Source organism: Ciconia boyciana, chromosome 4 (assembly GCF_034638445.1).
Source record: "Ciconia boyciana chromosome 4, ASM3463844v1, whole genome shotgun sequence".
NCBI classification, from domain to species: domain Eukaryota; kingdom Metazoa; phylum Chordata; class Aves; order Ciconiiformes; family Ciconiidae; genus Ciconia; species Ciconia boyciana.
The window spans coordinates 29434763-29723120 of NC_132937.1; the positions used below are offsets into that span (position 1 = coordinate 29434763).

The 288358-nt window shown below is 40.8% G+C and overlaps 3 protein-coding genes across 3 annotated transcripts; 1 reads left to right on the top strand and 2 right to left on the bottom strand.

The window, feature by feature from the left end:
* Positions 1-53084: 53084 nt before the first annotated feature.
* LOC140651427 (oncostatin-M-specific receptor subunit beta-like) lies at positions 53085-78254 on the top strand. Its single transcript, XM_072860902.1, is given in 14 exon segments — positions 53085-53287; positions 56667-56763; positions 61314-61477; positions 67190-67384; positions 68671-68830; positions 69361-69437; positions 69867-70083; positions 70710-70910; positions 72111-72212; positions 72662-72841; positions 74602-74766; positions 76330-76408; positions 76690-76762; positions 77788-78254. Coding segments are annotated over 13 exon segments (2124 nt in total). The 5' UTR covers positions 53085-53287; positions 56667-56690; the 3' UTR covers positions 78226-78254.
* A 3366-nt stretch (positions 78255-81620) lies between these two features.
* On the bottom strand, positions 81621-194034 carry RICTOR (RPTOR independent companion of MTOR complex 2). Its single transcript, XM_072858907.1, has 38 exons — positions 193910-194034; positions 193695-193742; positions 168281-168378; positions 157887-157951; positions 150898-151029; positions 147697-147760; positions 143939-144065; positions 142778-142947; positions 142469-142536; positions 141489-141556; positions 135087-135169; positions 134304-134391; positions 133184-133274; positions 132986-133052; positions 132803-132883; positions 127029-127129; positions 124387-124549; positions 123886-123987; positions 118940-118986; positions 115815-115950; positions 114981-115180; positions 113774-113900; positions 106779-106943; positions 106254-106330; positions 106064-106142; positions 103381-103490; positions 103160-103247; positions 102277-102369; positions 101177-101283; positions 100284-100513; positions 98426-99455; positions 94636-94813; positions 93273-93357; positions 91655-91888; positions 89277-89429; positions 88372-88495; positions 86736-86874; positions 81621-86571 (listed from the first exon to the last, which is right to left on the bottom strand). Exons 1-38 carry the CDS (start codon positions 193956-193958, stop codon positions 86497-86499), a joined length of 5142 nt encoding a protein of 1713 aa, XP_072715008.1. The 5' UTR covers positions 193959-194034; the 3' UTR covers positions 81621-86496.
* Positions 194035-209202: 15168 nt separating this feature from the next.
* FYB1 (FYN binding protein 1) lies at positions 209203-282253 on the bottom strand. The gene is given in 24 exon segments (XM_072860903.1): positions 209203-209276; positions 210685-210787; positions 212426-212465; positions 212581-212612; positions 213751-213784; positions 218045-218175; positions 218177-218202; positions 218529-218634; positions 220001-220109; positions 221178-221209; positions 221886-222026; positions 222553-222622; positions 223763-223791; positions 234435-234579; positions 237987-238143; positions 239788-239905; positions 241342-241388; positions 242180-242199; positions 243348-243397; positions 245207-245387; positions 278669-279507; positions 280058-280336; positions 281015-281156; positions 281611-282253. Coding segments are annotated over 22 exon segments (3354 nt in total). The 3' UTR covers positions 209203-209276; positions 210685-210787; positions 212426-212442.
* Positions 282254-288358: the final 6105 nt, after the last annotated feature.

A 288358-nucleotide genomic window follows, 5' to 3' on the forward strand; every position in this document is an offset into this window, starting at 1 on the left:
AGCTTAGCTCCTTTTCACTGAGGCTGACCCAAGGTCTAAATCCATAGTCGTATCAGCCTAAAAGTGAGTAAAGCTACTGAATTCCAGGAACTGCTAAAGGCAGTAACAGCAAAACAACTTTTTTGCCAGTGTACATGTCTTTTCCCCAAGGAAGGAAGTGCACCACTATAACTACTATAAATAAGGCCTGAAGAGCCTGGGTTATACCTCTTCAACTATAACAGGAAAGTTAAAATGGTCCAGAAGTTGGGGTAGTCTGAGATCACTTTACTCTCTGAGTAAAGTTGACTGCAGTAAGAGATGCAGTAAGAGATGTTTTAGGACAATGTATCAAAACAGTTGTTAAGCAGATCACGTAGATATATTAAGCCATGGGGATTTATTAGGTGGTAGCAATGACACTGTTGTAGGAGAGAGTAAAATCGCAGGCTCAGGCAGTGTCAAGGAAGCTGTACTCGAAGAAGGAAGGGGGTTCCGAGGAATAGCAAATTTGGACATCCCATTTGTGACTCAGAAGCTGGGGAGGCTGCAAAAGCCTCCCTACTGCCTCATGTACAATACTCCGTCATTTTTCCTCCCATTGTTTTACAGGGCTAAAATTAGTGCAGAGAGTGACTGTGGAAAATGTGTATGGAAATAAGGAAACTTGGCTGAACATGGCTTTGTTTTTCATAACTTGTGTGTTCTGCTCTCAATGAAACAAAATCAGAAACTGTTGCCTTTACTTCAGACCTTGATCATCCTACTAGACACTCTGTCTTTCTGCAGCATCTCCTGGCACAGATGAGGGATAACCATTTTCAACCAAAGTCAGGCAAATAAGATGTCCAGTGTGAAATAGCCATAAATTGTATGGAAGTGTTTAATTTAGTATTTCACTGATGCTTTTTTATAACAAGAAGATGAGCTACTGAAGATTGCAAGCTCTCAACATGAGGCTGTCTTCCCTCCAGATCTCCCCTTGTCCTCCTACTGCCTGCCTTCCACATCCCTTTCCAAACACATCACTTTCCTTCTTTCCAACTCATTCTTTGCCTTCACTGCTGCAACAGTCTCACGTGGCTCCTTTCTCCTCAGTAGCAATCACCACTACTACTGTAATATTCCTAGAGGGCTGTCAGGGCCATGAGTGCACCAATAGGCCTTCATTACCCCGACCAGGGCTTTTTCCACTTTATCCACTTCCTAACAAATATGTTCTCCCCTTCCACCTATATGTACTCTACCTTTTCAGTTCCTATAAAAGTGTCTTCATCATCAGATCCGTTCTTTTTCCATCTACCCCAGTATCCTCAAACTCAATATTTCCTTCTTCTTCCCAATCTCAGAGCAGCCAAAAGTTGAAAAGCCATGTTTTCCCCACAAATGCATGCAGCTTAGATTGCCTGGTCAGACTTGGGCTAAAGTTAAGACTCTTTTGTGGGCCTCAGCAGCACTGCTTGGCAGACACTTGCTCTTGCCTACCCCCACAATGTAACAGCTGTACTATCACTTGCTTCTCTTTTTCTCCTTAGCTGGTTACAACATCAGTTTTCCCGCAGATGTCATAAAGCCTGCAGACAGGAGCAGCTTAGATCTTCCTACTTACTTTTTCTCACATACTTCAGAATGACAATAGAGTAGGCCTGCTTCCTTTCAGCTGCCTCTGGCTTTAAACACAGCAGCAATCTATGACAGAGTGTTTGTCACTGAAGACACCTGTACAGCTAGAAACAGATGAGAAACAGGTATGAGGGGACAGCAATCAGAGTGCATTTATTCAGAGGACAGGAATCTTGCCTTCCTATGGAAATGCCTAGACTATATATAGTGTGCTCTACCCTGCCTTCCAGTAGAACAGAGCAGAACATAATTTTCTGATCAAAAACAAACAAACAAAAACTGAGAAGTATCTTTTCAAAAAACATTTTCATTTTTGAAAGTTGCCAGGTTTAAAGCTTCCAAACTGATTATTATCCAAAAAGCTGGAGGGTTAGAGGAGGAGGTATTATTACCAAAATGCTCTCTGGTGCTAGCAAAAGAGAGGAAAATCCTTACATTGTTGGTTTCACTATCCTTCTCCTCAGTCAGTTCCTTCTTGCTCTCCACAGTGAAAAACAGTGGAATTTATCTGATGCTTAATCAGGACTGGCATAAAAACTACAAATGAAGAGAGTAAAAGTAGTATATTGCAAGCCATTCTTGCACAACCTAGGTATGGCAGTCCAAGAATGGCTTACAATATACTAGTTCTTGGGAACTCCTCTACAGTTCACAAGAAAGCGTCTGGATGATGCTCTTAGTGATATGATTTAGTTTTAGGTGCGAGGAGCAGGGAGTTGGACTTGATGATCCTTATGCGTCCCTTCCAACTTGAGATCTTCTATGTCTCTGAAATATAGGAGCGTAGGAGTTAAACGCTACGTAACAGAAACCACATAGGCTAAAAGGCTTTGTGCAGTCTCTTATCAGTGCTGGTACGTGTGGACTGGGAAAAGAAAAGGAGGAAATCAATGATTGCACAATCAATCAAAAGGTGCCAGACAAGTTTTCAGGGCAAATACAAGTCTGTGTTACAACTCTGCACACAAACCAGTGGAGACAGAATGATTTGTGCAGCGTTTCACTCCCCACAGCCCACAGCTCCCAAAGGCAAACTTCACTGGGGAAGAGCTGTTTGACAAAGGACACAGGGGTTGACCCTGTTTCAGTACAGATTTCTGTGAAACTATCTGCAGCAGACAGAGGAAAAACATGCAAGACAAAAGCCCAGGAGGAGAATGCAAAGTCAACAGGTGGGTTAATTGACTGGGGGAGTGGGGTGGGTGGTTTATGAAGTCCCAGTATACTAAAGTCTGCACTTAACTGCTCAACAGACACAGCAGTGCAGTGCTTTTGCATGCTCATTTGCCCATAAATATGACAACCAGGATGCCACATCTCAGAAGGGAGGCTTGAATATATATTCTTTTCTTTATATCTAGCTGATGGCTCTCCTGCAAATTACAAGAAATGCAGTACTTTCCTTTAAAAGCAAAAATGAAAATGGGCTTCTTGTCAGCAGAGAGACACTAGAACTCCCATGAATCTCACTTTCTTGCAACTAAAAAGCGGAGTTCAAACATCCTGCAACCTCTACTGATAGCTAATAACTTGGCTGTCAGAGAGCTAAGAATAAAAAAAATTAGAATTCTTACCGGAAAAATCAATGTGGCCCTTCCTCTTAATTGTAGCTTCTGTGCAGCGTGTATATTGAATGTAAAGATTTGCACCATATTTTGACAGAGCATAAAGTAAAAAGCCCAATACAGGCATCTGCAGTATCTACTGCTGGGTAAGTAGAAGAGATTCTATTTTTTTGTGTACTGCATGTTCCCTAGAGAAGAGTGTCTCCACTGCTATTTCGTGTGCCTGTCCAGTTGTTGAACATTAGTCATTCACCTAAGCATTTGTGAAACTGATTGTCATGGTTTAACCCCAGTCAGCAACTAAGCACCACACAGCTGCTCACTCACCCTCCCTCCTCCTGGTGGGATGGGGGAGAGAATCGGAAGAGTAAAAGTAAGAAAACTCATGGGCTGAGATAAGAACAGTTTAATAATTGGAACAAAATAATAGTAATATTAATAATAATAAATTGTAATGAAAAGGAAAATAACGAGAGAGAGAGAGGAACAAAACCCAAGGGAAACAAAAACAAAAAACCCCAAGTGATGCAACCGCTCACCACCCACCGACTGATGCCCAGCCAGTCCCCGAGCAGCGACCGCTGCCCCCCGGCCAACTCCCCCCAGTTTCTATACTGAGCATGACGCCATATGGTATGGAATAGCCCTTTGGCCAGTGTGGGTCAGCTGTCCTGGCTGTGCCCCCTCCCAGCTTCTTGTGCACCTGGCAGAGCAGGGGAAGCTGAAAAGTCCTTGACTGGTGTAAGCACTGCTCAGCAACAACTAAAACATCAGTGTGTTATCAATCAACATTATTCTCATACTAAATCCAAAACACAGCCCTATACCAGCTACTAGGAAGAAAATTAACTCTATCCCAGCTGAAACCAGGACACTGATCCAGTGACAGATGAAAATCCTTCAGTCCCACTGTTAAAACTGTTCCTGATTACTTTTGTATGTACTTTCTCTAACAGAAAATTATGTTGGTTAACCTGAAAAATGCACATCTGCTCTAAGTATGTAGGAAAACAAACTATACCAGTTATTATTTATAATTCATATGGTATGTTTAGCTTTAACAGAGCACTGTAAATACACACATAATTGTTTAAAAAATAGTCAGATGAAAGGATGATGATAGTGATTTGTGAGAACAATAAATGTAAATACTGACAACTACATCCATAAAAAACAAGTGATCAAATGTTCATAGGAAACAAGCATCAAAGTCATGGCCTGACCAAAGCAAAATCATTACAACCTGGAAAATCTTGACTTTTTGATAATTGTTCTTTAAGCCTTACTGCCAGTTCAGAAAAGGCAGATTTTTTGATAGGATGATTTGATACTGATTGGTAATGTGTGCCATGACCCACAGGGTAAACATGGATTTGTAACTCTGGCTTCAATTTTGCTAACCCTTCACACAGGAAGAGGTCTGACTGCCACCAGTGGGACAATGACCTTGAATTAGGAATTGTCCTAAAAAGGTCTGTACACAGAGCATCAAATCCACTGATCTGTGTCTGTGGTAGCTCTTCATTCCTGCCAGATGGGAATAAAGTGCATTTGCTGAACAGGACCAATAATCTTTCAAACACACACTCACACCTGTATGCACTTACACACATTTACCATGCTCTCTCCTAGATATCAAATCTAAGCCTTGAACTGAAGGCAGCCACAAGGAACCAAAATAAATAATCAGAAATAAAATTTGTGGCATTTATATAAAAGCATTAACACCTCTGGCCCAGACTGCACTCAGCCCCTCCATGCTACACAATCCACCCTTTCCACGTGATGTCCCACTGCCCCCCTGCAGCCTGGTCCATTAGCTAGGCACGCTATTTCCCGTCACACAGCCACTGGTTACAGGGTCTTTCTGGAGGAGCAACATTTGCATCTGCTCTACACTTGACCTGGATTTAAGAAGTGCTAATGGGACAGTGCTAAATCCTTTCAACCTCCTGGCTGTCATCTATGTAGCTTGAGAGGATGGCTTATTTAGAGGCACACCCTGGAAATCTCACCCTGGCACAAGCTGCCAAAGCAGGTCCCAGCTCCTCAGTGGGAACCATGGGACTGGACTGGGCCAGCTGGTTCAGGTCTCCAGGGGGTACATTTGTGCCCTTTAGAGGGTCACAGAATAATTCCACATCTGGAACACATTCCATAAATACTAGGAAAACAAAATTGTTTTCCTTTATTTTTAGGCTGCTGTGGTACGTTGTGCATCCTCTCACCAATGTATACTGAACAGCCCTACCTGACTGCTCTGTTGCTCGGATTACGTAAGAAGGTTTATGCAAATTCTTAGACTGTACCATTACCTCATCCTCCCTCTAAAACTGAGTTTTAAAGGTTCCTCCTTTTCACCAGACTTGCCTAAAAATCAAACTCATGCTGGTGCAAGTTTGATTTCAAAAACCTGCCTTATTATCAGACATCTGTTTCATGCAGACAGCTGTAAACTTTAATGTAAATGTCAACAGAAAGTTCATTCCAGTGCATAGTTTACTTGTTTCATTTATTTTTCATTTTATTTATCTACAAAAAGTTAATATTTTCCTTTATATGTTTAAGAAATGGGCGTTTCTTTGTTTCTTTCCCTTCACATGAAGTTATACATACACTTGTATAAATGATTTTTTTTTGTAATAGCAATTATTTTCCCATCAAATTCAGTTATTTCCACTTTAAAAATGAGAAAAAAAATTGAAAACAAGCTTTAAAATATTTGGAAATAAATGGTTCTTTTATTATGTAAAAGCATTAGGGTGTCTCCAAGGTACTACAAATAAAATAATTTATAGTAAATGAGATTATTATTGCTGGGAAAAGGACCACTTAATGCCAGTTTTCTGTGGGAAAAAACAAATCAGAGTAACCCAATAGGGGTGCTCAGAAACATACAGCAAATACTTAAAAGCTTCAAGGATCTAAAGCAATAAGTGAAAAATACATGCTGAGGCAGCAAGTTGGAACAGGATATGTCTGTTCATCCTTATCTTAGGGAGGTAGTCTTAGTGTCCTGAAAATGATGATAGGAAGCCTATTTTATCATTGTGTTCTTCTAGTTTTATACCAACTTGTCCAAAGGAGTTCTACCAGCGTAAATGTGGAGTAATGCAGTGTTGAGCCAAGCCTGGATACATGGAGCTGAAATAGAAAGTGTTCAGCATTGGGAGGATGTGAATTACTGTCTGGAAATCCCATAAACAGACCTGTGTGGCTGCCCTGAGCAAAGCAGTTATGTCAGGGTAAATTTGGCTCAACATACTGCTATAGCAATCAGCTAGTAGTGGCTCACCTTCCAAAGATAGCACTACTACAAAATTAGTAACTTAGCTATACAGCCACATAGCTGAACTGTTAAAAATCCAAAATGAGCCTTGAAAATGACCAATAGGTGCATAATATTTACTAGATATAGACATCAAGGAATGCATTAGAGGTTGATCTGTATTCCCTACTCTTTTTACTTTCAAAGTATGACAGTCTCCTTCTCTTCTCCCACAGATGCCCTCAATGCCAAATGCCTCAGCTGCAGTTCTCACATCAAAGGGGGTGACAGCATTTGGAACCTGCAAGATCAATAGGGCAATAGGTTCTGCCCCCTGCATGTGGAGGACCAGTCCCTATCTGTTACAAGGTGCATTCAATCTGAACTCAGTCTCATTTCATACTTGTGCTCTCATGTGCTCTGTTCTGGCTCTCTTGGATGGTTCATGAGGCACCGTGGGGGTTCAGGCTATTTATTACAAAAAACTACAGATCTGTGAAGCTTCACACATCTGAGGTTCATGCTTCCTTGCCACTGCTCTTCCATCTCACCTGCTGAAGCACTATAAGGAAACTTTTCTCTGTTTTTGACATTTCACATGCTTGTTAGTGCAGAACAAACTGATCAAAGCACAGACACATGGAGGTGGAGAAGTCTGAATGAGTTCTACTGGATCTTTTCTGTCGTTCAGTTTATATGGTGTGAATACCTATTCTAATGTTAGGATTAGCATAACAGTTTGCAGTTTGTAGAAATTTTTGCTCTTCGCATGCAATACAGATGTGAACTAATTAATCCTCATGAGAACGCCATCTTAAAGACAACAAAGCTAAGAGACAGAGGGATTAAAGCTAAAATGCAATACAAACATTTGCCAACTAAATAAACAGCCTTACTGACCTCAGTGACTTGCTAGAAAGCTTCTTAGATTTCTAACAGCTAAGTATCATCTGCACTTGCAGCCAGGTTTCTAAAGACATTTCAACAGCTCATTTGATTCTAGTTTTGAAGGAGGTAGGAGTTAGATGAAACAGCTGAAAAACCTGGCACTAAGAAATTAATCCAAGACCACACTGTCAGGACTGTGAGTGTACCAATAGGTCTTAATTGCTCTGCCCAGCCTCACCTGGGACCTCCACTCTTTGCCCAAGGCCCAGGAGCTCCATGTAAGCTCAGGCCTGGGCCTTTACTCCTTGCATGAGCTATGTTGTAAGTGTATCTACCTTCAGCCCTACCCCCTAGATGACTCTTGGACCTATGCTGTAGCCTGGTTTACAGTCCTGTCTCTGGTCCCAACTCCTGCTGCTCCTGACTAGACTCCCTGAATGGACCTTGGACATCATTCATCACCTCCCCTTGTGTGGAGCTGTTGATGCAGTTAGCAGCAGCCTTATTCTGCCTAGCCTGTTCAGCTGTGATGGACCTGTGCTCTGGTGAGAGCACAGTCTGTGTTGTGGTTGCTCTTGGTTTGTCCTACCTTGTAGAGTAGCCTGCTCCTGCTGCTCCTTGACACACAAGACAAAGCCAGATTTTAGGGATCCTTCCACTACTAGAACGAGTGCACGTAAGATCAAAACCAAAACCAGTGGTCTTTTTTATAAATACTTGCACATTTCTATTCAATGTGTTGCCTTGCTGTAAAATAACTCCCAAAACACACAGAGTATGTTTAGAGAGGAGACATTGCTTTATTCTGCGCAGGGTGCAAGGTGGAATATTTCCACAAATCAAGCACACCTATTGCAATTCTTTTCAGTATTTATACATGAAAGTTAACACACCACGCCTATCTAATACATAATCATCAGACTAACTAATCATCCTCTTCTTCCATTGGTCCGTATTTTCTCCGCTTCAATTTAAAGCCACAGTGTGATTTTAATTCATTGTGCATGCTCACAAGGGGGGGGGGGGGGGGTAGTCCTTTTGTCCCCTAATTGGGTCGGTGGCCGCGATCTCCCCCTGCCGCCTTTACCTTTCCCCTAGTTACTGTTATTCCTGTTGTTTTCATGGTTGTTGTGGTGTCCCTTTATCTTTACGGCTCTCCCGGTAAGAGGATGTTCCCGTTATTGGTCTTTGAAGGGTTACAGCTTCGCATTCTTTTAGGACAAACATAGGCTTGTTAGTAAAATATGCAGTGCCTGTACCCTCTTATCTAACTTAGGCATTATCTATTACCTTGAAGATTCTGCAATTCTCACAGTCTCGTATGCTAGTTTCTATTTCTAACTGTGATCCCTTCTTAACTACTAATAACTCTTATACTATTTCTATTTTGTTCTAAAATATTCTAAAATACATACTCATATATATACAATTCAAGGTGACAAATGTATTGGGCCAAACTGCAATCTCAGCATCTGCTCTGTAAAAACAGAGAAACTTCCTGAAGTTCTCCTATACATAATGATACCTAAATGAAATCAGAATCTATCCAGAACAGCTGGACAGATATAATGATTAAATGAACAGGGAATATGTCACTGATAAAATAAAAAGTAAAACAGCTCTGTTTTGAAGACCTGTGATATGGCTTCCCCGCATGTTTTTTCAGGTAAAAAGATCTGATAAAAGCTTTGGGAACGTGCAGGCCATTAATATATATAATGAGAAATTATTCTATGATGTTGATTACACAGTTGAGAAGAAAATCAAGATAGTATTATGGGCTCTGACCCTCTAAAATCTTTTTTCTTGGAGCATATATTATACCTGTCAGTCAACTTTGACCTGCATGTTAGCAAATGCCATTTGCAGCAGAGAAAAATAATCTGTATGTTGTTAAACATTCTGAACCAGGAAATGAGTCAGGAAGAAAATACTTCTACTTCTGTCCCTTTCATTTTTTACTCAAGGGATTGTTTTTGCCTTTTTTCATCAGGCTCATTAATTTTATTAATGTTCTCTCTATGAATATTCCCCATATGGAATAAGAGCTCATCTGAACACTTTTTAAATTAGGCCCCAGTTTGTCTAGCTAAGTTCAATGTTAACTTCTCATCTGTAACGACCTAGGGGGCTAGTGATTTACTGGCACCAGAGGATACCAATGGAAAAAAGGAACCCTCCCAAGTTAGCATTCCATTTCATTCTCAACAACAAACTGATGAAGTGTTGGAAAGCACTCTGACAGGGTTGTGTATTCAGAGAAAGAGGCATCTGAAATGATTTATAGGGTGAATATATTTAGCATCATCAAGATTTCTTTTTTTTCTTAGCTTACATATCTGTCTTTGTCCTGGCTGTCTTCTTCTATCCTTAGCAGCAATGAAGTAGCCACTGAGAAGATGAATGAGAAAGTGTGAATATTTGTTATACGTATACCCAATACGCAGTGCTTTCAGCAAATGTTTCTTCTCCTTTTAAATGCTTTTATGTTTCTTGTGTGTTTTCTTTCTGATCTGAATATTTCTTTTTAAAGAGCTGAGAAATCAACTTTTATGAGATCAATTATGAAGCAAAATATGTGAATGCAATGACAGAAGATGAGCCTTTGTGCCTCTCTGTCTTCTGTCTGCTCCACCCCACACTGTGGAAAGTGTTGTGCTTCCCCACCTTTCTCTCCTGCTCCCAGTAAGTACATTCAGGTGCTCTTGGAGAGGGGGCCATCAAAAACAGACATCCTCTCTGCTACCTGACCTGCTTCTTCCAAGAGAATACACAGACAAGACATAGTAAACTGCAACCCTTGCAGGCTCAAGAAAGGATTTAAGAATATTACACTGAATCTGTCAGTGGCTGTTAAGCACTGTCCAGATGCAACCACAGGCTCAGGAAGTCATTAAGCTGCCAAAGACCAACAACTAGGATAGTATACCAGGCAGCAGGTCACATTATTCTAGCTCTTGCTAGGCATCTGTTACCGATCCCTGTCAGAGATAGGATACTGGGCAAGAGGTCTTGTCTGCTTAATAGGCTTGTCAGCATGACAGTTCTTATTAAGTGGTCAGAGTAATGACTTGGCCTTCAAGGGAGGAGGAGGAAGGGGAAAATATATTATTCATCTTTCCTACCACGTAGTTTTTGGTTTTTGGGGAGCAGAATGTGTGGAAGAGGTGCTCTGTCTTGGGAAACCTTGGCTCCCAATTTAACCTAATGGATACCAAATTTAGGTGTAGTCTTATTATCAGGCACATTCTGGGGATTTTCATGTGTTTAGAAACACTGGCTTCTTAGGAAGAAAAAGGATTTTAAATCAAGCAGCCCTAAAGATTAGGAGAGGCCCTTCATAAACAGCTTCTAAAATACACAGCCTTCTGTATTTTATATTAAGTACACAGAGATACCACAAAAATTACTGAAACTACTGCCAGAAGAAAGCATGAGGTCATCTAGGTCATCTCCCTGCCCAAAGGCAGAATCTACAGTATCTGTGTCACTCTCAGTGATACTTGTCTAATTCATTCTTAGTTTCACTGATGGGGATTCAACAATATCCCAAGCAACTTAATCCAGAGACAGACTAACTAAACTTTACCTAATGCTTCTAGCACATATCTCCATTGTTGCAATTCATACCCACTACTTCTTGTCCTCTCTGCAAAGGATATAGAAAAAAAATTTATTCCTTTCCTCTTTTCAGCAACATGCAACATATTTGAAGCTGTACCATGCCTCCCCACAGTCTTTTCTCCGCCAGACCAAACAATCACCTTTCCTTCCATCTTTCCTAACAGGTCATGCTTCAGACCTTTTGACCTGTAACTTTATTGCAGTACTAATCACTCAAGGACAATATTCCCTGAAATGATGCAACTCAGATATACCAAGGTTAGGCAGGTTGCCCAGTGGAAGCAACTAGTCATTAGGTTAAAACCATGCTCATTTGCTCATTTGCTGCTGATTCCTCATCCCCAGACTGTCAGTTTGTTTGTTTTAATCATCTGTTGCATCTCATCATAAACTTCTCAATCCTCTTCTCAATACATCTGAGCAGCACGTAGTACAGTGAGGCCACACACCTCCTACTGGACTTCCCATGCTCCTTTGTGTAGACATCTAATAGCACTCAGAGTTACAGCTGAAGCACTTTGGAGGCTTGACAGGTGCCAAGTATGTCCTGACCTCCAACAGACCTGGATTCATATACCATTTGTGTAAAAGTGTTCAGCAGCTCTCAGGTGGAAAACCTGATCAAAGGATCTGTTGGGTTTTTATAATTTCTCCCTGGTATCTTCCCAGCTCTCAAAGAGAAGAGTTGAACCTCACTATTGTGGTTTGTCAAGTTCAACAGCTTTTCCTGCAACCCTTGTCCTTTTCCATATTAGCACACTGACATTTCTCATTATGGATAGAGATCAGAGTTGATCACTGCTATCAGTGTTAGGTAGTTCTAGTCGTGCATGCAATGAGTTGAAAGGGGTTGAAGAGGGGAAAGAGAAACACACACAGTTATGAGGATGAAGCATAGGTAGTGCTGCATGATAATTAAAGTAATGGATTTGTGGAGGATGGTGGATTTAGCCCTTTGGTTGCTCTAACAGAACAAATAGTAGAAACTATGTGCACAGAGTAGAGCCAGGACCAAGACATGTGGTGGCATTCTGTTGTTTCAAACACCACCTTCTGATTCATGTATTTTAGGCTGTCTGTACATTCAGAAAATGGGAAAGCTTCTCCTGACTTCAGTGGTGGAAAACTTTGAGATCATTGGAAGAGTAGGTGGATGGAAGATATTTTCACCTCTGTTGCACAGGTGAGATCTTACTTGTGCACTTCTGTGGTCCAGTACATAACTGCAATACAAAGCCAAGTAAAACTGCTCTGAGACAGTCAGCTTCTTTTTCTTACTGCTCAGCTGCACTGTAATATTTTCTGAAGGAAAGCCAGACCAAAGGAAAGGAAACTTGTTATTATACATTAAAACAGTGTTTGCTTTCAGTGACTGGAACAAGTCTTTCCCAGGAGACCTTCCCACAAGATTTCTTCTGTCCTACAATGCTCATTTACTCATGACTTTCACTTGCTTTGTCTTGGAATTTCTAAGCAAATTATTACTTTCAGGTTTTCAAAAAAGAAAATTTGTTTCCAAAGGTGATGCTACTTGAACCCTCAGACTCAGTTCTCTGCTAGTCCAGATGCAGAACAAACTTGGATAAAGCTCTAGTTATCCTAAAGGCAAATGAAGATGTTCCCATATGGTGGCTACACCATATTAAACATACTTATATTGTATATATTGTATATAATATATGTACATAATATGTACATAATATATTGTAAGGTTTCTGTACAGCAGGAAATACCCACGGTTTTATGGATAGTTCTGAATTTCTCCTAGAAGAACAATAACCTATGTGTCTGAGCTTTCCAGAGAAAGGAAAGGCTACTGAAAATCTCTAGATATCTTGCAGGCAAAGCGTGTCCTGGCTTTACTGTGTGACTGCTCTGACAATCTTGCTTGAGAACAGTTCTGCATGTTTGGGAAAACACCTGAAACTTCGTGCTTTTGGAGGGAGGAATATGCTTATGGAATTGAAGCAATTTCTAAGAAGTGTTTCATTCTCTGAAACTTTTGAAGCTTTCTGAAGCTGTTTAAGGGCAAGACAGGCTTTTGCTGGGAGTTACTGGTCTTTTAAGCATACTCTGACTCTCTCAGTTATGGTCAGAAGTGCTAAATTTAATGTTCAAGTGGGGACAAGGCAGTGATGCTGAAATTAAAAGTCCCCCTTCTTGCATCAAACATTTAGAGAGAGATTAAGGCACTGCTATATCATTTCACTATGTCAACGGTAGCATTACTCTTAGTCATGGCAGTGAAAAACAGATTCTTAAAAGTCTCCTAAGACTCCTAAAAGTGCTTAACAGTCTCTCAGAAACTGAATATTCTGTGCAATTTTTTCCCTAGATTGTGCTGGTTAGCCATAGCTTAGCAGGCCTGGAAAATAGAGACCCAGAATTGGTGTTTAGCCCAGCAACTAAAAAGTCATGAGCTGAGCTCTTAGGAGTTTTGGAAGGTAAGCTGCATGGCAAGCTATCAGTATTCAATCAACTCTGAACACTCAGACTGCAGTCATGACCTTGAATATGTGGTTTCCTTCCTGGCAGAATATCACAAGTAAGGACTCCATCCTTAGAAACATCATATGGGAAGACAGAAAGCATTTCTAAGCTATCAGCCCAAAAGAAAAGACTCAGTTCAGCTCTAGAGCAGAATGAAATATAGACCTCAAGGTTTGCTTTAGCAAAGTCTCTGGATATGGCTTCTCAATACAGCTTCAGTGGTTGATATACCCAGGCTGGTACAGCACTCTGCAGTTGTGTGCAGGAAAAATCAGCTTTCAGATGTAATTCACATGGATATTTCTTCAGTGTGCTCCACAGAACTGTGGAGCTGCTGAAAGCCCACAGAAATCCCATGTGTGTGTTGAGTAGCAGCCCAATCTGTAAAATGTCCCACTGAAGCCAATGGGACAAAATGACTTCTATGGTACTGTAGCATCCTCACTGATGGCATTAATTCCCCCTATTTATATGGGAGGGCTTTTGTATTTCAGATGGGCATCAATAGATATGGATTGTATAAACTTGGAGGTAACAGAAGTGCAAGTATCTTCAAAGCTCCTCAAAGCTCTAAATGAGGCCCAGGGATTTCAAGAAAACATTCAATCCCATGTTAAAAGCCTGAACTCCACATTCTCTAACCAGCTGGGGAAATAAATGTCATTCCTGCTTAGAGTGCACTGAATCACTCCCTTCAAGGCCAGTCATGATTAGCCCAAAAACAGATGAGGGATTTCAGCAGGTTCCACAGCCATAACCCTCCCTTCACTTCTCTCTGTGTTCTTCTTGGGAAAATCTAGTTAAACTCCCCTACATTTACCAGATTGTTTTTTGGGTTTTTTTTTTTTGCAGACTAGTGCATAATACTTATCCTGAAATGCTCAATCAATCCTGAAATAAAACAATAGTGTAATTTTATACTGAAAGCTTAAATTGAAATATTATCCCCTTGCAAAGGCCCAGTCTAAAGCACGAACCACTGGTTGACTGTGCCCAAAAGGCTATATTACATCTGCTCTCATTCACAACTTTGAGGCTTATGACGCTACCTCAATCCCCAAGTAGGGCAGTCACAGCCTCCAACAAGAGACCAAGAAAAGGATCATTTTCTTCAACGCTAAATAAATTTGACACAATTAAAGAGAATTCTTGTCTCTGTGGACAATAAATTTTTTGCTTCTGGATGCCAAGGCCAAATGATGAGGCATCTTACTGCCTGCACAAAGTAAAACTCCACTCACTGTCACTTGCAGCCTAGCTTTGGTATCTGAACTAAGGTGTTGTATCTTCTAGATCATATTCCCTTGTTCCTCTTTGCATATCATGTCCCATTCAATACTCTTCAATTCAAAATATACCATCTTCAGAGAATATCAGTAGGACTGGCTATTTTAAGTAGCATTGCTTCATTGCACACAGGCTGAGCTTCTGAAGATCTTAAGTGTTGCGTGTTTACTGGCATCCAGCTAAGGCCCTATGAAAGTGATGTATGTCCTATTTACTGACTAGCTAATAACTCAGAGCCAATGTTAGGGATCCCACCAACCTCAGACAGAAAAGGCGCTTAGAGAACCTCCCGTTCTATCCCAGCTGTTTGCTGTATATGTACAGTACAAGCAGACTGCTCCCAGGTCCTGGAGAAGCTACACACCCCACATACAGCCCTTGCTCAGAGGACCCTCTTTGCTCCTTCCCCAGGGAATCCACTGGAGTTTTCACTATCTTTCCCCACGTCATCACTTTCTACCTACCTGTAGAGCGATCTGTCCCCAGTATGAGTCAGTGTTTTTAGCTCTGTTTAGATTCAGACAGGATTCTGACGATCCCATCGCATCCCATCCCATCCCATCCCATCCCATCCCATCCCATCCCATCCCATCCCATCCCATCCCATCCCATCCCATCCCATCCTATCCCATCCCATGCACTTCTTCCACCAGTTCCCTCTTTTCTCTTATGTGACAGTAAGCTGTTTCTCTTAACTTCAGAGGCTGTTCCCTCCTTACTTATCATCCCTTCTTTAGTATCTAAAGGCTGATTCTCACTGACCAGTTTGAAATACCAGTCTCCATACCTCTTGCTCAATTTTCAGACGAGTGTTCAGAGCTTACAGATGCAATCATGCAAGTCTATTCATTTAACCTCCTTGCAAATTATTTTTTCAAGGTCATATGCTGCTGCTGTGCTGTGATTACTGTTCACCAGTATGGGAGAGCTTTTCAAGGGATAAGAAATCACCCATAACTATTGTGTTAGCTTACTTTACTGATGAAAACAATAATTGTCAGCAATGCATAACTAACACGACTATAGAAAACAACACTGAATTCTGTTCTGCCTCGTATATCATTGATAAAGCTGTCATCTAAGGCTTCCCTTTTTGACTTTTGTCCCTGGAGATCGTGACTGGCCTAGAAGGAACTTAGCTTGGCTTTTAGAAATACTGGTATGTTTGAAGTCATGAAGAAGGGCAGATGGAATGAAAATAAAATCCCACAGAGCTCTTTTTAGAAAGATTTTTCTAATGACAGCTGGATTTTAACCAAGCCATTGTCCCTGTTTCTGAATGTTGACAGCAGCAACACTTAGCAAGTACCTATATCTGCTCAGATGATGATCTGAGGAACAAATGCTATTAAATTCAGATTCAGCATCAAAAAAAAGGACTGTTAGGTAGTTATTACTCCTCTATGAGACTAGTGTCTGTGCTTCACTTCAGCAGCAAAAGAAAAAACATATTAGAAAAAATAAAACTGTATTAGAAGGAATGAATGCAGGGAAAAGGGGATATGCTTAGAGAGGATGTAAACACAAGAGTCTATGTTATAAAGATTTTGTTATAAAGGAAGATGAGATTTTGTTTAAAATCTCCTTTTTCAACATTTATTTATAGACACTTGGCTACTCCCACACAGGCACCTTTTCTGCTGCCTTCAGATGCAAGGCACAAGGCTTGAGTTTTGGGTCAGGCAGCTTCTAAATTTATTTTTTTATTTTGGAATCACAAGCATTCTTAATCTCTTCAAACTTAATGGCTCCTTCTTTGGAGCTATTTTCTCTCCTCTTCCCTACCACCGAGTGCCCTCCTGCTTTCAGTCCTTGTAATACATTTTTCAGGCCTCCTCTCCTCTCTATGCTTTCTTATCAGAATGCAAAGCATAAGTCTCACTTGCTGTCAACTGGCATTTCAATTAAGCCACAATTTGGCTTTTCTTCTAACCATTTTCTCATATTTCTTTTCCTTCAATCCAGACTTTCCCCAAAGACTCTCTAACAAAAAAGCAGAAGATAGGATTAGGATTAGGATTAGGATTAGGAAGTATTAGGATCTATGCTGCTGCCCCTGAGTTTCATTGACTCTTTGTCCTTTGCTTGAGCCTTGTGTGTTACTCTTCAAGAGAGTGCTGGTTCCTTGAAATCAATCCAAACTATGAGAGATACAATAGCACTATCAGAGTGACTGTGAAAAGCGATTTTGTCAGGAACTTCATATAAACTTTATTTTCATTAAATTACTTAGATGTTCTGAGTGTTGCAAAAGATCTTTCAAAAACCTAAGAAACTAAAGAACCTCATTTATTTCAATCGGATTTCTCCTGATTGTCTCTGTGGACAACAGGAATGATTTTGCTGTTCCATAGAAAGTTTATAGGCATTTCAAGGTGTTCCCACATTTCTTTTTTGCAGCTACACTGATGAGTAAGGAAGGCCACCTCCTTCACCTAACAATTTGAGAAAAACAGAACTATGACACAGTCTGAACAAATCTACCCAGCTCCAGTTAACAGTAGACTGAATGGTGCTCATTATATCAAGAGTAAATTGGCAAGACTACAGCAAAGTAGTTCCATTAACAAGTTTATCCTTGTGATACAGTTAAGCTGCTGGAATGTGCATTTGTGCTATGTTGCCAAAACAAATTACACTCTGGTATAAAAGTCACTATTGTTTTTTCTGGTGCTGCAAAAGATTTAAACACTTCAGAGCTTAATGATCACAGTCCTTTTCAGATAAACCTGTCTTACTATGAGAGAGAACTTGATTGCTGGTCAGAGAAAAGGCCCAGAAAAAGATAAAGTGTGAGGACTTCACTCCAGATCAATCAATAACTTTCTTTGCAAACTGTACTAAGTCATTTGATCTCTTTTCCAGTGAATTTGACTGGAAAAAGAAATGGCTAAAGTTTGACATTTAGAACATTTCTAAATCCTGGCTGCTCGAGTGTAGCAAAGTTTCTTAGGTATAAATAGAAAATTAATTTGTAAATTCCTAAGAATCAGAAGTTGGAGGCTACTTATCAGGGCAAAATAAACATTTCCCTCGCTGAGAGGAACATGACTGAGTCTTCATGTTCATAATACAGGCAGCCAGTGAAGGAATGCTGAAAAAAACAGAGCTTGTAGAGACATTCATCAGCTGGAAGCTCAATGCCAGGTCTTGCCATAAACCCTACACTCAATGCTTGTCAGATCTGGTATCAATGTTATTTTCCAAGAACCTTCAGGTCCCACAAACCTAAGTACTTTTATAGAGATTTTGTGGGTAAGGACTATGTTACAAAAAATGTCTTATCTACAAAGATTAAAATCAAGAGGGAAAGCAACTTGCTCAGGGTCATGTAAGAAAGACAACCGATATCTCCTAGAGTTGAAGTAAATCCAAAACCAGTCAATCCTTAAATATAACCCTTATTTCTCCCTCTATCCATAAGAAAACACAGGCAGTGGGGAGTAAATCAAAATACCTGCAAAAGGATAACTGAAATTAGACCATATTTGTTTATTCAAATATCAGAAAGGTATTGTGCATACTAGTCAGCACTCAAAAAAGGTTAATAGATACATTAAAGCAATACACAGAATTATTTGGTGAATGAAGCCCACAATTCCACTGCAGATAGATTTGTACTGCATACTCAGGTGTATTATTTTAATGTTGATACAGGCAAGAAAATTAAGACCTAGGAAAACAGAAAGTTTTAGTAATGCTGACTACCAAAGAAAGGTTATATGTGAATGGTCAAAAATAAAATATGAAAGAAGTGCTTTTAGAATGAAAATACAAAAGAAACTCACGATTCTGGGGAAAAAAATGGAAAATAAACATGCCAGCCATATGTGTATTTTCATAATGAGATGAGGAAGTTACATGGCTCTACATAATATGTAGGCCTTACTGCATAGGAATAGTCTGCCTAATACTGTAAAATTAGAAATAAATTTCAAATCCATTTCTTACAGGAAGCATTTTAAAAAACAAATTCTGGCAGTAACATTTAAAAATTAGCCTACCTTTTGCCTTCTGCTATGAATTAAAATATTTCCTATATGCGTTTTCCAGTTTTTCCAGAAAAAAAAGGAAAAAAACCCCCAAATTCTTGTCGACAGTATGTTTCTGCTTTTCTCATTCAAGTCCCATATACTGAGCCTCCTAGCTGAGTGCCCACATGCTGTCCTTCAGGAGTGCCTACTTATGACTGGCTTACAAGTACTAGTGTGAAAACAGGAAATTCACTCATTCTAGAAGAGTCTGAGGCCCAAAAGACTTTCTTTTTTTCTTTAAAAATCTCAGGCCTACTCTTTTAGCAGGTTTTAAGAGGTTCATAGCATCATAAATCTCTTCTACTGCATGGCAAGTGGGGAGAGTGGCTAGCAGAAGGATCTTGTGACTAAAGAAACAAAAGCACATTATGAGCATGTCAGCTAGGTTTATGGTCTTGAGATCTGCTGTCTTAAAGACAGCCCGTGGTTAAAACAAGGGGCACTTCAAAAGGCAGGCTGCATTTCTCAAATAGTGGCATTGATTCATGCTGAAAAAAATCTCCATTCTTAGCTCAGCCTCAAAAGATAGAGCAATGGTGTGATCTAACTGTTTATGGCGAGAAATCCTGAATCTTAGTGCACAGCATGCTTACAAGGAAAAGCAAGCTCAGTAACTGTAATGCTGCCGTCAGAATTCGTGAGAAGATTTCGCCCCACTGCAACCTCAGATCTGACACACAAGTCCCAACCATTACATGCACTTCTCCTCCGTGTGCTCCTAAAAGAAAGTTCCAGGTACTACAGTGAAGAAAAACAGTCTTTACAAAAATCATAATTTTCAAAGCCATTTTCCAAGCATAAAGATTGGACCAATTAAGCACAAGACAAAACTGGGTTATGCCACATGCAACTTTGAGAACTTGGGCAGTTTCTCCCTGTTCCACCTTAACCATCCCCTGAGCTGGCAAGATCTGAGTATGTAAAAAGAGTCTGCAAAACCATTTCTTCTTGTGCTGAAGACAGATGACAGTAGATACACCTCTCACGTCTGTACGTTGCCCTTCTACCTCTGGCTTTCCTGTCTGCCTGTGACTGAACCTTGTAAAGAAAAATTGTGACAGCTTCTGCCTATTGCTAGAGAGGTTTGTGCTGCCCTACATATGACACTGTGTTTTCATGTGCACAAATGCATTTTCTCATAAAGCTGAAATTCTAAATTTGGGTGGATGCTGAGCTAGGTAGCCAAAGAGCTGCTGTGAAGGTGCACAGTATAAGAGTTACTGAGGAAATCTTATTGCAGAGGGCAAGGGATCCATTCCTGCCTGTTCTTGATTCTTGTGTGACTGCACCAAGTTGCATTTTTCTTAGCTAAAAGGATAGAAAGGCTGCACTGTCCCTATTGGACTGAGATAAAGACCTGGACACAATTTTCAGAAGTCTCCAGAAGCTTGGTCAGATGCACAGGAATCCTGCTGAGACTGGACAACTTGTGACGAGGCTGCTGAGTACACAAATGTCATGCAAGATCCGTAACTTCTGGCAGCATGGCTCTTCTCTCTTAATGTTCTCATTTTAGAAACAGCCACAGTCATATCCTGTAGCATCTTTAGGTTCATTTTTATTTCTCCTACTCACACATGCACAGACAGATAAAGAGGAGACTTGACATTTGTGGAGAGGAGTTTTACCACAGATGAAAAATTCAATCATTTCTGGCAGGCCTCACCATTCCTAACTTCTCAGAAGATTTTCAGGTGAACTGTTACACTTCCTTCAACCCTACTCTAGCAAATAAACTGATGCAATACTTCCTGCTTTAGCCTGGGATTATTAAATGCTTGCAGTGCTGATTTGTGGAGCCAGAGTTGTGGTTATTAAAGTTCAAATTAATATCTTATTTGAGAAGCACAATCAAGATGCTCTCTGTATACCTGCTGCATAGGATCAGTTTGGATTTTCAACTCTTGAAGAAAGATGATCAGTGATAATATCACTTTCCTTCACTATTACCTATGTGTCAAAGCACAATATGACCACTAGAAAAGTCTGCTTGCCTTGTCACTGCATCTGTGTACTAAAAGGAAGAAAATGCAGTGTTTCTTTCAATTTAGCATCTCTAATCTCATACAGTACAATCAGACTATTGCTGATGAAGTTTTGACTGTGGGCATTTTTTGTTTGTGCTTGAGTTTATAATTACAGGCAGAACCTGGCTTCCCTGTGGTTTAATGTTCCAAATGCCTTCAGTGAAATCCAAACACAGCTGCCTTGTTCCAGTGTGCTGCTTAAAAATTTTTCTGGTCCAAACTGCTGGTAGTACCCGATACATTTGGTAAGCACTGAAAAGAGCAGAGATATGGAGAATGGGGAAAGGGAATCAAGTGCTGTACAAGCTAAAAATCTGTATTTAACAGAGAAACTGAATCTATGTGGCAAATACAAAGAAAGTCCTTTAATTGCTCACATGCTAAAGCAGGAACCCCAGGTAACTAATAAACAGGACTGGGAATTCTCCTGGATGAGAGGGAACAGTCCAGTCTCCAGGCTTGATTTCCATGACTGAAATATAAAATCAACTTATAACTTTGTTAAGGCCAATGGAAAAGGACTGTGCATAAGAGATCAACCACTCTGGAATTACTGAAACATCACACACCAAGGAATACATGTATGACTCAGTTCACTAATATAACCCCAGAGAAGGTACTAGTGAAGGTCCATAAGGAACGCTCATCCTGGAAAATTATAATGAAACACTTTGTAAACATTCGACTTACTTAGTAAGAAACTGTTTTAGTGGTTAGGAGATGTATGCTGTGTTAGAAGATGTATGCTGGATGCCTTCTGCAGATGCAAAGAAAACATGGTTAGAATTTCCAAAGCTTACACCAAACTGCATTCATCATGAGCTAATTTTTTCTTTAAACAATGGAGAAGATTAATCACTGAATTAGAAGCTGAGACTAGAAGCCTTTATCAGACCTGCTTATGTTCCAGTATTACAAGCATTTGTCTGTCAAGATGAGTTTTATATCTGTAGACGTACACAGAGCCACACATCACAGGTACTAATTTAACAAACTTAAAGAAATTATTATTAGAAGAAAAAAAGACTAAAGAATAAGAATGCAAATTAGAAAGTTTCCAGGATGTATTTATTATGTAGCCAAAAAAATGCTCCCATAATCAAGAAAGATGAACTATGAAGAAAGAAAGATGAACTAAAAGTCTGGTTCAACATAAGAAATAAATGAAGAATGAAAATAAGCATTAAAAAGGGGACTAATTAATATAAATTAGAAGTTACTAAATACATAAAACTGATAAGGAAAGCAGAAGATTATAGAGAAATCTATAGCTATCAGGATGAAGAACATGGAAAGGATTTCATAATTGTATTAGAAACAGAATAAATCCTCTCAGTGTAATAGTTCTACTTCTGGATGGGTTTAATCCTACTAGAAGACTGGTTGAGGAGAAATTCTGCCTGCCGATATTTGGTTTTAATAAAGCTTGGAAGAAAAGGGAAATTTCAGAAACTGTAAGAGAGAGAATGTTGTGCCAATAGCCAAAAAACATTGATAAAGTACATACTTACCAGGGCTAAGAACCAGCCACTTCCTAGATTTCTGAAAGCTGCAGTCAATAGGAATCATAACAGGTTGAAGGCTTTTCAAGGGAAAATTATCAGTCATCATTTTTCCAGGACTAGATGCTATCCCACATTTTCACAAAGAATTTTCACTTGAAAATAAATATAAAATCACCTTTGTGGATGACAAAATTAGGGGTGTGGCAAGTAAAAACAAAGGTAAGCAGAGAACAGCCACAAATCACTTGGCTGAGCTGGATTCCTTCAAACTAGAACTTTAAGTGGGTTTAGATGAACAAAAGGAGGGAAAGTTTCCTAGAAACAGCAAGTTTGAAATGAACATGGGGCCAACTGGACAAGGAACTCCATAGAAATGTCAGAGTGATATAGTGACAGAACAGTAAAGCTGATGTGACAAGGAGGGAGAATTCAAACAGAGGGAAGCAGTAGTATTGCCTCTAGATGTAAACTGCTGGGATCAATGTAAAAATAATACAGTTCTACAGTCCACATTTTCAAAAGATTTTGAGGAACTGACAGGCTATAGAAAGGTATCTCAAAAAGTCTTTGACTGGTGGTGAAAATACCTTATACTGAGGGAGTTATTACACCATCATAGGGCCACTCAAAGCAGTCCAGACCATGGATCCACTCACCTCTTACTCCCAAAAGATTTGAATGCAACCTGCAAGCCATTTACGGATGGCCTGAGTACCCATGGTAATAATAACAACCTAATGGTTTATTCACACTGTGCTAACCTGAAGGGGATTCAAATGACACAGGAAAAGCAACACAGACGAGATCTTTTGATATCCTTGGATTGTGACTGGTGATTGTGACAGATGAAGACATATTTTAGCCAAAATACAAATCATGCATCAGTGAAACCTGGATCACACAAAGTTAAGAAATTTAAGAGTTTTTAACCCATTAGGTCATACAGATTCTGAAGTTTGAATATAATCCTGCAGATCTAAAACTTCCTTGATATAGATAGTTAATCTCCAATTGTTAATTCAAATACCCCAGATGTTGTTCTCACTGTTTGCTGGTCACCTTAAAATGTCTTTATTTTCTCCTAACTGTCTCTCATCCATGGTTTCCTCCTTGCCCAACATTCACATGACTACACTCCGTTTTCACTGCTATATAGTGAGACATCCACCATTAGGTGAGCTATTGGGCAAATTTCATAGTAGCTTTCAAGGCATTTTATTACTGCACATTACCACAAAGAAAACGTGCAGTTATGGGCAACCACAACAGAGTTATTATGATCCTCTGATCCCTTCCTGTGAGTCAAAATGAGCCAAATCCAGTGCAACCACAAACTCTTCAAAGTACATCTAAGCATCCACTAGACGCTCAAAGGATTAACAATGCCAACTACACAAGAAATAACTTGTCTCTCACCATTCCTTTTCTCCTCCCACATAGGGTGTTTGGGATAGCTACAAGATAACATTCACTGAGGCCAAAACAGAAAAACTAATATCATCAAGTTGTCATTCATGTATTCTCATGTAGGATTTATCCATCCTTCAGAAAACTTTTTGGGTGAATAGAATTGGTGAGAAAGCAGATGAGGTAGCATTATGGTCAGAAACAGGAGATAACACAGGTTTGCTGAGCAGTACTTTCCTTTTATGTGGACTGATCAAATGAAGTTCTTATTTCTTTTGGGATAATACCTCACAAGCCTGAGTAAGCAAAAGAAATGTGGTTTTTTATACAAAAGCTATCACTTGCAGTGATGTAAAAAGGAATTTACATGAATTTGAGAGCACTTCTTGATTTCTTCTCTGTGTCTGCTAGGAATAAGAACAAACTTATATTTGTAAAGTTATGAGCTGGTAATTGAAAGGTCATTCAGTGTCTGGGACAGGAGACAGAAGTTGATAGTGAAGCAGTGGATCTGTAACGATACACAAAGGATTGCCCTAGCTGATCAGAAAATCACATGGAGTAGCAAAGAAAAGAGGAGAAAGATGTTGAAGGGAAATGAAAGACGAGCATCTTCCTCACAATTGTGTCATCAGCAAGTAAGACTTGGTGTTTCAATTATGTCAACGGGTTTAACAGGTAATTTTGAATCATAAACCATGGTAGCAAACCTCCAGTAACCATGAGTTCCCTGGCATAATCTTGATGCTACCATGTAATATAGAATATGAAGAGCAATTCCTAGCAGAGATAAAGAACGAGCCAAGGCCCACTACCCAATCAGTAAAAACAAGCTCACTCAGTGACCCAGTTCCATAGAATAAACCCAGATATACTAATAATTTGTCCAGTTCTTTTAATTTATATTTAATTCACCATATTACCCATAGATTTTTCCAACCTTAAACCATTTGCTGGTAAATTTGATGACACTCAGAAATCCACTACACTTCCCACACTCTCCTTTTCTGAGATAACACCTAGTCACTCAAGTCAATAACCTAGGAATTATCATTGAGTGATGTCTCTCCCATGTCTTTACCTGCAGGTTAGGTCTAAATTTTAAGCATCCTTTCCACATAACATTTCTATGTTAGCCTCTTCTAGCTATATAGCTAGGTAAAACTCTTCTGAAGACTGCTGTCTCCCATGTCAGCCACTAAGGAATTCTCTCCAGCCTTGCCCAGCTTGACCTGCTCATATCTATCCAGTACACTATTGCCAGCATTTTGTTTTGTCTTTCATTTTGACTGGTTACCTTTCTGTATCACACCACTGATTTCCCTTCTTTGTGATAAAAAGTATCTTTTCTTTTAAGGCCTTTCATGGACTAACCATGCATAGGTTGCCAAGCATAGGCAACCTTGCTGACCCTTAAACCAGAGGGCTAGGAACCACAAGACACTCACCATATCCCTCAGAGAGCTGAGTGGAGAAAGAGCACAGTTCATACAAAGATGACAGTGGCTCCCCAGGAGGCCCACAGTTCTGTCTGTGGTTTGGGGTTAAGCTGGGTCCTAGCATTATCTCACAGTGCCAGCTTCAGAAACCATTGCTAGCTTACTTTCTCCCACAGAGAGGAGCTGAGAATACTCAGCAGCCTGTTCCAGCCCAGCCCTGGTGACATGACATAAACCTAGAATGGAAGCCATGCTTGAACAGCTTGAGAAATGCGTGTAGTGTGTTTGCTTCCCCAGAGCACCTTGACACTCAATATCATAAGGTTGTTGAAATGTCAACAATAGCTAGACTTTCATATATAATCCTGCTATTGCTACTTATCACATAACAAATATTGTTTCTTTGTGCTTCCCTTTCTGCATATAATCATCAGCTGTCTTTAAGTTTCCACAGCTGTTCAGAGTTTACACTTATTTTGTCCAATATTTGTGCAGGACTTAGCATAGAGGAGATTGAGGGTCCAGAAGAGAGATTCCTCAGTAATTTAAGCACTTACCTATTGCTGGCTTTTTCATCTGGGTGAAAAAGCCAGCACTACCACTTAAGCCTTACCACTCAAACTTCAGAATATTTCCTCATGCAGCTTTCTGCATGTATCTCTTATGATAACACTGCACAAAGTGTGTGGACACTGGCTCAGTAAAACTGGCTCAATAAGAATGCCTAAGTAGGAGGTATTTGCTGTTCTAAAGCAGTATCACCTTGGTTCACACTTCTATGTATGTCCACCCAGTTTCTTTCAGTTGCTGTTGCTCTCCTGCAGAATAGTACTGTTACTTTCCTTCTGGTCTAAACCTGCCAGAAACAGTTCTCTGTAGTGGTTGAAAACACCACAAAAAGCTGGCATAGCTCTGGCAATTTTAAGAGTAGGAACCCTAACAGAACACTACCAAAGTGGATCTAAACCAGCTCCTTCCTTAACCCCATAATGGGACAAGCAGATTATCCTGGAACAAGTTACAAATGTGAGCTGTGAATGCTGATATGAGCTGTGTGTTGTGATTCTTGGGATTTGTGCAGAATTAGCTTGTTAAGCAATTGCACTTCTAGTTCAGAGCAGAGCCTGGCAGCAGAGAGCTAACACCAATGTGTCTGCACACAAAGGAGTAGGCTAGATCACACTGAGATGCCTGAAGCTGCCCTATGCTATAGAAATAGATTGTAGTGAAGGGCTTAAACCTACCACATAAAGGTTTTCATGGCCTCTCACTCTCTTCAATTTCCCTCTGTTGTCTTCAGCTTTTGTGCTTACCCTGTGTCTCAGAGCAGACAGGAGATATTTTGCTTGCAGGCACTCAGCTCTCAGCCTGGTGTTTACAGAGCATTGGTAACTTCTGTGAGACATTTCAGGAGTAGAAATCTAAAAAAAAATAAAAATTAAATAATTGAAAGAAGGAAATGGATTTTTCCTACTATCCATTACTGCCTGGATGCTAATAGCTTTATTGTGCCAGTGGCTGAGAATGTCCTGGAAGGAAGTGAGTTACCTCATTATTTTAATGTAATTTGAGTGCACTCAGTGCCTTGCAAAGGCACTTGACACCTCACAGGAGCAGATGCTAAATACTCAGTACATTAACCATCTGACTGTTACCCTTAACCTTTTTGATAATTGGGGTTATTTAAAATTCCACATACTGCTGCTCAAATATTGATAACTCCTCTCCTGACCTCTTCTAAAGAATATAATTAACTCATTAATCATCACTTAGTTATTTTCTGCAAATAACAATACATGAGACAGACACTTATCTTGAGCTTTTTATGTAAACAATATTCTCTATCTGAGAAACTAGCAGTCTACTACAACCTAATTTGGCAACAAAAAATTATTCCATTTAACACTTACTTAGTAGCTTCACAAAACTGTCCAGGTAGTTCTTCTGAGTTTTTCCAAGCAAAACAGTAATTTTTCACTACAAGACTCAGCTTTCTTTTTTACAGTAGATGGAAGAAGTATTGAGGGCACACTAATAATGTATTTTCAGAATTTTTTCCTTTTCTGTGGAGGAAAATGATTGCATTGAGGCTTTCTTTAATGTTTGGTAAGTATTTGGAGACAGCAGTTTATTGGTATACAAAACATCTATAAACACACTCCTGTGGCATTCAAGAGGGCAGTAAGAATGAAATAAACTCTAATTTTCCCAAATTAGAAGCAGCCAAACTCTGTTTACCCTCAGCTACTCTTCTGCTTGGAAGGCACTGTACAAAATATGAGAAAAGTACTTTTGTTGTTGTGTCCAGAAAGGACCTTGGAAGCTTTTCTATGTGGACTTTTACTTCGATGAGTATGAAAAATCATGAATCAGAAAATCCACAAAAAGCAATGAGGTTTGCTCACATTAATCAATGCATCGATGTGTCAATAAACATATGACGCTGTGGAAAATTACAGGAATTTTCAGACCTTAAAACGTCTTAAAAACTAATGCATTAACCTACTGTGCCACCTAGCCTTGCCTGGAGGACATTTTCCCCTAGAATTTGTTGACATAGTGTATCAACCAAGTGTATTTAAATACTGAGTACACACTGAAATACTTCCCTGGGTGACACACTCTAGTATGAGGATGATATTTTTCTATCTTGTGTTTCTTGTCTTGGAAAGCTTTATAGCTAAATCAGAAAAGCTACCCTTGTAGAATAAGACTTGAGATGCAAGCTGCTATACATATGTCAGCAGAGAAAAAAAACCCATCATATTGCTAAGTAAGTGATACAAGTCCAACCTTGTGTATGGCTTACAGCCCAGTGCAAACACACCCTACACCAGCAGAAAAGCCACTGGTTGGCAGCACTTATTTTTCTCAGGGAAGCAGTGGGAACAGTGAAGACAACAGAACTTTTCTCTAGTATAAGTTGTATCTATCTCCAGCAGAGGCTTGCTGATACAACACAAGGACTGGAATAGCTGGTGTAGGAATGCCTATAATCCCCTGAAGCATGGAATAATACTTGTGAGTATGCCCAGAAACAGCTATACTGACATATTCTTTGGGTTGTTCCTTCCAAAGTCTGCCTCCTCCCTAGTTAATGGTCATTAACTGGCACTATCAGCCACAGAGATCTCAACTCCCAGCAGTCCACAGAGTATCTGATTGCTTGGTGCTCTCTGTTGACTACTCCAGGGTCTGCTTCTAATGCCTCCTCTTCACAAGCTAGACTTCCTCAGCCTTGCCTTGATGCACTGCTCAATGCAACACTGGCTTTGCCACACAGATTCTTTTATTCAGCATGACAGATAGGAAACACTGCACTAAATGTCAGCCATCAAACCACTGCACCTAACCATCCAAAGAATCCAAGCTGCAATTTTCTTTAAATAATATAGACAATCTTTTATACATTGTATCATGCATTCACATTATGTCGTCTTCTATCGTGAATTTATGATGAGCTTCTAATTGATTAATTACCTTATTCATTCACTAAATATACATTTGAGTTTCAACCAGTAATAGCACTATTCATGGTGTATAACTTAACTTAAATATCTGAGAATCTCAGCTTACTGAAGAAATAGTACGTAACACTAATGTACCTAAAATTTCAAGACCTTCTGCACTCCAATTTATTCTTTCTTATAATCTCATGCATCCTAAGCCAGACTTTGAATTTTGGGGGAAGAAGAAAGAGATAACTCATTAATTCTCAGTGGTGGGAATTTGTTTTTCTCCTTCTGCACATACACATAACACCCAGCATTTTTCATTTTTCCATGAAATGCATTAGGTTTGTCATCCAGGATATCTCAACACCTTATAAAGAAAGGATTCTGATTGTTAATGAGGTATTTTGAGTTATACAGCATCTGAGAAAGCTTACCTCCTCTTCTACAGCTTGATTCTGCTTTCCATGAACTTTCTACTGAACAAGACTTGCCAGGAACAAGACTGATGAATACAGCAATCCAAAGCCAAGACATGGGACAAAACAAACTTCATTTTTTCCATGTATATCACCAAAGGGCTCACAAAGCCCATTTCCAAATTAATTTGACTGGCTATCGTGAACTGACATATAAGCAGGTATATAAAGGTAGTGTTACTATTTGAAGATGCTACTTTCAGTTGTTTATTCATTTGAAAAACTCAGTTGGGCTGGAATTTTCTATGCCAGTTGTCTGTAGTAGGCTGCTGTATGTTTTTTTAAACTTCAAATGACTTATCAGTTTCTGAGAATGATATTTAAAGGAAATCTGGAGACTGTTTAGAGCTGTTCCACTACCCCCAATGCTTGATACAGTGGAAATCCCCACAATCATTTTAAATAATTTGCAGAGAGGCCTGAAAGCATCTGGCTGTAGCAAGCCCATTTAGCCTGCTAGTTCAGATTTCTCAATTCAGTCTACGGTAGACATACCCTGAAACTGCATGTAAACCAGATAATTCTCTTATGGGTTAGAATAGCATAGTATTAATTTGGGAAAGTGAAACACTTATGGAAACAACTGTTTTTTTTGTAGCAAGCCAACACTCACCCTGTGGGAGACAGTCATTTGCCTCAGTCTCATTTGTGTAATTATCTGGTAGAGAAGCATGCCTGTACTGCATCATGTCCTTGTTGTGTCCCAGAACTCAGGAATGGCCTTAGGTCCCATGGCACCAGAGGGATTTTTGCAGACAAGTAACCTATGTGTCATCTCTTGCTAGGTGCTAACTCCAACTGGGATGCTGGATTTTGCATCTGGAAGCATTACTGTCCATACACTGATATGGCCCCAGAGCATTCATTCTTACATCCTTGATTTTTGCTCTGCAAATGCTGGGCAAAAAGGGACCTCATCCTACTCCATTACTGCCTTCTTGCCCCAGTGCCTTGTCTGTTTCTCCTCTGGTTACCCCAGTTTCATCTGTGCTGAATAAAAATGGGTATCAACTAGAGCTCCTTTACTGTTATTGGCTTCAGTGGGAAATACCCATGATTTCTGCATCAGATACTGGGCAGAAGACTTCATATCTGTTCTTACATCAGAGTGAAGGTCCATAGCACAGCAAGAATCCACAGGGAACCTTCTCCTCCTTCTGAATATGCCCAACTCCGTTATACAATCACTCAAAATGGGCTGTTGTATCTGGACATGAGAGACAGTGCTGTGTATATGACCTGAGTAAGTGCGGTCTAATGTAGCCATAAAGGTCATCAAGTAGCCCTGCTACCACTATAACTAATGTTCTGATCACACAGAGAGAAATCCCGGGGCCCCTTTTTTATCCTAGCAAACTTTCTCACACACACACACAAAAAAACCAACCACGTATCCAGAATATTTGAGCACATAATCTCAATATATGACAGTGGAACAACTACTTTGTTCCCGCACACTAAGTGCTGTTTACTCTCCTATCCTGGAGTGTTCTATCACACTCTCGATTTTTTATTAGTCCAATGCTCCAAATATGGAACGAATTTTAACCCATGACTCCCACATAAGTAAAAGTTTGCTCTTGATGTCTCTTCCTCTAGTTTACCACAAGATGGTAGCAGAGAGTTTCTCCTAAGAAAAACTAATCTGAAAATAGTACCTAAGTGTCTCACATTTGGGACCCAAAGAGTGGATGTTTTTGAGCTTAATCTCTTTGGGATGATCCAGTAAACCATACAGTCACTTAAAGAGGCTCTTAGGCAAAAGTTAATCCCCCCTCTGAAATCCCATCTAGCTATCCATTAACCTGGAAGACTGAATTCACTTGGCATCTCTTCATTCAAATTCCCCAAGCACCTAGACTTCACACACACAGAATTGTTTCCATGTGAGGAGCATACAGCCTGCACAAATGCTTCTGAGGTCAAAAACTAGGTGGGGCAATTCCCAGGAATTTCATTTCTCAGTGTATGACTATTCCATGTTGCACATATTTGTCCCTCATAGGAAGATGTTGAGGACACCCTCTTTTAAAATGGGAAAGCACACAGTCCTTTTGTAATAGCCTACTGGCCAGAGTGCTCAACCTGAAAGTAAAGAGGTGGATTCAATTCTCATTCCATTGAAAGAAGTTCAAATACATGCTTGGAACAACCCCAAAGAATGACTAGAGGCATAGATTTAAGGATGGTGTGAATGGAGACAGCCACTGCCCTCCAGTTAAGGCTATGTCATTGTTCAGAAAGACAAAGGAGCTCATGGGACTTGGGAAGGCAGCCCACTTGTGCCTCGTGCAATCTGACAGGAAAGAATAGTTCTGGGACATGAGCAGGTCAGAATTTATCTACTCAGAGGAGAAACTGAGACTTTTAAAGGTACTTGGAAGACGCTGGTCTCTAGACCCCAAACAACTTCAGGGGTAAATAAGTGCCTAAATGGTGTAAGTACTCATTAGTGATTAATTTATTACTGTGCTCAGCTGAACCCAGCTGCACTTCTCATACCACTAGAAAATGTTGGTAACTTTGGCATCTTTAGTTTCCAAGTAAGTTAGGTGGGGAAATGATGGGAGATGATTGTGATTAAATTGATGTACATAAATTTGAATTATATGACATCATGGATAAGGACCATAAACAAAAACATTATAGAGAATAAGTTATTTTAGCTTCTGAGCTGGGTTTGAATACTGCAGAATAACTAAGCTGCAGCCTTTCCACTTGACAATTGGAAGAAAAAAAAATATGGAAGATCTGCAAAATAAGTGAACTTCATGTATTCAGTGCTCACTGGGGAAATGGACCTTGTGAATAAAACCAGAACTGAAATAATTAAGCACTATATAACCATGTATATACATTAAAAAGTGACTTGAAGTTACATATTAATTCTAATGTTGGTATTTCCTTACATTTCACTGCTTTTTCACCTTAATAACAATTGTTTAACATAGGGATTTTGTGCAATTATTAGTTAATGGCAAATAACTGATCATTTTTTTTATTCAGCAATCCCATAACTTATTTATGCTACTGTGCTTTTCATTTTTTAGAACAAACCTACACTTGTTACATATTAGCTGAGATCATATCAGATTATACATATATAACAAACACCTGCACCATCTCTTGTTAGGAACCACAATTATTACTGGATCAAAGAGATATGCCTGGAGGAGAGACTGTTGCTGGAACCACACAAGTTTGTGTACAATACATTGCAATTCAATACAAGCTCATGCCTTGCCCTTTACAGCAACCTACCACAGGTACAGTGGAAATGTCTACAGAAAGCTCAAAGCTTATTTGTGTAGGAGACTCAGGATGCACCTGCAAAACAAATGCAGACAATTGCATCATTCCTCCTACATTTCATGAGACAGTTCAGGTTGGCAGCAAGGAATCCTAGCTTGACTCCAAGCTAAGCAGCCTGTTGAGAGACAAAGAATATTAGCTCAGTCCAACACTAATATGGCTATACAGCTTCAATGACCTTCCTCTGCAGCTGTGGGATGACGGAAACTACTCCCAGAGGAACTCCATGGATACTGATGAAAACCTCTTGTCATTCTGGCTCCACTAAAAAGTACACCTGAAATTGTTCAGTCCAGTGCAGTTCAGCTCAAGAACACATCACTGTCCTTTGCTTTGAAACAGTATTGAATCTTCTGCAACTACTGACTCTAAACAGAAGATGTTTCTGGATAGAAATCAGATTTTGCATGAGGAACACTGTTCATGGAATACAATGGTTTGCTTTATTTTGGTTTTGGAAGTTGACACTGTGCAGTCAAAAAGCAGTTATCAGTGGCTCACTGTTAAGAAGGAACAATGTCCTGAGTGAAGTTTGCAAAGAATCTGTCCTGGCTGTTAGCAGTCAACAATCTGTCTGATAAAACAGAAGATGCCTATTGGATTTCCAAATGACATGACCAAGCTGGTGAAGAGGGCTTTAAACTAAAGTTGCCAGGGGAGGGGAACCTCAATCCATCCCACTCCTACCAGTTTGATGCCAGTGCCAGCAATAGATGCCCAGAGCCTGGAGAAGGATTACAGGTCAGCAGGAGAGCACCTGAAGAGCAGCACAAAGGAATTCCAGCCACTCCAGCCAGTAAGTCAGCTTCATCAGGGGCCCAACTTAAATCTATGCAAATGCACGTAGCATGGGGAATAAACAAGAGGAGTTTACCAAGGGCAAGTCCTGCCTGACCAACCTAGTGGCTTTCTACGAGGGAGTTACCACATCAGTGGACAAGGGAAAAGCAATGGATGTCGTCTATCTGGACTTCTGTAAAGCCTTTGACACGGTCCCCCACAACATCCTTCTCTCTAAGTTGGAGAGATACAGATTTGATGGGTGGACTGTTCAGTGGATAAGGAATTGGCTGGATGGTCGCATCCAGAGGGTAGCGGTCAACGGCTCAATGTCTGGATGGAGATCAGTGATGAGTGGTGTCCCTCAGGGGTCCATACTGGGACCAATGCTGTTCAATATTTTCATCAATGACACTGACAGCGAGATCGAGTGCACCCTCAGCAAGTTTGCAGATGACACCAAGCTGAGTGGTGCGGTTGACACGCCAGAAGGACGGGATGTCATCCAGAGGGACCTGGACAAGCTGGAGAAGTGGGCCTGTATGAACTTCATGAGGTTCAACAAGGCCAAGTGCAAGGTCCTATACCTGGGTCAGGGCAATCCCCAGTATCAATACAGGCTGGGGGATGATGTGATCGAGAGCAGTCCTGCGGAAAGGAACTTGGGGGTACTGATGGACGAAAAGCTGGACATGAGCCGACAACGTGCGCTCGCAGCCCAGAAGGCCAACCGTATCCTGGGCCGCATCAAAAGAAGCGTGGCCAGCAGGTCGAGGGAGGTGATTCTGCCACTCTGCTCTGGTGAGACCTCACCTGGAGTACTGCGTCCAGCTCTGGAGCCCTCAGCACAAGAAGGACATGGACCTGTTGGAACGGGTCCAGAGGAGGGCCACGAAAATGATCCGAGGGCTGGAGCACCTCTCCTACGAGGACAGGCTGAGAGAGTTGGGGTTGTTCAGCCTGGAGAAGAGAAGGCTCTGGGGAGACCTTATAGCAGCCTTCCAGTACTTAAAGGGCGCCTATAGGAAAGACGGGGACAGACTTTTTAGCAAGGCCTATTGTGACAGGACAAGGAGCAATGGTTTTAAACTAAGGGAGGGCAGATTTAGACTGGATTTAAGAAAGAAATTTTTTACAATGAGGGAGGTGAGGCACTGGAACAAGTTGCCCAGAGAGGTAGTGGAGGTTCCATCCCTGGAAACATTCGAGGTCAGGTTGGATGGGGCTCTGAGCAACCTGATCTAGTTAAAGATGTCCCTGCTCATTGCAGGGGGGTTGGACTAGATGACCTGTAAAGGTCCCTTCCAATCCAAAGCATTCTATGATTCTATGATTCTATGAGTTAGAGACATGCGCATGCCTGCAGGGCTATGATCTTATTGGCATCTTGGAGATGTGGTGGGATGGCTCCTGTGACTGGAGTGTTGGAATGGAAGGATACAGGCTCTTTAGGAAGGACAGGCAGGGGAGACGAGGAGGGGGTGTCGCCCTCTATGTCAATGACCAGCTGGAGTGCATAGAGCTCTGCCTGGGGATGGATGAGGAGCTGACTGAGAGCTTATGGGTCAGGATTAAAGGGAGGGCAGGGGCAGGTGACATTATAGTGGGGGTCTGCTACAGGCCACCCAACCAGGAAGACTGAGCGGATGAGGCCCTCTATAGACAGATAGGAGCAGCCTCATGTTCACAAGCCCTGGTCCTCATGGGGGACTTCAACCACCCCAATATCTGTTGGAGGGACAACACAGCAGGGCATAAGCAATCGAGGAGGGCACACAGCAAGCTCACTACCCTGGACTTCAGGAGAGCAGACTTTGGCCTCTTCAGGGATCTGCTTGGTAGAGTACCATGGGATAAAGCCCTGGAGGGAAGAGGGGCCCAAGAAAGCTGGTTAATATTAAAGGATCACCTCCTCCAAGCTCAGGAGCGATGCATCCCAACAAAGAGGAAGTCAGGCAAAAATGCCAGGAGGCCTGCGTGGATGAACAAGGAGCTCCTGGACAAACTCAAACACAAAAAGGAAGCCTACAGAGGGTGAAGGCAAGGACAGATAGCCTGGGAGGAATACAGAGAAATTGTCCGAGCAGCCAGGGATCAGGTTAGGAAAGCTAAAGCCCTGATAGAATTAAATCTGGCCAGGGACGTCAAGGGCAACAAGAAAAGCTTCTATAGGTACGTCAGTGATAAAAGGAAGACTAGGGAAAATGTGGGCCCTCTCCGGAAGGAAACGTGAGACCTGGTTACCCGGGATATGGAAAAGGCTGAGGTACTCAACAACTTTTTTGCCTCAGTCTTCACTGTCAGGTGCTCAAGACACACTGCCCAAGTTGCAGAATCCAAAGGCAGGGACTGGGAGAAGGAAGTACTGCCCACCGTAGGAGAAGATCAGGTTTGAGACCATCTAAGGAACCTGAAGGTGCACAAGTCCATGGGACCTGATGAGATGCATCCAAGGGTCCTGAGGGAACTGGCAGATGAAGTTGCTAAGCCACTATCCATCATATTTGAGAAGTCATGGCAGTCAGGTGAAGTTCCCGGTGACTGGAAAAGAGGAAACATAACCCCCATTTTTAAAAAGGGAAAAAAGGAAGACCCGGGGAACTACAGGCCAGTCAGTCTCACCTCTGTGCCCGGCAAGATCATGGAGCAGATCCTCCTGGAAACTATGCTAAGGCACATGGAAAACAGAGAGGCGATTGGTGACAGCCAACATGGCTTCACTAAGGGCAAATCGTGCCTGACAAATTTGGTGGCCTTCTACGATGGGGTTACAGCATTGGTGGATAAGGGAAGAGCGACTGACGTCATCTACCTGGACTTGTGCAAAGCATTTGATACTGTCCTGCACAACATCCTTGTCTCTAAATTGGAGAGACGTGGATTTGATGGATGGACCACTTGGTGGATAAGGAATTGGCTGGATGGTCGCACTCAGAGTTGCGGTCAACGGCTCAATGTCCGGGTGGAGACCAGTGACAAGTGGTGTCCCTCAGGGGTCAGTATTGGGACCGGCACTGTTTAACATCTTTGTCGGGGACATGGACAGTGGAACTGAGTGCACCCTCAGCAAGTTTGTAGATGACACCAAGCTGAGTGGTGTGGTTGATACTCTAGAGGGAAGGGATGCCATCCAGAGGGACCTGGACAGGCTAGAGAGGTGGGCCCGTGCCAACCTCACGAAGTTCAGCAAGGCCAAGTGCAAGGTCCTGCACCTGGGTCGGGGCAATCCCAAGCACAAATACAGGCTGGGCAGAGAATGGATTGAGAGCAGCCCTGCCAAGAAGGACTTGGGAGTGTTAGTTGATGAGAAGCTCAACATGACCCAGCAATGTGTGCTCACAGCCCAGAAGGCCAATCGCATCCTGGGCTGCATCAAAAGAAGCATGGCCAGCAGGTCGAGGGAGGTGATTCTCCCCCTCTACTCTGCTCTGGTGAGACCCCACCTGGAGTACTGCATCCAGCTCTGGGACCCCCAACATAAGAAGGACATGGACCTGTTGGAGCAAGTCCAGAGGAGGGCCACGAAGATGATCAGGGGGCTGGAGCACCTCTCCTACGAGGACAGGCTGAGAGAGTTGGGGTTGTTCAGCCTGGAGAAGAGAAGGCTCTGGGGAGACCTTATAGCAGCCTTCCAGTACCTGAAGGGGCCTACAAGAAAGCTGGAGAGAGACTTTTTACAAGGGCATGTAGTGATAGAACAAGGGGTAATGGTTTTAAACTTAAAGAGGGTAGATTTAGATTAGTTATTAGGAAGAAATGCTTTATTGTGAGGGTGGTGAGACACTGCAACAGGTTGCCCAGAGAAGTTGTGGATGCCCCCTCCCTGGAAGTGTTCAAGGCCAGGTTGGATGAGGCTTTGAGCAACCTGGTCTAGTGGAAGGTGTCCTTGCCCACAGCAGGGGGGTTGGAACTAGATGATCTTTAAGGTCCCTTCCAACCCAAACCATTCTATGATTCTATGAAGCTATGAGGCATCACAAGCACATTAGTAAACAGGATTAAGATTCAAAAGCATCTTGACAAATTAGAGAAATGGTGTCTCAATAGGGAAAGTGCAAGGTTGTAGTCTTAAGCAGAAATAATCAATTGAACAAGCAGGAAAGAGAAGAGTTGGCAAGATAACAGTTTGCATAAAATGATCTGTGGCTTACAGGAGATCACAGGTGGATCTTAAGTCAACAGTGTTCTGCTTCTGAGGAAAGAGCAAATACACAGACAGGTAGGAACAGAAGTGTCATCTGTAAGTAAACACAGTGTTGATAAGGCCCCTGTTGGGAGTGCTGTCCCCTCCATTTCTTCTTTCAGAACTGGACTTCAAGAGAGATGTGAATAGCGGTGATCACGATCAGCATTCTTTAAACCACTGAAAGAATTGAGCTTGTTTAGCCTAGAGAGGGCTGAGGGGGTCCCGTTATTAATTTTCAATACTTCAAAGGCTGCTGCAAAACAGAAAAGAATAATTTGGTCTCTATTAATTTGTAGGCAGAAAGTGGTGGGTATAAAGAGCTAGTAAGTATTTTTGGTTTACATATGAGAGAACTTTCTGCCACTAAGGATAGTTAGGTCCTAACCAGAGACCGCCTTGGAAGGCAGTGGAGTTTTTGGCAGTGGAAGTTTTTAAGAAAAAATTCTGAGAATCAGGATGTGGGTGTGATTCATTCTGCTTTAGGGCTAAGGATGGCCTCTTTCACACTATGTTCAATATAAATTTACAACTGAAAGGATTCAGGCTTTTTCATACAAATTACTGGCTTTTAATAAGAGATTCAACATCTGTAGTAAACTGTCCAGAAACTCATGGGTGTGATTGATTGTTAATTAACTGGAATCAGAAACTCTTGAAATACAGACTAATATTTCTGTTTCTACTTTAAATAACATAGTAAAGGAAAGTCTTTCACTGCCTTGGTTAATGAGGAACTTTTAACTACCCTATTTCTCATTTCAAGTCTTTGATTCAGTGCCTGACAAAAGGAATTCTCTTTTGTACATACTCTTTGAAGATTTTTTTTGTTTTCCTTTAAAATGGTCCTGTTAATGTAGATAGCATTGTTCCAATGGCTTACTTTCTTCTTGAAGGACAGAGAAAAAAGGAAAATTACCTGTTTAGTACTCATAAGGGGCACAGTTACCACACCATATAAGTCAGTATGGAGTAAAAATTATTAGTATACCAACATCAGTGGTAGATTTTGTAAATGCTGAAGGTAGATTATGTAACATTACAAGCACATTGTTGAACACAGTTCTCGATAGAGAAAAATTAGGTTTAGATGCTGAGAGCCTACAAAAACTTGATGTGTGACAGGGGAAATATTCCATTTTAGCTATAGCTGACACTAAAATATTGAAAGTACATAATTTAAATAAAGGACTTCTAAAATGAATATGGAGAAATTGCGAAAATTAAAATGGGAATTCAAGCTTACTACCACCATCAGCAGCCTCTCTCTTCTCTGCTAGTGAATACACTTACTTTTTCATTCATTCATTTATTCATTATTTATTTATTAATGAATTTATTTATGCATTTATTTTAAAGTTGGGACTAAAATATCCTCCTGGGGTTCATGTCCAGTTATGTTATATAGCACAGCAGCAAAAGCTAGAGGCAGTCTTTGCTCTGAAAAATTATAAGATATTTTTTAAAAGAGCAAAAAGGAAATATTATTACTTCCAATTGATGAAGGAAAACTGACTCATGGAGATTGACATGACTATTTTTCTATTCAGAACTCTGAGCTATTCTTCCCTCTTCCCTTTTAGGCCAGGTTATTTTCTCTGTCTAGCCAAATATCAGCAAATAGGATTTGCAAAATATGCAAAAAATCTGAATATTTTCCCCTGATTTGTTTACTTTTTTTACCCCAGAATTCTGCCCAGGTGAATTCTTAGTGAGTACAACCCTACATTGCCTGAATTGTAGGCAGACAATGAGGAGTATTCCTAGCAGAAATATTTATATCAAGAATCCCTGTCTGAAGGAAGATACAAAGATACACACACAGAGAGATCTCTTCATGCTCCCTGCTTATTTATGTGATGTGTTTAACCTTCCAAACAGCATTGCTATGTTTTTGCTAGTGTTATATATTCTGTGGACTTGCTGTTTAAAATCCAAGTTTTGGTGTGTTGCCAGTTAAGGTTTCTTACACAAGTCCAATAGGATGCTGTAGTTTCCTGAATGGTAATCATTTCAACACTTGCCTTCCTAAAGCATAAGCTCAAAACTCTTCACCTGAATGTTCCTACTAATGAAACTTGCAAATGTTTGTATCTGGAGAAAGCAAAGAAAAAAAAAAAAGACATGACTAAATGATGACAGCTAACAGAGGCAGCCAACAGACACAGCAGTCTGCACAGCAGTTTCCAAGCTCTGCCTGTAGATTTTCTAGATCTTATGGGAACTTCTTCTGGGTCATTGGAGGACTCCTGGAAACTCTTTGAGGAACTTCAGGGCACCTACTGCTGCCAGGAAAAGATAGCTTCAGGAGACCTTAACTTCTAACAAGGTCTAGCAACTTCTAATGAGTTCTGTCAGCTATTCCTGATAAAAGGGTGCTTTGAGCTCTTGTCTCCAGCTGACTCTGATGGATGCTAGAGAGAGGCCTAGTTAAGCACAGCTCACCAGAACATCTCCAAGATCCTACAGATACAAAAACCTGAATTCCCAACTGTACTGAAGGAGGGACAGGTAGCATTTGTGTGCATTGGGTCAGGAAATGGAGACTCCCATGACAGTACCAGCTGGAAGCTTGTGACTTCTGGCATCAGGAGGATGGCTCCTTTTCTGCCTGCAGATCTGCAGCTACAATCTGCAATCTGTGTCCTGGAAGCAGATGAGGGAAGTGTGACCACCTGGCTCTGGGGGTTAGACCCAAGGGCAAGGGAGCTCAGGTGGTATCTCCTCACTCCTTCCAGTGAGGGGGAAAGGTGCCCTCAGCGAGTGGAGAATTCTGTGGGTCAATACATGTTTTCACAGCTGGTGTCAACAGTAAGGAATCCACTTTTATGACAAAGGGACCCTTGCTGAGCATTGAGGACTGCTAGGAAGACATGAGAGTGACCTAAGTGGGACAAAAGAATCTTTGCCAACAGGTTGGCCATTCTGAGGAGAGGTTTAAACTAGGAATGATGAGGAGAGAGATGATGACTGACAATGAAGTGAGGGAAGTGGTGGACTGGGTTGGCAATCAAAGGGTGCTCACCCCAAGCTTATGCACACAAATAAGGAACCTGAAAGGACAGCATTACGGGGGAAGCTCTCATACTTTGGGGGGTAATTATCACACCCAGATGCCCACCTGAAGTGATGCTACGCTAATGAACAAACAGGAGGCATTAGAGAGCCCTGTGTGCTGGTGCAGGGCTGTGATATTGCCTTTAATTAGCAACAAGGAGACTGTAATACTGTGTGCAGTTTGGGACATCCCGGTTCAAGAGAGATGTTGAGAAACAGGAGAAGATACAGCAGAGGAGTACCAAGATTGTCAGTGGCCTAGAGCACATGAACTACAAGCCTGGTTAGTTTCGCAAAGAGGAGGCTAAGGGACCACCTAAAGGCAACTTACAACTACCTGAAAGACAGTTACAAAGTGGACAGGCAACTCTTCTTGATAGTGGCAGATGGCACAAGATAACAAGAGGCAACAGTCACAATTTGTGGTTTGGAATAATCAGGTTGGATATTAGGAAAACTTTGCCACTAAGAAGGAAGTGCAGCACTAGAACAGGTCACCTAGGAAGGTTCTGAAATGGCCTTTCTTGGAGGTTTTCAAGACTTACCAGACAGGTGAAGTCCTGCTTTGAATGGGAGGTCTGTTATGTGCCATCTTGGTCAGCTTGTTCAGGTACTTTTAGCCAGGTTGTTGTGGTTTAGCCCCAACGGGCAGCTAAGCACCACGCAGGCGCTAGCTCACTCCCCCCCCGGTGGGATGGGGGAGAGAATCAGAAGAGCAAAAGTAAGAAAACTCATGGGTTGAGATAAGAACAGTTTAATAATTGGAACAAAATAATAGTAATAATAATAATTAATTGTAATGAGAAGGAAAACAACAAGAGAGAGAGAGGAACAAAACCCAAGGGAGGGAAAAAAGAAAACAAAATTTTTTTTAAAAAAAGATACAACCGCTCACCACCCGCTGACCGACGCCCAGCCAGTCCCCGAGCAGCGATCGCTACCCCCTGGCCAACTCCCCCAGTTTATATACTGGGCATGACATCATATGGTATGGATGGGCAGTTTGGGCAGTTTGGATCAACTGTCCCAGCTGTGCCCCCTCCCAGCTTCTTCTGCACCTGGCAGAGCAGGGGAAGCTGAAAAGTCCTTGACCAGTGTAAACACTGCTTAGCAACAGCCAAAACATCAGCGTGTTATCACTATTATTCTCATACTAAAATCCAAAGCACCGCACTATACCAGCTACTAGGAAGAAAATTAACTCTATCCCAGCCAAAACCAGGACAGTATCCACCCCTTATTCTATACCATTTGAGTCATGCCCAGGTTCTACCCTTTCTAATACAATTAATCACCACCACTTTTCCTGTCTCTTTATATATATATATATATATATATGTACACACAGTTATCATTCCCTTGGTCTATGGGCCATCCTTCTAAAGTGTTTGTTAAGTTCATTTAGTCCATGACTTTGGGCTCCATCTGTCATAACAGTCCTTCAGGGCAGGAGAGATGGTGTGTGGTGTTGGATTGTTGCATGCTGAAGCCAGTTCTGGTTCCATCACTGCTGCACTTTGCTTGGTTTCATCAAAGCTCATTCTTCATTAATCTGTGTGATTCTCACTGAAATACCATTGATATGGCATATAGCAGCCATACAAGTGATGACACACAGTATTATATAGCAATTAACATCATACCATTCAGTTCATTGGCTATTCTCACCCAAAATCAAATCCCCTTGAGGTACACAGCGGACTTCCCCATCCTTTCGCATTACCCACCAAGTGCACCCGGGTCCTTGAGCAAAAGCAATCCCACGAATGGGCTTGCCTTTGCCTGAGGCAGGAGTAACCCAGACTGTCTTCCCCAGCATGTTTTTTATGTCCACTACAGGGACCTTATCCCCTTCTACAGTGTGTAAAAGTTTTGATTGGGCAGGGCCAGCTCGATTGGCAGATCCCCTAGTGTTGACTAACCAGGTGGCCTTTGCTAAATGTGTATCCCAGTGTTTGAATGTCCCAGCACCCATTGCTCCCAGTGTAGTCTTTAACAGTCCATTGTATAATTCAGTTTTCCCGGAGGCTGGTGCATGGTAGGGGATGTGATATACCCACTCAATGCCGTGCTCTTTGGCCCAGGTGTCTATGAGGTTGTTTCGGAAATGAGTCCCGTTGTCTGACTCAATTCTCTCTGGGGTGCCATGTCGCCATGGGACTTGCTTTTCAAGGCCCAGGACAGTGTTCCGGGCGGTGGCATGGGGCACAGGATATGTTTCCAGCCATCTGGTGGTTGCTTCCACCATTGTAAGCACATGGCGCTTGCCTTGGTGGGGTTGTGGGAGTGTGATAGAATCGATCTGCCAGGCCTCCCCATATTGATATTTCAGCCATCGCCCTCCATACCACAGAGGCTTTAACTGCTTGGCTTGTTTAAATGCAGCGCATGTTTCACATTCCTGGATAACCTGTGCAATAGTGTCCATGCTCAAGCCCACCCCTCGATCATGAGCCCACCCCTCGATCATGAGCCCATCTATATGTTGCATCTCTTCTTTGATGGCCTGAGGTGTCATGGGCCCACCAAGCTATAAATAATTCACCCTTCTGTTGCCAGTCCAGATCCACCTGAGCCACTTCAATCTGAGCAGCCTGACCCACCTGCTGGTTGTTTTGATGTTCCTCAGTGGCCCAACTCTTGGGTACGTGAGCATCTACGTGATGTACTTTTACAACCAGGTTCTCTACCCGGGCAGCAATATCTTGCCACAATGCGGCAGCCCAGAGGGGTTTGCCTCTGCGCTGCCAATTGCTCTGCTTCCATTGCTGGAACCACCCCCACGGGGCATTTGCCACCATCCATGAGTCAGTATAGAGATAGAGCACTGGCCACTTTTCTTGTTCAGCAATGTCTAAAGCCAACTGGCTGCCTTTACTTCTGCAAATTGTCTCGATTCCCCTTCACCTTCAGCCGTTTCTGTGACTTGTCATATAGGACTCCATACAGCAGCTTTCCATCTCCGATATTTTCCTACAATACGACAGGACCCATCAGTGAACAGGGCCTATTGCTTCTCATTTTCTGGCAATTTATTGTACAGTGGGGCCTCCTCAGCACGCGTCACCTCCTCCTCTGGCGATATTCCGAAATCTTTGCCTTCTGGCCAGTCCATAATGACTTCCAAGATTCCTGGGCCATTGGGGTTTCCTATCCGAGCCCGTTGTGTGATCAGTGTGACCCACTTACTCCACGTAGCACCAGTTGCATGATGTGTAGAGGGGCCCCTCCCTTTGAACATCCAGCCCAGCACCGGCAGCCGGGGTGCCAGCAGGAGCTGTGCTTCAGTACCAACCACTTCCAAAGCAGCTCGAACCCCTTCATATGCTGCCAATATCTCTTTCTCAGGTGGAGTATAGGGGGCCTTGGATCCTCTGTATCCCTGACTCCAAAACCCTAGGGGTCGACCTCGAGTCTCCCCTGGTGCTTTCTGCCAGAGGCTCCAGGTAGGGCCATTCTCCCCGGCTGCCGTGTAGAGCACATTCTTTACATCTTGCCCTGCCCGGACTGGCCCAAGGGCTACTGCATGAACTATCTCCCGTTCAATTTGTTCAAAGGCTTGTTGATGCTCAGGGCCCCATTTGAAATCTTTTTTATTCTGGGTCACTTGGTAGAGAGGGCTTACGATCAGACTGTAATTTGGAATATGCATCCTCCAAAAACCCACAGCACCCAAGAAAGCTTGTGTTTCCTTTTTGCTAGTTGGTGGAGACATGGCTGCTGTTTTGTTGATCACATGCATTGGGATCTGACGACGTCCATCTTGCCATTGTATTCCTAAAAACTGGATCTCCTGTGCAGGTCCCTTGACCTCACTTTGTTTTATGGCAAAACCGGCTTTCAGGAGGATCTGCACTATTTTCTTCCCTTTCTCAAAAACTTCTGCTGCTGTATTGCCCCACATGATAATGTCATCAATGTATTGCAGATGTTCTGGAGCTTCACCCTGTTCCAGTGCAGTCTGGATCAGTCCATGGCAAATGGTAGGGCTGTGTTTCCACCCCTGGGGCAGTCGATTCCAGGTGTACTGAACGCCCCTCCAAGTGAAAGCAAACTGTGGCCTGCACTCTGCTGCCAAAGTGATTGAGAAAAATGCATTAGCGATATCAATTGTAGCATAGCAATTGGCTGCTTTTGACTCCAGTTCGTATTGAAGTTCCAGCATGTCCGGCACGGCAGCACTCAGGGGTGGTGTGACTTCATTCAGGTCACGGTAGTCTACTGTTAGTCTCCACTCTCCATTAGACTTTCTCACTGGCCATATGGGACTGTTAAAGGGTGAGCGAGTCTTGCTGATCACTCCTTGGCTCTCCAGTCGACGAATCAGCTTATGGATGGGAATTAGGAAGTCTCCATTGGTACGATATTGCCTCCAGTGCACCGTTGTGGTAGCAATTGGCACCTGTTGTTCTTCAACCCTCAGCAACCCCACAACAGAAGGGTCCTCTGAGAGACCGGGCAGGGTGGACAGCTGTTTAATTTCCTCCGTCTCCAAGGCAGCTATACCAAAAGCCCACCGGTACCCTTTTGGGTCCTTGAAATACCCTCTCCTGAGGTAGTCTATGCCAAGGATGCACGGAGCCTCTGGGCCAGGCACAATGGGGGGCTTCTGCCACTCATTCCCAGTTAGGCTCACTTTGGCCTCCAATACAGTCAGCTGTTGGGATCCCCCTGTCACTCCAGAAATACAGATGGGTTCTGCCCTGATATAGCTTGATGGCATTAGGGTGCACTGTGCACCGGTGTCTGCTAGAGCCTTCTACTCCTGTGGGTCTGATGTGCCAGGCCATCGAATCCACACAGTCCAGTAAACCCGGTTGTCCCTTTCCTCCACCTGGCTGGAGGCAGGGCCCCCCTAATCCTGGTCTTAGTATTCATTACCCTTTTCTTGTATATACGAGTCAGGAGTTCCTTCATTAAAATCAGGAGTAAGATCAGCCCTTTTACTCTGTCTGGGGAACTGTCCACTGGAAACCGGAGCAGCAATTTTCCTGGAAGAACCCCCTTTGGTGATTGTTTTTCCTTGCAACTCACGTACCCGTGCCTCTAGGGTCGAGGTAGGTTTTCCATCCCACTTCCTCATGTCGTCTCCGTGGTCACGCAGGTAAAACCATAGGGTGCCCCGTGGTGTGCACCCTCTATATCCTCTCTCTTGAGCAGAAGAATGCTGACTCCTAATAGCTGAGACGCTGGTCCGTATAGGTGGGGAGTAGGACATATCTTCTTCCAGTTGCTGGACCTCCCGGGACAGTTTCTCCACAGCTGAGACAAGGGAGGAAGAGAGACTTTCTTCGTATTCCCGGAGGTTACTAGCAGCTTCATTCACTGTTGGACCGTCTCCGTCTTTCCAGGTCAGTATTGCCAATGAGTTGGCACACGACGGTGGTGCGTTTCGTACCAACTTCCGCCACATAGGTCTTGTGCACTGGACTTCATCTGGATCTGTGGGTGACCGCACGTCGTCCAGGTCACCATAAATCACCTCCAGCACAGCTAATTCCCTCAGGTACTGGATACCTTTCTCCATGGTGGTCCATTTCCCGGGGCGATATACAACACCTTCCTTGAAGGGATATCTTTCCTTCATAGCTGACAGGAGTCGCCTCCAGAGGCTGCGGGCTGGTGCCCCTTTTCCAATGGCTTTGTCAATGCCCCCTTCCCTAGAAAGGGATCCCAGCTGTTTGGCTTCCTTACCCTCCAATTCCAGGCTACTGGCCCCACTATCCCAGCACTGGAGCAGCCAGGTGACAATGTGCTCCCCTGGGCGACGGCTGAAATCTTTTCGCATATCTCGCAGCTCACTCAGGGATAGGGATCGGGTGGTTTCCGTCTCCTTTACGAGTTCTTCCTCTTCCTCTCCCTGTGATGGCCCTGCTCTTTCATCTTCCCTTTCTAAACGAGCTGACTTTCACTTCCAGGATTTCTTCTTGTGTATAGGGGCGACTGATACTGACACGGGTTCGTTCCCTGTTTGAACCGCAATGCTTGTAACGGAGTTGTCCGGAGCAGCTGCAGCTGCAGTGCCTGTCGCAGGGGGGGCTGGAGCAGCTGCAGTGCCTGTCGCAGGAGGGGCTGCAGTAGCCGCAGTGCCTGTCATTTTGTCACCAGATCCTTGAGGGTACTGAATAGTGTTGAACAGGGCTCGGTAGGCATGGGCCAGGCCCCAGCACATTGCAGTGATTTGTGTCTCCCTAGAATTGCCAGGGTGACAGCATACTTTTTCCAAATAGTCTACTAATTTTTCAGGATTCTGCCCTTGTTCAGGGATGAAGTTCCAAAACACTGGAGGTGCCCAATAACTTAGGCATTTGCCCATGCTATCCCACACACCCTGCCACTCATAACTATCTGGCCTTGGGGCAGATCTCTGGATGATATTCTTAAATTGCTTACTAACCTTGGACAAAACCAAAACAATATTCCCAAGCAATACCAATAGAAGTATCCTAACTACCCAAGGATGTTCAAGATACTGAAAAGTTATTGTAATGAAGGAGGAAGCATTGTAGAAGAAAGTAGTGAAGGTGCCATTCTGCATTTCCTCCATAAAAAACCTCTCAGAGGAAGAGGTATAATTGCGAATTGTCTCCATGAGGTGGTACCCGACGTACAGTAATGGTGTCAGTACAGCACTTAGATACCAAGATAAACCCAAGGTCACTGTTTTAATAACAAATCTCACAGGCAAAACATCACCAATTAAAGCAGAACACAGCAAACTGCAAAAACCAACACCGATCTTTAACATGTACAGCAAAAAAATGAGCATGGTGCAGATCAGGCAAACCAATGCTAGGAACAGATGGATCAATATTGCATCCCGGAACTACTAACAGATCTAAATTCCTTAATACACTCTGGTTAATCTGTTATTATCTCAAACCCTTCGTGCCCCACGTTGGGCACCAAAAAGGACTGTCATGGTTTAGCCCCAGCTGGCAGCTAAGCACCACGCAGCTGCTCGCTCACTCCCCCCTGGTTGGATGAGGGAGAGAATCAGAAGAGCAAAAGTAAGAACACTCATGGGTTGAGATAAGAACAGTTTAATAATTGGAACAAAATAATAGTAATAATAATAATGAATTGTAATGAGAAGGAAAACAACAAGAGAGAGAGAGGAACAAAACCCAAGGGAGGGAAAAAAGAAAACAAAATTTAAAAAAAAAATTATACAACTGCTCACCACCCACCAACTGATGCCCAGCCAGTCCCCGAGAAGCGATCGCTGCCCCCCGGCCAACTCCCCCCAGTTTCTATACTGAGCATGACACCATATGGTATGGAATAGCCCTTTGGTCAGTTTGGATCAACTGTCCTGGCTGTGCCCCCTCCCATTTCTTGGGCACCTGGCAGAGCATGGGGAGCTGAAAAAAAGTCCTTGACCAATGTAAACACCAGTTAGCAACAGCCAAAACATCAGTGTGTTATCAATATTATTCTCATACTAAAATCCAAAGCACAGCCCTATACCAGGTACTAGGAAGAAAATTAACTCTATCCCAGCCAAAACCAGGACACAGGTGCAGAGACTCTGCAAGAAGAATGTATATAATTCAAAATAAAGCAGTTAGTTATTGGCTAACACACACAAAAGCTAGCTAGGGTTTAATGAGCAATTAGACTATGCATTTAGTATTTTTTTCACTCATGTTAAGGTACCCAATAAGTCTTTACTGGGCAGGCAGGCATGAGTCAGAAGGGGAAGGGTCACTTCCCATGGCTCCCTGGAAAGGATTTCCAGCATCGCTAAGTTGCCATCCTCCACCAGCTCCATCAACACTGATGACATGACATGATGATTCCCAGGTAGTCCCCAACTAGACTGACTAGCTTGACCAGGCTTCCCCAAGTAATTTTTCCCTTTACATTTTCATGCTAGTGCTTTTCCTCTGAAATCCTTGAACTACCAACAATCTCATGTCAACAGCCCTACTTCTGTCTGTACTTTTAACTTTCTTATCTCTCTACAGATGCTCTCACAGCTCTCTCATAGCAGTCTGGATCAAGGTTATGCAGCTGTGCCATACCAGAGCTGGGCCTTGGATACATGTACGCAGGCAACTAAGCACCTAGGAGAGGTGGGGGGAAATTCAGAGCCGTGGTTACAGAGAAAGAGGGTCTCAGGTTGGATTGGATGTCTTGTTCTAGGCCTTTCCAAACTACATTTCTATGATTTGGTATATAAAGAACTTTGGCACCTAACTTGGGACTTTAGATTTTGTAGACACTGTGACACTCGACATTGCAGTGCCCGGTTCTTCTGTGGATTTACCTTTGTTCTTTTCTTTCTATTTCAGTTTCTCTGACTCAAACATGAGAAATCTGATACCTTGTTTTTAAAAAAACTTTCCGACCAAGAATGAAAATTCCTTATAGATATTATTCAATAACTTTTTAGGTTTTTGGGGACTAATTAGTACCTTGAACATTATTTCTGGACAGCAGTGAGAAGCTAGTTCTTAAGTCTGGAGCATTCAAAGGATAAGCTATTACGTTGTTCATTCTGGAACTTCTGGATTATGTGGATCAGTGTGGAAAAGCAAATTATTGCTGCTACCCAAACAGAGAGGCAAGAGAGGGCTGAACATCTATAATCCACAGCAGAGTTGAAATGATTCAGAAACTGTTAAATATATTGCCAGATTTTAGCAGGTATCTCCAGTAGAGGCCTAAAAGAAGAAACATTTTCAAACACAGATGAGGGATGTCAAAGCAGAAAAATGACTTAATATATTATCTTTAAAATAGTATGTGCAAATTTTTGCACCCCTACATTACAAGACCAAAAGGAGTGCAATGACACCCATTCAAAATTTAAAAAGTGCTAGAACTAAGCTGTCTTAATTTATTCCCTTCAGTTTTCATTATATGATGATATGCCATTTTTCCCATCAGATCCCTTAATGTACAACCCCCCCATGTTTTATTTATTGCATAATATTAAAATCCTACTTTCAAGTATAGAATTGATAAATTTCCAGTAAGCTTTTCTAATTATACTGTCTAAACACATTAGAGGAAAGAACTTCTTAACATATTACAGTGAGTTGTTAATAAGCATAAGGGAAAAAAAGAGAAAAAAAACATGCCAAAATTTTGGCATCCAATTTTAGACATCTGTGACTTGTATTTTCAGTAAAACTAAGCAGTTAGATGACCCTTCATGTATGTGCTCCTCTGTGTTCTGATGCAACAGTAAATGTTGCCTAGTTCTAGTTGTTCTAGTGCCTCCAGATGGGCATGTGGGCCATGAAAAATGAGTAACTAGTGACTCTCTGTGAAAAGTTCAGTTTACGTGACTCACACAACATGCACGGGAACTCTGTGGAAGAAATAGATGTAATTCTCCAGAATAAGGTTCTGAAGAATAAAACTGTCCTTTGACTAGAAATCATTTGCTTGACTAGAAAGCAAAAGCATCATGAGAAAATGGAGAACCCGACTAAAGAAGCAGGGTGTTACTCAACAGAGGGAAGCGCGAGATATCACAGTGATACAGAGAGGCAGGGAACAACTGGCTAGACAGCAATTCAGAAGAAAAGGATCAAGGTGCTAAAGTGGATCACAAGCAAAGTGTAAGTCGGCAACATTATGCTGTTAAGAAAAAAGGCAAACTGTATCAGGAGGTATAAAAAGTAATATAGCCTGTAAGGCAGAACACTTCCTAGTCCACATCCTTCTGAGGAAAAGCAACCAAGCTTTGAGAATTTGAGACAATCCAAAGAAGAGCAAGGAAAAGTGTCTTAATAGGTACATTACGTTTAACCTACAAACGTAGCTTAGGAAAAAGAAAATAAGAGACAGAAGACATCTTTTATGTAAAAGTGCTACAAATTGGAGAAACCTTCACCACAAACACCCTGACAAGGATAAGTAACAGGTTTAAACAAAACTTTTTCATGGTTAAATCTTCTGATGGAAGCAGTGACCCAGGAAGCTTGTGGCACACCGTACATCTCTGAACGTCTTACTGAGGCCTGTCAGATGGAGACATGCAGCCGACACCGTCCTGAAGGGCAGGACAACGTACAAGGTGAATTCCTGATCTCCTTTCATGCCTTATGGTCCTATGATTTTGGGAGCAGAGAGTTTGACTTTGTGAGCCTTAGCATTCCTTAACGTGGTTTCTGAGTGGGATTTCATTGGACAGCTGCATGCAAGACAGTGGCGCAGCACCAGGCCGATTACAACCCCGAGCCCTGATGCAAGCGCCAGTCCACCTCCTCACCCCGGCTGCCTCAGTGGCCAGAGCAGCCCCCTCCTTCCCCCGTGGCCAGACCCAGGAGACACAGGAACCCTGGGGCCATGGCACCAAAGATACAGGCCAAGGGAACTGGCTGCACTTTCCAGAGCGGGGGGGTGAAATTCCCGAGGCGCTGCCCACCCGGCCTTGTTAAGCCCTCTTCACCCTTTGCCTTCCCTTTAATCCCTGTTTTTCCAGGCATCCCTTGGCATGGCGGGTGTGGTAGGGCTGTGGGAGGGAGGGGAGCCGGCGCCTCAACACCACCGTCTTCGTATTGCTCCTTAATCTTCCAGAAACAGACTGCCCCGGCAGCACGATCACTTACCATTGAATTTAACGTGTTTTATGCCCCAAAACCTTCTCTGCTTTCAAGATGTCACTGCTTAACTAGAGCATAAAAGTTGCTGGTTTGACCTGAGCAAAAATTACTGAGGTACATCATGGGATGCGGATGCTGCTCCTGCCAGGTGATTAGGTTTGATTTTAACGTCTCCCATTCCTACTACTTCGAGAAGGCGTTGACTTTTTCAGAAATGCAAGCCCAGACCTTTAAATCCAGCATCATACAGAGAAGAAGTGTTGCTCCTGCTTTCTTTTAAACAGCTGAAATCTGCTGTTTAATCTCAATGCCATGAGAAAACATCATAAATTCTAGTGTGGTTCCTGGGTTCTTTGGAATTTTACTATTTTTTTGGCATAACCTTTTTATCTCTTTTTATCTAAATATTGCATGCCTGGACCAGTCCCTACTCCAGTGGAGTAAACCAGATCCTAACAGCATTGCAAGTAGATCATGCCTGAAAAAACATGGTAAAATTATTCTTCCTGTTGGTATGAGTCATGCCACCATGTTATGTGATTCCTTCCCTACAGTTGTTAGCATTTGCTTTTTGATGGGGCAGGAGTAGTCTGTTGAGTGCTTCACATTTTTAGACCCCATTTTTTCCCCTATTTAATTGCTCTTTTGTTTGGATTCTAGCCTTCATGGGACCATGAAATACATGTTTTCCTGTTTTGTCAAAGCTCTTTAGAAAACCAACAGCATGCATCAAAGAGCTTTATATTTATCAAAAAACAGGAGATAAAGCTATCCCTAAGTAATCAAATTATTACATACCTATCAGACTTTAGTTATAGAAATTCCTTTCTTTCATGTGCAGCTTTTTTAACTTGTTGCTCACCCATTAGATCACAAAGGCTTATTAGGAGCTTTTGGTGTCTTACACACAGATGTATTTTCTGTAAATAAGCTAAGTGTAATTGAAACAATCTTTAAAATTGCTTGTGAGAAGAAAGCTTGAGTGCAAGGCCTAAAAGAAGGGTTCATCTGCTTTAGAATTTGGTCTCAGCTATTCATTTTTTTCAGAATTGTTGCAAATTAAATTTTGTATAAACAGTGTGATGTTTATTTTGAAGAGGGATCTGTTTAGTTGTAGGATGCTTTGTCAGATGCTACTTTACCAACACTCAATAGGTTTCTGATGGCTTGACATTGTTCCCTATTTCAAGTAAAGCTGCCTCAGTTGGATGTCAGCTCTGCACTGTTGATTTGCAAGGGATATCATATTGGGAATTGCAGGAGTCAGGAGAGTGGAGGCATGCTTCAGTGCAGAGTCTTTGTACAAATCATTGACTTAGGGCATTCTAGCTCATTTTGGCACTTACCTAGTTATCTGTTTAAGAGGAAAAAACCACCTCTGGAGGACAAGTTAGTCTATCTATGGTCTGGCTTACTTTCCAGGGGTTCCTCTTTCTCTTTGGTGGCTATGGAAGACGTTTATAGTGATTAGGTTTTGGTGCTAAACACATCAGTTATTTTAGCAACCTTGTACTGCATGGTATGAATTTGAATTGTGATTCCTGTCCTCAGTCTGTGAAGTAGAGGGAATGAGAACATAGGATGGAAAATGTGATATAAATCCAAAGTATTATTACTGCATTTGCCTCACTGACAGTCCTCTTCCACATCTGGTTTAGGAAAATTTGTCCTATCAATAGTGTTTATGGATTGGTGTCCCTATCTAATACTCTCATTTAAATGGATAAAGTTTTCTGGATCCTAGCAGCTGAAAACATTTCTTTTCCCAGCCTGTGTACACGCTCTGGTTCGTTTGAGGATGTGGGTTGTGACTGGCAGCTGTTTTCAATAAGCAAAGCAAAGGGTGCTGAGAAAGGAAAGTTGTATGAAGTATGATTTGGAATATGCAGCTTTAGGAAGATTGGTACAAGACAGATTGAATCTGTGGTCAACTAGTACTAGATGTTCATAGCAGGGGCTTCCTTTTCTTACACACGTGGATATTCCAGGTACTGCAGTAGTATGTGCACCGTATAGCTCCAACTCCCAGCCAATGACTCCTGAATACTATGAGCCTGATCTTGAAAGAGGTTTCAGTTGAATTTTGGTGCTTTAATGCATTTGAAGAGAGGTTTGACAAAAATGTTTATCTTAGGCATATTTACCAGATGAATAATGGGAATTTCTTTTTCCTCTCATCCGTGGCGTCACAAAAGCATTGGCCTGGACAGGACTTCAGGGATCATCTAAGCAGCCTTTTGCTCTGAAGGAGAAATAGTTTACCTGGAGATATTTATTTAAACTATTCACAAACTACCTACTGAAGGAGATTTCATCTCTTCCCAAGGTAATTTGCTCCTGCACTGTCTCCACTTCTTGAGTGATTGCTCTTTAATTGTCAGGTCTCTGAACAATTCCTGTTGCTGCTGGATGTTACTGCAATTGCCGCCAGGTCTCCAAAATGGGTTCTGTTCTATTGATGTATCTATCAGTACTGATTAATTTCAAGTTAGGCTGGGGAGTCCTGAATCCAGTTGTATGTGTTTTATTACACCCCAGGTTACATTTTTCCAACAGCAAGAATTACAAGTAAACTATATATTCATGAGTGGAAAAAAAAAATCTATCAGTGATTCATGCTACAGACTGACAAGACATCTGTCTGCTTTATTTCCCCTACAGATGCTGAATTTTTAGAATGGGGAAGAATATAGGGTAAAATGAAAAATTTCTTGCTCAGCTAACTTCTATAGCTCTGACAGATCATTTTGTGCCCAATCACCCTCAACTTACGGCTTAGTATTATCCCCCATTTTATAGATCATTTTACAGTGTGTCCCAATAACCAGATTCATCACAGAAATTAGAACTGGAACTACTATTGTTAATTCTGGTAAAGAATTAGAGCTTAGGGGAGTGATTATTTCCTTCTGTTTGGCACTTATGAGGCCATATCTAAATTACTGTGTCCATTTTGGGGCTCACAGTACAAATAAGACTGACGGACTGGACTGAGTCCAGCAGAGAGACACCAGGAGGCTTTGGAGGCTGGAGCACATGTAGGAGTCACTGAAGGAGCTGAGTTTGCTTAGCCTTGAGAAGAGAAAGGTAAGGGCAGCTCTAACTGCATTCCTCACTTAACTAATGGGAAATTACTGAGAAGACAAAGCTAAGCTTTTTGCAAAGGTGTACAGCAGAAGAGCAAGAGGAAATGGGTGCAAATTGTAGCAAGGAAAATTCAGCTTGAATATAAGGAGAAAAAACCTTCACAGTGAGGGTGGTTAAGCACTGGAACAAGTTGCCCAGAGAAGTTGTGGAATCTCCATCCTTGGAGTTCTTCAAAACTCAGTTGGACAAACTGCTCTGTGATTCTGTGACAGACTAGAAAAATGCCATTGCAAAATTATTTTAATGATAAAAGAATGCATGTCTGTGCTCCATATTCAAAATCACTGGCATGAGAGCTTCTTGTTCTTACCTGCAATTCATGGAAACAAAGTACACAGGCATTCCAGGTTGAAGCATGGTGATAAAACATAACTTCTCTTAGGCTTAAAAAAAAAGTCAGCAGTGATTCATTCTGAGATGAAGAACTGTGGTATACTAGTGTGGTATTTCTCAAAGAAAGAACATCACTTCATATCTTTTCAGATTGGCAAATCTGAACCAAGCTATTCACCAAAAGAATGCTTGTGATTGATTGTCACTTTTTCTTGTGGCATTTGATAGTTGCTCACTAGTTCTCAGAGGTAGTACTTTTGCCTCTTTCAGGGTGATGAATTATTTAGATACCTAAAAACCTTCCCTGGCTTCCTGTCTTCATTCCCTTTGTTGTTCAATTATTTTCACTTTTGGCAAGGATGTAGTTGATCTGTTATCATCATGGGTTTTTTTTTTTAAATGAAATTGATAATGTATTTTGTACAACTGTTTTGATTTTCTTTTAATCTTTTTAACCAAGACACAGATTTTTTAAATGATAGCTTTATAAAAGTACTTAATTATTGACAATACAGAATAAGTGCTTGACATTAGTTGGTAGTAATTACTGTCTGTGATTAATTTGTTAGGCAGAAGTTTCTCCATAAAGATGATTTAGGTCAAAATATTACTCATCTATTAAGGACTGTATTTCTTTTTTCTCAAATAGTGTTTCATTTATTTAAATTTACTTCATATTCTCTTTTGTTAGAGAATTCCAAAACTTTTCCCATAATAACTGGTTTGATAGCTACAATTGCACATATTATCACAATCATTTAGATATCAGAATCAGAAATGATATCAGAATCATTTAGATTCTTTATTCATGTTGATTTTAGTGTTGTCCAAATACTTTTGAGGATATTGGTATAATGGCAAAAAAGACTGCAGAAGCCTATACATTAGGCAAGGCAATGCTCACCTTTTAAATATGGGGGCCTCTGTGTGAAGCATTGTGCTCACAAGGAAGAAGTTGGGGCACACTGCAGCAAGGGTGCTTGTGAGTGTTGAGCACTGGGTTGCAGTGCTGCACCCAGGACTCTTCTACATTTTCCATTTGACCTTTAGAAATTTGCAAAAAAAGGTTGAAATCTTTTCTTTTGAGCCATTGGAGAAATTCAGAGCTTCTCAAAACCAATGAATCTAAGGCAGGGTCATTAAACTTAAGTGTCTGTAGCTCTGAAGTATTAAATCAGAGGGTTTCTGCTAGGAAGAAATTCTGGAGTGAATTCCTGGCCTGTCTGAAATCAGTAAATGATCTGTCCTTGGCTCTAGTGGGGACAGAAGGTCATCCTGGTTATCTGTCCTGCTAAGCAGTTTCAGCTTCTATTATGGAAGCAGAGGTAGAAGACTCCCTTTATCAGTATTGTACATAGCTCCAGAAATGTAAAATGTGGAAATTAAAAGTTAAAGATAGCTGTATCCATAGTCCTGTTCCTGTTGTTTAGACTCCTGTACCCTCTGTGCCTGAGTGCTTTTAACCATACTGCTGCTGTATGTTTACCTCTCCCTTCTGCATGGGGGAATTTGCAGGTGATTCATGTCTTATGAGATCTGACATACAGTCAGTCCCTCAGGACTGAGCTGCGCAAGTCAGAGTTTCATCCTGTCACAATGTGAGCGTAAAAGGCTAGATAGAGCTATGTGGTGCTTGAGATGACAGTCCTTCTAGGAATGGAACTTGCTAAGACTTTGATACGTGTATTTCAACTCCAGTCTAACTAAAGCCCTCCATATAGTGTCCTGGGTGCTGGCAAAGGGCAAGATCATGCTTGCCTAAGTCTGCTGGATTAATCAGTGAGGCTCTAGGTGGAGCAGAAACCACGAGGCCTTTCACACCTTTGATGCTTTTTTTTTCCTCGTTAGGATGGATCTCTTGTTACTTGTGCAGGAGGAAAGCAAAAAGTATATCAGGACAAACTTTTGTTTTAATATTCCTTAGCAACAAGTGGAGGTAAATCTTTAAATGTATTGTGTGTTTTATTTGTTTAGATTAAATTGAAGTTTTCGAGTGTGGTGTGTTTTTCCCTATGCTGTAACTAGGTCCTAAAAACAAGAGGGTTTTTTCACTCCTTATCTTTCTTTGTCCATTCTTCCTGAATTTCTCTTAAACTGCCTGGAGTCCATGTGGTTGGGTTTTTATCTATTCATTCTTAAATACAATAGTCCAGATAATATTACTGTCTGGCATGCATTTCTCCTAAAAGAAACAAATAAATAGAAATGTCTTCTTTCCTGATAAGTCTTGTGCAGGAAAAGGCGGATGAATGATGAATCACTTTGTGGTTCTGGCAGTACTGCTCCCCCTGAGGACTTGTTACACTACATACTCACAGCAAGGTAAGCGTCTGAACATTTCCTATTTTTTTGGGAAGCAATCTACAACAACTGAAGCTTTGGATTTGCTCATTTGTAAGTATCCTGTGATTAAGCAACATGTTACACACTTAATCAAATTATTATCTTTGGTAAGGTGATGAAGCAACTTGTACAATTACCTTTTGTAACCCCATCATGCAAAATTGCCTGTTGAATCAATAACTTGCAATGATGTGAAGCCAAGAGTGTATTTATTTATCTGCTCTCCCTCTGTCTCATATGTTTTTGATCTGTACTCTGTTATCTTCAACTAATTTATTTCCTCTTTTGACAACTTTTATGCTTTTCTACCTCTTCCCTTCACTTTCCCTTTCTTGTTTGTCTCATCTATGAAAACTTTAGGACTTCTGTTGGCTCTTTTCTGATTGTGCCACAAGATTTCAGGACAAGATTTTTATTTCTTACGCTTCACATATGTATCCAATACAAAGAAAAAAGCAAATATGCATATTCAGAAGGAACAAAGTTGAATATAAGGATAACTTTCCAGAAGGCTGTGTATTTTAAGGTAAAAGTACTGATTGCACACTTGCTGCTGGCAATAGCGTTGGGCTATTGGGCAAAGAAAAAAGAAAAAAAAAAAGAATGAATATTTTTAATTGAATTTTCTGTGACCACCATTAAGAAGGTAGAACTTGCCAAAGTATAGTCTGCATTATAGAAGTTGTATTGCCTTAATTAAGTTGGTGAAGGAGGGAGAGGGGTTTTTTTTGTATAAATGTACTTGTTATCATACCAAAGGGGTAATATATCTGTTTCAGACTTTTCAACCTTGAAATTCATGTGTTCATGCTCCATTCAACCAAAGTGCCAGTTCCTCAGTTTTGAGACTCTATTACCAATGCCCCTAGAGTGGCAAAACTTTGTAATGCAGGCAAGTCCAAACAGTTACTGCATTACAGTAACTTGGTCACTTGTTTTCACATGCAGTTGTTCAGGAATAAAATTAGTCTCTGTTGTTAATCATAAAGCTGTTCATATAGTCTGAGTTAGCTTTCAAGTTAACCAAGGCATCTTAAGACTTGTTTTATTTAACTTTACTAGGAGGGGAAGATTATAACTGTGAATACTACAAATATTTCTACGTGTGTAAATTATACTACAAAAGTCTTTAAGTCCCACATTGTAACTCAGTGGTCTTCAAGATCTTGGCTATATCCTTAGCTATATTGTTTCTTCTGTTTGTTGGTACTGTGTATAAGCCCTGACTGGTGATCTAGACTCTTATGCCAGGCTCTGAGGAAAACAAAATTGTGTGAGGTCCCAAGTGATACGTCATCTAAATAAAAGGAGATAGTGGAGGGATGCTCGTACAGATGGAGAAAAAACAGAAACCAATGAGACCTTTGTTTTTTTTGTCAGGTTAATTAAATATGGCAAGTGAAACTATTCTCCATGGTGAGAAACAGGATGAGCTTTTAGCTTGGACAAAAAGAGGCAAATGTAGAGAAGAGAGGCAAGCTCATAATCACTGCAATAGGTGTAGTAGTGCCACTTGCAATTAGAATTGGCTAGAGAAGGAGCAAAAAAGAGGATAGGGAAATTCAGAAGATACACAGGGGTTTCTTTTAATGGTGCACCCTGAAGGAGGAAGGGGTTTCTGCCAACTGGCTGGCTTTTCTTTCAGGTATATTTGTTTCCTTTCCCTGGGAGTCTTATTTTGCACCTATGAGTTTCACTGAGAGACTAGCCAGGTCCCTTCCTTTAGGTTTGTTTATTTGTGCTGGGCCCATCTGTCTTCAGCACTGCAGAAGGAAAACACAAGAATGGCAAACATCTAGAGCTTTAGATCAGCCATCTATTTGCATATGCAAAATAAGATCCCCTCAGAGGCTTGGTACACGGTGCTTCAGGTAACAGGATGATGAAGGTACAGGTAAGGCTGACCAAAAAATGAGCAGCTAAGATTACATACTGCAGAGGAACAACATTACAGTCAATTCCTTAGCATAAGTGGGATTTTAACAGCCTTTATCTTGTTTTGATGGTGAAAGTCTGTAGAATGTGGGGAGATTGAGTGTGTCTTGTCTTACCTTCCCAAACTAAAATAAGATACTCTGCTTCCACAGTTAATTTACAGCTCACTTCATTGCTTTGGTTGTTCTGGCTCCCTGCCTGGTCAGTTCTTGGCAGTGAAGCTAACAATATTTCTGTTTTCCAGTAAAACCTAAAATTGCTGCTCCCTTGTCATTTAGGCAAGTGAAATTTATGCCCAGGCCTTCCACTTTGTTTATTCAGTTCCAGGCATCTCATAGGTGCTGGGTTTCCTCGTGGTAGTGTAAAACTGATGGCCATTATTTTTTTACTCCTTACTGTTCAAAAGCAACTGCCAAGCAGCAGGTGTGTTTTTTTAAGGACCATGTCATAACCATGGCCAAAAAGGAAATTTTACTTCTGCATGTGAAACATTTTTGCATTTACCTTACAGGAGACACTAATGCTGTCAAATTCTGCTTTCATGTAATTACACATGTTCATCTTTTTCCAGTAATTATATATTAAGGCTGCAGTGAGAATTGATAGAAGAGGAAGGTACATGTGCATATATGTGTGTGTATACTTCTTCCTCAAAAACTTTTTAGGATACCACAATCCTGTTTCTGAGACCAAGTGTTTGAACAATGAAAACTTGATTTCTCCCTCCAAGCATATCTGAAGAAGCCTATGCCAGTCGTTTCCTCTAGATCAAAAGCATGTGGTTTTCATTTTGCTTTGACTTCCAGTACCTTTCAAAATGGAATGGATTAAAAATATACCAACAGAGTTTGTAGATGATTTGCTAAAAGAGAAGCAATCCTTTCTTTCAGCAGTTTTTTATAAGTTGTTACTAATTGTACAATACATACTTTCCTCCATTTATTCTTTAATTACAGGTTGGATTTGTATAAACAATGAAGCTGTGTCAGTGTCTGTATTTTCATAAGTAATAAATATGCTTATAAAGTATTTTTTGCTTCCTTTGATTGATCAGGGATTGTTATAACTACTGCTTCTCTCGAGCCTTTCATTTCCTCCAGTTAATGTAAAGATCCATACATAGGGAAACTGCTGCAGAGAAGTTAGTGCACAGCAGGCACTGCAGGATAAATTGCAAAACAGTCTGGATATCTGATTGCTGCCAGAAGCATCTATCAAAATGTAGATTCTCAAACTAAATTTCCTGAATGCTTGCGTTTCTGCCAGTAATATTCTGTAAAAGTCTCAGATAATCATTGAATCAGTGGGTGAAGCACATCTGGGAGAAATGACTGGAGGTGGCAGTTTTGTGAGAAGGAGCTGCTGAGGTCTCTCAATCCAGGCTGTCCCTGAGGACTGTGGCTGTAGTGGGGCAGGAATGCCCAGGATGAGTTCTGTTTTATTAAAACATACAGTTATTTCTGTGATTTATTTTCTGTGTCCTGGTCAGTATAAGCATTCTGACTCTGTCATTTGTAACAAGCAGAAGCACCTTGGAAAGCAACTGTGGCAAAAGAAAAAGCCTAGTTACTTGGCCATTTTGGTTCCCTGGCTTCATTAACAACCAGATCAAGTTTAAGGTTGGGTTTGTTTGTTTGTTTGTTTGTTGTGAGTTTTGTTTGTCTGAGTTTTTTTTGTTGGTTGGTGGCAGTTGTTTTTCAGGGAGGAGAGAAGATGATACACATCAGAGAGTGCATATTTCATCTCTTCCAAGAGTTAGGGTTTTTTGGGAGGGTGACAGAGCAGACATCTAAAAAGGGGGACCATTCATAAGATGATCTGTAGTTTTCATCAGGCTAGTCTTCTTAAGGGTCCTTTCCTTTCCTGACACCAAAAGGGACTTCAGTCTGACTTTTAAATTTTATTTTATTCTGGGAATTAAATCCAGACCCACAAAAGGATGGAGGTGCAATTATAACTAGGTGTCTAATTCCAGTAGAAGAATCCACAGCCCTGACTAAAGTAGCTAAGCTCTGTGTAGAGCAACCAGGAATGTGCCTAATACTAGACTATCATCTGAGCTAGCTAGTGGAGGGAAACTCTTAACCTATCCTGTTCAAATACTTGATTTGCATTAACTAATTTAATCTTAATTATGTCAGAGAGCAAAAATGAGCCTGGATTTTCTGCCCTAATGATTAGAAGGGTTGCTGGGGGTTGGGATTTCTTGAGATTCAGTCTCTGTTAATACATTATGTTGTTCCTCTTCATAGGACTATAAAGGGATGGAACAATATTCCCATAAAGTAGCTAGTAAATTGAGGGCATAAAGAAATTAAATAGCATACCAAATGTCATGGTGGGGGGCTATTGAGTAGATTCAGGAACCTCATTCTAGCCTGCTGATGCCTTAAGATGAAAGATTATCTTTGCTTTTGATATCAACAGCATGGACCTTGATAACTTTCTTTTTTTCTTCTTTCCCTTCAGAACTGTCTGGAACCTATCTTACCTCTAACCACTGTTGTTTCAGATCTGCTTTGCAACTTGGCCATATTTGAAGGACTAAAGCATACATAAACATTAATATTTTTGTGTCCTTTTTGTGCTCCTAGAATCCCTTGTATTTCCAGTAATGTACCTTAACATTTCCAAGGATTTGGCTCTTCAGCATCTGCTGGTGGAATGGGATGTTGGCAAGTCAACACATGATGCTGAGCTATCAATGTCTTTTGAAATACAAGTCCGTCGAACAGATGAAACTACTACTATATGGACAGTAAGTGTATTTTAAAAAAAAAAAGGTATATTAGTTTTTTACAATATAAAGGAAGCTAAAGGAAAATCAAATGTTCAGGTGCATATGCAGATAGCTTTGCTGTATAGGTTTATGATTTACAATGTAGTATTTACAAAACTGTACTAGAAATACCTCCATATTTCACTAGGTGACAGACTTGGTCTAATGTTATGCCCAGTTTTTGTGAAAGCAAAATATTGGCTCAGATGAAGAAGTAATTTCCACCTGTGCAGAATGTAGGTATGCCTTGCATACCCTTAGTGAGGGATTGTGGTGGCAGACTTAGGAGATCTGATTTTAAAGGCCTCTGTTTCCCTTCCAAGGTGCAGGTCCCCTAAGTGGCCTCCGAGAAACATCCCTTCCATTACTCCTAAAGGCAGTCTTTTTTGTAGCATGATTACTACCCTTCACTAGGGACTAACTGAGCATGAGTCATGTTGCTGCAACTCCTCTCACCTTACAAACCAAACAGGGTAGTCTCAGTGTGAGCGAAGCCTTTTAAGCCCTGTGCTTGGCCCTGTTAGCAGTTACCTTATACCCGCCTCTTCCAGTTAAGAAACAAGTAGTGATGTCTCTTTTGCAAAGTCCCTATCCTGCTAGTTTTCCTTAACACCTAAACCAGCCAAATTTTTTGAAGAGGTGGAGATATGATCACCCAAATAATAGGCTTAGGCCTGCTCCTGATTTTTTCCCCAGTCTGTGACTTCAGTGTGAGAACTTTCGTCTCCCAAGAAAATTTCCTCTCCTTTGGATCTGACAAAATCTTTTGGGAACTAAATGCATGTCTTAGGGATATTATAACCTATTATGAGTCATCTGCTGATTGAACTATGGAAGAATATGAAATGCACATGTTAAAACTTAGTAAAACTGGAAAACTGTTCTAACTCATTTAAAGCTGCTATTTGTGAGAAAGGACATAAAGCAGAGAAGGGCTTATTTTTCTGAAACCAGAAGTCAATAAAATAAGATGGGCACTGTTAAGAATCACAACTTACTCTGATCAGCTAAGTTGGTAGTATTTTGTCTCTGAGTTTGAAGAACCACATCTTCACTGCAGATGAACTCCATACAGTTCAGAAGATTTTGACCACTTTGATACACGAATTAGGATTTTTAACACCCCATGAGCAGATCTAACCCTGAAGTCCGAAACTGAGGCCATATAGCTCCAAACAATTAAGTGGATTTTTGGAGTATCCTTCCAACAAACTCTTGTTAACTTGATGGAAGAAAAAGATTTTTTTTTATTATTTTTTTAATTTTTTTTTATCCAAGGATGTAGTCTGTACTGTTACTCATAATAAACAAGACAAGGAAAATAAACAGAGTCTTTTGGATGCCACTACCACACAGGAATGTATTTGCTTCTGTGTTTCTCTGAAGAATGTGTACCAATAAAGAAACTCTGTGAGTCTGCTTATACCAAAGCACAGACAGTCTATATAACTTCCAAAGCAGTGACTACAATCCTCAGTGCTATAACTGAGAAATTAAATTGTAAACTGATTGCAGAGTTTTTCTCAGAGTAGTGGTACTATGAAAGTGCAGGTGTTGCTGATGGAAAGCAGTAATGGAGAGCAGTTCTCTAGTTGTCAGTGTGAGCCAGGGCTCTGGTACAGCTCATTGGAGCAGCACAGATCTACATGCTGAGAATCTGGTACGGTTGTTTTAAGAAGTACTTAAATATATGTTCTGTTATAAAATGTATTCATAATTACAGGTGATTTAATATAATTTTTGAGCCATTTTTTCCTGCTTCTTATGGGCTCTCATGCCAGGAGAGATTCACACTTGGGATACCTTTTAATCTGTCTGTGTGACTACATGGTGCCCTGGTTAGTTTGAGCTGCAGTGCCATGTATTAGTACAGCCCACTGAGTGCCCAGGTGGGCCTTAGTAGGTACACGCTGAGAGAGATTTGTAGGGTATCTATCTATCTTCTCTTAGAGAGCAGCACAACATTTTATATTTTTTGCTGTTTGTCTACATTTATATAATTCAATATAAAAATGTTTGCCAAATTAAAGAGCATTTTGCTCTCATGTTTTTTTAACTCCATTTTATATTTTAGGCCATCCTTCTTCTGTTACCTTCATGGAGCTCTAATACTTTTGGATGTATTTTTTTCATGTTTCTTGCATGTGCATATTACAGCAGTCAAGCATTTTGGGGAAATCGGCAGCTATTTTTCCTACTCTGCCTGTCACTGATGGTAGTGCTGTCCTCAGATGCTGTGCCTCAGAACTAGATTGAGATAATATCTGCATAATTCCTTACTGGCCAGTGCAGATGCCTGCTGTAATCCAAAGACAGAGATATTTAACCCAGAGCATCAGACAAGGTGCACCTGCAGGCAGCAGCATGTGTGCAGACTGATATAATAGCAGGCACAAATAACCCACTGAAAGTCTCTGAGAGTGAATCCATTTCTTGAGAAGCAGGGCCTGACTCACAGTTATGTTGCCAGCATCTCAGTCACTCCACCACTGCTAGTGCAGATTTGTAAGCAGTTACTTAGCTTACTAGTTACTTAGTGTGAGATCACGTGTAGCAGGTAGGATTTCAGAGACTCATTTTTCAAAAGAATTTTCCTTCTTTGAGCCATCTCTCTCTCTCTCTGCTTTTGATTGTACTTCCAAAGTATCTACACAATGCTGTGTTTTCAATACTTTGCCTTAATGGCCTTTGTTTGTAGAGTTTCATAATTATAGGAGTTTCATAATTCATAGTTCCCTTAGTCTGTGCACCATCCCTGTAAAATGTCCACAAAATGTCCACTGAGTTCATTTAGTCCATGACTTTGGGCTTCATCTCTTGTGGTTGTTACTCAGGACAGGAGAGGTGGTGTGTTGCTTGGAGTTATTGGGCACCAAAGCCAGCTCAGGTCGGGTCACTGCTGCACTTGCACTGCTTCTTGTAAGGCTTGTCCTCCATTGGTTCAGGTGGTTCCAGCTGTAGTAATTCCTATAACATGCAACTCAAATCATGGCTTACAACAATTTAAAGGTATATCCGTTACAATCTCCACCCCTGGTCCCTTTGGGGCAAGTTATAGGGTTTAACATTGCAATGAACTCCTCCCCTTGCCCCTGCTCCAGCTTGGACTTATCCCCAGACTGCAGTCCCTGAGGGAAGTACCTGCTCCAAGTGGAGCCTTATCTATGACCCACAGTCTCTCCAGGGGTATACCTGCTGCGGCATAGACTTATCCACAGCCACAGTCACTTTGAGGTGCACCTGTTCCAGCATGGCCTTCTCCATGGGCCACAATGCCTTCAGAGATCAACCTGCTCCAGCATGGCCTTACCCACAGCCACAGTCCCTTCAGAAGTGTACCTGCTCCAACATGGCCTTACCCATGGCTGCAGACCCTCCAGGGCTGTACCTGCTCTGTCATGGGCTTATCCATGGCCACATGCTCTGAGGTGCTCCAGCATGACCTCATGCACAGCCACAGATGCTTCGAGGTGCACCTTCTCCTGCATGGACTTATCCTTGGGCCACAATCCCTTCAGAGGTATACATGCTGCGGCACAGACATAACCATGGCCACAGATGCTTCGAGATGTACCTGCTCTGGTGTGGACTTATTCACGGTAACTCTACCCCAGCCAAAATGTGCTGGTTGTGGCTGGGGTAGATTTAATTTTCTTCACAGTAGCTGGTATGGGGCTATGTTTTGGATTTGTGCTGAAAACAGATTTGATAACACAGGGATGTTTTAGTTCCTGCTGAGCAGTGCTCGCACAGAGCCAAGGCCTTTTCTGCTCCTCACCCCACCCCACCAGCGAGGAGGCTGGGGGGGCACAAGGAGCTGGGAGGGGACACAGCTGGGACAGCTGACCCCAACTGCCCAAAGGGCTATTCCAGACCATATGGGGTCATGCTCAGTATATAAAGCTGGGGAAGAAGAAGGAAGGGGGGACATTCGGAGTGATGGCATTTGTCTTCCCGAGTAACCACTACGCGTGCTGGAGCCCTGCTGTCCTGGAGATGGCTGAACCCCTGCCTGCCCATGGGAAGGAGTGAAGGAATTCCTTGGTTTGCTTTGCTTGTGCGTGGCTTTTGCTTTCCCTATTGAACTGTCTTTATCTCAACTCACGGGTTTTACTTTTTTTTTTTCTATTCTCTCCCCCATCCCACTGGGTGGGGAGTGAGCGAGTGGCTGTGTGGTGCTTAGCTGCCATCTGGGGTTAAACCATGACACACAGTCACAGACACTTTGGGGTGTCCTGCTCCCACACGGACTCATCCACAGGTCACAGTCCCTGTGACTCGAGTTCATACTGGAGTTCCAGCCTGTCCAGTACAGCAGCACAGAAACAGCAGCGATGCCCTGGCCATCTTATCTGTTTGAAGAAGCAGGAGGCAACATGTATTTTGCTTGGTTCTGAAGCTGACAGGCTGATGGATGGGGAGGCTGCTGGTGTAACTGCTGCGTTCTGGCAGTGCTTCCTTCCTTAGAGGCACTGATTACAGTTTTGCTAGACCCAGTTTTTCATATGACTTGTAGGAACATATGTTAAATGCCTGTCTGTTAAATTTGTCTCAGAGAGGCATGAGAGTTCAAAAAGTTGATTATTTGATTGTTTGGTGGTGAAAGAAATAGAGCAGGAAGAAAGTGGAGGAGTAAACTGACAGGTTGTAGTGAGACAACACAATATTATAAACTTAGTTTTCATGGGAAATCAGACTAAAATAGGTTACATTCAATGTGCTAAGTACATTAAAGTTTTAGTACAATCTTCTTTTTCCAGTTCTAGTGATTGTTACAAGTTGAAGAAATTATATATATTTATGATGAGGTAACCTTTCAACTAGTGATTGCCATAAAGTCCTTTATGTTTTCTCTGATCCTGGACATATTTACAGTAGAATTTTCCTTACTTAAAGGATGTCAGCAAATAAAGGAAAACTGAAGTCCATAATTTCCAATTCTGCATGTGGTAGCTGGGACATTCTATATCAAACACAAGCTCCTTTGAGTCTGAAAGTTCTCAGATTGTAATTCGTGGTCCATGAAGTTCTAGGTTAATGGCCAAAGCTGTAAACATACCACTCACTTGCATCGCCATGCTTATTCCTTACAGTTGCACTGATAATATGGGAGAGTTTGAGATCTGCTGCTCTCGCTGAATACTGCTTACATAAGCAGTAAAGGATCTCAGAAATCTTTTGCAAGAAATAGCATTGGCACTGTTTACCAGAGGGTAACTACTGGCACGAGTCAATGTAAGGGTTGTGAATAAAATTTCTGGTGAAGAGGCTGGATTCTGGGGTGTAGAAATGTGACAAACGTTACTCACCATGCTACATCAGGAGCCTCCGCCAGGCCCTGGATTAGAGAATTTTACTGCATTTGCAATAAGTCTCTGACTCTTTCTTTTGTTCATGATGTTCTAAAATATTTCCAAGTCAGCACAAGAGGTTTTTTTAATCTTGTATTACATTTACTTACATTTACATTCTGAAATTAATTTTTACTAATTTATATCTGCTTCAAGGCCAGGTTGGATGGGGCTTTGAGCAACCTGGTCTAGTGGAAGGTGTTCCTGCCCATGGCAAGAGGGTTGGAACTAGATGATCTTTAACGTCCTTTCCAACCCAAATTTATTCTATGATTCTCCTAGACTGGCAGAAAAATCTGTATTTCTTATTTGCTTTTACTGCTCAGCTCAAATACCTTAAAATACTTTTGCATATATTTTATGTTTTACAAGAGCTAACTCAGATTCTCCATTGGCAGTTTATCCTGCTGCACCTTTCCAGCTGTGGGAAGAATGCACAGATACAGAAATCACATTATATTGGAAACATCAAAACAAAGGAATTGAACTCTTTTGTCAGACTGAAGTGCTCCAACCCAATGGGAAAGTAGAACTGGTATGAAACCTGAATTTCATACACAAAAGCATAGTAAATATCTTTTTGACTTGAGATTAAAAAATAATTCCCCAGCAATATGAATACACTCTAAATCTTGTGAGCGTGTTGATGTGTCTGTTTTCTGGATTTGTTTGCTCCCAAGCTCTACACTGATCATGTAGTCCACATGGGCAGCCATTGCTGGCACTAATTCATATTCCCAACACTAGTTATACTGCTGGCTAAAGTATACGGTGTGACTGGTCTGCATATGTGGCTCTGTCCTCCGCTGGATGGGTTCTGAGATTTGTTGAAGTAAATGAAAATACTTATAGGCCTTATAATTGCTGTTAGCTATTGCTAATCTTTATTTGTCATGTTTTTATGACTCATATCATCTTACACACAAATGGTGGAGAAGTGTGTTGAAGGCTTTTTTTATATTAGTCCAGGAGCTTTCTGTGTACTGTTGACTGTACTTGATGGTAGTGTGTCTGGTTTCTAGTGAGGGAACTCCAGAACAGTTTTTCTTCCAGTACTCTTCCATGTCTTTGAAGATAATTTGAGTAGACTCCTTGTCTTATTCCACCTCTTTCACAAACAGTGAGGTTGATTGACTCTTTGCATACGTACTGTGGTTTCTCTGTAGCCTTTGTCTTATGAAGGTAGCTTGCCTCTAGCATATTAAAAGGCATTATGAAGATCAGGAGCAAGCTGTGTTCTGTCTTAAGTATTGCCCAAGAGCTGTTAGATCAAATGGCTGCTGCAGTTGACCATTGCAGGAGACTGTTTAAAGGAGATGCTTAAAAGCATGCTCACTTTTTGACTCTTACCGGAACTCACCCTGTCTCTTAGTAGGCAGTGGGGGAAAAAGTTGGGGAAAAAAAATGGAAAGAAAAGGCAGCTGTAGATGCTGTGCATATGTCTAGAACAGCATCCTACTTACATGACCTGAGTAAGAGATCCAGATTGGGTGAGGATAAGGTCTCAGTAAATTCCCTCCTTGATGTAAAAAGTAGTTATTTGTGAGTTGTGAGTAGGTTGTGAGTCACTCCTACTCAAACAGTTACACAGAGCTGGCTTGCAGACCTCTTTTTGGATCTTCCAGTCTTTGGATCTTGTGCATATCTTATTTTTTTTTCTTTCTTTCTTTTTTTTTTTATTATTGTTCCATGATTATCTTTTCCAAGTCAAGCTTAACTGGCTATAGTAAGATCTAGAGGAAGAACTATTTTTTTCAGACAAAAGCCTCTTGCTCATAAAGCCAAACTGAACTCTGACTGTTCTGTTTTTCTGTCTTGCAGCACAACAGTTCAGACATGCATCTCCATTATGCCAGCATGACCCTGGGTGGACTGCAGCCATACATCAAATACACAGCTAGAGTACACTGTGGGGCAGTTAAGCACCTCTGGAGGTGGAGTGAATGGATCGAAGCCTGAACCATCAGAACAAAGGAAGCAAGTATGTCCAGCCTACTGAGAAGGGAAGCTTGAAGGATGTTTTTAGCTTGCCATCTCTGTTTCCTATTTGCTGCTACTCTTCTACTGTGTAGCTAAAGCAGAGGCCTGCTGCCTGCATGAAAGTAGAAGCACACTAAGCAAACTTTAAGAAGGTGGCTTCTTAAACAACTTTCATCATACCTGCCAGTCTCTGCCACTTCATCTAGTGCAGGCTGTGGGAAATCCAGATGACTGGGAGGATGGACAGGCTGAGTTACAGTGTTCTGTGAAGGCTGGAGGAACTGTGCAGAGGTGAAACAAGCACCTGGGAACTGCAAGCAGAGAAATATTTTTCTAGGGAAATGAACCAGGCATTCATTCAGAAAAAAGAATGAAGGCAGAAAGAAGTTAAAGGGTAATGTTTTGGCAAGACCTGGGAGTGATGAGGAAAAAGAGGGTTTTGGGGTGGAATTTCTTCATATGGGAGGAAGCAATTAAACAGTTTATCCTTTCTGCACCTACAGCATCTTTGTTTTGCTGTATTTATTGCAGCTCCATCAGGGAAACTGAACATCTGGAGAGAAATTATGCTAGTTCTGGGGGGGCGGAATGTGACCTTGTTCTGGAAGGTGAGACATGGGTACAGAAATGGAAGCAAAACCCTTCATAAAGGGGTTGGAAACTACTCCCATGAACTTTAACAAGTTTGTGTGCACTTAATAGTAATTCAGTATGGAAATGTCTTTTAAGAATCTAAGACAAATATTATATATAACATATTTCAGAATGTATGTAGCTGTATGATGGTGTGATGTCCTGGCATTTCATACATGTATACTTCTGTTTTTCTAAGCATTTTAACAAGACAAATCCCATTACTGAGATTTCTGCATTTGCATTTCAACCAGTATATGTATGCATGTATGCAAACAAGTGTTTATATTGTTACAGAAATAATACATCAGAGTAGTTATTTTAAGTTCTAATTGCTCTTCTCATATTTTTTCAGCAATATTTAGTAAGCAATTGGTGTCTACCCACATAATTTTTTTTCCCAGCAAGCACCAAGTTTTTGAGCAAATGGAAGAAGTATTTTATATGAAGTAACCTGGGAAAAAGTAGAAGATGGCTCTAAGCCTGAAAGCATCTCCTTTTCATCAGTCTGCAATAGCACAAGGATTTCCATTGGTAGCCATCCCTACAGAATCAGTATCATGGCAAAGAACAACGTTAATTATTCACTTCCTTCAGTATTGATCATCCCTAGAGCTACAGGTAACAGTAGGAGTATTTTCAGTTAGATTTCCATTATGTGAGTTTTGTTTCTACCTATTTTAAGTGAAGTGATAATTTATCATTTTGGGGGAACAAATTAACCTGGCCTGTTAACTCACATCGCTGCTATCTGGAAATCATTACTGTATTTTTGCCTACAGGGTGGTAACTGTATGTATATTAAGCTTAAGTAAGTGCCTTGATCCATCCCTTACAACAGAAAGTCTGTTTTGCACAGAGAGTGTCTGCAGAGCAAAACACATTTAGTCTTAAGCTAGGGCGTCAGACCTGCGGCAGGTGCCGTGAAGGTGCAGCCAGTGCCTTGCAGGGAACTCTTGCATGTGATTAGCCTCTTGTGACTTTCTGTTTATGACTCCAGGTTTCTGTAGTTGAGTTCTTTTTATGAATATATGGTAATAATTACTGGATGTTTTTTTGAGCTGTCAGCTTTCAGCATACAAAGAGATCAGCTTTCAGCATGTGAAAGAGCCCATATGTCTGATAGTGAAGGAACGCAACTATTTTATTGTTTTAACATCTTAGCACAGAAACTATATTGACCTTCATTTATGAATCTGAGGTCTCATGCAGGAAAATAATAGAGACTCTGTTTTGTTCGTTCCTAGGCACCAAAAAATAGCTCAGTGGTTCAGAGCTTAAAGAAGAACAGGTTAATGGTACAGATGATGGCATTTTTCTTTCCTGGGAGTCCAAACATATATATGAAAATTACATTATTGATTGGTGTAACTATCCGATGTTGCAGCCTTGTGATTTGCAGTGGAAGAGATTTGGGCCCAGCACTTCCAGTGCTCTGATCAACTCAGGTGAAAGTTGAACAATTTTTCTTTCTGATGTCTGTGCAGCAACCTTTCATGCTGTGGGCATTAATTGAATTTAGGAAACAAATCCTGTGGAATATTGAAGTCTGTGCAGTGCAGGTGTAATTCTTCAAAGACATGTGGCATCATGTTTTGCTTAGCAAATGAATTGGACACCACAAATGTGCCAGTACCATTAAGCCTTGGCAGTCAGCATAGTATTTCAGAAAAGTCAGCATAGTATTTTAGAAAAAAACTCTTCTGAGTAGCTTGTAGTAACATCTTGAAGGAGGATGGTGAGATTAATGAAGGAGTTAAAAATCTTTTAGCAGAAGAGATGCAAAATGGAAGCCTGCCTTATCTGTGACATGGGTCAGAAGTTTAGACTCGGGCAATTTAACACCCACTGTGAGAGGTTTAGTGCTGTCAGTGTGCCACAAATTATGTGTCACAGTAGCAGTCCTTGCTTAGGACCAGTTGTGTGGTTTTTATCCTAGTGGTGGCCATTAGACCTAAATACTTTTTGGCTGTGTGAAAGTCACTCTGATATACTTCTGCAGCTGCAGGAATATAGCCTTCCTGGAGTCTCTTGAGCTGAGAGTTCACTTTGGAATGAAATGTGTTTGAACAAAATTTGACTGAATGCATTTCAATATGCAATAAAGAAACTGCACCTCAATTCATATGAACACATGGGAGCCTGCCTCCTCACTGAAGAAGAGTGTGGTAACACATGGAAAAAATGTTGTCCTGTTCTTCAGTGGGTGGCACTTGTTTAATCCAAATGGGAGTGGATGTCAGTGAGAATAACATGGAATCCTGATGCATGGGTATGTGTCTACATTAAACAGTCCAAAATATGACCTTTGTCTGTGCCAGAAATGGAAATGAAATTATCTTGCTCTTTGATGCATTCAGAGTCTATTGTGCACTCATCTTGAATACTCTGGGGCAACAAAAATATATCAGAAAAAAACCCCAAAACACCCTAAATTCTCTCTTTCAGACAGAATACATGTGTTCAATTCACATTATGTACACTAAGAATTGGCTTACTCTGTGTCTCCTTCAGTTGCTTTAATAGCACAATAGCACACAGAATATTTCTAATGGATTATAGACCTCTCTCTAGAAAGCAGTTAAGTAAAAGCAAAACCAAAAGACAAACCATAACCTATTTTTGTAATCAGTTCCACTATTTTCTAGCTGCTTTTGTTCTGGGGGTGAGATACAACTTCCACATCTATGGATCTGTTGCTAATAGAGCCTCCTTATTGGAGAAGAAGACTGGTTATCTCAGGGAGCTATGTAACTTGGCCACATATTTAGGGTTTGTGTATTTGCTAAATTCATCTGTCACAAACAGAGGAATTCCACAGCCTTCCTCCTGTAACTAGCTAAACATGTATTTGCTGTGTTGTTTCTGTATCATCAGTGAAGCATTTAAAAGTTGTACAACAACATACATGGCCTTACATCGAGGATGTTTGACTAGTGCAGTGACCAGGTAGAGTCCATGTTAATTAGAACAGCTAAACAAAGCTGTGATTAGCAGTCACTGCTTTGTGTATAATGTGGACTGTGTGAAGGCTCTGTGAAGTTGACAGTTTTTGTGGAGCACTTTGGCTTTGTTCAGCTTTTAAATACAAGTAAGATATAAACAGAAACACCACATGGGAATTTAGACTTTTTCAAGTGAGAAGATAAACATTCTTGAAAAATAATGGCAAGTTTAACTTGAATTTCCTTTCTTCCAGCTCCTCTGCATGACCCTACTGTGGAAAAAGTTGAACTGAATTTCAATGCAGTAACACTATCTTGGGATTCTTATCCCACAAATGAGTCACAGTCTGGTTTTGTAAGAGGCTACCATGTTTATGTGTCGCCTATACAAGAGGACTGCAGTTTGAAAGGGTCAAAAAAACATGTTCTTCCAGGTAACTGAGCTCTGGGATTTAGGAATTTGTGTCATTGATATAGAGGAAAGACTTTGTGGCTGTTGCTGATATTGCAGCCTCTTAGAATGTTCACATTAGGCAGGCAAATTGGCTCATTAGGCAATATATAGATTTCAACACCTGCTGCTTTTGATTCCTCTCTAATGCTTGAGGTACAAATGGGTGGAAGTGGGTCCTGGCTTTATACAGATTTATAGCCCCGTCCTGTTGTCCATAGCTCCTTTTAACTCCAGTGTGAGTTCCAGAAAAGATTCTTGCAGTACTGTAGGAGGAGTCAAGTTTCTGCCTCTTGTGATCTGAGTTCTGCGTGAATTTTGAAAACATCTGTTTGTGGTCTGCTTGGATGAGAGTCATAGGAAGCATGTTAGTTTTACAAGGATTTGGGGTATTTTAGAAACAGATGGGATACAATTTATTTCCTTCAGAATTGGAGCACTGTGTAAATTCCCCATTTAAATTCTTTTATAGTGAAAGTATTTGTGGCTGTGCTCTACAGTGGAGTTCCTTCAGCAGAACTGAGCTGTGGGGTGGCACAAAGCCACATTTAAACTTTTTATATCTGATCTTCCTGCTCCACACTCAAAACTGCTCTAGATGACTTTGCTCCACTGTAATTTTCAGATGTTTCCAACATATTCAAGGATATATATATATTTTTTTTCCTTGCCTCTTCTTCCAGTTGGGTCATCTCCTGTATCAGATCTTTCTGCTGATTAGACTAGTATCAGGCTAAAAAGCTTAGTTTGAACTGAAGGAGACTTATGTAGGAGTTCCTGTCACAACTAAACTAACCATAGAAGTACCATAGTTCTGCAAGTAATCCCAGTTATACTTTAAAATGTTTAAATTGAAGGCTTCCTGCTTCCCAGTTTGTCTGAGCTAGTTTGTCTGTGTGACCCAGTTTGTCTGTGTGACTGGGAACTGGAGGAATAAGCTAACCCTTTTCTCCCTGAGGCCTGGGAGTTGCACAATAAGAGGCAAAGGAGTTTTTTTCAGGCAGAGATTTCTTGCTTTCAATTATCTTCAAAGAACTTGACCTAAGCTTAAGGGCTACAGGATTCTGGCAAAAAAAGAAATGGCAAAACCCAAATAATTCTGTTTAAAAAGCTCTAGTAAAAGGAAACTAAAATAAACAGTTGCAGCTTTTGACAGCAAGTTTTTAGGTGGTCTGCCAGAGGATGGGCAATGCTGTGGACAGTCCAGTTAGAAGGGATGTGAGTTCAGCCCAGTGGCAATGAGTCAGGATGCATCATCCTTCTCAGAAGAAAGTGTGCAAATTACAGAGAAGGTGGAATGCAAATGTTCTGTTATTTCAGTGGTCTAGCGGTCTCAGTTAAGCTGATTTGTAACATTTTGGGGAAACCTTATTGCAACCTTTCAATACTTAAAGGGGGCTTATAAGAGAGATGGAGAGAGACTTTTTAGCAGGGCCTGTAGTGATAGGACAAAGGGTAATGTTTTTAAACTAAAAGAAGGTAGATTTAGATGAGATATAAGGAAGAAATTTTTTACTTTGAGAGTGGTGAGGCACTGGAACAGGTTGCCCAGAGAAGCTGCAGATGCCCCATCACTGGAAGTGTTCAAGGCCAGGCTGGATGGGGCTTTGAGCAACCTGGTCTAGTGAAAGATGTGGGAGGTTGGACTAGATGATCACAGCAGGAGCGCTGGACCAGATGATCTTTAAGGGTCCCTTCCAACTCAAATGATTCTGTGATTCTATCTTATCTGTTTAATTTTAGATGATTCAGTGCTGTGTAAATACACAATTGAAAACCCAGAAGAAAAGAGGTACACCGTGAAAAACCTATTGCCAAACACAAAATACAAACTAGTGGTTAAAGCATATACAGGTGGAGGAGAGACTCCCATTGTTAACTTTATATACATAGATACACCGTTTAACTGTGAGTATTGGCTGTGGAAAATTTGTCTTCTAGCAGAAGGGTGGGATGATTTAAAAGGTTAGAATAATATTCCTTTCTCAAGGGAAAACATTTAATTCAATGTAACATGCACTTGAGAAAGGAGAACTGAGAAACGAAATGTGCATACCAACATGGTATTTTGATACTTTTAAGTAAGTAGCTATGTTTTTTTTATTTTAGAATGAAAATAATTTTACATGCTTATTTAAGTCTTACATCTTTCTGGGAAATAGCTTAATATATGCACATTTGCATGACTAGTGAGTCCTGTTCACTAGAATGCGTTGAAGAATTGCATTTGGATTTAACTAGTTTTCTAATATGGAAAAAACTACAGACCTGTGTACAAACAGGTAATTTCTGTATGGACTCTTGAACTTCTAATGTTGATTCTTACTCTCATCAGTCTTTAAATCCATTGTCAAGTTAACTCCTTCATAAGTCAGTAAGAAAGGGTTGTTGGCTTGAGCATTGAAGTTTACTAACTGGGCAGATGTGATCATCAAACCAGACAGGGAATCACTTGCCTGTAGTTCTGTTCCCTTGAAAATACCACTCAGCAGTCCTCATTGTGAAACTTATGATCCAAATCTGAGATGTCTGGTTTTGGAAAATTTGTCGGGGGTGGAGGTGAAGGGAGAGGGGTAGGAAAGGGCAAAGCATTGGCTCATGCAAAGATACTTCATGTTTTAGGCTAACTAGCAGACCAGTGTCTACACCCTCATGGTACCCTCACAAAGGCAGTACTGCCTCTTACACCTGTGTTCCAGCTCCCATTAGCCAGCCTTCTCTTGTGCAGGCACAGACGTTTGTACAGCCATGCAGGGAATCAAAATGGGGGCTTAATTAACCCAGAAAAGATGAAAGGAGTATGTAACACGTGTCCATTCCCTGCTGTGGTGTGTGGTAGGGACACATAAACTCGCTGGCACAGGGCAAGAGGGCACTGGCCAGGGCAGAGGGAGAGCGAGCACTAACTAGTGCTCCCCCTTGGCCTGCTTATTATAGCCTCAACTGTTTGTGAAAAATGTAGCCCAAGGCTGTGTCTTCCAACTAGAAGGAAATACTGAGATTCTTGTGTCAGCATAAATCCTAGGAGAGCATGAACACTTGTGTAGTGTCTGTCTTGCTGTAGTCCATCCATAGTGGAGGTACAGATGTTCTGTCAACCTCTCATGGTAAAAATCTGTCTTCTTTGGGGATCTGAGAGAAAACCTAAAACAAATAGTTAAGTGAGGTTATCATTGTCTTAAGTTTTGGAAATTTACCCTTATAGTTAAGATGCCAACATGAGGGCAGATTAAAAGCAATCTAGTAATAATTCAATTTTGGTAAAGGAAATCAAGGTCAAAAGACTTGCAGCTGTATCCCAGAACTTCCAGCCAAACTGTCTTGCAACCACGGACCACACAGTTTTACTGCTGAGTTAGTGGCAGGTATCCCATGTGGGCTGGATGTTATTTTTGTCCCAGAAACTTAGGATATATTGACTTTACAGGTGAGAAGTTGAAAACAAATTTTTAAAGTATTTTTCTTCCACAGCAAACATGCTGTACCTTCTAGTCCTGCTAGTGATAGTTCCAGCACTAGTAGCAGCTATATGCCGCTGGAAGATGAAGTGGTAAGTTATAATGCATTTTCCTGTTGTAGACAGAGAACGTAACTAGTGTAATTCACAAACCACAGCTGCAGCTTGTTGCTTCCAGCCTGTTGTAAGGCCTCATTCATTTTTACCTTTGGCGGTCCCAGCTGTGTGGATGTTGTAAGTATTTGGCTTGTGGCACTTCTGAGACACTCATCACCTGCTACTGTTTCTGTATACAGCTATGTGTGGCTGCTGCTGGTAGAATATGCTTTGATGAGAGAACAAAACCATCATTTGTTTTGCCCTTTTATTTCCAGGCTGAAGGAGTGCTGCTGTCCTGTAATACCTAGTCCTAACAAGAGCAAAGTGCTGTCATTCAAAGAGTTTAAGGTAAGATCACTGAAAATCTAGTATTTTTCATTTTTCCATTCTTTGAGTAGTAGAGTTTCAGAAAAAATATTTTTCTTGTGTTGACTGCATTTAAAAATGAGTGACAGTCATTATAGAGAAATAAACATAATTTAGTATCATCATTTATTGGACAATTCTTTTGATATTCATGTGACTCTGCAGTGATCGGTTTATATTCTGCAGTCTGTTACTGCAAAATAATTGGAGCTCTGCAGCATAATTGGAGAAGAAATGAAATCTTTTGATACAGTAGGCAATTTTTCCAGTATTACTGTTCAAAACCCAGTACTGTCTGAACACAACAGACCAGACAATACTGCACTCTGCTGCAGCCAGTGGGCTGTATCCACCCACTCCTCCTGTCCCACACACCCCTCTGCTGTAGGGCTCTGCAGAGTGATGCACTTGCAGGCCCCTGGGAGGATGCAGGGGGTTCTGCCAGGCACTGCCAGGTCTGGCTGGGAGGAAAGGATTGGCAAAAGGCCTTCAGCTTCTTCCGTAGGCTCTTTGAACCAGGAGGTGCTGCTTCCATGCTGCGTGCGTGCAAGGGGGTTGCAAAACCAGGACTCTGGCACACAGGGGGCTGCTGCCGTTTTTGCTGTGGGTGTTCACTGAACACTAGCACCAGAGGGAGGAGTCTGTACAACCTAACAGCCCATGCTGCTGCCTTCCAGTTGCTAGTGGTTCAGACTAAAAATTGCACACATCAAAAACCCGGCAAAGTCTTTACAGGGACATGGTTCCTTCTTCAAATATAGTCATATTGAATTTACTCAAAAAAAAAAAATCTCTAAATAAATACTCTGATAAATTCCACATAAAATATGTCTTCCATTGAATATTCTGTACATATATTTTCCTTCAAATTCTGTTCATTTATTTGAAAAATCCAAACTAAAAAAAAAAGTAAGAAAATATTAGAAGTGCCTGAAGTAATCACTCCCTTTCCTTTACTCTGGGCTTCTTTCATTGAGTAATTTTTTTGTTTTATGATTCTCTTGTAGATTGGTTCTGGGAAAGTACTGAAAATAAGTGACTGCATTCCTGACATGCTAGCAGTGGACAATAAGGCCGAAGCCCAGAAATTACATCCATGGAGCCAGTTGTCTTCAACGCCAACAGAAGATAAGATTGATGGTCCCAGTTCTTCCTGGATTTACCCTAGTGAAAGCGAGGAGAGAGACTTTACACCCACACCTACACCTCAGACTCATACTTGGTTTGAAAATTTTGCTTATTCTTCTCATCTTGCAGTTGAATCTGAACCCGAGACACTAGAAGCAAGCAAGCCAGAACTGTCAGTAGTGCTGTACCAGCCACACTACTACTTTGATATTTTTAATGAAGATGCTGCCTTGACACCCAGAGAAACAGCTGGCAGAAAGAGCAGTCTGAGATATATTTCACAAACAGATGTGCACTGCCTGGGGAGGGGGCTTTGATGTACTCTCTTCCATTGAGTCCACCCAGTGTTTGGGTTACACAATATAAACAAGAATTTCTGAAACCACAACAACTTCTCTTTTTGATGAAGGCTTTCACAAGCCCAACTGCCCTACTTCTGTTAATGCTGCAAAGCTCTTGCTTCAGGACTAGTTTAGAAATACTGACTTGGTGCACAGGAATGACACATTCTACAGTTTCATCACAAGTTATGGGCATTATATAAGATTTACAGGCTGTTTTGTGGCCTGTATTGTGGAGGGTTAGATCACAGCAGTTTCGCATAGCCTGATGCAAATGTCCTATATTTTGCGGAGATTAAAAATTTATTCAGCAAGCAGAGGGACAAGTTAAACAAGCAGGTAAGTTGTCATGCTCAAGGAGTGTATTTCATTTGCAGTATTCTGTGTGCGCTTACTATGTGCTCTGGCCACCCCTAGCCAATGTGTATTATACAGCTGTGCATGGAGCATTACCTGGCTTCGGAGTATGCCTCAGAACAGTAACATCAGCGGGGGGGGGCAGGGTGGTGGTGGTGGTTGGGTTGTATTTTCTCTCTCTCTCAAATGATGTAAGGAATCAACGTGGAAGGGTTACCTGCATTCAGTGTGGTGCATTACTGAATGATTAGAAGGAACTTTGACTTCTATAGGAGTGCTACCCTGTGCACCAACATCCAGCGATCATCCTGCTTTTACTTCACCTGTCTTCTAACTACACTTGATGGGTGAAAGAGCACAGAAAACAGATTTTTTATAGTACAGGCTCCTGTTAGTGGGCTGCCGCTCCCATTTCTGGTAACTGCGGCTTCTTACACTTCTGCCTTCTCTGCCTGGAAGAATGACCCTTTAAAATCCTAAACAAAATTCTCTTCACTAAACAAAGAAATTTGTTAAACAAATAAATTTGTTGTGGGGAGTTAAGTGGAAAGAAACTGTTTTTCCATCAGGACAGCTGTTTGCAGAGGTGTTACCATGGCACTGCCTTTCCGCTTGTGCACATGAACTTAACTTCTTCTGGCATTAAGGCCTGCGCTTACGTAGCAAGCCCCAAACAAGCAGTTAAGCAGAAACAATAGTCAGATGCATAGGTATATTAATCCTATTTGTGAAGATCATCATATTCAGGCTGCATATCAGCTAGATCTTCCAATGCTACATTTGCATGTATTAAAACAAACAAAACAAACTTCCTTCAGCTAGTGATAAAAGGCATTGCTAACTGTGATTTCAAAACTCAAAGACATTCTTCTTAATACCATACTTTTTTGTCTTGCAGTATTTGCAGAAACACAAATTGAGTACTATAGATTTTTATTATAACTCTCAGAATCCCTACAGTAGGCAGCAGTGAATTTGGTCTTCCATTTTGATCTTTAAAAATTGTATATTTGTAATGAAGCAGAACAGTTGGAATTGTATCTGAAAGTCTCATCAGATTAATGTCCATATATGCAAGGAACCCTTTGGTTTTGCCTAATTATGATGCTGTTCAATACAAGATGAAGAATTATACATGAAAGAACTGACTCTGAAGCCTTATATTTGTGAAGTGTTCCAACTTAAGAGCACAGAATAATCAGTTTTCAAAAGGGAAAAAAAATTGTTTTTTACAATTTGATCTTCAGCTAATTTGTTAAAATGCAGTTAATCTTCTTCCCTATGTTTAACTAGTATCACACTTCCTAAAAACTAAGCAGCTGCAGACAGAAATGTATTTTGATACTGAACCACATCTAGGTTTTATATTGTTGCTTATAGATATTATTGTAATGTTGAGGAGCTGTGTTGCTACAGGAAAAACACAACACAATTTTACATAGACTTTGGCTGAGACAAGCATTGACTGCAAATGGAGGGAGAAGTATTCAGGCAAAGGTGAGGTACAAAGATACAAACACACAGATGGTTAATTGTGGTTAAGAGGTATCCAGTCAACGCACACTGTGCTGTGTCCAAGTGTAGGTTGTACACAGATTTACTTGAGAAGTAGAAAAAAAAAAATGCAGTATGATCTTCTCTTTCAGCCTTCAGACAGTGGAGTAAGGAAACATGGTTGGTCACATTTAGCTGAAGTGCAGTTTGAGAGAGCGCAGGGAAGTAAGAGAAGAGGCTGATGCTATTTGATAGACATCCCAGAGAAACTTTTCCTCCCTTTATGTTACTCTCCTTTGAGTTATAGTGAATTTGAAAGTTTGTTTTCTTTGAGTGCTGAACACCACACTATCTTTACAACTTTGAAAAACATTTTCTTCTCTACAGTGTTTAATCACATCATATGTACTTGTGTAGTTTACAAGCTGTACTGCTGGAAGAAAGGCCAATAAACAGAAGGGAGCTGGTTTGCCACTACCAAAATAAAAGTTCCTAGCTGTGCAATTCTAAAAAGGGACTGTTTACTGAAAAAGGTTTGAAAGGTATCCTAAATCAAGAGTTACACATCTAAGGAATTCTGGTAAGTCAGTCAGACTATTGCACGAAATGTTTTAAGTTTCAACATGCAGTTGAAACAAAAGTGTTTCAACTTTTCATTTAAAAACATTTTCATTTAAAACATTAAAAATTTTTCATTTAAACCATTTGAAAATGAAATGTTTTAAATTCCAACATGCAGTTCCTCATGCCAGGCTGTAACAAAGCGCAAATTCCTCCTTCTGAAAAAGCTGCTGTCACTGGGGTTTGGCTGCAGTGATTCAGCCCCGGGGGGTGTGTGGGTCGGGGTGATGTAGCCAGTTGTGCCTTCCTGATGGTGGGGTGAAACAGCTTGGCCTGTTGAGAGTTCCCACCTCAGCTCTGTCAGAGGCAGCTCCCTTGGTCTTTTCCTGGGGAGATCCTGCACTGATGAAACTTCATCACCTGGAAGCAAGGAATCACCTTACCAGGTACCAGATTGCCTGGTGAGGGGATAAGCAGCCAGCTCCTCTCTATCTATAGGCCTTTCTGCTCGCTGGCCCTGATGGGTCATGGTGTTTCATGAAACCACCTGTGCTTAAAAGCACACAAACAGAGGATTCCAAGGAGGATGCCTTTATGCCAGCCAAAGGGTACAGTCCACAGGGCACTAGAACTAAAGATTAGAAAAGTATTTTTGCATGGGTGGGGAGGCATGTATAATTTTTTTTTTTTAAGACATCTGTCTTACATTAATGGTTGAATAATTTCAAAACTGAAAACTGTTTATTTCTGTCATTGTTTATAATTCAACTTTCACATCTGTTGTCAAAATGCTAATACTTAATGTGCAAACATCACATAATGGAAAATTATTAATTCTCAGTATCAGTACTCTAAATTTTTAAAATTTTAAAATAAAAATGGTGTACAAACTACTACAGAGTCCCCTTCTATTTTTATAAGACATCTTACAAAGCATTAATATAAAATATATTTTTGACAAAAAAATATGTTTATTTGTAAAGCTTCAGGTTGTTCTAGTTAATTAGTAACTTACAAATATGAATAAAATTCCAACCCATTTCTAGTGCTGAAAGGTACATATGAGACCAGAACAACTTTAAGAAATTTAAGTACATTTTATTAACAATGCATCCCTTTGATAAGATTACGCTTCAGGAGGCATTTAATGCCCATAGAGATGAACTGCACACACTATACAAAAAAAAAAAGACACCCCCCACCCCCCCCAAATCAAGGCAGGCAATACCATTTTGGAAGAAGCCTCTGTTTAAATTATACACAGCTCAATGCAGTATTCTTACGGAAAATATATAAATACTTTTTCTTTCTATGTTACAGGTATACAATATAAATCAGATTTCAATGTCTGTTCAGTGACCTACAAACACTAGAACCTCCAAATATGTAGCAGCGTATTACTAAATAAAAAAAAGACCACACGGGACAGGAAGAACAAGTCTTGAGATTTTCCTTGATCTCTTCCCTCCTCAGAATGATTAACTTAGATAATATCCTGTAATGCAGTTTTAGGGATGCTGACAGCCCAGTATTGGAACAATTTTTCAATTAAATCTAGAAGACATCTTGGGAACACCCCAAGATACTGCATCTTGTGCTAAAACACCCTATTCAGTGGCAAAATGGCATGTTACAGTTTTTGGCATAAATTACATTTCTCAAATAAAATAGTGTATTTTACAAAGCAAGTCAAGCAAAATGTGCAATTTCTGCATGCTGTGGCATTGCTATCCATCTATGTTACAAAAATAGTCCAGAGAAAATCCACATTCTTTACTGAACATACAAGTCTGTTGAAAACAAAACGATCCAGAGAACCAGAATCAGGAGTTAAACAAAAACCAAGGAGATGGGGGGCTTCTACCAAAATACAAACATGGTTTCTAGCATGTTCCCAAAGGTCTTTTACAGTTATCAGATTTTACTCTCACCTAGTATACCTTTAATAAGCACATGATAATACAAGTGTAACTGAAAACAAAAGTTACAGGACCTGCTTTCAACTGGCTCCAGTGAAGCTCTGAATAACAGGACTTCTGCACAGCCCTGCTGGGAGGCAAGCAGAAACCTCAGAGATGCTCTGCAGCCTGGCAAGAATTCTTCCACTGCGATTGCTCAGCTTGAGCTCACACTTACAAGGTAACACCAGCTTCCTGAAGTCCAAAAAGCCAAATACCAAAACCAGGACATAGACTAACAAGAAGCAACAACTCTTTCATCTCTCACTAGGCTTTGAGTATTGCTTTTTTCTCAAATAGCTACCTTTCTCTTCAGGCACCTAGTAAAGGTGCTATAGGTATTTTCAATCTCTCACTGCAAATTACAACAGTCTTGTTCAAGACCACTAGATATGTTTTGAAATAAAATGACAAAAAGACAAGCAGTATTCTCAATGCTGCCTTTTTAAATGTTTATAAGGGCAGCTTACCTCAGTGTGCCGAGCCACTGCACCCTCAACTACCAAATATTTTAGCACTTCATTGTGTCTTGGGAAAAAACCAACAAAACCCAATGAGAGCACATTCAGGGTACCTACGTCAGGTCAAATAAGAACTATCAGATGAGGAAAAGCAACTGTTTCAAATACAGCATGCCAGGGGCCCAACATACAAGCTAGGCACCTCAAAGCCTGACCATGTCCAGCTCCAAGCAATGTCCACAACAGCTGGGAGCATTCAGCATCTCTGAATTTCAGACAGCTGAAAAGGTCCCTCTCTCCAAAAGGACACTCGCAGCACCCAGCTTTGTCCTCCTCCCCACTCGGTGGAGAGAAAGAGGCCCTCAGGAAGTAATAGGGAGCCCTTTAGTTAGCTCTCTGCCCTTTGGAAAGGGCTATCCCTTTCCAATGACTGCAAAAGGAGACTAAGAAAATTAGCCAGCTAAGTTAGTAGACTAAATGCGACTGGTTTCAGAGCCAGCCTCTCCTTCCCACAAAAGCTTTCACCTCAGAGCTGAGTATTTTGCGTTAGCACGTTGAATCGTTCAGGAGTTTTCTTTGCCACAGCAACCAAATTGTATATAGTGTAAATGAATGCTATATGCTTTACCATTTGTTCAACAGTATCACAAATAGTTACGATTGCAAAAAACACAAAGTGGGTGATCTGTCAGCTTCCCTTGCTACCCTTTCTAGGGGAAGTGGAAGGATTCTTTGTTAGGGTTAATATAAGCACAATTTTTATTTACTGCTGTTTTCTTTTGAAGTTTTATCATGAAGCAAATAAAACCCCAAAATACAAACTTTGAAAGGGATATTTTTAAAAAAGAAATCTATAGAATTAGAAATTCACAGTTTGTAACTAGGCCAATATTAAATTCCTTCAATAAGAGTATCCCTTCATTTGCCAATTAAAATGAAACATTAATGTGAGCTTAATGTAAATATGTAAATTAATTCTAGAAATGTTGTATGTTATGTACAGTACAGACTTTACATCCTTGATGCATACTTGTTGAAATCGACTGACACTCATACTTCCAGGAAAAAAATTATGTTTTGTAACTGAATTTGCAGCAATAATTCATATGTCAAGTTTCTGTTGTCATAGATCCCCACACAAGCAAGTACTTCAGAACACATAAGCACTTCAGGATGGAGAATATTTCAAAAGTATATTTACATCGCTTTTGCTTACCATTTTATAATCAGAGGCCTTCCTATGGCGCTTTCTATATTAAGTGCTACGGGTTAAACTGGCAACAAATGAACAAAGGTGGTTTTGTTTTTAAGTACATGTGATAAAATTTGTTTATTTTGCTTTAACTGCAGAAAAATAACATGGAGTTGTTTGATGTAACCCCATCTAGTTATTAAAACAAATCTCTTCTACTCTAGCCTAACTGAGGTAGTGTTTGAAACTACTGTATGAGATATGCTAGCCCCATTTTTAGGAAAACTACATTTCCTTTGGAGTTTATACCACTATTTGGTCTACTGTGATTGACATTTTGGTTTTACAGAAGCATTTATTTCTTATGACCAGAGAAGTCCAGTAGTCACTAGTGTGGTATCTTTTCAGAGCATTTCAAACATGCCTTGACACATAGATACATTTTCTGTGTCACTGACCATAACAGAGTTGAATCAGTTTCTTTTTGCTCCTTCTTTCAGTGGGAACTAATGAAAAGATAATCTTACAAACTAAATTTGACTATGAGCAGCAACTTACAGTCTGCTTTACCAGAACCTGATGGTATGCAGTGCACATAAGAACTCAGTGAAGTGATAGCTGCAAAGCAGTGCTTATGTGGCAAGATGAAATTTCCAATAAGAACAAATAAATTCTACTTTTCACTAGGAACTGTGTTTTACTGTTCACAGGACTACTTATTGAAATCTCCACTAGCATAGCTAGTTAGAACAGAGTTATAAGCATCAGGATGAATTTCACTTATCTTCACTTAAGTATTAATCTGACAATTATAAAAAAATCATAAGAGTGAATGGATAAAAATACATTCTACCTTAGTACAGTCCAGCTGAATTATTCACCTATAACAAAATCAAAGGGTAATCCCTTCTATTACAGGCATTCTAACAAAGGTGGCCATGCTACTGTATATACACATTTGCATATATTTATATTACCTTTGTACAAAGGCTTCTGAATAGATCCATGATAAAAGTGATGGGGATTTTTTTTTTTTTAAAGCTTGCAGTCATTAATTTAGAAACCTCACTAGTAATGTGATAGTGGCAACTACTTCAGTCATTAACAGTCACTGTATCATTCACCTTTTGCAACAAGTCTTAAATACCAGTACAAAATTATAAGTACTGCTGCTCCAAAATTTGGTACTTAAGGCTTTTCACTACAATTATTAGTACTATCTGATGCTTGATCGCTAATCCATTGAAAATTCAAATAAACCTTTGTTTTTATAAAAGGCTGTTTCCATGGAACTTGGAGAACACTCATATGATGTCTTCTCACAAAAGCAGCAATGATTAAATGTCTTCAAGTTTAGTTTATACAATATTCATTTATCTGATACAAATCATGCTTTTTAAAGGTTTTTAGTTAAGAGTAAGACCAACATTCGTACTATATGAGCATGAGTATAGAAACTGCACACACATGCATATCATTCAGGGAAAACAATCTGATTTCATCATTTTAAGTTTAAATGATTTGTTATTTTAAAAATCAAACTGTAGTGAAAATCCTTAACTGGTTCAGATAAGATACATGTACATAAGTGTAATGAAATTGGAGAGACTGCTAATAAAATGACTTACAACTATACCAATATTAAAATAAATTAAAGGAAACCTCAGATTTGCAGAGGCTTTTCTTTCTTTGTGAAGCTACAAACCCCCAAGTAGTGTTATAAACAGTACAAAAACCAACAGAAAAGGGCTAACATTAATCCCCTGGTGTCTGCAACTACAGCACGGCTCCCCATTGCTGGCAATGGAATGCACCCTCATCTCTCTGATTCCTGGTGTCCAGGGTTTAAAGAGCAAGGCATCGTTCTGCTTCTCTGGAACAGAATCGGAAGTCAACCATAAAAGATGTCTCTGCATGTTGTCCTGTTTTTTTTTAATTTATGGTAAAAAATGAAATGAAAACTTGTGGAGGTGTTCAGTGCTCGGCTCTTGCATATACTGGTAATTACTATTATTAAAACTATGGTAATGTTTAATTCCCCAAAGGGCTCAGAAGACTGGGGCAGTCATTGGTTGAGGAAGAAAAAGTTTTCAGTTCAATCTTCAGGTACCAGTAGCTGCTGGAACGGTCTAGGAAATGATGCTCCAAGCTTTTTATCCAGTCAGTCGGAGGTTGTCTGAGGATTTCAGAAAGTCTATATGCAATGCACTGCATGAGACAGAGGTCAGGATTCAGCTGATGTATCGATTACTGGCTGTTTTGTTGGTGTTGCTAAAATAGCCTCTGCTTCTTCATGCATCTAAAAGAAAGAGGCAGATGAAGTATTCATGTTGTTAGAGATTTTACTAGAGAGACATTATAAAATAGTTTCCTTTAAGACATATCTGAAAGCATTCAGAACATGAAACCTGCACCCAGCTGGCACATTTTGGTGTACTCAACGCACTTGAACCCTCCACTTACTTGTAAGAACTGTACATCTTGAAATAGCTCCTGAATGAACCTTCGATATGGAAGTCGAAATGTACAATGTGCTAACAAGTAGGACACCTCAGAGTAAAGGCATATGTCATCAAATGCTTGGGGATATTTCTCCTTAATTCTGATCAACAGGAAAAACAAAATTTTAAAAGTCTTGAACAGATTTCCATCATATTTTTAAAAACTGTTCAATTAGATTTTGATTGTCATCATTAACAAAGTAGAACTCTTCAGTAATAGGCATTATACATTCAGAATCTGATGAAGGAAGAAAATCAGGACAGCATTATTTTGTACCAAACTGGAAGAAATCTATATTAATGAGATGAAACAGAATATATAATTTGAAAGTTGTACAGAATCTCTGAGATCACCTAGTCTTAAAATAACAGATGTAGAAAGAGAACAGTATATCAAAGAATAGGCATCCACATGTACAGCAGTAATAAAAAATACAAAAGCTAACTTAATTACCTGTAAGCATTTTTAAAACCAAAATGAGCATTTCTGCATTTTCTTTTAGCAGTTGCATGTCAGTTTCCAACACCACTAGCCCAGAAACCTACAGGTTTTATTATAACATATGGTCCCTGGATTTATATTCCTGTATTTTAACAGGAGTTTTTCTATAAATTAATTCCAGTAGTTGTACTCTTGCTTAAAGCAGATTTGTGTTTCTCAAGAAGTTACTTTCAGATTGTTATTCTGGTGTCCTGGTTTCAGCTGAGATAGAGTTAATTTTCTTTATAGTGGCTGGTGTGGGGCTATGTTTTGGATTTGTGCTGAAAACAGTGTTGATAATACAGAGATGTTTTAGTTGTTGCTGCACTGGTCAAGGACTTTTCAGCTTCCCCTGCTCTGCCAGGTGCAGAAGAAGCTGGGAGGGGGCACAGCTGGGACAGTTGATCCAAACTGCCCAAAGGGCTATTCCATACCATATGGCGTCATGCTCAGTATATAAAGCTGGGGGAAGAAGAAGGAAGGGGGGGACATTTGGAGTGATGGCGTTTGTCTTCCCAAGTAACCATTACGCATGATGGAGCCCTGCTTTCCTGGAGATGACTGAACACCTGCCTGCCCATGGGAAGGAGTGAAGGAATTCCTTGCTTTGCTTTGCTTGCGTGCGCAGCTTTTGCTTTCCCTATTAAACTGTCTTTATCTCAACCCACGAGTTTTCTCACTTTTACTCTTCTGATTCTCTCCCCCATCCCATTGTGGGGGCAGTGAACAAGCAGCTGGGTGGTGCTTAGTTGCCATCTGGGGTTAAACCACGACATCTGGTTATCTATGTTATTTGGCACAAATAACAAAAAAGAATTATAATTTCTTTTTTAAAGATGTATGCTATACTGGGTATGTAATGAAATATCACCACAGCTGAATTACTGATTTTAAAAAGACTGGGGAAGAGTAAGAAATTAAAGACAGAACAAACATATTAAAAGGAAAATTCTTTGCTTAGCTTTTACGTTACGTTCAATCATCCCCAGTAACCCACAATAATACCTGCTTGACAATTTTTTGAGAAGTCAGAAATAAGGTTAATCACTATCCCAGAGATCTTAGAGAATACATACAACTAAATGTTGCTACAACATCTGAAATATATTGAACTTACGTCAGGAGTCCAGTTTCATGGCCCTTAGTTCCTACTGAACTACTCAAATTGATTACTAAACGTAAGACTTCTTTCCGCAGAAGTATTCTGCACACTGGTGTATCGTCTGGAATTGATTTTACTCCTGGAAAAACAAATTCAACAGTATGGAGTTTAAGCAGAAGAGTCTTTGTGCTAAATCTTATGCCACATAAGTCTGTTTTAGCATTACACACACAAGTATGTATTTATGCATGTATTCTGAACTACCAACAAATATTCCCATTAAAATTAAAACAAAAAATTATTATTTTCATGAATTTTAACATGGAAATATTTAAAAAAGGTAAACTAGTGTTTCATAAATGCTGTGTGACATTTAGAAAAATCTGTGAGATTCAATTACAGTGCTGTCTATCACTAAATCATGTTGCAAACTGGGTGATTACCTGCTCTGTTTGTATCAGATACTGGCAAAGTTAGCAACCAGCTACTTCATAAGAAATTATGATAATTCAAAATGTGAAATACAAGCCTAAAAAAGAAATGTCTTTCTCTTTACTGAAATTCAGTAATTTTTTTTAAATATTTTTTTTTTTTTTTAAAACTAACTTCAGTGTGGAAAAAAAGGCAATCAATTTGCTTGTAATGTAGGATACAGAGCTGCATTTACATTACCTGCAAAAATGCCATATAGCTAAAGCAGAACAGTTTGAAAGTATGCCATCTGCCATAGTCATTGATAATGCAACTACCTTCCTGGATAATAATTAGGGCATCCAAAGAGGGTTTTTTTGTTGTTTGTTTTTTAAATTAAGAGCATTACTTTGTTGCAGTATATATAAATAAAATATTATTTTTCCACAATACCTAAAAAATACTTTAAGAGTTATAGTCTCTAATAATCATAAGGCTTCCAAACTTACCTAGTACAAGCTCTGTACTCTTGGTGCTGCTAGCTGAACCATGGGACACTGCATCACTACAGCCTGAAATTCCAGAAAATTTGGAGGAATGCACATCTAAGTGATTGTGTATGGTCTGCCCACACCAGTCAGTATATGGAATGTCTGAAAAATCTGACATAAACAAGGTGTTGCTTCTCTGTTATTCACACTCTTCCTCACTTCAAATGCTCTTCTTATTTTTCAACAATGGTAAGCATGCAAGACACTGATGCACTATGTACAGTAACTATCAGCATATAAACCAGCTGGAAACTAGATGTTTGATTTTGGAGAAATCATACTCAAAACATCCAAAAATATATATATTTTTAAATCTTATAATATTTGAGTGAAAATAATCAACTCTTAAGCACTGACAGAAGCCTAAAAAACTGTAACCACATGTAGAGCTCTTACATAAGACAGAGCATGGATATATCAATAATATAATAAAGATGCTCTTGCATATGTGTAATTTTTTTTGTTCATACAATTACCACAGGTGTTGCAGAAAGGGCTCTGACTTCATCAACAGAAAGATGTGACAAGTAAAATTCTTCTGGGAGGTTTCACTCTCCACAGCCTTCGGCATTTTGGATTTAAAGAGATGAATATAAAATCCAAGCTTTTAATTGTTGCACAGTTAACAGAACCACAGAAAAACACCGGTCTGAAGGGACTCCTGGAGATCTCCTAGTTCAACCCCTTGCTCAAAGAAGGGTTCACCTCAAAATGAGATTAGGTTACACTGCGAAGAGTTTTTCCCCTTATGTTTAACTGGAATTTCCATTCCTACAGCATATGTCCATGGTCTCCCATCCTTCAGCTGTGTACCTCTGACAAGAGCCTGGCTCTGCCTTGCCTGTAATCCCCTCATGCTAATTGAAGACTACAATTGGGATTTTATTTGCCATCTCTTCTCGATACTGAACTTGAGCTCAAATTCAGCTCTCAGCCATTCCTCACATTTTGAGCATCCTCACATTTTGTGCATCATCCCCCTTGCCAACAGTACTCTTTATGTGTTGCTACCTGAATGTGTAACACTGTTGTAAAATGGTAAGGATTCCTACTAAGCAGAAATTGGAATTTCCATTATGGGATTATCTTTTTATTATAGACATTGTAAAAAGGCATGTAACTGCAAGCTCTGCAGTGAAGGTCAGGAAAAAATAATTCTGAATTTGATCTCAAAATATGGAGGTGCGCTCCCCCCCTGCCCCCACGTAAGTAGTAACCACCAGTGGGAGTTGTCCTGATGGCTGCACCCAGCTTATGCTGGACCTTGAGGATGGATGGCAACAAAGTCGCCAAGGGCTGCCTGAAGCAGTGATCCAAACGTCTTGCTGATATGCAAATATGACAATAAGTCAATCATCTTACTCCTTAAACAGTGGACAGCCCAGGGCTTTCTGGGCTCTCCTGCACAGCAGCGGGCTGCATGCCAGGACCTCCCCTTGAGCAGGGACCCCTCTCAAGGTTACTCCTCGAGGCTGAGAGATTCCTTGCTGCAACAGATCCTTGGTAAGGGACTAATAGCATGCTACACTTTGAAATCTTAGCTAAGTGATATAAAGGGCTGATTGCACATATATAACCCTTTAGACACAAACTGTTGACCAAGTCTGGGACTAGGATTGGATCCAGCTGCACCTAGACTCCTCTCTGAGAAGGAGTTTAGAAAGCAGGAGTTCTCTTTCTGAACCTCATGACTCAACAGGAAGGTCTCCCTGACAGTTTTGTCCGACCCTGTCCTCTATAACCAACTGTACCTTGCCATCGAATCTTGTTAAACTACTGTCGCATTGAACTTTGTTAACTCCCTGTTCTATATCAATAAAGTGTATTTTTGCTTCTCTCTTACAAGTGAAGTGCACTCACTCCGTCCACGAGAGAAGGAAGATGACTAAATCCCAGAAATTACAGCTCAACTTCAACAGATTCCTCAATCAGATTTCCTTTGGTTTTTTTTTATGGTACAGACTTGCTTTGAAGTCAGGCTTTTCATTAGTTTGATAGCAAGCGTCAGTTTTCAGGACATGGATTTTAAGTACTAAATAAGGTTTCAAATTTTATATTTTGATAAGCTCTTAGAAACATTTTAAACAAACATGCAGGCACCTAGTCATACTAACACCACTAGAAACAGAAAAGATGGAAATGACCATAGAAATACCATTGGTTACATAGTGAGCTTATTAAGGAGAATTAATTTCAAGGTCAATAGTCAGTAAGAAAAAACAAACCCTAAACCAACACAACACACACAAAACCTTACAGATTCATCAATTTTAAAGATTAACAAAATTCAATATTTTCATTCAGTTTTATCACACTTCCCCACAAGGAACACTAACCTGTACGACTGTATGAAGAGTTCATTTTGTTGTTAGGCTGATAACCCAGTATTTGAATACAGACACAGTAAAGGCAGTTCTCATCTGTGTGCTCCTGTAGCCCCGTATCCTCTGTATTTTCTAAAAACTGAGAGGCATCTGAACGGCTGGTATTCATTATTTCCGTGAGACTGATCTGCTGTCGGAGCATCTGAAAAGGACTTTTGACAACATCACTTGTACCTGATGGAAGACCTGTAGATAAGCAATTAGACATCAGAAAAAAACACACATAACCAACAGTTAATAAAACATTCTTTCAATTACATTTCCCCTTTTAAGCCTTTTAAGGCTGGGAGGGGTGCGTGTGTGTGTGAAGATCTAGAAACTTTTTGAGTGGTTAAGCTCCCAAGATTGTTAGCATTCAGGAAATAGACATCACGTTTTAGTCCCGGCTTATCATACATAACAAAACATAGCAAACGACAGAATTCAACTTCTAAACACACATACTGTAAGAAGATATGTGGTACATCCTGACATGATAGCAACATTAGTAATACCCATGTAAGACTAATACATTACCAGTTTTCATAGTGTCAAACAAGATTAGTACAACAATATACTGGATATTTAAATGACACATGCACCAATGACCACAGAAACACAATTTAAAAACTGTAACTTAATGCCTGTAATAGGAAGAAACGAGACTCAACAATGCAGAAACAAGATGAAGACACTTTAGTGATGTGCTCTTCCCTGGGTGGAAAATACCAACAAATACGATTTTGAACAAGAGTTACTTTACACTGAAACTTAATAAACTACAGAAATACACTTTCAGGAAAGTCATCTTATATATTACATTAACAGCACAAAAGAAAAAAAAAATCAGTAAGATGTGTCTATTTGGATGTTCAAAGTGCTTGCAATAAAGTTCCAGTTAACTAAGCAGCAAGACAACAGCTATCCTGTACTACTGACCAGTATCAATGTTTCTTTTTCAGTTGTCCTACTGAAAAGATACATACTGATGCCCTACAGATTTCTGACTACTCTGGAGTAAAGAAAAAGCGCATTCCAGAACAAGCCAGGCATTACAGAGCACTTGCAATTTTCTTGTATCATGTTCCATCACCTCCGCTGATCAACTGTCACAGAAACATCACAGAAAGACAAAATTTACTTTCTGAAATACACATCTAACACCTTTATTGGTTCCTGTAAATTCACATGTAATCAAAGGGGAGTAAAAATATAACAGCTCAATATATATGTGGCATACATATTTTATCTTAGCTTAAATTTTGTTACTTTCTTTAATGTAGTATCACTACCAGTCTTCAATTAACATTAGATCATATTATAATCAAAGATACTTCGACTTTCCTTCTTAGTTTATTAGAGCTGGATCAAGCTTTGAAGCAACATCACATTATCTTGAATTACATAAAACAGGGAATTAATGGCCTGCTATCCTGAATCCAGAGCACACCTCTCAAAACTTAACAGCTAAAAATAACCTTTTCTGTAAAGAAAAAATAAAAAATAAAAATCAACAAATAAACCAACACCACACCCCACACAATGTACAAATAAACAACAGGAAGGTACAGGAGAGGAACAAAACCAGTACCTCCTGCATCAGGTGCAAAGACCCTAGCTCCACGGTCATCAAATGGAGGTGTGGTTTTCTTCTGGAAATATGGAGTTTCCTTTACCTAGAATATGCAAGTGAAAATCAAAATTAGCACAGGTGATAGTTATATACAAAGGAAAAATAGGAAATAAAATGTCAATTTTTTACTTCAGGAAAAAGATCTAATTAGAGGATGAAATTAAGAATGGGCTCCTGACTACTAAAGAAAAAAAATGAGAAAAACATACATTTGTGAATGAACATTTATTAAGCGAGGCTTATGAATAGTCAGTAAATGTTAAAACAGTGGTGACAGGCTGTAAGGAAACCAGTGACCCAGAAGTGTCTATTAATGATCCATCCATGATCACTCTACACCACTGGAGATCTCAGGAGAGCAGTGCAAAAACACCCAGGACCTCTAAAATGTTGCCTGTAAGATGCTGTAGAGTTGAGCTGTGTCTCAACTCTACAAAAAGAGTTGAGAGAAAAGAAGTGAGGCAACATAAACATGCCATAAAGACTGCGGAGGAGAGAGAAATAAAATAGTAATTTCATAAAGGGGAAATAGAAGCAGGTATGATGGAAAATCTTGCCTTTTCTCTAGCTTTAGTAATTTTTTGAGATTAGTAAGAAAGGAATTTATGTTTGAAAGGCAAAGGCTAAGTAAACTAAAGATAAGCAAGCCACTGATTTACCTTTGACATAGACCATGTCCTGTTTTTGATAATTAGGTAACAGAATATTAAACATTGTGATGCATCAGTTTGTTAGATGGGACTGTGTTTTAACTAAGTAGAGAGAGGAAGGCAATAAGACACTTAAGATAATCTGTTTTAACTTAAAGAAATATATCTGTGAGGTTAAGTACAGACAATATAATTTAATGCTATGATGACAGATATACAAATAAAGTAATATTAAATCAAGATCACAGTAGCAGAAATCATGGTAGCAGGAAGTTTACTGTGGGATCATGCACATCATTTATGGTTGATCAATGAACATATCAATTAGTTGGCTAAAGAGATATTAACAAGCGTCCACAGACTACGCTAATTTTAGTATAAAAGCTAGCCATCAGCTAAAAATCTTATGACAACATATTTATGCTACCACCGTTTAACACACTTCTAACCTAGTCTGTGTCATTATTTGCCTAATAATACAAAACAGACTAGCACTTTTCTGTAAACAGGGTTAGAAAAGTAACTCTTGTTCTCCAAAACACATTCCTTGAAAGTATCACATCCTGTTTTCCTCATTTCCGTAGATCTAATCTATTCTGATGAAAATGCAACAGTTGACTACCTTCCAGTATGAAAATGCAAATGAATCCATTAAGTTATCACATACATACCTGAAATATTTCATTGATATCCACTGGGAGAGCAAGGCCAATGTAATCATCAGAGCTACCATATGTAGCATTAGAAACCATGGAGCGAACAGAGGAGGAACGCTGAAGTGTGTTTTGGTTAATAGGACTTAATAAATCTTCTTTATCTAACGAAGCATAACTTAAAGCTTTCATGAACCTGAAACATTGAAATAATAAATCACAATCTTGGTAAATCTCTCATTCCAGCACATTAAAAGTAAGGACTGCTGATACAAAGACTATCCTCATCTGCCCATTGTATAACCCACAGCTTGTTACTCTGTCAAATTACAGCTATAGGCTCATTGCTTTTGTTCTGTCTCATGTTGTATTGTGTGGTTTGGCAGTTCCTCAGGTAAAAATTTGTGATTTTTTTTTTTTTTTTTTTTTAAAAAGTCCTGGGACAGGGACATCAAAGATAGCAGGATGGAACTTCTGCTTAAGGGGTTGCCAACTCTGCAAAACAACAAGTTTTGTCCAACTTACCAGGCTGCAAAGATTTACAGCTCAGCTATTGTCTGTAAAGATTTAGGCTTTTAAACTACTAACTGCCTCATTTTGAAACGTACCTATACACTGAACATACCTTCCCTGGATATTCACAAAATCCAAGCTAAGCAGGCACATCTCTGCAAATGCAAAGCTTGAGCCTGCTAAGGCACCAGCAATGTGAGCAAGGAACATTTTTTTCCTGTACTCTAAAGGAGCCACCCATTGAGTCACCCAAGCATGGAAGAAGAATTTGCTCAACATGAACAGACAAAGAACAAACTTGAACCTGTGTAGTGAGCAGAGCTGACTGTGACATGCAGCCCAAGGAACAAAGAAACAGGTTGGGGAAAATGAGACAGGAGAGAGAAGGTTGGAGAAAAGTCCTCAGTGCTGATCAGAGTCCTGATGATGGAAATCTCATTTGGCCATCTCTCATTTTACTTCTCATTGAAGATAAAAAAAACCCCTATGAATTCTTTCTGCTAATCAACCTAAGTAGATGGTCTATGCAGTGGATCAAAGCTTCCTAGTAAGAGACACTCCTTAGGAACAGTAAATTTTTATTATATTATTGCAAATTATTATACATTGGAAGGTAAGTACAGTGAACATTTTATTTCTTGAGCTGGACTTTCTGCCTTAGAAATAATTTTCTATAATTTTTTTGTTTTAGATGGGCAATTAAAATGTCTTATCCATAACAGCTTAACAGATTTATACTGAGAAAAATAAATTATTATGGTTTGACCATGTGTTGTTCAAGATATTATTATGCGATGGGAACGTGCGGAACACAGATTATAGGACATCAACAGTTTTCTTGCTACTAATGCTGACCCATGCTAATGACAGCAGCAGTGGACTTACAGTAAAAGTCAAGCCATACTTCAAAAGAATGAGAGGAAATGGCCTCAAGTTGCACCAGGGGAGGTTCATATTGGATATTAGGAAAAACTTATTCACTGAAAGGATTATCAAGCATTGGAACAGGCTGCCTAGGGAAGTGGTAGAGTCACCATCCCTGGAAATATTTAAAAGATGTGTAGCTGTGGTGCTTAGGGACATGGTTTAGTGGTGGACTTGGCAGTGCTAGGTGAGCAGTTGGACTCGATCTTAAAGGTCTTTTCCAACCTAAATGATTCTATGATTCTAAGACCCCAGAAGTTACCAATTGCATTAGTTATTTCATAATAAAGCATTCTACAATTACTCTCAACATAAAATTAAAGATAGAAATATTAATCCTAAACATTTGTCCCTGCTTTTCCTGGAAAAGCTAACAGATATATCATTAGTAGTGATAAGCACTGATAAGTTTTCATGAAAGCATGTCTGCAGGTGATGGGGCGAGAGCCACGATCAGGATTTGAGACATGCACCTTAACATTTTTGGTTGGTCTTTAAAGACAGAGATGGAAAATTTAGCCTCACAAAATAATTTGTGCAAAGAAATAAGCTTTTCAACCTTCTGAACGAATGGAACAACTAGAAACATCACTGAAGTCAATTTACAGCTGCTACTTGCTATAAACACATGAATTTGTCAATGAAGCATGAATCAAATAAATTTTTCTGAACACTGACAGAAAAATAGCCTTGGCAGACAAAAAGGACAGAATATTTATTTCCAATTTATTACTTAAACAGCAGTTAAGGACAATATTTAGCTGGAAGTAGTAACATACTCTGAAATTAAAAGAACAATTATTCAGTGGAGACACTCAGCTGTAACCCAGTAAGAAAAATACATATACTAGTTAAGTCATAGTCTTTCCAATCAATTATATCAGTAACCAAGACAATCTGACAATCTTTTGTAATATGTACATCTGCAATTTTTTAACCTTCTCGGAGATACAAGCACTCCAGTCATTTCAGTTCAATGTTAAACAGGTCAGCTTAAATCCTTGAGCCTAACCACTGATATAAGAGATTGTGAACAGCTAAGCACCAGGAATACTGTTAGTATTACATTGCATGCAGAGACTCAGGATGAAAGTCCACTGCAGCAAGGCTGCTTTGCATATCAAGGGCATGACTGCAAGGAACAGTACAGCATGACTACAGCCACAACAGAACCTGTACTGCCACTGAAATGACACTGACTTGTTCCTGTATTAGCACAGGAAGCCAGTGACAGAGCAAGGAACAGCACTTCTGATTTCCAGGATAGTGCAGCTTAACTACCGAATTATCCTTAATCACCACACTCAGTCTCGTTCTAACTTACCTGAACAAAGGGAACAAAACTACTTTTTACAGCATCTTTGCAGAATCATGTGAAAATATAAAAAAATTAATGTTGCTCTTAATCAGGAAGGAAACTAGTAGTAATAAACAGGCATTGTAGACACTCAACTGGATATGTGGACTGAAATTCAGGGACCGGACATTTGCTCTTCTGTGCAGTAAGGAAGTGACTAATGTGCTGGTAACTTCTCCCCTCTCTCTCATGTGAGACAGAATATTTAGGTAAAAACAGAGATAGAAAGCATCTTTTCCCTTTCAATAGTAATCTGAAAATCCAATCCACTAGCTAAAAGCTGATTTGAAAGGAAAAGTTTGGGAAGTAGAAGAGCTTTTAAGAGAAAGTTGTTAAGCACTGACTGTAGCTGCTGGGAACAGTGTCAATGTCATGAGCTAGATATCTAACTATCTAATTAGTCTTCAGAAGAGCTAATATTACTCAAAAATAAAGAGGTTTCTGCAATCTAAAAATAAACCCTATGAGTAAAATCTTTGCACTGTTGTAGCTAAGAAGCCAAACTTACATTCATATCAGTGGTACCAGTATCTCACCACTGGCCTCAGTGCCACAGCGAACAGTAATATGGCATATTGACAGGAGCGCCTGTCCTAAAACCTCACCAAGTGACATCGAGAAAATTCTCTTCTGAAACACAGCTCTGACTGCACAAGCAATTTTGTGTGATTGTAACTTTAAATGCAATTTCACTGCTAACATTACTAAATATTAAAAAAGTTAAACAGGAAGCAAATGTGATAGAAGGAAACATACTCCTTTGTCACTAACAGCATTAAAGGGACTGAGGACAGCTATGAAAGCTGGACTTCTCTGACAGCACTTACAAAGTTCAGACTTCTCATTAGCCTATTATTCTCCCAATATTAGTACTGCTTTCAGCAAAGTTATGAATCATCCTACAACAACTGTTACTTTTAGGTGAAGTTGGAAAAAGATATTAGAAAGATACTTTTCTTATTTAATTGGTCTTACAGCTTTGAAGTAAGAAACAAGCACATAATAATCTCTTACCGGCTTGGGGTCAGCCGAGAATCCAGACTGCCAGACTTCATGGTAATAGTGTCAGTAAACAGCACGTCCTTTGCTGGAGATGCTAGGGCTTCTGAGTGAGACAGTGAAGGATGCATTCTCTGCTGTTGTAAGCGTTTTAGTGTAGCATAGCCAAAGGCATCTCGAGAACTTGTGTAGCTAAAGTTATAGTCAGCAAGACTTTTTATCGTAGCAAGAGAAGGAGCTTTAAGAGACTGGGCTCTTCGGGGAAGTGTATGGGAAGACCCTGGCAGTACCAGGGATACAGAGTTGGATTTTGAGAGAGGCAGGTGGTTAGACTGTGGTGTTGAACAGTGACTTGGTTTAACTGTTTTTGTGCTTACCACAGTACTCAAACTTCCACAGTCAGTATCTACATTTGTAGTGTCCACACCTACAGTCTCCCTTGAAGGGCTAGAGCTCATTGAGCTTATGCCACTTGTTGTGGTATCTGTATTAAAGCTTAGGCTACGACTCTTGAAATGTGTTTGTGTAGTACCATCTCCAATTAGCCTTTCTCTACTTGTGTTTTCCTGGTGAATTTCATTTCCAAGACCTTTTGGCAGCTTCAGATCATTTTCTCCAATACTTGGAGTACTATCAGTATCTTCCATGTGCTTACTTCCAACAAAAGAAGTTTCTAATCGTAAAGTTTGGATTTTAGGAACTCTGAAAACAGGGTTGAATTCTTCCCCAGCAGGAAAGTCTATGCTGCTGGAAGGTTCTGTTACAGTACGATTTCGCCTCAGGCCTGATTTACTGTCAGATGATGTCGGCTTTCCTCCTTTTGGATCACTGCTACTTCTGTGTTTTTTATTAGGTAGAGTAAGAGAGTTTAGAATGCGATTTTTCACAAGTCTACTAGAAGAAAAAAAAGGAAAGGGACTACGGTCTTTGTCCTTTGAAGGTCCAGGTCTGTCATAAAATATTTGTTCTGCATCTTCAGTAATATCTAGGAAGAACGTACTAGTGGAAGTACTACCAAAACGGTCATCCTCCATGATGAACATACCTGGAATTAAATGAGACTTTGTCACTGAAAATGGACGTTTCTTCAAAGTGTATAAACTATGTTGCGAAAAAGTAAGCAATTCTATAAAAGCTAAAATGGGAGACTATGTGTTTTACCACAATTTTAATTCAACATTTTTTCTGCAGAACTTAGTACTGTAAATTAAGTATCTTCAGGAGTACCTGAGCTGAAGGTCTCATTGCTTCAAAAGAAAAGCCACACTATCTTATTTCAGCGCAAATATCCAGCTACTAGGATTACAACTGATGTGCTCCTTTAATGATATCTAAATACAGTATATTTCTGGATTTAAATTCCAAATATCCATAGCAAAATTAAAATTTATTAGATACTCAAAATATACAAGAATTTAAATACAGCAATACTCTCTGTGTGTGTATATACACACAAACTACATGTGTTTATATTCTAGAATATTCCTTTCAGGACAACCAAGTAAATGTATCTTTATACCTAAGCACGCAGATTTCTGCAGGGTTTTATAGCAAGCTGCCATAGCTTGACATAAAAAACTAGTAACTTACCCCAATGTTAAAATTTCTTACTTCTACACCAAATGCAAACCTAAGACACTGTCCTCTTCCCTCTCATTTGTCTACATCTCTCTGAAAGCATATAACCCTGTCCCTTTGCTTGCACTCTTCTTTCTTGCAACAGCACCTTTACACCATTTGCCTGAATCTCATCCTGCCAAAAGGTTAATAAGAACACCAAAATGCTGTTTTGTGGTGGGGTTTTTTTTGTTGTTGTTGCTTGTTTGTTTGGGGGGATTTTTTTGTTTGTTTGGGGTTTTTTGTTGTTACTTACTTGAAGGTGTAGATTCACTTTCACTGTTATGCCTAGAACTGGTGGACTCAGAGTTCAAGCTAAGAGTACTGGGTATAGAAGAAAGTTCATTGCAGAGCTGCTCCATGTCATCAGGGACCACTGGCCAAGGCTGTCTACGACTGTGTCTCACTGCATCCCAGTTATGATGCTTCAAAATGTCACATCCTTGTTTAGTTTTGGCTATTAGACCAAGCACGTAGACACAGGTTCTGTATTTAATGTATATATAGAAAAAAGAGCAACAATAACAGCATCTAATTTAACTAAACTTATTTCTCTTTTGAAAGGAAACAGTTTCAAAACAATTCAGCAGAAATTTCACAAGATTGCCAAATAGCTTTTTGTTCATTTTTATTTGTAAATCAATGGAAGCTAAAGAAATGCATTAAAATACCCGAAAACAATACACTATTAAAAAATAAAAAATAATTATTACAAGAGCCTGATACAAAGTAGAAAAGTACCTTTTTTTTTTTAAAGGACAAACGTTAATGCAGTAGCAGTATTAGGCAAGAGACCATCTATTTATGCTTTCTTTTTAAGATTCAAAAAAGACACTGAGTAAAAATGATGGAATAATAAATAGATTCCAACAGACATAAGTAGCAAATATTATAATTGTTTTTTTTTTAAAGGAGAAAAGTAGTATGTATCTTTTTTCATAGGTTTCATTTGCTTACTGCATGTTCTTTCAGAGTTCCTATACAATTCTGTGATTGTATAGGACTGAGATTGATACTCAGTCACCAATGATCTTTAATAACTGATTTCCACGTAAGTGCAAAACTATATCACATAAATTAGGTAAGGCTATTTGAAAGCCTACTGGAACTACCATATGTAAATTTTATGTATAAATCAGATACACATACCCTCTAACAGAGAGAACCTCACAATGTTGTGCAAGTGCCATTATATCGGGAATTACATTCTCCTCTTGAAGCAAGTTAAGACCCCAATTTGATGATCCAATATTGCCCTGGAATAAAACAGTTTGTCAAATAAGTTTTGATTTTGATGTGATCTGCAGCACTATCAGTGTAAAGCTTTCAACATTTTTGTTTGTTGATAGTACAGCTTCAAGCCATATCTTCTCAAAGCAATTAGAGATTTGAGCACCCTTTTTGGCATTTCCTAGTCATGCAAATCCAAAAAAGGACTCGGGACACTATGTATAATACCTAAACTTGGTCACAGTTAACTACTACGTATTCCTCATTTTACCAATTCTACTACAGCCAGCAGTACAATCTTGAATTATTCATTTTACATTCTTCCTAAATAGGCATTTTATTACATACTTACAATATCTTCCAGTAATAGTCACCTTGGACAAATGTTCCAAAATAAACTTTAGGGAAAACAAGAAAGAAGCAGACGAACAGCTGAGGTGGCAAAGCAAATTCAGAAGTGTAGCTTTGATAGGCACAGACTCTAGGTTTTCACATATCCCAAGTACCAGGGGTGTCATGACCATGTATCTTCACATGCATCAACAGTAGCGGCCAGCTTTCTTCCAGAAAAACTGAATTTGGAAGACCACAGTAAATATATTAAAAATAGACCACAGCAAGCGGTAACCAGTGGTTCCATCGTAATACTGTTACTACATGTGGCAATCTGTTTTTTTTATTTGGTTTAAAACAAAACAAAAGAAAAAAAACCTCACATAACCCGACCAAAACAACAATAACAAAAAAACCACCAACACCCCCCCCCCCCCCAAAAAAAAAAACAAAACAAAAAAGAAAGACAAAGCAACTATTAAAAGACTCAGAACAAAACAGGTGCAGTGAACAATTCTCATCTGAAAGTCCAGTTAAGGTACTTTCCACTAACTTGGAAAGTCACACACATTTTATGACAAAAACCCTAAATAATGATTTTAAGGGATTTTGCTTAGTTATTTCAGAATCAAGAGACATAACAGAACTCAAAACAACTGCAAAAAAATTGTAAATCTATTACTAACCAAGGCCCAAAGGGCTGCTTTCAGCTGCTTAATTCCTTCCCACTTATCCAGCATTGGGGAATGAACAGTGTAACTTAGATCTGTAACAATATTCTGAAGGAGAAAAACAGAAGAAAAAAAAATACTTAGTTGAAAATGAAAAGGAGGAAACCTCAGTAAAACAGGTTCTCTTGCAGTTTTAATAAAGGTAAAGTGCTAATTTAAAGTATGTACCCCAAAATAAAATAGTGGTAGTTCTAGCATAATAACCATAAATTAACAGCAATGGTAATGCAGATCGAAAATTTTAACATTACCACTGACTGCATCAAGTTAATTCAGATTTTATAAAGATAACAAATTAATCAGACTAACACACTGCAATATATAAGCTTTCTCTTGAACTTTTCAACTATCATATTAAATTCATTACATCATCTTGCAAACCCACATTAAAAGTCAATTTATTTAAGCAACTATGAATTGGCTTAGAGTTTGTTTTCTTAGCTCTTCAGGATATTAGAAAGAAGACTTTATTCCCTCATCTCCACATCTTTGTATGCATAAAAGAATAGGCACAGTTTTACTTGTCAATATACAGTTCATTCACAGACTGAAAAATTATTTCTATTGGTGAGTTGCTTTCCATTCTAAGATTTTGCTAGCCATTTTAAGAAAAATGTTGCAAGGTATTTCTCTGATATTTCAGTGTCAAGAAGGAATTTTACATGAGACTAGATGGCAAAGACTGTCTGCACAACTTTTTGGCCCCATGTAACTTGAGACTTTAATTATCAACTTATTTTGCAATGACTGTTTAAATACCATGTCTTTTAAAACATATTTTAAAAAGGTTACAATACTCTTGAAAATCTTTCAAGTTACAAATAGTTATTATCCTCACCTGAGACTCCAATAAATGGCAGCCTGTTTTATGGTGCACCAGTTGGCCATAAAGGTGAACTGGCAGGTACACGTGTGGTCGCTGTAATCTGGCAGAAAGAGAAATCATATGCTTTCCCAGCAATTCTGACATTTCCTTTTAAAATAAATTACACTGCAATGTAATGCAATGAGCTACTCTTGAGTTTTTTCAGATGAAGAGGATTCTTTTGGAGAGTTTACCTTTGGTTGCTCCGACGAACATAGTTATCACCATCAACAGGTTTGCGATAAGTTGTAAGTGCTTCATTAAGTTGTTCTTCAATCAATTCAACATACTTTAAGTTATATTCCTAAAAGATGACAAAGGTTGACAAAATACATTCAGGTGGTTAATGTTTTTATAGTATGGTACTTTATAAGGAAGGAACAATTGAAGTGCTCTTTAAGGAAGGCTGAATTTCTTTATGATTTGAAGGTGAGGCTCACCAAAATTACTGCACTTCACACATACAATGAGTCTGCAGAGAGCTGACAACTGATTCCATAATTATTTCAGTGAATTGTTAAAAAAGGAAGGAAAGAAGGAAATACTTCATATGACTAACCCGAATAATCTCAACAGACCACCACGCATTTCAGTATTCCTAGAGAAGTGACAGCTTATAAATTAGTAAAAAAATTGCCTAAAAGCCAACAGGAATGAGACCAAGCACTTATGATCAATTATAAAAACAAAATAACGTATGAAGAGTTTTATTCTAGTCTTGACAATGATGCATTTTCCTTAATGGGTCTCGTTGTTCCTATTTACTTCCTAATAGCATAAGCTAATTCTATCTTCATGAGATCTAGATTTAACTTCAATTAGCAAAAACCAAGACCAAATGTTCTCAGGGTACCCAGCCCCCTGAGCTGGAAAACAGAGACAGGGACCAGAATGGAGCCCCCATAATCCAGGGGGAAATGGTTAGTGACCTGCTACACCACTTAGACACTCACAAGTCTATGGGGCCTGATGAGATCCACCCGAGAGTACTGAAGGAACTGGCAGAAGTGCTCACCAAGCTCCTTTCCATCATTTACCAGCAGTCCTGGCTAACCAGGGAGGGCCCAGCTGACTGGAGATTAGCAAATGTGACACCCATCTACAAGAAAGGCTGGAAGGAGGACCCAGGGAACCACAGGCCTGTCACAGTCTGACCTCGGTGCCGGGGAAGGTTATGGAGGAGATCATCCTGGGTGCCATCACACAGCACATACAGGACAACCAAGGGATCAAGCCCAGCCAGCATGGGTTTAGGAAAGGCAGGTCCTGCTTGACCAACCTGATCTCCTTCTATGACAAGGTGACCCGCCTAGTGGATGAGGGAAAGGCTGTGGATGTTGTCTATCTAGACTTCAACAAAGCCTTTGACATGGTTTCCCACAGCATTCTCCTGGAGAAACTGGCTGCTCATGGCTTGGACGGGTGTAGTCTTTGCTGGGTAAAGAACTGGCTGGATGGCCGGGCCCAAAGAGTGGTGGTGAATGGAGTTTACTCCAGTTGGCGGCCGGTCACAAGTGGTGTCCCCCAGAGCTCTGTGTTGGGGCCAGCCCTGTTTAATATCTTTATCAATGATTTGGACAAAGGGATCGAGTGCACCCTCAGTCAGTTTGCAGACGACACCAAGTTGGGTGGGAGTGTTGATCTGCTTGAGGGTAGGAAGGCTCTACAGAGGGACCTGGACAGGCTGGATCGATGGGCTGGGGCCAATTGTATGAGGTTCAACAAGGCTAAGTGCAAGGTCCTGCACTTGGGCCACAGCAACCCCATGCAACGCTACAGGCTTGGGGAAGAGTGGCTGGAAAGCTGCCAGGCAGAGAAGGACCTGGGGGTGTTGGTTGACAGCCGCCTGAATATGAGCCAGCAGTGTGCCCAGGTGGCCAAGAAAGCCAATGGCATCCTGGCTTGTATCAAAAATAGTGTGGCCAGCAGGACTAGGGAAGTGATCGTGCCCCTGTACTCAGCACTGGTGAGGCCGCACCTCGACTACTGTGTTCAGTTTTAGGCCCCTCACTACAAGAAGGACATTGAGGGGCTGGAGCGTGTCCAAAGAAGGGCAACAAAGCTGGGGAAGGGTCTAGAGCACAAGTCTGATGAGGAGCGGCTGAGGGAACTGGGGTTGTTTAGCCTGGAGGAAAGGAGGCTGAGGGGAGACCTTATTGCTCTCTACAACTACCTGAAAGGAGGTTGTAGAGAGGTGGGGGTTGGTCTCTTCTCCCAGGTAACTAGTGATAGGACAAGAGGAAATGGCCTCAAGGTGCGCCAGGGGAGGTTTAGATTGGATGTTAGGGAAAATTTTACTTCACCAAAGGGGTTGTCAAGCACTGGAACAGGCTGCCTGGGGAAGCAGTCGAGTCACCATCCCCTGGAGGTATTTAAAAGACGTGTAGATGTGGTGCTTAGGGACATGGTGTAGTGGTGGTCTTGGCAGTGTTAGGTTAATGGTTGGACTCAATGATCTTAAGGGTCTTTTCCATCCGAAGTGATTCTGTGATTCTATAACCAGAGGTGACAGGCATCTTGAAAAGTAGTATTCCTTTCCACACTTCTCTAGATAAGACCTTACTGACTTTTCAAAATAGGTTGTTGTGTAAGTCACTACACTCCTGAAATATTTGCTAGAATATCAAAATTATATAAAAGGCTTGGGTAAATCAAAAGCACGCATCTACAGAGGAGCTATGGAACTGTACGTCCCTGTCAACCTTTTTCAGCAAAATCATAAGTCACTGACGGGGGAAAAAAAAAGTATTGGCATTAGCAATACAGATATACAAATGTACAATATTTTAAATAATCTTTGACCCTCTAAACCTGCGTATTCACACCCTTCCTCCTCCTAATTTCAAGCAAACGCCCACGTTTTATTCTTAGTATTACCTTTTGCCACTTTTCCATTTGTTTTGTTACATAACCTCTTTCATTTAGATATGAAAACCCCTTTGGGATGGACAGAAATCTGTAAAGTAACATCAGACAGTTAGTACTCCACTTAAATCACATGATTTGAATAAAAACAAACACTTCTTGTTTCCACAGTGTAAAGCCAAACAGCGTATTCAACATTTACCTTAGGAGTAGAAGCAAACCTTTGTCTCCAAGGTGAGAAAGAGCTGGTTTCATTTGGATAAGGGCATGAAGATTGGCCTAAAACAATTAAAAATGCGTAAGGTATCTGAGCACCATGTAATTCTGAAAACTACAACAATTACAACAATCTGCCAGCAAACCAGCAAGTTTTTCACAAAAGGAAGTATCAAACAGCACTAACCTCATCCTAATATTATCCACTTTAAGTACCTTCTGTCATTAATATATATCCCCTTTACAGAAAGTATAATGATCAAAATACCTGAATTAGTCTGAATTAATATTTAAAAGTAGGCATAATCCAGAAGTCTACATTTTCTTGTCATTAATACTGCAGTATTTTCAGCAAGGGGTCTATAAACTATTATTGAGTCCATCAATGAATCAAGAAAGAAAATAATCAGTGACTTTCTGCATACTTTTACTTTGCTACTGGGGGAGGGGGTGGGGAACAGCTTACAGGGTAACATACCAAAAAGAGGTTGAAAAGGGAAAGGATGCTCACCTTGTCTTCACATGCCTCATCTAGAATATCAAGTGCCTCAGAAGAAATAGTTTTATTTTTATCATGTAACTGGGTCACCAGTAACTCAATCCCCCAGTTGCTGAAGAACTCTACGTTTGCTCTCAGTAATACTCGTAAGTGTTTTGTTGCATACAACCTGCAGCTCTGCAAAAGTAAGGAAAATACTTTTTTGAATGGAAGAAAAATAGCTAAAGTAGTTAATGATTTATCACTTTAAAAAATACATTTCAGTTACCATATTTTATAGCAAGTAACTGCAATGCACACCTTAATGCATTAAAACTACAGTCTATTAGAGAGCTATTTCTAGCTTATCAAATGGGAAATTTGAGTCTGAGATCACAAATAATCTGGTCACTGCAAGTCTCCTTGGAAAGCCCTTATCAATTAGTCATTCACTGTGATGGCACCACACAAATTCATCAGGATACACAGGAGAAATACCTTGTAAATGACCAGTGCAATTGCATATACTTTCATGTACGTAATGTTTTGAAAAATACTTTAACAAGCAAATCTTAGAACCTCTGGGGAATTTATTTTAATAAATTTTAAATTGTTTCCCAAAAGTATCTGATCTTCAAAGCTTCTCAGAAAACCTTCTAAATATAAAAATGTTATTTTCTGTAATAAGACAGTTTCCTAACACTTAGTTTACTACTGTGAATTTCTCTAAGTGACAGCAGAATGAAGTACCTTGTCAGTTCCTGTACTGCTGTTCAAAACTTGCTGAATAAACATCATAAACTGATTAACCTAATTTTTATTAGAAAAATTACACACAAAATAGAAACCAACAGGCTTAATCTACAAGAATTTGTTCTGGAGTAAGCACAGCATAACCCTGACAATGTATACTTACTAGGAAAGGTGTTACCTATACTTAGACAAGCATAGCTGGAAAAGACAAAATCAGGTGCCCAAATCTTTCTTCAGGTCTTCAGTCCCTACACCTTTAAGGCTATGATAGCTATAACCAAGTAAATTTTCTATACATTAAAACACAAACAATCTATGTTGGGATGTATGTGAATATCTGTACTCCAAGAGATAGGCGAATTGATGCAGGTTGGACAGCACTACCTAGGTTAACAATATCTTCTGGATTTTTTTTTTTCCCCTCCTCCAGAAATACTTGGCAAGCAGGACTTGAAAGAAAATGGGAGTAGGAAATGTGAATGTGCACAGTTCATTTTGAAAACCTTGTCTCATTATTTCAACTTCAAGTATCATGTGCACATTTCTATTTATTCAATATACAGAGGCTTATTTTTTGGAGGGGAGGCAGGAATGACATAACACAAGTACCAAGAATGACTGTGGCAGTCATTTGCAACTCTGATCTAGGCTGCACAACAGTTTTGAAATGGCTTGCATCCCATTAGTGGTATGCCTTGTATGTGTAATAGATGACTAGCAGCATACTTATTTAAGATGAGAACAAGAGCTATTATGCCAAAATGATCACTTGATCTAGATGTTAAGCCTACAAAGTAACACAATAATGTGAAACCAGAATTCAGTGTCATGTAGTTCAAGTGTTAAAATCTGTCTATAAAGAATCATCGTTACTGCTATAACTATACTGAATGGGATACAGAGAACAAAAGATAATAGTCTTTACTTCCTGAAATACTTCCTAAATATGAATTAATCTACCCAGATAGCTAGTGCAGAAATAGCACAATTTTTATTTTCTGTTTGGAGAAGGAAAAGATGAAGCAAAATCCTGGAATGTTTTTACTTTTGATGGGAACCAAAAGGAAAAACCAGTGTAGAGGATATCTGAGGAAACAGGCATTCCCCTCTTTCCCCCAAGCATGAACTACATGAAAAACATAGATAAAGCCCTGTACTATATGTGTCAGAAGATTCTTACTTTTAATAGTAAAGGTCTTTGTGACCTATAGAAGTGACGACGCAAGGCAGAGGTCACTATCCTCAGCTGATTACATACAGCTCAGAATAGATGCCAGTAGATATAGGCTAAATCTACCTCTTAGCTACCCATGAAGATAAAATTTTAGGTCATGAACTGCAACACTTGAGGACACACTGGCTACTCTGCTGTTTCTACCATGAGCTGGCAGAAAGGCAGCTGAGGCAGTATTAATTTGCTTCAGCATGAATGACCAAAGCACATCTGGAAGTAGGTTAAGATGTGCTTCTGCTTCACTGATCTGCAAAGATATTGCTCTGTAAATGTTTTTGTTGTATATAGTCACCCCCAAAAAAGCTACTCTCCCCTTCTAATGCTAAGCTGACTACAGAAATGACTTTTCCTTGTTCCAAGACACTCATTAGCAAATGGCTAACAAACCTGCTTCACAGCTCTGGATAGCTATAAAAGGTGTATGAGGCTATTTCATTAAAAAACATCTCAGGGAATTAAAGTTTCTGAAGGGAAGAAGCCTTTCTGGAGATGGTCTTTCTCCCTTACGAAACACTGCTTTTCAGAAATTATGTCCGGTTCCATGCATTTTTATTGCTTTTAAACATAATTTAGAAGCCAGAGGCAGCATACAGAATTAAAACAAAACAAAAAAAAAAACACACACCACAATTTGTCTTCTGGATTCTGAATTAATACAAACTGTTCCATAGGCATTTGCTTACTATACAGGCTCCACTCATCCTACGAAGTCCTCATCAGAAGTCCTTGAAAAGGGAAGGTGGAAGGGCTTGTAAGTGCCTTATTTGAATTGAACTGCATATTCATTTTTAATCTTAGGATTCACTTGTCCAAGGTGACAGAATGTCAGTTCTGGTAATATTTAAAAATATATTCTTCTCACAGGACAGAGTAGTGAGTGGTATAAACTGTGCCAAGTTTCAATTTTTTCCTATCATGCTTGCTAAATACGAAGGAATAAGTTTTCTTTTGCTGTTGACAATGCTGCTGTTTCAGAATTCCAGACCGTAAAACCCAGAAAATGGCAGATACCTTCCCCTAACTTCTAAACAGAGGTAATTCCGAATTACTCCTCAGTCAGTGGAACTGCCCATACAAATACCTGTCAGTTCAATATTGCCATATTCTTTCTGCTATCTTACCCTCTCAGAATTGACACCTATTTCCACCTCACATAGATATTTTAACTTCTGGAAGAGACTTGTAGTTTTGCCAATTACAGTAGCTCAAAAATACCACTTATACCACTAAGGATACAGTTAATATCAGAATAATCAAAACGTTTTATCCTTTGGATTAGCTTTTTACGCTTTCATCTTCTACTGGGAACACAAGCATTTTGTCCAAGAGATGATACTGGCAATATTCTGTACACCAAGCATTGCCAACAGGTTCTTCAAAAGGTCAGTGTTTTGCCTTTTTGTCAAATAGTAGTCAATGAAATGTTCTCCTCAATCTTATCAGTTCAGTTTCCACCATAAGAATGTATGCAGCTGGGCACATGTAAAACAGGAAAATAATTTCTTAAGGAAGTAAATAAATTTTATCCAAGTATGAAATCATCAGCGGTTGATGCAAATGTAGATCCATTTCTGCTGGCTGAGACAGTCCATTCTATTTGTATTTTTCCTCTTTTAGATGAAATATACAAAATATTTCCCTATGAATTCCAAGAATTCCAAGCAGTTCAACTAATTCAGGGAACAAAACACCCTGAAGTAGTTTTATCCATCCCTCAGGTTTCAATACGCTTCACAAAGGAAGTCAAGCTCTATTTAAGAGGTTCAAACAGTAAATCTTCCTTCTTTTTTAGTATCCTGATAGCAAAAGATTCATTTACATTTGTGATGAACAAGATTTATTTTTTTTTATATTTCTTAAATGTGTTATCATAAATACTTTTTTTTTTTTTAAGACAATATTGAAGGGATTCTCATGATATTGCAGGGTACAAAAATCAGGGTACAGTCTCATCCTGTGCAACACTGAACTCTAAATAGTAGAATTTAAGTCACGACATCTCAGTTGTGAATTTTCCTAGAGATCACTATGGTTAGAGACCTGCTATACCTGACTGCACACCTAATTCTGATATTAAGGACTACTGACCCATATCAGTGCACATATTTTATAAGTAAAACTGTAACCTTTCTCATAAATCAGTGGTAGGCAGTTGAGAAGACATATTCTAATCATTTCTATTCTTTAACATTTCAAGAGACTTCCAAAAATAGACAGTTACTTTATCTCTGCTGTTTCCCTAGACAACGTTACTAGATCCACGCATCAATGTGAGACTGAGAAATAGAAACATTACAACTCAGTAGCCACAGGCTACTAACGTAGGCCAAGACCTTAAAACATCACAGATGTGAGAAGGTATCAGTACATCTGGCAAGAAAGATCTCTGTCTTTAAAACTAATTATTTATGTTTGAGCTCCAAAATTTGCATTCTTAAGTTTCTGAGCCTGTATAATGTCTCTTAGCTTTCTCCAAGGAGTTCTACCTCAACATCTGTCAAGGTTCGGCATTAAATACTCATGGTAATACCAGTGAGGCCTATTAAAATTCAGATCATGATCTCTAATCCTTTTCACAATCCCAAACAGACCAGAACTGAAATGGATAAACCTGGGGGCTTGTCATGGTTTAACCCCAGCCAGCAACTAAGCACCACAAAGCACTTGCTTGCTTCCCCCCCTGGTGGGATGGGATGGGATGGGGGGGGGAAGAATCAGAAGGGTAAAAGTGAGAAACAAACTCATGGATTGAGATAAAAAACAGTTTAATAATGAAAAATAAATTAAAAAAAAATGTAAAGAAAAGAAAAAACCATCAGAGAGAAGAAAATAAAACCCAAGAAAGACAAGTGATGCAAAAGAAAACAATTGCTCACCACCAACCAACCAATGCCCAGCCAGTCCCCAAGCAGCACCCCCCCCCAGCTTTATATACTGAGCATGATGCCATATGGTATGGAACAGCCCTTTGGGCAGTTGGGGTCAGCTGTCCTGGCTGTGTCCCCTCCCAGCTTCTCATGCACCTGGCAGAGCATGGGAAGCTGAAAAGTCCTTGATTTAGTATAAGCACTACTTAGCAACAACTAAAACATCCCTGTGTTATCAGCACAAATCCAAAACACAGCCCCATACGAGCTACTATGAAGAAATTTAACTCTATCCCAACCAAAACCAGTACAGGGCTCTACAAGCTTTCTTAATTTCTAAGGTGCTAGAGAGTGATGTCTATCCTATTCATGTCCGAAGTACAAGTGTTTACTACCCATTGTTCATTAAGCTGAACTACAAATAGGTGGAAATTGTATTTTAAGTTATCATCACTAAGAGCAGCAGTAGCTCTCAACTGCTTTCTGGCTTTGCATATGCTTGGGACAGTATGTTCAGACATATCTGCACCCCGCTTCAAGCTAGTCTGCTTACAGCTAGTGATACCTGTATCAGAGTTGAATACATTCTGTTTTGTTTCCTCCTCCCCCCCCCCCCCCAAAAAAAAAGTTAAAAGTAGGTCTTTACAGAACATTTGGAAGGAGATCAACCCATTCCTACCTACCCTAAAGCTTGTGGTGTAAGTACTGGATGCTTGAAAACATTTGGAAGTATCTCTCTCAAAACAGAATTTAAGTCTTCATACTTTAGATATCAGAATCAAGAAATCTTTCCCAAAATCTAAACCACAAATGCTAATTCATAATAAAATTCCTCAAACTATTAGTGTAACTGTATACTTCGTTGAGGAGATTGTGACAGCATGCCTGGACTTTTTTCTAATTGTTAACTACCTGCATTTGGAAGAAACTGAAATGCCAGAGTGCTCTTCTCCCACGTATGGCCCCTTTTTATGAGGTAAAAATAGCTGGGAGGTGGTGGAGGGGGCAGTAGCCATTGACATGAAATCTCAATAGAAACAGCTAAATGAAGTTCCATAGTCTAAATTGCTCTTAATTGACAGTCATCTACCAGGAGCTTAGAAGTCTAATAAAAACACAGGCATGTGTCCTCACAACATATTAATTTCTATTTCCTTGCTCAGACTGGGCATAAAACACCTTTGGAGAAAGGATATCAAAGTCATCACTTCTTTGAAAGATTACTTAAAAATCAGTCAATAGGGAGTCTTACCCTCTTCTTTCAATAAGTCATTCCTTCAACCCCAACTATCTTTATTACTTTCAGACTCCTCTCTTTACCCATAAGAATCATCATATCTTTGATAGTCTAAAAGAAATATCCTCAATTTCTTTCTTTCCCTCTCCATTTCCAAAATACATTCAGACGTTTAAAGCTAGCATCTACCTTATTCCCTCTTGTATCCACTCTAGAGTATACCCTGCCTTGTCCAGGCAACAGAGGAATAGCTCTCCCCAAAGTACTGGAAGTTCTTTCCCAATTAAGATTTCAACTTAATAATTGTAATTTCCCTGACATTAATGCTTGCTTGTCTACTATATTACACCTGATTGATTTCTCTTTTCTTAAAAAAGTTCAAGAGCTTCCTTTCCCAACTCTACATAAGTCTGTGTTTTATTTCCACTCACCTTCTTTGATTCAGAAGTACAAATCCCAATGCCTATTTCTGAACCACCCCCTTGTTCCAGGAGCTATAGCTTCTACTCAGTTCCACCACAGTAATCTCAATCATTATCAAAACGATATCTATCACTGGAAGGTTAACCTGCTTATTATTGCTAGAAATACACATTTCTGTTTGTGAAAACAATGCCTTCACCATTGGTTTAGGATGTCCACTGACCTAGACAATGTTATATTTGGTTTACATTTGGTTTACGCATTTAAAGACTTTAACCCCCTTCATACATGACAGAAACACCTGTTTGAATGACAATTTCTTGAGCAAATACAATACAAGGTGTGAATTCCACAGCAAATTCAAAAGCTATACAAGTAGGAGTTTCATTTCTCTAAATAAAAAAATAAAAACTTTTCTGCATATACATTATCTTAAAAATAGTCACGCACCTTGAATAACAAAATAAACGTCTAGTGGCAAACAACAATGGAACATAAGTAGAATCAAACTTACATCAGTAGCTGCTGTCAGGATTTTAGAAAGGATAACTCTTGCTAACCCATCTCTGCTGTAATCCAAACTAGAAACAGTCAACTTTAATAGGTGATCCTGGTTCTTCAAACAGCAAAGATTAAGAAGGCTGGGGGGGGGGGGGGAGGTGAATAAAAAATTAGTATTTGAACCCACTCAAACCCACTTATTTATTCAATCAATAATTTAAAACTTAAGTACTCTGAATTAGACTTTCATTTCTATAAATGCAGAAGAATACAAAGTAAGGTCTCATATGAAATGGAGTGAGTTTTAAACTGTTACAGCTGTTAGAGTCAAAGGGAGACCAAATAATGCACTAAACTTATAACTGCTATGTAACAGTTTTGTCAGTATACTTGGATTGATTAGGAGTACAAAAATAAATGTTCATGAAGCTCTGTGAACAATTCCACACTAAAACATTCTGTGTATACAGCTTGCCATAAGGTTAGTCCTATTAACTGTCTAGATTTTATTCTAAATGTTTTTTTATTGTAAAAGTTCTCTAGCCAGTAAAAAACTTGCATTCTAATAAGCAATGAGAACAATTTAAAAAAAAACACACAAAAAACCACAAAAACCCACCAAAAAACCAAAAACAAACCCCAGAAAACAGAGTACATCAACACACCTGAATTTTCTCTTAAAATTTACTGTATTTGAAATAAACTGGCTATTGGCCAAATTACTCCAAAAAGAAGGTAAGTTTATTTGTACCCAAACAAAATTTTGAACTTCATAGCTTCACTCAAATATATTGGACCGAAGTTTAGGTACAACATGCATCATCATATTTCAAACACAGTATGATACCTACCAGTTTGCTGGGGTTTTTTTTGTTTTGTTGGGGTTTTGGGTTTTTTTGTTTGTTTGGGGTTTTTTTGTTTTGTTTTTTTTTAAACATTTCAGTACAGTATCATCCTTCCTGATACTGATTTCTGTCAGATAGGTGTGGACAGGAAAAAGTAAGCTATTTTGTAACACAATCACTCATGTCTGTTCAGTAAGACAGACTAAAAGACCTCTTAAAAGAACACCCAAAACCTCCACAACTAGGGATCTTTACTTGTAAGTCAAAAGAACTTTACAGTTTTCAGCTTTACAGATCGTGGTCCTCATGCACAGTTTACAATTTTCGTAACTATTATGCCTGTAAGCAGAATTCAAACAGAATAAAAACACTCACCACTGAAAAACATTACATTTTTCAAGCATTTTCACTCCATGAGGGTGACAAGAGAGTGTACCAAAAAACAGAAAGTAGTGCTGGCTAAGGGTGTTTAGTAACCCATTATTTTGAAGACTACGTTCAGGTTTCATTCCTGATGAAGAATTGAGCCAATGTACGATATCTTTAACTAATTCCTCCAGGTAACTTTGTCCATCCTAACAAAACAAAGAGTAATAGCATTTACTAGTAACAGAACTGGGTCTCTCTTCCTTATTGAAATCCATCGTTGAAAATTTCTTAAAATATACAAACACAATACAGATATAAAACAGAAATGCTATTTGGCAAACGCAATTCAGACTAAAGAAAAAGGTTCAAGGCAAACAAAAGGAGTTTAGCTTGGAGACATCTTAGGACCAATTCTATTCTTTCCAAGAAAAGGATTGTTCAATGACATTTTCCTCTAGCCTGAGGCATAAAAGTCTTTAGCACACAGGAAGAAAGGAGGCAGGGAAACAAAGGATAAACATAGGAAAAAAAACCACCCCAAAACAAACAAACAAAAAACACAAACAAACAAAAAAACCCCTAACAGAAACAAAAAAAACCACAACCAAACCCTAAGTTGCATTTAATAAAGCTGTATTTAATAAAACTCCTACTTAAACACAGTCGTCTTCCTCAGTGTCTCATCTGGACAATTCATGATTTTAAGTTATATTTCTTAATTACACTGATCATTTTAAATTTAACACCCAAAGTCTTTACTAAAATTAAGGTTTTTCCTCTAAGTGGTATACAGCAGCACTATGCATTCTATCTCCAGTCTTGTAGCTGAAAATTTCTTACCTCTTCTGATTCAAGAAGAAATTCAGTAAACTGACAACCCACCACAGTAAGCTGCTTAGCCTTGGCATAGTCCAGATCCAGGTTGGCATACAGTTTACTGCTAGGCTTGTAAAAATATAGCAATCTCCTTACAAACCTACGGAAAGTAAAAAAGAATTTGTTATTTTTCAGTAAGACAAGGACAGTCTCACATTACAAAATGATGCTGGTATAAAAGTTGTTTTATCACTAAATTAGCTTATTAGCAATAAATTTTCAAAAGTTATTAAAAGAGTAGCAGGTATCAGTAATGAGTCTATGCAGACACTATTTCAGAGATGCAGCTGTACTGTTTGTTATTGTACTGGTTTCAGCTGGGATAGAGTTAATTTTCTTCCTAGTAGCTGGTATAGTGCTGTGCTTTGGATTTTAGGATGAGAATAATGTTGATAACCCGCTGATGTTTTGGCTGTCACTAAGCGGTGTTTACACTGGTCAAGGACTTTTCAGCTTCCCCTGCTCTGCCGGGCGCACAAGAAGCTGGGAGGGGGCACAGCCAGGACAGCTGACCCACACTGCCCAAAGGGCTATTCCATACCATATGGCGTCATGCTCAGTATAGAAACTGGGGGCAGTTGGCCAGGGGGCAGCGGTCGCTGCTCAGGGACTGGCTGGGCATCAGTCGGTGGGTGGTGAGCGGTTGTATCACTGGTTTGGTTTTGGTTTTTTTTTTTTTCTTTTCTTGGGTTTTGTTCCTCTCTCTGTCTCTCTTGTTGTTTTCCTTCTCATTACAATTTATTATTATTATTATTATTTTGTTCCAATTATTAAACTGTTCTTATCTCAACCCACGAGTTTTCTTACTTTTGCTCTTCCAATTCTCTCCCCCATCCCACCGGGGGTGGGGGGGAGGGTGAGGGAGCGGCTCTGTGGTGCTTAATTGCCAACTGGGGCTAAACCACAACAGTTATAAAGGGTTTTCTATGCCATGACTTAAAATAAGCAAAGGAACTCAAAATCTCTGTGCTCTTAGAAGCCATAGCTTCCTTCTCATTCTCATGCTTATAATTTATTTTGCTGTAATTTACTCTGTGGTGAGTTTCAAAGACTATACTATCTAGACTTACAAAGAGCTAAAGAAGAGTCTGTCTTAATGTTTATCTGACATGACTTTTCTTTAGCTATAATAGTTAACACTACTGCAAAAAACCCAAAATTTTATGTTCTGCCAGAAAAAGGCCATATTTATTCAGCAACAGTATTTTCATTCACCTCACTTGAGCGTTTCTGAAGAATAACACAGTGATTGCAAATGCAGACTCTCACTCAGACTTTTTGAAACCATGGTGAGCAATATAGCTTGAATTTTGCGTTGCAGGAATAAATCTTCAAAGAGCTTCCCCTCACCAATTCTTAGTCAAAAAATAAACACACATTTGCGCTTTAAAATAACACAGAATGTTCTGTCTGAAAGTAGATATGTCAAGCGTTAAGAAACTTAACTAAAGCACTGTGCCTTTAGTTAAAAAAGTGAGAGTAAGCAACTCTCCAAACGCAGGACCAATTATAAAGGAAATCTGAGGGCTTTAAATTTTGTCAAGTGAAATGTATTTTATTCTGGGTTATTAGCAATAAATATATTATATATATTAACACACACATTTATATGTGAGTGTATATATACACATGTATACTTAAGTGTGTATATATGTATGTATATACATATATATGTGTATACACACACTGCATTAACCGTATCTCTATGAAATGAAGGGATCTATATCAAAAATATTTTGAATTTCACTTTAACAGCCATAAGATCATCACAAAAACACTAACAATAAAATAAAAAAATTAATCAACTTATGGAAGGACAACTAAATTCACTTTACACCTCAAAAACAAGGTGGCTGAAATTTATTTTATGATCAGCATTGAAACTAGAGAGATTTGGGGGTTAACTAGTTATAATTAAACAAGAACAGCAGCATTTTAAAGCCATTAAAGCATCTAACCCACAATCCTGTAGAAAAGATCAACCAACTGTATAAGCTTTACAGTAATTGAATCCTAGGTTTTCTCAATTTATTTAGAATTAAATTATGTAGGCACTGAACAATGCTTGAGTGCAGCACAAAACCAGGGAACAGGAACGCTGTCCCAGGTAGGTAGGTAGGTAGAGGAGTGGATGTTGGTGTCACAGCCAGGACTGCAGATTTTCCTTTAGAGAAGCAACGTTATAAACCACCGGGTTTGGTAAATAATCCTTTACCAAAAAGTATAGATTAGCAATTAATGTTTAGGGAAGGAAAAAAAAAATAATCAGAAAAACACACAAATGCAAAATTAAATAATGACTATTATTACAATGGGACTATCACTTATGCTGGGAACACTATATAAAAGTTGCCTGATTACTTTTTAGTAAAAATTTAAAATTATGCAGCGTGAGCCTTTCAGGATATGTTTTAGCTTTAGATTTTTCCTTAAATTCATGTAGAAGTAGCTTTCCATGCCTACAAATACAGAACTACTCTTCAAAGTAGTTTGTTTAATCAAATCAATTTCTGAAATGCATGTTAAAAGTGACATCCAAGAACTAATTAGTAACACTATTACCACACATGCACAAAGTAATAAAAATGCCTTAATGCCAACAGACATGAAAGGAATCGGAGCTGTACTGATTGTCTTTTCAAATCACACATGCTTCCCTTGCCATTAATAGCAACTAGAAATAACTTCCTCTTGGATTTTGATGAAAGCTATAATATATAACTGTACCATTGTAGACCTATTCTGTCAAAATTTGTGAAGTGCTGACATCAAACATTAACGTATGAAATATCAAGGAGGTAATACTTTAAGGTTTAAAATGAAATAAGGTGTTTGCAAAGCTGATATTATTCTTGTTTAGGGAGTAAATATATAAAGTATCTGTGCACAGAAAAGAAATCACTAAAGCTTAAAGACCTGTTTATTTAAAGCAAATATTGCAACCTAATTATCTAAATTTTCATTTTTGCTGCTTATCTATAGATTAAGTTTTAGAAATGTGACACATCAAGGAATAGTTTATTGCAATATTAAAACCCAGTTTTTCCAAATTTCTTTCTTCAAAGGAAGTCTATGTAATTTTTACATACCTGTGCAATTGTTCATCTTTATAGTTCCTTAGATTTACATTTGGCCACTAGAAAAACAGCAAATATAGCATTATATGAAACTTGTACATCAGTCCTTGATTAGTCACTAAAATTTACTCATTTCTATTATAGTTATATTTATCTAATAATTAGAAGTGTAAGTCTTCTTGCATCTAATGTTACCTATAAAAAAACCCTTATCTTATTGAAAAGCCCACACTTCTTGCTCCAAGAACTGTTTGATTTTTTTCTAGAGAAGGACAGGGAATGTCAGGTGCATGCTATGTGTACAAGGCCACAATTCTAATGAAAACAGCAAACTATGAAAAGCTAATGAAAAATAAACAATTTTTCTCAGTTTCTTCTCTGCAAATAGCAAACAAATTTTGATACACATAACAGGGAAATTGGGTTTTGTTGTTGTTTTCACTATTAAAAATAATCATTTTTCTGTTATAGCTCACTTAAATACTGCTTATTAAAATGGTATTTAAACTCCTCTGTTGATACTTTGTAAGATGTTTTAAAGAGGATCACACAAACCATAATACTCTCTTCTGGACCTATCCTTTCTTCATATTATATTTTCCTCTGTTTTTACAACCATGCGTTGTCTCTATGGTTTCAGATTTATTTTTGTTGCTACTAGTATCTTCTTGGAAGGGATGGAAAAAAGTGCGTCAAACATTTTTCTTTCCTACCTAAGCAATACAGTTCTACATTTCCAATTGGTATACTAGTATTAAGATATATAGTGCACTAGTTAATGATTAGTAAAACTGACTATACTAGTAACATTGAACCCACAGTGCCAGATTAAGTGTGAAGCTCTACTGTTAACACAGTCTCAATTCCTCCATCCTGACCACTGCCACTTTTGCTGCTATTAGACAGCAAGCTGCTATTCGACAGCAGCTTAGACAGCAAGCTGAGCAAGTAAAAAAGGCAGTAAGGGACCATATGAGATGCAAGTAGTGAGGTGGTAGGAAAGCTGATGCTCCACAGCCATGAGGTTGCGACAGACTGGAGGGACATGAATAGCCACGAGATGGTGAAGTCCAAACACTGGAATCTGGATCCTGCTGATTCAGGGACTTAAGATGGACCACTCTGATAAACTGCACAACACCAGTGTAAGCTAAGATAATGTTAACAGGAACAGAAGTGGTTAGAATTTAACCGGAAAACACAGTAACTTCTCATTCTGAAAGACAGAAATCCCTGATTTGAGACATTTAGAACTGTTCGACAGGACACTAGGAAAATATACTGCAGGGGAGGTCTGAGATAGCAGGGAAACTGACAGCTTGACCTAAATTTCAGAGGAGAAAAAAAAACAACAAAAAAACAACAAAAAACCAACCCCCCCAAAAAACCTTAGTTGTCAACTACATAAAACTTCCACTGTCAAAGTACTACACAGACTAATTAAAAAGTGAGATTCTGAAGAACAGCTTCTTGATAATATCTTTAATACTGAATCAAAGGTAAAAATATCTATGATTAATAATCATAGATATCTATTAGTCTAGTAGTGTTACAGTAAAGTCTGTTGTCCTGGTTTCAGCTGAGATAGAGTTAATTTTCTTTATAGTGGCTGGTATGGGGCTATGTTTTGGATTTGTGCTGAAAACAGTGTTGATAATACAGAGATGTTTTAGTTGCTGCTGCACTGGTCAAGGACTTTTCAGCTTCCCACGCTCTGCCAGGTGCAGAAGAAGCTGGGAGGGGGCACAGCCAGGACAGCTGATCCAAACTGACCAAAGGGCTATTCCATACCATATGGCGTCATGCTCAGTATATAAAGCTGGGAAAGAAGAAGGAGGAAGGAGGGGACATTTGGAGTGATGGCGTTTGTCTTCCCAAGTAACCATTACGCGTGATGGAGCCCTGCTTTCCTGGAGATGGCTGAACACTTGCCTGCCCATGGGAAGGAGTGAATGAATTCCTTGCTTTGCTTGCGTGCGCGGCTTTTGCTTTCCCTATTAAACTGTATTTATCTCAACCCACAAGTTTTCTTACTTTTGCTCTTCCGATTCTCTCCCCCATCCTATTGTGGGGGGAGTGAGCGAGTGGCTGCGTGGTGCTTAGTTGCCAGCTGGGGCTAAACCGCGACAGTCCTTTTTGGCGCCCAACGTGGGGCTCGAAGGGTTCAAGATAATGACAGATTTGATTGGAATGTGCTAGATAGATAGAATTTATAGCTGTTATTGCTGTTAAGCTATTAATCGGCAGGCTTCTGTGCTTGCCATAGGGCTTGCTTGCCTTACTGTATATTAGAGTCGAGTGCTCGTTAGTGGCTGCTTTTTGCTTTCACTGCTTGCTGTGCTGCTGTACTGCTGATCACCTTACTCTGCTGTGCCTGGGAACATTTTGATAATAGCAATAGCCTTGCGCCTGGGCTGGCAGATGGCCAGGGCATCGCTGCTGTTTCTGTGCTGCTGTACTGGACAGGCTGGAACTCCAGTGTGAACTCAAGTCAAAGGGACTGTGACCTGTGGATGAATCCATGTGGGAGTAGGACACCCCAAAGCGTCTGTGCCCACGGATTAGCCCATGCCAGAGCAGGTACATCTTGAAACGTCTGTGGCCATGGTTATGTCTGTGCCACGGTTATGTCTGTGCCACAGCAGGTATACCTCTGAAGGGATTGTGGCCCAAGGATAAGTCCACGCTAGATAAGGTGCACCTCGAAGCATCTGTGGCTGTGGATGAAGTCCATGCTGCAGCAGGTACACCTTGAAGCATCAGTGGCTGTGCATGAGGCCATGTTGGAGCAAGTTTACTTCTGAAGGTACTACATTCTGTGGATAAGTCCAAGCTGGAGCAGGGGCAAGGGGAGGAGTTCATTGCAATGTTAAATCCTATAACCTGGCCCAAAAGGACCAGGGGTGGACATTGTAATGGATCTACCTTTAAATTGTTGTAACCCATGATTTGAGTTGCATGTTATAGGAATTACTACAGCTGGAACCACCTGAACCAATGGAGGACAAGCCTTACAAGAAGCAGTGCAAGTGCAGCAGCGTCCTGACCTGAGCTGGCTTTGGTGCCCAATAACTCCAAGCAACACACCACCTCTCCTGTCCTGAGTAACAACCACAAGAGATGAAGCCCAAAGTCATGGACTAAATGAACTCAGTGGACATTTTGTGGACATTTATGGAACATTTTACAAATATTTTGTAGGGGTGGTCCATAGACTAAGGGAATGATATGTGTGTATTATATGAAAGGATGGGAAGGGTGACGGTGGGTAATGAGAATGTATTGGATAGTGTGGGACCTGAGCATGACGTAAATGGTATAGAATAAGGGGTGGATACTGTCCTGGTTTCAGCTGAGATTGAGTTAATTTTCTTTATAGTGGCTGGTATGGGGCTATGTTTTGGATTTGTGCTGAAAACAGTGTTGATAATACAGAGATGTTTTAGTTGTTGCTGCACTGGTCAAGGACTTTTCAGCTTCCCATGCTCTGCCAGGTGCAGAAGAAGCTGGGAGGGGACACAGCCAGGACAGCTGATCCAAACTGACCAAAGAGGTATTCCATACCACATGACGTCATGCTCAGTATATAAAGCTGGGGAAGAAGAAGGAAGGGGTTGACATTTGGAGTGATGGCGTTTGTCTTCCCAAGTAACCATTACACGTGATGGAGCCCTGCTTTCCTGGAGATGGCTGAACACCTGCCTGCCCATGGGAAGGAGTGAAGGAATTCCTTGCTTTGCTTCGCTTGTGTGCGCGGCTTTTGCTTTCCCTATTGAACTGTCTTTATCTCAACCCACGAGTTTTCTTACTTTTGCTCTTCCGATTCTCTCCCCCATCCCACCAGGGGGGAGTGAGCGAGCAGCTGCGTGGTGCTTAGTTGCCAGCTGGGGCTAAACCGCGACAGTCCTTGTAAACAGTGGAATTCGGTGGAGCAAAGCTACTGTCATATATCTATTCAGATCTTTATAACAGACAGATTCTTGCTCTCTCAAGTTTATCAGTCCCTGAAAAAATGCGCAGAAATATTTAGGGGAATTTTTTTTGGGGGTGGGGGGGGGTGTATGTGTGTGTGTAGGTGGATGTTGGTTTTTTTAATATAATCTTGATTGTGTCTGTCACCATTAATCCTGTTTTGTACTTTTGCCATCTTTATAACAACATAGTAAAGACGACAGTAAGAAAAGTTACTTGGGGGTAACAATGGAAGGATGGCTTTGATGCACAGAATGACAGGAGCTATTTTGGCTCTAAGACTATACCAAGTACTCAGTCAGAAAGTTTTCTTACTCAAAGAAAGTAAGTCCTCTGCTTAAAAAAAAGGCAGTCCCTTAAAAGCTGTACAGTAAATATATTTAAGATAATGCCCTCCCTGTCAGAGATATTTCCTTTATTTTGTGAAAACAAATTCATTTTGTAATGAACTTGATGCTATGGGACTATTTGTATTAGTTCAAAACATACAATAAGACTGCATGCTACTGAAGTTTTCGTATGTGTCTCAGTCTAAGCATCTGAAGCTTGATCTATAACCCACCTCCAGCCTTAGCCTTCAGCGCACATTACATATCAAAAAAAAAAATCTGCTATGAAACTGAACAAGGCAGTATCCCTATGTAGTTTGGACTGAAGTCTAAAGTATTAGCAACTTAAGTCACTATATCTCATTCTATAAAGTCTATTTCTATACAAATAAAGTTATATAAAATTTAATATATGCTTATTAATAAACTTGTGAATTTAACTGTAGTGTATTTTTGTATATAGTTTAAGAGTTGTATACAAAGAGACTGTATCAGCACTGATTAAACCCATGAGATCCTAATTTTCGGAAAGAAAACAGATTATGGGATATAGTATGGAATTGATATTAGAAAGTCAAAGCTCACATGTAAAATGGAGACTTCCCCACACACACAAATAATTGCATAAAAATAGTACCACACCCTTTTTATGCTCACCTTCAGTATGGTCCCTATGAGATTCCAATTCCAGTCAAGGTTCTCTTTATGATTGAGAACTTGGCTGTCTCGAAGATTCATTACAAGTGCTTCTTCTGTATCCTGGAATACAGACATAAAAAACTACAGTAAGTTTCCTTGCATCATGTTTTGTCACGATATACTTACTGTTCGTGTAATAATCATTAAAAGGGCTACGCTCCACAGTATTTTGGATTTGAAAGTAAATTGCATGGTTATAGTACTGCATTAAAAATCTAATAGTAAGAGATCATAATTGGGACTAAAAAACATTAAAAATTATTGTAATTTCACTCTTCAATTTCTAGAAATACAATGTAGTATGCACAAGTAGCTAGCAGACAAATCAAAAAAATTCTACAAAGAAATCACATAAATGGCTCTGAATTAAATGAGAGTGTGAAGCTTGGGGGGGTGTGGGATCTAAGTCTCCAAGATACAAAGTCAAATTCAGTTTTGAAAAATCAATAATGGTGATACCTTTAAAATAAAGATGTCTTTTTGCACACGGTACTGATCCCTTTTCTGGTGGTTTGAGATCGCTTTCTGAATAATATGATCTAAATGGAGGCTGTAAGGTTTAGGTCCTCTTTTCTTCATCTCGTGAAAACGTTTTAAGCAGTTGAGTGCGGCACTTGCACGTCTAATAGAAAAAAATACTATAATCAGTATTTGACAACTGTTATTCAACTAAAGAGCGCCACTGCTATATCTTGAGTTAAATAAACATAGCTCAAGAAAGAATTCACCAACAATTCCAAAGCCAATAAAAAGAAAATAATTTTCTTTATATAAAGAAGTTTTCATACTTCCATATCCCTCAGTCTTGTACTGAAATTATACAGAAAATTATCTTTCAGAATTTCTAGTACCAAAGAATAAGCCTTATTGATACCTTTTCTTCTACTCTGCAATTAGTGGTACCTTTCAGAGTTCACAAAAGATATTGTAAAGTTTAAAGTTGATAAAGTATCGTGAGATGTTACAGTAGATGAACGTTCTACAGTGAAGTTGAGGTGACTAGCTTCATCTTTGACTAACAAAGTATTTCTTGTAAATTCTTCTCCCCTCCCCACAGGGTGGCAGGAGTATCAATAGTATATTTCCTGCTCTTTATATCTAAACAGATCAGCAACAACATGTAAGAAATTTTCCAGGAAAAGATAGGAAGTAATAGAAATGACATTTGACATGGGCAGAAACAGTTAATTGCAAAATAATGGTAGCAGGAGAGGGAAAAAAAACCAAACACAACAACAACAAAAAATTGCTGAGCAAATAAAATAAGGAAGTCTAAAAAATGAGGACGGAAGTCTACCTTTATTCCCCATAAACAAAAATTGTCATAGGGTAGGAGAGTGGATTTTTTGTATTCTCTTCAAACAAACAAATACCTGTGAATTTGGTCACCTACCTAAATTACATAAATTTAATCTGTAACCGGGCTTACAGTTTTTCAGAGTATGAAACAATACAGAGTGCTGACCAAAACCAAGATCCCCAAATATGACAAATACTACATCTACAAAATCACTTTCTTCCAAACAAAACCAGGACTCCTTACTACTCTGTCAAGTATGTCCACAAATGCCAAAAAGTGAAAAAAAATGCATGTAATCCACAAACATATCCCTTCTGCTCTTCATTCTTCCTCTCCTCCCACAGCACTGACCAAGTGGAATACCCTGTGAAGGAGTTTCAGATATGCTTTTTTTGAAAAATAACTGTGTTTTCACATATCAAAATCTTCTACTGACATATAAGAAACCTTCAGAACTAAAAAGAAGAGCATTAAGTTTCTGGGAAGCACTCTACAAGCAGCATTTATCATTTCACAGTAGCAGTTCGAAAAGATTATGTAATTTATCACTGACAACACAACAAAAGACAAAATACAAATTTATGATAAATATATCAGAATACTGATCTGACAAACCACATCAGGAATCGCTAGAGTAATTAACAAAAACATTTACTATAATTTACTATTTGAAAAAAAACCACAACACACTCAATTGAAGTAGTCTTCTACAAAGAAATGCAAGTAAGACCACTGAGTTACAGAAACACATTTTAAAGACACTGGAATCTATCAAATTATTTGACTTCTTTCCTGAAGAGGTTTAAATTGTGTGAAATACCCAGGAGATGGTATTTTAGACAGAGCACTTCAGAGGTTAAATTGCAAGATTAGTAGATGTACAGAGAAATTCTAAAAAATAAGTAAAATAAAATAAAAAAGCCCATAGGTTTTTAAAGTTTCAAAATTCAGGTATTTCTCATTCAAAAAGGAATAGAAAGCTTCTATAAACATTTGTTTCCAGTCAGATGCCTAAATATACCTCATTTTATTACGAGTGCCAAACAGTTCCTAATGATGCTTAACATGCCACTGCAGAATGCTGCACTAAGTTGTTTAAAATTTCTGTTCATAGTCATATATTAAAGTGGAGATGAAATGAACTGAAAAAATTATCAGTGCAAATTTCAATCAAATGCACCAGAAAGTTTTAACATAATTACTATTGTTACAATGACCATTTTCTTCTGAAGAAAAAAAGGTTTAAAAAACAGCCCCATGCCAATATTACGTTTTTTGCTCTAGTTCACACTAATAATGATTCACTGATTTGGTCTATTACTATTTAATTAGCTATAGATAAACACCAAAAGAAAAAAATTGGTACAGGCTTTTTTAGTTTGGAAAGCTTAATTGTATCAAAATGCCAAAAAAGAAGCATGAAACAATGAAGAGGTCAAACACACAGAACACATCTCAGGTGGTGCTTGGTCAAACAGTGCCTTAGAGTTAATTTAAGAAAAATTATTTAAAAAAAAAATAAATCTTGCAATCTATGCAAAAGTGTTCTGAAATCTACTATCAAAACTTTATTTCCAAATTTCTAAATTGTTACTGTAAATATATCACACTTTTGGAATCATGCACTGGAAACTATTTCCCTAGTAAGTATCACAGAGCATTTTATATTCTATTTTTCTTTTAAATAAAGACAGCAGTTGTTTCAGCCATCAGAAAACTCATAATGTAGGTTTTCATTCAACTGCAGGGGGAAAAGGAGATGCACATATTTTCGCTTTTAAGTGTAACTTAGAATTCTTACAGTCTTTTCTCTTTCATGATGTCAAAAGATGCTGCCATATTCATTAGCGTTGGTAAGCAGTGCAGGTGATGGCTGTGAGAATGAGGAAGGATTGTGTTTGCCTAAACAACAACAGAGAACTAGTTAGAATAACTTATTACAACATTTTCAGCCATCTCTTTAGGATCAGCATTTGAAGAATCTACCACTTCTCACAAGACTTTGACAAATGCATGATAACAAAACGTCAGAGTAATAATTACACATACCATTTTGAATATTTGATCTAATTAATCAATCTGAAATACAACTGAAAATAATTTAAGGCTCTGAGTCTTAAAACTGTCTTCTTTTGGAGCCTTCTCACTTGTATTTTTTGCATTGGCGGTTTTTTTAAGTTGTAAAATGCAAAAACATGCAAAGCATCAGATATCCTTATGTCATGTGTATAAAAGTACTAAAACCCCTAAAATCAGAAACACAATTTAAACTAACGATGTTCATTCAATACTTTTGACTACCAATGATTCTACACAAAAATATTATCTGATAAATAAATATAACTTCATAAGTTATTGGACATTTAATAGCTTTTACTTTGGGAAACATTTGGGTTTTGGGAAACAATTTGGGTAGTTGTGCAAATACTTTTGAAAACTACAGAATAATGAAGATAAAGAAATTACTTCAATATCTTAAAATTAAGTACAAATAGTCATTCAGTATTTTGATAAACAGTTATCTCAGACTAGTGAATCATCTCTTTAGAAAACAAAAAAATACCTATGCTTTGCAGCATACTCAAACATCAGTGCATCTAATCACTCCCATTCAAAAGTATTCCAGAAAACAAGAAAAACAGCATACATTAATGCAGATTCCTCTTTTTAAACCACATGGCTGACTGAACACTCAAGAAATTCCACCAATTATTTCAAGAACAAAAAAGAAAAAAAGGAAAAAAAAAATAACTGAAGAGACTAAAGAACAGATTTGTTATGGTTGTGACCCACGCTGCTGAGCTGAGCTGTTGTTGTAAATCACTGCAGTAATAAGCAATCCTATATCTGAAGATTGTGATCTTGGTTTTTTGAGCATTAAGGACAGGCCAATCCTGCACCACTGAAATGAGTCTAGAGTCTGAAGATGCAGACTATGTCTGATATCTCATATTCAAATTTTTGTAAGAAAAATTTCTATTTCACTATCTTAGTGTCTCTTATAAAGCAGTTAATTTGGGGAAAAAAAACCAACCACCAAACAACAACAAAAAACCAAGCCACAAGAAAACTGATCAAAAAGTGCTCTGCTGCATACGCTTCTTGCCATCAAGAAAGGCCATGGAAAAGAAAGAAGTGTTTTCAAGAAAGGTAAATCATATCACTTCACATATGACTAACAGCTTCTCAGCAGGCTGAAAGGTAGCACTGGAGTGTATATGAAAACAATATCATCTCTATAGCAAAATAATTTAGGTTAACTTCTGCTCTTCAAGCAGGTTTCTTTTGGTTGGTTGATTGTTTTTGGTCTACAGTAGGCTAAAGCAACCTGAGCAAGACAAATACAGTAGTACCATGATGGACGGTTATAGGCTCTTCAGGAGGGATAGGCAGGGCAGGCGAGGCGGGGGGGTGGCGCTGTATATAAGGGAGGGGTTGGATTGTATGGCGCTTACAGTTGGCGACAACACGGTTGAGAGCCTCTGGGTAAGGATGAAGGGGAAAGCAAATAAAGCAGATGTTGTTGTGGGAGTCTACTATCGACCACCCAGCCAGGACGACGACACCAAAGAATGATTCTACAAGGAATTAAGGGATATCTCTAGATCAGCTGCCCTTGTCCTCATGGGTGACTTTAACTTCCCAGACATCACCTGGGAATATCATACAGCAGACACAAACAGGTCCAGGAAATTCCTGAAGCACGTTGAAGATAACTTCTTGGTGCAGGTACTAAGGGAGCTGACTAGGAAAGGTGCCCTCCTAGATTTGTTGTTTGTAAACAGAGAGGGACTCGTGGGCAAAGTGGTGATTGGCGGCTGTCTTGGTCACAGTGACCACGAAGTAGTTGAGTTGGTCATAGCCAGCACGGGTTCACAAGGGGAAAGTCCTGTTTAACCAACTTAATTTCCTTTTATGACAAGGTCACCCATCTAGTTGACCAAGGGAAGCCAGTAGATGTGGATTTTTTCTTTTTATTTTAGCAAAGCTTTTGATACTGTCTCTCACAGTAGCCTTCTGGACAAAATGTCCAGCACACAGCTAGACAAGTCCATAATACGATGGGGTGAGCAACTGGCTGATGGGTCAGGCTCAAAGAGTTATAGTAAATGGGGTTACATCAGGCTGGCGGCCAGTCACCAGTGGGGTTCCGCAGGGCTCAATTTTAGGGCCAGTGCTCTTTCTGTAATGTTTTTATAAATGATCTGGACACAGGAGTCGAATGTACATTAAGTAAGTTTGCCGATGATACTAAATTAGGAGGAGCTGTGGACTCCCTCGAGGGTAGAGAGGCCTTACAGAGAGATCTGGATAGACTAGAGAGCTGGGCAATCACCAACCGTATGAAATTTAACAAGAGCAAGTGCCGGATTCTCCACCTGGGATGGGGTAATCCTGGTTATACATACAAATTGGGGGACGAGAGGCTGGAGAGCAGCCCCACAGAAAGAGATCTGGGGGTTTGGGTTGATGGCAAATTGAATATGAGTCAACAGTGTGCCCTGGCAGCCAAAAGGGCCAACCATGTCCTGGGGTGCATGGAGCACAGCATAGCTAGCCAGTCGAGGGAGGTGATTGTCCCACTCTGCACTGCACTGGTGCGGCCCCACCTGGAGTACTGTGTGCAGTTTTGGGTGCCTCAATATAAGAAGGACCTCAAACTATTAGAGTGTGTCCAGAGGAGGGCGACCAAGATGGTGAAAGGCCTCGAGGGCAAGGCTTGAGAGGAGCGGCTGAGGTCACTTGGTTTGTTCAGCTTGGAGAAGAGAAGGCTGAGGGGTGACTTCATGGCAGTCTACAACTTCCTCAAGGGGGGCAGCGGAGGGGGAGGTGCTGATGTCCTCTCTCTGGTGACCAGCGATAGCACACGTGGAAACGCAATGAAGCTGCATCAGGGGAAGTTCAGATTTGACATTGGGAAAAGGTTCTTCACTGAGGGTGGTTGGTCACTGGAACAGTCTCCCCAGGGAAGTGGTCACGGCACTAAGCCTGTCAGAGTTCAAGGAGCGTCTGGATGACACTCTTAGTCATATGGTTTAGTTTTAGGTAGTCCTGCAAGGAGCAGGGAGTTGGACTCTATGATCCTTATGGGCCCCTTCCAACTCGAGACATTCTATGATTCTATGAATAAATTCACAAATTCCTCTCATCTCTAACTGTTGAAGTAAGTATAAATCCTGTCAGTGTGGAATAGTAAAGACTTTAATCTTGTTGTGATACAGTGTAATGGAAAAAAAGAGAAGCTACTATAAGAGAGATTTTAAGGAGAGGGAAAAGGAATGAAGCAAGGTCCCTTCAGCTTCTCTGTAGCAAGGGGCTACCAACAGCAGTGCTGAAAGAGTACTCCATCAAGTTGAAGTTGCCTGAATGAATAATATGAAGTGCCCAAGCCACATCAAGCTAAACATGAAAAACAGTTTCATCTGCCTAGCCTGCAAGGCAGAAAGCTAAATACACTGCCACAGACCTACGATCATTTTAGGAAAAGCAAAAAGTCCTTTTCCCAAACACAGTAACCAATGAGCGAGTTTGCAGGACTCCAGCTTAAAAATACAACTGGTTACTGAGAATTATTCTTGGAGCAGAAGCCCTAGCACTTTCAGTACATTCCAAACCGCCTTCCTATCGATTCATGCTGGTTTTAACATATGAAGTGCCAAGGAGAGCTAAGAAGAATCTCCAGCCCCTAGTAGATGGGGGAGGGAACATCATAGTGACAAAGGATGAGGAAAAGGCTGAGGTACTTAATGCCTTCTTTGCCTCAGTCTTTCATAGCAGGGCCAATTGTTCTCTGGGTACCCAGCCCCCGGAGTTGGAAGATAGGGACGGGGACCAGAATGGAGCCCCCATAATCCAGGGGGAAATGGTTAGTGACCTGCTGCACCACTTAGACACTCACAAGTCTATGGGGCCGGATGAGATCCACCTGAGAGTACTGAAGGAACTGGCAGAAGTGCTCACCAAGCCCCTTTCCATCATTTACCAGCAGTCCTGGCTAACTGGGGAGGTCCCAGTTGACTGGAGATTAGCAAATGTGACACCCATCTACAAGAAGGGCCAGAAGGAGGACCCGGGGAACTACAGGCCTGTCAGCCTGACCTCGGTACCGGGAAAGATGATGGAGGAGATCATCCTGAGTACCATCACACAGCACATACAGGACAACCAAGGGATCAGGCCCAGCCAGCATGGGTTCAGGAAAGGCAGGTCCTGCTTGACCAACCTGATCTCCTTCTACAACAAGGTGACTCGCCTAGTGGATGAGGGAAAGGCTGTGGATGTTGTCTATCTAGACTTCAGTAAAGCTTTTGACATGGTTTCCCACAGCATTCTCCTGGAGAAACTGGCTGCTCATGGCTTGGACGGGTGTAGTCTTTGCTGGGTAAAGAACTGGCTGGATGGCCGGGCCCAAAGAGTGGTGGTGAATGGAGTTTACTCCAGTTGGCGGCCGGTCACAAGTGGTGTCCCCCAGAGCTCTGTGTTGGGGCCAGCCCTGTTTAATATCTTTATCAATGATCTGGACGAGGGGATCGAGTGCACCCTCAGTCAGTTTGCAGATGACACCAAGTTGTGTGGGAGTGTTGATCTGCTTGAGGGTAGGGAGGCTCTGCAGAGGGACCTGGACAGGCTGGATCGATGGGCTGGGGCCAATTGTATGGGGTTCAACAAGGCTAAGTGCAAGGTCCTGCACTTGGGCCACAGCAACCCCATGCAACGCTACAGGCTTGGGGAAGAGGGGCTGGAAAGCTGCCAGGCAGAGAAGGACCTGGGGGTGTTGGTCAACAGCCGCCTGAATATGAGCCAGCAGTGTGCCCAGGTGGCCAAGAAAGCCAATGGCATCCTGGCTTGTATCAAAAATAGTGTGGCCAGCAGGACTAGGGAAGTGATCATGCCCCTGTACTCGGCACTGGTGAGGCCGCACCTCGACTACTGTGTTCAGTTTTGGGCCCCTCACTACAAGAGAGACATTGAGGGGCTGGAGCGTGTCCAGAGAAGGGCAACGAAGCTGGGGAAGGGTCTAGAGCACAAGGCTGATGAGGAGCGGCTGAGGGAACTGGGGTTGCTTAGCCTGGAGAAAAGGAGGCTGAGGGGAGACCTTATTGCTCTCTACAACTACCTGAAAGGAGGCTGTAGAGAGGTGGGGGTTGGTCTCTTCTCCCAGGTAACAAGTGATAGGACGAGAGGAAATGGCCTCAAGTTGTGCCAGGGGAGGTTTAGACTGGATATTAGGAAATTTTACTTCACTGAAAGGGTGGTCAAGCCTTGGAACAGGCTGCCCAGGGAAGTGGTGGAGTCCCCATCCCTGGAGGTATTTAAAAGCCGTTTGGATGAGGTGCTTAGGGACATGGTGTAGTGGTGGTCTTGGTAGTGTTAGGTTTACAGTTGGACTCGATGATCTTAAAGGTCTTTTCCAACCTATACGATTCTGTGATATGTTGTAATATAAAATAACCCATTATTTTGAACAAAGGTGAATGTTCCAAATTTGTAACATAAATTAAAAGCTATTATAGGAAATATCTATTTACAATGAGCTACTAATATTACTTATTCTCAGCAAAAAGTCCTACTTACCATGTGCAAAAGTTCTCCTAAAAGGATAGTTGCTCTAACAGATACATGGTCATCACTACTTGTGATCACTTCCACCAGACCCTTCAAGAGTTAAAAAATTATTACATTTTATGTATAATTTTTTTTTCCATAAACATTAAAATAAGTAACAAGCATCTATTTAAACTTCAAGTCATTAGTTACCTCTAGAAGTCCATTAGTAATAAAAGCTGAAAGCACTAAAGCCAAGTAATTATCCATGAGATCAGGCCTAAGGAGAAAAAAGCATGGAAATGGTTTAGAAAGTACACTTCTTATTGTGTCTGCAAGAAAACCACAGATATTTTTGTCCACAATAGAAAACTAAAAGAAGCGTTTAGACTGAGTTTGCAAAATCTTCACCTTGACCTGGCTCGGTGTGGTAGTATAGTTTTAGCTTCAGCAGCTACAAAGCCATCAGAAAGTCTCCAGCAGTCCTGAAACCTGCTTGGATCTAGAACAAGAAAATATGGACAATAGTAATTATAACACTGAATTTCCTAGTGTTATTTTAATAATTGTCAGTACGTAAATAACAGTTCTTACTAACTCTTATTTCAGGTTTAAAATTATAGAAAATTTTGTCAGAAGGGATCCCTAACAAGTCATCTAATCCACACTCCTGCACAAAGCAAGGCTAACTTCAAAGCTAGGACAAAGATCTCATTTAAGTATCAACCAAAATAATGACATTTCCAATTCATAAGCACATTGAACTTGTTTAACAGAAAATATCATGAACACCTAAAATTTTAAACCATACATCTGTATGTCACAAAGTAGCAAGTTTGCAACAAAGAATGATTTATTTACTTATAAGCGCAGAACAAGGATTAAGCTTGATTATACAACTGCATGACAATGACATTTATAACCAGAGTTTGATGAGAATTGCTGGAACATTTAAGGCTGAGACTTGCTCCTTTTGGGCTCATACTTTTGCACTGTGAGAGAAAGTAGAGGATACTCTTAGGTTTACAAAGGAGTAATTCTAAAGATAAAAGACTATCTCTGCTAAATATATAGACATGAGAACACATTTACTTTTCCTAGGCAACTGTAAGTCTGCTCAAGTGCAGCAGAGATAGCTAGCAGATACACAATTATATAGAAAAGACCCTTTTTCATAACTTCTATAACATTCACTAACACTTCTATGTTACTAATGCTTCTAACACTTCAAAGTCTAATTTGTAGTAACTTATTTACACAGTCTTTTGTGCAAATGCTCCACTACTGCTCTTGTATGAAACACACAACTGATGTATAGTAAGGGTGTCAGAAGAAAGTTAGACTTCTAGTAGCTTGATCAACACTGAATAGTTGATGGTTTTAAACAGGACTTCAGAACACCCAATGAATTCAGTGATGAAACAGTTAAGACTGACATAATTTACAATATGGAGGAAACAGTGAAGAGTTCAAATTTGTAGAAGAGCTTAATAGACAGAATTTTTATGTGAACCAGTACTAAAACACTTACCTATGCTGAGAAGTGCCTCAATAAATTCTTCTGCAACAACAGGGAGAGGAAGACGAAATATATCATAAAGAACCTCAAGCAGACCTTGCTACCAAAAAAAAGGCAGAAATTTTACAGATTTACAAAAAATGGTCTTTTTGTTCACTATTAATATTGAAGTTGAGATTTCTAGAGAGTGCTAAAATTGGTGTCTTTGTTTCAGGGTTTCTTTTTTATTATAACATGCTTATTTTCATAATCTGGAGAAGAGAAGAAGGGAAGGGGCTTGCTTGCTTTAGAAGTGTCCCTGATTGTCACTACGAATACTACACAAGCTCAGGATACTTGGATTACAGTTTTTTAGAACAGTTAGTACTGCCACCATCAACTTCTTCATTTAGCAGGGAACTGGGAAGAAACGTTTTTATTTATCTCAGATTCAATGCTTTGAACTCCTAACTGCAGCTACTGTGAATTTGCTTTGACTTGTGGCCAGAGTAAAAATTAATTTATGTACTTTTCTCTCCTCCATTCCATCCTCTCAGACATACAGGATATGATTCCATTCTCATTTTATGTGTAAGGAGCCGAGACAGAAAAAACAAGCAACTTGCTTAAGATCACACAAGAATTTTATAATGGAATTACAGACTTAGACTTGGGGGTCAAATAAACTCGAGGCTAGTGGTCTCATAATTGGAGTCTGTGTTTAAACCACTAAACTAATAAAAATGTTCAAATTTTAAATGTTAATTAAAACATCCAATATTATTCCTATATCAGTACTAAATATTTACCACCTACCCGTATTTCCATATTTGGTATACAGAGTACCCCAATAAGAGACTGAATCCCAGAATTTCCAGGTTTGCACAGACTGATAATACCTAGAAAACATTAAATACATAATAATATTCCATCACCAAACAAAAAAAGCATTAGACACATTGTTAAATTTGATTTCCAGTTTGAGTGCAAGCACAGATGATAAAAATTACTAATCATAAACATTTTTCACCTTTAAAATGTCACCTCCTTTCTAATCAATGTTTAATAAAGCTTTCTAATCACAAAACTTTGTTTCTTCATTAAAAACTATAGCTACTTTTACCCTTTCTACTGTGAACAGTATTTTCAAATTATCTGCAAAAACAACATTTACATGGAAGAAATGGCAGAAAGACAAGACAAAGTTCTCAGTAAAGAATAAATCTTAAACCTGAAAGATTTGGATCATCTTTGCAGAACTGTGAGCAGTTTCTCCATCAAAAGCTGTATCTTAAAACTAACAAATTATTTAGAATTCACCTACAATTAAAGGTAACTGAACAGCGAGTTTAAATATACTTGGAATAACATTCTCTGTGCACTGTTTTTAATCATCATTTCCCAACTGACAAGTGCTCATCTCCAGAATTTTCATAGAATCATAGAATAGACTGGGTTGGAAGGGACCTTTACAGGTCATCTAGTCCAACCCTCCTGCAATGAGCAGGGACATCTTCAACTACATCAGGTTGCTCAGAGCCCCGTCCAACCTGACCTTGAATGTTTCCAGGGATGGGGCATCTACCACCTCTCTGGGAAACCTGCTCCAGTGTTTCACCACCTTCACTGTAAAAAATTTCTTCCTTCTTTTCACAGAATCACAGAATCGTATAGGTTGGAAAAGACCTTTAAGATCATCGAGTCCAACTGTAAACCTAACACTGCCAAGACCACCACTATACCCTGTCCCTAAGCACCTCATCCAAACGTCTTTTAAATATTTCCAGGAATGGCAGCTCAACTACTTCCCTGGGCAGCCTGTTCCAAGGCTGGACAACCCTTTCAGTGAAGTAAAATTTCCTAATATCCAGTCTAAACCTCCCCTGGCACAACTTGAGGCCATTTCCTCTCGTCCTATCGCTTGTTACCTGGGAGAAGAGACCAACCCCCACCTCTCTACAACCTCCTTTCAGGTAGTTGTAGAGAGCAATAAGGTCTCCCCTCAGCCTCCTTTCCTCCAGGCTAAACAACCCCAGTTCCCTCAGCTGCTCCTCATCAGCCTTGTGCTCTAGACCCTTCCCCAGCTTCGTTGCCCTTCTCTGGACACGCTCCAGCACCTCAATGTCTCTCTTGTAGTGAGGGGCCCAAAACTGAACACAGTAGTCGAGGTGCGGCCTCACCAGTGCCGAGTACAAAGGGACAATCACTGCCCTAGTCCTGCTGGCCACACTATTTCTGACACAAGCCAGGATGCCATTGGCCTTCTTGGCCACCTGGGCACACTGCTGGCTCATATTCAGGCAGCTGTCAACCAACACCCCCAGGTCCTTCTCTGCCTGGCAGCTTTCCAGCCACTCTTCCCCAAGCCTGTAGCGTTGCATGGGGTTGCTGTGGCCCAAGTGCAGGACCTTGCACTTGACCTTGTTGAACCTCATACAATTGGCCCCAGCCCATCGATCCAGCCTGTCCAGGTCCCTCTGTAGAGCCTTCCTACCCTCAAGCAGATCAACACTCCCACCCAACTTGGTGTCGTCTGCAAACTGACTGAGGGTGCACTCGATCCCTTTGTCCAGATCATTGATAAAGATATTAAACAGAACTGGCCCCAACACAGAGCCCTGGGGGACACCACTTGTGACCGGCCGCCAGCTGGAGTAAACTCCATTCACCACCACTCTTTGGGCCCGGCCATCCAGCCAGTTCTTTACCCAGCAAAGAGTACACCCGTCCCAGCCATGAGCAGCCAGTTTCTCCAGGAGAATGCTGTGGGAAACCATGTCAAAAGCTTTACTGAAGTCTAGATAGACAACATCCCCAGCCTTCCCCTCATCCACTAGGCGGGTCACCTTGTCATAGAAGGAGATCAGGTTGGTCAAGCAGGACCTGCCTTTCCTAAACCCATGCTGGCTGGGCCTGATCCCTTGGTTGTCCTGTATGTGCTGTGTGATGGCACTCAGGATGATCTCCTCCATCATCTTTCCCGGTACCGAGGTCAGGCTGACAGGCCTGTAGTTCCCCAGGTCCTCCTTCTGGCCCTTCTTGTAGATTGACGTCACATTTGCTAATCTCCAGTCAGCTGGGCCCTCCCTGGTTAGCCAGGACTGCTGGTAAATGATGGAAAGGGGCTTGGTGAGCACTTCTGCCAGTTCCTTCAGTACTCTCGGGTGGATCTCATCTGGCCCCATGGACTTGTGAGTGTCTAAGTGGTGCAGCAGGTCACTAACCATTTCCCCCTGGATTATGGGGGCTCCATTCTGGTCCCCGTCCCTGTCTTCTGACTCAGGGGGCTGGGTACCCAGAGAACAATTGGCCCTGCTATTAAAGCCTGAGGCAAAGAAGGCATTAAGTACCTCAGCCTTTTCCTCATCCTTGGTCACTGTGTTCCCTCCCCCGTCTACTAGGGGCTGGAGATTCTCCTCAGCTCTCCTTTTGCTGCTAATGTATTTGAAGAAGTATTTTTTGTTGTCTTTTACGGCAGCAGCCAGACTGAGCTCTAGCTCAGCTTTGGCCCTTCTAATTTTCTCCCTGCACAGCCTTTCTACACCTTTGTAGTCCTCCTGACTTTTCAACACGGTTGATTTTACTTTGCATAAAATCTCTTATAATTTGGTCCTTTTACACTATATTTTTACTCAATTAGTTTAATATTTCAATACTAATATGACAAACACTCAAATTGTTTAAGTGTTACAGAATACCTCCTGAAGCTAATGATTACACTGAATTTCAGCCTCAAATTACATACAATCTCTTCAATCAAAATGTGGCTGCAAAAACCTTGCTCGTTTCCTTGAGCATTTTAATTTATTCTGTGATGTATGAAGAGAAACTTACAGTAACATGCTATGCAGAAAGCAAATTTCTCCAAAATGCAACTTTAAATGAACAAAGTGTGCAAACTCTGCTTCTCCTTTTTGTCTTATATATTATAAATAAACCCAAGTCTTCATTCATTAAAAATTACTAGAAGATGAAAAGTATCACCTACTCATCTATTTATTTTCACTAATAAAAATTTAACTTTAATGACGTGCTTTATATGAACTTGAAGAAAGTCCTCAAGTTCAAAATTTCCATGTCACAAAAATTTATGACAAGCAGATGTGGCCACATACACATTAATGGCATTGAAATATGTTCCACAGTGCACCTCAGAGGCCTTGTTTTTCCCCCTGTCGTGGTTTAGCCCCAGCCAGCAACTAAGCACCACGCAGCCACTCGCTCACTCCCCCCTGGTGGGATGGGGGAGAGAATCGGAAGAGCAAAAGTAAGAAAACTCGAGGGTTGAGATAAAGACAGTTTAATAGGGAAAGCAAAAGCCGCGCACGCAAGCAAAGCAAAGCAAGGAATTCCTTCACTACTTCCCATGGGCAGGCAGGTGTTCAGCCATCTCCAGGAAAGCAGGGCTCCATCACGTGTAATGGTTACTTGGGAAGACAAACGCCATCACTCCAAATGTCCCCCCCTTCCTTCTTCTTCCCCAGCTTTATATACTGAGCATGACATCATGTGGTATGGAATAGCCCTTTGGGCAGTTTGGATCAACTATCCTGGCTGTGTCCCCTCCCAGCTTCTCCCGCACCCGGCAGAGCATGGGAAGCTGAAAAGTCCTTGACCAGTGCAGCAACAACTAAAACATCTCTGTATTATCAACACTGTTTTCAGCACAAATCCAAAACATAGCCCCACACCAGCCACTCTAAAGAAAATTAACTCAATCTCAGCTGAAACCAGGACACCCCCCAAGAGCATATAATGGCCTGTGGTGGGTTGACCTTGGCTGGATGCCAGGTGCTCACCAAGCTGCTCTATCACTCCCCCTCCTCAGCTGGACAGGGGAGAGAAGATATAATGAAAGGCTCATGGGTCAAGATAAGGACAGGGAGAGATCACTCACCAATTATCATCACGGGCAAAACAGACTCGACTTGGGGAAAATTAATTTAATTTATTGCCAATCAAATCGGAGTAGGGTAATGAGAAATAAAACCAAATCTTAAAACACCTTCCCCCACCCCTCCCTTCTTCCCAGGCTCAACTTCACTCCCCATTTCTCTACGTCCTCCCCCCAAGCAACACAGGGGGACAGGGAATGGGGGTTGCGGTCAGTTCATCACACATCGTCTCTGCCGCTCCTTCCTCCTGAGGGGGAGGACTCCTTACACTCTTCCCCTACTCCAGCGTGGGTCTTTTTCACAGAGTGCAGTCCTTCAGGAACAGACTGCTCCAGCATGGGTCCCCCACAGGGTCACAAGTCCTGCCAGCAAACCTGCTCCAGCGTGGGCTCCTCTCTCCACAGGGTCCACAGATCCTGCCAGGAGCCTGCTTCAGCATGGACTCTCCACAGGGTCACACCCTCCTTTGGGCACATCCACCTGCTCTGGCGTGGTGTCCTCCATGGGCTGCAGGGGGACAGCCTGCCTCACCATGGTCTTCACCACAGGCTGCAGGGGAATCTCTGCTCTGGCACCTGGAGCACCTCCTCCCCCTCCTTCACTGACCTTGGTGTCTGCAGAGTTGGTTCTCTCACATATTCTCACTCCTCTCTTCTGGCTGCTGTTGTGCAGCAGGTTTTTTTCCCCCTTCTTAAATCTGTTCTCACAGAGGCGCTACCACTGTCGCTGATTGGCTCAGCCTTGGCCAGCGGTGGGTCCGTCTTGGAGCCGGCTGGCATTGGCTCTATTGGACATGGGGGAAGCTTCTAGCAGCTTCTCACAGAAGCCACCCCTGTAGCCCCCCTGCTACCAAAACCTTGCCACGCAAACCCAATACATGGCCACATCCCAATTGCAATGCAGGAATAGATTTGGGTGCACACAGTCATTGCTTGATGCCCCAATTTCAACTCTGAAGACATGATCGCACATGAGGATAAAGGACATGGTAATTAGCTCTAAAGAATAACCCAGTCTGGAGAATAAGGAGAACAGAACAGTAGAACAAAGCAGACAGTACAGATTGGGGGGGGGGGGGGACGACGGACACCACACATGATGACACTACCACATCAACAAAAAAAACCGAACCCAAAAACCACACACACAAAAAACCTGCCCAAAAAGCCATAACAAAGAAACCAAAACCAAAAACACCCTCAAGTCTGGTTTTGCTACATGTCCTTTGGGAAGACTGACAGTGTAAGGACGTTTTTGTACTAAAAACTGTTAAGATGTTAGTCTCCAATATAACAAGTAATATAAAAAACAAAAAGGAAGAACATATAACAGTGTAAGTACCACGGCAAGTAACATATTCCAAGACAATTGTTTCTTCAGTCACTTGAACTTTTCAGGCTTATGCTATTAGTTCTAAGTGTTTGAGTTAAGGAAGATGCAGCAACATTCCTATCAAACTGCTTCTCAGAAGTTTCAGAGTTGTCACAAACTTCCCAAGCTTCCTCCCCAAACAAGTGAGAACACATATGAGAAACTTTTGAAGGATACCTGGATATTAAATTAAGCTTACTGATCATTTTCAGAACATTAAAAAATAAAGCAAATAGTATTACAATGAAAAAGGCTTTCTATACAGTCTGGATCCTTCCTAAGTATAGGTTGTAAAAATCCTACCCAAATTTTGGTAAATGGTCATATCAACTGATTCAGTTTATTTCCAAGACATTGTCTTGACTAGAAGACCGAGCAGTCCCTGAAGCAATATCTTCATGTTAGATATTGTAATACTGCAGAGAAAGGATTTAGAAAAATGCAAAAACCTGCTTTTTTGATTTAGAAATGTCTTCTACATGAAAAATCCAAAACTACGTCCATACTGCAATTTATCTTCAACTATAGCACTTGGTAAAAGCAGGTGCTAATGAAACTATTCTGTTGATATCTCTTTGCACAGACAAATAGATTTCTTATTTACAGTGGCAGAACCATCTCAAATGCAAATTCTTATGATATGATGTTATTTTCAACATCCCCTCACCCATCAAATGTCAAGTACCACCATCAAGGTACAACTTATATGGCATTCTATACTTAAAAAAAAGCAGCTGTGTCTTGTCAGTAGAGTTAGTCAAAGAAAACTATGTATGAGTCCTCCAATTTAACAATTTCAAAACACATCTTAGTACCATCGTAGGAAGGTATTGATAGAAACTACAGATCAAGAGAGACAGATTCTGTGCTTAAATAAACCACTCTTACACTAGAAAGTAAAATTCCCCTTCCAATCATCCAACTTCAAACAAATAAACCAACAAAATCTTACCTGCCCATGATCGAAATGCTGCTACTATTCCCATTTTACTAGCTAGGAACCGTGCTTCTCTGTCCTCTCTGTCATTAAAATAACAAATGTCACAATACAGGGTTAATTACTGTAGAACAGCGTTACTAACTTAGCAAGTACTACTTTCAGTAGTTAACTGAAATTTTAGATGGGGGACAAAATCCAGAGTAAGAAAAATCTGTTACATACATACATATATGTGTGTGTACGCAATGTGTACACACACACAAAGATTAGAATTTTTTAAGTATTGTTACTTTTCCTTTTTCAGTGGAGGTTCCATGGTAGGAGGAATGTCTATTGCCATTTGATAATAAAAAAGAAAACCAAAAAAACCCCACCACCCCACACACCCCAACACACACACACACACACTGAATAATCTAAAGTTGGAAGCAATCTCAGGAGGTCTCTAGTCCAAACTCCTGCACAAAGAAGTTGTCAGCTCTGAGACCAGACCAGGTTATATGCAGAGCTTTATCCAGTTGGGTCTTAGAAACTCTCAAGGATGAAGGTTGCAGGACCTCTCTGGACAGCCTGTTCCAACACTTGACTGGCCTCACAGAATCCTGCCCCACCCCCCCATATCAGGTTGGAACCTCTCATTTCAATTTCTGAGCCTGACCATACAACCAAACATAAAAACTAGCTCAAATGCAAACTCCTCATTGTGGATGTTTAAAGCTAGATAAAAAGAAACCCATACGTGAAGTAAAAAATTATGATTGTGATGATTTAAGTAAAAGAAATATAATGGGGGGGAAGAAGGGTAAAACTAATTTTCCCTTTTAAATCTGAAACACTTAATATTTTAGGAAGTTGCATTCTAAGCTGCTATCGTATTCAACTTCAAATAGTTTAATATTAGCTAATTGCTTTTATTTTGTCACTTTGGAAAGAAAAATAGTTTAATTCCAGTACCATGAACTGGTAGCATAAGTAGCAGCACTAACACTTACTTGAGTTGTCCTTCTGCTGTGTCTGGATTATGCCTGTAGTGAAAATCTGTGTAAGGAGCTAAAATTCGCTAAACAAAAGAAAGACATGCATTACTTTCACATGAGAATAGTTAACAGGCCTTGCCCTTTCCTTAGTCCCACTCCAATCTGTCATGTTATTCCTGCTTTATAAATCATTATGCTCTTAGCCTAAAATATTTTAAACATTTTGCACTAATACAGAGGATGAAATCTGAAGCGAAAATTAAACATTATCATTAGTAATACAATGTTTAACTTCTGTCACTAAACAAGTAAAACTGAACCCACCTCTAACTCTACATCTGCTCGCACATACTGTCGGGTCTTTGGATGATTGATGAGGTGCAAAACTGTAGTTATCAGAGCCTCATTTATTCGGCTTAGCTGACAATCAATCACATTTTTCAAGATGGTACTTAAACCACCCCGAAGAGCCACCACCTCAGGATTCTGAAGTGCTAAATGAAGAAAAACACGTCACTTCCAGCCAGTGATAGGAAAGAAAACATTTCACAATTTCCAATACAACAAACTTGTCGTCTGTTTAGTACATATATCTTTTTCTTCCTGAACACTGCTGAGGCACACAGTAAAGCTTTTAATGACTGACATTAGCAATAAATTGAGATTTTTTGATTAATTTATCATCAACAAAAATACTGGTCAGTCACCACTGTGCAGCAATTTCCCAACTTATTTCCAACCAAGTTTCCATACAGTAGTGTCTGGATTTCCCCACAAAAAGATTTTTGCTTCACTGGACTGACATGGATAAAATATTTATAATATATACTAGAGTAACAGATTGTTTAGTTCTTTAAAACAGAAGTTTGTATCTTGAAAACGTTGCTGACGTTATTTCTCATTGATACAAAACTGAAAAAAAAAATAACACCCCAACCTTTAAAAATCAGCACCCGCATATAAGTATAGGGAGTTAGTATAAATCACTGTCCAGATAGCCTTTACATGGACACAAATACTGACTTCTAGAAGCCAGCTAACCACAGTACCCACTGTAAAAATTTTTAAAGGAAAATGTTTTGTAGTTCTCTGAACGATTGTACATTTGTCAGCACTTCATGTATGGAGTTTTCCCTACTTTCAATCCATTAGTTTTAGAAACATCAACTGCAGCAGGGAAATGTTTTTAAAGTAACACAAAAATTGGCAAATCTTAAAGGAAAGTACAGTACCTGAAATCTTCAGGTACTTCACTTAAGAGATTTTGATTTTAAGTTGAAGTGGTTTTGTTTTATATCAAACTAACAACTAATATACACAAAATGGACATTAAGAACATTTAACATCCGATTCATTAGTTATTAAACAAATACCCTTAATTATTTGAATACAAACCATTTAATATGAACCCACAGAAGAGAATCTCTTAGAAGACTGATGACAACCACATCAACATTTTTCTTAATTAGCTTTCAGTTATCTTACCTAGTTCACAGATAATGGCTATACACGCTCGAACCATTCTGTCTCTTTCTTGAAGACCATCGTTTCCAACCGCTATCAAAGAATTAGTAATAGAACTGGGGAACAATGAAGCATTCACAGTGATCATCTGCCAAAAATGAAAGAAAAAGCCCTCTGGTTTCTTCATAGCATTTCTCTAAATATACTCAGATTCACTAGCATTTTGTTTCCTAGATACTACCAGACCAGTCCATATATTACTTGGTTGTATCCTGCAAATCCTCAAAACACTTTCTTTTGTTCTTGAAATTCTTCATTCATCAAGTTACCATTTTCTTCCTGCTTCAGTTTATTTTTTATATTATTTTATTATAATAAGAAAGGGTAAAAAAAATCCTGACTGTTGCAGAGAGAACTACTGGTATCTTCAGATTTTTTCCAAGAATTTATTTATCAACAGAGAACACTATCCAATAACAGAGTAGATTACAAACTCTTTTCTAGAAGATTCATTCATACTGCACCAGATATCTTTCTTGAATACCTATTCAACTGTTTAATTAGCCAACACTAAACTCTCCTGTTTTATAGAGAGATCCTTAGATTGCTGCAGACTACAAAAAACGACAGTCAACAGAAGAAGCTGCTACAGTATTTGGAAGGCAACTGTCAGTAATAGCCCTATATCCTCTTGTATAGTACCTGATCTTCCTAAAACTGCAGTGTAATACAACTTCATCATAAGTTATATAGCTATATGTCACAAAACACACACACACTTTAAACACGTTAAAGTTTTTAAATGTTTACTGGATATTGAGCATTTTTTAACATCTCAATTTTATTTATTAGTAGAAAAAAAAAGTGATATGGTTGAGTGGGCTATAACGAATTACGTTGTTCCCCTTTTAAGCAGTCAGACAAAAAACCTATTTCCCCCATAGTAATATATCTGTTTAACTTTAGTGACGTTCATGTTCCATAGTACACAGGATAGTTTGCTAAAATTAAATATACCTATTAAAAAAAAAGTGTGAACAGTGAGCTACTCAGCCTTTGTAGTCTCATGGGGGGGAGGGTGTGGGGGTGTGTACGTGGGTGTGTGTGTGGAGTGGGGTTTTTTTGCCTTTAATGTGTGCACAGGGTCTTTGCTCCTTAATCTGGTATAAATTATGCTTGTCCTAAACTAGCAGCTGGAGGATTTCCATGGCACAGGAGCTCTTCAGTAGTGTAAAGGAGCACTGGCTGTTAAAATATGTTCTTCTGTCTCAAATTTATTGCAAATTGTTTTTATTTTTTAATTGAAGAATGACTAAGCAAGCTTTAATTTAATATCCCTTTTGTTTCCAACAAAAGCAGGCTTATCTCTATTATCTTTCCAAATTTTTTTTGTCCTATATTCATTTTACAGCTCCCTTAGATGTCTTACAGATATTTGTTCATATTGTGGACTTGACAGTGTTAGGTTAATGGTTGGACTTGATGATCTTAAAGGTCTTTTCCAACCTAAATGATTCTATAAACACTGCCCCACAGAGTACAGTCAAAAGAGAATACGAGCACTCAGTCTTCAAAGAAAAATCAGAAGCCAAATTTAAGAAGTGTGAAGTTGTTTTTCTTTTCTCTTCCTACACTACTTTAACCTGCACATTTTTTAAACAAGTTTATCATTAAGTACCTTTTATAAATTCATAAAACAGGATTAGTATTTTATATTTTTTTCTTCTACTCTATGAAAACAAAGAGAAGTGAGAGAATGTTTTGATTTTGAAGTTTTATATCTATGCTATTCTTACATGGGCATTTTTGCTATCAAAGATGAGTTTAAAGAATTGCATCCAGACTTTGAAACTGAAAACAATAGTTCCGAGATGCTGGTGGAACCCAGTTCAGCTCTTCCATAGCTCACAGCAAATTATCTCCTGCACTAATTAATTACATTTGATGGTTATATTTGCCATTCATTCTCCTCTCAAGACCTTTATATAATCTTTTAGGAATCCTAGTATCAAACCACTGAGGCTGAGATATTGAGGGAGATGAAGAGAGATGAGAAAAGGGCAAGAGCAGGGTAATAAAAAGACATTGTGAAAATACAGAATGTGCCATTCAGGACATGTGTCACAGTATCCTTTGTGAGTGAGTGTTTCTCAAGTATTGACTGCTCTGTGCCAATGCATGCTTAACTGCTGCAGCCCAGACAGGACATGAAAAAGGTGTTAACTTTACTTGTAGCCAGGCTGGGTGGCTTTTTGTTTGTCTGACATCATCTTAAGAAACAAGGATGTTCTAGGTAGCAAGAAATGTTAGGAAACATTATTCATCAACATAGTTCTCAGCATCGGAGAATCATCAGCATCCCTGTACAGCATATACATTCCATGCATGTACATCCCATGTACAGCATCCTTGTACAATGATGGAGGAAAAAGCACTCGTGACCAGCCGTATGATTTTGTTTTAATGTTTATCTTTCAGGATAATTTTTTTAAGTCAAACTAATGGATTGATTTCTCTTGCTTCCTCTTGTTTCTTTCAAGCAAGACAGAAGTCTTTGCTCAACTAGGAAATGTTCAAGCCCAGGAATATGAGGACAAATTTCTGACCCAAATAAAACCAATTCATTATAAACGTGTTTCCATTCCATCTTCTGATTTAAGTTATTCTGGCCCTACACTGAAGCTCTCTTAAACCAGATTAGCAAAGAACTTTTATAAATTGTGACTTCCTCAAGGATCCATTCCTTTATGGTTGTGGGTTTTGTTTGCTTGGGTTTGGGGGTGGTGGCGGTGTTTAAGCTTTAAAACTCTCTTTTTGGCGCAACTGTTAATCAAGCATATTGTCTCTTCTGTAAGACAGAAACCAAGTGAGCTCATTATAAAAAGAGAAACTGCATATCAAGCTTCCATATTTTCAACCTAAATATATATATTAAAAATACATATACACACAAAACAGATTAAACACACACAATGCTCCTGGGGAACAATTCTTCCAACTACTTCAAACCTTACTTGAGTTTTTGGTAGTTTTTCCTAAGATGCTCAGTAGAAATAGAAGAATGTAAGCAAGATAAAGAATAGTAAAGTCCAGTACAAGGGCAGAATACTATGTTGCCTGAAAAAATACCTTCACTAGCTGTATATGCCAATTTCTCTAGGATGAACTTGAAAATGCAGCTACCACAGCTTCAAACATCTCACATCCATGGGTACACAGTACAGTAACCACCACAGACTAATTATGTCTTATCATGTATCTGAGAAAAGAACTAGAGATAGCATCAACCTCTATGGGTAAAGCAATAAGGCTAGAAGCATTCCTTCAACTGATTATTCCAGCAATGGCAATTTGCCTCATTTCTCAAATGGCAGGAAGTCTCCCGTCCTTGGATTCACAGATGCTTAAACACACTATACAATAAAGTTAAATCATTAGCATTAAATCATTACATGAAACTTAATAACATGGTTCTCATACCCTTGCATTCATCATTTGGTAAGTTCTTCCCAAATCTTGTCCAGTTTGATCTCAGTCAAAGGAAAATTAGCAGGATTTTTCTAGACCCCTCGAGATTCTCAGTGGTAACAGATTAAAACCAAAAGTCTCAGCACTACCTTTCCTACTCTCTTTTGAATTATCAGCTATAATTTCTTCTCACATGATAAAGTAAGGTAAGGTGTTAAGAGACTGTGTGAAAAAAACTGCTGATGGAGAAAACCAGGAGTCAGCACAACCAACTGGCATAGCTGATAAGACCATATACAGTTAGATTTTACCTTTCTGACTAATCGAAGTGCTTGTGTTCTTTCTACTTCATTACTCTGCTGTATGTCAATACACCTAAAATAAGGTAAAAACACACATTTTGTTTATAACAGTTAAGGTGAAAGTTAGTGTTGTTAACATCTCACATTAATATTTATGCAATTGAATAAACAGAAGAAAAAGAATATTATGACTGATGGTTGAAAAATTCTGCCTTTCAGCAAGCATACTCATTATGATTGGTCAATTAGCTTCATTTTATATTTTTTTTCCAGTTATCTTCATTATAATTAAATCACTAGAACATTCTCAAATATACAGTGACAAGGCATAATAGCTTCAACAAATATTTTCTGAGCTAGATGCATTTGTCATTTCAAAAGAAACTATACAAAGTACTTGTAATGTTTCACATCAACATTTTGTGTGTGTTCTCAGATCAGAAAAGTCCTTTTGCTCCAACAAAATTAAACAGCACACTAAAATTTACTATGTGTGTATATTTCTAAACAGAAACACACACATATATATCAGTATATTAAATTCAACAAGTTTTTAACAAAGGAAGCACTAGAAATTATAACATTTAGATCTACTCATGACGCTGATCTTATTACCTCATTATTAGTTTGCCTTCTGGTATTCTTCTGTTGTGTAAAGGGTTATACTTAGATTACAAATTCTTGGGCATGAACTACTTTTTTCCCCTGTGTCCTGGTTTCAGCTGAGATAGAGTTAATTTTCTTTATAGTGGCTGGTATGGGGCTATGTTTTGGATTTGTGCTGAAAACAGTGTTGATAACACACTGATGCTTTAGTTGTTGCTGCACTGGTCAAGGACTTTTCAGCCCTGCTTTCCAGGAACACCTGCCTGCCCATGGGAAGGAGTAAATGAATTCCTTGCTTTGCTTGCGCGTGCGGCTTTTGCTTTCCCTATTAAACTGTTCTTATCTCAACCCACGAGTTTTCTTACTTTTGCTCTTCCGATTCTCTCCCCTATCCCACCGGGAGGGAGTGAGCGAGCAGCTGCGTGGTGCTTAGCTGCCGGCTGGGGCTAAACCACGACAGTCCTTTCTGGCGCCCAACGTGGGGCTTGAAGGGTTCGAGATAATGACAGATTTGATTGGAATGTGCTAGATAGATAGAATTTATAGCTCTTATTGCTGTTTAGCTATTAATCAGCAGGCTTCTGTGCTTGCATAGGGCTTGCTTGCCTTACTGTATATTAGAGTCTAGCGCTCGTTAGTGGCTGCTTTTTGCTTTCACTGCTTGCTGTGCTGCTGTGCTGCTGATCACCTTACTCTGCTGTGCCTGGGAACATTTTGATAACAGCAATAGCCTTGCGCCTGGGCTGGCAGATGGCCAGGGCATCGCTGCTGTTTCTGTGCTGCTGTACTGGACAGGCTGGAACTCCAGTGTGAACTCGAGTCACGGACTGTGACCCGTGGATGAGTCCGTGTGGGAGCAGGACACCCCAAAGCATCTGTGCCCATGGATAAGCCCATGCCAGAGCAAGTATATCTTGAAACGTCTGTGGCCATGGTTATGTCTGTGCCACAGCAGGTATCCCTCTGAAGGGATTGTGGCCCAAGGATAAGTCCACGCTGGATAAGGTGCACCTCGAAGCATCTGTGGCTGTGGATGAAGTCCATGCTGCAGCAGGTACACCTTGAAGCATCAGTGGCTGTGCATGAGACCATGTTGGAGCAAGTTTACTTCTGAAGGTACTACATTCTGCGGATAAGTCCAAGCTGGAGCAGGGGCAAGGGGAGGAGTTCACTGCAATGTTAAACCTGATGGTCTGTCCAAAGGGTCCAGGGGTGGAGATTGTAATGGAAATACCTTTAAATTGTTGTAACCCATGATTTGAGTTGCATGTTATGGGAATTACTACAGCCGGAATCACCTGAACCAACGGAGGACAAGCCTTACAAGAAGCAGTGCCAGTGCAGCAGTGACCCGACCTGAGCTGGCTTTGGTGCCCAATAACTCCAAGCAACACACCACCTCTCCTGTCCTGAGTGGCCACCATAACAGATGGAGCCCAAAGTCATGGACTAAATGAACTCAGTGGACATTTTGTGGACATTTATGGACATGTTACAGACATTTTACAGGAGTGGTCCATAGACTAAGGGAATGATATCTGTGTATTATATCAAAGGATGGGAAGGGTGGTTGGTAACGAGAATGTATTGGATAGTGTGGGACCTGAGCATGACGTAAATGGTATAGAATAAGGGGTGGATACTGTCCTGGTTTCAGCTGGGATAGAGTTAATTTTCTTTATAGTGGCTGGTGTGGGGCTATGTTTTGGATTTGTGCTGAAAACAGTGTTGATAATACAGAGATGTTTTAGTTGTTGCTGCACTGGTCAAGGACTTTTCAGCTTCCCATGCTCTGCCAGGTGCAGAAGAAGCTGGGAGGGGACACAGCCAGGACAGCTGATCCAAACTGACCAAAGGGCTATTCCATACCATATGGCGTCATGCTCAGCATATAAAGCTGGGGAAGAAGGAAGGGGGGACATTTGGAGTGATGGCATTTGTCTTCCCAAGTAACCGTTACGCATGATGGAGCCCTGCTTTCCTGGAGATGGCTGAACACCTGCCTGCCCATGGGAAGGAGTGAAGGAATTCCTTGCTTTGCTTTGCTTGTGTGCGCGGCTTTTGCTTTCCCTATTAAACTGTTCTTATCTCAACCCACGAGTTTTCTCACTTTTACTGTTCTGATTCTCTCCCCCATCCCATCGTGGGGGGAGTGAGCAAGTGGCTGGGTGGTGCTTAGTTGCCAGCTGGGGCTAAACCACAACACCCTGACTTTGTACTATAATACAAAGAATCATAACAACTCCCATAAAACAACTTAAGTAATGAAAATTAGTGAGGTTTCAACCTTCTAATAACACCACAGATTAATTTATGATTAATGGCATTTACGATTAAAAAACATCTATAATTTGTCTAATTTTTTAGTTACTCATAGCATATCATATATTAGGACAGCATTTTATTTGGATTAGCTGGTGTGATGTATTATCCCTCTATTTTTAAAGAGGGACATTATTCATATTGAAGAAAAATTACTTTTATAAAGCTACATATCAAGAATGTAAGAGGATATGAAAACATCTCTTCTCACCCATCTCAACCACAAGAAAACAAGTGATTTACAATCGTATAATTTACAACAAGGAAGGAAGGGAAAATTACCTGGCTATCAAGTAATCCACTTTCAACTTTAGCACCTTCTGGAGAATACTGGAGTCTCGAATGAGATAGCGGAGGGCTCGCAATCCTGCTGCTCGCACCTCTTTTGCTTCATTTAGTAAAGCTAACCTCAGACTACAATGAAGAAAACAGGGAGGACAAACAATTATTTAGCAGCAGGTAGACTTCACCATCTGACATGCAGCTACTACCTACTAATTTAAAATAAACAGTGTGATTTTTAAAAATTAATTTCTGCATTAATTTTCTGTCTTTGAGATATTCACCTGTACAGCCTAGAAGACAAACCTTTACCCTGCCAGCAGATGTAAACAATATATTAATCTGAAAAAGCCACAAACCAATTTTTTTTCTTTTTAAAGAACAGTTTGTACATCCCTGAAATCATATATGTCATAACTTATTTGACAAAACAGCTTAGCACAATATTAGTCCAAGAAAATTAACAAGGAGTGAGCATTTCCTCCTCTGCTAGACTGTCAACCCATAAGCACGAGTCCTCAAACCAATGTCTTGACACCTAATAGAGACAAATTTGCACCTTAAGTAATTATATGCACCACCCACTAAAGATGTTATAGCACCATGTTACATTTACATGAAATATGACAGAGTCATAACTTAAGCAGCCCCACACAGCACAGATTTCTACAGATTTCATTTTAACATATAACCAAAATGTATTTCTCTTTAGACAGATTTTGAAAGCATTTTGCTTGCACCGAGGCGGGCTTTCCTAAACATAACTGTCATCATAATGTATTTTCCTAAATTTACTAGCTAGGTAAAAGAAAGGAGATTTTGAAAACCTCCAGGGATGGAGTTTGAAAGTATTAAATGACACACTGTCCTTTTGAAGGCCCTCAAAAGATTTGCCCCTCTTGCTTGACTACACAGGAAGAAAGGAAAAGAAAAAAAAAACCAAAACACAACACACGCAAAAATAACACCAAAAAAACCCAAGCCACAAAACACCAAAAGAACCCCAACTCTCAGCCACATATTTTCATAGGATTGTTTTAGTGGACATCCAAGAATATAAATACTTCAGCCAGCGAGACTGAATTTCAACCTATACAAACTGATTTTTTTTCTTTTCTTATTCTGGGATGGTCATGCATAGTAATCAGCTATACCAAAGCCAAAATCTTCTGAATCTTTCTGCAGATCAGCCAGCCTGTGTAAAAGTCACTATAACAGGAACCTACTTCCAGGCAATGTCTAGACAAATTAGAAAGGCTGCAATACTATATGCAAATAAAGATGAACTGATTATTACTTTCAGCACCAAGTAGGGAATTACTTCAGGAAGGCCATCATTGCTGTAATATCAAATATGATTCTTCACATAAAAAGAGTGCCACTAATTGCATTTATTTATTTACTTTAAGCTGAGCTAGAAGCAAATAAGAAACAGATTCTAAATATTATGAGGTTAAGAAAAATTCTTCCTCTAAAAAAGCTGAACTAGGAGAGAATTATTTCCAAGTAATTCAAGAAAAGCAGACAGAAGTAAAGACAAGTAACTCTTCAACTGTGTTGAGAAGATAATAGGTATTCTTTAAATCACAAATCATGCTTTGTTTCTAGCATTGCAGATATGGAAGTCCGAGGTATGAGCACATGAGACTCAGTTGTTGTTAGTGATATTTTTCTATTTGGACTTTTACCCTGCAATTTGCAATTGGTTTGGATATGCCAGTTTAAGACACTTCAGCAGAATTTACTTTTATGACAGAAGTTTCATGAGTAATGGTACTCATGAAAACAGTATCATTGCTATCCATGACATTTCTTATTAGGACAGCCAAATACTGAATCTGGATTTTTTTTCCCCTCATCAAGTAAAGTACATTACTTTTATATTTGAGAGGAAAACGTCTCTTAAATGGCAGAACAAAACAATCTTTAGACAAATAGTTTCTCAAAAGCAATTAATGCTTTGAAAGATTGTTCTACAACTCACAAGAGGAGGATATTGTTAATTTGTAGACAGAAGTCAATTTAAGAATTGGCAACAGTGAAACCACTACAAAGGACAACACTATCATGAGATTCAACATCCAAAAGCAGAAGGTACCAAAAAGGGATGTATCACTACCTTTAAGATCATAGAGTCCAACTGTAAACCTAACACTGCCAAGACCACCACTACACCATGTCCCTAAGCACCTCATCCAAACGGCTTTTAAATACCTCCAGGGATGGGGACTCCACCACTTCCCTGGGCAGCCTGTTCCAGTGCTTGACAACCCTTTCAGTGAAGTAAAATTTCCTAATACCCAGTCTAAACCTCCCCTGGCACAACTTGAGGCCATTTCCTCTCGTCCTATCGCTTGTTACCTGGGAGAAGAGACCAACCCCCACCTCTCTACAACCTCCTTTCAGGTAGTTGTAGAGAGCAATAAGGTCTCCCCTCAGCCTCCTTTCCTCCAGGCTAAACAACCCCAGTTCCCTCAGCCGCTCCTCATCAGCCTTGTGCTCTAGACCCTTCACCAGCTTCGTTGCCCTTCTCTGGACACGCTCCAGCACCTCAATGTCTCTCTTGTAGTGAGGGGCCCAACACTGAACACAGTAGTCGAGGTGCGGCCTCACCAGTGCCGAGTACAAGGGCACGATCACTTCCCTACTCCTGCTGGCCACACTATTTTTGATACAAGCCAGGATGCCATTGGCCTTCTTGGCCACCTGGGCACACTGCTGGCTCATATTCAGGCGGCTGTTGACCAACACCCCCAGGTCCTTCTCTGCTGGGCAGCTTTCCAGCCACTCTTCCCCAAGCCTGTAGCGTTGCATGGGGTTGTTGTGGGAAAAATATGTAGGAAAAAATATGTAGGAAAACCTACACACGTGTCTGTATGTGTCTGCGTGTTCTGACTTCTCAGCTGTACCACAAGCAGAAAACTTGAAAAATTAATCAGACCTACTGAATAACCCAAAAGGAAAAGGAGAAAAGGAGAAGGAATGAAGCAAATAAGAGATTGACAGAGATATGACAGAAACAAGCATTTTCTTCACACTAAGTCATTGCTTTAGAGATCTGCATAAAGATTCCTATCCTAAAGCCTTTTTTATTAGACAAAATATGAGTTAGACTAAGTAGTGAAAATGATGGAAGAACTGGAGGAAATCTACCAGTAAGTATTGTCACTGGCCCACCAAGCTTCACATCTAAGTGTTTGGAAAGAACATTAACATGAACAATCTGCATATATTCACTAGCACCATATTATAAACTGTAGCGGCCAATATGGAGAAAAGGCGATAAACAGGTCTATACAGAAAGGATTCCAAAGCAAATCCAGAGGACTGTTTATCATCTTAAAATAAAATCACCTTAAAATACAACTGGTTAGCCATGTGAAGCACCCAGTAGAGTTTACACAAACTATATTATACTAATCTTTTGAAAGACTTGAAAGGAGTTATTATAATAGTGCATAAAAAGGCATAAGGTGTTGCTGAAGATTGTGTTAAGGGATATAAAGAGGTTATAGGGTGATGAAAAGTAGTTTCACAGATCAAAATCTGAAAAGATAATTCAAAGAGCGGAGGTAAATGGAAGATTTTTATCCTGACAAATTTTTGTCCTGATTTTTATCCAGTTAAGTACTAGGTTCACAATCTCTTTTTGTAGACACTATTCAATATACAATTCATGATTTAGGGAAAGGAATGGAGGGGGAATACAGAGAGCAATGTTGTTTATATTAATGAGAATAGGATGGGGTTATGAGAAACTTCAAGGGGACTTAAAAAGTATCTGTATGCATAGTTAACAAAATGGTGAAGAAAATTCAAGATTGTTAGATGTGAGTTAATGCACATCAAGACAAAAAAAAAGTGTTATAAACCCATACTACATGATTCTAAAATAGCCATCGGATCAAGAAAGTGATTTTGATGTGCGCTCCACGTGCATCTGTGGCTGAAAGAGCCAAAAATACATCATGATTGTGTAAGAAAAAGTAAGCGCAATACTACTTGCCCCAGTATTTTAAGTGTCACTGCAGAAATGAAAATAACTTCCTAAGACAGCATTAAGGCTGATAAACGTTAAGACTGACAAAAAGTCTGGAAGAACTAACAAAGCATGGAATAAGAAAGGAAATTCACTACCTATTACAGGATCATTCTTGCACCTTTTTCTAAAGCATCTCATCCATTCACTACAGAAAGATAACAACGGTTTTGACAAATCTCCGTTTGATCCAGTCAGGTAATTGTGAAAATCCTGAGTTTTGCTTTTATGGCCAAAGCCTCTCAGCACATTACTAAAAGACCTCAAAAGTTTCTGAGGCCTACCAACACTCCATTTTCTTCGTGGCTCAAGGCTTCCTCTCAGCTGTCAATGGTATGGTGCTCTGGGAACCAGCAAGACCCATTTACACTGGGAATGACAACAAAACGTATCACTATTATCTCCATCTGCTGGCAGGAATAAACTATAATCCTGGACTAACAAAATACTAAGAAAAGAATGAGTTCTAAAAACCAGATCTTTAACTTGAGAATAATTGCAATTATTGCAGACTACTATTGCAGACAATTGCAGACTAAAGACAACTGTCTTTAGTTTGGGTAAATAGTCTATCAAGGTTACTGATCCCAAAACCTAGAACTTTATAGGAAATCTATAATTATTCTTGAAATCATTGATTCCCTTAGAGTTTAATGCTTTAAGGTTAGCCATTCATACTTCACAAATGCAGAAAACTCAAGAGTATTTTTTTGCATCCAAATAACTTTTCTTGTTTTCAAAGAAAAACAAGTTTGTTCTGTAGAACAAAAAGGTTTCCCTATGGAAATTAAGATAACATTGAGAACATCAGCAGAGCAAATTAAAGAACTTGCATGTTATTTCCAAAGTACTTAGCCTACCTCAAGGTCATTTCCTAAATTAATTCATTAAAAAGTTCAGTATTTGAAAGTTACTCAGAGTACCTGTATAGCAAAATAAACTGCAAACAGAATACTACTGCAGAATGGCTATAACCCTGTAGGGCAAATTTTTAAAAATTGCTTGAAAAGTCTGTATTTCATAAAAACAATCCATCCTATAAATATTTCTGAAGAACCACCAACCAGTACAATTATGGTTGTTAATATCTGAGTATTTGGGTTGTATGCTTGAGCTTGAAAATTATCACTATAGCAGTATAATCTACATATATGCATAAAAAATTTGCTTCTCATGTACATATACAGAGGAATCACTGGACTGACCAAAGTAACATTGCTAACAAAGATAATTTTCCTACTATCTGTCTTTAATTTTTTGAAAAACCATTTTTGGCCTTTTTTGTTTTTTAATAAGGGGGCTATTTTTCTTCATGTGTCTGCTGAGAACACTTTTATCTGTTCCTTATCAATATCCTTAATTGTGTTTGGATTAGCAGATCTTTCTGCAAACTTTTTCCTATAAAAACAAACAATAGTATTTGTATAACCTTTTAAGACTTGTTGTCCTGGTTTTGGCTAGGATAGAGTTAATTTTCTTCCTAGTAGCTGGTATAGTGCTGTGCTTTGGATTTTAGTATGAGAATAATATTGATTGATAACACGCTGATGTTTTGGCTGTTGCTAAGTGGTGTTTACACTGGTCAAGGACTTTTCAGCTTCCCCTGCTCTGCCAGGTGCCCAAGAAGCTGGGAGGGGGCACAGCCAGGACAGCTGAGCCAAACTGACTAAAAGGCTATTCCATACCATATGATGTCATGCTCAGTATATAAAGCTGGGGAAGGAGGAGGAAAGGAGGGGACGTTCGGAGTGATGGCGTTTGTCTTCCCAAGTAACCATTACGCATGATGGAGCCCTGCTTTCCTGGAGATGGCTGAACACCTGCCTGCCCATGGGAAGGAGTGAAGGAATTCCTTGCTTTGCTTTGCTTGCGTGCGCAGCTTTTGCTTTCCCTATTAAACTGTCTTTATCTCAACCCTCAAGTTTTCTCACTTTTACTCTTTTGATTCTCTCCCCCATCTCATTGTGGGGGCAGTGAGCGAGCAGCTGTGTGGTGCTCAGTTGCCAGCTGGGGTTAAACCACAACACTTATATTTAAAAATATTTGGTAAAGAACTCTGAATTTTGAAGTTATATTCTTAAGTGATGTTTAGTCCCATCATAACACACTATAATAGATCACATAAATAAGGTCAGAAGACAATAACCTATTAAAGCTCACAGCAAAATACAGATTCACAACAAAACCACTTATTAACATTTTTTAGCTCTAGCAAGGAAAATCAGTTCTATTTAAGAAAACAACTTACAATATTTCCACATGAAAAAGTACACAAGTTTTCCCAAAATTTTACTTAAAGAGTGACTAGCTTTTCTAAGCTTTCTTTAAGTCAGATAACTAAATCGAAAGAACACTAAATCATATTAAATACTAGATCTTAGTTGTTTCTGCCACCAATGCTGAGCCTCAGGACAAATTTACCAATGTCTGTGTAAAAACACAGAAGTTCTGGAAATAAGCACGTAGTTACTTTTGACTGTCAGAAACAGCAACAAAATATAGGAAAACTCCCCTTGAAAGTACATACACAGGGTGCTAAATAGCAGCAAGGAAAGCAATGCTACAAAGATATATATTCACACCAAATTAACATAAAATGTTTATCTTTAAATCCTGGTTCTACATCAAGAGTATACTCTAAATTCTTTTAGTAAAAGTGCTTTCTGCAAGTACTGAGATATTTAGAGGTATTTTTACATCTATGAGGAATATAAAAAAGAAATCCACACTTTTAACTTGGGGCTTTTTTTCTTCCTCTTTCCCGGAAAGTGAATAATGTATTTCTGATTTTACTAATTAAAATATCTGTAAGGTATATGTTTGCATTATGAAATTTCAAAAACATTAGAAATACAAAATACTAGCTCAAAAGTACAAATAAAGTTTATTTAGTCACACCTAGAACAATTAAAAGTACCCTAGTATTGCTCTAGTGCTCCTTACTACTTACCATACTATGATGCTGTCATACGTAAAACCTAGCTTTTCTTCAGCATGGCCAGTATTACAAAGAAGCTGAAAATAAAAGAAAACACCTATTACTTATAAGTCTTTAAAAATGACTATGTAAAACTGAAGATTTCTGGCAATGCTTTCAAAGAAACCTGAGGAATTTTATTCACGGCAAAGGAAACCATACCAACTTCAAACTTCCCTGAGAATTTCTGCTGTCAGTATTCTATACCTATATACACCAGACACACACAAGCCTGTGGCCTCTCATACTAGAGAAAAGCTTGCACAATTGTGTAAGCTGCCTACTGGTCAATTTTTCAACTCCAGAGTGCTCCTCTTGCTGCCTTTAAGCTCTTTTCTGAAGAGCCATTAGTTGTGCAATCGGTAACCTGAGCAGAGATGAAAAAGACTGAAGTCAAAGCACATCTAAGCCCTCTTTTTGAATGCAGGTGAGAGTTTTGAAACAAAGATTGACACTGATGGTCTACTGTCATGTTTTGCCACAGCAGCACAGGCATAGAAAAAAGGTGCCACCAAGTGTCCCGTAACTGACATTTGGCCTGGCCTTTCATCGATTCCGCAGAATTTGTACCTCTGAAAAAAATCAGCGCAAAGGTTGAATTTATGCACACAAAAAGACCAATAAACTATCAAATTCTGAACATTTCAACCATATCTGTCCATTTTAAGTACAAGACTGAAGATTTACAAGTGCAGTTTTTGCATCCAAAACCAACCTCAAAAGGAGCAATCTAGTGCGTGCTTATGTTTTAGCCTCCTGAGAAAAGGAAAATGGTCTCTTCTGTAAGAAGAGCTGATGCTGTTCTTTGCAAGAGCCACAAAGAAATTCCTAGTAATCTCATTTACTACCCCTAGCTAAAACTATAAAATACTTTATTATCACATCCAAATCCCAAAGCACTTTTCCAAGCACTTCCAAAAACTCAAGTGACTAATACTGATTGCAATAGCTTTGCACTTTGTACTTTTCAAAAGAGGTTCAGTTTTGCGCTCAGTTCTGAGCCAGCGCAGTATTAACAGTTTCTCCTCAGTGAGGAATTTCAGGAAGTGTTTGTGCCAACTAGTGAATACCCCTATTCTAAAATTATTAAAATATATCAAACTCTATGCCATGTTCATGTTCTGTGCCAAGTGCAGGGTCCTACACCTGGGTCAAGGCAACCCCTGGTATCAATACAGGCTGGGGGATGAAGGGATTGACAACAGCCCTGCAGAGAAGGACTTGGGGGTACTGGTGGATGAAAAGCTGGACGTGAGCTGACAATGTGCGCTCACAGCCCAGAAGGCCAACCGTATCCTGGGCTGCATAAAAGGAAGCGTGGCCAGCAGGTCGAGGGAGGGGATTCTGCCCCTCTACTCTGCTCTGGTGAGACCCCACCTGGAGTACTGTGTCCAGCTCTGGAGCCCTCAGCACAAGAAGGACATGGAGCTGTTGGAGCGGGTCCAGAGGAGGGCCACAAAAATGATCCGAGGGCTGGAACACCTCTCCTATGAGGAAAGGCTGAGAGAGTTGGGGTTGTTCAGCCTGGAGAAGAGAAGGCTCTGGGGAGACCTCATTGTGGCCTTCCAATACTTAAAGGGGGCTTATAAGAAAGATGGGGACAGACTTTTTATCAGGGCCTGTTGAAATAGGACAAGGGGTAATGGTTTTAAACTAAGGGAGGGGAGATTCAGACTAGATATAAGGAAGAAATTTTTTACAATGTGGATGGTGAAACACTGGAACAGGTTGCCCAGAGAGGTAGTGGAGGTTCCATCCCTGGAAACATTCGAGGTCAGGTTGGACGGGGCTCTGAGCAACCTGATCTAGTTAATGATGTCCCTGCTCACTGGGGGATGGGTTGGACTAGATGACCTGTAAAGGTCCTTTCCAAACCAAACTATTCTATGATTCATTATATGTATTTACTAGTAACAATAAGAAATTTATAATAAGCTAAATGAACAGTTAAATTAAGGCTACTGTAAGCTGAAATATTTAACATGTTCCATGCTCCTGTTCTACTGCTCACCTCCACCCGAAAAATCAGCATACTGCACAGAAACTCTGCTTTTAAGTAAACCCATTTTATTAGCATGAAGGTTTAAATTCAAACACTTAGGTTTATGCTTAACTAGTACAAATTCTTCTAAGGACCACATAACTTTTTTTTTTAACCACAATTATTTTTCATATTGTTGTGTGGATTTTGGCTGGGATAGAGTTAATTTTCTTCATAGTAGCTAGTATGGGGCTATGTTTTGGATTTGTGCTGAAAACAGTGTTAATAATACAGAGATGTTTTAGTTGTTGCTAAGTAATGCTTACACCAGTCAAGGACTTTTCAGCTTCCCATGCTCTGCTGGGTGCACAAGAAGCTGGGAGGGGACACAGCCAGGACAGCTGATCCAAACTGCCCAAAGGGCTATTCCATACCATATGGCGTCATGCTCAGTATATAAAGCTGGGGAAGAAGAAGGAGGAAGGGGGGGACATTCGGAGTGATGGTGTTTGTCTTCCAAGTAACCATTATGTGTGATAGAGCCCTGCTTTCCTGGAGATGGCTGAACCCCTGCCTGCCCATGGGAAGGAGTGAAGGAATTCCTTGCTTTGCTTGCGTGCGCAGCTTTTGCTTTCCCTATTAAACTGTCTTTATCTCAACCCACGAGTTTTCTCACTTTTACTCTTCTGATTCTCTCCCCCATCCCACCGGGGGGGGGGGGGTGGTGCTTAGTTGCCAGCTGAGGTTAAACCACGACAATTGTGAGAAAAATGCATAGCAGTAATGCTGAAATCCAAAGTTGTTAATGAGACAGATTATTAAATTGGCCTGGATCAGATCCCCATTTGGGCTCAAATAATCTAAGTTAATTGAAATATTTTGGATTTTGCATTTTTCTTAACAGTGGCTATAACCAAAGATGATTATAAAACATAAGGGAAGTTATTATATAACCTCTTTTCCTCCACCTTTCAAATTTAAGTGATAATAAAACTAGACAATTGGTGCATTAACTGGTTATGACAGTATGTCACTTCCTCGCAATAGTCTATTTTTATGCCATGTTGTTGAACTGCCTAAGGCCATCACTGCTGCTTTAGCATTTCTATTGATATCTTATGAACTGTAAAAATTGTCTGGCAGAGTGTAAGCAAAACAGTGCGAGAAGATAGCGAGTAAAAACAGTTCATTGTTCAGTTTCAGACAAGTACATCAATAGTTGTTTAGGCTCATCATTTATACATCTAAACCTCTCCCCATCATTCCACCCCAGACACAAATGAGAAATCCTAATTTAACATACCAGATTATCTTTAACAATCTTTTTTCCTACTTAAGAAAAACCCCAGAATTGTAATTCTGATGTAGGAAACAAAAAAACCCCACATTTCTGAGAAAGCTGCTATTGTGTGGAACACTAGTGCATTTTTGGAGTGAGTCTCCTGTCATCGCACTTACCATGCTTTGGTTTGCATCTTGAGCAGTCCTGAGATGAAACTAAAGCAGGTGATGTGTTTCAGGAACCCACCTAACCTGCTGCAATTGCTAAAGGGCATTCAGTTGACTGGACTAACTCTAGTCTAGTCCTCAGTAACCACTCCTTACCAAATACATACAGTGTGGTTATTAGCTCCTTAATACCAACCTGTTTTCCTCTATAAATGTACTCCCATTGCGCACACCCTCACTGATGTAGAAAGAAACTTGACCTTATCTTGAAATTCATAGTCATGTAACCTGACAACAGTTATAGCTTGAGGAAAGTTTAACCACTGTGTGGATACAAATCTCTGAATGTGATAATTATTATCAAAGTGTGTGATTGTGTCTGTGTGTACATGTGAAATACTTCTCACAGAGAATGAACAGATAAAATTAGATGAAAAAAGTAAGTACAAGATTAGCTACTTTAGTTATTGGTTTACTCTCATTCCAACAGGCCACCATTACTTATGTATTGGCTTTCTTTACAATTTACACACAGTAGCGTGCTTACAGGATTTCCAGCTAGAAAAAGGAACTTAAAAGATGGACAGCAAGATCAGAATTCAAAATGTTTCAGTGATTTGAAAGGAGTGCCCAAACTGGATAAGAAAATTAAATTAAATAAAGGGAACAGCATATCATATCATCCAGGGTACCACACATTAAGAGAAACAGAAAAGCTGAAAGGAGTCCAGCAGAGAAATACAAGATGTCCAGAAAACATTCAGAATGTCAAATACAAAAACAAATTTCAAAAGTAAAGCAAGATCTGTAAGTTACAGCAATCTATAAACTAAATGAGTTAATGTGATGTCATTTCCAAAAAAGGAAATTTTACCTTTGGAAATACTAATGGACTGCACTATGTTTGAGATTGAGAGACCTTTTTTCCACTTCACAGGTTGCTCTCAAAACTGCATAAAGAACAAAATTTTGGGCACCACATTTTAAGAGCAGACAAACTGGAATAAGTGTAGCAGAAAAGTGTACAAGGCAGCTAGAAAATACACCCATGAAGGCTGAAACATTGGGTTTATTTAGTCTAGGGGAAAAAATTGGCAAAAGTAAGGTTGGACTGATATATGTTTAAAAGGGGGGGAAAAAAAGTCATGGAAGCTGCTATAAAGAAGATACTGTTCAGCTGGTCTCAATGCTTTAGGTATTTGCTCAGTTATAAATAAATATCTGGTCTTAAATATATTAAAGGGAAAACTTTGCCACTTTCTTCTCATTTCAACTTCAAACAACATTAAGCAGGTCAATGATTCTGGGCCCAAATGCAGTGATTTTTGTAGATGGCTGAATTCCTGACAAAGCCAAGTAACTGTCATATGTTTGACTGTAACATTTAACAAATTAATATGCATATCATTGTAGTATAAGTTTCAAGGCAAGCAGTACCAGAATACTAAAAGCGGCTTTTGGCTACACATTGCTATATTTTACTAAGATGGCAATGGATTATCATATAATGTAAATGCCTGTAATTATGCAACTATACTATATATATTTTATAGAAAGTGTATATATTTTTATATATATACAATACATTTTATATATTTTAATATACACACACACAGAGTATACTTTGCTTGTTAAAACTGCCTATAATTCAAGTCTAATATTCAAAATTTTTGATATAATAGTCAATGAATGGGAATAGCACAGACTCTTTGAGGGTATGAGTTAGTATTAGGACAAAATAACACTTACGCTAGGCCAGACAGCGACTAACTTACAGTGAAGGTTTTTTTCGTGTTTATTGTCAGCTATGAGTTTTTTGTGCTACTTGGATGAGTTATAGCAATATGAGTAACACATCAATGTCTTCGAAACAGTAGCTCAAAACAACAAAACCACAGGAGGTCAACAGCATACACAAGTTGAGTGCACACTGAGACCATTCAAATTTATATTTAACAGAACAGTCACAGCAATTTCTAGTGCTGTGTATGATATTATGTCTATGCATAGTATGCATAGACAATAAAAGTATGATATTAGTCTATGCATCCAAAATGTAATTATTATACTGTAATTTTGGAAATACAGTTTGAACCATCACTGGTAATATTTATGAGGAGACTACTTAGTAGATCCTAGTCTTAAGAGAAGCCCTTACTGAAACTGCATCCTCTGGATTTAGACCCATTAGCTCTCCATGTTTGTTCCACAGATGAATGTCCCTAAGCAGATATTCTGTTCCTATCTGCTACATATTTCATCATGAGATATCAAGTTTTGCCCATAGTGATGTATAGCTATTTGGATGAATGTTACAGTCAGTCAATACTATATTCAGATTCTAAGATACTTGGGTTTTGCAAAGGACAGCCAAGACCCTAAAATGACAACAGAAGCAGAGCAAGAAACGATGCAAGGGACTATGAATCAGACAGAGAAACTGAATCTGTGAGAGTCTCTGTAGCCCCAAAATCAATCCATATCCCAGTGAAATTTAGCAGCATGATCAAAAGCTAACATATATAAAGCAGAGTAGTTGAGCCTCATTAAATAATGATGGAATTAGTTTTGAGCAGACTGAAAATATCATTTTCCATATCACTGACACTATTCAATTGCTAGGGTTAAGCTAAAATGAATTAAGTTTCATTTTGTCCTTAAAGAAGCACCTTTCTTTTTTGAATGAAAAATAAAAATCCCTATAACAATATCTGTGGATCTTTTTTTCTGTTCATTATTTACATATGCTTTTAGGTTTAAAAAGGTATGAAGGATCTCTCAGAAGCTAACAGTGGAATAAACCTTCTATAATAAAGGATTCTAAATGAATACTTCAAATCCAAATGATATTTTCCACTAAGTAAATGCAATTGTACAGTTTCTTCTGGTTTTCAGTAATTCATCACTCACTACACATGGGGGTGGGGAAAACCCCAAAGAAGTAACCATGATGTTTTGGTATTAATCAGCAGAAGTTGGGAAAATTCAAGGTGCTTGCCTTACGTAGCTGGCCACAAAAATGAAATATGGGTAAACCTAGTCAGCTTACTGGAGCCAAAGGCACATACTGAGCTTGTGAACTGCTGTGACGACTGAAGGTGTCACTGACCATTTACTAGAGGTCAAATCCTCAAACAGTTTTCAGGTCAAAATTCAGGTTAGCTTAAATAGTGATACAGGTGGTTTGAAAGAAACAAGATTATTTTTGTCCAATGCAGATTAGGCAGTACTTCACAAGCCTTTTTGCCCACAAAACTGCAGCTTCAGGTATTAGGTGATGAGCAACAGATAAGGAGAAAAATTTCTAAGTCTGCCACTGCTGCAATTACAGTTGGACTTTATGATCTTAATGGTCTTTTCCAACCTATATGATTCTGTGAATTTAGAACAAAACATAACTTTCCATAGCCCAAGTATCATTAGAACTGGGAATGCTAATTTCTTGGAGCAGAAAACTTAAGATGCTACAGCACCTGTTAAGCAATAACCCATGTTCTACATCCAGAGCACCAAGAACACAAACATTAAAGTTTTTGCTAATAAGAAGTACTAGCTAAAATTTGATGAATGAAATGCAAGTTTTTGTAAAATATCATGTATACAGTGTACTTTGTACAGTAAGCACGGGTGCTGTGGTGACTTGAATGTCACTAGTTAAAACTCCTCTTGAAGGGAAAGACAAATGAAAATGGAGTTACATCTCTTAGGCATGCAAACATCAAACAAAATATCTGCCTTACGGTATCATTCTTGCAGATAAAGTAACAAATTCTGTTGACTGCTGACCACCATCAATTTATATAAAGTTATTTAACTTCCACATAAAATCCTGGAGTCTAGTTCAGTAATTTTTAAAGGGTGATTGCTTTCCTTCTCCTTAATAAATAGGGGGATACCACCCCCCCCCCTTAAAAGTCTAGTCCTCTTGCAGGGAAAGAAACCTGAACCTAGCATACATCAGATATCTTGAAATTAATACAAAACTTAATGTCTACCATGATCTCTGTCAGGAAAGTCCATGTCAACTTACATTACTTGTTTCTTCATGAATACAAACATGTTGCTTCCTCTGACCAAAAAAGTAGAACAGTATGTCTTCCAAATGTGAGATTTTCCCAGTCTCTGAAGGAAAAATCTGGGGCAGTGGGGAGCAACTGCTTAGACTGGTGCTGACATTTTAAATATAATAATATTCCTAGCAGGAGAGTTAAATTTTATAGATTTTCTGTATTGTTTTATCAGAAATATGCCATGAAAAAATTTCAAAGGTTCTTTCCCTGTCCATAGGATAAACATCCTAGATAACTAGTAGCCCTTCAAATGAACCATAAAATGCAAGAATTTACAGACAAATCAAGTTCATCACCATCAATATAATTCTAAGACAGGATACAAACATCCTCAGCTCTTAGCACATCTAACGTCACAAAACCTCACCGTCTTCCCCACGCTCCCATCTCACAAAGGAGAAACGGAGACTATATCAACTCATGGTAGAAGACCAGAGTGCAAAAAGGAAATAAAGCCATCTCCCCCAAGCTCAAGGCTTTCACTCAATGAAATGCACTTCCACTGCAATGAAAAAAACCACACAGAACTGTTCCAACCACAAAGGAGACAATACAATACAATTTGCAACTTCTATTCTATTTTCATAACTGTATTTACAGTTCGAACAAAAATAGGAAGAGTTTCCAAAACCAAATGTACAAGTTTTATAAATTTATAAAACAGATATTCCAGGGAGATTAATATAAGAACAAGTGCTAAACATCAGAGTTGGATGATTCCTTTATACAGGGTCGCTCTGATTCAGTATCAAAACTAGGTTATGAACTACAGTCTCTGTCCTCAAAAGTCATATTTAATTAGCAAGTTGCTTTTCACAAATTCATCATTTCTTGCCAGTCTTAAGTCTAATTTATGAAAACCTTCCTTGTGTTTTTGTAAGTATCTTCCAACTTTTAACACCAAGTAAGTATAAAGAATAAATTCTCCAAATATTCAATTATGGAATTATCCAATTTTTCAAAACTATCTTTTAAAAATAATTTTTAGTTCATCCTTTAATTACATTATGCATATTTACTAATTTACCACATTTATAGGTGCTTAACATCTGTAGTAGTAAAATCAACACTGTTTTAAGATACATACTTTCAAATATTGACTTTTCACCTAGGATCATGCATCTGCAAACCTAAATCCAGCTCTTTAATTTTAAGGCAACTAGAGAATTTGGAAGCACCTACATTTATAAATTTCCAAGTCAGCACAAAAAGGAAATACAGATACGCATCAGCCTTTTCAAGAAAGCCCATTTTTCTGCTAGAAACACAGTTTGGAATCTCAGTAACAGCGGCAGCATTTTGTCAGTGGTGGATGTCTGACATAGACTGACAGATGCAATAAGGCAATAACCCAAAGAAAAGATTTCAGTATATATAAGTTCAGTTCCTCAGTGAATGCTATGCACCTACATGTGCTCTGAACCAACTCAGAAAAAGGAGCATTTACAGATTTGTTATTAATGCATTAGAAGATAAATTTATTTTGTGATTTATTTTGCTATTGTGATTTTGTTCTCAGTACCCACCCTCCTGATAGCTGAATCCCATACTCTACCACTGAATTGTTGTTCAATCTTACAAGGAGTGCTTTTAACAGACAAGAAGCATGCCTACTTCGAAGATTATGATGCATGTTTGTCCTTCTCATATCAATTGGTCCCCCAAACCTGCCCTTGAGCATTTATTCTTTCACTTGAGATTGTCTCAAAACTGTCAAGCAGCCTCCCGATTATCTTACTCAATTTGTTATCAGCTCACCTACAATAACAATAATAATTTAAACCTTACTTTACCTACAGAATTCTCCACTACCACCTTGTTTCTTGGCTACTGCTGATTGCAGGATCCATCCTCTGTCACAGAAACTTGGGTTTCATCTTCAAGCATGCCACCCTATCTGTAGCGCTCTATCAGAAAGGTGTACAACTTACCAGCTTCTTCTGCATATCAGTCCATCCATTTGGGTAACACTCACACTGAAGCTCCAATGTCTCCTAGCTCATTGACTGCAATGCACTTTTCCCTTGCCTCGACAAACGAAACACTGGTCCAACCATAACCATTCAGTGTGCTACAACAAACACCCCTTTCATAACTACCTGCTCACATCCCATCAGTCCTCTCTGCTGCTCTCCACATGTTCCTCCTCTACCAAAAAAAATGGTACTTCCTCTCCTTCTGAAGGCCTTTCATGGTCTCTTTCTTCAGATTACCATCTCTTATTCTGCACTAAGTTTTTAATTCTTGTCTCCTGTCAGCTCACATCATCAGCTTCCAACGTATCTGTCATACTTTCAGGCAAGTACGTGTCACATTTCCTATGATTTGGAAGCTTATATTTGGAAAAAGCACCTCAAAAATCAGCAATACAGACCATTTCTAGAAATTGCCCCTTTAAATCTTTTTCACTATGAAACCTGCAATGAAAGTTGACAGTTGCTATTCTATTAGTGCCCAGATCACTGCATATCATGCTCATCGATACAGTCCTCTCCCTCACCATACTTTGTCAGTTTACATCCAGAAAGTCCAGCATTTCACATTTTTGATTCAATTCTGTGGAGCAAGAACCAATCTTTAGCTCTATTTGTGCAACTTAACCCATTAACTGGGAGATATTTCAGGCTTCTAAGCACTAAAATACTACAACAATTCAGCCAGTAGGACAAGTAGACAAACTTCAGCATAACTCTGCATTCACATATTTGCTTGTCCTTATTTGCTCCTTTCCTCTCCCACAGTACACAGATTACAATAAATGTTCCATGATACTGTTTCATGAATCTCCCAGCCAACACCTGATAGAGTACATGCAAAATATTTTGCCTGTATGATCACTTGTTCTATGACACCATTTGAGCTCTTACCTTAGTAAAATTATTCAAGTGACCTAGTTTTCTCATATTTGAAACGCCTTGTAATTTGGCCACATTTTGGAGAATCTCTCTCATATTATCACAGGGTTCTGCAAAAGAAAACAGGTTATTAGCAGATACAATTGCAAAAAAAAAAAATCTAAACATGCATTCAACATACAGTTTCCTAAATATAACAGGTACTCTCCTGGTCTTAGTTAAGGATGTAGATCATTTTTCCCTCAAGAAGCAATTTGATTTATGCTTAGAACCAAAACCAGGCATACCCAAGTTCTCTAGAATAAATGCTAAAGCCCATGGAGGAGAGACACTCCTATTTTAAAGCAGATTTCAATCAATATCTTAGATTTACAGTTGACAAAGAAATCCATTTAGTGTCTGAAACTCCAATCCTAGCATCTCATAACTGAACAGCTTTATCCTTAATCCCCACATAATTTAAAGACAAGAAGTAAACTTAAAGGCAGAAGTAAAAAGATAGCATGTTACTGCCACACCACACGATTTCTTTTTTCCCTTCAAACAAAGGGTCAGTGAAATTTTGGGGAGACGGGACTCTTTTCTGCCTCCATATTAATCTCTGTCCATAATCACCCTAAACTTACTAGAGGGCCGGGACTAGCCAGTGACATGGGAAGTGAACAACAGGGTAAACAGGGGGACTAGGAACTTCTCCTTTCTTCCTAAGGGTCCACCATCCCAACAACAACAACAAAAACAACCCACCAGGATTCAGACACCAGTTGATGACCTTGCATTCTGCTGGGAAATGGAAAAGGACTACCAAACATGGGGAGAAGAGACAATATTGCCCTGCCTTTGGGAATAAGGCTGGGAGTTGAGGCAGTGGGACAAGCAGCACAGAGTAGGGCTGGGCAGAGAGCTGCACACAGAGCTACTGTAACAAAGTGCAGTAAGCTCTGTACACAGTGGTACTGCAGCAGGACAGTTTTCAAAGGGAGATGCTTGACTGCAGGATTTCTGTGCAGTCTTGGATTAGACACTGTATTCTGCGATAGGCACTAAAACACTATCAACAGCACTGTAGTTTGAAATAAATGAAATACCAAGGCTATGCTAGAGATGTGAACTGTTAAAAAGTATTACATCACCAAAAAAAGAAAAAAATGCATTACATAAAGTCTTTAGAAAAAGCCTGAAGAAGAGTCCAAACACACGACATCAGGAAAACAGCAAAGAAAAGGGGTTTTTGTGTGTGGTGCCCCATACTAACTTCCAGTAAAAGAAACTTGCTTCCTACTACAGTATGAACAGCTACAGTTGAATTTGTGGAGCATATATAGTCTTTTATTTCCCTGTTCATCCTGAAAGGATACTTTTTATTTCCTTTGTAAAGTGAAAAATATACAAATATCAGAGATGTAAAGAAAGGACCTTCTCACCACCTCTCTACAAACTAAGCTGCGTTTTATCAACTTTTGTAGTTTAAAAACTTTAAAAAGCAACAAATTTGAAAGAAGCAAACATATCCAGCAATCTCATCAGGATATATCCAGAATGTATTTGGAAAGACAAGAGCCTGTACTTGCACTACCATCAGGAATACAAGATGGTATTTAAAGATTAAGACACCTACAGGTAGGCACCAGAATACAGGTGTGTAAACCTGTGCTAGATGTCTCGGCTCCCACTATAATTAATGGGGATCTCATCTATCAGCCAATGAAGTCTAAAACAATTAATGTGACTAGCTGCAAGGTGTCTACTCAAGGGTGAGGCGAGTCAATTGTATTGACTACAATACTTACAATGACTTGAGCACATGTACAAACAGGCTACTGCCAGACCACAAAATTATTTTTTTTTCCAGACAAAAGGTCAGTGGGATTTTGGGAAGACAAGACAGGCACCAATCTCAATTATCAACAACTTGTATGAAATATCCACTTCCACAAACCTTAGTCACAGCAATAAGCGAAGTCAACTGTCAGATACACAGCCACAAGTACAGACAGAGCTACCCTGCAATGCAGAACATTATGCACAGTGAACCCAAACATGTAATAACTTTGTATTTAGATTGGAACATGTGTGTGAAACTCTTTGAACTTCCCACAACCCAACCAAAAAAAAAAAAAGAAAAAAAAAATCTTTGATAAGATGACAGAAAATAAACAATTAAAATCTTACTGGATCCATCCCAAGTTTAGGATTCCTCTGCATAGTTTACTTTTCCAAGGCTTAATGCAGTTTTAAAGGTTTGCAAGAGCACAAAACATTAAAAAAAGAAAAAGAAAAAAAGAAAAAAGAGAAACACTGAAGACAAGTAGGTTGGCATAGCTGTGACACAACAGTTTACATCATAACCCCTAATTTGAAGGCAACATAATAAGAGAGTGCCCTGTTTCAGCTGGGATAGAGTTAATTTTCTTCCTAGTAGCTGGTATAGTGCTGTGTTTTGGATTTTAGTATGAGAATAATAGTGATAACACACTAATATTTTAATGGTTGCTAAGTAATGTTTACACTAGTCAAGGACTTTTCAGCTTCCCATGCTCTGCCGGGCCCACAAGAAGCTGGGAGGAGGCACATCCAGGACAGCTGATCCAAACTGCCCAAAGGGCTATTCCATACCATATGGGGTCATGCCCAGTATATAAACAGGGGGGATTTGTTCTGTACTGAAGCCGTTACTGTACATCAGGTACCACCTCATAGAGACAATTCGCAATTATACTTCTTCCTCTGAGAGGTTTTTTATGGAGGAAATGCAGAATGGCACCTTCACTACTTTCTTCTACAATGCTTCCTCCTTCATTACAATAACTTTTCAGTATCTTGAACATCCTTGGATAGTTAAAATACATCTATTGGTATTGCTTAGGAATATTGTTTTGGTTTTGTCCAAGGTTAGTAAGCAATTCAAGAATATCACCCAGATCTGCCCCAAGGCCAGATAGTTATGAGTGGCAGGGTGTGTGGGATAGCATGGGCAAATGCCTAGGACGGTGGGCACCTCCAGTGTTTTGGAACTTCATCCCTGAACAAGGGCAGAACCCTGAAAAATTAGTAGACTATTTGGAAAAAGTATGTCGTCACCCTGCCAATTCTAGGGAGACACAAATCACTGCAATGTGCTGGGGCCTGGCCCATGCCTACCGAGCCCTGTTCAACACTATTCAGAACCCTCAAGGATCTGGTGACAAAATGACAGGCACCACTGCTACTCCAGCCCCCCTGCGACAGGCACTGCAGCTATTCCAGACAACTCTGAGACAGGCACTGGGGTCACCCCAGCCCCCTGCGAAAGGCACTGCAGCTACTCCAGCCCCCACTGCGACAGATAATGCGGTTCAACCAGGGAACCAACCCGTGTCAGTATCAGTCGCCCCTATACACAAGAAGAAATCCTGGAAGCGAAAGTCAGCTCGTTTAGAAAGGGAAGATGAAAGAGCAGGGCCATCACAAGGAGATGAGGAGGAAGAACTTGTGGATGAGACAGAAACCACCCGATCCCTATCCCTGAGTGAGCTGCGAGATATGCAAAAAGATTTCAGCCGTCGCCCAGGGGAGCACATTGTCACCTGGCTGCTCCAGTGCTGGGATAGTGGGGCCAGTAGCCTGGAATTGGAGGGTAAGGAAGCCAAACAGCTGGGATCCCTTTCTAGGGAAGGGGGCATTGACAAAGCCATTGGAAAAGGGGCACCAGCCCTCAGCCTCTGGAGGCAACTCCTGTCAGGTGTGAAGGGAAGATATCCCTTCAAGGAAGATGATGTATATCGCCCCGGGAAATGGACCACCATGGAGAGAGGTATCCAGTACCTGAGGGAATTAGCTGTGCTGGAGGTGATTTATGGTGACCTGGAAAACAAGCAGTTACCCAAAGATCCAGATGAAGTCCAGTGCACACGACCCATGTGGTGGAAGTTGGTACGGAATGCACCAGCGTCATATAACAACTCACTGGCACTACTGACCTGGAAAGATGGAGAGGGACCAACAGTGGATAAAGCGGCTAGCCAACTCCGGGAATACGAAGAAAGTATCTCTTCCTCCCTTGTCTCAGCTGTGGAAACACTGCTCTGGGAGTTCCAACAATTCAAAGAAGATATGTCCTACTCCCCACCTGTACAAAGCAGTATCTCAGCTATTAGGAGTCAGCATTCTTCTGCTCAAGAGAGAGGATATAGAGGGTACACACCACGGGGCACCCTATGGTTTTACCTGCGTGACCACGGAGAGGACATGAGGAAGTGGGATGGAAAACCTACCTCAACCCTAGAGGCACGGGTACGTGAGTTGCAAGGAAAAACAATCACCAAAGGGGGTTCTTCCAGGAAAATTGCTGCTCCGGTTTCCAGTGGACAGTTCCCCAGACAGAGTAAAAGGGCTGATCTTACTCCTGATTTTAATGAAGGAACTCCTGACTGGTATTTACAAGAAATGGGTAATGAATACTATGACCAGGATTAGGGGGGCCCTGCCTCCAGCCAGGTGGAGGAAAGGGACAACCGGGTTTACTGGACTGTGTGGATTCGATGGCCTGGCACATCAGACCCACAGGAGTAGAAGGCTCTAGTGGACACCGGTGCACAGTGCACCCTAATGCCATCAAGCTATACAGGGGCAGAACCCATCTGTATTTCTGGAGTGACAGGGGGATCCCAACAGCTGACTGTATTGGAGGCCAAAGTGAGCCTAACTGGGAATGAGTGGCAAAAGCCCCCCATTGTGCCTGGCCCAGAGGCTCCGTGCATCCTTGGCATAGACTACCTCAGGAGAGGGTATTTCAAGGACCCAAAAGGGTACCGGTGGGCTTTTGGTATAGCTGCCTTGGAGACGGAGGAAATTAAACAGCTGTCCACCCTGCCCGGTCTCTCAGAAGACCCTTCTGTTGTGGGGTTGCTGAGGGTTGAAGAACAACAGGTGCCGACTGCTACCACAGCGGTGCACCGGAGGCAATATGACACCAACCGAGACTCCCTGATTCCCATCCATAAGCTGATTCAGCGACTGGAGAGCCAAGGAGTGATCAGTAAGCTTCGTTCACCTTTTAACAGTCCTATATGGCCAGTGAGAAAGTCTAATGGAGAGTGGAGACTAACAGTAGACTACCGTGGCCTGAATGAAGTCACACCACCACTGAGTGCTGCCGCGCCAGACATGCTGGAACTTCAATACGAACTGGAGTCAAAAGCAGCCAATTGCTATGCTACAAGTGAAATTGCTAATGCATTTTTCTCAATCCCTTTGGCAGCAGAGTGCAGGCCACAGTTTGCTTTCACTTGGAGGGGCGTTCAGTACACCTGGAATTGACTGCCCCAGGGGTGGAAACACAGCCCTACCATTTGCCATGGACTGATCCAGACTGCACTGGAACAGGGTGAAGCTCCAGAACATCTGCAATACATTGATGACATTACCGTGTGGGGCAATACAGCAGAGGAAGTTTTTGAGAAAGGGAAGAAAATAGTGCAGATCCTCCTGAAAGCCGGTTTTGCCATAAAACAAAGTAAGGTCAAGGGACCTGCACAGGAGATCCAGTTTTTAGGAATACAATGGCAAGATGGACGTCGTCAGATCCCAATGCATGTGATCAACAAAATAACAGCCATGTCTCCACCAACTAGCAAAAAGGAAACACAAGCTTTCTTGGGTGCTGTGGGTTTTTGGAGGACGCATATCCCAAATTACAGTCTGATCGTAAGCCCTCTCTACCAAGTGACCCGGAAGAAGAATGATTTCAAATGGGGCCCTGAGCAACGACAAGCCTTTGAACAAATTGAACGGGAGATAGTTCATGCAGTAGCCCTTGGGCCAGTCCGGGCAGGGCAAGATGTAAAGAATGTGCTCTACACGGCAGCTGGGGAGAATGGCCCTACCTGGAGCCTCTGGCAGAAAGCACCAGGGGAGACTCGAGGTCGACCCCTAGGGTTTTGGAGTCAGGGATACAGAGGATCCAAGGCCCCCTATACTCCACCTGAGAAAGAGATATTGGCAGCATATGAAGGGGTTCGAGCTGCTTTGGAAGTGGTTGGTACTGAAGCACAGCTCCTGCTGGCACCCCGGCTGCCGGTGCTGGGCTGGATGTTCAAAGGGAGGGGCCCCTCTACACATCATGCAACTGGTGCTACGTGGAGTAAGTGGGTCGCACTGATCACACAACGGGCTCGAATAGGAAACCCCAATCGCCCAGGAATCTTGGAAGTCATTACGGACTGGCCAGAAGGCAAAGATTTTGGAATATCGCCAGAGGAGGAGGTGACGCGTGCTGAGGAGGCCCCACTGTACAATAAACTACCAGAAAATGAGAAGCAATAGGCCCTGTTCACTGATGGGTCCTGTCGTATTGTAGGAAAACATCGGAGATGGAAAGCTGCTGTATGGAGTCCTATATGACAAGTCGCAGAAACGGCTGAAGGAGATGGTGAATCGAGCCAGTTTGCAGAAGTAAAGGCAGCCAGTTGGCTTTAGACATTGCTGAACGAGAAAAGTGGCCAGTGCTCTCTCTCTCTACTGACTCATGGATGGTGGCCAATGCCCTGTGGGGGTGGTTCCAGCAATGGAAGCAGAACAATTGGCAGTGCAGAGGCAAACCCCTCTGGGCTGCAGCATTGTGGCAAGATATTGCTGCCCGGGTAGAGAACCTGGTTGTAAAAGTACATCACTTAGATGCTCACGTACCCAAGAGTTGGGCCACTGAGGAACATCAAAACAACCAGCAGGTGGGTCAGGCTGCTCAGATTGAAGTGGCTCAGGTGGATCTGGACTGGCAACAGAAGGGTGAATTATTTATAGCTTGGTGGGCCCATGACACCTCAGGCCATCAAGGAAGAGATGCAACATATAGATGGGCTCGTGATCGAGGGGTGGGCTTGACCATGGACAATATTGCACAGGTTATCCAGGAATGTGAAACGTGCGCTGCATTTAAACAAGCCAAGCAGTTAAAGCCTCTGTGGTATGGAGGGCGATGGCTGAAATATAAATATGGGGAGGCCTGGCAGATCGATTCTATCACACTCCCACAACCCCACCAAGGCAAGCGCCATGTGCTTACAATAGTGGAAGCAACCACCGGATGGCTGGAAACATATCCTGTGCCCCATGCCACCGCCCGGAACACTGTCCTGGGCCTTGAAAAGCAAGTCCTGTGGCGACATGGCACCCCAGAGAGAATTGAGTCAGACAACGGGACTCATTTCCGAAACAGTGTCATAGACACCTGGGCCAAAGAGCACGGCATTGAGTGGGTATATCACATCCCCTACCATGCACCAGCCTCCGGGAAAATCGAACGATACAATGGACTGTTAAAGACTACACTGCGAGCAATGGGTGCTGGGACATTCAAACACTGGGATACACATTTAGCAAAGGCCACCTGGTTAGTCACCACTAGGGGATCTGTCAGTCGAGCTGGCCCTGCCCAATCCAAACTTTTACACACTGTAGAAGGGGATAAGGTCCCTGTAGTGCACATAAAAAACATGCTGGGGAAGACAGTCTGGGTTACTCCTGCCTCAGGCAAAGGCAAGCCCATTCGTGGGATTGCTTTTGCTCAAGGACCCGGGTGCACATGGTGGGTAATGCAAAAGGATGGGGAAGTCCGCTGTGTACCTCAAGGGGATTTGATTTTGGGTGAGAATAGCCAATGAACTGAATGGTATGATGTTAATTGCTTTATAATACTGTATGTCATCACTTGTATGGTTGCTATATGCCATATCAATGGTATTTCAGTAGGAATCACCCAGATTAATGAAAAATGAGCTTTGATGAAACCAAGCAAAGTGCAGTGCTGATGGAACCAGAACTGGCTTCAGCATGCAACAATCCAACACCACACACCATCTCTCCTGCCCTGAAGGACTGTTATGACAGATGGAGCCCAAAGTCATGGACTAAATGAACTCAATGGACATTTTAGAAGGATGGCCCGTAGACCAAGGGAATGATATCTGTGTGTCTATATCAAAAGACAGGATAGGTGGTGGTGATTAATTGGAATGTGTTGGAAAGGGTAGGATCTGGGCATGACGTAGATGGTATAGAATAAGGGGTGGATACTGTCCTGGTTTCTGCTGGGATAGAGTTAATTTTCTTCCTAGTAGCTGGTATAGTGCTGTGCTTTGGATTTTAGTATGAGAATAATGTTGATAACACACTGATGTTTTGGCTGTTGCTAAGCAGTGTTTACACTGGTCAAGGACTTCTCAGCTTCCCATTGAAAGGGTTAAATCCCTGACAATCCCTGACTAAGACCTTACTGTGATACATGGACTTGCATTTTTTTTTAGTTTCACTGGCATCCTTGTTCTCTTTTGTTCTCTTCCCCGGCAAAGATAGTTTTGGTTACCTGCTGAGCAGAGCTGATGGTGGGACATTTCCTGGGACTTCTTACCTGATAGGACTAAGCAGGCCTTGAGCAAGCTCGTTAGGCTTCCTAATTAAATCACTGGTAACAGGAACTCAGGACGATTGTGCCAAAGATAAGCACCAAAGAACTAGCTTAAATCGACCCCCTTGTAACATTCCGAGGCGGAAGGACTGATGAGCTAACTCAATGACTATCTATGGACACAGGAAGCCCAAAGTTCAACTAGTGGACAACGTGAGGAAGACTATGGAAGACCACTGGGAAGGTGAAAAGACCCTAACCCTAATTTTACTGCGCATACTTGTACTATGTAAATGAATTCCGGGAACTCATCACCATAAAACTGCCCTTTCCAGGAAATCTGATGAATATGTATGATTTTTCTGTATATGAACTGATGTGTTGTGCTAACCTGGCGGAGCGATCCCCAGTGCTTCCCAGCGCTGCAATAAAGAATACCTGCTTAATAGTCATCCTGACTATTGAGTCCTTATTTCGGCTTTTCACAGCAACACCATGCTCTGCCAGGTGCACAAGAAGCTAGGAGGGGGCACAGCCAGGACAGTTGATCCAAACTGCCCAAAGGGCTATTCCATACCATATGGCGTCATGCCCAGTATAGAAACTGGGGGAGTTGGCTGGGGGGCAGCGGTCGCTGCTCGGGGACTGGCTGGGCATCAGTCAGCGGGTGGTGAGTGGTTGCATCACTGGTGGTTTTTTTTTTCTTGGGTTTTGTTCTTCTCTCTCTCTCTCTCATTATTTTCCTTTTCATTACAATTTTTTATTATTACTCTTTTTTTGTTCCAATTATTAAACTGTTCTTATCTCAACCCACGAGTTTTCTTACTTTTGCTCTTCCGATTCTCTCCCCCATCCCACCGGGGGTGAGGGGGAGGTTGAGCAAGCAGCTGTGTGGTGCTTAATTGCCAACTGGGGCTAAACCACAACATAGAGTAAAATAACTTCCTCGAAATTTGGTTTCTCTGAAAATACAGTTTGGCTGATTTCTGTGCTTTGGCCTGCCATGGGTCACGGGTGGGAATTTCCCTGGCTCACACCACTTTTGTACCTGTAACATATCTCCATTACGCCACAAGAAAGATCCCAGCTGAGCAGTCTTAGAGCTCTCCAGAATGTTCTACTTCAATTCCCTGAAGAACAAGGAGCAACAATAACTTTCCAAAGTGACTGGAAATACGCTTATAAGTTTTCATTTTGAAAGTGCAGATAGTTACATACTCAAGGTAAACCTCTACCAAAACTAAGCTCGCTATATGGACAGGAAAGACCATGAGACTAGCCCAGGAAACCTCTTATACGTCATTGGCAATTAACATTTCTATTCAGCTACCTGATACTGTGGGCAATAACTCAGAAGTGAGCGAGGTGTGCTGTGCAGAAAGGCAGCCAATTTGCATGTGAAGAAACCAGGACACGATGATGGTGTCACTTCCCTTGTTAACAATTCTGTAGCAATAGCACATCTTTATAATGAGGCTGCATAATTAAAATGTGCACTAAACCCATTTTACTCTACATGTGTATGAAAAACTGCAGTTATAGCAACTTTTCTCACATTGTCCTCTTTCTGCTGAGAAAAGCTCTCATTTCTAGAGAGATAGAAAAGTCTGAGGAAATTCATCTTTGTAGTGCTTAGCAGAGCAGCCAGTTATTTCCCAGAAGCTTCACTAGCAGATAAGTTATTTGGAGCAAAGTAGGGACTCCAGTATAAGATCTACAACACTGAGAAAACTGAGAACACGACAGACATTTCCACTATGGAATGGATAATATGAATACAGCAAGTTATCTGGCTCACACTGATATCATCAGCAACACTAGTGCTGCAGAAAAAACAAGACAATAAAAAAATTAGATACCCTCTAATGGCATACTACCTCAGAAAGAATTAAGATTACAGAAGTCTTTTCTATCAAGCCTTGTCAGTTCAAGTCTTGTTTTAAACTTTAGAAGAACCTTCTTGCAAAAAATCTCTTCCAAAAAAGTTAACAAAAGAATTGTGACATATTAACTTCAAGGGAAGAGGGGCTATCCTGTTTCTCCTCTTCTGGAAATGCATTATATATTAGAGAGAAATAGAAAATTTACTCAGTTACTCTAGCATGACTCATTTTTAATAAAAATTAAGTCAATAGGGAAGGTAGGCAGGCCTAATGGAACTTCACTTCACACACTGCACATGTAAAAATTTAAAAATAACATGACTTCACAAACAGAAATATAGTCTCTTGCTATTCTGTCCCTTACATTAAAATGGACTTGAAAAGGGACTAAATACATTCTAGATTCTACCAACTAAGCCACATGGCTTTCTCTTAAAGATCAGTTACAGCACTGCATATCTTCCTGCCACAAAATCTCATGAAACAGCATAGAGGAACACGGACTAACACAGAAATGGAAGAAACACAGCACACAATCAGAGATTGATCTCCCAAAAGTAGTAGTATCATGGCCTTAATGTAGTCAATTAAATGTAGTAAATTAAAATTCAGTATTATACAGCTATGTAGGAAGATTCAGATGTGAGAAGTACACTAGAGCTGGTGGAAGGCCGAGGCACACAAAGCTGATAAGGGGGATTCATACTGGTATGTGGAACATCTAATCCAGAATTACTGTCCTTGGGAATGAAACACATCCGGAAGAAATACGTGAGCTAAGTGAGACATGGTTACAACAATCTGACCTCATTAGTAGAAGGGTGATAAGAAGCACCCTTGTGCAAACTGTCCTCATTATAATACTAAAAATCACACTCCTTGAGCCAGAGACCCCTCACCTCTGAGCATGCATAGAACATTAAAGTAGTACTGTGGTTTTAAGAGTAAGGTACGGAAATGCAGACCAATAAGAAACTGTTTTATGTAATCGCTTATGCATATGTATAACTGAACTGTATAAATATTGTACCTGTTTGAACTATCAGTGTGCTAGCTTTGTGGAGTTACCACCTAGCACCCGGTCTTGCGCAAAACTTGGAATAAACTGTATCTCGGCTCTGTGTGTGATATTGGATGCTGCACACCGGGTAACAAACTCTGTTTGTGAGACAACATTAACATTTCACTGCAAGCTTAACAGCTCATGTTGGAGTTGACAAGGACAATTTTTTTTGTTTTTTAACACAATCCCAGTTCAGACCATTGTTACAGAGATTTCTTAACTCTGATTAACCAGCCCTTACTCTTCACCCCTTCAGAAGTTCTTGCTTTTCAAAAAAAAAAAAAGAGAAGCTACTCATTATAATTTTAAGACCTCTTATTGAGAGGTCTATTCTTTCCTGAATTACCTCATTTATCACCGAGATGTGACTCAAGTTGGCCCATAACGATAACCAAATATGTTCACATTCTTTCCCATGGTGCTTCTGAGGGTGGAGCTGTGCAAAGTGACTGAGCTGATCTTACAGCTTGCTTCTGCCTAAAGATGCACAACCCCCTCCCTTACTTTCCTTCCCTCTACCCTGTCCCACTATACGATACACCCTACCCTTTACACTACTCTGGCACCCATCAACATCACATCTAAATGATTATGTGTCCTGGTTTCAGCTGAGATAGAGTTAATTTTCTTTAGAGTGGCTGGTATGGGGCTATGTTTTGGATTTGTGCTGAAAACAGTGTTGATAATACAGAGATGTTTTAGTTGCTGCTGCACCAGTCAAGGACTTTTCAGCTTCCCCTGCTCTGCCAGGTGCAGAAGAAGCTGGGAGGGGGCACAGCCAGGACAGCTGATCCAAACTGCCCAAAGGGCTATTCCATACCATATGGCGTCATGCCCAGTATATAAAGCTGGGGAAGAAGAAGGAAGGGGGGACATTCAGAGTGATGGCGTTTGTCTTCCCAAGTCACCACTACGCATGATGGAGCCCTGCTTTCCTGGAGATGGCTGAACACCTGCCTGCCCATGGGAAGGGGTGAAGGAATTCCTTGCTTTGCTTGCGTGCGCGGCTTTTGCTTTCCCTATTAAACTGTCTTTATCTCAACCCACGAGTTTTCTCACTTTTACTCTTCTGATTCTCTCCCCCATCCCATTGTGGGGGGGAGTGAGAAAGTGCCTGCCTGTGTGGTGCATAGTTGCATACAGGGGTTAAACCACAACAGTCCTTTTTGGTGCCCAACGTGGGGCTCGACAGGTTCAAGATAACAACAGATTTGATTGGAATGTGCTAGATAGATAGAATTATAGCTGTTATTGCTGTTTAGCTATTAGTCAGCAGGCTTCTGTGCTTGCCATAGGCTTGCTTGCCTTACTGTATATTAGAGTCTAGCGCTCGTTAGTGGCTGCTTTTTGCTTTCGCTGCTTGCTGTGCTGCTGTGCTGCTGATCACCTTACTCTGCTGTGCCTGGGAACATTTTGATAACAGCAATGGCGATGTGCCTGGGCTGGCAGATGGCCAGGGCATCGCTGCTGTTTCTGTGCTGCTGTACTGGACAGGCTGGAACTCCAGTGTGAACTCGAGTCACGGACTGTGACCTGTGGATGAGTCCGTGTGGGAGCAGGACACCCCAAAGCATCTGTGCCCATGGATAAGCCCATGCCAGAGCAAGTATATCTTGAAACGTCTGTGGCCATGGTTATGTCTGTACCACAGCAGGTATCCCTCTGAAGGGATTGTGGTCCAAGGATAAGTCCACACTGGATAAGGTACACCTCGAAGCATCTGCAGCTGCAGATAAAGTCCATGCTGCAGCAGGTACACCTTGAAGCATCAGTGGCTGTGCACGAGGCCATGTTGGAGCAAGTTTACTTCTGAAGGGACTAAAGTCTGTGGATAAGTCCAAGCTGGAGCAGGGGCAAGGGGAGGACTTCATTGCAATGTTAAACCCAATGGTCTGGTCCAAAGGGACCAGGGGTGGAGATTGTAACGGATCTACCTTTAAATTGTTGTAACCCATGATTTGAGTTGCATGTTATGGGAATTACTATAGCAGGAACCACCTGAACCAATGGAGGACAAGCCTTACAAGAAGCAGTGCCAGTGCAGCAGTGACCCGACCTGAGCTGGCTTTGGTGCCCAATAACTCCAAGCAACACACCACCTCTCCTGTCCTGAGTAACAACCACAAGAGATGAAGCCCAAAGTCATGGACTAAATGAACTCAATGGACATTTTGTGGACATTTATGGACATTTTACAGGGGTGGTCCATAGACTAAGGGAATGATATCTGTGTATCATATCAAAGGATGGGAAGGGTGGTTGGTAATGAGAATGTATTGGATAGTGTGAGACCTGAGCATGACGTAAATGGTATAGAATAAGGGGTGGATACTGTCCTGGTTTCAGCTGAGATAGAGTTAATTTTCTTTATGGCTGGTATGGGACTATGTTTTGGATTTGTGCTGAAAACAGTGTTGATAATACAGAGATGTTTTAGTTGTTGCTGCACTGGTCAAGGACTTTTCAGCTTCCCCTGCTCTGCCAGGTGCAGAAGCTGGGAGGGAACACAGCCAGGATAGTTGATCCAAACTGACCAAAGGGCTATTCCAGACCATATGGCGTCATGCTCAGTATATAAAGCTGGGGAAGAAGAAGGAAGGGGGGGACGTTCGGAGTGATGGCGTTTGTCTTCCCGAGTAACCATTACGCGTGATGGAGCCCTGCTTTCCTGGAGATGGCTGAACACCTGCCTGCCCATGGCAAGAAGTGAATGAATTCCTTGCTTTGCTTGCGTGCACGGCTTTTGCTTTCCCTATTAAACTGTCTTTATCTCAACCCACGAGTTTTCTCACTTTTGCTCTTCTGATTCTCTCCCCCATCCCATTGTGGGGGGAGTGAGCAAGCAGCTGTGTGGTGCTTGGTTGCCGGCTGGGGCTATACCACAACAATAATTTTTTTCACCCCTTAAGGAGTGTGACATCGTTTTTCCCCAGTGAGAATCATGATGCATTCTGACAGACCCCATTCTCCAGAAAGAAATATCACCGCAGAGCTCCAGCTACGCAAAACAGCTAGCGCTCTATCTAATGCAGGGATGAAATGGGACCAGCAATAGCTATATTAGCACGAGTGATGACTCCTTTCCCCTGACAGATTTAGCAGCATCATTTGACCACATTCAGTAAGCTAGCAGCATGCCAGTTCGTTATTCTGTTATGCGAATGTGAATAAAAAGGAACACAGGGGAGAGAAGGGGAGGAGGGAGGAGGGAAAAAGGTAGGCTTTAGCACACAAATACTTTAGTAACTCTGAAGTCAGGCACAATGAGTTAAACTGAGGAGTGTATATTTTATATGCATCACTTGGTAGATGCTAGGACAGAAGCTGTACGCAGTAGCCAATGTACATACAGTAAGTAAACTCTCAAGTGAGAGACTGCACTAGCAGCTGCTATCACACCTACTGGAATCACAGTGCCAAAAAGTGTAATAAAAGACTAAATATGCCTAAAGACTTCTCTTAAAGAAGGAAGTTGTATTCACTACAGTTAAGCATTTAATAATTGACTAAGAACACAAGAGATATTTTCCTCTTACCGAAGAAACACAATATAAATAATCCTGCTTATCTTACTATACATCTTCACATTTAATAGAGATTTTTAAAGTCTAAATGCTATGCAACTGTATATTGCAAAGCTGCTCTTAGTAGCTTGCTAAACTACATGCTGCCAAAATGAAGGAAGACAAGTGAAACACACCAACTAGGATCATTAATGCACTGTTCTCCATTTCCACTGAAATAGTAATGAATTATCAGTTACTAAAAGCAATGAAACATTAAAAATCAGTTACTTGAAGGTGTCTGTGTAAGCCTAGATGACAGGTAATCAGTCTGCTAAAACACTTTTTATCAACACTTTTAATAATGAAATGAAACACCAATGAGAAGGCATATCCTGCCATTATCAACTTGCTGGGGAAAAAAAAAAATCAGGACAATTATGTAATCTCTCAAAACATGAAGTATTCTTAATTTACATCTAATTCAAAATGTGGAAACTGCACAGAAGAAAAACAACCAGCTTCTTAGAACAATGGAAGAAAGCTACATAAAAAAAGCAAATTGCATGACACAGAGATCACTCCTGAATTATTTATATTGACACATCAACTCCACTTTGCCAGATTCAAAAAAATTAGTGCATGAACAGTTTACATTTGGCCTATGATTTTCAAAACCACGGTAATATACATTTAGATGGGAGGTATGTCTCAATTTATAAGGTAAAAGCACAGAAATAATTGTTTGTTTGTAGTATCAAGTTCAGATAGTTACTATTATGTTGAAAAACGTACTGAATACTAAGCCAGAGAGAATTTTAACAGTGATCATAGAGGATGTCTATTATCATACTTGAATCAGTAAGGTGCAAAATACTTTGCACTGGTATAGTGTGACATACAAGTTTTGCCAAATAATTCTCATAAATTTTAGATTTAAAAAACCCACAATGCATTACAAATCTTAATTTTAACAACTGAGAGCATCCCCTTGAAAATTACAGGTTACCGAAATCAGTGATTTCTGCAGAATGTACCTAGAAATTTATTTAGTTTGATTCCTATAGCTTCCACAGCTGTACCATACATAACACTTTGAATACAGCAACAGAGAAGTTCCAGTAACTCATGTTCATGAAAACAGAAAAAAAATAAAGGCTAAGAACTCAGATTATTTTCACTCTTGCTGCTTACATTTACAAAAATGTCTATTACTAGAAAGTAGTACAAGAGACAGCACATCCAAGGTAGGATCCAGGAATCACTAGAACCTCAGATAAGAAGGTCTTGTATCAGCATTACACTTAGGAGTCTAATCCTTCATATTTAGCTCTGTACATCTAGACTCGCACATATGTCCTTCTGTAAGTAAAGTTTAAATGCCTGTTGTGACTGTATATATTTCTTTTGCAGATGTGCATAAAATGTTGTAAATTAGATTATAATTTTTTTACAGATTCCTAAGTATGGATAAAGGTCACATGAAATATACATTCTGGTGTTGCAGTCAGCTTGAAGTGGTGACAGTAGTTCAAAAAATGGACCACTTTCCAAATTACTTTCTTATAATATTATTTCTAACCAAGACACTGAGATTACATGTGTAGAAAAGCCATCCTTACATTCTTACCCTTGGAATTGTTAATTATTCCTAGTGTGTGAGACAGTGTTGCTTTACTGCTTAAACTTCTGAAAAACAGGTTTTGTAGCTGAAATGCAGCACTAACTGCAGCAGGAAACCTTTAAACTGTGGCAAATGTATGATATTATAACTAACACCCCTCCCCCCCCCCAAAAAAAAAAAAAGGTATAACCAGAAGATTTCAAAATAGTGCACAGACTGATGATGCTTGGGAACTTCAGTCCCTTGTACTAGGGACAGGACGGGTCTCATCTGTCCATAGCTGTGACCGTTCAAGACTTTTACTCCTTCTCTTGAAAAGGTAATTTTCAGAGAAGGGACAGGAAGTGTCATAACTACATTTATAAATTTCACAAGATCCAAGTATAATTCTTTAAACACAGAAGACACCTAATTTGTTGGTCAATTTTAACTTAGAAAAATCTATCCCACTGAAGTAACTGTCTAACCTAAAAAACTGAGCTGGAAACACCACATTTATGGAAACAGCAAAATTTTTTCCATTTCTTTTTTTGAATTTCATTAAAAAATAAAAAAATGCAGTAAGTCTACCCATGAGAATCACATATGGTTTGCATAAAGGAGATGAACACATTTTAAATTCTCTAGATATGAGGTTGCTAAAGCTGAATTCTGACATCACTGATGGTCAGAAGATAACAAAGAAAAAAGATTACTTAAAGATTTAATCCGTTTTTTTAAAACAGTAATTTTCAAGCAACAGCTGTTCTTGATAGTCCTGCTGTTCTTGATAGTCCTCTATTTTTATGAAGTTTTTTTAAATATATTTTTATTTCTAGTCTGTGTACACTTCAACCAGAAAGCCAATCTTTTATGCAGCTGAAAAAAGGAAAATCCCTGTATTGTTCACCATACATCTTTACATGAAGAGATTAATGAAATTATTCTTTGTTACTCTTTTATAGTAATTACATATTTTTCCATAAATCAAGGCCATATTGTTTTGTTGTAAATACTGTACATCTACACACTAGTATCTCCTACTAATCATTCTGTATTCTTAAATCAACAGTTATAGTTCATTTCACAAGGAATAAAATTTATGCAAATGGGGTACAGAGATGTACCTCTCATTTTAACCAAACAAGTGCTAACTGTCAGTAGTCATTTCTAGTATGGGTGGGTAACCATCCTATCTCATCTTTACCATTTTGCCATCCTTTTGGTCTTAGACTCACAAGGTTACTCAAAGTATCACTGATAAACGGCATGAAATTTTGTTAACTACCCATTTCTCCAACTGAAAGGGAATTTAAAATCTTTGTGCTTTTAATTTTGCATCTCAGACAATTAAGTGTCTTTAATTTCTACAAAATAAATAACTTTAAAAGTAGCTTCCTGAAATGTTCCAGGAGCAGCTACCTGAATAAATGGTCAGATGTGGCCAAAACAGTAACAACAAGTAGCACTTGGACAAAACCGAGGAGGCTTAGGGAAGTCTAGAGAGTGAAGAACAAAACCAGTAAATTTAGAAATTTTTGCTCTCTACAGCTTCCTGAGAAGGGGAAGTGGAGAGGGAGGTGCTGATCTCTTCTCCCTGGGATCCAGTGGCAGGACATGTGGGAATGGTTCAAAGCTGCACCAGGGGAGGTTCAGACTTGACATTAGGAAACGTTTCTTTACCGAGAGGGTGGTCAAACACTGGAACAGGCTTCCTGGAGAGGTGGTCGATGCCCCGTGCCTGTCAGTGTTTAAGAGGCATTTGGACAATGCCCTTAATAACATGCTTTAACTTTTGGTCAGCCCTGAAGTGGTCAGGTAGTTGGAACTAGATGATCATCGTAGGTCCCTTCCAACCAAAATAGTCTGTTCTAGAAACATAATCTCCCCTTTTAGGAAAACTTTCATAAAGGCTCCATCACTCAGACTAATTTATTAATGAACAATGCTGATTCCAAGGATATTGCTATTCAGGTAAAATTTGGGTGAAGAGACTTCCTCATAAGTATCTACTTACCCAAACCTATTCAAGCCACTGTTGAGATGCAGCTTGCTACACTGATGAATATAACAAAAGCATAAGAACGTGAGTCCTACAGAGCTCTTAGGTATGTGCCAGCAGTAAAATTCAGTGACATAACTAAGAAAATACAATTGTAAGTATAGTTTTTTGTTCTTTGGGACTGGGGGTTTTTTGGTGTGTTTTTTGGGGTTTTGTTTGTTTGTTTTTACTCCATTTTCTCACTTTCTCACTTATACATCTTTATCAGCATTCCTCCTCTTCATCAGATGCAAGGATTTGGTGAATACACTCTTCACTAATCATGCTCTGAAGTTTCTCTAACTCCTACTTTTTTCTGATCCATTCTACCCAAATTTTCCATTACCACAACAAACGGTTGGCAAATGAAAAAAAAAATTCATTTCTGCAGTATACATGAATATACTAATACTACAGATTTTTAAACTAGAATAAAGCAAAATACATTTTATTGTGAGAGTGAAAGTCAAAAGTGCTCCAGTTAAAACAATTTGTCAAGTATCAGCCAGCACTTGTGTAGCAGTGTTATGACACCTTCCCTTCTGTATCAGAAATCATCGCAGGAATGCTGCTCAGTGTGCAAATTCACCTGCACTATGGTATAAGCATCTGCCTACCTGCATGCTGTAAAAACCACTTCTAATGAAAAGCAAACCTCTTATTTTATGCAATTGTATTGTGTAGTTATCAAAGCCTCAAGTCACATGCTTATGTCTTAGTTGTAAGAAGCTAGTTGGTTTTAAGGTAAATGATTGGTGTCAGTTATTTTTAATAAGTCTCAGGCAGGAGTCTCAATTAGTATGAAAGATAAAAAGCATATTGATTTTTCAGCACATTCCCCAAAACTAGTCAGCCATCATTTTAACAAATTCTCAAGCCATCCTGTAACCCTCTTGAACATCCTTCTTTTCTACAGTGTTTAGGTTTGTATGGATACAACCAGTTTGTAAACAACCATTTTTCACTATAACTATTTCACTTCTCACTTTTAAGAAAAAACAAACAAACAAAAAAACACCAAACAACAAATCTCTACCTGATATTGAGCATCTCTTCTATGTTATTAGGGAAAAAAAAAAATCTGAGATTGCCAGGTAATTGGTAAAGTATGCATGAAGATGATGAGACTGGGCAAATATCTGATTTATTTCTTTCTGGGAAGGCTATCATTGACTTCCTTATTTACTGTAATTATGATGAGGGGTGTGTTTCTTTACACATCATCTACACTTGGATAGGCTCCCACACACATAAAAAAAATTCCTGAAACTAAGCGCTGCATTAATCTCAAAGGGGGTGGGGGGGTAGAGGGGAAGGAAAAAAAAAAAAAACCACACCAAACCTGAAACCTGAAGAACATTTATGGCAATGACTAAAACATTCATATCGAGAAGGCGACAGAAATTAGACTGACCAATCTGAACCACACCAGAAAAAACATAAAGAAGTGACCCACAAAAACTTTCAAGACAGACATGAATGCAGATCTTGAAAGACACGGTAGTGCCCAGCTCCTACAGATACCTTAACGCTAGGTAAGCAAGTCATAAGGTTTTAAAGTTGCCTTTTGTAAGGTCTTTCCTTCATTAAAGATATTGTTCCTGTTTTCAAGAAATGAAAGTGAAAATGTTCTAAGCACGCACCATTTTAGTAGTTCTGAAGAGTCTTAAGATTGTAAAAGCAATAATACTTGAGGAAGCAAAGCCAAAGGTATGCAAGCGTTATTAATCTAACCAGGCCAGAGTGCTATACAATTCCAAAACAACGGTCAACTGAAGCACAAGTGCAGACAGGAAAGCTAAGCATATGCCTTAATTTTGGAGTGCATATACTGAGCACTTACTTTTAAAACCTACCAAAAGGTTACATGTTGCCAAAAAAGTTATCAGGCCACCACCAATCACTTCCCCTTTGGTCTCCAACTATATAAAAAACCCAAAATGATATTCAAGAATAATGCAGTAGAGAATTTCCTCAGACAGCAAGACAAGTAAGATCTCCCTCCAGCTGTTTTTCAAGTTGCCCCTTGTCATGGTTTAGCCCCAGTCGGCAACTAAGCTCGCTCACCCTCCCCCCCTGGTTGGATGGGGGAGAGAATCAGAAGAGCAAAAGTAAGAAAACTCGTGGGTTGAGATAAGAACAGTTTAATAATTGAAACAGAATAAAATCATAAATTGTAATGAGAAGGAAAACAACAAGAGTGAGAGAGAGAAACAAAACCCAAGGAAAAAAAAAAACACAAGTGATGCAACTGCTCACCACCTGCCGACCAATGCCCAGCCAGTCCCGGAGCAGTGATCGCTGCCCCCTGGACAACTCCCCCCAGTTTCTATACTGGGCATGATGCCATATGGTATGGAATAGCCCTTTGGCCAGTTTGGCTGTGCCCCCTCCCAGCTTCTTGTGTGCCTGGCAGAGCATGGGAAGCTGAAAAGTCCTTGACCAGTGTAAACACCACTTAGCAACAGCCAAAACATCAGCGTGTTATCAACATTATTCTCATCCTAAATCCAAAACACAGCACTATACCAGCTACTAGGAAGAAAATTAACTATATCCCAGCTGAAACCAGGACACCCCTATCTCAGAAGAACCAAAAAAAAAATGTTACTAAATACTGCCTTGCTCCTATTACAGCTTCTGTTACAGATTCACAAACAAGGAAGCAAAAAAAAAAAAGGTACTGCTCTGTGTGATTTAATGCAAGCATCCTGTTATAGTTACCCATCACAATGATGTCATACCACAAAGCGAGGGTTAAAGGTGCCCACACATTTTGTTTATTTGGATATTTTTAAAAGAGTGTTTCTAAGGTGCAGCGAAGCCCCACCTCTCTGTATTTTCAAGCCGGACCATGTATTGCAAGAGTACGCAAAGAAGAACTTAAAGGCTTTCCATAACAGTCTTGCCATTAGTGCGGAAGAACTGCCTTTGAGCCACCAAGAAAGTATACACCAGCTACCATCTCTGCACTGGTTCTCTCCTGCCTTGCTGCAACCACTCCAAAAGGGTTTTTCTTTCCTCCCCCACTACTTGAGCTCTCAGTAGCAGACAGGTGCGCAGCGTCCCTCTCTGCTTCTTCCATACTGATGAAGGAAGCTGGAAACAGCGTGGTCAATAAATCTCAAGCTGAATTTGGAAACAAAATTCATCCAGCCTTCTTTAACTATCCCGCAAATAACCCTTAAAAATGCCCGACATTTTTGTGGGCTGTAAACTGCAAATAGCATCCCGAGATGTTTGCCCTGCACACAATGCATTACGATTTGTCATGTGGGCATATGGAATCAAATACAACATGGTTTAAAGTGATGTAAGCACAGTAAGAAAAGCAATACAGTTCAGATCTTGTGAAGTTAAATGGAACTTCTGTATTTATTTTTACCTACATGATAGAAGGAAATGATGGATAAGGGAGAAAAAAAAGGAAAAAGGTATTTTTTCAGATAACACTAAGCCAATTTTGTGAAACTCACTCTTTGGGAGAAAAAAAAGCCAGTTTTCTCAGCTACTTTATTCATATTTGTCTCATGTTATAGCTAGAAGGCTCAACATTTACAAAATATAGGAATCAGCCATACAAGAAAAGCTGCTAAATCGAAGTAGTATCTCATAATGCACATTTATTAATAATAAATGAAAGTAACAACAGTGGAGATAATTAAAAAGCACAATATTCGAAAGTGATGACTAACCAAAATGTACCTGTTACCCTCAAAAAGGATGAAATGAAGACATACATACATGAACAGAACTCGACCATCAGCAGTTGGCACCCTTGTATCTCTCCAAAGCTTCAGTAAATGAACAAGCTCTGAAAAGTTCCTAATAGCCATTGCAGACTCAGAGCTACAGGAATCCAAGAAAACGGGGATCCCTTGAAGGAAGGACATTTAAAGGAGCCCGACTACAGATAAGGCACTGGAAGACACTGCTCTCAACTAGGCAAGTTCCAAACTATTTAGGCCTTCACAGCCCAAAGGCAACAGCTGCAACTCCAACAAAGGAAGGGGCGTTGGTCACCCAACAGGATAAGGTGATACTGAAACGGTAACAAATTTTCAAAATCAGTTTGTAAGTAGATTCAGTTACAGAGATGAGCAAAGAACTTAGCAGCAAACAAAGTGTGGATTACACAAGCCTTTTACAGTGCCCAGAGCTTTAGGAGGTATATAAGCCTCTGTAATTCAGCTTAGAATACCTGTAAAACAGTCAGAAACAAAGATGAATTATGCCAAAAGCATATAATGCTTGTATTGTGGTTACATACACAACCATGACCGGACTCAATGCAAGAATTCCTACCGAATGCAATAACCTGGTTGATAATGCCAATTATCCTTTCTGGCCTTAAGAAGTTATGCCCTTGATTTCAGTAGTCTAATTAAACCAGTTTGCCTCATCCCATTGCTAATTCCTTCCAGATGACTGCAATGGGAGTAGCACTGGTGGCAAGTCTGTCCTCCTTTCCATTTTCTGTTCTATTCTGAGCAGGTAATAGAACACAAAGCCAAAACCTGAGTACTCCAAATCCCAATTATTAATTGCAATTTTGTAATCAAAAGAAGACATTATATATGACGTTAAGTAGACAAAAGCAACCAGTCTAACCTGTATCTGCACAGTTTTTTTTCTTGCTATACCAACATTATGCCCAACCATATTTGTGCTGGGGACAATTTTTCCAAAGTTGATCATCCTTTCAGCAAACTGATTTTCTAGGAAAAAGTTAAGAAAATAATTGTCCCAAAAGAAGATTTATCAGAATAAGAGATGGGGTACAGCCAGGGATGAGTGGCCCAGAAGTTTAAAAAAAAAAAAACACCAAACACACACACACAAAACACACCACACAACCACCCACACAAACAAAAAATCCCTGAAGAACAGAAACAGCAAACCACAGACTTCACATTATCATCTTTTACCAGGCTAATCTTATACACAGTGTTCACACGCACACAATGCACCATCATATAAAATGCCTTTCATAAACATTATTATATATCATTTTTAAAAAGGCAGTGCACCAAGAAGCTCCAAAGAGTAAAACCCTACTATACCAGCCATGGCAAAAATATGTAAGAGAACATGGTGTGTTCTGGGAAAATGCAGGCACCCCTCAAACTACAACAGCAGAGAAAAGAGCAAACAAAAAGTGCACAGAGAAAGTTAGATCGGCTCTACATGCAGCAAAGCATTCCCTGAGTCTTACTGCACAAAAAGCCAGGAAGAAGTAGGACCCAAAGCAGCACAAAAAAGGCTAGCACCCTCCCCGCATCTATTACTATTTCTGAAATATTTAACAGCACTGGCTTCTTGCATGGAAAGAACGGAGTTAGTATATAGTCCACAGCTATGGACTAGTGAAGGTCTGACTTGTATGCCAACTCATTGTTCGGCAAGCCATCACTAAATAGGAACCGCTCCAGCATTTAAATTTTGTGTATTATTCTTTCACATCAAAACACTTCAGTATGCTACACAACATAAAAAAGTCACTAAACCCATTCATTAAAATCCTGATTCTGTAAATTTCATAAACAGATAACACTGCTTACAGTAATAATTGTATCATGTGTTTGAACTGTTAAGGCCTTTGTCCCACATTTTGTTGACAAAAGTTTCACTTGTTTTAAAGACAGTGTCTCCCTAAAGCAATCATATCTATTTGGAGATAGGGTGGGAGGAGACATAAGAGCCTGTTGCTTTAAACTGAAAAAACCTCATAGCTTTTCCCAGGAACTAAAATACACTTGTGAATATGATATGTACACACAGAGATAACTTTCAGGCCATGGTAAAACTGCTTAATGAAAAAATTCTAAACACAGATCACACTGGGGAAAAAAAGAATTACGAGGTGGAATTGTTGATACAGCCTTATACCAAGCTGAAAACTTTAATGATACTGCTAATATTTGTACTTCCTTTACATTTCACAGTCCACTTTTACCTCATTGATTCTGTCATTTCCCTGCCTACTTCCTCATAAAATGGATCTATTCAGGACAGCAGCAGTCCTGGATCTCCTGAAGCAGAACAATTATTCCCTCCCCCAGATCAAGATCTTCTGCCCCAGGGAAGATCATCACTGCTAGTGGGCCAGTTTGTTTTCTGCATTTTATTCAGCTCTTGGGGAGAGTCTAACCCTTACCTTAGCCCTCAGTAAGACAAGATGAGCTATAGATTTGGGTAGGGAACGAGTTGCTATTTGTCTGAGAGACAACTAGTTAGTGTGTAGCAAATATTATTGTTGTTTCCTTCCTCTTATCCCCCCCATACATCTGAGAGCAGTGGAGAGCATTCTAGAGCAACTTAACAAGTAAACGGGAGATGAGTACCTTCTGGTCTCGCAGCAAGCACCGCGGCCAACCTGCCTAAAACAGGTACGGATATACGACAAGGGACTGAGGCAGGACCAGCCGCCACCGCCGAGGTGCTTCCCAGAGGCGCACGGTCCCGACCCGCTAAGCAGAGCCACGGCCAGAGGGAGCCCCGGCGGCGAGGCCGACAGGCACGGCGCGGGCAGCCCCACCGCGGGCCAGACACTGTAAGCAGCCCCGCCTACAAACAACGGCCCCCTTCGAAAACAATCCCAGATGCGGCCGAGAAGCCTCTGCCCAACACGCAGGGGCTCCCCTCGCCCACAGCCGGGGAAGGCCAGCCCTGTGGCCCAAGCGCGACCCCACGGTGCCCGAGGGGCGCCCGTGCTGCCCCGCAGACGGCGGGGGCTGGGGAGAGGCTTCCACCTACGGGCAGGTCCGCCCACTACAGGACGCCAGGCCGGGCACCGGCACCCGGCGACCCCCGCTCCGTCTTCCCACCACACACACACCCCCCTCACTCCCCCTCCCCCCCCGCCCCAGGCCGCTCGCCACCGGCGGCCCCCCGTCTCGGCGGGCGCGCAGCAAGGGGCGGGCGGCGACCCCCGCCTCACCGGCCCGTACCTCGGCTGAGATCGAGGGGGACGTTCTCCTCGCCGCTGTCGTTCCGACCTGCGGGGACCGGGGAAGAGAAACGCGTTAGGCTGGCGGGGAGGAAGAAGCCGAAGGAGGAGAAGAGGAGGGAGCAGAAGGGACAGCTGGGTACCGGCGTAGGGCGAGAGCCGCTGGGGAAGGGCGGAGGAGGCAGCCTACTGCAGCAACCTGCCCAGACCTCTTACCTCGGATGCGGAGGTGCCTCAACGAGCGGGCGCGGAGACTCACCGCCATGTTTATGGCTCCACAGTCACAACACCGGAAACCTCGCCCGCTCTCGCGAGGAGAAGCCCGCGGAACCGCCGCTGCGGCAGATGCCCCCTCCCCCCGCACTGTAGCCGCGCTGCCGGTAGGAGGAGCGTGTGGGCGGCAGAGGCGGGGCGGGGCGAGGCGAGGCGGGGCGGGGCGAGGCGGGGCGAGGCGGGGCGAGGCGGGGCGAGGCGGGGCGAGGCGGGGCGGGGCGAGGCGGGGCGGGGCCTCTCCTGTGTCGTAAGCGGTGCCCTGTGGCCATTCGGTGTGGGGGGCAGCCTCAAGTACTCGAGGGCGGGTGAGGGCTGCTGCTTCTTCTCGGGCTCCCTGGAGCGGCGATGCAGGGCTCTGCCTGCCCGGGCGCAACACCTGGGTCACGCTTCCAGCGCCTCCGTGCGGCGGGGTGGGCGCCTGGGCCCGCCCCGCCGCACGGAGGCGCTGGAAGCGTGACCCAGGGAGAAGCACCGGTGTCCTCAGAGCCGTGCGGTCCCAAGGGCTGCGTCCGCCGACGGGGTTCGCTGCGGGGCTTCGGCGCAGTAGTACTTCTCCGCAGGCGCCTCCGGTAGCTCTGCCAGCCAAAGAGGCTAAAGCCGAGGGGAGAGGAGGGTGGCGGGCCGGCAGGGGCGAAGGGGCATCCGAGGGGCTTCCCCTCCGACCCCGCTCCGCATCGGTGCGCCGGCTTCGGTCGCAGGCGTACACTCCGCCAGAAAACGTGGCAAAATGCCTTATTTTTCTGAAGAGCTTGCGCTGCTGGGAACTGACTTCCTACATAACTGCTCTATCACCACATCTAAAGATTTTGGTCTCTCAAGTGAAGTTACTTTTTGTTTTGTTTTTATGACGTTTACCCGCTTACTTTTCCTTTTTTAAGCTGCACTTGCCTTGTGGTGAGATGGTAATTCAAGTGGATACAGCATGACCATTGGCATTATACACCGGATGTTTTCAGCGCTCCACTTTTTTTAATATGTGAAGTAATTAGAAACAGAAAAAGGAAAAAATATCTTTTCATTGCTTTCTTGATTTAGTCAGTGGGTGTCTCTGCAGGCTCAAGTGTTGATCTGTTTCTTACCTTGACGTTTGTTAAACTTACTTACCTAATAAAATCAGTGTATGTATAAAAAAATTAACTCATAAAGGAAAAGAAGTTCCACTACAAGAAACTATACTTGCTCTTGCCCTTTTTAGGCAAAAGTTTAAATAAGCAGATATACCTTACATCGTGTCCTGAAGCTTCGGACAGCCGTAGCCAAGAGAAGTTCTGTCACTCAGATTTCCCAAATTATCAGGAACAAAACCAGCAAATAATAATCAAATTGAAGTGTAGAAGTAGCCAGCCATATAAAAATAGCTTCACAAGGTCGGGTAATTGTTTTCCTGTTTTGTAGTCCATCATTTTCCACTTAGTTTTCCCTCTTCTCTAAGGGTAGTCTTTCAATTCAGGTCCTGCATTACTCATAAAAATCTGGTTTTATTAAGTATTCATGAACATTAAGTTTCATGTCAAAATTGTAAATTAGTTTTTACACTGATTGGTGCCCTTCTAAAATGTTAATACTGATTTAGGAGATTAAAAATAATTATTTATAAAGCCAGAGTAGAAAAACAGTGGTACACTGATATGCCAGAAAGTTAAAAGTTATACACTTTTAACTTTCTGGCATATCAGTTCATGACACACATATAAGACTCTTGTTGTAATAGGATTATGTCAAGTATATTTAGATTAAAATACCATTTTCAACAACTTTCCTATTTCAATTTTTGCTTATTAAATAAGAAACTAATGTTCTTGAAGAACCTCATGTTCTCAAAATGAAAAGGTCTAAATAATAATATCTCATCCATCCATAACACAGGACCAAAGCATATCAAACTTCCTTAAATAGTTTCATCAATGTGCCTCAGGGCTGCCCTTTAAAATTTTATGTCCAGGGAACCCTTGACTTCTTGAAAATGCCAAATTAAGTGCTGCTTCTGGTAGTAATGTTGTATCCTGTTTATTGCAAATTCTACTGGGACTAATTAATTTCACATAAGCTTTGAAGCACCGCTAAGCGTTGGGCTCCAGTTTTCTCTTTCTTTTTTTTGTTTTGTTTTTTTTTTTTTTCCCCCCAGTTATATTTGAATTATGCAGACAAAATTGAGGTTAATGACAATGACACACATAAATATGATAATATTTATGACACACAAAATAATGCAATAATGTCAGTTATAAGTGGTAACCCACAAGGCTGCACTGAAGGTACTCTGGGGTGTAATTAATATTTGCCACAACTGACAAAAAAAAAAAGAACATTAGATTTTTAAGCTTTTTGTTATGGTGAAATGGAAAGTAGCAAGTATGCGTTAGCCATAACTACCACTTAGATATGTGGGAGCTCCCCACAAAAAAAAAAAAAAAAAAAAAAAAAAAAAGCAAAGTGATGGCCCTTAAAATGTCATGGCCATAATTGGTATGAGGAGTCCTCACCCCATGAGAGTAAAGGACATTTTGGGATCTATTTTTGGAGCTTTTCCCCTGTTCTGTTCTCTCATTAAATGTGGGGAAAGAATCACAAAAGTTTAATTTAAAAATGATGAAGGTTCCTTACCTATCAAATTTTCTACACATTTTCATCAGCCACTATTGCTCCTGAGTACGCAGGAGGGGAGAAATGTGGGTAGGGGGGAAAGCTATTTTGTCCATTTGGAGGGGGAAAATTAATACCAAAGAGAAAATTAACTTATTCAGTGGTCTGATGGCTTGTCTATGTCACAAATTACAGTTTATCCAGCATATGGCAGCCTCTTTGTTTTATTATTTTTGTCTTTCAGTGTCTAAATCACTATAAATCAAAACACAATAAATCAAATGAAAGAAAAAATGTTTTAATGGCCACATGGGGAATCAGACTAAGTTCAATTTTACTTCTTAGTTTATAATTTTATGTGAATATAGCTTCTCTATATAGATAAGTAAATCTCCTAAAGCCGGGGACACAGTGTAAAAGCAGTTTCCTGTGAGCTGCTTGCATACTTCCTTTCCCACCTGCAATGCATGACTATGAGAACATAACAACAAACCTCCAGTGTCATCTGGAGGTTTGCAGAGGCAGGTTAATCTTGAAACCGTGTTAAAATGTTTCTACATGTTCAGTGGTGGACAGGGGCTTCTAAAGCTAAGCTACATTTTTGCCTGTACATGCAAAGGACTCATGAAGAAACTGCTTTGTTCCATCCTTTTCTAATTAGAAGATAATCCCTTTTGCCCGCTCGCATGTGGGATTTTGCCAGTGACAGCCTTTTCATATGCTGAATAGGGGTTTTCAATATGCTGTAGAGGATACTACTACGTGAATTATAAATCTTCAAGATTTAAAATCTAGTATGAAGATCAAAGGGAAGAGCTTTCCATTTGTTTGGGGTCAAATGAAGAAATATGGGTATGAGGGACAAGCTAGGGGCAGAGCCTTAACTGGCTTAAATTGTTAAAACTGCATGGAAATGAATATGGATGTGCAATTTATACCAGCTGCAGCTTGCCCTTTATATACATGTAGGAGGAGAAAAGACATAAACTTGAGTCAAGCTATGCAAATAAGAAGTTAGCCTATTGAATTCAGCTGAGCTACAGTGGTTTGTACTTGAGCATTTTATCTTACCCAAGTGTATTTGTAACAATCTTCCTTAATTTGCAATATCATAAAATTGGCTTTAAATAGACATTAAATCCTGAATGACAGTGGGACAAACAGGGAGAGGAAAAAATCTAGTGAATGAGATTAAAAGGTTTAAAAAACATCATTGCTTCTATTGCTATCTCGGTATTGTTATCAAGAATTTTGTAATCATTCTATTTCTTTAATTTTTTCTTCACATGAAGGCCATCAAACTGCTTAAGAAAGGATAAAACATGAGCTCTATTTTCTGCAGCCAAGAAATATTGGCAATGGTGGTATAAAAAAGGAAGGTATAAAGAAATCATCACTGATTGAATGAAGTATCTGAGAAGTTGATCAGTGGCCAAATACGATAGATGAACAGGTCTGCACCAAAGATAACCAGATATTGGTTTGTCCATTTGATATTGCAAGAATCACTTGACCTGGTTTTTCTTATGTAAAAAAATCTCAGACTGTGAAAATGTCTGGCTCAGCAGCAGTTCAGAGTCAGGTCAAGAACAGGTGCTGGTGGGCGTTTGGTTTAGAAGTTCTACAGTTTGAGAGAATCAAATCCAGCTCATCAGCACATTTTTAGCAGCTGGACAAACACATAAAATCAAATTAAGTTATTGGCAGCTCTGTACTACCAGTGATCACTCTGAAGTAACACACAGGTACAAGAGCAGATCTGCACAATGCGTGGCCCATGGGCAGCCACGTACTGATATTCTCAGACCTCTGAGTGCTACACAGTGGGTGTAAAGCAGTAAGAGCCTGCACTCCTCATCTCCATCCAGTGATACAGAGCAATCTGTGGGAGGATGCAGCTGCAGCTCAGGGCTTGTGTGCCTGTTGTGCAATGGAAGGCGCTAGGATCTGCTAGGGAGAGGGTTGCGCTGCAAGATTAAAAAGGCTGAGTCTTCAGAGGATGCAGGAAAGGAAATGAGGGGAAAAAGGTGACCCTACTAGCTGCAGCTTAATCTACATAAATCAAAGTCCTTTAATGAGCCATTCTTGAGATTTGTGTTGTGTCTCTATAATACAGCAACGAGCAGAAATAGGAAAGGTCTCTCTTCCTGCGTATAAAATCAGCTGCCTCCTGGGAACCATGTCTCTTTGCCCTGGACCCTGCCAGAGGATCTGAGAAAATGTGAATGTGGCCAGAGCTTGGTTGAAAACCTAGCAGAATTTGGGATATCAGGAAGGACAGAGGTCTTGAAACACAAGTGCAGTGTGAAAGCATGGATATTGCATTTCACACACATCTGTTCCCTTGGGAATCCAGCTGGCTCATGGGGTCACTTGGGAAGGGCACTGGTGACATGGAGATCCTGTAAATATGTACTGGGCCATCTTGGACAGCCTTACAGTGGTCCTGAGCCAAAACTGTCCGGTTCAGCCAATGTGACAGCAAAGACCAGCAAGGTCCGGCGCCCAGGGATGTTAATTCCCTGGCACTGTTTTAAGTGACTAGTATGGATGCAGCTATAGTGCCTAGGCTGCATTTGGTTATAGGCAAGGGGTGAATTGCCACACTGCTCAGACTGGGACAGTGCAGAGAATAAGTCAAGCAAAGAGGGCCCTAGTGTAACCACTAGGTTTAGGTGGATGCTGAATATTTTTTGTTGAACTTTTGAGCCATGTGTTAGCTTTTTTATTAATTCCTTTTGGTCTCATGTTCACCAAGCAGCTTGGAGAAAAAGCAAGGGGCAATTTAGAGTTTGCTCCCCAGGGACGCTGTTTCCACTGGTTTGCTTTTTGAGGTGTGATTGCTCTCCTGGCTGATGTGGTATATTCCTAATATATTCCTATGCTGGCCTTTTCAAATACAATCCAATAGGTGTATTTCTACATACATTGTTATGGAAAAGGAGTTCTATAGATAATATTTGAAATATCAGTAATACAGTTTGCAAAAGCAACATGATTTGGCTAAAGAAAAAACAATTCCTAACAAAATTTTTAGCTCAGTAAACATCTTTTTCTGGAATTGCTCTGATAGCATGATCTAAGTTAATTCATTAATATAGTACCCTTAAATCCAGCTAGAAGTAAAAACTATTAATAAAAATCTGAATTTATTGTAACTGGGTAAAATGTTAGTATTTCTTCAGTATTCAGTAATGAAAGAAATTAAAAAATGAACATACAGCACATAGCACAAAATAATGCAAGAGTAGCAATTAGTAGCCTACTAAAGCAACAACAACCAGCTGCAAAATAGCAGAATGTCAAGTGATGCAACAAGTCTGCCTGATGCACTGGGCAGGTTGCTAACTAGATTGTTCATTAGTGCAACCTCACATTCATGTAAGATTTTTCACAGCATTCTGCACTGCATAATCCTGTTGAAGCTGTGAAAAGCAACAGGTGTTGAGTTTGGGTATGGTTGGCATATTAATTAGACCTGAGGAAAAAACCTTTAAAAACCCACAACTGTTAAGTGTTTCAGTCCAAATAAACTCCAGTAGTAGGGCTGAAGCTATATGTAAGGATAATTTATCATCATCCAATTCAAAATCTGTATGGCAGCAGAAACTATTTTTTTTATGTCTTCATGGTCCTTTTTTTGAAACTGAAGAAGCCCATTAACATTTTCTTTGGGCACTGTCTGACAAAGGCTGGCTAACATTTTAATAGCAATGCTGTTATACATCATGGTATCCATACTGAAATGTTTGAATTTCTGAGATGCTCAGCAGTCAGTGGATATCATTAGAACAGGCTTCAGTCTCTTACACGGCCGGTAGCAAGTAGCTTGCTATGAACATTCCTGGCAGTACAGAAAGGAGCAGAAAAAGGAATGGGATAGAAAAGATTTTTTTTTTTTTAATTTAAGCTGGTGGTAGTAAGATTTACTTACATATAGCATCCCAACTTAAGTACTGAAAAAATCTCTACCAAATACTGAGGGCAGAAGGAAGGTATGTTTGGCCTAATTTAAATGCTATGGGATAAACAGCATAGAACGCAAAGTACAAGAATTGTAAGTTTTCTCAGTGGTTGGTGAGTCATAAAACCTCTGCTGGTATCACCCACAGAGTTAGGAATCTTGCACAAAAAAAGAGCATTTAAACAGAGCAGCTTTTAAAAATGGGATAAAAATGAAAGTGCCAGGGGCAGGAATGCAGAAGTAGGGGAACAGTTTAAAAGGATGAAAAGAGAAAGGAACAAGGAAGCAGAAAAGCAAAGGACAGAACACCATGGTCAGAAGATCAAGGGAAAGAGGAATAATTATAGGGAACAGGAAGTAATCGAGAAAGCAAGTAGAAGAGTACAGAGAATGTCTCAGGCAGTGAAAGGAGGCAATGACAACAAAAAAATAATGATGTCTTTGGATCAATACAGAAGAAGAAACTGAGCTTACCTGTGTGAGCTGTAAAGTGTGTGACGGCATCATCCAGGGCAGGAGAACATGAAAGAAGCTGAGATGCAGGAGAAGGGAAGGGAGCTTGGCAGAATGTCCCTTCTGCCAGCAAGAAAAGGGGATGGGAGCCCTGGATTCTGTGTCTGTGTTTTGTGTACATTTTCCACCTGAAGTGCACCCACACGCAAATGAAGGAGCAGGCAGCTTTTCCTGCTAAGAACTTGAAAATCAGGAATCAGGCCAGAAAAAGAATTAAAAGGCAGGAAAAAAAGCCAGTGCTGATTTTTCTTTGTCTGTCTCATGATGCTTGAGCTGTAGGATTTGGCGATATTACTGAAGTAATACAAATCGTATAATGTTTCTTAAAACCCTTGATATCCGCCTAATTCACATTTTATTCATGTTTGTGTTGACATTTTGCATACTTCCTTTCTGCCTAACAGTGAACATTTTAAGTTTAAGCAGTATTTATGTGTCTCTGTGTTAAGAAAGAAAATAAACATACAGTTTCCCATATTCTTTTCAACAAGGCCCACAATATAAAAAGCTTCGAGCAAGAAACTCTATACATTTAATAACAGCTTAATGCTCTCTCTCAAAGTGCTTTAGAAGGAGGCAAATAGAGATAATTTAACAAATTCTACGTATGTTCAGGAGCCAGCTGGCTAGAATGAAACGCAGAGAAGAAAGGCTTTGTGAGATCATTGTAATTTTGCTCCACCCAGGCAAAGAAGGGGACCTGGGGCTACCATGCTGCTGCTCTGCACAAGGCTACATGTTGCAGTGGCATTCTGCAGTACCGTGGCTAACCTGAGCGGCACAGAGATATCTCCCAGCTGTCTAGGATGCTGTAAACTGCTTAAAACGACCCTTCAGCTAGACAACTACCTCGTTTCTTAGACAGGCTAAGTAGTCGAGGTGGAGGACTATGCTGCTATTCTGGGTGAATGGCTTCTGATAAATAAGTTAATTCTTTCAGAACTGGTTTGGGTGTCTCAGTCTGGCATATCCACAGACCATCTACACATAAGTGTTTAATTCTGGCAAAAGCCGTAGACCTGACTCAAAACCATGCCAACAACCTTGTCAACATGGGAGTTGGGAGACAGCAAATGATGTAAGTGGAGATAATAATGTAGACCATTCAATTCTAGAGTTTGTCTCCAGTTTTTATTAAGTTTCAGAATATAATCTAAACTATTATTTAAATTAAATTTTAATCAGTATCCCCTATCCGCCCCCTTTTTATTACTGTAAACATGGTGTATTTAAAATATACACTTTGGATGCTAATACTTTTTAAACACAAGTGTTTTTTCTCTTCTCTTTGTGTTTAACCACAAGTTAAACTGGCTGGAACTCAGGAAAAAAAGGAGTTTATGACCTTTGGAAGAAGGGGCAGGCAACTCAGGAGGACTACAAGGATGTTGTGAGGTTATGCAGGGAAAAGATTAGAAGGGCCAAAGCCCAACTAGAACTTAATCTGGCTACTGCTGTAAAAGACAATAAAAAATGTTTCTATAAATACATTAGCAACAAAAGGAGGGCTAAGGAGAATCTCCATCCTTTATTGGATGCAGGGGGAAACATAGTGACAAAGGATGAGGAAAAGGCTGAGGTACTTAATGCCTTCTTTGCCTCAGTCTTTAATAGTAAGACCAATTGTTCTTGGGGTACCCAGCCCCCTGAGCTGGAAAACAGAGACAGGGAGCAGAATGAAGACCCCATAATCCAAGGGGAAATGGTTAGCGACCTGCTTAGACACACTGTTAACGACCACTTAGACACACACAAGTCTACAGGGCCGGATGGGATCCACACAAGAGTACTGAAGGAACTGGCAGAAGTGCTCACCAAGCCACTTTCAATCCTTTATCAGCAGTCTTGGCTAACCAGGGAGGCCCCAACTGACTGGAGGTTAGCAAATGTGATGCTCATCTACAAGAAGGGCCGGAAGGAGGATCTGGGGAGCTACAGGCCTGTCACAGTCTGACCTCAGTGCCAGGGAAGGTTATGGAGCAGATCATCTTGAGTGCCATCACACAGCACGTACAGGACAACCAGTTGATCAGGCCCAGTCAGCATGGGTTTATGAAAGGCAGGTCCTGCTTGACCAACCTGATCTCCTTCTATGACAAGGTGACCCGCTTAGTGGATGAGGGAAAGGCTGTGGATGTTGTCTATCTAGACTTTAGTAAAGCCTTTGTCACGGTCTCCCACAGCATTCTCCTGGAGAAACTGGCTGCTCATGGCTCGGACAGGTGTATGCTTCACTGGGTAAAAAACTGGCTGGCTGGCTGGGCCCAAAGAGTGGTGGTGAATGGAGTTTACTCCAGTTGGCGGCCGGTCACGAGTGGTGTCCCCCAGGGCTCTGTGTTGGGGCCAGTTCTGTTTAATATCTTTATCAATGATCTGGACGAGGGGATCGAGTGCACCCTCAGTCAGTTTGCAGATGACACCAAGTTGTGTGGGAGTGTTGATCTGCTTGAGGGTAGGGAGGCTCTACAGAGGGACCTGGACAGGCTGGATCGATGGGCTGGGGCCAATTGTATGAGATTCAACAAGGCTAAGTGCAAGGTCCTGCACTTGGGTCATAACAACCCCATGCAACGCTACAGGCTTGGGGAAGAGTGGCTGCAAAGCTGCCCAGCAGAGAAGGACCTGGGGGTGTTGGTTGACAGCCGGCTGAATATGAGCCAGCAGTGTGTCCAGGTGGCCGAGAAGGCCAATAGCATCCTGGCTTGTGTCAGAAATAGTGTGGCCAGCAGGACTAGGGAAGTGATTGTCCCTTTGTACTCGGCACTGGTGAGCCCACACCTTGAATACTGTGTTCAGTTTTGGGCCCCTCACTACAAGAGAGACATAGAGGGGCTGGAGCGTGTCCAGAGAAGGGCAACGAAGCTGGGGAAGGGTCTAGAGCACAAGGCTGATGAGGAGCGGCTGAGGGAACTGGGGTTGTTTAGCCTGGAGAAAAGGAGGCTCAGGGGAGACCTTATCGCTCTCTACAACTACCTGAAAGGAGGTTGTAGAGAGGTGGGGGTTGGTCTCTTCTCCCAGGTAACAAGTGATAGGACGAGAGGAAATGGCCTCAAGTTGCACCAGGGGAGGTTTAGACTGGATATTAGGAAAATTTTCTTTATTGAAAGGGTTGTCAAGCACTGGAACAGGCTGCCTGGGGAAGCAGTCGAGTCACCATCCCTGGAGGTATTTAAAAGCCGTGTAGATGTGGTCCTTAGGGACATGGTTTAGTGGTGGACTTGGCAGTGTTAGGTTAACAGTTGGACTCAATGATCTTAAGATCTTTTCCAACCTAAATGATTCTATGATTTTATGATTCTAAGTAGAGGCAAAGAGGAGGAAGAGAAAATAGTGAGAGTCCTAATCTAGGAAAGCACTAAAAATATCATTAATTTAGCTTTAGCAATTTTGTTTTGTATCCAGAATTAATGGATATGTTCCACAAATTGTCCTTTGTTAGTGCCTTCCTTTGATACATTAAAAATAGGAATAAAATATTTTCCTGTCTCACAAGATAAATCCATTACTATTCATGGGAATCTGAGATATCATTGTGATGAATTCCATGAGAAACTAATAATTCAGGGTGCAGCACAGGCTTGAGAAGATTTGCACTAAATAAAGGAGTGGCCAGAAACAGAATGAGCAGGGCTGAACAGCTGCCTTTTCTATTAACTCTCATCCAGCACTAAATGAGGTGGGGATCCTGTAGGAAAAAATACTGAGCCATCATGTAATTATAGACTGCACACACATTTAAAGACGCATCCACACAAGGAAGCAGAACTGAGGCTGTGCAAAGACAAACTCATTTCTTGCACCTCCTAGCATTTAAGCGTTTCACTCTCTAGTGAAGCTACATGTAAAAGCCTTTCCATTTAGGATGGTCTGGGGCTGCTATGCAGAAGTCATAAGGGTACCCTTTTATGGGTCCATTAGTTTTCTCAGAAGTTGTCTTATTTGACATTTGACAATGTGTATTTTAACACACACACACACGCACACATGTGTACACAAACATGCTTACACCTATATCTGTCATGAAGTAATGTAGTGGTAAGGGCTAATCTAATTCACACAGTAAATCTAGGTTCCTCCACTGAATTTCCTTCCCCTTACTAAAGCACTTATCTTCACAGTTGAGGTGGATTATGCAACAAGATCGCACATAGAGGAGGGTTTTGTTACCACTGTCGGAGGAGTAGCCAAGGGATCTGCAATTATGTGGATCAAGAATATAAACCTCTTACACAGGAATGCACAGGAGATCAGCTGCATTCCTGCAGTAACAGCAGAGAAATGCTCTAAAGCACCTGAATTAGAGAAGCCTTTTTTGCCCTCCCAGTTTTTGTTTTGCTTAGCCTGTTTACTGGGACAACATAGAGGTACAACACAGATGGAAAACAGCTCTATTTACCTTAACTGGGGTATTCATGCTGAAATCTAATTTTTATGTCAATATTTTGATGTTTTCACTGCTGAATGTTTTAGCAGGCACAGCCAAATACTCCAGGATTATAGACTGAGTTTGGAGAGGGAAAAATATCAAGAGAGAGAACAGCTTTTCTTTTCTTTCTTTATGACTTTTAAAAGATAATAGAATAAATTATAGGCGAGAAACCCTTAAAATAAAGTCTTTATTAAACTGCTTAAGTATAGATTTTCCTGTCTGGAAGTCTTTCTGCTTACATTTCACTTTCTGAATAGTAATTACTGACAAACAAATGCCACATTGTAGTTGTGCTGCCTTTGCAGCAATAATAAAGTTGATTTTCACTCTGTCTGTTGCTCAGTGATAATTTTCAGAAGTTATTTTTCAGCTACTGCTGTTCTACTTTGGCAGAAGATGGTATAACCACATTTCTTGTGAGAAAGCACACTTTTATTCAGAAGAAAGAAAAAATTTGTATCCAGTGAAAGACATTGGTAAAATAATGAAAAGAAAAAATATATGATACCAGTAAATTTTCAGGTGTAGTACCTTATAAATACATTTCAACACCCTGTAACAATCACATTATATTTAATCCGTGAAAACAATGCACAGATATTTAGCTTAAAGTATCTTATGATTATTTCAGAGTGATTATTTCAGAAATAATGAAATTATTTCAGAAATTATTATTTCAGAACAGATCCTCCTAGAAGCTATGCTAGAGCACATGGAGGACAGGGAGGTGATTTGAGACAGCCAGCATGGCTTCACCAAGGGCAAGTCCTGCCTGACCAACCTAGTGGCCTTCTATGATGGAGTGACTGCATCAGCGGAGAAGGGAAGACCTACGGATGTCGTCTATCTGAACTTCTGTAAGGCCTTTGACACGGTCCCCCACAACATTCTTCTCTCTAAATTGGAGAGATATGGATTTGATGGGTGGACTGTTCAGTGGATAAGGAATTGGTTGGATGGTCGCATCCAGAGGGTAGCTGTCTCGTCCCACTCAGTGGGTTGCGAGATGGGTGAATCTTTTCGATTCCCCGACAGTTTGTGTACCAACAAAGGCTGATCTCTGCTCGGCAGAGCTGCGTAGCCGGTAGAGTCACGACAATGACTCAGAGGAACAGGCTGGCCAGCAACTTTATTAACTGGCAAATTCAACAAATGGACAAACTTAACGAACTGGCAAGCCCAACAAACGAACAGAGGCGATTTGGCAATGGAGCTATTTTCCGGGCAACCCGTCACAATTTATCCCAAACTTACATATATTGGAAGAGTAGAGGAAGAGAGAAGCGACAAAAGGAAAGGAAAAGAGAGGAGGAAAGAGGAGGAAAGAGAAGGAAAAGGTATCACCACCCTTGGCTCCCACGATGACAGACGTGACAATCCTCCCGTGGTGGGCGCACGCGTGGTTCCCTGGGCGCGTGTCTTTTATAGGCTAATCCCCGCCTCCAGGTACGCCCCTTCAGGACTTACATGGTTCTTGTTCTAGAAGGTTCTCAATCTTCTGCGCAGGCGCTGGGGGAGGGGGGTGGTCACGAGGGGTCTCTCGGGTGGTTGCAAGCCCCTTCCTCAGATCAACCCTGTGTGACCTCTGGCCATACATGGTAAGGTCCGGCGGAACCCAGAACCGCGCATCCTCCAACGCGCTCTCCACGTCCCACTCTCCACGTCCCGCTCTCGCTCTCCCCCACCCCGTGCTCGCCGACCTGCCGTCGCCATGCAAATAGCGCCTTGCCTCGCCTCACCACAGTCTTTGAGACATTAACTCTTTCAGTCTCTCACACCACCCCGTGGCTCAAACATTGTCTATATAATCTTCGTCCAGGGTGACGATTTTCACATAGAGAAGATCGAGAAGACATAGTTTGCGAAATCATACATTTTCAATGAGAGTTGGCAGAGGGTCCTTGATTTCATCTTCCAGGGTGGTGATATGAACATAGTGAACAGCAGGAGAGAGAGAGAGAGAAAGCAGAAGCAAGCAGACAGGTAATCATACATCAAACAATAGCTATGCCAGTCGTTAGGAACAGAAATCCAGCCAACAGGGTTATTCCAATTTGCATTAACCATTTTCCCCACTCCGTGAGTCCCCAGGATTGTAGGAGGGAGGCAAACCAAGATCCAGGTGCATGCCCGTCAAACCAGTCTTTCGGTTGGAGTGATCAAAATAGTTCAGCGGTTTGATCGGCAATTTCTTTCATTTTGGTCCGTGCCTCCTCTATAGTAGTACTGGCGTTGTGAATAGTTATGCAACATCCTCCATCACTTACTTAAATTCAACATACCACATACCCCTCGTTCTTTTAACAATATTATGTCTAAGGCTAAACAATTTTGAGGCATCATTTTCGACACTTGTTGGACTTGTAAATTGAGTTCTCCTAAAGCGTATCTGGTCCAATTACTTAGAAAGTGTACTTGCCAGGTAATATTTTCTAGACCAAATTGATGTCGCTTTAGGGTTACGTATGGGGTAAAAATGTTTTCGAACATTAGTGCTGCTATTTGCCCATCTGTATAGTAATTGGGGACTTGGACTCCACTGATTGCCTGTTCGGGTTGGGTTTTTGGGGCTTCTGCCACTTCCCGGTGCACTCGCCAGGGAGGGGCGGTGAAATTGAAAACACGAGAAGGACATAAGGATGGGATGACCAATCCACATTTCAGACCAGCGTGATATTTCAGTGTTAAGTAGGAATAAAATTTCCTGTTAGAACATCCCCAAACTAGTCCCAAGGGAGCCGGGTATATGCTAGTTTTACAGGTCCAGGTATCATTGTGGTCCATGAAATATATGTCAGGTTTTGCAGTGAGTGGCAGGCCCTTCAAAGGGTAGTGTGTACGGGGTATGCCACAATACTTGACTCTACCATAATCCCCAGTTTCATCATAAGTCTTGTTGCACAGAATATCCCGATTTCTATATCCGCAGGAAGGATAACCCCAACAAATACACATGTCCCTTATCAGAACCCTTACTCTCTCCAAAAGCCAGGTTTTGGGGGGGTCCCCAGGACCAGTGTTACAGTTAAGAACTTTGGCACATGTAAATAGATCAGACCAGCTATGCTGTGGGGGATTGGCATACCTTAGTGGTTGCAGGAGGGGTCTCATTTGTGACCACATCCACTGTAAATTTGTCAGGCCTCTAGGTTCACGCCCCATGCTATTGGGAGTTGCATACACCAAGAGAGATTCACATTTAGGGAATAATCGGCCTCATAAAAATCCGGTTGTTCTAACAGGTGAAAGAAGGAGTCAAATGGGAAATGGGAGCAAGGTACAGAATATGGGCCAGCCAGATTGTTCCGGAGCACCGATTTCATTCCATAGGTAAAATTCATTGGTGGGTGAGTAGCATTGCAAGAGGACTGTTCCCAGAAACGTGAATCAGACTTGTTATAATAAACAAAATACATGTCATTCTGCCCCCAAACAAAGTGATAAGTTGTCCGGAAAAGGGGGAACAAGACATAGGGTTGTTCTACAGTTTGATTCATTTCCAAGTTATACATAATATTGGGCGATGCAACAAAAATCTCAATCCTTGTTCGGTTCACTGGGGAAGGGCAGCACATACCCCTTGGTCGGTTCTACTCCAGATTCTAGTAAATCCACGAATTAGTTCCCATGCAAGGTTCGAAGGAATATGGTTTCCACTTCCCCTGTGTCCTCCTTTCCCGGAGGAGAGGAGGACCACCGTCCACGTGAGAAATCATAAATACATATTAGGACTACTATTACAACATTGGCAGTACTCATCGAGGTCCAGCGCTCCTCCGATGAGATCGGTATGTTTAGGAGGCAACAGTCTGGTTCTCCCCCTGCAAAAGAAAAGGAAAACTCGGTCCCTTTTCGGACTGGTTTTAAAAGAAAGGGATTATCAGGAGGTCTTCCGGGGGGTAGGCCTTTTAAAAGCCGATTGTCTAATCCGGTTCTCCTAACCGCGGCTTTACCCCTTTGTTCCCCTCCGGAGATTCCCACGTTGCGGCTATAATTGATCAGCTCCTGCGCAATCTCTCCCCAGGTGAGGGGGAATTCTGCTGGAGCGGGCCGCGTTTGGTTTCTCCCTGGTGTTAGCATTTCTGTTAAACGCTCCTGAATTGGGAGCGCTGCCTGGATCCAAAGCATTCTATGATTCTATGATTTCTTATGATGATTTAATGTATCATAAGACAAATACAGTCAGTATAATCAGTAAGGAAACACAGTACCTACAACACATCAAGGTTAAGAAAATGGAAAAGCTATTCAAAATATATAACAAAAAAATTTTACAAAGAATAAAATTCACATCTGTGCAGGGGGACAAAAGAGATTTGTGTTCTACTGAAGTCCTTTAATACAAGATAAACTATATTCAAAAGGAAAGTTCCTTTGTTGGTCTTACTGCGACGCATGAAGTTTTACTATCAGTTAAAACTAAAACCAGATTGGGCAGGTATGTTGGAGTTTAACACAAACTCTTTTTGAGATAATTAAATGTATAAAGCATGAAAATATTTATTGTATTGTTAACTGACAAGTGGTTGTGTATTTCTAAATATCTGAGTTCCCTCTCAGTTCTTTGGCATATCACTAATTTGATGCAAATAGCCCCTTGAATGCCCCTGAAAAATAAATAAACTACCAGCAGTGACATAGCCAAATAGCCAGATGCATTCATTGTACTTAATATACAAGGTCATGTTTTAAATTTGGGTGCTGGTGCTGATGTTTACATATAAAACTGGTATTTGTATGCTTGGATGCTGGTTGAATAGCAAATACAGAACAGGAAACTCAAGTTTGCATATAGCTTTTCAGTGTATTATCAGTGATTTTAAATACAGTATAAAATAGCTTATAGGCTATTATCTCTACAGTTAATTTTATGTTTGATATCCTCATAGCATTATACTTCCTTAGAGATTTACTGTATTTTGAACTATCAATAAAAGGCACTTGTGTAAGATGAAATCTCAGCTCCACTGAAGGTAAGACCAAAACTCACTGACTTCAACAGAGCCAAAATTTTTTTATGTTTATAAGATAAACTTGCTAGCTTGCTACATTGCACTGGTTTGCACAATGTACCTTACTTTCCCTGAGGATTATAGGAGACTTGATTATCAAGAGGAGTTGCTTGCACTGATCCAGCCACATTGGTTCTTACAGGTTTTTGATTATCTTGCAGTACAGCAAAAGCATCACACATTACAAATACATGTTCTATTTTCTGCACATGCTCACCTTCTTTATTGGGAGTTCACTGTAAACGTCTTTTGATTTCCAGTTGTCGTGGTTTAGCCCCAGCCAGCAACTAAGCACTACGCAGCTGCTCCCTCACTCCCCCCTGGTGGGATGGGGGAGAGAATCAGAAGAGCAAAAGTAAGAAAACTCGTGGGTTGAGATAAAGACAGTTTAATAGGGAAAGCAAAAGCCGCGCACGCAAGCAAAGCAAAGCAAGGCATTCCTTCACTCCTTCCCATGGGCAGGCAGGTGTTCAGCCATCTCCAGGAAAGCAGGGCTCCATCACGTGTAATGGTTACTTGGGAAGACAAACGCCATCACTCCAAATGTCAACCCCTTCCTTCTTCTTCCCCAGCTTTATATACTGGGCATGACGCCATATGGTATGGAATAGCCCTTTGGTCAGTTTGGATCAACTGTCCTGGCTGTGCCCCCTCCCAGCTTCTTCTGCACCTGGCAGAGCAGGGGAAGCTGAAAAGTCCTTGACCAGTGCAGCAACAACTAAAACATCTCTGTATTATCAACACTGTTTTCAGCACAAATCCAAAACATAGCCCCACACCAGCCACTATAAAGAAAATTAACTCTATCATCTCAGCTGAAACCAGGACACCAGTGAGTTCTGATATATAAGTAAGTGCAAAATGATATTTATTATTATGATCCATCCATTCATTTTACTTTGATTTGCTACTTGCTCATTCAGATAACAGCATCACCTATGATCTTTAGGAATAAATGTGGTTTCTACAATGGATAAGCATGGAAATGTTTAATTTATATACTCTCATTTAGCCAAGTCCAGTGTAAAAAATAATACTTATAAGAAAAAGATAGCATCAAAATGGTGTGATAAATATACGTATATATTTAATCTAGAAGTTATTTCCAGTTTATCGTAAGTTTATAGGTCTATTTTAATGCCTAAATTACTATAGTGACAACAACAACCTATCTTCAAACTAAATAGAAATTAAATCTTAACCTAAATGTTCTGAGTACATTTTGAGCAACACTATACTATAAAGTAGACTCTTCTATGGTTTATATCTCAGAGTGCTGTATGTAACACATATAACATTGTTACTATTAATATTAGTCAAAAAGTACTTACAAAATGGTCAAGCAAATTTTAGAAAATGGTATTCTATCACTAGTACAACATAGAAAAAGAAACTTCAGCAATAATGGTACATGGCTGTACATGTCAGTGTAGCTAACGCTATTACAGTTGGGATGGCAGGTCAGCAATGTATTGTCTTCTCTGATGCCCACTTTTGATTTCCTGTTTTCACAACAGGATGTTATCCCCAAAGGAAGCATTTCTTTTCAGGATACTGTCAACCCCAGAGTGGCAGTCTCTAGTGTTTAATAGACCCAAACCAGAGCAAAACCTGTTCCCAGGGTTTGTTGTCCTCTGTATCCTTCATAGACCTGAACTGGCCTCTTTGGGTATAGCTAATTGAAGAACTGTTTTTACATGGACTGTCACAAATGTGGAAAGGAAGTGGAAAATTATAACCTTAACTTTAGCTCATATTCCCTGAATTTTAATCGCTTAGATAAATGGCAATATGAATGCATACAAAGCAAGGGATGACAAAACCCTGAAATCCTAAAAAAGGTTAGTTGTATATTTAGAAGAGTGTAACCAATTAACTTGTAATCAGCTTTAGTGACTTCTTTTGCTTTGACAATTAGGAAGTCCAAAATAGATTTTGGTCTTCAATGAAGCTCTTACTTGCATAGAATTCTGCATCAGTTATTATCATAGATGCAATCTGAAATGGAAATAAAATGCAAAAATATTAGTATTGTATAGTACTTTGACTCAAGGATAAAGTTATTTGTTGTAATTGAATACAGTTATTGTATTGTTTAAAATGTTCAACATACCATCACCAATATCATTGTAAATCTCTCCATCACTGTAAGTTAGAAAAAGAGAAAAATAATGTATGTAAAAATTGAGCAACACTATATATTACTATTTGCATGCGGATACAAAATAGTGTAGCAGTATGCTGCAGACATGCTATCAAGCAATTAATTTCCTAATTAGGAAAGTGCAGCCTTTGTGGTAACAGAACAGTGTTGAGCAAGATGGTCAGGTCAAAGGATTTTCAGTGAAAGGTAGAGCTGGATACATTTCTTTCTAACGTGAAAGGCTTGCTTTATTAAAAGGTGGGGGGTTTTAATTAAGTTTTAAAGTAGCTATTCTAACAAACTCACAGAGCTATTTCCATAAAAAATGAAGTACTTACTGATTTTTTTAAATGAAAACGAGAAAAGATGAGTAAAAAAAAATCAGTATGCCCTTGAAATTCTTATTTGTTTCTGTACTTGGCAATGCCATAATAGTTTTGGAGGAGCAGCTTTTTAGATAATGAATTTAGGTAATGTCTATAAATGATGCATGCTCCATGAATAGGAATTTTCAAAATATGTCACTTAGATACATGAACAGCCCCATGGAAGCCAATAAAGCTATTTATATATATGTTAAGCATGTGTATAAGTATTTGCAGGCCTCAATTTGAAAAATGACATCTGATTTTATATTTAAGGGTCTAACATAAAGCCCATTGAAGGAAATGGAAAGGCTTTGTCTGACGAGGGTTTTGGATTAGAACATAAATGCTGAACTCCACGCAATTATTCGGAGCAACACTGAGCCAAATCTGCTCAATCCCAATAAGACTGAAATAAAAATAAACCTAAAGAAAAATTGGTCCATTTTAGTTAAACGTTTGAAAATGGCATCAAGACACTTAATCACATTAATGTGCAGTTCAGTAATATATTCTAGAACCAATAATACTTATGTCATTTTTCATGGTTTAAACCAGAGTTTATGGTTAAGCAATGAGGAATGGGGCTCTGGAAAATTTCCAGCATGGATATATGTGACTAATTCTTGAGAAATCTAAACTCCATAAAAATACCTCAATTTGCAGGGTTAGAATGACATACTAAAATAACTAAATTTCACTTTTATTTAATAAACAGTTTAGAACAAAATTGAGTGTTATAACAAATTTTTCAAAAAGATCACTTGGTACTTACTTCTCAACTAAATTGCTTCTCAGAACATAGCCATCTGTAAAATTGAAATATATATGTATTTAAGTTAAATTTAAATATTCATGTTATTCTGTTGCTAGCATCAGTGAAACGCAGTTTTTCTCTTTTAGATATTTCAGACAGAAAGATGTATAGATGGATAAAAATGTACAATGGATATGTACTTGTCGTGGTTTAATCCCAGCTGGCAACTAAGCACCACGCAGCCGCTCGCTCACTCCCCCCACAATGGGATGGGGGAGAGAATCAGAAGAGTAAAAGTGAGAAAACTCGAGGGTTGAGATAAAGACAGTTTAATAGGGAAAGCAAAAGCCGCGCACACAAGCAAAGCAAAGCAAGGAATTCCTTCACTCCTTCCCACGGGCAAGCAGGGGTTCAGCCATCTCCAGGAAAGCAGGGCTCCATCACGTGTAATGGTTACTTGGGAAGACAAACGCCATCACTCCAAATGTCCCCCCCTTCCTCCTTCTTCTTCCCCAGCTTTATATACTGAGCATGACGCCATATGGTATGGAATAGCCCTTTGGGCAGCTGGGGTCAGCTGTCCTGGCTGTGCCCCCTCCCAGCTTCTTCTGCACCTGGCAGAGCAGGGGAAGCTGAAAAGTCCTTGATTTAGTATAAGCACTACTTAGCAATAACTAAAACATCCCTGTGTTATCATCAACACTGTTTTCAGCACAAATCCAAAACATAGCCCCATACTAGCTACTATAAAGAAAATTAACTCTATCCCAGCCAAAACCAGCACAGTACTCATGGAAAATTTTGATATGTCTAATTTTAATTTTATTCTTATCCACTTGTTTAGTATAACATGGCGCCTTAGATAGGGAATCAGAATATTACAGTAGCTCCAGTCAGTTGTCTAATATGTCAGGTACTTTACATATTCATACAATGTCATTTCTCTTGTTTCATTGCAATAGTTTCCATTGTGTACAAAACTAGTGCTGAAAGGAAAAAACAGTAATACATGTTATGCAAGATTAGGTTTTCATCTTATATTTTAGTTTCCTGGTTGCACGAGAGGAGTGTGAAACAATAGCTAATAACACAAAATATAGCACAATTCACAAAATATAGCACAGAAATGTGGTATAATAATCCCATAATAATATTTAAAATAATTATGGATGGCCGGGCCCAAAGAGTTGTGGTGAATGGAGTTTACTCCAGTTGGTGGCCAGTCACGAGTGGTGTCCCCCAGGGCTCTGTGTTGGGGCCAGTTCTGTTTAATATCTTTATCAATGATCTGGACGAAGGGACCGAGTGCACCCTCAGTCAGTTTGCAGATGACACCAAGTTGTGTGGGAGTGTTGATCTGCTTGAGGGTAGGAAGGCTCTGCAGAGGGACCTGGACAGGCTGGATCGATGGGCTGGGGCCAATTGTATGAGGTTCAACAAGGCTAAGTGCAAGGTCCTGCACTTGGGCCACAGCAACCCCATGCAATGCTACAGGCTTGGGGAAGAGTGGCTGGAAAGCTGCCTGGCAGAGAAGGACCTGGGGGTGTTGGTCGACAGCCGGCTGAATATGAGCCAGCAGTGTGCCCAGGTGGCCAAGAAAGCCAATGGCATCCTGGCTTGTATCAAAAATAGCGTGGCCAGCAGGACTAGGGAAGTGATCATGCCCCTGTACTCGGCACTGGTGAGGCCACACCTTGAATACTGTGTTCAGTGTTGGGCCCCTCACTACAAGAGAGACATTGAGGGGCTGGAGCGTGTCCAGAGAAGGGCAACGAAGCTGGTGAAGGGTCTAGAGCACAAGGCTGATGAGGAGCGGCTGAGGGAACTGGGGTTGCTTAGCCTGGAGAAAAGGAGGCTGAGGGGAGACCTTATTGCTCTCTACAACTACCTGAAAGGAGGTTGTAGAGAGGTGGGGGTCGGTCTCTTCTCCCAGGTAACAAGTGATAGGACGAGAGGAAATGGCCTCAAGTTGTGCCAGGGGAAGTTTAGATTGGATATTAGGAAAAATTTCTTTACTGAAAGGGTTGTCAAGCACTGGAACAGGCTGCCTGGGGAAGCAGTCGAGTCACCATCCCTGGAGGTATTTAAAAGCCGTGTAGATGTGGCACTTAGGGACATGGTTTAGTGGTAGTCTTGGCAGTGTTAGGTTAACGGTTGGACTCGATGATCTTAAAGGTCTTTTCAAACCTAAACGATTCTATGATTCTATGAAAGCAAATTTTCTTCACTTACAGTCATGGTGTACAAACACAGTGTGCTTGCAAGCCAGACGCGCATGACCGTCCTTCTACCACTGCAAAGGGTAATCTATGTTCTTCTGATGGTCCCTAGCCCCTAATTATGTTGGAGATACAGCCCCTGCCAACCCCACACTCTTTCAAACTTACTAATCCACGGAAGAGGCTCCAAAATTACACATCCAAAGTTTCAGTTTCTAATTTATTCGTATGTATGTGGCTTCCATAATAGGGAATAAGGCAGCAGGTCAGCACACTCCATCTTGATTATTTAGCACCACTGAAAGCTATGACACATCGGGCCAACTACTCTCTGACAGTGTAAAGGAGTCATGGAGAGGATACAACTTACATTTTCAGGCACTGAAGTCCATTTATATCCTAATGTTTAAGCAAAATGTATGAAAGTGAATTGAAGGTTTTTGTGTCTTTCAAAAGGTATGTGGGTCAGACGAAGGCAACAGTAAGAAGGAATTTGAGAAGGTAAGTGAGAATCAGTTCCTTGTTTCACTTTTGAAATTTCAAAACATTTCATAACAATTAAGATAAGTGATAGCAGAATAGGTTCCTAAGATCGTCAGCCCTTGCTTAAAAAGGTGGGAAGACATTATAATATAATTCCTAATTTTGTTTAACTGTCGGTAGAGGCATGAAGCCAAGGAAGTATTTTGTAAGTTAGCAATCAAATGGAAGAATTAATGTGCAAAAAAAGTAACAAAAACATCTTTGTTGATTTTTAGTCTATCTGGCCTTCAAAAGGTAAAATTATAACTTTAAGATATGAGGAACTAGAGCAACTAGGGCAACTAACCAAAACTGTCATGTACTTAACTAAAGTAGGATTCAAACTTTATTAATTAATGTGAAAATTGACAGAGATCTATTCAGAGGTTTTCAGGGAGGATATTTTTATTCATTTTGCTCTTTTATGCATAGCAAAGCAGTAGCTCCTCTCACTATTTGAAAGGCTTTGAAGACTGTGAGGAAAACAGTCAACATGAACTACTTTCTACTTTGTTATTAGCTAGATTCAAAAAATGCAGCATTGAAAGCTGCTCTTTGGGAAGTGGCTACACTAGTGCAATCCATATTTTGAAAAACATATGTGGTGTTATGCAAGAAATTCTTTCTCACCCTGCAGGCCTGCCAGGAAGAAGGCTATACTCCAGACTGTAACAGATGAGTACAGAGGGGAAAAAAATAGAAGGAAAGTGACTGTATCCCCTTCAGAGGTTTATGGCATGGGACTGTCTTCTACATAGGTCAGAGGTAAAAAGTAAAGGTGAGTGGAAGGATGCTGCTACTTTGAACGTAGTCTGTTCCTACACAAAGTGAATTTTCATTAGGAGATTTGAAAAGTATTGTAAAAGCAGCACATTAAGAAATCGAAGCCAGCAGTAGATGGTCCAGACTTCTCAAAAAATGCAAAAACTTCTGCCAATGCACACCCTGGCCAAGAGTTTCAAAGAAACACTGAAAAGCCTCACACAGCTCCCAAAACAGGCAGGCATGCCAATGAGGACATATGCCTTGGATCAGCTGGGGGCTGGGGGGAAGACTCCTAGGTAGTTTTCCCCCTAGCCTGTTGAAAAGATTAAACTCAAGCTCTGGCAATCCAAAGTAAGAATATTGTCATTGATTTTCCCTTGGTTGCAGTCAACAGACAAGTGCTTCCCAGAGGTGCAGTAAGGATTTTACTGTTTTACTAGATTCTGTGGGGTCTCATAGCTATAATCTTTTTGGCAAATGGAGGGAGACAGAAGCAACAAAAACATCTGCGAATCTTAGTTGATGAAAACCAAGATTTATATAACTAAGCTGTCCTTTTTCTCACATTTGGTATCTCTTGTCTATTGGAGTTTTAATTTTTTTAAGGCAAGCAGCTCTTAAAACACAATAATAAAATAGCAACAGTCTACATCTTGTCAACCGCCAGGCAAGGAAAATGACAAGTATTAGACTCCGCTCTAATATGACAAGGAAGATGGTTTTTTACACATCCTGACTCAAGTTATGTACTAAACAATCATTCTCTGACAATTTGATTTGTACTACAGCTTTTAAATAAAACTTACATTTTCCTTCTTCATTCCTGCACAGGACCTTGGTATCATCTGTACTTTCTATAATTTCAAGAGACTCCCCTGGTTTGACTTGTAGGTCTTTAGGTCCCCATCTTCTCTGGGGCAAATCTTGGACTGTGGTGGTAAAGAACTTTAATTTCACTTTCAAACTGCAAAAATAAAATAAAGACATGCTGGATAAAACCCATCAATGTAAAGCTTAGGATCAGGCATTTTTTATAACAATATATTCCCATTTACTACTACATTTTTGAAAATTAGGCAAATAATTGTTTGTGCTATGTAGTATGTGCCCATGCTTACCATTTGCACTTACAAATGCTCAGATCACTACTTTTACAAGTAGTAATACCTTACCTTTCAAAGGCAAAATAATGGATTATTTACAAATTAGGGGTACAAATTAGAGGACACCATACAGATATTTTAGTCTTTATATTTTATGTGAACAAAACTTACTTTAAACAAAACTTACTTTGAACTTTTTTCTGAACTCTTTCTCTTCTCTTTCTATCTTTTTAAGCTTTTGTGCATCTTTTTAATCTGATTTACGTTTTCCAAGGCTTGCTGGTTTTGATGAACTAAAACAAGAGGTTACAGATAAAAAGAAAATTAGCAATACATCTGAGATATTGACAACCTTTCTGATAATTTTAGTGAAAATGCATTTACCTTCACGTGTCTTTAGTATGTTTTCTTTGCTCTACAAAACTAATATGGATAATACAATACAGATCTGATTTCAAACGAAATAAAAAGTTGGGGTTGTCTTTTCTACTTTTCTCTTTCAGTGAGTTCTGATGTTAATATATCTATTACATAAGTGAATATGGAAAATTATTCAAAGTATCTAGCTACTACAGCAATGAGAACTTTACATCTACCAAAAATAGTTTAGGTAAATGATACCCATCACTTCAGAATCTCTAGGCAAGGGGTAATTTTTGTGAAGCCTATGTATCTTTGGGCAGCTGTGGAGGCAGCTGGAACATCTTAGCCTTTCGTACAGCAGCCGTGTTGGTCCTATGTGCCCATAGAAGACCTTGCTACTCCAGGGAATCTGCATTACATGACTTATTTCAAGTTCTGTTGGTTTTTTCTATATCCCTGTTTCTGTTGACTTGTGCCAATGAGCATGGAAGGGTTTAATGTCCTAACTGCCCTTCCTGATGCTGTACCTGGGAATTTAAAGTCTGACTCTACTTTCTGATCCTTCCTGATCTCTGTAGGAGTTGTGGATGACATATTCACTGATGATGAATGTATGTGTGTGTGTGAACTAACCTAGATTTGGTTAGGAGGGCCATATCTTTTCCTTTGGATATACAGTCCAAAGAGCTCACTCTGTTTTAATGCCTCCAGACTAAATTATTGTAGTGCACTTTGTAGCTCCACCTGAGTGAAGTCAGTGACAACAGAATGTGACATATTGCAGTCATCTCCACAGATGCATCTGTGCTCATAACACATCTGTGCTCCAGAGATGGTGATGACTTCCTGGTCCAGGGATAAAAGTTTTACAAGTTGAACTTTACACCTCCAGATGTGTTTCATACTTATACAGGGGCATACATACACAGGGCACTATCTCCTTTTCTCATAAAATACTGCAGCAGCTGAGATCAAGTATAGTACTTATCCTAACAGTCCCCAAATTTTGATAGGAAGAGGACTGCATGCAGAGAATCTACAATTAAGTACCTTTAGGCCATGTGTTCATTTCTACCTTTTGTCCATCAGGGACTGAATTTGTTGAAATTCAAAGCATGCTTATTTATTCTATATTGTAATTATTATTTCAGTCTGAAATGGAGGCAGGAAGCATTCAACTGCCATTGTCAACAGTAGGGTTATGAGAACTACAAAACCTGACAATACCAAATAAAGCATACATTAGCAGCAATCTGCCTCTAGTAAATACTTTGAAAATATGTCACAGTGTATTAAAGATTTCTAATCAGGGGAGTAATTTCCATTTTCACTTGCTTGAGTTCAGCTGATGGAGGAGGGAAGTCTGAGGAATCTACATCATCATAAACATCATTGTCTCCACGATCTGAAACAATAGTGTTTAAAAGAATGGAAAATTATTATGTGATCCTTTAGTAGCGAACACATTGTGTTACAATCTACGGTAGCGTAGCTAAGTTGACAAGAAATTGCGGCAAGTACTGTAGCCATTTATTGTCTATAGTAACTGTGGGCCCTCTGTTTTGCACAATCTACTATGCAAAACATACACCAGCCAACCTTTTCAGAATAAGACTCTTTATTAATAATAATAGATATTCACTGATATTTTAATCTTCTTAAGCTGAAGCAAGTTTTAGCACATGTTGGCTAATGCAATAGCCTTTAATCTTTGTTTTAATTAGTCCATTTCCCACTGGGTTGCATCAAAGTATATTTTTAGGGTTTAATTTTAATGTACACTCAGGCACTTCTATAGCACTCTGGTCAATGCAATGTTGCCTAGAAGTGCATATGAATCACATGTATGTTAGTTTTTAGGCCATATTGCAATGCTAAAGCAGTGAAAAGAATTCTTACCCCAAGAATATACTTTGAATCACATCCAGCATATTTGTAGAAAGGAAGCAATTGTTCAACTAATCAAATCCATGGCTAGAAAAATCACAGTAGGAGATACAAGATTTAGAACTCAGTTCAGGCAACAGCCTCAAAAATTGTAAGAACTTGCTTTTTATTCTGTGGCTGAGCTGATATTTATGAGTATATGTTATCTTACAAAGACACTGCAAGTGATAAAAATAACAAGCATCTCTATTTTTGAAGTCTTGCATTAAGTGTTTCTTTCCAAGTGTATCTGTTCATACTTAATGTCAAATAAAATGAGCTAGTGGAAACCTCACATAGAAAAATCATGACTTCTTAAAAAATACATTAAATTGTTTTCTAGAGAGCTTGCAATGTATTTGTATCTCCTTGTCTGTAGCCAAATCAGTCACAAAATTTGAAATTGGTTTGCTGGAACTGGGTAAGCAATGGGAAATCCTGTTTCCTTCCTTGGATGTATTTTTGTGACTAGCATGACAGAGAGTAATGTATACAGAAAAAAGGATCAGGAATCAATATGGAGACTGAACAATAGGCTATTAATTACCTTTTCCAAACTGCTTTGTTGAAGGAGACGTGCTGGGAAAAAAAAGATGCTCATTAAGAATTTATATCACATTAATAGGCTTTTGCATCAATTAAATCATTTAAAAAACTTGCAACACGAGGGCTCCAAGTAATCTCCAGACATTTTGAAGCTCCGCTGACACCAACAATACTCATGGACTAAATGTATTTTTACCACTGAATCAAAGTAAACTGGTTCCGAACTGAATGAGAGAAGATGGTGGTAAAAACACCAGTTGCTGATCTAACCTCTAGGCAAGATGGGTAGAAGACAATCTTTCGAGTTTTTGGCATATTATTCCTAAAATTTGGATTAATGGGACTAGATTTACCAGTTTCTCTCAGCTACATTGTACTGATGAGCGAAGTACATTTTAACTGAGGATACAGCAAACTTACATCACCAGAGTGGCACAAAGAGGATGGATTATTTTGGTGCTCTTCACCAAAAAAATTTTTTTGTATATTTTAATTACCAGACTTATGCAACAAATACAGCTTGTTAAGAGAGTAATTATATTATGCAGGTGAAAAGAAAGGAGGTCAGTGTTTTTGCAGAAAAGTATCATCCTGAGTTGCAATTTGATTCGTGATTCATTAGGCTGCTGTGAGAACATGTTAGTAGCATGTGATCAATGCTTTATTAGAATTAGTTAATGTGCACTGTGATTTCCTGGCAGACTATTACAACAAATCTCCATTATCTTCTGCCCCATTCACTTTGGTTGTTTTTTCTTGTACGCTTCTCTTTTTGTCATCTTTGGCCTTTAGCCTCTTCAAGATTCCCCAGGACCAGATACCATTCTTATCTTCATCCTGCGATACAGACCTTTGGAGTATGCATGCAATTATCATAATGTAAAATGTAACATTCTTTTTAAAAGGTCCAGTATAAATTCTCCATTGATGCCAATAATTCTCATTAATGCCAACAATGTATATACCACAAGGTGAAGACATTTAATGTCTAAAATGCTAAACTAGAAATATGTATTTTAGGTCATTTATAGATACTGAGGTATATTTGTAGGTATAGATATTAATCTAGTGGCTTTCTGTTTTCATGTTGTTACTCAGCAAGCTAGCATTTTAGTTTGTTGTTTTCATTTCAGAGCTATTCTATCTAGTTGGGGATTTGGGGATTTTCATGATTGCAGCTTCTTTTGCTGGCATACCAAAATTAATTATAGAACAAAACTTCTCCAAAAGACCAAAGAACCATTTTTTTTAGCTTCATTAATCCATCCTGATGTATACCCACTTGCTGATTATTATGCCTAATTCAAAAATACTAAAAACTGAAATGAAAACACTCTGATAAAGCAGCAAATTATTTAAATGATATAAAAACATACCTAGTAACAGCATCTTCATCATCAATCCCATCATAAATTTCTTGATCAGAAGGAGGAGGTGGGAACATCTCTTTAACAGATCAAACAGTGAATTAATGCATTTATATTTAATGCTGCTGAATAGGGTATTCATTACTGACCTCTTAAGTATGTCAGAAGTGTGTGCAGTTTATGCAATATCCTTGCAAATGGAATCTTTCTTTAAACCAGCACAGACTATTTATTAAAACAGTGATTTAGACTTATCCCGGTTGGGAGTGCAATCCACAGCATTTAAATGTGGCACTGCCAATCACAAGAGCATGAATACTGAAAACAAATGCATTTACACTGTATCTGATGAAATTCTAAATGGCTGATTTTGGCCCAGTCGTTATGATGACTGATGACTTTTAAATTTTTGTGTGTGACTAGTGATGATTGAAGATGTCAGATCAACACTCCCATCAAGTGCAATGTAAGCTCCCCATTTTGGTATCAGTTCTGACCTTTGAGCCCCACCTCCTTCAGTGCACAGTTGGCTCAGTTTCCATGTCCAATTCTAGCCACTGATCAGAGTAATCACTGCAATCTGTGCTTAGCTGGCAGCAGCTTCATTCAGCACTGCCAGGGGATGCTTCTGCCATGACTGATATCTAAACTCTAAGCTGAGAAGATGAGCTGTGCTCTTGTAATCAACGGAGAATGCTACATAAATATATGTGCTACCAAAGGGGAAACTGGGTTTGAATGTGTGTTCTTGACAGTGTGGAACTGCTGCAGTCATATTGGTTAGGACTCGAGTTTCACTGAAACTGAAGTTCCCCTTAACTTTGTCAGCAAAATGCAACTTTAATTGGTAGTATTACTGGCTATTTCAGAACTGGATTTCTCCTGCACAAAACCTCTTGGTCATGTTCATATTTTGCCAATTATATCTGTGCTGTTTTGTGGAATGATTTACCTTCACACAAAAAAATTTAAGGATCTGTAATCTTCTAGCATGCTTCTGATTCACAGTATCTGAAGACAAAACTTCTTTCTCGCCCAAGTTCCCATAGGTGGAAAGAAAGTTAATTTGGCCACTATACCTCCTTGTTTGTTTCCTGTTAGCTAACATTTAGCATGCTTATGGAGAATTACTGCATTATTTGGAAGCTGCAGAGATCTGGATTTGAAGGTAAGCAGTACACAGAAACAACTCCCCCCCCAAAGTATATGTAGAACTTACTTCCAGCTCCACTTTGACCACCACTCTTACTGGAAAAGCAAACAGGAGAGACGTATTAGAAAAAAACAGTCATCCTTTGGAAAAAGAAAACACCATGATCACCCATCACTTTTGTGGTTATTAGTTCTAAACCCTTTGGCTTTGGCACTCATCTACATTGCCAGCTGAGCACTACAAATTCTGCACTGAAAGCTCAGGCACATGCTTGTGTGTTCTATATGGGCAACAACTAAATGTGCCAGTTCTTTTTTTCTCTCTGTCTTCACCACACTCACACCGATTGCTTACAGCCAAACAGTAGTTGCATTCTCACTAATGCTAAAGAAAATGTGTCATCTAATTAATGAGTGAATTATCTCTTAGATGAGGAGAGATTAACTTTTAGTAGATTCAGGTAAAGCAGGAAAGAATAGTCTGGTTTTTTCCTTGGAAATAATTCATTACAAAACAGAAAACAGTATTTTAAAATATCATTCACAATAATTCAAAGGGGAATAAGAGAGTTATCAATAACGTCTTTAGTTAATGTAAAAAAAAAAAGGAACACAGTATTTTGTAATTAATGAGAAGAACATTCAGTCCTAATTGTTAGCAATTGTTAGCAACTGTTAGCAATTTCCAATAAAGCATAATTTTCAAGGAAATGCAAACTGATGTCTACAGCTATAACTATTTACTATATTTAGAATATATTTTATATTTCTGTTGATATCTGTAAACTAAAGTACAAAATATGACTTGGGATCATAGGATAATTCAGGTTGGAAGGTATCTCAGGAGGTCATGTAGTCAAACTTGATGGGAATAAAAATATAATCTGACTGAACACTAGAGAGTGCATATAAACCCTTTAGATTCATCCCTTATGAGGGGTTTTCATGAGATGAAATGGTAAACAAATGAATTTATTGCTCAACTAGCTTTTATTGGGTGATGCTTTAAACCTCTAACTGCATGTTTCTAACATTTCAAGGATTCCATAATAGCCCAGTGTTCTAACAGTAATTGAAAAAAACTTGATAGGTTCACAGTAGCTGAGATTATTTCCAGGTCAGAGCCTTACTTAAATTTATACATCAAACCAAGATATTTGTTAAACTCTTGTGCCAAGAAGTCCTGAAATAAAACAGCCCTAGTCCCTTATTAATTTTGGGATATTAACAATACCACCAATAATGAGATAATACTATTTGGTCAAGAGGCTTTTTTTAGTATGGCGTTCTTATAGTGGTTTCAAAACATGTTGATGTATATCAGACCTTCTAACAATTCATGCTCATGAACTGAACAGAATGCTATTAATCACTAGAGAAGATAAAAATGTCAAAATATAGCTTAAAGGATTAAATGAATCTGAGCCATCCTTTCAAGTTCCTTATACTGTTATTTTAATATGCAACAGTGTAAGTATTCTTGTTTGCTTTTGAATTCAAGAAATTTCCTAAATTCCTTGCATTGAGATGGTTAATTGTAATGCTTGCCATAGTGAAAAGGACTGGCCAAAGATACTTCTGCAATGAAGTACCTAATGCTCAGATTACTTAAAACCTAGAACAACTAAAGCAACTCTTCTGGCTAGGTTACGATGATATGTGTCATGGTTTAACCCCAGCCAGCAACTAAGCACCACACAGCTGCTCGCTCACTCCCCCCACAATGGGATGGGGGAGAGAATCAGAAGAGTAAAAGTGAGAAAACTCGTGGGTTGAGATAAAGACAGTTTAATAGGGAAAGCAAAAGCCGTGCACACAAGCAAAGCAAAGCAAGGAATTCATTCACTCCTTCCCATGGGCAGGCAGGGGTTCAGCCATCTCCAGGACAGCAGGGCTCCAGCACGCGTAATGGTTACTTGGGAAGACAAACGCCATCACTCCGAAGGTCCCCCCTTCCTTCTTCTTCCCCCAGCTTTATATACTGAGCATGACGCCGTATGGTATGGAATAGCCCTTTGGGCAGTTGGGGTCAGCTGTCCCAGCTGTGTCCCCTCCCAGCTTCTTGTGCCCCCCCAGCCTCCTCGCTGGTGGGGTGGGGTGAGGAGCAGAAAAGGCCTTGGCTCTGTGTAAGCACTGCTCAGCAATAACAAAAACATCCCGTATTGTCAACACTGTTTCCAGCACAAATCCAAAACATAGCCCCATACCAGCTACTGTAAAGAAAATTAACTCTACCCCAGCCACAACCAGCACAATTAAGTATTGAAAAGGCATAGTGGGTAGCCATAGCATTCATGATAAGCTGTGTTTTTTTATATATGCAATCTGACTTGTGTGCCTTTGCTCAGTGTACTTGTTCCATGCTGTGTTGTGAAGCACAAGAATTCAAGGAAGTGTGTCAACCATGAGGTCACCAAATTCAAGCATATCAGGAAATGTGTGTAGCTGTATTAGATTTACGCAAATACATAAGTTGAATCCTTCACCTTATTGCAATATTAATTTGCCAGTTGTAGTAAGTATCAAGAAAATTTTTGAATGGGTTAAAATACTAGTGTGTAAATGACTCTGAGCAGTTTCCTTCTGCGCAGCACAGTAGCCTAGAAGATCAAAATTTCTCTTTTGGCCAGTAGTGTCCCTTAACCTTCACCCCTTTGCTTTGTTCTTTGTTCAGACGATTAGGTGTTTTCCATCTGCACCTCTATGGGAGAAGAATACGTGCTTGTTAATTTGAGCTGACTTCCTAAGAAAGTCGGGCTTATCTGATAATGCTTTGTCTGTCCTCTTACCCCTGCAATAACCTTTGAACACGCTGCTCAGGTTCAGTTCACTCAGAACGAGGAGGTGAGGTCTCAGCATACTATGTCCTTTCAAGCTTGATGAAACTCCGCAGCTGAATGGAGAGACCCTACTGAGGAAATGGCTGCAGAGTGAAGTCAACCTTTAGTTGACTGCAATCCAGGCCTCTCTAGCGTGCCTTCTCTTATGTCTAATAAGGCTTAGGGGGTAAGCTTTAATCTGTAATAACATTTGGCTAATATGTAACAACAATAAATCATGAACAGGCTTGCAGATATCCAAAACCATATTTAATCTATTTTTTTGTAGTATTAGGATTCACTGTGTTTCTCAGAAGAGTTTGTTTTCTGTTGTTACCACCTGGAGAGCAGTGCTGTGTTCCTAGTAGTGATGGATGTGCTTGTATTTAACCACGTGCTTGGTGGCTAATTGATATGGGCAAGGACTTCCAAACTCGTGAGTTAGACAGACAATTTTCCTTTGAAAGTGTCTTTGTTCTTCTGAAAATCTCACGCTGGGAACATCAAATGCAACGGCTGGTTTGGGGACCACTCTCACATGTTGTATGCTGGGCAATGCGTGGCAAATGACTCCAGTAGGACTAACAGTTTCCAAATTAGCCTTTCAGATTAACTGAAAACAGGAATAGTTCAGTGAGAACAAAAGGCAAAGTGTGTAAAATGTATATTTAGCTTGAAAAAAAGCAAAAAATGTCATCTAATAAGTTCAGTTTTCCTTGTGGTAAAAATAAATCATTGATTCCTACAGCGTCTCTTTGCTTTGTTCTGCCCTTTCAGTCTGCTGCTCTGCCTGACTGCTCTGCCTCTTCAGTATCACTGTGCTGCTTTTTTTTCTCCAGCCTGGCTGTCCCAGCAGGAAAATTCTTCCCAGGTCTCTCTATAAGCCACCTGGTTTGTTCTTGTTTGGTGGTTTTTTGTTGACATGAGTAACCTGAAGGAGCCTTACATTGTACTTCCCAAATCCTTCTCAAGATTGTATCCATTGCTATGATTAAACTATTTGACATCTGCTTCTTCTGTATATTTTCATTTTGTTCTAAAGGCAGATCTTAAGGGTCTCAGTTTCTGTATGTGTATGTGCGTTGTGTTGTGCTGTCCAATGGATACTAAATGCTTTCGTAAAATCGCCCTTGAATTGTGATGCTTGTTCATGGATTTCTTAAGCAAATGACTTCAAACCTTTCTGATCCCTGTCCTGTATGTAGTCATCATGCATCTCCCCCCCAAGTCAGGAAATCCTTTTCAGAGTTTTCTCTCATCTCCTTGCCAGGTGAGGGTGCTTCTCATGCTAATCGCTACCTGGAAGTACCCACCAGCTCTCCCAGTCTGCAGCTTGCTTATTTGTATTTCCATAGTGTTTAACAGTCCTGGGATCAGAAGAAAGGAAGAACTGGAAATACTGGAAAGCAGGTGCAGCTGTGCATTGGCCTTAGACTCTGAGCCAGGTGAAATGTTTACTGCTCCAGCTGGGGTGCGCCTCTACTCTTGCTTGTAACATTTCTTACCAAAATGCTTGCCTTTGTAGATGGTGCTTGTGACCAGGAGCTTTCAAAATGAGTTTGCAAAAGTGTCAGTCCTTGTGTTGAGCTTGTGTGTTGCATCATGACATCTCACTTCACCTTGCAGAGCAGAAGCAGCCTGGAGTGGCTGCAAGGTAACTGCGGTGGCTTCTCAGCATCTCAGAGGTGATGCTGCTGTTTGGCAGCTAGAGGAAGCAGTGAGGAGGGAGTTTTGCTCCTCATGCTTGGCAGGAAAAAACCAACAAAACAAAGTATATCTCAAAGGACTGAAAATGTGGCCTCGTGCACTCCTGCACATTTACTGTATAATATCTTAACACCCTGTCTTTGTTTCCTTTTCCTCTGCTGCAGATTAGGAGAGTGCATTTGGTGCAGATAGGCAACTTGTATTATTTTATCAGCTTTCAGAAAGAGAAATCGCAGATTCTTAAATTAATTCCTCAGAACTGGGGAAAGCCAGATTCCCAAATGGGGTTCAGCCTTCATTTATAAACAAGTTATAGTGATTCATGTCCTGCAAATCAACGTGGAATACTGCCATGTTATAAAACAGAGGGAAAGCCTGCATTTAGATTACTAGAGATTTTTGTCTCAACTTTGGGAATTTTTTTAAGGAGGTGGAAGAATGTACTCTATTGAAAGACAGCCAAGCCCCCTCAAATAAATCTTATTAATTCTACTTCCTTTTTTTTTATTACTCAGCTAGCTTTAAAGTCAAAGACCAAAGGCTGTGGGATCAGCAAAGCTGTTCTAAAGAAAGCCAGTTCATCTTCTGTTTCTGTGTTCATTGTCTTTACTGTCAGCTGTATTGGCAATTTGCTTGGTTTCCCAGAAATGTGTACTTCTGGCATGGACTTTCAGATAGGGGAATTTTTTGGAACCTTTCTGTTGGCAATAATAGGACATGTAATTTGAGATCTTAGAATCATAGAATGGTTTGGGTTGGAAGGGACCTTTACAGGTCATCTAGTCCAACCCCCCTGCAATGAGCAGGGACATCTTTAACTAGATCAGGTTGCTCAGAGCCCCATCCAACCTGACCTCGAATGTTTCCAGGGATGGAACCTCCACTACCTCTCTGGGCAACTTGTTCCAGTGCCTCACCTCCCTCATTGTAAAAAATTTCTTTCTTAAATCCAGTCTAAATCTGCCCTCCCTTAGTTTAAAACCATTGCTCCTTGTCCTGTCACAATAGGCCTTGCTAAAAAGTCTGTCCCCGTCTTTCCTATAGGCCCCCTTTAAGTACTGGAAGGCTGCTATAAGGTCTCCCCAGAGCCTTCTCTTCTCCAGGCTGAACAACCCCAACTCTCTCAGCCTGTCCTCGTAGGAGAGGTGCTCCAGCCCTCGGATCATTTTCGTGGCCCTCCTCTGGACCCGTTCCAACAGGTCCATGTCCTTCTTGTGCTGAGGGCTCCAGAGCTGGATGCAGTACTCCAGGTGAGGTCTCACCAGAGCAGAATAGAGTGGCAGAATCACCTCCCTCGACCTGCTGGCCACGCTTCTTTTTACACAGCCCAGGATACGGTTGGCCTTCTGGGCTGCGAGCGCACATTGTCGGCTCATGTCCAGCTTTTCATCCATCAGTACCCCCAAGTCCTTCTTGGCAGGGCTGCTCTCAATCACATCATCCCCCAGCCTGTATTGAAACCGAGGATTGCCCCGACCCAGGTGTAGGACCCTGCACTTGGCCTTGTTGAACCTCATGAGGTTCATACAGGCCCACTTCTCCAGCTTGTCCAGGTCCCTCTGGATGACATCCCGTCCTTCTGGCGTGTCAACCGCACCACTCAGCTTGGTGTCATCTGCAAACTTGCTGAGGGTGCACTCGATCTTGCTGTCAATGTCATTGATGAAAATATTGAACAGCATTGGTCCCAGTATGGACCCCTGAGGGACACCACTCATCACTGATCTCCATCCAGACATTGAGCCGTTGACTGCTACCCTCTGGATGCGACCATCCAGCCAATTCCTTATCCACTGAACAGTCCACCCATCAAATGCATATCTCCCCAATTTAGAGAGAAGGATGTTGTGGGGGACCGTGTCAAAGGCTTTACAGAAGTCCAGATAGACGACATCCATTGCTTTTCCCTTGTCCACTGATGTGGTAACTCCCTCGTAGAAAGCCACTAGGTTGGTCAGGCAGGACTTGCCCTTGGTGAAGCCATGCTGGCTGTCTCGAATCACCTCCCTGTCCTCCATGTGCTCTAGCATAGCTTCTAGGAGGCTCTGTTCCATGATCTTCCCAGGCACAGAGGTGAGGCTGACAGGTCGGTAGTTCCCAGGGTCCTCCTTTCTACCCTTTTTAAAGATGGGCACAATGTTTCCCTTCTTCCAGTCACCGGGGACTTCACCTGACTGCCATGACTTTTCAAATATCATGGAGAGTGGCTTGGCAACTACATCAGCCAATTCCCTCAGGACTCTGGGATGCATCTCATCAGGTCCCATAGACTTATATATGTTCAGGTTCCTCAGGTGGTCTCGAACCTGATCTTCCCTTACAGTGGGAGGGACTTTACCCCCCTGGTCCCCAACATGTTGTCCATTGACTCGGGAGGGGTGAGGAGAGCGGTTGCCAGAGAAGACTGAAGCAAAAAAGTTGTTGAGTACCTCAGCCTTCTCCTCGTCTGTTGATACTAGGTCACCATTCTTGTTCATCAGTGGAGGTATGCTTTCTTTAACTTTCCTTTTCTGGCTGACATACCTGTAGAAGCCCTTCTTGTTATTCTTTGCATCCCTTGCCAAGTTCAGCTCCAGCTGCGCCTTGGCCTTCCTGACCCCATCCCTACACAAGCGGGCAGCATCCCTATACTCTTCCCAGGTTATCCGTCCCCGCTTCCACTGCCTGTGCAGTTCCCTCTTGCCCTTTAGTTTGACCAGCAGGTCTTGACTCAGCCATGCTGGTCTCTTGCCTTCCTTTCCTGATTTCTTACACCTGGGGATCAAGAGTTCTTGCACTCTATGGAAAGCATCCTTAAAGATCTGCCAGCTCTGTTCTGCTCCCTTGTCCCTGAGGACCGTTTCCCAGGGGGTCCTACTGACTAACTCCTTGAAGAGCTGGAAGTTTGCTTTCCTAAAATTTAGGGTCCTGACTATGCTCCTCACCTGTCTCATATCCCTCAGGACTGTGAAATCCACCAATGCGTGATCACTGCAGCCCAGGCTGCCTCCAATCTTGACGTCACTGATGAGCTCACTTGCATTGGTGACCATCAGGTCCAGTATTGCATCCCCTCTGGTAGGGGTGTCTATTACCTGGGTTAAGAAGTTATCCTCAATGCACTCCAGGAGTCTCCTGGATTGCCTACAGCTCGCTGTGATACTTTTCCAGCAGATGTTGGGGTGGTTGAAGTCCCCCAGCAGGATGAGAGCCTGTGAGTGTGAAGCCTCCTGTATCTGGAGGAAGAAGGCTTCATCGGTAGGCTCCCCTTGATCGGGCGGCCTGTAGTAGACACCAACCACAAGGTTCCCTTTGTTGCCTCGGTCTCTAATTCTTACCCATAAGCTTTCAACCTGCTCGTGGCTATTCTTCAGGGACAGCTCTTCACACTATATCCATTTCTTGATGTAGAGGGCAACCCCTCCGCCCCTCCTTCCCTGCCTGTCCCTTCTGAATAGCCTGTAGCCATCGATAACCACACTCCGGTCATGGGATTCGTCCCACCAGGTTTCTGCAATGGCAACCAGGTCACAGCTTTCTAGCAGCACGGTAGCTTCCAGCTCCTCCTGTTTGTTGCCCATGCTGCGTGCATTCGTGTAGAGACACTTCATCTGGGCTGTCGGCCATGTCACCTTCCTAGTGGAACACCCCTTGTTTCCCTTAAGGTGTTCCATGGAAGTTTCCTTGTTGGCTCCTACTACCTCAGGAGCCCCCAGCTCATCTCCGCAAGACTCTGACTGTGGTGCAGTGTCCCCAGCATGCCCCTGGGCAACAGGTTGAGGGCCCATACTAGCACCCTGTCCCTCTAACCATTGTGTGTCCTCCCGCAGCTTGCCGCAGGCAAGCCTGATATGTTCCCCCACCCCCTTCACATCTAGTTTAAAGCCCTGTCAATGAGCCCCGCAAGCTCCTGGGCAAAAACCCTCTTTCCCCTTTGAGAAAGGTAGCTCCCATTTGACGCCATCAAGCCTGGTGCTGTGTAGGCCACCCCATTGTCAAGAAACCCAAATTTGTGATGTTGACACCAGCCACAGAGCCATGTATTAATAGACTGGGTCCGCCTATTCCTTCCAATGTCACTGCCCACAACTGGAAGGAGGGAGGAAAAAATCACCTGTGCCCCAGATTCCCTCACTAACTGTCCCAAGGCCCTGAAGTCTCTTTTAATCTCCCTTGGGCCACGTACTGCAACTTCGTCACCTCCCACATGGAAGAGCAGTAATGGGCAGTAGTCAGAGGGCTGTACCAGGCTAGGAAGTTTCCTAGTGATATCTCTATCCCAGGCTCCTGGGAGGCAGCAGACTTCCCTATGAGTAGGGTCTGTCTGACGTATTGGACCCTCTGTTCCCCTCAGCAGGGAGTCTCCTACAACTATGATGCGTCTTTTCTTCCTTGTGGAGGTTGTAGTAATATGGGGAGGAGGGGGTATGTCTTTCTGGTCTTGGTCGCTCCTCTGGTGTAGATGGATTGACATCCACATTATCCACTGACTGGTCCTCCACCTCTAGAGCCTTATATCTATTGTGCAGAGGCACCTGGGGAGGTGTGGTGGGCAAGGAGGGCATCCACTTTGCTGCCCTGTTTGTGGACTTGCTTACACTCACTGCTTCCCCTTAAGTCCCTACCTACATCCTGGTGGGGGGAGGGTACTGAATCCCTTTGATCAGGGGCTTTTTCTGGTGGCTGTCTCGGTTCATGTTTCAGGGAGGTCAGAGTGCAGTTCCACCAGTCTATCTCTTGCTCACACTCCCTGATGCTCCTTAGTCTATCTACATCCTCTCTTAGCTCTGCCACCAGGCAGAGTAGGTAGTCCACCTGATCGCACCTCACACAGCTGTTCCCTCCGCTGCCATCTGATTCCAGCGTGAGCTGGTGGCACTCCCTGCAGCCGGAGACCTGGACGGCTGTGTGTTTTCTTGGGAGCTCAGTCTGGGTTGATGAATCCTTTCTGGTAGGTGCAGAGGATGCAGCATTCCGCCGGGTGGGTACCATGGCTAGGCTCCCTCTCGCCAACTGAGCTTTTTGAACTTACCTCCTGAGCTCGGAGAGAGACTGCACTCTGCTCACTTGCCCTGCCTGCGCGAACTGCCGCGCCACTCCCTTCTGCCGCGCCACGCCCTGTTCGCCGCGCTCCCTGGGGGCTGCTCTTGTACGGGAGGGGAATTGGCCCCGTCACTCTTGTCCCCGCCCACGCTGAGTCAGAGCCGGGCCCTCGTCAGGAGCTCCCTCCTTCCTGCTCGGGACGGGGGGTGGCTGCGGTAGCCCTCTCTCTCCGTGCCCTTTTTTTCCCTTCCCTGGGTGGTTTTGCCGCGGTTTAGCCGTTTCAGCAACGGTCCCCCGACGCGGTCCTCTGTCCCAGAGCCCCTCGCCTCGGTGGCTTCGCTGAAATGGCGAAGCCATTTTATGTGAGGTCGGGTAACAGAGGTATCACAGCCATGTTGGGTCATGTGATAGCCTCGACTCTTGTCACGGGATCACTAGGATATTTCCCTGCCAGCAAGTTTGATACTCTGCTGGAGATGGCACTTCCCTAGCTGCAGATCTATTTGACGTGAAAAATATGGCACATTGAAGTAGAGAGCCTGCAATGTAGCATTGCATTGCAAATGCATGCGAGACTGTGCCATAGAGGAAAAGCTTCTGATGAAGTCAAAAAAGTATAGCTCATACCCGTCTGATGGAATTTTATAGGCCTTATTTGCAGGACTAAACACATTAGTCACGCTCTCTTCTGAAGGGCCATCCTAGTCATGCTTCCAGAAGTTCCTTCTCCTCAAAAGGAAAGAGGTAGTAAGGCTCATAGTTTGAGAGCAATGAGGGTGACCAGGAGTTCCCCAGTGCAGTGTTTCCATTGCTTTTAGAGTCTTTTATTCTTGCATGTTAGAAAAGGCAGTATGTGACCAAAAGACAGAACAAGAAAAGAGAGGGAGGGAAGAGAATTGCACTTCCTGCAGGTGATTTGTAATCCTGCATGTTTTGCATTTTGTTCTCTATTGTGTTGCAATGCTGTAGGTCCTCTTCCAATAGTATGGATTCCTCCTGAGTATGAGTGCTGGATTCCAGAATCCATTCTTGTTCCTCTGACTACTTCAGTTTGAGTAGCTCAGTTACATGCTTCTGATACAAATGGCTGTTCTTTTGTGAAAAGAGTCTGCTTTGTTGTTGTAAAACTTCCCCTGTCTAGGCTGACCGGGGTGAATCATTGGTTCCTTTTAATATGTTTCTTATACATACCTGCTAATACTGTCCTGCTCTCCAACATCATCATACACTTCTTGGTCACTCTCTGGATGTTTCACAGCAGCTCTGGGAGATGGTTGTTGCTTTCTTCTTAAAGAATCATAATCAATCTCCACCATAGTTGTTTTAATGTATCCATCTAAATGAATGAAACCATGTAATTAGGCAGAGATAGTTTTAAAGCTCATGGTAAAGGGATGATTTTAACAGAAGGTTCAGAATCAGTGTGATTGGTTTGTATCATTGAAAACTTTCAAAGAAATGTCTAATTCCAAGCAGCCTCACCCTGAGTCTCCATCTGTCTACATAAACACAAATCTCAGATCTGTCTCAGATCTCTCCCCAAACTCTCCTCAGCTGGTGTCAAGTTAACCTTTATTTGCTTCTCAGCTACAGTAGAAGAATTTTCTGTGCAGACTCCAGGAATCATGGGGCAATCTCCCTTTCTCAGCTAACCTTGGGACCACTGCAGTCACGTGGCATATTTTAGGGCAGTCCATGACATAAAGATTCTGACAGGTCATTAGGAGGAAGAGACACTTTATTTGCATTGATTTTGCTTCAGGTTGGTAGACACACTGCAACTGCATTGCTATCTTGTCCCTGGATCTTTGCTAAAAAGATCGGGTTATACCCCTGGGTGCAATGGCTCAGGAGAAACTTGCAGCAGAGCAGTTGGAACTCTGTCTCTGCTGAGGGGAATTTTAGACAGGCATACTGCTTGTATGAGAAGAGAGCATGAATGGATTTTCTCAAAGGTGAAAAATGCTCATGCGTTTCTTGAGAATGGAAAATCCCCCACTCTGCTGCTTCTGAGTGAACCCATTTTTTTGTGTGCTTCCCCTCAAATCTGTAACACATTGATTTTTTTCTTTTATTTTAATGATCAGAACTGATTTTCCTCTGTTGTTTGGTCTTCTTCCCAGACCATTACTAGCCTGTGAACATTGAAGGCTGAAGCATTGGTGAAAAAAATTGGGCTGCACCAGTGACACTTGTCAGTGAGAAGCCTGATACAGCTTGCAGTTTTGCTGAGGCAAAAACTGGTTTATGAAAAGTCAGTGTAAATTAATTAATTGACTGGACATGCTCAAGAAAATACCCTTCTCCCAGCCCTCACCAAGATTTGTTTTCCTATGTACAAAATGATCCATGCAAAAGACTTATTTACAAAACTTTAAAGTATCACAGAATCACAGGATAGCTGATACTGGAAGTTACCTCTTGAGATCATCTTGGCCAATGCCCCTGCCCAAGCAGGATCAGCTAGAGCAGGTTGCCCAGGACTGCGTCCAGTCGAGTTTTGAAGATCTCCATGGATGGAGACTCCACCACCTCTTTGAGCAACCTGTTTCCTTGCTCGGTCACCCTCAGTAAAAAAAGTGTTTCCTGATGTTCAGACAGAATTTCATGTGTTTCAGTCTGTGCTCATTGCCTCTTGCACTGTCGCTGGGCACCATTGGAAAGAACCTGGCTCTGTCTTCTTTACACCCTCCCATCAGATATTTATAAACAATTATAAGATCCCCCCTGCGCCTTCCCTTCATCAGGCTGAACAGTCCCAGCTCTCTCAGCCTCCCTTCATATGAGACATGTTCCAGTTCCTTAATGTCTTTTTACATCTGGTACTACAAAGTGCTCAGGTGGTATTGTCCAATACTACGTGTGAACTGTCTCACTGAACTTATTGTCATTTTAGTCTCCTTAATAATCAAGCAAGTGCTTTTAATAATTTTCATTGATTTTATGGATCAGTCCTTTAATGTCTATGCTATAACCTGGGAGCCAGATCATCAACCCCTTATCATACTCATAGATCCACTGATGTGATTTATACAACTGGAGAAACACCTTGGCTTTGACCCACTTAGTGGATGAGGGGAAGGCTGTGGATGTTGTTTACCTAGACTTTAGTAAAGCCTTTGACACTGTTTCCCACAGCATTCTCCTGGAGAAACTGGCTGCTCATGGCTTGGACGGGTGTACTCTTCGCTGAGTAAAGAACTGGCTGGATGGCCGGGCCCAAAGAGTGGTGGTGAATGGAGTTTACTCCAGCTGGCGGCCAGTCACAAGTGGTGTTCCCCAGGGCTCACTCAGTATTGGGGTTTAATAGTTCTGTTTAATATTTTTATCAATGATCTGGACGAGGGGATCGAGTGCACCCTCAGTAAGTTTGCAGATGACACCAAGTTGTGCAGGCGTGTTGATCTGCTTGAGGGTAGGAAGGCTCTGCAGAGGGACCTGGACAGGCTGGATCAATGGGCCGAGGCCAATTGTATGGGGTTTAACAAGGCCAAGTGCAAGGTCCTGCACTTGGGCCACAGCAACCCCATGCAACGCTACAGGCTTGGGGAAGAGTGGCTGCAAAGCTGCCTGGCAGAGAAGGACCTGGGGGTGTTGGTTGACAGCCACCTGAATATGAGCTGGCAGTGTGCCCAGGTGGCCAAGAAGGCCAATAGCATCCTGGCTTGTGTCAGAAACAGTGTGGCCAGCAGGACTAGGGAAGTGATTGTCCCTTTGTACTCGCACTCGTAAGGCCGCACCTCGAATTCTGTGTTCAGTGTTGGGCCCCTCACTACAAGAGAGACATTGAGGGGCTGGAGCGTGTCCAGAGAAGGGCAACGAAGCTGGTGAAGGGTCTAGAGCACAAGTCTGATGAGGAGCGGCTGAGGGAACTGGGGTTGCTTAGCCTGGAGAAAAGGAGGCTGAGGGGAGACCTTATTGCTCTCTACAACTACCTGAAAGGAGGTTGTAGAGAGGTGGGGGTCGGTCTCTTCTCCCAGGTAACAAGTGATAGGACGAGAGGAAACGGCCTCAAGTTGTGCCAGGGGAGGTTTAGACTGGATATTAGGAAATTTTACTTCACTGAAAGGGTTGTCAAGCACTGGAACAGGCTGCCCAGGGAAGTGGTTGAGTCACCATCCCTGGAGGTATTTAAAAGACGTGTAGACGTGGCACTTAGGGACATGGTGTAGTGGTGGTCTTGGTAGTGTTAGGTTTACAGTTGGACTCGATGATCTTAAAGGTCTTTTCCAACCTAAATGACTTTATGATTCTATGATTTCAGACAAAATAAAATCTAGAAATCAGTTAGAAATTTTCCATAAGAATAGGAACAAGACAAACACTTAAACCAAGACCTTATATTCTCTGCTTCTATTATAGGCACACCCATTTTATGTTATTTTTAATACAAAGACATGAAAAAAAGCGATCCTTGTTACTTGCATGGAGTGAAGTTCTGATGTTATTTGAAGGCTGACATGGAATTACCTCTCAATAGGTCCATGAAGATCCCAACATATTGTTCCTAATTTATTCTAGTGCCTGTAGATGTTACATTATGTTGTACAATAACTTCCTACTATGAACTGAGCCCTGCATACCAGCTAAGCACAGCAGGGTGAATTGTGGTAATTATTTACTTTGGTGGCCAGTGACTCAGCCTTGGTAAGGCTACTCCTTGGTGTAATGCTTGCATGCACTCACACGTTTGCTGTCATACAGTGAAAACATTCAGGAGCACAGTGAAGAAACAGAACTCACAACATCCTTTTATCCTGCCCAGCCACTTTCCTTCTGGGTTGTCTGTGAGGCGAATGATTTCAATCTCATCCCCCTGTTTGACAGTCAGCTCATTCTTCCCTCCCTTGTGGTCAACACAAGCTCGTGCCTGATGAAGGACTTGGATGGGTCCCGTTAACTGTAGAGAAGAAGCACCAAAAGAAATCACAGATGTGGAAAAATTGAGTTCTTTCCCAAACATTAGACAAAAGAGAAAATAACTGTAATGATGATTATTTGTTTCATTGACATTTAAAATAGTCTAGGCAAATAAACAGAAAGGCATCACTCCTGTCCCCAACTACCCAGTTTAAATTAATACTCAGGAATGAAAAGAGGGCAACGGCATAGCAGTAGAGCAGCTGAAGGAGTGACTGGCAATATCAGAGAAATAAAGAGGCTAAAACCAACAGGCTAACCTATGGAGCCTTTCAAAGGTTCACAAAACAGACACACATTTAATTCCAATGGGCAACTCCATGTAGTTCCAGCAGTACTCATATGAATAAATGTTCATTAACATAAATAAGTCTACCACATAATGTTCTGTGTTTACAGTTCTACTCCACAAATGATCCTACAAGTACTCACAAGTGATGATCACACTGTTTACTGGAATTCAGGATTCTCTTTGTGAGATCTTTAGTATATGTGATGGAGAAACCACTTTGGATTTTAGTGTCTGTGTCTTTAAGATATACATGATCTTGCAGAGGCATGTGGCTGTTGACAATTATAGAATAGCTCAGGAATATCTATCCTGTATAGGTAGCAAAGAAACAGGAAAGAAAATATGCACTAAAATACATACTTTAATGTCCACAAGAGAGCAGTCTGCAATCTGAAAGCATTCAGTGCGCTAATGCCTACACTTCACAGGCGTGATCTGAAAAGTAGACTTGGGGCCTGACAAATGCCAGCTAACCCACTATTATTAACTATTAGTATTTTCCTTTAATATTTGCTCCTCAACTCATGTCAGTCTCTCCACAGCATACCAAGGCCACGATGTGGGAGAACCACCGTGGCTTTACTGTGTACAGAGCACAATAGGAATAAAAACAAAGCTGCCCACTGTGTACAATGACACCGAAAGAAGCACAGCAGAGCATTGTGAACAGACATTAGTTAACAGAAAATGACTGGCAGATTTGTAAACTGTGGTAGCATGCTGACCACCAGCTATATAAAAATGATATAAACCAGAAAGAACTGTCTCATTATTTAGCCCCTAGGCTTTGACAGTGACTATAGCTCCCCCTACACGTGCCCTATTCCTTTCCTCCCCATTTAGGCTGGAAGTCTCTTGAGCCTGGAGACCAAGGTAAGGGCAACGTGTTACAATTTAATGTTGAAATCTCTTAAGAGTTGGATACTGTTATACCTGACTCCAGTGAAGCAAACAACACTAAGTATATGGGATCCAATTCCCACTTTTATTAAGGACTTTTGATGCTATTCTAGTGATGTAAATGCATTTTAAACAGAAAAGTGTAAGGAAATGTTTTTTAATGATTTTTTACATAGAAAAAATGTGAGAAGGGAATTTAACAAAAACTATATAAGCACTGAAAAAATGTCTTTGCCCTCGGTACAGAGCCTGAAGTCAAGCATATGCCAAACATAAAAGGGTAGCTTAAACCTTTATTCAGAATTTATCCAGGTGCTTGAACTACCTACCATAACGAATAGTTTTGTAGCCAGCTGAAAAGTGTATTTTGAACTCGACAATGCTAAATAATGCTTCTTACATGTCTTTGGCCAGACAAAACAAAAAGCTTACTTTGAACTTCTTCCTTATTTCTTGCTCTTTCTTTTCTTTTTCCTTTTGTTCTTTCTTCTCTTGGTCCATTCTTCTCTTTTCTTCCTTATCCCACTTCTTCTCTTTTCCCTTTGATGATCTGAAAGTGCATTGCCAGGACTGAATGTAGCAGTGAAGCAAATCACACTAGAGCTTTCTTACCCAAGAAAGAACTACATGTGATGGAAAAAGACTTCTCCCAGTGAAATCAAAGCTACATATTCTAAACCTTAGCGTGGCTGCAACAGATAGAGTAAGCAGCCCTTTCTTTTATATTACATACATAATTTAAAGTGGCTGTCCTCAAGAGGACAGTATGCCAGAAAAGGTTATCTGGAGGTAAGAGACTTTGCATGTGCATGTCCAAACATCTCTGAGCTAATTTTGGCAAGCAAGCTTGGAAACTGGTAGCAGTCTAGGTGTTGTGGCACTGGCTGCAGCTGTTAAATACTTACCCAGGCCATCAGTGGTTGATGCAGCCTGAACTGAAGCCTGGACTGTGGTTTTAAACCTAATTGCAACCTATTCCAGCAGTCTACACAAATGACAGTCAGTGTTCTGCACTGCATCATAAACGTGCCTATCACGCCAGGGTACCTTGCCTGGTGTGCCTCAGGTACTAGATGGTACTGAGATCTGGGCCCTGGGATGTAATTAGGACTCTAGCTACAGCTCTGCTGTTTGCTGACAAGTTTGGCTGGAAGAGCTATGCTTTACAAACCCTACGGAACCGATTGAGTGAGGCTCCCTCCTCTTCCTTTTTTGGTACTTTTGCTAAACTGATATGCTCAAATTATAAAAAAAAAAAGAGAAGATTGAATGGGGATCACTCACTTGTTTTGGTTATATAGTTTTAAAATTATTCAAAGGGAATTAAACAATAAATTATTGCTGAAAGTCATTCTACATCTGAAACAAGGTATTTTTGTATAGGAACTTTAGACTGTTATTTATTCCAAAGGAATTAGAGCTTCTCTTTGGGTACTGTCATACAGTGAATCCCATACATTTAGACATTAGCAGGGTGAGAGACTCCTCAAAGCGAGGGGCTAAATGGCAGAAGAATGAGCAGAGCTCACATTCTGGCTCTGTAGCTATGCTAGGGGACTCAGGCCATGAGAACTGTAAATCCAGCCTCTCATAGGAGTTCTAAGTACATTTATCTAGAAAGCAAGAAAAACAACCACAATGAGAGAATCTATCTGGGACCATAGTACCTAGGGGCTGAGATTATTTTTCCTGCTAGGCTGTAATTCCAAACAGTGATTCAGACATGTTCCTTAGATCAGAAATCAGACTTCTGTTACCTAGACCACAGTAACCACATGATTTTATTGCAGTTTTTCCAGCCCACTTAGCAGATCTAAGTGCAAAACAACCTGTGAACAACCTGACTTTCTCTAGGTGAAATGAATGAACACAATAATGCCTGGCAGGAACTGCAGTGGAATCACACTTTTGTGCCAGATTAAGTATCTTTGTTAGCAAGCTTTTAGTAATAAAGATACAATAGGTTATAGAGTTTAAAATTACTACCTGATGTCATTTATGTCTTCATACATCTCTCCATCACTTTCTTGGCCCTATAAGAAAAAATTCAGTTTTCAATGGCCTAGATACATTTGGAAAGACATGAAGAAAATGGACCTGCTATGTAAATTTCATAGAAACTATATAAAAGCATTTACAGCAAAATGTAAATACAAATTCATTTAATCTTACCAAACCAAGTTACTACATTATTCAAACCCACTATTCCTTTTTTCTGACTTTGTTTTTACGATACCACAACTATAAAGTCCTAGATTATTACAATCACACTAGCACATTGCTTAATCCAAAGTGGATGTTTTAATTGCAATGTTAGTCCTGGAAAGCCTTTATCTGTGTTGATGATTGCACTGCCATGATGAAGGTGCCAGGGTTAGCAGTAGTTAAACTGGAACGCTAGGGATATAAATGGGACTCAGATTAGGGTCCCAGAGACTGTTTTAGTCCTAATACAGCCAGGTACTTAAAGACACTGAGACAAACCTGTGCTTAACTGAAACAAGTAGTCTGTTACTAGAATAGAACAGGCCCCCTGTTTCTGGAAAAAAATCAGTGAAATGAAATGTCAGTGGAAATAGAAGGGGTGGTTTTGCTTTTTTTTAAAATCAATTTTTGGTGTCTAGCCAGCTTTGATAATTAGTTCCAGTTTGCTCTGTTTACCCAGTTTTATTTCTGTCCTTCACAATAAGTAAGTGCTTCTACAATTTACTGTCAATATACTGGCTTCATTCTGCAATTAATTTTCTAATGTGTTGAAGGGATTTTACTAAATTTGTAAGTTTGTGCTAAAAAGGATAGATTTATCATAGATGATAACACTTACCCCCTCTGTATTTCCATGACCTATATGACAAACAATAAAAACAGGGTATTTATTTTGTGCAGTACAGAAAACAACTCATTCTAGCATTAACTATTTACAAACTGCTAATAATACCGGTGATGTTAACTAGAAATACGTGCAGGCTTCTGGCTTTTAATGAGGATATGAATGCAAAAATCAGAGCTTTTCCAGGTTGCTTTTGTAGTACACTGTAAACTAGAAATATCTGGCATAAACACTTTCACTTCATCTGCTGTTTTCTACAAAATAGCATATTTCACCATGTATTTTTAAAAGTGGAAAATTTGTTTTAAAGATTCTTTTGTGACATTGATGAACTTACCTATGCTATTTGTTTACAAAAATGCCTATTTATACAAGGAAGTCATTGTTAAAAACCTAATAAATCCAAACAGACCTCAAAGAACTTGTTTGCACCAACCCCACAGCTGAATAAGGAGGCCAAAGGCTCTTCTGCTAAGCCAGCCTCTACCCTGGGCTGCAGGAGAAGAAACTCTGTGAATCTCCTGCTTCCTCCTTACTCTGCAGGTAGTTAGGTAAGAAAAGAGCTTGGGCTCAGTTTCAGCTCCACAGCCCACATTGCTGTACGGCAAGGATGGCTAGCACACTAAACGATGCATACTGTGCCTGGCACAGACCAAGTCCTCTTGAGGAGAGATCAGAAGGCAGATTGAAATTCTGTGTGATACAATCTGATTCTCTGGCTGCTCCTGGTACAACATAGTGACTCACTGCCTCTTATTGAAGGCAGACCACAAAGCGACATTAAAAGCACAGTCAACATTTTTTTTTTTAAATCAAGTATAAAACAATGCCTGCTTCACCAGAGCACACAACTTCAACTCTGAAAGAGCAGCATTCATTTTGGTTCAGATTTGAAAATCTGGTAATTTAAAGTCCCAGTATATATCTAACAAGAAAAAAGGGAGGGAGAGGGGAGATATTTAAAGCAGTTCCTGAGAGTCTGTCATATTAATTATAGAACAGTTAGTGTTGTGAGGCATCCGTCTTCACCCATAAAACTGCAGAACCAGCATAATTAGTTACACAAGTCACTCATGAATACAACATGCTTTTGCTTATCTTATACATACAATATGCTTACAACTTCATATAGCTGCCATTAATTAAAATGTATGCATCTTACCCTTTGAAACAAATTCAACGTCATCATAATTTTCTTCATTGTCTGGACTTCTGTAAATATGAAAAAGTGGACATGTGAAACCTATGAAGATGGTTTTATGATCGCATTTTCATTCACCATTGCTCTGGTGCTTTTTACAGTTATTTTATACAATGGCTGGACAGTGTGTTCAGCCCTATATGCTACTTAAGTACTCACGAGATTCCCTAAATTGTTCTTCCTGATTGGAACTCATTTTTTCACATGGGGATACCTTGATCTTGAGTATAAAAGGAGAAAATGAGCCAAAGGCGCTCAGATACATGGAGATGAGTGTGGTATGAAAAATAGAATAGGCAGATGGGCTGGCTGAATGGAAAGAATCTGGTGGGCTTTTTAACCATCTTCACAGGTGCAGGCTTCTTACACAATGCACAAGCAGAACACCAGACTTTTACACAATGTTAAATATAGCTCTAAGACTTGCTCCTTGACTTGTAGAGCTTTAGGTCTAAACAAGGGACAAGAGAAACAGTGGTATAAGGTTAGGCCAGGTAAAAGGTCTCTGATGTTGTTAGATTTAAAAGTGCTGTCAAACTGAGAGAAGCAAAAAATTGAGAATATAACTAATAATAACATCAGGGACTTTTATCTTTATAATACCTTATAATAGTTGAAAGAAAACTAGGGCTGACAATCCTCATCAGAGAAGTGTAATCAAAGAAAGGACTTGAAAGCAGAAAGTGATCTTTTAAAATTGGCCTGATGGAGAAAGCACCAAGACAGGGTAAAAGAAAAGGTGTCAGCACCCAGGCACGTGTTTTCAGCAGAGGGGAGAGTCCAGAGGGCACGCAGGAACGGGAGAGCAGAAGGACAACCTGGAGGTAAATTTTGCAGGTCCCTGAAGGCAAAGAGGAGAAACTTGGCTCCCAAGGATTTGGCAAGGAGGATATCCAGGAGAGCTTCTGCAGGGGCTGCGGGAGCTGCTGCCGGCGCCCGGCGCTCCGGCCACTAGATGGGGCGGTGATGGCAGTTTCCCGGGGCCGTCCCCCGGCGGGGCTGGGGGAATATTTCCCACAGCTCCGAGCACAGCAGCAGAGTTAGATTGATGTTGTCACACCATCCGTACCAAAATACAGTATGCGTGCTGACACACACCTCTCTAATGTCTAATATATTCTCCCTGTCTGCCGTTTGCTGCTATTTGCAGTAACTGCTGGCCAGAGCACAGCTCATTTTTCAGGCTCAGCTTGTTTCCAGTCAGTTTTGACACTAGACTGAAGTGCTTTTATCTCTGTCGCTGGAAGGTTCCCCTTTTGTATGCAGCTTTTTGAAGAAGGATAAAGAAAGGAGCCCCATATGTGACAGAGGCTTCTCAGTGTTATCACAACAGGCTACGATGTGGCCCCTGGTGCAGTTTCACAACCAGCACTGAGCTCAGTACCTCCAGCTTGTAAAGCTGTTTCCTGGGGTATCGACTGATAGGGCTGACCCTCCTGGCCCTCTTCTCCGAGAAAAATGCAGGGGAAAGCTTCAGTTATTGATACAACTGATTTTCTGCCAGTGAATGAAGTCTGTGAACCCTTCTGGATTGAAAAACACAGTGGGGTGTCTGTTCCCTCCTGCCTCCCCTTACCAACAGGGCAGAAAAAAGTGTTCTTATAGATAAGACAATTTAGGGAATCAGCTGAATAGATGGAGGTTTCAGGCTAATAAAAACTAATTTAAAACAGACCATGGACAGGGTAAGATAAGGAAAGTGGTGTGGGACCTCACTCCCCCAGAAATCTGGGAGACAGTCTTCACCTGCTACTGCATGAGCAAAGTAATAGGCAGAAAAAGGTGAGAAAATAAAGACCTTGGGTTTTATGTTCACTTACATTGTTTCAGAGCTGGGCTTGATGTTTCTGGGAGGCAGGCTTGGAGCTGCTGCAGACTGCAGGGATGGGTGAGAGGCTGGTGGAGGAGGTGGCAACTGCGTAGCAGAGTGTGGCGGAGGTACAGGTGGGGAGAGTGCTGCTGAGGACTGTGCTGTCTGTTTCAAACCTTCATTTTTAAGGCCTGGAAAAAAGCAGAACAGACTAAATTTATCAAGCAAACAGCTGAAGAAGGAACCTCACTGTTTACATGAAGTATCAGGATAAAATATCAGTACTGCACACTCCCCAGAGCAAATATATTTTGTTGAACCTGTTTCTTAGATATATTTGATGTCTTATCTTACCAGAGTAGAGAAGCTCTGCCTAGAAGAACTTACTGCCTATAGAAGACCTTGAAAATGTCTTTGCCAAGACATGAACAAGGCACAAAAACATCAGTTTGTCCAGTATATAAACTCTTGTGCTTTAAAACTAAAGTATCATTTAATTCTACAATTTGCTTGCAAAGACCAGCTGCAAAGCATCACATGAGCACTGATGCAGTCTTGCTGGAGTTTTCCTTGCTCAGGGAAGGGATGAGAGATTAAAAGATATTTTGGCATTGATGAAGAGGTGTACAGGTCTCTGTACATCTTCAAATATGTTTAGAACATAAGCTGTAAAAGGCTGAACTTAATTTTCTAGCAAGCCTATTCTAGAAAAGTGGCAGTTTGAGAAGCTGCACAGAAGCTACACCCTCAACAAACAGGTGCGGCCTTAAGAACAAGATGACGCAGTGCACCAGGCACAGAAGCCGTAATTACATGAGTGGCTGGTGTGTGTGCGCGCTGCGCTGAATTCATGCTCTGTGTACAAGCCACAACCAAACCATAGTAACCATTGCTTTGAGAGTTCACGTTGAGAGAAGTTATTCAACACATCCAAATGAAATCACTGCTTGGATGCCATGATGTTAAACCTAGAATTTTGTTTCAAGTATTGTGAGTGGATTAAAAGCTACCCAGAAGGAATTGTCCCCAGCTGTGTGGAGGGAAGTCCAACAAAATCTAAGGAAGAGGAGAACAGAAGGAAAAAGCAAATTCACGCTTCAGTTAAAACCAATTACAATTGAAAAGAACCCCCTTGTCTTCTGGAGATTTTCTTCAAGTTCACACCTGTATAGTGGAGATTAAAATCTTGTCAAGAAAAATAAACTTTCACCACATTGGAAAAAAGTGGCTTAAACACAGAACAATGACAAATATTTAGTAATGCTTAATATCCAGACTGAAAGACAGAAAAACTACTGAAAGAGCTTTGGGAGCCTGAAATTCTGTCCTTGGGATAGAAAGCAAAAGGGGAATCGATAACTATTAGAAGGACCTCTCACATGTCACACAGAAATCAAACCAAAATTACCAAGCCTTGACATTTTTCTGCTTACTAACAAAGAACTAAAAAATTTATGGATAAATTGGGCTTCATGGCTCCTTGGAGCAACTTGTCAACATACGTGTCAACAACAGTGCATTTGAAACCTGTTAAGTTCCTCCATTACTTAAACAGCAAAGTACTAAAAGTCCCAACACTGCTAATTACACAGGTGAATTCATTGGTATTTCTGCTAAGGAACATTCATCTTGCACAATCGGACCCTTACAATTTAAGATATGCCAAGATTAAAGTTGTATGGTATCACATATTTTAAAGCCAAAAGCATCATTTTATTCAAAAGTATAGCCCAAAAGTCAAGTGAAATAATCTTTTCACTTAGTACTGAGGAAACTACAGCAGGGTTAATGTGTACCAGCTGGAGAGAGCCCAAAGGAGAACAGTGAGAATGATTAGAGGTTTAGAAAACATGAATTCCTGGAGATATTGAACAAATTGTGGTTGTTTAGGCAAAGATGATAAGGCTGAGGGAGAACAAAATAAATACCTAAGTCTCTGTCAGAGAAGAAAGGGATAATTTTTTTTTTTTTTTTTTTTTCATTTCTGTGGTGGAGAAGGCAAGAAGTAATGTGCTTAAAGGCCAGCAACATTTGTTAGGAGGCACTTTCTAATAGTGAGAGTGGAATTTCCATGGCTTGAGGTCCATTTTGAATAAGTTGGATAAACTTATGGCAAGAACAAGCTCTAGTACAGTTGTTCTTACCCTGCATATAGGGATGGACCAGACAACTTCTTTACATCCCTTCCAATTCGATGATGTCATCCTCTGTTGTCCTATATTTTACAAGACATCACATTTAAAATACTTGCCTGTATGTTGAGCCCAACAGCTAGAGATCTACTAAAACATCATTTTGGCTAAAACTTGTCTTCCAGAAAGATGTCCTACTTGTTTGAAGACAAGAAGAGAGAAAGAATGTACCACTACAGAGTTTGCTAGGTTAACTTTGCTCACTGTTAAATTCTTATTTTTTTCTAAGTTCATCAGGCTTCAGCTTCTATTACTTTTATTTCTACCTTTGCTTTCTAGATCAAAAGCCTTTTTATAACCACTGTTTTGTGCCCATAAGGTATTGATACCACTGAACTTAGCCAATCTCAGATTTCATTTGATAAGTTTAAAGACTCAACCTTTTTAGTCTCATCTCAAGGCATTGGTTTTTTCCATCTCAATTTATTTGTAGCTATTTCTGTAACCTCTCCAACTTTTCCAGCATTGTATAAAATCTGGCACTGGAATTCTACACAGCATGCAGTTGTCTGCCACATGCAGTGATGAAAATTACAAGTCGTTCTTCATCTGGCCATATCTCTACTGATTGCATCCAGGGTGTTTCAGTATTTTCTCTGATTGTCATCCCTCCTCTTGTTTTGGAAATGCAGACACCTGAATATCAAACTAAGACCCATTAGTAAAAAGCTTTTTTTCCAAAACTTTGTAACTATATGAAGATTCCTTAAGGGTAAAACTCCAAGAATTTAGGGTTACAGGCTGAAAACCACTATGCATTAGACTTTTCTGTCACATCCTTGTCCTTACTCAATTGTAGAGTTGTTTATCCTCTCTGATGTCTAGATTTTTTCCCAGGGCATTACACTACCTCGTTTCATAGGTATGGTTTACGTTTCTTTATTCTACATGTATATTTGCATTTGTAAAGACAAACTTTGTTTAAATGAGCCAAGATTACAAATGATTGTGCTTTCCTTGTATCTGAGTCTCTGAGGACTGCATGTTCGCATTTAACTCTTCACAGTCTTTATTAATCCACATACTTTGTCATCTATAATCTCTTATTGTTCTAAAATCCCTGATAAAGATGAATAGCACTGACAATCTAAGCATGTATCTGCAGTTGAATTCTTTCAAGCAGATTCTAACCAAAGAATGAAGCCAGACAGACTGTTTTCATAAAAAACATGTTAATTGGTATTAATTATACTCTCCAATTTTTGTGTTTTAACAGTGAATCCTATATCAGTTTTTCCATGGTTATATTTATGTTGCCCTAATACAGGTTGTGTATATGCACAAAAATTGCATGCATAATTGCATACATGCATTATGTCATCATACAGCATTACTTCATTGTGATTAGTTTGTAGGACTAAGATAAAATTCTGCCCGTCTCTGTGCATAATACTTATTTCATCTGATGTCTCTTGAGAGCCAAATTCAGGCAAGAGGAAACTGAGCCAGGAAAGGACACCACATGCATTTTAGATTAAGTGCTTATTTTTAAGTATAAGGGCTGAACAACCTGTCCCTTTTAATTTATGTACATTGCTGGAATCTAACAATATCTAACTGATCATCATATTAATGGAAATGTTGCCTTTTTATTTTCTAACTATAGAACTGACTCTTCCCTGCCTTTAGAGGTGTAATTACCTACACTTACACTGACTGAGACTGATGTGGGTGTAAACTGCTTTAATTCTAATACTGAAAATAATGCAATGACTTAGGTAGGAAGGTGACACTTAGTATGAAAAAGCTGTTATAATCAGGCTCACAGAGCCAAAGCTATCACAATGTTTCAATAGTGTTTTGTTTCCTATTTTAATCTTTTTGTGTCTCTGAGACACTTGGTACTCTGAGGACACGGAAAGGCTCTGTGCTGGTAGTGGAACTGAAGTCAGCTCCAGACACTCAGAACAAGAAAACAAATTGCAACTACATCTTGGCTTCACATGCGCCCAAAGCACTCTCATCACAGGAAACAGTGTTAAGGACCATCACTGTGTGGTAGCTTTGACCACTAACACCTCAGTTTCCAAATAGCCTCTTCTCTCTTCTTGGGACTCAGCTTTTTCACATGCTGTGCTGCACTGAAGAAACAGATGCAGAAACTGAAGCTCTTAGCAAAGAAATTAAAGAATGGATGAAAAGGAATGAGTTCCTCAAAACCCATGCAGCTGTATAGCAGCTAAGAGAAACTTGCCATAGAAACTGTCCATATAAAGTACCAAATATCCCATTACACTGCTGCTTGTGGTATTAAACTTCTTCAATCATGCCCAGAGCTTCAACACTTACAGCAGAATTGTGCACAAAACACTGCAAACACTTCTCTTGTGTTCTTGGGGAACCTTCTCAAACAACTTCCATACATGCAGATGACCATACATGCAGATGACCAAAAGGTCACCTGCGTTCTTGGAGAATGTTTGTTTATCAGGAAGTTCAGGACACTGAAGTTGTCTTGATGTAAAACTTGTGACTTTGACCCTTGCCATTCCTGGCTTGTGAAAGGGAAATACTGATACCTCTTTGGTAGCTAACGTAACATCTAGAGAAAGAACCCATCTTCCCTTCATGCCCAGATATTCTGTGTTCAACAACCTCAGGAGAAATCAGCCTGTGTATAACAGTACTCTATAATTCCCATGCCTCTCCTGTGTGAACTCAAAGAGAAACTAGTAAAAAACCCAAACTAAGTCCAGCTATTTGGAACCCATGTACTCTATGTAGTCAAAAGCAAGTTTCAGGGCAGTGTGAGAAAAAGATATCCATTCTTACCTTGCTAAAATCTTCAGTGGCTGTCCTGAGATGCTGTATTACTCTGTCCTGAGATGCTAATGCCAGAAATAGGTGACAGACCCTGACGGGAAATCCCAACAGTGCCTGGAGTCCTTACTGGAGGAATACATGCAACAAGCAGCACTGAGGTGGGATAGGAATTGATGGGAACCAGTACTTTGGCCAGGACAAGTTCTCCCCAGTCCTTTTCAAAATCGTAACATAAATTGGACTCATGTGCAAGGGTGATATGGGTTCCAGTATTGACAAAGCTGAAATGACACATCTCTATTTATCCCCTCCCTAAATATCTCACTGCTTGGATGAGAGATTGGCACATAGATGAAGAACAGTATCTAATTATCAACCTGAGCAGAACAGAAGCAGTCAAAGAAAAAACCCATTTTTAAGCAATCACACCTGCAGTTTGACATCCATTGGTTAAGATACAAACCCTGCTGATCAATTCAACCTGTATTGCAATGGAATGTGATTACTTGGCACAAAGCTTTTAACTGGCAACAATGACAAATAATAATTTTGATAATGTCCCTTGAAGTAGGAAACTATCCCATCCTGGGAGAGGGCAGTCTGGCTTCAGCTATTCATATTTTTCTCATACCTTGACTGAATTGCAGCAACAATGTATAAAAGTCAATAGTGCTTAAAAAATTCCAGGTAGCTCAGAACAGCTGTATTGCATCTTATCAGCAACACAGTCTCTTGCAAATGCATTAGCCTGGCCTCCATTCTCTACACAGTCCAGACTTAACTGCTGTCGTGGTTTAGCCCCAGTCGGCAACTAAGCACCACACAGCTGCTCGCTCACCCTCCTGCCCCGATGGGATGGGGGAGAGAATCAGAAGAGCAAAAGTAAGAAAATTCGTGGGTTGAGATAAGAACAGTTTAATAATTGAAATAAAATAATAATAATAATAATAATAATGATAAATTGTAATGAAAAGGAAAACAAGTGAGAGAGAGAGAGGAACAAAACCCAGGAAAAAAAAAAAGTGATGGAACCGCTCACCACCCTCCGACTGACACCCAGCCAGTCCCCAAGCAGTGATCGCTGCCCCCCAGCCAACTCCCCCCAGTTTCTATACTGAGCATGACGCCATATGATATGGAATAGCCCTTTGGGCAGTTTGACTGTGTCCCCTCCCAGCTTCTTGTGCACCTGGCAGAGCAGGGGAAGCTGAAAAGTCCTTGACCAGTGTAAACATTACTTAGCAACAACTAAAACATCAGCGTGTTATCAACATTATTCTCATACTAAAATCCAAAACACAGCACTATACCAGCTACTATAAGGAAGAAAATTAACTCTATTAACTCTAAACCAGGACAACTGCAAAGACTTAACTCTTAATTATGCTTAAGGTATCAGGCTGTAGCATCTAAGGCATCCATTGCCTTGACCCAGAAATTTCTAGTCCAAGATTGCATACTAAACAAAACTGGAACTGAACAGCAATGCCTATCACACTGCCCTCCATTTCACGTTCACTCTGATCTCACCTACTTCACCATAAATACATAGCAATAGACATATGTAAGAAAATCCCTTCCATAACAAGGCAGTCTCTTGGACATACAGGGGAAAAACTGTTTCTTCACTTCATATACTAAAAAGCAGACCATCTCCCTCTTTCTTTGGCCTAGAATATGGCCTTTGGCAAGACCTTATTCCATTTAAAGTAAAGAAAAACTGACAATGATCAGCTACTGCAAGGAGACTCCAAACATTCTACAGGAAAAAAGTGCCTGGAATTTTAAATTTCTTAATGTATTTCTTTAGTTTTTATAAAAAAGGACTTCAGGATTTTTCAAGCAGTTACACGGTCAGAAGTTTTGCATTTTGAAAGAAGCATCCTTTTCTAAAACAAAATGCTTTTGAGCTACTCTGCAAATGCAATATCGGTTTTCAGTTTTACTGCATAACACTTCACCATTTCTACATGCAAGATCTGGGAAGCTTTCTGGGTTTTGCTAAGAACCTGCAACAACATTTGCAGCAGCTGATCACCCACTTCCTACTTTATTCATAATTTGAAGGGAGCTGTTCTCTGCTCCGCTTCCCTAACCTGCATATTCATTTAGATACAAGCCATGGTTTCAGGTTTCACAATTATGCTGCTTTGGAGCTGCTCAAAGTAAACAGGTACACTTGCAACACTACTGAAGCTCAGTGCTTTTGATTATGCTGTTGTCAGAGATACCGTAACAACAGAGACACAAAGATTCTTGGAGACACTGCTCCCACCTTGAAAACAGAGACCACAGAATGTTTTAAAATTATTGCCCTCCTTGAGTCCAGACCCCACTTTACAGAATCACAGAATCACAGAATCACAGAATCGTATAGGTTGGAAAAGACCTTTAAGATCATCGAGTCCAACCGTTAACCTAACACTGCCAAGTCCACCACTACACCATGTCCCTAAGCACCTCATCCAAACGTCTTTTAAATACCTCCAGGGATGGCGACTCAACCACTTCCCTGGGCAGCCTGTTCCAATGCTTGACAACCCTTTCAGTGAAGTAAAAATTCCTAATATCCAGTCTAAACCTCCCCTGGCACAACTTGAGGCCATTTCCTCTCGTCCTATCGCTTGTTACCTGGGAGAAGAGACCAACCCCCACCTCTCTACAGCCTCCTTTCAGGTAGTTGTAGAGAGCAATAAGGTCTCCCCTCAGCCTCCTTTTCTCCAGGCTAAGCAACCCCAGTTCCCTCAGCCGCTCCTCATCAGACTTGTGCTCTAGACCCTTCACCAGCTTCGTTGCCCTTCTCTGGACACGCTCCAGCACCTCAATGTCTCTCTTGTAGTGAGGGGCCCAACACTGAACACAGTATTCAAGGTGTGGCCTCACCAGTGCCGAGTACAGGGGCACGATCACTGCCCTAGTCCTGCTGGCCACACTATTCCTGATACAAGCCAGGATGCCATTGGCTTTCTTGGCCACCTGGACACACTGCTGGCTCATATTCAGGCGGCTGTCAACCAACACCCCCAGGTCCTTCTCTGCCAGGCAGCTTTCCAGCCACTCTTCCCCAAGCCTGTAGCGTTGCATGGGGTTGCTGTGGCCCAAGTTTAAGGAATTAAGGAATTTTAAGGAATTTAAGGAATGCCTGGGTACAATCTTTTTTTTTTCTTTTATTCTCCTCATCTCTCCTGACTCTACTTCCAGTTAAATGGTAAAGCTGCTTTTTCAGCTTTGTACAAAGGAAATCACCTCCAAAAAAAAAGGGAATTTTGGAGGAGGGGAAAAGGGGAAAATAGAGACCTAACACAGGTCTCCATCCATTTTAAGACTACTTTGCTGATACTTGCTCATACATCATGAACAACATGATGAGAGCAGATGAAGAATTTGCCCTTTTTTAAGCAGAACTTCTCATTGATCTCAACTGTGAAATGTTGTTTCCAGAGAAGATGCACAGACTACCTCAAGGGTATTTCACATAACATTTAACACCTATTTAATGCCTTATATTCTCAAAATGACATAGAGATGACATATTAAGTCCCAGATCACATACCTGATAGAATGTTTTTCCCATTCTATGTGAGAATGTAGAGACAAACAGATGAAGGATAAACAACACCCGAAACTGAGCATCTAAGTCTACATTTAAGGTTCATGGCTGAAAAATATTAAGCATACATGTAATCTTACTCCCAAAAGAAAACCCATAGGCTTCATCCAAAGTACTGTGGTACATAAAAGCTTGCCTTGTGGTGACTAAATATGAGGTTAGATATTCAGAATGCTTAATCCAGACAGCACTGACTAGCATGAGGGAAGTGATTTCAAACTACAGATGTGTAATCATATGCAGATGCCTATCCTTATATAAAGTGGAACACAAAATTAATTCCCCTTTGGACTATAGGTGAAACTTTTCATTGTCTGATGAAAAGACTTAACGATTACTTCTGTTTTTAATAAGAAATATTTATAAACCTGAGCCAGCTAATTTTATATTGCATTTCATATGCAAGAAAAAAGAACAGCAATTGGAAGTATTCAGAGATGGAGGACATGTAAGATATCAATAGTTTAAAATAAATCTTTAGTAAATAATTTATATATGAAAGAGAAGACAAAAGAAAATGTATACAATGATGCAAAGGCAAGCAAAAGAAAATGTACTGAAAGAAATTTACTTAAAATGTGACTATTTATTTCCCAAATCAACAAATCGATGCTATCATACATAGCATGCAATTCTGGTTGAAAAATTAATCATAGGAGTATAAACACTGATATATAAAACATCAGTTGCATAAAAAATTCCCATGCAACAAAGTCTTGCATTCAAATAGTGGGGTTTTGCACATTTTCTTTTCAGGATCTGCAAACAAGGAACATCATTGTGCCAAATGCACACATTTTAGGAGGGTTCAGTTTTGGGTGGAAATCAATGACATCAGAAATGTTAATTAATAAAATGAACCTTTTAGGATAAAATTAATTGTTAGTACACTGTTTCAAAAGCTTCCTAAAATTTTTACTATGAAATGCTTAATATTTTGTTTGTCTCTATTAGTATTGAATATTTACTTTAGCATTTGATAATTAAGATCAAAGCTTTCAGGAGTGACTGGCTGTTTCCTATAATGAACTATTCAGATGACTAACTTAATTAGTCAACTTATTAACTTGTGTATTGTTACCCATGTAATGCAACCAAATGATGAAGATTCATGACAGGTGTTTCTTCCTGTGAACTAAAATAGGTCTAGGAAATAAAAAGATGGAAATACTTGCTCCAGTTTTGTATCTATTGTCTCAAATTCAAACATTATGCATGCTGCATAGGTTTTACATCTGTAAGCCACTAAGGAAATATTATTTAAACAGTACAGAGAAATTAAGACCACCCAGCTCAAAGACAAATTTCAGTACATATCAAGCTTCAAATACATGAGTATATGCCAAACATTCTTGTAATTATGAGTAAACAGAGTACAAAGCATTTTTTTGGAGCTAGCTAAACATGAGACCTTTAGGGTTCAAGGTGCATTCTCCAACAATGGTACCAGCAACATGTCCAGAACTTCATCACCACAATATTTTTGCGTATCTGGGAAAAAAGTTTTTTTTCCCCAGCTTTACCATAAAGCTGTCTATAAATTAATGTGATATGCCAGATACACTTCATTGCTACAATTAGTTGCAAAGTAGATTTTCAGCAAAATATGTATCAACTTAAAGAATGGGAAACTTTCAGCCAGTTCATATCATTCTTATTGATAATAATTATTATTCTTATCTAAGTTATTATTCTTATCTAAGTTATTATTATTATTATCTAAGTTAAAATTATTAATATAATTTGTATTCACATTATTTTCTGGGATATGGTTTCAGGTTTCAGAATACTTGCAGCTTTGGTACAGCAGAGCTACTTGTGTGCTGTGACCTATGTAATGCAACCAAATGATGAGAGTTCATCAAAAGTATTTCTTCATGTGAATCAAAATAGGTGTAGGAAATAACAAGATTTCAAAAAATAAAACAAGAAAACATAATTAAGCAGAGAGAATTACTCAGTTCCATCAGTTTTACTGGTTTTCTCTCTAGCAATTTCCTTTCTGTCACCTACCATGATAAAATCATAGCTGTCTTTTTTTTTTTTCTCCTTATAAATTCTCCTTTCTAACTAGTGTTCTCAACACTCCTTCAGAGACTCCTTTTATATGTGGTGTAATCCCAAACACATTGTATTAAGCCCATCCAGCACTGACCCTGCTGGAGGGTGTACAATGGATTCTAATACAGCATAACACGTCATGTGTTTCATTCAGTCCTTTGTAGAAGTCCAGACCTATTCAGAGAATATATTAGGCATATACTTTGACTCAAACCAGAAGTGGCCTCAAAACAATTCAAATTGCACATCAACATGTATTGGAAATTGCTAGTAAGTGATCGTTTAGGTTTACTCAACAGAATTAATAGGTACATTTGCATGGTTTATCTTCAGAATCCTAAATTCTGTATCTTAGATTCTGAAGTCTCAGATCAAGAATAATTATAGCTGACTGAATGGGATTTAGCATAGTCAACTGCAGGAATGACTACAATTCATACGTAGACTATAACAAGAATATACATGAGAAAAATATATTTCTGTGCCTCTATACTGTGATATAAACAATCCATATCTTTTAATTTTACTACAGTCAGATCATCTGGAAGGGAACAAGTGTGCCACATAAGGTCTAGCAAACAAAAATGGAGATATTTAGGGGAAGATCTATGAATATGCCAATTGCAGAAGCTATGACTATTCACAACTGAGAACTGTCCTCTGGTGGTTTTTTTGATGGATATATTTCATTCCTTTTAAACTAAAAATATACATTAAGTTATTTGAAAGATATTGCAGACTATTGTAGCTAAGGAAATAATCAAGGGCAATGAGCTTAAACACTGATATGCAATTGTCCTGGTTTCGGCTGGGATAGAGTTAATTTTCTTCCTAGTAGCTGCTATAGTGCTGTGTTTTGGATTTAGTATCAGAATAATGTTGATAACACACTGATGTTTTGGCTGTTGCTACGTGGTGTTTACACTGGTCAAGGACTTTTCAGCTTCCCATGCTCTGCCGGGTGCACAAGAAGCTGGGAGGGGGCACAGCCAGGACAGCTGATCCAAACTGCCCAAAGGGCTATTCCATACCATATGGCGTCATGCTCAGTATAGAAACTGGGGGGAGTTGGCCGGGGCACAGCGATCACTGCTTGGGGACTGGCTGGGTGTCAGTCGGTGGGTGGTGAGCAATTGCATTGTGCATCACTTGTTTGTACATTCTTTTATAATCATTATTATTATTATTATTATTATTATTATTATTATTATTATTATCTCTTCCTCTGCTGTCCTATTAAACTGTCTTTATCTCAACCCATGAGTATTACTTTTTTTCCTATTCTCTCCCCCATCCCACTGGGGGTGGGTGGGGAGGGTGAGCGAGTGGCTGCGTGGTGCTTAGTTGCCGACTGGGGTTAAACCACAACAGTCCTTTTTGGCACCCAACGTGGGGCACGAAGGGTTGAGATAACAACAGATCTGACCAGAGCGTGTTAAAACAAATTTGTTATAAGCATTCATTATATTAGTTTAGTAGCTGCTGGTCACAATGCTGATTCATTTGCTCTCAGAGTTGTTGTATTTGTTCTCAGAGCTGTGTTATGTAACACCTGTTTATGTGCTGTTTATCACCTCTGGGAGGTGGATTAAGGGTATCAGTTTGCTGTACTGTGTAACAGTGGCTTATGGTATGATAAACTTATTGGTCGTGAGATCAATCTGGTCTTTGTACCCAGCACTGCCATCACCTCTGTACTTCGGGAGACATCTATCGAAAATTATTAAAAATTACACTTTTTACCTTTTCTCCTCGGAGAGACAATCTATGGGGGAGACACCTTCCTCCATCTTCCCCTCCCTCTCCAGGCTAATTACAATAGCTCTTGAGAATTTTGAATATCCTTGGCATGTTCAAACCAGCATGTTCCTATTGCTATGTCTCCTGAATGTGTGTTAGGTCTTGCTTAGGGTTAAACAACTATTTAAGAATACTACGGCTACTCCAACCCCTGCGACAGGCACTGCAGTTACTCCAACTCCCACGACAGGCACTGCAGCTGAACCAGAGAACCAGCCCATGCCGGTATCAGTCGTCCCCATACACAAGAAGAAATCTTGGAAGTGAAAGTCAGCTCGTTTAGTAACGGATGAAGCAGCTTCTCCTAAGAGGGCGCAGCAGGAAGAGGCATACTGCCCCAGCAGTGAGGAGGCAGACTACGCTAAAGCAGGGCCATCATGAGAACAGGAGGAGGAAGAGGAAGAATTCCCTGCTTCCACCTGAGGAAGAACTTGGTGGAAGGGTTCCTCCTCTTCCTCGGAGGAAGAAGAAGAACTCATAAAAGAGATGGTAACCACTCGACCTCTATCCCTGAGTGAGCTGCGAGATATGCAAGAAGATTTCAGCCATCGTCCAGGGGAGCACATTGTCACCTGGCTGCTCCAATGCTGGGATAACGGGGCCAGTAGCCTGGAATTAGAGGGTAAGGAAGCCAAGCAGCTGGGATCCCTTTCTAGGGAAGGGGGCATTGACAAAGCGATTGGAAAAGGGGCACAAGTCCTCGGCCTCTGGAGGCGACTCCTGTCAGCTATGAAGGAAAGATATCCCTTCAAGGAAGGTGTTAGATGTCACCCAGGCAAGTGGAACACCATGGAGAGAAGTATCCAGTACCTGAGGGAATTAGCTGTGCTGGAAGTGATTTATGGTGACCTGAACGACAAGCAGTTACCCAAAGATCCAGATGAAGTCCAGTGCACACGACCCATGTGGTGGAAGTTGGTACGGAATGCACCAGCGTCATATGCCGACTCATTGGCAATACTGACCTGGAAAGACGGAGAGGCACTAACGGTGGATGAAGCAGCTAGCCAGCCCTGGGAATATGAAGAAAGTCTCTCTTCCTCCCTTGTCTCAGCTGTGGAGAAACTGTCCCGGAAGATGAAGCACCTTGAAGAGGATATGTCCTACTTTCCACCTGTACGGACCAGTGTCTCAGCTATTAGGAGTCAGCATTCTTCTGCTCAAGAGAGAGGATATAGAGGGTACACACCACGGGGCACCCTATGGTTTTACTTGCGTGACCACGGAGAGGCCATGAGGAAGTGGGATGGAAAACCTACCTCGACCCTAGAGGCATGGGTACGTGAGTTGCAAGGAAAAACAATCACCAAAGGGGGTTCTTCCAGGAAAATTGCTGCTCCGGTTTCCAGTGGACAGTTCCCCAGACAGAGTAAAAGGGCTGATCTTACTCCTGATTTTAATGAAGGAACTCCTGACTCATATATACAAGAAATGGGTAATGAATATCATGACCAGGACTAGAGGGGCCCTGCCTCCAGCCAGGTGGAGGAAAGGGACAACCGGGTTTACTGGACTGTGTGGATTCGATGGCCTGGCACATCAGACCCACAGGAGTAGAAGGCTCAAGTGGACACCGGTGCACAGTGCACCCTATTGCCATCAAGCTATACAGGGGCAGAACCCATCTGTATTTCTGGAGTGACAGGGGGATCCCAACAGCTGACTGTATTGGAGGCCAAAGTGAGCCTAACTGGGAATGAGTGGCAAAAGCCCCCCATTGTGCCTGGCCCAGAGGCTCTGTGCATCCTTGGCATAGGCTACCTCAGGAGAGGGTATTTCAAGGACCCAAAAGGGTACCGGTGGGCTTTTGGTATAGCTGCCTTGGAGACGGAGGAAATTAAACAGCTGTCTACCTTGCCCGGTCTCTCAGAGGACCCTTCTGTTGTGGGGTTGCTGAGGGTTGAAGAACAACAGGTGCCAATTGCTACCACAGCGGTGCACCGGAGGCAATATGACACCAACCGAGACTCCCTGATTCCCATCCATAAGCTGATTCAGCGACTGGAGAGCCAAGGATCGATCAGCAAGACTCGTTCACCTTTTAACAGTCCTATATGGCCGGTGAGAAAGTCTAATGGAGAGTGGAGACTAACAGTAGACTATCGTGGCCTGAATGAAGTCACGCCGCTGCTGAGTGCTGCCGTGCCGGACATGCTGGAACTTCAATACGAACTGGAGTCAAAAGCAGCCAAGTGATATGCTACAAGTGATATCGCTAATGCGTTTTTCTCAATCCCTTTGGCAGCAGAGTGCAGGCCACAGTTTGCTTTCACTTGGAGGGGCGTTCAGTACACCTGGAATTGACTGCCCCAGGGGTGGAAACACAGCCCTACCATTTGCCATGGACTGATTCAGATGGCTCTGGAACAGGGCGAAGCTCCAGAACATCTGCAATACATTGATGACATTATCGTGTGGGGCAATACAGCAGAAGAAGTTTCTGAGAAAGGGAAGAAAATAGTGCAGATCCTCCTGAAAGCCGGTTTTGCCATAAAACAAAGTGAGGTCAAGGGACCTGCACAGGAGATCCAGTTTTTAGGAATACAATGGCAAGATGGACGTCGTCAGATCCCAATGCATGTGATCAACAAAATAACAGCCATGTCTCCACCAACTAGCAAAAAGGAAACACAAGCTTTCTTAGGCGTTGTGGGTTTTTGGAGGATGCATATTCCAAATTACAGTCTGATCGTATGCCCTCTCTACCAAGTGACCCGGAAGAAGAACAATTTCAAATGGGGCCCTGAGCAACGACAAGCCTTTGAACAAATTAAATGGGATATAGTTCATGCAGTAGCCCTTGGGCCAGTCCGGGCAGGGCAAGATGTAAAGAATGTGCTCTACACGGCAGCTGGGGAGAATGGCCCTACCTGGAGCCTCTGGCAGAAAGCACCAGGGGAGACTCGAGGTCGACCCCTAGGGTTTTGGAGTCAGGGATACAGAGGATCCGAGGCCCCCTATACTCCACCTGAGAAAGAGATATTGGCAGCATATGAAGGGGTTCGAGCTGCTTTGGAAGTGGTTGGTACTGAAGCACAGCTCCCCACAGAATCACAGAATCACAGAATCGTATAGGTGGGAAAAGACCTTTAAGATCATCGAGTCCAACCGTAAACCTAACACTACCAAGACCACCACTACACCATGTCCCTAAGCACCTCATCCAAACAGCTTTTAAATACCTCCAGGGATGGCGACTCAACCACTTCCCTGGGCAGCCTGTTCCAGTGCTTGACAACCCTTTCAGTGAAGTAAAATTTCCTAATATCCAGTCTAAACCTCCCCTGGCACAACTTGAGGCCATTTCCTCTCGTCCTATCACTTGTTACCTGGGAGAAGAGTCCGACTTCACCTCTCTACAACCTCCTTTCAGGTAGTTGTAGAGAGCAATAAGGTCTCCCCTCAGCCTCCTTTTCTCCAGGCTAAGCAATCCCAGTTCCCTCAGCCGCTCCTCATCAGCCTTGTGCTCTAGACCCTTCACCAGCTTCGTTGCCCTTCTCTGGACACGCTCCAGCACCTCAATGTCTCTTGTAGCGAGGGGCCCAAAACTGAACACAGTATTCAAGGTGTGGGCTCACCAGTGCCAAGTACAAAGGGACAATCACTTCCCTAGTCCTGCTGGCCACACTATTTTGGATACAAGCCAGGATGCCATTGGTTTTCTTGGCCACCAGGCTTTGAAACAACCTCATAGACACCTGGGCCAAAGAGCACGGCATTGAGTGGGTATATCACATCCCCTACCATGCACCAGCCTCCGGGAAAATTGAACGATACAATGGACTGTTAAAGACTACACTGCGAGCAATGGGTGCTGGGACATTCAAACACTGGGATACACATTTAGCAAAGGCCACCTGGTTAGTCACCACTAGGGGATCTGCCAATCGAGCTGGCCCTGCCCAATCCAAACTTTTACATACTGTAGAAGGGGAAAAGGTCCCTGTAGTGGACATAAAAAACATGCTGGGGAAGACAGTCTGGGTTACTCCTGCCTCGGGCAAAGGCAAGCCCATTCGTGGGATTGCTTTTGCTCAAGGACCCGGGTGCGCTTGGTGGGTGATGCGAAAGGATGGGGAAGTCCGCTGTGTACCTCAAGGGGATTTGATTTTGGGTGAGAATAGCCAATGAACTGAAAGGTATGATGTTAATTGCTTTATAATACTGTATGTCATCACTTGTATGGTTGCTATATGCCATATCAACAGTATTTCAGTAGGAATCACCCAGATTAATGAAAAATGAGCTTTGATGAAACCAAGCAAAGTGCAGCAGTGATGGAACCAGAACTGGCTTCAGCATGCAACAATCCAACACCACACACCATCTCTCCTGCCCTGAAGGACTGTTATGACAGATGGAGCCCAAAGTCATGGACTAAATGGACTCAATGGACATTTTAGAGGGATGGCCCATAGACCAAGAGAATGATAACTGTGTGTATATATCAAAAGACAGGAAAAGTGGTGGTGATTAATTGGAATGTGTTGGAAAGGGTAGGATCTGGGCATGACATAGATGGTATAGAATAAGGGGCGGCTACTGTCCTGGTTTCAGCTGGAATAGAGTTAATTTTCTTCCTAGTAGCTGGTATAGTGCTGTGGTTTGGATTTTAGTATGAGAATAATGTTGATAACACACTGATGTTTTGGCTGTTGCTAAGCGGTGTTTACACTGGTCAAGGACTTTTCAGCTTCCCATGCTCTGCCAGGTGCACAAGAAGCTGAGAGGGGGCACAGCCAGGACAGTTGATCCAAACTGCCCAAAGGGCTATTCCATACCATATGGTTTCATGCTCAGTATAGAAACTGGGGGGAGTTGTCTGGGGGGGCAGCGATCGCTGTTCAGGGACTGGCTGGGCATCAGTTAGCAGGTGGTGAGCAATTGCATTTTGCATCACTTGTTTTGTACATTCTTTTATCATTATTATTTTATTTTCCTGTGCTGTCTTATTAAACTGTTTTTATCTCAACCCACGGGTTTTACTTTTTTTCCTATTCTCTCCCCCATCCCACCGAGGATGGAGGGGAGGGTGAGCAAGCGGCTGCGTGGTGCTTAGTTGCCGACTGGGTTTAAACCACAACAGCAATCTTTTTTTTGTACTTTTGCTTCCTAATACACAAAACCAGCAAGTTGTACTGAGAACAATCTTCTGCAGGGTAATACTAAATGTTGATTTCCCTCAAGACTTATTTTATCTATAACTTGGATTAGATTTCTTTATTTCCTTAGGCAGATAAATAACTCGTCTCATTCATATTTCTGTCAGGATGGTTGCCTTCATTTTTAAATTGCAGCGACTTATCTTTTTCAGTGCTGTAAGCCATATTATCACTTTACTTTGTAGTCTTGTTCACATATTTTAGCAGAATTATATGGTGAATCCTTGACCAATTAAAGGTAATGCTTCAAAAACTTCAGTGTGGCAGGGTTTCCTCCATAACATTACTATTCTTTGCTGTGGATGCTCTTAAAAAATCTGAAAATTTTTCTCTCTGACTGAATCAGACTGAAAGCATGTGTCCACTCTTTGTTTATTGAAAAATTTAGTATTAAATTCATATTCTATAATTATGGTGCATTTAATTATAGCCAGAGAATGAAGATGTGAGCAAAACGATTGAGGGAAAATTAACTGAACTGATCTTTTGGAGTTGACAGGTTGAGCTATTGAAAGATGGCCAATGAAATAATATTGAAATTAGAAAGGAATTCAAACCTCTTTTTTGAAACTGACCTTATACCAGTCCCATGAGCGAGACAACTCCTTTGGGGTCAGACCCACGCAGGTGATGTCATTGCAATTGTACCAAACTATGTACATTGTCTGGTATTTCATACACTGCGGTCTGATTTTCATGATAAATGCACAATTTTGACTATATTTCAGCTGAGCATCTTTCTTCAGTTCTAGGAACTTCAAAAATTGGTTATCCTGTTTCTCAGAGGTGTAAAATATTTCAAAATAATGCTGATGAAAGAAGAATCCTTTGGGTTCTCTCACTTTCAGAGAAGGAGAGAGGAATGTCCTCAGAGGATATCTGAAGGGCTTTTACATTAGTTTCCACTAAAAACTACGTACAACTACTTGTCCAGATTGTGTAGTTGCTTTCAAGCAGATCCAGCAAAGTTAAGTTCTTGGCAGACCTGTGTGATCATAATTTCAACTTCACTTCCATAGTTTTCAGGTAAATGTATGGGGGACCAATAATAATAGACATCAACATTGTGAAATCTAATAAAAGACTAGATAAAAAGCCTTGAAGGTCTTCAAATCCCCACAAATAGTGTCACCTCAGTACATTGTTGTTATCACTTATGTCGTGGTTTAACCCCAGCTGGCAACCAAGCACCACCCAGCCGCTCGCTCACTCCCCCCTGGTGGGATGGGGGAGAGAATCAGAAGAGTAAAAGTGAGAAAACTCGAGGGTTGAGATAAAGACAGTTCAATAGGGAAAGCAAAAGCCGCACATGCAAGCAAAGCAAAACAAGGAATTCCTTCACTCCTTCCCATGGGCAGGCAGGTGTTCAGCCATCTCCAGGAAAGCAGGGCTCCATCACGTGTAATGGTTACTTGGGAAGACAAACGCCATCACTCCGAACGTCCCCCCCTTCCTTCTTCTTCCCCAGCTTTCTATACCGAGCATGACGCCATATGGTATGGAATAGCCCTTTGGGCAGTTTGGATCAGCTGTCCTGGCTGTGCCCCCTCCCAACTTCTTGTGCACCTGGCAGAGCATGGGAAGCTGAAAAGTCCTTGACTAGTGCAAACATTACTTAGCAACAACTAAAACATGTCTGTATTATCAACACTGTTTTCAGCACAAATCGAAAACATAGCCCCATACTAGCTACTATAAAGAAAATTAACTCTATCCCAGCCAAAACCAGCACAACTTAGAATTCAACATTTTAGCTACGTATACCAAAATCCAGGCATTATGTTGCACATAATTATCATGCTATTCTGAAATTACCATTTTGATACTTTCTTGAGCTGTACAGGGTTTTATGGCATGCTATAGTTCACCAGTGCAAACAGAGGCATCACATCATTACACACAGCTACCCCCCCTGAACTGCATTGTTTGATATCATCACCTACTTTTAGTTTCACCTGTCTTAGAAACAGATGATTTGGCTCTGTTACAATTCTTTTTATCCCCTTACACCTTAATACTGAGCTGTTGCATAACTTTATGCAATCTAGCACTGAGGTAAAAAAAGAAAACCTACATTGACTTTTTAAGTCCAGATTCTGCTGTAAAGAGCAGTGACATCCTGCAATTAAAAAAAAATCCCCTGTTTTTTATAACTTTGGAAGCTGCTGTTTCATTTTGCCATCAAGAGCAACAATCAGCTGGTTCTAAGGGGCTTCGCAAAGACATTTACTGTCCTTGGGAGTGGTGCTTGATTGTTAATTACTTTGCCAACAAAATGTTGTAATAACTTTGACAATGCACCTCAAATTTTAATTTCTCCTTTCTCTGGTTGTCTTATCCAACCCAAATAGCCATATCACTCTGTGGATACACAATCCATTGCAGAACAGAACCTCAACAAGGACTGCAGACACAACCATAACTCAAATTATAAATAATGAGAATTTTCTTACATGTTTTCTTTTCTCCTAGATTCAGTACAGTTTCCTTTCATTTCTCCCCGTACAGCTCAAAATATTCTCCCTAGCTGAAGCCCCAGTGTTGATCATTCACGAGGTGTTCAGAGGTGTTTAGAGCACTAGGGACTCTGAACCTTCAACTGACTTTATGTGGGTGGCCATCTGTACACGCATGATCCCACTGAAGTCAGCCCAGGTGCGGTTCTCCTCTGAAAGCAAAGGTATGGTTGTGGCTTCACATGTAAAGCTGTCAGCAAAATTACTTCTCTTCTTTTTTTCTAACAAAGCCCTGTTTGCAATTCGAGTGTTTATTATTAAACTGTATCATTAGTATTATTTTCTGAGTCTAGAAAGCACATGCATCTCATTGATTCTGAGCTGATGTAAATATGATCTACTCTCAGGGAAAATCGCTGGAGTGGGACATAACACAGGAATTTACCAGAGTGCCATGTATTCACAGGCCCAGAAAGGAATTTCTTAAAGCCTGCCTTCACTGGAAAATAGTAATGCATCAACAGCCAAACTTTCCTCAGCAACACACTTGTATCTACAGAAATTTTATCAAGAAAAGTTTTTCAGGACCAGGTGAAAATTTCTAAACCAAAGCAAGGTCAACACCAAACCAGCATCCCTTAGTATTCACGCTGGCATGGTGGACAGTTTAAATTCTTCTGCCACACATGAATAAGACTGCTGCATCTAAGGTGAGTACTTCAGCCTCTAATGTTTAAAGTTATTTCATGCCCAGTGAATACTTGATTATGAAAAAACAGTAAGGCAGCTTTCATGGGAAAGGATAACAATCAAACAAAAAGGGGTAAACTGATACTTCTGAGAAAGCCAAGTTCAAACTCCTAGTTCAAATCAAGCAATACAAGGTTTTCTGCACCCCAGGTGCATGCCCTAACACAAGTATAACAACTGCCATGTGTGGAGGTTTTCTCTTCTCAGAGGACAACACAAATCCTAACTTTTTCCCTAGTGCAGATCAAAACCCCCGAAGGTTAGATCTCAGAAAGCTTTGTTGGATGAGAAAGCCATCTCCATTTGCTTATTCTTCTTTTTACTCAGCACCTGAATTACAGCAGCAAATTAAGCAACTATGGCAAGCTGCTGTTTATCAGGACAAAGTAATGATCAGGAAGAATTTGTGCTGTGGGGTGGCATCTTCCTGACATGACTTTGATTCTTGAAATGACAGTTAAAAAAAAAAGGAAAAAAATAAAAAAATAAAGCAGTTCAGTTTAACTGCCTTTCCAAAGCAGGTAAGTTTTGTCATTTAAGTTTAACGTTCCAAGAAACCTAGCAGTGATGAATAACTTTGTTGAGCCGAAAATGAGTTTGTTCAGGATTTACTCTAGAACACCTGGTCTCTCCACCAGAACTGTTCTACATAGAGTTCTGGCCACAAAGAAATTAGCTGCATTAATTAAAGCCAAACAGAACATCAAGGTCTACATGCCAAGTCTACAAGGGAAGGCTGAAGTTCAGGGCCAGTATGAACAGCTTTAGTATTGATGTGGTTTCTAAATCTTTCAGTCTTGCCCTGGCCCAAAGAGTGTGAAGTAGAGAAGACCATGGCTGACCCCTCAGTTCTACTTAGTTGGGTGTGTATTTTGCAACATGTTTGAAGAACAACCTGTGCTACCACACTGGTGTGGCGGTGTGCTCCCCCCCCCCCAGCTCCCCAGCTCCCTGCACAAGCAGTAACCATCAGTGGGAGTCATCCTGATAGCTGCATCCAGTTATCCTGGACCTTGAGGACAAATGGCAACAAAGTAGCCATTGGCTGCTTTGAAGTAAGGATCTAAACCTCTTGCTGATATGCAAATATGACCATAAGTCAATCATCTTACTCCTTAAATAGTGGACAGCCCAGGGCCCTTTGAGCTCTCCTGCACGGCAGCGGGCTGCACGCCAGGATCTCCCCTTGAGCAGGGACGCCTCTCAAGGTTACTCCTCGAGGTTGAGAGATTCCTTGCCGCAACAGATCCTCGGTAAGTGACTAACAGCATGCTAAACTTTGAAATCTTAGCTAAGTGCTATAAAGGATTGACTGCGCACATATAATCCTTTAGATATAAACCGTTGACCAAGTCTGGGACTAGGACTGGATCTAGCCGCACCTAGACTCCTCTCTGAGAAGGAGTTTAGAAAGCAAGGGGATCCTTTCCGAACCTCATGACTCAACGGGAGGGTCTCCCTGACAGTTTTGTCTGACCCTGTCCTCTATGCAGTAAATAATCAAGTGTGCCTCGCCATCGAATCTTGTTAAAACACTGTCGCATTGAACTTTGTTAACTCCCTATTTTGTATCAATAAACTATATTTTTACTTCTCTCTTACGAGTGAAGTGCACTCTCACTCCATCCACGACAAATTGGCGTAGTCGTCAGGATGGCAAGTAGTATCACTGATTATTTACGGAGGCATGGAGTGAATCCGAGTCCCAAATTCTCAGCAGAATGGACTCGTGACAATTGTCATAATTGGGAAGCCATTGAAGAACACCTAAAAGTAACTAGAGGCCACACAAAAGATGGAAAAGGGAAAGGAATTATCTGCAAGATGCTAGGTGCCTGTTTAGAAGCTGCACATCAGGAAAGAGATAACAGAAATAAAAGGGAGCAGGACCTAGAGAAGGAAATAGAAGGTAGAAAGGCAACTGAGTTGTTACTATCTTTTAAAATTGAACAACTGCAGAAACAGTTACAGGAGGAAAAGGAAAAAAGACAAAAGTTGGGAGAAAAGGTCGAGATGATGCTTATACAGGCTCCCCGCCCCCCCGACATTGTACAGATTAGGAAACTAATAGTATCCCCTGAAGATTGGGATGGAGACATCTGGGGTGATCCCGATGATAGCGAGCCAGAAGACGACGACCCTTTGTTCCCCACAAATCCTCCTGAGTATGAAGCCAGACCCATTGTTAAAACAGAAAGAACTGTGGGTCCTCGGGGTGGTCATCCGCGACATACTACGCGAACCATCCCCTGGGATCCGTTGCAATTGACAAGTTTGCAAGAGAGATATAGCAGAAAACCAGGTGAAACTGAAACGGAATACTTGTGGCGAGTATGCCTCAGTGGCGGTGACCGAATAATGTTGAGTGAGGACGAAGCAAGCGGCTATTGGGGTCCGGGAGTTTTCTTAAATTTAGGGCCTGACCCGACAAATACACCCCATTCTATCACCAGCCGAGTAGCTTATTGGGCTGGAGGAATAGACACCATGGAGCGAGGTGAACCCTCCATAATCCCCATTAAATCTCTAAGTGAGCTCTCTACAGCCATCACAAAAGCTGCCTGTATACAAGCCATGCACAAACGAGGGTCCCATGATGTCCCACTGTCTGCTACAGTAGATTTTGCAATGTTAAAACCACTGATTAGAGGAGCCCCGGCAATTCTTAAATCCCATTTAGTTGCAAAACGAGATGAGATCAAGAAAGACACAGAGCACAATGAGGGACTAGGTGATAACGCTCAAAATGCCCACAAGCAGCTCCCTACCTGGGCAGAACTGATGCACGGCATTGTTAACTACAGCCGTGAGATGGGCTGGGATGATGCACCAGCTGAAAAACAAAACCTGAAGCCCCGGGGAGGAGATCACAAAGTAAGACCCATAAAACAGGGAACAGAAACTAGATCGAAGGGAAACAAATTTAAAAACCCCCAAACAGAATCTCGAGAACAGAGGAATGAGTTGTGGAGGAATGCATTAGCTTTAGGCATTCCCAGAGCTGCGATTCAAGGTCAACCTACTGGCATTATTTTAAGTCTAATTGAAGCATTCCAGAAACGAGATAATGGTGAAAGGAAGGACCATATTTCAACTCCTCCTGCACCAGACCCCAGAAGGGGAGATAACCCCTTCCTCCCCCTTAGGGAGGAACTGCAGGACATGAAGTCAAAAAACGGGTAGTGTCCGGAAGGCAATTGGGCCTGCCTGTCCGGAAAGTGGAGGCTTATCAGTGGATAAATGATAACGGCCCATACATTTTAATTCCAGTTGGTCCTCAAAGACAATTGGTAAAGTTTTTAATAGATACGGGAGCACAAATTTCACTATTAACACAACAAGATGCTGAGAAGCTGGGTGTACGACCCAGACGGCAAAGAGTTAAAATTACTGGCGTGAACGGAGTGAGTGTTCAGTGCCAAACTGCCAAGGTCAATTTATGGCTCCCGGGCGAGAAGCGCATGTCGAGTACCCGCTTTGCAATTAAAGATCACCATGAAAATATTTTAGGTTTCGATGTTTTAAACGGACGAACCTGGCGCCTGCCGAACGGCAGCGCGTGGTCCTTCGGCTCGAACATCGATCCCAACCCCAGCAGAAGCCGGGAGGCTGCAGTGAGGGCACTGCGCGCAGCCCCTGCGCTCCCCGAGTCAAAAATCACTAATGTACCGCAATATCCCATGTCTGCTGCGGCACGAAATGGAATTTCTGAAGTCATAGCTGATTTGGAGAAACAACAGATTATCTCCAGAACCCACTCCCCATATAACTCACCTGTCTGGCCCGTCCGCAAACCAGACGGGAGGTGGTGTTTAACTGTCGATTATCGGCGCCTGAACGCCAATACAGCCCCGCTCACAGCTGCTGTGCCCAACATTGCCAACTTAACAGCTACTTTGCAAGCAGCTGCACATCCCTGGATGGCAGCGCTAGATGTAAAGGATATGTTCTTTATGGTTCCCTTAAAGGAAGAGGATAAAGAGAAGTTTGCTTTCACTTGGGAGGGAATACAATACACCTTTCACAGACTCCCACAGGGGTATAAACATTCACCCACGATTGCTCATGCTGCGCTTGCTGAACTTTTACAGACAGTCTCACTCCCCCAAGAAGTGAAACTGTACCAATATATAGATGATATTCTGATTGGAGGAACTTCCCCTGAAAAGGTTGGGGAAGCAGCAGCAGCAGTATGGCAAGCACTAAATAAAGCAGAAATTGAGATTCCACCCGGAAAATGTCAGGGACCAAGTAAAGAAGTAAAATTTTTAGGTACTTGGTGGATAGCAGGCAGTGCAGTGATTCCTCCAGATACCTTAAGAAAAATTGAAGAGCTGCAAATGCCCCAATCAAGGAAGGAGTTACAACAATTAATGGGAACTTTAGGATATTGGAGGAAACATGTGCCTGGATTTTCTATCATTTCCCGTCCCTTATACTCACTCTTACGGAAAGGCAAACCCTGGGAGTGGAAATTAGAACATAAAGAGGCAGTCAAAACTCTAACCGAAGAGTTAAAAACATATCAGTCACTGGGACCAGTACACCCCCGCGACCCTATTATAGCCGAATGGGGTTTCACCGAACATGCTACTTACTGTAACCTGTTCCAAACTGGGCCCGATGGGCCAAAAAGACCTTTATTGTTTAGCTCAACCGCATTTAAAGAAACAGAACAACGATACTCTGAATGGGAAAAGGGACTTTTATCTTTAGTCCGAGCAGTTAAACAAGTTGAGAAAATACATCAGGGACAACCTGTGCAAACTAGAGGACCATTTAATTTACTAGAAGCAATCCTAAAGGGGACTGCTCCCCAGAAGGAGTTGCACAAAACCCACTGTCCGAAAATGGTATGCCTACCTAACAGGAGTTGCAGAAAATATGCAACTAACTGAAGGACACACTAAGCTTTCCAAATTGCAGATGCCCATAAACACAGACCCTTTAGCTTTACAACAACCTTTTAAACCTTCACCCATTCTGGATGCACCACCCCTCACTGAGGGTACACCAACAGAAAACATTTGGTTTACAGATGCTTCAGCAAAAAGGGTAAACGGTAAATGGCAATATAAGGCTGTTGCATTAGACATTACCACCGGCAAACAAGTAGTAGAAGAAGGTGAAGGCAGTGCACAAGTAGGAGAAATAAGAGCAGTTGTTTTGGCAGCACAGAATGGAGCAAAAATCATATATGTAGACTCCTATGCTGTGTGGGCCGGTGCCACACAGTGGCTCTGTCAATGGGAAACCTTGAATTGGGAAGTAAATAGATCCCCAGTTTGGAGAAACAAAGATTGGCAATTATTACTAGATATAGCCAGGAAAACACCTTTCAAGATGGGATGGGTAAAAGCTCATGCTAAAGATAATCAACCAGCCACAAAGTGGAATCAAAAGGTAGATGAGCTAACTAAAATTAGGAAAATCACCTTAAATCCTGAGTGGTATCGACTGGGAGAATGGTTACATCAAAACCTAGGCCACACAGGTAAAGAAGCACTTTACTTTGCTGCACAGAGTAAAGGCTGGCCTATAAATAGAAAAACTTGTGAAACTATTCTTACAGAATGTCCTCAGTGTAGATTGAAATTACAAGCAGATCATCCTGCCAAAGCACCACCTTTACATATCAATGAAGGGAAAACTTTATGGTCTACATGGCAAATTGATTATATCGGACCATTCAAATCCTCTGCAGGATATCGATACATCCTTACAGGAGTGGAAGTAGTCTCCGGCTTGCTTATGGCGACTAAATGTCGGAAAGCCGATGGGCAAAATACAGTGCAAGGGCTATCATTTTGGTTCTCAAATCTACCTACTCCTGATGTTATCCAGAGTGATAATGGCTCACACTTTTCTTGTGAGGAAGTGCAAGATTGGGCAAAACAAGAGGGAATTAGATGGGTTTTCCACACCCCATACTACCCTCAATCAAATGGGATGGTAGAAAGAGCTAATGGCTTGTTGAAAAGGAGTCTCAAACCACAGGAAGCTCAATGGGATACGAGACTTCCCAAAGTACTCCATCAATTAAACAATCGGTATGGGCCTACTGGAAGCCCTGTAAGCCGAGCATTCTTTGCAAAAACTGAGCTTAGCGCTCCACCTACTAGGAAAAGAGAATATCCAATGACATTACAGCCAGGACAGCCTGTGATGGTCAATTTGCCATCTATCGGTACTGTGCCTATGACTTTAACTAAACCTCGTGGCCCACTTGCCTGGGAAGCTACTGATAGCAGTGGTGCAAAACACAGAATTAGTTCACGATGGATTTTTCCTTCTTCTTAAGGGGGTAACCTGTTCGGACTCTCCCCACCGAAACAAGTCTCTATTTTCTCTTACAGCACCCCACAGGATGGCAGATGGAAATGCTGTGTTCATGTTACTATTCCAAACCCTAACAATGCTGCTCTTCTTAGCCTGTGGTCAAAGAACCCTAGAATGGCCATGGTCCCAAGCTCGTGTTAAGTACACTGGAAGTATGGGAATACACTCTAGTAAGGGGGATTTAAAGCTTTCCACCGTGGTCATGCACGGAACTGAAACATACTTAGAAAATGAATGGAGCTGGGATAAAGATGATAAAGTTCCCCGACTCCGAGGAACAGCAGGGAAAGAAATTAAAATAGGATGCCGGATGATCAATGGGTCTACCCATGAGAAGGCATCTCAGATTTCTGTGTACAACATTACATCAAAACCAATAGCCAAAGATACGAAACTTTGCGCCTTTGAAAAACTGGACTGTTGGTACAATTTTACCTTAGTACGACCTGTTTTTGTAGTCTGCCTCTGGGCTCACCATCGTGTGGGATTATCCTTTAAATTTAAAATAGACATTATTAAGCCTAGCACAACATCCGCCCTGACTGTAAAGGATGAGACAATTCTATCCCCACAGGTTTCTGAAGTTGGACCATATGTGATCAAAAATACAGGCCAACAACAAGTGTTATTTAATCCATCATGGTCTCTTAAACGAGTAGAACTACTAATGCAAATTAATATCTCTGCAATCAAACCGACCTGTTCACCATTCCTAGGTACGTCCTATGCAGGATGATTAGCATGGTTACATGGGCGAACCCTCACCTCTCCAAGACGAACAAGGAGAGATGTGACCGGTATCATAGGGACAGGATTGGGAGTCTTAAATAGTATCGATGCCGAAGTACTCGTAAACAAACTGAGCACAACAACAAGTGATTTGAACAAATTAGAACACCCATTACGGTCTTCTCTATTAGCATTGGGAACTAACCAATGGCTCTTATCTGATATATTACCTCAGTGGAAAAGAATTAATGAAAGGGACCACCAATGGATTGTGGATGCACTTGGTGTAGCCCAAACCAATGTTTCTCTAGCTCTTAGTTGTATCCAAGCTCAACTGTGGATGCAATCTATGGTAGCAGCAATTATAAGAGAAGGTGAAGAGGGCACCTTACCCACTGAAATTCGAAAGGTAATTTGGGATAATGCAACTAAATTTGAGAAAGAATTCCAGTCCTGGTGGTATTTAGTCAATTTCACTTATGACCCCATTAGCAATAAGGCCACAGCTTTTGTCTTAACAATACACAATGCTTCGGTATATACCATATACCCAATCATTGCGCTGGGATTGAATCACAATGGAACTGTACTCTATCCATTAGAACATAGAGTATGGGCCCACCGAAATGGAAACAAATGGCAAACTGTTGATGTTAATGCATGCGTTGTACGGGAACAACAAGGATTTATTTGTGAGAGTAACACCCTCAAAGCCCAAGACATTTGTCTTGACACTGAACAAAATGTTTGTCATTTTGAAATACGACCTGATGAAGCCCCTGAAACTGTACTTGTGTATACTGGAAAAGGATGTGTTTGTATGAGAACCCTTTGTGATGTTATATTTGTAGATAACGTTACTGTAGATACAAGCAATCGCTCAAATATTTGTGTTTGTAACTTTACTAAAATTGTGGGATGTGACTTCAATTATTCAGCTCCTGTTACGTCTTATCAATTGTTACAATCTAACTACACATTGAGTCAAGATTTATTGTCTACCCCATCGGAATGAATCTTACATTGGTGAAGAAACTACTACAACATGATGACCTGTGTCAACTGCTAGAACGCATACGAAACAATGGACACAAAACTCTAATCACCGTTCATCATGATGCAGAAGAAATACACCATGTCTTGGAAAGAGTGAAGAAGGATGGAGAACACCATTGGTGGGAAACTCTTCTTGGATGGTCACCGACAGCAACGGGAGTGTTCAATCTTATGCTTCACCCAGTTGTCATTTTACTAACTCTAACATTAGTGTGTCTATTGCTTATAATTATATTGTATATAAAGGTTTGGCACATGATAAAACAGATAACCCAACTTCAACCACCCAAAACATACAAATTAACGCATAACAAATAGCAGTGCTTCACTGTCTACTTACCATGGATCTATAAGCGCACAAACCATCAGTATACTATTTATGGCACAGAGGCAAGAGGTGACCGTACCACCACTCTGTGAAGGTAAGATGAATTGACTATAGTCACGGGGTGGAGTGTGGCGGTGTGCTGCGCCCCCCAGCTCCCCAGCTCCCTGCACAAGCAGTAACCATCAGTGGGAGTCATCCTGATAGCTGCATCCAGTTATCCTGGACCTTGAGGACAAATGGCAACAAAGTAGCCATTGGCTGCTTTGAAGTAAGGATCTAAACCTCTTGCTGATATGCAAATATGACCATAAGTCAATCATCTTACTCCTTAAATAGTGGACAGCCCAGGGCCCTTTGAGCTCTCCTGCACGGCAGCGGGCTGCACGCCAGGATCTCCCCTTGAGCAGGGACGCCTCTCAAGGTTACTCCTCGAGGTTGAGAGATTCCTTGCCGCAACAGATCCTCGGTAAGTGACTAACAGCATGCTAAACTTTGAAATCTTAGCTAAGTGCTATAAAGGATTGACTGCGCACATATAATCCTTTAGATATAAACCGTTGACCAAGTCTGGGACTAGGACTGGATCTAGCCGCACCTAGACTCCTCTCTGAGAAGGAGTTTAGAAAGCAAGGGGATCCTTTCCGAACCTCATGACTCAACGGGAGGGTCTCCCTGACAGTTTTGTCTGACCCTGTCCTCTATGCAGTAAATAATCAAGTGTGCCTCGCCATCGAATCTTGTTAAAACACTGTCGCATTGAACTTTGTTAACTCCCTATTTTGTATCAATAAACTATATTTTTACTTCTCTCTTACGAGTGAAGTGCACTCTCACTCCATCCGCAACAACTGGGCAGCTCCATCCTTAGCCCCTGTTCCCAGTGTGACTCATCCAGGCCGGTGGCTGTGCTAGTGCTGGTTAGTGACAACTGGAGATCCTCCTTCTAGCAAAAGTTCTGGTATTATCCTTACAGCCCTGTTCACAGTATTCATTTTAAATGCATAGGATAAATATTTCTAACCTTCAATTTTAAAAAGAGGATGAAAAAATGCTTTGTGACTATAACTGCATGGGAACCAGAAAAATAAAATAAATAATTGAATAAACAACAAACAAACAAAATAATTCCTCCATTAATTACTTAAAAATAAACTAAACCCCATATTTTTAAAAAATTAATTATAGTTTGGGGTGTTTTCAGCCTTCGTCAGAACTTCTCAAAGTTCTAGCTGTCAAAGCTCTTATTGTTTTTGTTTAATCAAAACATTTGCTGGTGTCATTTGCTGAAAATGCTGCCTTTCCTTTTTGAGAAGCCAGTCATGCTAAAGGAACAGCTGCTCAGACTGTTGTATCTCTTTAAAAGAAATATACCAATGTACACAAATTTACACCATTTGAGGATCTGGCCCTGATCATGGATTTGTGAGAACATTTCCATAAATGTAGGGTAACACAGGAAAACCAGAATGTAGCAGTTGACAAGACAGTGCATTTTATATTCCTAATACATTCATAATTTTTGAGTGGAGTTAATAATAACAGTATATATAGTTGCATGCACACTCTGTGTTTTTAGTGTGGCTTTTTGTCTTTAGAGGAATTCAGCTCTGAGCTTTTTCATCTGGTCATAACCCCTTTGAATGTCTTCTGTCTCAGGAAGACCAGTCTTATATGCATTCAAAACTGCTGAAACACAAGACATGCTGTATTCTAAATACGGAAGGCACAAGGACAAATTTTTTATCAATTAAATTACATGAATGTACCTGATGTATTGCACATGCATAGTGTGGAGTTATTCAGAACATCTATCATCAGCTACATTAGGCATCTAACTTAAATGCTCTGAATCACATAATTGGGAATCTCCCTTTCCCACTGACTACACTGAAAATTTAAGAGTCTAAGTTTGATCTGTTTAATTAAATCTAAGAGAGATGCATAGGTGAAATGCCCCTCATTATCAGAAATTACTTAGCTGTGTGTATCACCTGACACAATTTGTTGCAGGACATAACTGGATAAAATGACTTGAGCTAAAAAAATTAGATGTGAGGATTAAATATATTCTTTGCTTCCTGAGCTCAATACAGACAACAGTGCATTAAGAAAAAAAACAGAAATAAATGAAAAAAAACCAAACATAAAAATTTAACACAATAATAAATTTTTCTTTCTGTCCTTGTTTCTCTCATGCACCAAGATCAACAACAGCTTTCCTCTGGACCCATACAGCTCAAAACTTTGATTTTAAAATGTGATCAGAGTTTCTCATGCAATCATAGTTCCCAGCACCTGGTGCTATAAGAAAAAAGAGAAAGCCTCCTTCAGCTACTATAAAATTTGTAATAGAAACATGGCAATTGGTATCACCCATTCCAACTGGAGGTAAGGGTGGCTGATTTTAACTTTTTTAAATTTTCAGAGTGCCTAAAATGCTTTGGAGGAAAACCTTTACCAAAAAGTTTGAAATACAGGTGATTTAAGGGAGAATTAAAGACATTCAGAACCTCTGAAAAACTGATCTCTTCTTCAAGGAGGTGACAGTGGATATGTGGGTCTAACTTTAGGAAACTATATTTTTACATGAGATTTTCAAGGGCATATTTTGAGTGCCTTTGAAACAGCTTATATCGTTGTTGCAACTTGTCTTATGTGGTGAAAGGAACCTGTTGAAGCAGAACTCTTTGCAGGTGTAGAGTCACAGTGATTTCTTTTTTTTCACAGGAATTTGTGTCCTCCCAGATATTTCAAATGTATTTACAGAAGCTCTCATCACACACAAAACCATCTCAAGTTTTACAGAAACCTAGTGACAAGCCTTAATATTCATGCCTGGATTACAACCATCAGAAAGTTCAGAGGCTTGGTTCTTCACAAAAATAGTGAGGCAGAGCCTCAGGTGCTACTAACTGCCACACTACTGAAATCATGCAAATTTAGCAGAAAACACTAAGTCACGGTGTCACCAAAATCAGGAATCAAACTCCTTAACACCAATGTAGCATTAAGAAGCAGGCATTCTTTATTACAGCGCCGGATGCACGGGGGATCGTTCCACCTAGCGTGCATACCACAGGTTACATCAGCCAAAACTTATATTGTCCAATTACATACATATGCATCAAATTTCCTGGAATGACCATGCATATTCATTCTATTTCCCAGAACTAATTATCATATTTGCATGGTCATTGCGCATGCGTCCTTGAGCTCCGAGGGGCTTCCGTGGGGGTCTCTGGTGGTCCTTGGTGGTCGTACAGGTGTGTCCTTTAGTTGACCCCTTCTTCTGGACGTGCGCAATCCCACCTTGCTTATGTAATTTGCTTCCCTTCTTCATGGTGCATGGTCCCTAACAATGATTTGGCACCCTTAACACAAACCAATTATTCTAACCACCCTCGACTCGTTGTCAAGATGGGCTGGGCTGTACTGGGAACATAGCAGCATGTCCGTACTACTCCTTGTCCAATTGTCTTTGGGCATAGTAGCATATCCATAGCCATAGGTGTACAAACACAATATTAAAGCATTGTCTACCCCGCTCCTATCTCTATGTTGCTTAGTTACAAAAGAACAAACTAATCATTTTGGTTACATCTGGTTACAAAGGAGATGCTTTTGGAGTCTAGATTCAGATCTGGGTATAAAATTGACGTAGCTCCATGTGGAAACAATTGATTCTGTAACTTTGCATAGTGTTCAACTTTCAAAACAAACTTTAAAATACAGCAACTTATAGGGTCATGCAGTGATTAGTCACTGTGAAAGGCAAAAAAGAAAAGAAAAAAAAAAGGTGTGGTTACTACAGGTTGTAGTATATCATTTTGGTGGCCCTCAAGCTGTGCCCAGGAAGTTACTTTTGAGAACAGGACACAGAACATCAACACCTCATTTATAGGTAGTCAGGACTTAAATATCTGTTGAGAAAAATACTTAAACTCTCTGATACAAATTATAGCGACATCTAAGTAGTTTTGAAAAACAAATAAACCAAATATAGAAAGCATTCACCCTACACTCTATTGCTGAGGGAGGGAGAACATAATTTTAATTTCTGTCCTGTATGGAAGAGACACAAGCATAGGTTAAAGTTTTAAGGGGTTGTCTGATGCACAGGTCTCATGTTATTTCTGAACAGAAGAGGGGATTCCACCTGAAATGAATCGGGTACTAAATGAGTAAAAAAGCAAATACCCAAGAAAGCAAGAACAGAGAGGACTCACTGTCTTTTGGGCTGCTCTTCCAGTACCTTTCCAGGTCCACGCTGGGGGGTCTGCTGGGCTTCTGCGGGGGCTGGCCCAGCTTGAACAGCGGGGGCAAGGCCTTCCACTTGGGGGTTCCTGAGCTCCTGTCCCCACCCTCTTTCTCTTGTGATCCACCTGATGGCCTATCTGAAGCAGGCACTGTGTTTGTCATATAGACCTTAGGAGAAGAAGAACCTGATTCTTCCTGGCTGATTTTGTTGAGAAAGATGTTCTTGGCAGCACTCATTCCCTTTTCTTCAGTCTTTTCTTCCACATTTTTGGGGGTGCCTTGAGGTGAACTGGACCAGTGGCCAGTAGGCTTCAGAGCCACATTAGAAAAATGACTGCTTGCAGCTTCTGCAGCACAGTTACTATTTTCATCCATTTCCTTTGCTGCTTTAAATGAGTGTATATTTGGTCTAGGGCCTGGTAGTCCTTTTTGCAGAAAAACATTTTTATTAGAAGTGTCTTCGTTGTGGGAGACCTCATGGTTTAGAGAAGGTTTCTGTGCAAGAGGTGGTTTAGAGAAAGGAGGCTTGAGCTTGTTTTCATGTGTTGCAGACATGAACCTTTCCTTAACTCCAGTTACTTTTGAAAATGCTGGTTTTGCCTCACTCTCCTGTGGTGCAAAACTTGAATTTGGTTTTGTTCCCAGAGGATTTTTTTCTTTCTCATGAGGAGCAGAGTTAAGGAATTTGTTCCCTGCAGGTTTTGGATACAGAGGCTTTGGGTCTTCTTTTGCCAAGTCACTGGTTTTGGCGGGGGGTTTAGTGCATCCAGGTTTTCCATCATTTTCTCTGTTAGTTGCCTGAAGCTGTTATCCCACAAGTGTGAGGTCGTTTACCCGGTGTGCGAGACGCCAATATACACACAGGGCAGAGGTATTTTTATTTCATGTCTGCGCAGAGATGGGTGCTAGGTGGTAGCTCCACAAAGCTAGCACAAAGTTCGGTCATGCAGGTACAGTATTTACACAGTCTAGTTATGCAAATGCATAAGTAATTACACAAGGCAGTTTTCTATTGGTCTACATTTCTCTTATTTCAACTTAAAGCTACAGTGCTACTTTAATATTCTGCACATGCTCAAAGGTGAGGGGTCTCTGCTTGGGCTGGGGTCTCCAGCTCGAGGGGTGTGACTTTTAGTATTATAATGAGGATAGTTCGCCTGAGGGTGCTTCACACTTCTACTAGTAGTTTCAGGTGGTTCCCAAAACATCTTAATTAGCTTCCATATTTCTCCAGGATGTGCTTTACTCTCAAGGACAGTAATTCTTGTTTAGACATTCCATGTTCCTGTCTGAATCCCCCTTATCAACTTTACGTAAGTTGTGGCCTTCCACCAGCTCCTGATTGAATACAAAGCTGAACCCCAAACCTTTGTGCCACTGGTTTCAAATACGGGGGCTTTGGATCCTTCTCTGTCTTATCATCAGTTGAAGGCTTGACCTCCAGGGTGATGTAAGGGCCATAAAAAGGCCATAAAGTCCTTGTGAAACAAGACAATTTTTGTATAAACAACGCATGCCTTGCTAGCAACTGTGACCTTGAAGAAAAACTAGAAGACTGATAAAAGGGGAATATCCTGCCCTTGAAGGTGCCGAAGACTGGGGGAGTGCTGAAGAAACATGAAGTCAGGAAAAAACTGCTTTAGCTAGGGAAAAGGTAAAGGCGGCAGGGGGAGATCACGACCACCGACTCAATTAAGGACCAAAGAAAGCTACCCCCCTGACACTTCCTTCAAGCATGCGTGCCGGAGTGGGAGACGGACCCGGAGTAACGATGAGTCTCAATATGAGTATGGTCGTTCTCCTTTAATTAGACTATTCGACAGGTTTATATAGACAACCAAGCAAAGCACGTGCTAATAACAACTATACTATTGGATAACTACATTTGTCCATGCACCTAAAACAGTTATTTGGTTGGTACAAAGCTGCTGTTCATGCGCTGCTCACGCGAAGGGGGTCCGTCGACATTTCCCAGGCTTGGTTCCGCTTATCTTGTTTACCAAGTGCTCCTCCTGCTTTCTTCCTTATCTCAAGGACATTCCACCATGACATCTGGTTCTTCAGCCATATCAAAGGCTGGAATGCTCACATCAATCAAATCGTGCCCTTTGTCACTCAACCACTCTCCCACAATTCCCCCTTCTTGTTTTTGAGCAATCCAGGCATGATTTACTATGGTTAAAAGGGTCCTTTTAATACAGCTAAATGCTATACAAAAACACAAACCTACAATAACTAAGATTATTAAAAGTCGCAACCCTTCAGCCAACAAGCCTTTTAGCCATTGCGGCAAAGGCCCAAATGAACTGGTTAACCATTCATCAAGAAACCCCTGATCCTGTTGAATTTTGTTGGCATGCTCTTTTAGCCGCTGCAGCTGTTTGTGAATTGATTCACCATGATCAGACAGGTTCATACAACACATGCCTTCAAAATCTTCACAACCATGACCTTGAGCTAATAGCAAAAAATCAATTGCTGCTCTATTTTGCAAAATTGCATGGCGCAAGCTATTTTGATCCTCTAATAAAGCCTCTATTATTTCGGTAGTGATATTTGCTTGTTTTTCGGCCCAACAGGCTAGTTGCCCTATCTGTTTTGAAAAGGTGTCTATAGTTACATGCGGATACTTCAATCGACCAAACTCGGGAACATGTGTGACATCCATCTGCCATAATTCTAATGCCTTTAGTCCTTTTGGATTCACTCCAGACCCTATACCTGGACCATGATTTCCACATTTTGGACAGGCCTGAATTATACCTTTGCCTCATTTTCTGTTAAATTAAATTGTCTTTTAACCCCTTAGCATTTTGATGGAAATTTTCATGACTTTGTCTAGCTTGTTGGAATTTATCCATAGGAGGTACATGACACACTGGACTGACTAGACTATCAGCCAGCTGATTACCTTGTCCAAGACCAATGTCCAATTGATGACTACGAATATGGATAATACAACAGGCTGCTGTTCGTTGACCTAATACAGATCGTAGTTTGACAAACAAATTCCCCAATCTAGGATTCGTTGTTTCCCTTAATAGGGCATCTTCTAGACGCGGCACTACTCCAGCCACATACATTGAATCAGTCACCACATTTAAGGGAATATTTATCCAGTTAGTCAAAGCCCAAACTACGGCAGTCAGCTCCAAAGTCTGGAGGGAATCTTGAAGTTGTCCCTCCATGATATGTTGCTTCCAATTGTCACCTTCCTTCCAGACACAGGCTGCACGCCGCAGACGCTTGCCGGCATCAGTGTAGACAGTGACACCGCCTGGCAATGGGTTCTTACTTACTTTGGATCTCTGTATCCATTGATTCCGCCTTAACAATTGCCATAATTTCCCTTGTGGCTGCTGAGAATGTATCTTGCCACTATAGCCTAAAAAGGCATTCTGTATGGCCTCATCATTACAAAGCCACCACTCCACATCTACGGCGCTAACGGGTATGCTAATATCTCCTGGCTCTTGGCCACTGATTTCTATGGTTCGTGACCGTCCTTTCCGTATTAGTTCACCTATTGCTTCAGTCCGTGTTTGGATACTCATTTTTGGTTGTACACCTAAGAATACCCATTCCAAAATATTAAACATATCTCCTTGTCCTTTGCATTTGGCAGTGGCATCTAACTGAAGGGGAGAAATGAATTCCCCTTTCTTGTTTTGCCACTGACAAATGACTGCATAAGGTGAGTCTTTTCCGTTGCATATGATCAATGATATTGGTAGTGGCAGGATGCGGCGTGATGACCAAGCCGCGTGCATTTTTTGAATAATTTGTTGTAGCGCTGTGTGGTGCTCCATTGTTAACGTCACTTTGTCTGCAGGATTTGTTCCACGCAACAGCGCAGTCAGGGGTGCAATATCAGTATTGGAAATACCAACACAGTTGCGAACCCATTGAATGTCTCCAAGCAAAGTTTGGACATCATGTAATGTATGCAGTTGAGTGGCAAGTTCTGTCTTTTGTGGTCAGATTTTTGAGTCTGAGATGGACCACCCAAGATATTTCCAAGGGGCAGTACGCTGCACCTTTTCTGGTGCAATGACAAGCCCTTTTTTTGCTAAGATGCAGGTAAGCTGCTGTAACGACCCGTCTGAGAATGGTTGTTCTTGACAACAAAGAATATCGTCCATATAATGACAAATTATTGTATTTGACCACTGGGCTCGAAGTGGTTGCAGCGCCCATGCTACATACAATTGACACAACGTGGGTGAATTTTTCATCCCTTGTGGCAAAACAACCCATTCGTATCGCTCTGCCGGTGCGGCCTTGTTCACTGTCGGCACCGAAAAGGCAAAACGTTGAGTGTCTTGCGGGTGCAGTGGAATGGTAAAAAAGCAGTCTTTTAAATCAACTATCAAGACGTGCCATCCACGTGGTAACATACTAGGAGATGGCATCCCAGGCTGCAATGCACCCATAGATTGCATTTGTTCATTGACTTTACGCAAATCATGCAAGAGTCGCCACTTTCCACTCTTTTTTGGGATTACAAAAATGGGAGTGTTCCATGGACTAACAGAAGGTCTAATATGACCAGCTGCAAGCTGTTCAGCAACCAGTTGTCTGGCGATTTGCAGTCGCTCTTCAGTCATGGGCCACTGGTCAACCCACACAGGCTCGTTTGTAAGCCATGTCAATGGCAGGTTGGGCAGGTTGGGCGACTGCTCCCCAGTGCCCATGACTGAAAATACTTCGTTGTTAAAACTGCTCCAATTTGACTCAAAACATCCCTTCCGATTAGTGCTTCTAATGTCCCAGGTAAAGGTAACACATACACCTTAAGAGTGGCATGCTGCCCTTCCGGAAATTGCAAATGTATTGGCTGTTTACTAATATAGGGTGTTGATTGTCCACCTACTCCTGCGATGCATGATGTCGGTAACTCTACTGGCCACATTGAAGGCCATATGTCACGGCTGATGATTGTAACATCAGCCCCAGTGTCTAACATTGCATCAATTTTTTGTGATATGCCCTGTTGAGTAATGGTTATTTTTATCGTTGGCCGTTGGTTCAGTTTTGCTGTAAAACAAACGGCAGGTCCAGTGGACCCGAAACCGTGATTGCCTCGGTGAACATTTGATTGTGGCAAATGGCCTAGTGGATTGCAAACTGCGACTATCTGTGCGATTTTACTACCTCCGGGGATAAACAAAGGTGGACAAACGGTATAGACCATAATATAAATACGACCCGTGTAATCTGCGTCGATCACTCCAGGCAACACAATGAGACCTCTTATACCGGCGGAGGACCGGCCTAGTAACAATCCTCCAACGTTGCTATCTTGATGAACGAGAGGCCCTATAACATTGCTGGGAATTCTTTGAACGTTAGAGTCAACAAGGGTGACATCTATTGTGGTTTCCACGTCGACTCCCAGACTTCCTCGGGTGGCTGGTTGGTACTGTTGTAAAAACCCTGTGTTTCGTTTTGGGGGTTCATTTGTGTCTGCACGCGACCTCTCCTCGCGCTCGGCTTCCAGTTTCCCAAGCATGCCTTGGTGGCATGAGTGCTTTTCTGACAGCGCTCACACCAAACTGCGACACGACAATTCGTTTTAACGTGGCCTGACTCCCCGCAGCGGAAACAATTTCCCCGAAAAGGTTGTCCAGGTGGTCGATGAGACTTTCCCTTGGGAGCTGGGCCTTGTTTTTTCTGCACCACTGCGGCTAGGGGTTGTATTATTTCTCGAACTGCTCCCTGGACCGCAGCAGCGATGGTGTTTCCATGTCGTTGTGCCTCGGCTCTTTCCACCCGCAGAAGCATTTCCTCTACTCCAGCTCCTTTGGGCAAACTGGCCAGCGTTTGTTTTGTCGTTTTATTGGCATTGTCAAAAGCCAATATTTTGAACATTTGTTGTTTGCTGTCTTCTGATAGATCAGGGTGATTCATGATCGCTTCCCAGAGTCGATCCACAAAATTACTGTATTTCTCTGTTGCACCTTGTTGTAGATTACTAAATGAGGGGACGCTTGATCCTGGTAAGCCAAGGAATGCTTCTAGTGCTAACTGAGCAGACAACTGCAACATGTGTGCCGGAAATGTAATTTGTACCTGAAGGTCACTGTATGGTCCTTGCCCTACGAGCATGTCGACGGTGATTCCACGAAGTGGATCCCCGTCCCTTTGTCTTTGAGCCGCAGCACTAGTGGCTCGTTGCTGCCAAGACGACATCCACAGTAGATACTGTGTTGGGGTGAGTAACAGTCTCATTAAGTTTCGACAATCCTGCGGACACATGAGGTCGGCAGCAAAAATCCAACTAACAATTTGTCGTGTTGCTTCGGACTTTACTCCATATGTTGAAATAGTGGTTCGGGCTTGTTGTAATATTTTCCAATCATGCGGCGCCCATTTTCCTTGCCCGTTCTCTTGTATGACCGGGAACGCTAATGTTGCAGGGCCCTCAGCCCCTCCAACAGGCTTCCATTGTCCTTCTAAAATTGCATCTTTGATGACAGCACTCCAGCGTGTAGTTCTAGGGAGTGCTGGAGGGTTCATTAAACATGGAGGCACAGCTTCTCCTTTCCTTTTTGTTTGTAATTCCAGATCGTCAAGACGTTTTACAACTGTTTGCAATATTTTTGCAGTGACATCTGAGGATTGTGGCAGCTCCTCCCCGCTAGTCGGCGTGGTGGTTCCAGAGGATTCGGTAGAGGGAGGCAGAGGCGGGTAGAACGAGGATGAGGGTGGTACCGGAGGCACGGAGGGTGGTTCACTGGAAGGGGCTGTAGGGGGGGGTCGGCAGGATGCTCTGCCCAAGTCATTAAGTTTCGTCAACCCCGCCCCTCTAGGAGCCTTTGGCGGAGTTACTTCCGCATTTACTCCACAGTTCGCATCAGCTCTGCTAGCAGGAACTTCCGTTTTTCCCGGCGTTTGCATTGACCCCAACGTAGCACTACCCATTTCATTTAATGAGATGAGACCTTCTTTTTCCCGCAGTTCAGAAACATTTTTACAGACAGCTCCAGACATGCCCTTCACGGCAGGCAACCCAAAAAATCGCGCAATAGGTCCCGGTTTACTTCTGGGCTTATCACTAGACACTCCCGGACCTAACATTTTGGCAGCGGCGCAAGCTACTTCTCTCTCTGCCTTCATCGCTTTCAAAGTCTCTAACACAGCGTTCCAGAGCCCACGAACCGCTTTTATTTCCTTCTCATCCTTTTCATCTCCCTCTATTGTTTTTTGCCACATTGTTCCTCCAAAATCCCGCCATTCCGAGACGGAAAACAACATGCAGGTGTCAGAAAAGTGATCCCAACTTTGTCCCAGCTTAATTAATCGAATTAATTGCTTCACTGGTGCTTCTATCCCTCTCTTGGAGAGGATTCCAGCGAGCAGCGTGGCTGCAGCTTCTATTTCCATCACTGCACCTGAGAGGTGAGGAGCGACCTCACACCAGCGTCTGCCCCGCTTCTGCCCCAAGCAGCGCTTCTCTCAGCCGTGGTTTCCCACTCCCCTCCTCTAGCTGCTTACCGCAGTCACGGAGATCTCACCGGCGAGTAACCATCCTCTGCTACCAGATGCCGGAGTGGGAGACGGACCCGGAGTAACGATGAGTCTCAATATGAGTATGGTCGTTCTCCTTTAATTAGACTATTCGACAGGTTTATATAGACAACCAAGCAAAGCACGTGCTAATAACAACTATACTATTGGATAACTACATTTGTCCATGCACCTAAAACAGTTATTTGGTTGGTACAAAGCTGCTGTTCATGCGCTGCTCACGCGAAGGGGGTCCGTCGACATTTCCCAGGCTTGGTTCCGCTTATCTTGTTTACCAAGTGCTCCTCCTGCTTTCTTCCTTATCTCAAGGACATTCCACCATGACATCTGGTTCTTCAGCCATATCAAAGGCTGGAATGCTCACATCAATCAAATCGTGCCCTTTGTCACTCAACCACTCTCCCACACATGCGCAGGCAAAACATCACTAATCCCTGCAGAGCACAGCCAACTGCAAAAACCAACACCGATCTTTAACATGTGCAGCAAATAATGAGCATGGTGCAGAGCAGATAAACCAATACTGAGAACAGATGAATCAATATCGTGGCCCGCAACTGTTAACACATCTAAATTCCTTAATACGCTCTGGTTAATCTCTTATTATCTCAAACCCTTCATGCCCCACATTGGGCGCCAAAAAGGGCTGTTGTGGTTTAGCCCCAGTCAGCAACCAAGCACCACACAGCCGCTCGCTCACTCTCCCCCCTCCTGGTGGGACGGGGGAGAGAATCAGAAGAGCAAAAGAAAGAAAATTTGTGGGTTGAGATAAGAACAGTTTAATAATTGAAATAAAATAATAATACTAATAATAAATTGAAATTAAAAGGAAAACCATGAGAGAGAGAGAGACACACACAAAACCAAAGAAAAAAACCCCAAGTGATGCAACCGCTCACCACCCGCCGACCAATGCCCAGCCAGTCCCCGAGCAGCGATCGCTACCCCCCAGCCAACTCCCCCCAGTTTCTATACTGAGCATGACGCCATATGGTATGGAATAGCCCTTTGGTCAGTTGGGGTCAGCTGTCCTGGCTGTGTCCTCTCCCAGCTTCTTGTGTGCCCGGCAGAGCAGGGGAAGCTGAAAAGTCCTTGACTAGTTTAAGCATTACTTAGCAACAACTAAAACATCAGCGTGTTATCAATATTATTCTCATACTAAAATCCAAAACACAGCACTATAGCAGCTACTAGGAAGAAAATTAACTCTATCCCAGCTGAAACCAGGACACTGAGTTATTTTCCGAACTTTCTGTTTGCGCTCTATTGGGAAAGTCAGTGCAAAATATTTTGGGTTTTCAGCATCTGATCTGAAGTGGAAACCGCACATAAGGTGCACAGTAACCTTGCATTGGATGGTGTCGCGGATGGAGTGAGCGTGCACTGCACTCGCAAGAGAGAAGTAAAAATGTAGTTTATGGATATAGAATAGGGAGTTAACAAAGTTCAATGCGGCAGTGTTTTAACAAGATTCGATGGCAAGGTACACTTGATTATTTACTGCATAGAGGACAGGGTCAGACAAAACTGTCAGGGAGACCCTCCCGTTGAGTCATGAGGTTCGGAAAAGGATCCCCTTGCTTTCTAAACTCCTTCTCAGAGAGGAGTCTAGGTGCGGCTAGATCCAGTCCTAGTCCCAGACTTGGTCAACGGTTTATGGCTAAAGGATTATATGTGCGCAATCAATCCTTTATATCACTTAGCTAAGATTTCCAAGTTTAGCATGCTATTAGTCACTTACCGAGGACCTGTTGCGGCAAGGAATCTCTCAGCCTCGAGGAGTAACCTTGAGAGGCGTCCCTGCTCAAGGGGAGATCCTGGCGTGCAGCCCGCTGCCATGCAGGTGAGCTCAACGGGCCCTGGGCTGTCCACTATTTAAGGAGTAAGATGATTGACTTATGGTCATATTTGCATATCAGCAAGACGTTTAGATCCCTGCTTCAGGCATCCCTTGGCTACTTTGTTGCCATTCGTCCTCAAGGTCCAGCATAAGCTGGATGCAGCTATCATCAGGATGACTCCCACTGGTGGTTACTGCTTGTGCAGGGAGCAGGGGGGAAGCACACCGTCACACTCCACCCCGTGACTATAGTCAATTCATCTTATTCTCAGAGTGGTGGTACGGTCAC

Bases quoted from the DNA above. Each gene is read 5' to 3' on its own strand.
- RICTOR (XM_072858907.1), bottom strand. From the start codon at position 193,958: ATGGCGGTGAGTCTCCGCGCCCGCTCGTTGAGGCACCTCCGCATCCGA. The intron at 157,952-168,280 runs GTAAGAGCTCAA...TTTTATTTTCAG, and splicing joins ACTTGAATAATTTTACTAAG to CTTCTTTGTAATACTGGCCA. The intron at 135,170-141,488 runs GTAAGATTTTGT...AATGTTTTCTAG, and splicing joins AGCATTTCGATCATGGGCAG to GTATTATCAGTCTGTGCAAA.